The following is a 288,358-nucleotide window of genomic DNA, read 5'->3' as shown; positions in this document are numbered from 1 at the left end:
GAAATGTGATTTTATAAAAGAAAGTATGGATTCTGAGAAAAAGGGTCTTGTGGAATCAAACTCGACAGGAAATTCTTACTTGCATAAAAACTCTGTTTTTGAAAAATGATAGTCTTACGCCAGAATGATGGAGGAAGCACTTATCTTATGGTTTAATCTAAGGAGAGGTATGTTGCAATAGTTAGCAGGGAGTCATCCAAGGACGTCTCCCGTCGACAAAACCAGCCTTGATACGGTTAAAATGGTGTACTTCCGGTATGATGGGCGAGGGCTGATGAAGCAAATTTTGAGGATTATGATGGAAACATTGTGGTTTCATTCCAATTCTATTTTAAAGACAACTGAATCTGTGAAAAGGCAATTTCATATTGCGTGTGTAAGTGATGTGTCTATTTTGTATTTTACTTGAGTGCTGGCTAGGGGGCTTGGGAACTCTTTTCCCTGGTACCCGAGGATAAAACACAACCAAATTTTTATAAAAAGGGATCCCACCAATTCAGTGGGTTAGGCAGTTGGCTAACCCATCATGGGCCGGTTGGGGTTAGGTTGGATTGATGAATTCCTACAATAAATTTAGGTACGTTCAAGTTACGCTAGTTAGAGTAAGTCCCAAGAGGGTTAGAGTAAGTCCTAGGAGGATTCTTGTTCTATGGGAGAGAATCAACGGATGTGCCTCACTTAAGGGGAAAAAAGCGACGATTTCTATGAACCAAGTGGTGCAAGTCCCTTCCTTGATCTGGCCATGTGACTACGGGTTCAATCAAAATAGAAAGCATAGTTAAAACCTTGACCCGTTAGATAAATTTTTTGTTAGAAGATTTTTCCTGGTGGAATCGCGTATGCTGTCTGGGAGAGGGAAGTTTTTTCCGGGTTTGGTTTTGGAAGAACCACCGGATTAGTCTCCTGTCTGGACATTCGTAGGCGAGGCCCGGGACTCAACAGCTGGAGAAAAAGCATTCTTCACCCAAGGAGGATTCTCTTGAGGACGAGGACGAGGAAGAGGCAGAGTAAGAGGAAGGACCTTCACTTGCCACAACTGTGGAAAGCCAGGACACATGGCAAGAGACTACTACAACAAACCCTACAACAAACCCAGTGGAGAAGGAACGACATTGGCAAACTTCATGGAGGCTCCTATAAGGAAGTGGAGTTAGATCATCTTTTCTGAGAGAGAGAGAGAGAAACCCCACAACACAATGTAACCTGCCCGGGCACTTGTAGTAGCCTTTGGACACATAGAGAGAGAGTGTGTCAAGGACTATGAGTTTAGGGACGAGGCACTGGTCGCGGACTGGGGTCCAGGTGTGCTAGAGGTATTCACTTGAGGGGAGGTATTGAAATATACAAGTGAATAAGGTGTGTGCGGAAACAAGCCCTTAGCAAGAGGCTGTAAAAGAGAATCTGTAAATGTGAGAGAAGTTGTCAAAAGGTGAGAAGTATCTACTAGGAGAGAATAAAGGGTAGCATGAGAAGATTTAGGAGGTGTGGAGATATTCTAGGAAGAGGTGGAGAGAATCAAGAAAAAGAGGTGGAGTGAATCAAGGAGAGGTTAGTGGAATTAGATGCAAAGTATATAAATTGAGGCATTGGCCTAATGAGAATTTGCTAGTTTTTGATTATCCATGCCTACATTAAGCTATCAGTTAATTGCTCACAAATCACATCTTAAATATCATATAATCTCTTTTCTAATGATGTTGATTCTAGCATTTGATCCACCATAGCTCATCACATTGCTGCAAATTTAACACCCACTATGTGGCTGTATGTAGTGGGGTCCTCCAAAATCTCACTTGTATCTATGGAAAGCTTTGTGATTTGCTCCAATGGCACTGAAATAGGCTTACAACTTGTCATACCATACTTGGACAACATGTCCAAGCCATATTGCCTCTGTTAATGACAAAATTCCATAAGGTGATCTCACCACCACTATGCCCAAGAAATACCACAGCTCACCCAAATCCTTCGTCTGAAACTCCTTCTTCAAAATCCTCTCGATATCATGTATGTCAGCATCACTTTCACTAGTGATATCAAGTCATCCATATAAATGACTAATAGCATGGTCCCTCTATCTTTTTTTTTTCACATAAAATGAAAAATCTACATGAGGTATCTAAAATCGAATGGTAACAAGATACTCCACGATCTTGTTTGACCATGCTCTAGGTGCCTACTTTAAGTCATACAGGGCTTTGCATAACCTATACACAAAATCTAGGTGTGTGTCACTCTTATAACCTAGTGGCTACATCATGTGTACTTCTTCTTGCAAATTGCCATTTAAGAAGGCATTCTTTACTTCTATCAGTTGTAAAGAATGACCCTTTGCTGCCATAGCAATGACATCTCTCACAGTTTCCATTCTCTCAAAAGCTGGGCTGAATGTATACTCATAGTCAATTCCATAACTTTGCGCATAGCCCTTGGCAACCAATCTTGCCTTATACTTGCTAACTGAACCATCTGCATTATGCTTGACCTTATACAGCCACTTACATATAATTGCCTTCACTTACATATACAGCCACTTACATATAATTGCCTTATCTTCCTTGGGCAAAGGCACTAACTCCCATGTTGCATTTGCATCCAATGTTGCCATCTCCTCATTCATGACATCTTCCCATTTTTTATTTTCAAGTGTCTTCTCAAAACAAGTGGGCTCTAGCTCTTATATGGCTTTAATCATGCAAGCATAATGATGGGTTGTATATCCATCATATCTCAACCTATCAATAGGGTTCCTAACCCTCATAGACCTTCATACACTTGGATCACTACCAGGTGGCCTCAAAACAACCCTAGTTCTCCTTACACCAAGAGTAACCCACAAATGGAATGCTAAGCTGCTCATCCAGTCTCTACTCAGAGCCACTAGAGTAACCATCCACATGTGAGTGATCTACTCATACAAGCCTAAAAAATTTATCTACATTTTTCTTCCCTTTGCATGATACATGTGTACCTACATCTGCTCTCAACCTTTCTAACCATGGACTAACACTGGATCCACTACTAGAGGACTCTCTAGGTCCATTAAGCACCTATGATTGCTGCTCTACATGTGGTGCAACATCAATACGTCTTACATTTGCATCTTCTATTGCATTCATTGTTGGTGCATATGTAACATGCCCATCTTCAATAATAATATATGCCCATTTAATAGATGAATTTATGGTCTTTTGTGGTATAAAAATCAAAAAATTTAATAAACAAGATGTTTCCACTTAGAATCTTAAAATTTTGAGTCCAAATTTGGAATGTGCGTGCAATTTTACCCTAATATAAGATTTTACAACATCCAAAAATGGACATCGAAACGAGCCTATACATAAATTTTTAGTTAGCTTAAACCTTAATAAATGCACGATAGGGTGCCCGATTAACAGACGGTCTGCACCCCTACAACTAGGGAGACACCTCGGACATTTTCGTTGAAATTTGTTTTCGCACCGTTGGACGCTCCGGCATGCATATCGAGGTTGACGTCCCAAATTAGGGATCCCTCCCTTGAAAATATGTCATACACATACCTAGGCACCCGTAAAACGCACGCGCAAGGACCAAAGGCTGACTACCCTAGCGTATGGTCCACACAGACCGCCACGTGGACCCATTCTACCACCGAAGCTTTTGCCCGTGCATAGGTACCATCCCTTTGCATAAGCTCATGCAAGCCATAGGTCGATGTAATTTCCCCATACATAATCCTCTGCACCCATGCTTTGCTCTTATTTTCCCTGCACCCATACCCGTACCTATATAAACCCCCCAATACCCCATGGTCGAGACACCCAACACTCTGTTCTGCCGGTGCCCTGACACTCTGCACAATGACTATACCAGACAGTCCATACCTAACACTCTATGCGGGACTGTACCCGATAGCCCTCTGCACCCCTCTTCCAGTAAGCCCTATTTTCCCATCTCCAAGTAAGCCCTTTGCATAATTTTTTTTGCCTTATCTCACCCTTGTGGGTAGAGTGTTCTTAGCTGCTCTCTCTCTCTCTCTCTCTCTCTCTCTCTCTCTCTCTCTCTCTCTCTCTCTCTTCCCCCCCGGCGTGTGAATAGACTTAAAGGGGGGCACCCCCTTCTCTCCCTCTCTAGGTGCAGCCTTCTTCCTTGAAAATCCAGTTTAAGGGCACCTTCCCCCCCATTAGCGGTGACTTTAGTAAGGGCTTTTTGGCTCTTAGAGGTGGTTCACACCTAGGAGTTTTTTGCTCATAACTTGAACAAAGGAGCTCCGATTTGTGATCCGATTGAAGCATTGGATTTGCAACAACCTGGGTTACAAGAAGGTGGGTAAATTGGCTCCTTCACAAAAGTTATAATATATCACCTCGAGAGACGTGCAAAACAACTCCAAATGTGGTCCCACCTCTCCTCTTGGGATTCCCACACAAGGAATTAATGGCTAGGTTAGATTGGTCATCATTTAAAAAGAGGTTTTTAATTAATCTTTAATGATAACTTTAAGAAATTAAGAAAGAAGATACCACTTTCCTTTATACCAAAAATTCTGTGAAATTATTGTTTTCTCGAGAAAGTGATGTTATCTATCATATTCTATGGTTTAGTTTAGAAATTGTTATCTTGATTAAGTTAAGAAGTACAGGTACATCTTCTCCCTGCCTCGACGCTAACTCCATTTCTGTGCTTGTATAGTCGGGCACGATGACATTCGCAAGGCCCAAAGTTGACCCAAGGTATCCCTCATACCATTGGGAAAATGAGGTTCGTCGATTGAGCTGAGTATTGTGATGCTGCCTAGTTCTGTGGGCCTAGGCTAGTGCAGTGAATAAACCCTCCCTGGCATGTAGACATCCCTCTCAGGGGCGGGAGGATTAAGCCATGGAGCTTGAGAGGGCGACAGGTCAGCTTGAGTCCTCACCACCCAGCTGTCTGCTGAAACGATGAGGTGTATGGTCACGTAGGGATTTCCCAATCTATAGAGGCTAGAAGGCCAAATTCTAGATCAGCTCGGTAAAATAAAGTAAAGAGCCTGGATTTGGCTTTGAATAATTTTAAACATTGTATCTATTTTTTAAATTAAATCTTTTGTTTGTGAGCATTGTTGTATCATTGATAAAGACTGTTTAAACAAACAATGTGTAAGGCCATTCATTAAGGAAGTTGTTTATTTGTGTCAAACATTGTGGTAGGTTTAATTACAAAACAAATTGACACGTGAGTTGGGTGGAAAGTGGGAGGATGGAATGCCATGACAGCATCCTATGGATAGGTGGACCCGATTAGTTGGGTATCTTTCTAACAAATTAATTGAAGCTTCTACATTATATAAATAGGTCCCTGGGTAACCCTACTCTAGAGGACTAGGTCAGTGAGACTGTGCCTTGCATAGATGATAAAAAAAGCATTGTTTCTAGAAGTCAAGAATAGAGGTTGCCCGGGTTAAGGTGGATCACTCTGTGAGTGGTTTAATTTTAGGAATCCTTTAGAAAGACCATGCTCCCCTTGTGGGATAGAACTAGGTCTTACCTACTATCGTATCCTTGTATCTTACATGGTTGAGGTGTCGACGAGTAGGAAATCATCCCCCAAATTAGACGTAGTACACTATTAGAAGGTTTCCCCTATTTAGGAAGGGGGGACCTTACAACATACCAACTACTCATCTTATCAAAGACAACATTTCTTCTTACTCGCATCTCATGAGTGGTAGGATTATAACATCTATAACCTTTCTCCTCCAAAGCATAACCAATGAAGATGCATTTCTCTTCCTTTAAATCCAACTTTTTTCTCACTTCATTGGAAACATTTACATATGCAATACACCCAAACACTTTCAAGTGAGACACATTTGGTTTTATGCATGTAAACTTTTGTTTAGGCATCATACCATGAATAGCACAGTGGGGTCCTATTCATAATGTACATAGCAGTTGCTATTGCTTTTACCCAAAAATAATGTGGCATATTGACATCAAGGCATGTGCCAATTATACAATGTACTTATTTTTGCTTTCTAAAACACCATTCTATTGTGGAGTGTACCTATATGTAAACTGTCTCTTGATTCCCTACTTTCTCAAGAAATCAGTGTACTCATTGGAGAAATACTCTCCCCACCATCTGATCTCAGGCATTTTATTTGTATTCCTTTTTTCTTCTCGACCAAGACTTTAAATCTATGAAAGTGAGAAAACACTTCACTTCTCTTCTCTGTAAGAAGTAAACCCACACTTTCCTAATGTGGTCATTAATGAATTTTCAAAATTATTGAGAATTATCAGTAATAGCAGCAAAGCTATGGCAAATTTTTTGAAAAATTAACACATAAATCATTTTCATACATAATATGAAAAGAGGACTTCCTAACATATTCTAGGATTAATCATCTTAGATTGATTGAATGCTTCTCATTATAATCATGGAAAATTTGATTTTTATGTTTATGCATAAATAGTTAATTAGAAAAAAGAGAAATTTTTAGTAATCCATTTTTATGTTAAAAGAGTAATCCCTCCATCACAATGGAAATCCATGTATTCCAATGAAGTAAGAGAAAAATTGGGATGCTAAAATAATGTATATTTTATTTAAAAGTTAAAGAAGGATTTTATTTAAATTTATCTTTTTGCATGGATAAATTTAAATAATTAAAGAGAAATTTCCACCATATTAGAATTCAAATATTTAAATGAGGAAACTGTAATTCCTAGTGTAAAGGAATTAATGGAGGTTTTTATTTAAATTTTAAGAGAAAATTTAGTTAAATTTTTCTTTTTGCATAGATAAGTTTAAATTATGAAAGAGGAATTCCCACCATATTGGAATTCAAATATTTAAATGAGGAAAGTGTAATTCCTAGTGTAAAGGAATTAATGGAGACTTTTATTTAAATTTTAAGAGAAAATTTAGTTAAATTTATCTTTTTTTGCATAGATAAGTTTAAATGATGAAAGAGAAATTCCCACCATATTGGAATTCAAATATTTAAATAAAAAAAGTGGAATTTTTAGCTTACTGGAATTAATGGATATTTTTATGTAATTTTTAAGAAGAATTTTAAATAGATTTAATTTATGGTGGTAAAAGAGGAATTCCCATGATAAGTGGATTGCACTCATCAAAATGAGAAAAAGAGGGATTTCAAGTTCATTAAAAAAAAGGGTATGATATTTAGTTCAAAAGAAGAATTTTTATGATAATTAAGAAAAGATGGATTTGAATTAAATTTTAGTGTCAAAAAGATGAATTTCTACCATAAATTTTAGTGTCAAAAGATGAATTTCCACCATAATTCTACCTAATGAATAAAGGTTGAGAAATTATGTGATAGAAGGAATATCTTTGGATATTTTAATTGGTAAAATCACTAAATGGGTATTTACCCAAAACTAGATGTTTATCTGAAGGGAATCCTTGTAGAACTAAACCGAATGAAATTGGTTAGACTACGAGAGGGACGGACAATAAACCTACTTGTCCATCTCTCGATTTGAATCAAGTAAAAACTTTGTGATGACCAATTCCAATTTCTACACACAAAGAATAGACTATCGGAACTAAACTAGTTTTTCATGACCAAACTCGCTAAGAATCTAGTTTGACAATCAGATTGAATGATGGGTAGATTATCCTAATGAGAGATCATCAAGGATCCTCATTATGAAACTAGGAATTATGGAAAAAGGGCTTTTGGAACTAATCTCAAATTGGAATTTTACTTGCATTGGAACCTCTGTTTTTTTAATTCAAAGGACTGTTTTATGCTAGAATGCTGGAGGAAGCATTTGGCTTATGTTTTTCTAAGAGGAGGTTCGTTGTTGGAATAGCTAGAGGAGAGTTGTCAAGGGACGTTACTTCGCGGCAAAGCTTGTCGAGGTCTTGACGAGCCTCGGTACGATTAAAATGGTGTGCTTCTGGTACGATGGGCGAGGACCGACGAAGGGGTCCCTAAGTGAGGATCCTAGAGGGTTCTGACCAGGTGATGCGCGGGCTCGTGGGGGTTGCTAGGACACCCATGCGTACGAGGAAGATTTAGGATGGACTAAAAGGAAAGATTTTTGGGAACCAAATTTTGATACTGGATCTCGTTGGTTGGCGAGCTGGTCTTTAAAACAGAGAGTCCAGAGGATATTATTGTATTACAATGGACTCAAAATTTTGGAAAATGATGATCAGAAATATTATGATTTCTATCGAAGGATTGTTTTAAAGCCAGTCGAATATGTTATAAATGGTAATTTCATATTGGGTATGTACGTGGTATGCCTACCTTAATTTTTGCATGAATCGCAGGCTAGGGAGACTGGAAACTCTTTTCCTCGGTACCCAGGCAAAAACACAACCAAATCTTTATAAAGGAATCCCACAAATATAGTGGTCGGCAGGTGGTTGGCTAACCCATGGGCCGGATGGGGTTAGGCTTGATCAGAGGATTCTTGAGAAACAGCTAGATACAATTAGTTACGTTAATTAGTTTAAATCCTAAGAAGACCTTGTTCTATGGGAGAGGATTAGCGGCTGTGCCTCGTAAATTAGGAAAAAAGCAATGATTCAATGGACCAAGTTCAAGTCTCTTCTTGATCTTCCTATGTAACTTCAGGTTCCGTCAGATCAGTTTAACTAGTTAAGACTTTGACTCGTTAGAGTAATTCCCCCGTTAGAAGATTTTTCCCATGGCGGAATCGTTTCAGTTTGATTTTCTTTTGAATACAAGGAGTATTTCTTCAATTAGTATCCCCAAAACTTCTTGATTGAAATTTTGAATTTCATAACAAAATTCCTCGAATTCTATAACCTTCATCCATAGATCAATTCAAAGGGTCTCAAACTTAGTTTCAGATCTGGCGAGAGTTTTGAGTGTATTTTTCTAAACTGGTCACACCTTCTTTTCTCGAAACTGACAAATGAGTTTGGTGTTGGTCATAGTCTGATGATTCAAGGTTCGAGTCGAAGAATATTTTTCCTGAACTATCTTTCTCGAAAAGGTTTGACAATTCAGTTACAATTTTACTGAATTTCTGGAAAAGGTTTGACAATTCAGTTACTATTTTACTGAATTTCTTTCTTTGAATATTCACTTAACTGATTTCTAAATTATTGAGATATCAATGAGGCGGTGGACACTGATGACCCGCCTGGGGGATAGGCCCCACACTTACACCACTGGCATGGTTGGTGAGATCTTGGGTGATATGCGGCCACTGGGATGACAGGCTGTGTGACAGCCATTCTAGAGACTGGCATAGTTATAGCGCCAACTCATTTAGTTGGGTTCACACTATAGAGAACCCTTGTATGTATTTGGTTGAGTACCTTTCATAGTGTGTACTCTTATCTTTGTATATGGTGTGTTGAGTGTTGAGTGAAGAAGAAGAAGATTTTCAGCCTCTCACCTTGTCACTGTGTTCTCTATTAGGGTTTTGTGAGTGTGTATGTGCTTGCAAGAGCTCAAGCTCTCTTCCCCCTGCATCTTTTCATGGTATCAGAGCCTAGTTCATGCTAAGGGCTGAGCTGCAAGCAAGAGAACCACAGGAAGTGGTATGAGGGTAAGAGCTCCAACTACTCTTCCCTATTTGTGTTGGTGACTACACCCTTGTCGGGAGCTCTACGGGAGGCACCGGCAAACGGTCTCTGATTGAGGAGCTTTCTTCGCGGGAGTAAAGCTATAAGGCAACTATACCATCCTACTGGACAATATTTTCTGGCCCAAAAACGCGTTTCGGGCGCGTTTGGACCTCCGTTTTTCAGAAAGCAGGCGATTTCGAGCACTGCGGGTAAGTCATCCTCGATTCTCTTGCAGAAATCTATTTTAAGAACTGCAGGAAGACAGATTGGCTGTGCAGACACTATGGGTGCTGAAAAGAGGTCAACAATTGCCATTGGGTGTATGTATGCACATTGAGGTCACTGGTTGTGACATTTGAGAGTACTACAGTACCACTGCAGAAATATAGCAGTTTGTGCAGGACAAACCAGAGTGCTGTTTTTGGTAAAATTGTGTGTCTGGCAAGATGTCAAATGATGGCATAACACAGATTGTGGCTGAGAAGCTTGATAAGAATAACTTCCATGCTTGGAGGTTCAGGTTGACGAATTTCTTGATGGGAAAGGGCTATTGGGACTACATAGAAGGTGAGCATGAAGAGGCACCAGAGATAAATCCGACTGCTGTAGATGTGAAAGAGTTTAAAGACTAGAACCAAGGAGCCAGGAAAGTTATGTATTGGCTATCCATTAGTATACATGACACCATGATTGGGCACATTCAGGATGCCAAGTCCCCGAAGGAGGCGTGGGACACCTTGGTAAAACTCTATAAAACAAATACCAAGGCACGTAAGATACAGTTGAAGATTGAACTTCATACTGTGGAGAAAAAGAGCATGTCTGTTGCATTGAGATAAAGGGTATTGTGGAATCCCTTGCATCTATTGGTGTGTCAGTAGATGATGATGATAAGGTGGAAGTCTGTGTACGTGATCTCGGGCCACAATACAAGGCATTCAAGACGTCTATTTATACTCGGGAAAATATTCCCAACTTTACAGATTTGGTGTCTATGCTGATTATAGAAGAGAAGAGCTTGGGTGAAGACCAACAGTCTTCACAAAACAAAAACAGTTCAGAGTAACAGGCCTTCTACACACCTTCAGGTAGAGGACGAGGTAGAGGAGGCCATGGACGCGGTCAAGGAGGTGGAAGAATAGGTAATCAGAATTATGGCCAGCAGGAGCAGCAACAACAGTCCCAGAATACACAACAATAACATCAACAACACACAGGTGGAAGAGGCAAATTCAGAGGCAGGGGGAGTCAAAGAGGACGTGGAAATTGGCAAAGGCAGTATAATGATGCACGTGAATGCTTTTATTGTTGTAAGCCTAGACATGTGTAGGCAGAATGTTATAAGAAGTAGGCTGACATGCAAAATGGGAAAGTGCAGCAGAACAACTATGCATCCTCAAGCAGAAACAATGAGGATAATGAAAGGTTGTTTGTTATGCAGCATGTCGTGAATGCCATGTCTGAAAATGTTGAAGCAGCACAAAAAGATGATGTATGGTATGTGGATTCAAGTGCTTCGAACCACATGACAAGTCATGGTGGGGAGTGGTTCAAGGAGATGAAAAACCTTGAAAGACCAAGTTTTGTGGAAACAGGGATGACGCTACTCATCCAATTGCCCATGTTGGAGATGTGCCATTGTCTATGCAGGATGGCAAAGTGAAGTACCTTGCAGATGTACTTCACGTTTTGAACATAACAAAGAATCTGGTTTCAGCTGGCCAGATGATTGAGCAGGGTTTACAGGTTCGGTTTAACCCTGATGGTTGTTATGTTGAAGACTTTAAAGACAAGTGTAGGTTGGTTGCAAAAGGCAACAGAGTGGGCAGAATGTTTACGTTGAATGTAGACATGCCTGAAATGAGTGCTGCGATGTTTGCAAATGGTTCAGGAATTGTTGCAGACACAGACATTTGGCATAAAAGAATTGGACATGTGAATGTGCAGAGAATGAAGTCTATGCATACTAAAGGAATTGTGACAGGGTTTTCAAAATTTAAAGTGGAAGGTATGCAGAGATTATGTGAAGCATGCCAATTTGGAAAGCAAACAAAGCATGTATTTCCACGTAACAGATATGTGAGTAGAAATGCACTAGAAGTTGTGCATTCAGATGTATGGGGTCCTAGGAAGACCATGTCTATGGGAGCCTGCAAGTATTATGTGACATTCATTGATGACCACACAAGGAAAGTGTGGGTATATTTCATGAAGGAGAAGAGTGAGGTGTTCACTCACTTTCAGAATTTCAGAGTTTTGGTTGAAAAGCAAACAGGGAAATATGTAAAGTGCCTAAGGTCAGATGGAGGGGGAGAGTACTTCTCCAATGATTTTTTTGAATTTTTAAAGAAGAATGGTATTCGGAGACAGTTTACATGCAGATATACTCCGCAGCAAAATGGAGTTGCTGAGCGGAAAAACAGGCACATTGCTGAGATTGCATGAGCATTGATGGAAGAGAAGAATATGCTGCATAGCTATTGGTTTGAGGCTGTTTCTACAGTAGTATACATCATGAACAGGACTCCAACTGCAGCCATACATGATGTAACTCCCCAGAGGAGAGGTTTACTGGCAGAAAACCTGATTTGTCTCATCTGAAAGTCTTTGGATGCATTGCATATGTGCATGTGCTAGATGAGCTGTGAACTAAGTTGGATCCAAAAGCTAAAAAATGTGTGTTTATTGGATATTCCCTTGAGCAAAAGGGATACAGGTTTTATAACCCTGCTACACGTGAGTTGATGGTAAGCAGGGATGTTGTCTTTGATGAGATGAGCAGCTGGTATGCTGCTGAAAAAGAAGTTGTTGGGATACAGGTTTTATAACCCTGCTACACGTGAGTTGAGGGTAAGCAGGGATGTTGTCTTTGATGAGATGAGCAGCTGGTATGCTGCTGAAAAAGAAGTTGTTGGGGCTGATGTGAGTGGAAGTGTGGTTGCACAGAATGCAGGTCAGCAAAATCACAGTCTTTGAGTGGACCAGGAGAGTCCTCATCTAGTAGGTCTGTTGATAGACCATGGAGTGGCAGGCTACGTCATAATACCAGCCCTGCAAATGTGATTAGTACATCATGTAAAGGAAAAGAGAACGTGGTTGAGCCCCTTCGTATGCTTGACATTTCTGCAGGGCATTCTCATGTTGATGGAGAGTCTAGTGGCTCAGATATGAGCCTTGATGAGGAGCTTGGGATCCCAGCTATGAGAACACCTGGTGTAAAGAAGGCTATGGAAGCCATGAATGAAAAGCTGCAAAGATCTGGGAGAGTGAAAAACCCTGTGCAGAGATTTACATATGATGGTTATGTGGCACATCACTATGCATATATGGCAAAGGTTGTATAGGTTGTAGAGCCCACATGCATTGATGAGGTTGTTGGAAATGTGTGTTGGGAGAAAGCTATGGATGAGGAGATGGATGCACTATATGGAAATGAAACTTGGGACTTACTGCAATTGCCTGAAGGCAAGAAAGCCATTGGATGCAAGTGGGTATACAAAGTAAAACATAACAGTGATGGAAGCATAAATAGATACAAGGCTAGATTGGTAGCCAAAGGATATGCGCAGACATATGGCATTGATTATGAGGAAACTTTCAGCCCAGTTGCCAAGATGGCAACAGTGAGAGTTGTGATAGCAGTGGCTGCGTCAAAGCAATGGTCCTTACATCAGATGAATGTAAAGAATGCATTCTTGCATGGGGATTTGCAAGAAGAGGTGTATATGTTAAAGCCACCTGGTTATGAGGATGTGGGTCACCCTGAGCATGTTTGCAGGTTGAAGAAAGCCTTGTATGGCTTAAAACAAGCACCAAGAGCATGGTCTGACAAGATTTCTGAATATCTTGTCACTATTGGCTTTCATGTAGCCAATGCAAATTTCTCATTGTATGTGAGACATGGTGATAGAGGAGTTGTGCTTGTTGTCATCTATGTAGATGACTTGATCATTACGGCGGGGGACCATGATGCAGAGATCTTTGATGTAAAGATCTTTCTTAGACAGAAGTTTGAGATGAAGGATCTGGGGGAGCTCAGATATTTCTTGGGCATTGAGGTGATAAGGTCACCACATGGTATTGGATTACTTGAGAGACAGTATGGCTTGGACATGTTGTCCAAGTATGGTATGAGAGGCTGTAAGCCTATTTTTGTGCCATTGGATCAGAATGGCAAGTTGAGTGTAGATTCAGGAGAGATTTTGAAGGATCCTACTATGTATAGATGCATAGTAGGAAGCTTGATCTACATGACGATCACCAGACCAGATTTAAGCTATGATGTTGGGTTGGTGAGCCAGTTTATCCAGGTTCCACAAAAACCGCATTTGGATGCATTGAGACGCATACTGAGGTATGTGAGGTCTACTTTGCATTGTGGACTATTTTATGAGACTGGGAGAGAGATATGTGTACATGGGTACAGAGATGCTGATTGGGCTGGTAGTATCTCAGATAGAAGATCTACTAGTGGCTTCATGTTTTCTTTGGGGAGTGCTGCTGTGACTTGGAGCAGCAAGAAGCAGCCTATGGTTGCTCTATCCAGTACAGAGGCCGAGTACAGAGGAGCTGCTATGGCAGCATGTGAGATAGCTTGGTTGAGAAAGCTACTTGCAGATTTGGGTCTATCAGTGGATAGACAAGTTGTCACTTTTTGTGACAACATTAGCAGTATACAGTTGGCCAGGAACCCAGTTTTTCATGCTCGCACAAAGCATATAGAGGTCCACTATCATTTTGTCAGAGAAAAGGTCTTGTGGCAGGAGACCTTGACCTTGTTTATGTCAGCACACAGGATCAGGTAGCTGACATCTTCACCAAAGCATTCGCAGATTCAAGTCTTCGCTTAGTGTACATGAGATGGAGTTGAGCTCGAGGGGGAGTGTTGAGATATCGAGCTCATCTAGTGAGGCGATGGACACTGATGACCCGCCTGGGGGATAGGCCCCACACTTACACCACTGGCATGGTTGGTGAGATCTTGGGTGATATGCGGCCAGTGGGATGACAGGCTGTGTGACAGCCATTCTAGAGACTGGCATAGTTATAGCGCCAGCTCATTTAGTTGGGTTCACACTATAGAGAACCCTTTTATACGAATAACACTTTTATAATTAAAAAAAATCCTTTATGCATCTTTCTATGCATAGAAATCAATTTTAATAAGAATGACACTTTTGTAATGAAAAAAATTCCTTTATGCATCTTTCTATGCATCTTTGAAGGAATCCAAGTTACAGACAACGAGAGCAGTAGTAAGCCCTGCAGGCGCGATATAATTCAAGTTGGTTAATTAGTCAAGATGAATAGATAGATTAAGGGTCTTAAAAGTGTACTAACGATTAGATGCAGCGAATGTTTGAACGGTCGGTGTTAATTATACCAGCATATGGACGACTTGGAAGACCAATAAATTTTCTTTATGCATCTTTCTATGCATAGAAATCAATTTTATTAAAAATAACACTTTTATAATAGTAATAAAAATTTTCCATTATGCATCTTTCTATGCATAGATATTAAATTCAATGAAAATAACACTTTTATAATAAAAAATTTTCATTATGCAACTTTCTATGCATAGAAATTAAATTTAATGAAAATAACTTTTTTATTATAAAAACATTTCCATTATGCATCTTTCTATGCATAGAAATTAAATTTAATGAAAATAACGCTTTATAATAAAAAAATTTCCATTATGCATCTTTCTATGCATAGAAATTAAATTTAATGAAAATAACACTTTATAATAAAAAAATTTCCATTATGCACCTTTCATTATGCATAGAAATTAAATTCAATGAAAATAACACTTTTATAATAAAAAAATTCCATTATGCATCTTTCCTTGCATAGAAATTAAATTCAATGAAAATAACACTTTTATAATAATAAAAATTCCATTATGCATCTTTCCTTGCATAGAAATTAAATTCAATGAAAATAGCACTTTTATAATAATAAATGTTCTATTATGCATCTTTCTATGCATAGAAATTGAATTCAATAGTTAATATCAGTGATATCCATGCATATTCATAGGTGAATATGTACGTGGAGTAAATAAGAATATTTCTTTTAGAATGCACAAATGGTGGGAATTACTCTTTTAGAATAATATAAAAATAAACATTCTTTTCCACAAAATTCAAGAAAATTTTACCATAACCTCCTTTGTATGGCTAACTATTTCTCAAATTTTATCATTCTATTTTCTATTTAAATTAACCCCAATAAGATATAAAGGACTCTAATATACATAATTTTCAATTTCAAGAAAGTAAACAAGAAAGTAAACAATAAGAAAAGTTTAATCAATCTATTTGTTAATCATTCTAGGATAAAGAAAGGCTGAGTTTTTAAGGAAGAGAAGGGGATGGCCTTTTCATCAAGGCATAGCATCAGAATTCACTTTAGTCAACCAAAAAAAATAAGAAAATCAGAATACCATAGATTTGAAATTAAAAAGTAGAAATTTTAGCTTACATGGAGTTTTGTAAGCTTTCCTTTGGCTTGAGGGATTGAGGGTTCTACTCTTGTTTTTTTTCAAGAGTGGCCACCAATTTCTTTCGAGAGGATTTAGTCAAAAACAATTGAATTATTAGGAGAATTCAATGTAATTGGCTCTGGGTAAGAGTAGAGTAAGAGTCCATAAACACTATTATGCTTTTACAAAGGGGGAGGATTTAGTCAAAAACAATTGAATTATCAAGAGAATTCAATGTAATTGGCCCTGGGTAAGAGTAGAGTAACAGTGCATAAACACTATTATGCTTTTACAAAGGGGGAGGCTTCTATTTATAGGAAAAAGTGAGCCTCTAACCAAGCAAACTGATTCTAGAATTTTCCAGATCAGTTTGGTCAATTTTTGACTATTGTTGGGTCAGTTCAGCTTACTTTTTAGAACTAGACTTGAATTAGGAGAGATGAGAGATGAAATATCTCACTTAATTGATTTAAAATTGGGGAGTAATGATGAGAAAAAAGGCGCCTCCTTCATGAGGGGGAATCCCCACTCTGAGGTGTCAATTTTTTTAAAAAAAGTCTCCTTTGGTCCTTAGTCCACTCTTCATCTTATGTGAGTATTTACTCCTTTTTTGGGGATTTTTCTTTATTTTTTCAATTTATCTCCTCCCTAGATTTGGATTGATCTTATTGGTCCTCAAAACCTTAATCCAATTTTTTAAGAAAATCTCGACCCTTAGGCTAAGGTCTTTTGAGCAGATTATAATTTATTTCTAATGCACCTTAGGAATTTCTTTTTAAACTTCTGTTTCAGGGAAATTTATTTTAATAGGAAAGGATATTTTTCCATCCAAATATATCTGAAAATTGAATTACCTCTCTCTAGAACATTTTCTCTCTCTAGATTGAAACAGGTAGAAACAAGATCTTATTATTTTTCAGAAAAGGGGATTGATTATAGGGAAAGAAACTAGACATCTTGAGGGGCTGGGGAGGAAATACACATTTGGCTTGAGGTATTGAGGGTTCTACTCTTGTTTGAAGCAAGAGTGGCCACCAATTCACTTTCGAGAGGATTAGGCCAAAAACAATTGAATTATTTAAAAATTCAATGTAGATGGCTCAAGATAGGAGTAGAGTAATAGTCATAAACACCATTAAGCTTTTTAAAAGGGGGAGGCTTCTATTTATAGGAAAAAGTGAGCCTCTAACCAAGCAAACTCATTCTAGAATTTTTCAAATGAGTTTGCTCAATTTTTGACCCTTTTTGGATCAGTTCAGCTTACTTTTGGATCTAGTTTTGAAACAGGAGATAGGAGAGATGAAAATATCTCATTTTATTGATTAAAAATTGAGAGTAATGATGAGAAAAAGGCGCCTACTTCATGAGGGGAGATCCCCACTTTGAGGTGTCAAAATTGAGTTTTTTAATTCTTTTCTTTGGTCCTTAGTCCACTCTTCATCTTATGTGAGCATTTACTCATTTTTGGGGGGTTTTTCTTTTATTCTTCAATTTATCTCCTCCCTATATTTAGATTAATCTTATTGGTCCATAGGAACCTTAATTATAATTTATTTCTAATGCACCTTAGGAATTTCTTTTTAACCTTTGTTTCGGGGGAGTTTATTTTAATAAGAAGGGATATTTTTCCATCCAAAGATATCTAAAAATTGAATGACTTCTCTCTAAAATATTTTCTCTCTCTAGACCAAAACAGGTAGAAACAAGATCTTTTATTATTCTGAAAAAGGGGATTGATTAGAGGGGAAGAAACTGGACACCTTGAGGGGCTGGGGAGGAATCCTACATTGGCAAAAGCAGAACATGAGACTAAAAAGATCATGGCTAAAACCAAAAGTGAAAACGATCACAAACCAGACTTGCTCTGAGTACCCTACCACTTCAAAACCTATAGTGTTGGCAAAAACAGAAAGTGGTCCGACTGATGGCAATAAGGGTCAAGGAGGATGGGTTGTCCACATCATACGATGGCTCGACAGAAGTCAAGGACAGAAGTCAAGGAAAAGGATATTGCGGAACCAGGGGATGAATCCCGACATGTGTACATTGCTAAGGAATTAACTTGGGCTGCAGAAGATGAGCTCATCGTTCTCCTTATTAAGGAATTTAAGGATTGTTTTGCCTAGAATTACGAAGAGATAAAGGGGGTTACCACCTGAGGTAGTACAGCATACGATTCCAATCATGGAAGGGTCGAGAGACCAACCAGGCAGAAACCATACCAAATGAATCCTAAGTATGCCGCAATTGTAAAGGAGGAAATCGACAAGCTAATTGTTGCGAATTTCATATATGAAATCAAACATACGGATTGGTTTGTCACCAATTGTGATAGTGCCAAAAAAGAATGGAAAACTTAGGGTATGTGTTGATCTTAAAAAGGTCAATGCAGCCATTAGGAAATACCATTATCCACTACCTTATACGGAACATGTTTTGGAAAGAGTGGTTTGAGAAGAAGCTTACAACTTCTTGGATGGATTCTTCGGTTACAATCAGGTGTCTATAGCACCAGAAGACCATTGCCCTTCGGACTCACCGATTCCCCAAAAGTGGTTGGAGGTAGTCATTGACGATCTGTGTGCACAGCCTTCAAGGATTACTTACAAAAGTGGTTGGAGGTATTCATTAACGATCTGTGTGCACACTCTCGATGGGTAGACCATCTAGCCTGCTTGAGGAAAGTGTTCAAGCAATGTCGATTATATCGCATATCCCTAAACCCTTTAAAGTGTCAGTTTTGGGTCAAGCATGGTGTGATATTAGGACACATTGTCTCAAAGAATGATATATCCATGGATGAGTAGCAAGGTCAAGCTGATATTGGAGCTGCCACCGCCTACCAATTTACAAGGGTGTGCAAAGATTATGAGCCATGTGGGGTATTATTGCCGCTTCATAATTTTATATGCTGAAATAGCCAGGCCATTGTACAAGCTCCTCATTTTCTTTGAACGGAATGAGGAATGCCAAGAAGCATATGATCGACTGAAGCAAGCATTGGCTAGCACGCCAATTCTATGACCCCCCAATTGGGATCTCATATTTCACGTGCATATTGATGCATCAAATTTTGCTATTGGTTGCATACTAGCCCAACCTGGTGAGTTCAAATTGGACTATCGAGTCTACTTCGCTAGTTGTCAGCTAAATGATGCGGAGGTGAACTACACCACCTCACAGAGGGAAGGATTGGCCATGGTTTATGTCTTCAAGAAATTTTGACATTACCTCTTGGCCAACAAATTTATATTCTATGTGGACCATCAAGCTTTATTATACCTGCTGGTGAATAAGCCTTGCACCATGAGGGGAATCACACGATGGTTGCTATTATTGTTAGAATTCGACTTTACACTCACGGTAAGAAAAGGAACACAACATGTGTTAGCCGATCACATATTAAGAATTCTAAATGGGTATTGATGATGATCTCCTGGATGCTTGTTTGTTCAAGTTGGACATGGTACCCGAATGGAGTAAGGAAATCTTAGATTATCTAGCTTATGGTTTTTCGTAGGAAATATCTTTGAACAAAGATAAAATGCGGGGCTTATCAAGCTTGCTGCACCTTATCAACAATTGATTGCGGGAGAACTATATAAGCTAGGAAAAGATAGTGTACTTAGAAGATGCATTAGAGAAGATGAGTTCGTCACCATATTGGAAGAAGCTCATTCAGGGATAGCAGGCAGACATTTTGCTAGAGAAATCATAGCTCGAAAAGTGCTTCAAGCAGGACTATGGTGGCCTACGTTATTCGGAGATGCCATATAATTTGTCAAAAGGTGCGAATAATGCCAACGTTTCACTTCCCACAACAAAAGGACAAGATTTTGCTTATCCCTATTATTGTAAGACAACCATTCAAGAAATGGGGAATAGATTTTGTTGGACCTATTAGTCTAGTGGCTCATCCATCCCAAGACCGCTACGTGATTGTGGCCACATACTATCTCTCACAAAATGGGCAAAAGCCAAAGCCTCAAAGAGAGCGGATGCACGAACAGAACAAAAGTTTTATACGAGCAAATTATCTCGAGGTTCGACTTCCCATTAGAATTAGTTAGTGATCCGTGGCTCGTATTTTACTAATGAGATGATTGATCATTTACTTGCAGGATTCTTAGTGGTCCATCAAAAATTATCATCTTATTATCCACAGGTCAATGGTCAAGCAGCAGAGAGTACAAACACAATTTTGTGTACTATCTTGACAAAAACCTTGGAAGCAAGTTGAATAAGCTGGGAGCATAAGCTAAAAACAACCCTATGGGATTGTCACAATTGTTAGGTATGTGATCTTGGTCTAATTAGGGATGGAGCCTTCTTAGATCTTTTCCTTGTGGGATGAGGCATGGGGGGGTGGCAGGTAAGCCCCTTACTATTTTTTGCGGTGTTTGCATCCTCATATGGTGGCACATATCGATAGTCGATATGTTTCCACATATGGGAGGATGCCGAACAACTGCCACATTCCCATATACTTGGCAAAGCAATCATATGTGGAGTTTGTCTTAGAGGAGGAGGTGGATTATACTCGCCATCGGCCTAGTGGCGGTGCTGGCCGAGGCCGTCTCCGAGACTAGGGTACCCAGCCTCCACCAACCCTCCTTCGTGTAGCTGCTATATAGAGTCTGCATTTGTGCCTATGTCGACGGTCGAGGCTCTTGGCACCCAGGTTGGAATAATCGATGTACGGAGTACCACAAAGAGCATCCAGCACGTGGTGCGCTTGTTTGATATCGAGACGACAGAGATGTCGAGGTATTTACACATTTATTACGTCTTAAGTTTTTTCATTGTAATTTGTTTACATGTTTATATGTACTTTTCTATATTTTTAAAATGAGCGGCATGGTTGATTGTGTCACGTAGGGTCCCACACCTTCCACTGAGAGACTCACTCATCAGGAGTTGATAAAGGCAAGAGCAGAGATTGATCACCTTCTTAGAGCTACATTGTGGGGAGGACAAAGGTAGCTACTGCCTTAGAGCTGCATTGTGGGGATGACAAAGGCAACTATACTGCAGAGGCACGACACGCAAGAGAGTCTGACATCCAGCAACAAAACAGGTAGGTTTCTCTTGTACGTAAAAGAGATAATTAAGGTCCATAGTTATAAATTTCTTTAAGTAATACCTAATGAGAGAGACTAATCAATTATTTATATGCTTTACTTTTTGAGTAGGCTCGGACTAAGGTAGATATTTCTAGAGCGGATTCCATAGCATAGGGCAGAGCACTTGATGTTGCATGTTTGGGAGTTCTGCAGATCCTCAGACGTAACAGTGCCTTACTTGCCTCTATATCCACGGCCTGTTATTTGAACGACCTCTCCCTCAAGATACACCACCATTCCTCCATGATGCTTGCTGCACTCTATGTCTCAAGGACATTTACAGTACTGGTGGATATGCTCTAGGATGTGAATATTTTTTCCATTTATCTTGCATCACCTAGGAGCTAGTATGCTTCTCGGCATGTCCCTCTTGCCGAGAGCATGCATCGACCTAGTGACATACATAGTTTTGGGCATTGACGATCTTTGCCCACGTTTTTCTCAAGTAGATCCTAGGACTAGCAAGCCTCTTGATTTTACCTTAGACTCACTTAGGACTCGACACCGCCGATGATAGAGATTAGGAGCCTGAGGTGCCTCTAGAGATTGAGTGGAGGTGCCTCTTGATGCATACCACAGAGTCCTTTACGAGAGCCAAATCACAGCATACGAGCGTGTGGATGGTACCTTGTTAGCAATCCTAAAATGGGATTGATCATGGTGAAGGACATAGATTAAGCAACATAATTAAGGTGGATTAAACCACAGATTAAGAAACATAATTAAGGTGGATTAAACCACACTAAAAACTCCATAACAATAGAGAGAGAGATTGCAGACTCAACACTACTTCCATTCTCTTGCATATCACAATGAACCATACAATGATATAGGCCCTCTAGCCTTATCCCACTTTACACATCATCATCCATGTGGCACTCCCTTTTCCACTCTTTTGGTCAACACTCACACACCATTCAATATTACATGTGGCATTCCTATCTGACCACAATATCTTGCACCTCTAGGGTGCTTTCCCACATACACACAACACCACGATTACATCTCTCAATACCCCCTCTTAATCGAGGTGTTCCACAACTCACCCATCACCCATCACCCATATCAATGTAGTATTGCACAACCGCAATCGCCTACCTCTCAACACTCCCCCTTAATGATACATTGGAGTGTCCATCAACCAAACACATGTGTGCATGTCTACCATCTTAGACACCAAGTCCATTTTGAGCCGACTCGCTCATAGTGAAACCACTAAGTCCAATTTGAACGTAGAAGTTCGGGTGGGAACCAACCCATGCGCATACACCTCATACGTGCATCGCTCATGCACATATCATGACAACCATTTTGAGCTTCTAGGTGAGCTCGGGTAGCACGGCAACCCTCATACCAATGGGTTACAAAAAATTTATTTTGAGCATGCAGGCTTGGGTTGGTACGGTTACCCTTCTCATACATGGGTGATAATCCAATTATACATTACATTTCAATTTTGTCACAAACGTGCAGGGGATCCCATGTGTGTGATCACAATTTTAAATGTGTACAAGCCCATGAAATTGAGGCATGTGAAGCTACCCTTAACTTTAATGAGGGTCAAATCTTATTAAAAATGGGCTTTGTTTTTTTTTTAATGCAAAATGAATGGGCTTTGATTTTTCTCTTCTGTGCTCATTTACTGCGTGCTCTGAGCCGGGCAGATTTGGGACTTGGAACCTCCTACCAGGTCGTCGTCTTCCTTAGTCTTCCCACACCTACCATAACTGGCTTTTGCTCACTCTACAGGTCTTCCTGCTCATTGAATCACTCATTGAATCGCTACCTCTTTGTTGAAGAGGATTGCCCAGTTGCTCTTTGACGCAGTGCCCATAACATCTCTGTTTCTCCTCTCAATTTCCTTGATTTCCAGCTGCTCTACTACCTTGGACTCTTATCGCTCGCACTCTCTAGTGCTCTTCGCTTTTGCTGGCTATTAACTACAGTAGAGATTTTTTGCTCTCTACTACGTCTTTTTATTATTTTTTACACTTCCCCTTTTTGCTTTGCTCTGCACCTTTCTCTCAAGCCTGTGCAAAAAATCTGGCAAGGTGAAGCACCTCAAGGCAGGGCTCCTGCTCAGACATGCCATTTTCTCAGGAGCATGGGCTGACATGGCGCGCCTCCCTTCTTCTTCTTCTTCTTCTTCTTCTTCTTCTTCTTCTTCTTCTTGCAGCCCTCTCTATACAACACACAAATAAGGCGTGCAGCCAATCAGGAGCTACTCTCAGCCCTGCACACAGAATAGAAACAGTTTATCCTAACTAGTTCTCTAAGTACAAATGGTGCTCTTGCCGGCAGGGATATGGCATCTTCATCTAAGGGGAGATAAATTTCTTCTGCATACAGAACTAGCATCCATAGTTCTCTAACAAGGATTATGGGAGTCCTCACCTAGAAATGGTTGCAAGGCTATGAAGGCTTTGAGTAGACACATACATGCTTGCTTCTTTTCCTTTTCCAAGTTTCTTTACTGCCAGCTTATTTTTCTCTTGAGTGAACAAGAGCTCCATATGGAGCTTTTGCATACTACAATCATGCCATCTTCTTTGTGCCTCTTAGGAACCATCTTATACTTCCTCAAGGTTGATGATCATCTTCATGTGGTGGTCTCTTGTGAGCTCTCACTTGAACTCCATTATGTGCATGCTTCTCTTGCATACACCATCTTCAAGGTTGCTTCTTGTTCATGGATTTCCCTCAAGAAACCGGAGGTGCATAATCTTGTGAAAGCCGACTTGATTTCATCGCCATTGCCCATCTTCCATGAGCAATTCCGTGAGCCATGCCTTTCCGACATGCTCCAAATACCAACCCATAATCACTTGCCATTGACACAGACAAGCATGGACCTTCAATACATGAGCAATTCCGTGAGCCATGCCTTTCCGACATGCTCCAAATTGAGCTACAACCAACCCATAATCACTTGCCATTGACACAGACAAGCATGGACCTTCAATACTGTTGAGATATCGAGCTCGTCTAGTGAGGCGGTGGCCACTGATGACCCGCCTGGGGGATAGGCCCCACACTTACACCACTGGCATGGTTGGTGAGATCTTGGGTGATATGCGGCCAGTGGGATGACAGGCTGTGTGACAGCCACTCTAGAGACTGGCATAGTTATAGCGCCAGCTCATTTAGTCGGGTTCACACTATAGAGAACCCGTGTATGTATTGGTTGAGTACCTTTCATATTGTGTGTACTCTTATTCTTGTATATGGTGTGTTGAGTGTAGAGAAGAGAAGAAGAAGATTTTCAGCCTCTCACCTTGTGTGTTCTCTATTAGGGTTTTGTGAGTGTGTGTGTGTGCTTGCAAGAGCTCAAGATCTCTTCCCCCCTGCATCTTTTCATGGTATCAGAGCCTGGTTCGTGCTAAGGGCTGAGCTGCAAGTAAGAGAACCACAGGAAGCGGTACGAGGGTAAGAGCTTCAACTACTCTTCCCTATTGTGTTGGTGACTACACCCTTGTCGGGAGCTCTACCGGAGGCACCGACAAACGGTCTCTGATTGAGGAGCTTTCTTCGCGGGAGTAAAGCTACAAGGCAACTGTACAGTCCTTTGGGCTAAGATTTTCGGGCCGAAAATGCGTTTCGGGCGCGTCTGGACCTCCGTTTTTCAGAAAGCAGGCGATTTCGAGCACTGCGGGTAAGTCATCGATTCTCTGTAGAACTCTATTTTACGAACTGCAGGAAGACAGATTGACTGTGCAGACACTCTGGGTGCTGCAAAGAGGTCTACAGTTGCCATTGGGTGTATGTATGCACATTGACGTCACTGGTTGTGACATTTGAGAGTACGATAGTACCGCTGTGCAGAAAATACAGCAGTTTGTGCAGAAAAACCAGAGTGCAGGTTCTGGTAAAATTGTGTATTTAGCAAGATGTCAAATGATGGGATAACTCAGATTGTGGCTGAGAAGCTTGACAAGAATAACTTCCATGCTTGGAGGTTCAGGTTGACGAATTTCCTGATGGGAAAAGGCTATTGGGACTACATAGAAGGTGAACATGAAGAGGCACCGGAGATACCGGACATAAATCCTACTGCTCTGCAGATGTGAAAGAGTTTAAAGACTGGAACCAAGGAGCCAGGAAGGTTATGTATTGGCTATCCATTAGTATACAGGACACCATGATTGGGCACATTCAGGATGCCAAGTCCCCCAAGGAGGCGTGGGACACCTTGGTAAAGCTTTATGAAACAAACACCAAGGCACGTAAGATACAGTTGAAGAATGAACTTCATACTGTGGAGAAAAAGAGCATGTCTGTGAATGACTATGCGCTGAAGATAAAGGGTATTGTGGAATCCCTTGCATCTATTGGTGTGTCAGTAGAGATGATGATGACAAGGTGGAAGTTTGTCTACGTGGTCTCGGGCCACAATACAAGGTGTTTAAGACGTCTATTCAGACTCGGGAAAACATTCCCAACTTTACAGATTTGGTGTCTATGCTGATTATCGAAGAGAAGAACTTGGGTGAAGACCAACAGTCTTCACAAAGCAAAAACAGTTCAGAGCAACAGGCCTTCTACACGAGTTCAGGAAGAGGACGAGGTAGAGGAGGCCGTGGACGCGGTCAAGGAGGTGGCCGAACAGGTAATCAGAATTATGGCCAGCAGCAGCAACAACAACAACAGTCCCAGAATCATCAACAACAACAACACGCAGGTGGAAGAGGCAAATTCAGAGGCAGGGGGAGTCAAAGAGGCCGTGGAAATTGGCAAAGGCAATATAATGATGCACGTGAATGCTATTATTGTGGTAAGCCTGGACATGTGTAGTCAGAATGTTATAAGAAACAGGCTGACATGCAAAATGGGAAAGTGCAGCAAAACAACTATGCATCCTCAAGCAGAAATAATGAGGATAATGAAAGGTTGTTTGTTATGCAGCATGTTGTGAATGCTATGTCTGAAAATGTTGATGCAGCACAAAAAGATAATGTATGGTATGTGGATATAGGCGCTTCGAACCACATGACGAGTCATGGGGAGTGGTTCAAGGAGATGAAAAACCCGGAAAGACCAGGTTTTGTGGAAACAGGGGATGACACTGCTCATCCAATTGCCCACATTGGAGATGTGCCATTGTCTATGCAGGATGGCAAAGTGAAGTACCTTGCAGATGTACTTCATGTACCAAACATAACAAAGAATCTGGTTTCAGTTGGCCAGATGATTGAGCAGGGTTTGCAGGTTCGGTTTAACCCTGATGGATGTTATGTTGAAGATTTTAAAGACAAGTGCAGGTTGGTTGCAAAAGGCAACAGAGTGGGAAGAATGTTTATGTTAGATGTAGACATGCCTGAGATGAGTGCTGCGATGTTTGCAAATGGTTCAGGAATTGTTGCAGACACAGACATATGGCATAAAAGAATTGGACATGTGAATGTGCAGAGATTGAAGTCTATGCAGACAAAAGGAATTGTGACAGGGCTGCCAAAATTTAAAGTGGAAGGTATGCATAAAATCTGTGAAGCATGCCAATTTGGGAAGCAAACAAAGCATGTGTTTCCATGTAACAGATATGTGAGCAGAAATGCACTAGATGTTGTGCATTCAGATGTATGGGGTCCTACGAAGACCATATCTATGGGAGGCTGCAGGTACTATGTGACTTTCATTGATGACCACACAAGGAAAGTGTGGGTATATTTCATGAAAGAGAAGAGTGAGGTGTTCACTCACTTTCAGAATTTCAGAATTTTGGTTGAAAAGCAAACAGGGAAATATGTAAAGTGCCTAAGGTCAGATGGAGGGGGAGAGTACTTCTCCAATGAGTTCTCTGAATATTTGAAGAAGAATGGTATTCGGAGACAGTATACATGCAGATACACTCCGCAGCAAAATGGAGTTGCTGAGCGGAAAAACAGGTACATTGCTGAGATTGCGCGAGCATTGATGGAAGAGAAGAATATGCCGCATTGCTATTGGGCTGAGGCTGTTTCTACAGCAGTATACATCATGAACAGGACTCCAACTGCAGCCATACATGATGTAACTCCAGAGGAGAGGTTTACTGGCAGAAAACCAGATTTGTCTCATCTGAAAGTTTTTGGATGCATTGCATATGTGCATGTGCCAGATGAGCTGAGAACCAAGCTGGATCCGAAAGCTGAAAAATGTGTGTATTGGATATTCCCTTGAGCAAAAGGGATACAGGTGTTATAACCCTACTACACGTGAGTTGAGGGTAAGCAGGGATGTTATCTTTGATGAGATGAGCAGCTGGTATGCTGCTGAAAAAGAAGCTATTGGGGCTGATGTGAGTGGAAGTGTGGTTGCACAGAATGTAGGTCAGCAATCACAGTCTTTGAGTGGACCAGGAGAGTCCTCATCTAGTGGATCTATTGATAGACCATGGAGTGGCAGGCTGCGTCATAATACCAGTCCTGCAAATGTGATTAGTACATCACGTAAAGGAAAAGAGAAAGTGGTTGAGCCCCTTGGTATGCCTGACATTTCTGCAGGGCATTCTCATGTTGATGGAGAGTCTAGTGGCTCAGATATGAGCCTTGATGAGGAGCTTGGGATCCTAGCTATGAGAACACCTGGTGTAAAGAAGGCTATGGAAGCCATGAATGAAAAGCTGCGAAGATCTGGGAGAGTGAGAAATCCTGTGCAGAGATTTACCTATGATGGTTATGTGGCACATCACTATGCATATGTGGCAAAGGTTGTGCAGGTTGTTGAGCCCACATGCATTGATGAGGCTGTTGGAAATGTGTGTTGGGAGAAAGCTATGGATGAGGAGATGGATGCACTATATGGAAATGAAACTTGGGATTTAGTGCAATCGCCAGAAGGCAAGAAAGCCATTGGATGCAAGTGGGTGTACAAAGTTAAACATAACAGCGATGGAAGCATAAACAGGTACAAGGCTAGATTGGTAGCCAAAGGATATGCGCAGACATATGGGATTGATTATGAGGAAACTTTCAGCCCAGTTGCCAATATGGCAACGGTGAGAGTTGTGATAGCAGTGGCTGCGTCAAAGCAATGGTCTTTACATTAGATGGATGTAAAGAATGCATTCTTGCATGGAGATTTGCAAGAAGAGGTGTATATGTTGCAGCCACCTGGTTATGAGGATGTGGGTCACCCCGAGCATGTTTGCAGGTTGAAGAAAGCCTTGTATGGCTTAAAGCAAGCACCAAGAGCATGGTCTGACAAGATTTCTGAATATCTTGTCACTATTGGCTTTCATATAGCCAATGCAGATTTCTCATTGTATGTGAGACATGGTGATAGAGGAGTTGTGCTTGTTGTCATCTATGTAGATGACTTGATCATTACGAGGGACCATGATGCAGAGATCTTTGATGTAAAGATCTTGCTTAGACAGAAGTTCGAGATGAAGGATCTGGGGGAGCTCAGATATTTCTTTTGCATTGTGGTGATTAGGTCACCACATGGTATTGGATTACTTGAGAGACAGTATGGCTTGGACATGCTGTCCAAGTATGGTATGACACGATGTCATTGGATCAAAATGGCAAGTTGAGTGCAGATTCAGGAGAGATCTTAGAGGATCCTACTATGTACAGGAGCATAGTAGGAAGTTTGATCTACATGACGATCACCAGACCAGATTTGAGCTATGCTGTTGGGTTGGTGAGTCAGTTTATGCAGGTTCCACGAAAACCGCATTTGGATGCAGTGAAACGCATACTGAGGTATGTGAAGTCTACTTTGCATTGTGGACTATTCTATGAGACTGGGACAGAGATATGTGTACATGGGTACACAGATGCTGATTGGGCTGGTAGTATCTCAGATAGAAGATCTACCAGTGGATTCATGTTTTCTTTTGGGAGTGCTGCTGTGACTTGGAGTAGCAAGAAGCAGCCTACGGTTGCTCTATCGAGTACAGAGGCCGAGTACAGAGGAGCTGCTATGGCAGCATGTGAGGTAGCTTGGTTGAGAAAGCTACTTGCAGATTTGTGTCTATCAGTGGATAGACAAGTTGTCATTTTCTGTGACAACATTAGCAGTATACAGTTGGCCAGGAACCCAGTCTTTCATGCTCGTACGAAGCACATAGAGGTCCACTACCACTTCGTCAAAGAGAAGGTCTTGGCAGGAGACCTTGACCTTGTTTATGTCAGCACAGAGGATCAGGTAGCTGACATCTTCACCAAAGCATTGGGTACAGAGAAGCTCCGCAGATTCAGGGCTTCGCTTGGTGTACATGAGATGGAGTTGAGCTCGAGGGGGAGTGTTGAGATATCGAGCTCGTCTAGTGAGGCGGTGGCCACTGATGATGACCCGCCTGGGGGATAGGCCCCACACTTACACCACTGGCATGGTTGGTGAGATCTTGGGTGATATGCGGCCAGTGGGATGACAGGCTGTGTGACAGCCACTCTAGAGACTGGCATAGTTATAGCGCCAGCTCATTTAGTCGGGTTCACACTATAGAGAACCCGTGTATGTATTGGTTGAGTACCTTTCATATTGTGTGTACTCTTATTCTTGTATATGGTGTGTTGAGTGTAGAGAAGAGAAGAAGAAGATTTTCAGCCTCTCACCTTGTGTGTTCTCTATTAGGGTTTTGTGAGTGTGTGTGTGTGCTTGCAAGAGCTCAAGCTCTCTTCCCCCCTGCATCTTTTCAAATACATGGGCGTTGCCCAAAATGCAAGAGACATGGGATTCACAAATCCCACACATAGCAACCCTTCTCAAATACGAGCATTCTTCCATGCTCAAACACCAAATTAGAGGCAAAATCATCAAAATACCTCACAAATCTCCTTGGCATCTTCTCCTTGATGACACCGAGAACTCCATAGCCTTCATACTTGCTGAAATCTCCATTTTTCAGCTTCCATAATGATGATCAGGCTTTCCATGTTGCAAAACTCCCATTTACAACTCTCTTGGTGGGAAGCTTCTATGCAATCTCCTTGTTGAAAATCTCATCTCAAACTTGAGAATGAGAGCTCCAAATATCTCTTAAATCCACAAATACAAATCCAAATGATAATATTAGTGTGCTTAATTTTTTCATAAATAAATTAAAAATAATGCTTAATCAAATAACCACATAACCAAAAAATATATATATGGATATTCACCACCCATGACCAAGAGCCCACCCAAGCTCTGATACCATGTTAACAATCCTAAAATGGGATTGATCATGGGTGAAGGACATAGATTAAGCAACATAATTAAGGTGGATTAAACCACACTAAAAACTCCATAACAAGAGAGAGAGAGAGATTTCACACTCAACACTACTTCTATTCTCTTGCATATCACAATGAACCATACAATGATATAGGCCCTCTAGCCTTATCCCACTTTACACATCATCATCCATGTGGCACTACCTTTTCCACTCTTTTGGTCGACACTCACACTCAACACTACTTCTATTCTCTTGCATATCACAATGAACCATACAATGATATAGGCCCTCTAGCCTTATCCCACTTTACACATCATCATCCATGTGGCACTACCTTTTCCACTCTTTTGGTCAACACTCACACACCATTCAATATTACATGTGGCATTCCTATCTCACCACAATATCTTGCACCTCTAGGGTGCTTTTCCACATACACACAACACCACGATTACATCTCTCAACATACTTGTCCTAGTGGCACCTCGGGTGATGGTGCTAGCAGAGCGATGCTGCTTCTCATAAGCAGCGTGTCCTTATAGAAGAGGAGCTTACACACGCAAAGTGGCACGCGGCGCGTACCATTGTGGATTACAAATTTTTGGTTTATAGACAGAGACGTCTTGCAATAGCATGATGTAAAGAGAGGGAGAGGGCTGTAGCAACTTATGGGACTTGTGAGCTCTTGCGAGTACACGAGCTTATGATCCTACCTTTGAGGCAGACCTCTCCATAGATATTCGACGACCCCCGTAGCCGGCACAGCCTCCTCGATGTGCACAGCAGCCTCGACATGCACGTCCATGAGCTTATGATCCTACCTTTGAGGCAGACCTCTCCATAGATATTCGACGACCCCCGTAGTCGACACAGCCTCCTCGATGTGCACAGCAGCCTCGACATGCATGTCGACCACCACTTAGAGATGACGATTTTTATTGGGTTGTCGTTTTGATAGTGACTAAACTCAGACTAGCTGGGTTAGCTCACTTACATTGTACTTACATTTATTGGCAATGACTAACCTTCAACTAGCTGGGGTAGCTCATTTTCATTATGCCTTGATCTATTGAGTTAATGGCTAAACCCAGAGTAGCTGGGTTAGCTTACATATTGATGTACTTAGTTAGGGGGGATCCACCCCCACATGCTTGCAAAGTTTGGTCACCAGTCGAGCATGTTGGGGTTAGTAATTAGTGCCCAGTGCGGATTTTTCAAATCTCTTGGTGCTTAAGAGTCCATGAAAAATCTCGCTCTTCCCAATACCATCGTATCCAAACATGCTCCGATGGGGACCAAACTTTGCAAGCATGTGGGGGGGAGGACCCACCCCCACATGGTCGTAAAGTTTGGTCCCCACCATCGGAGCATGCGTGGGTTAGCAATTAGCACCCAGTGCGGATTTTTCAAGTCTCTTGGTGCTTAAGAGGCCATGGAAAATCCTGCTCTTTCCCCCATACCATCATACCCAACATGCTCCGATGGGGACCAAACTTTGCGAGCATTTGGGGGGGACCACCCCCACATGTTTGCAAAGTTTGGTCACCATCGGAGCATGTTTGGGTTAGCAATTAGCGCCCAGTGCAGATTTTTCAAGTCTTTTGGTGCTTAATAGGCCATGGAAAATCCCGCTCTTCCCCCATACCATCGTACCCAAACATGCTCTGATGGGGAGACTAACTTTGCAAGCATCTCGGGGGAACCCACCCCCACATGGTCGCAAAGTTTGGTCACCATTGAAGCATGTTTGGGTTAGCAATTTGCGCCTAGTGCAGATTTTTTAAGTCTCTTGGTGCTTAAAAGGCCATGTATGTTTGTCCAGGAGCTGTAACTTCATGGACTGCCCACCACCACTCTGGAGCTAGTGCGTCACATACTCATAACGTTGCCATGGCACTCTCTCTTGGTCACTTTCATCAAGATCTAACATCTGTAGATGTGCAAGTGAACCACATGATGTGCAATTGATCTCCACACAAGGCATCCTATATGAAATTGGGCATCCTCCGTGCGTGCACATAAAAGAGAGTGGATGAAATCACGAGGACTATGAGGCAGCTCTCTATGCCCACTAAGAGAACGGAACACATCATAATAAAGTTGGAACTCAACATGGTAGCAAAACAACATGTGTCACGCTGTCGCTTGTTGAGTACCTCACAAACCAAGGCTTACACCCATCAAATGCCCTTTGCCCAATTTTAAGCTATGGCTATGGTGCCACAAACTGAGAATACAACTCTGTTTGGGTCATTTCAAGAAAGCAAGCACCGTGCTCAATGAACACTCATCTTGTCACTCTCTTACGTAAAGCTTTCTTGAAAAACGACCAAGCACGACAATTATCATCCCAAAAACTTTCTTTCAAGGCTCTAGTGGTTTCATCTAGTAGGCAATCATGCCTACTAGATGAAACGACCAAGCACGACAATTATCATCCCAAAAACTTTCTTTCAAGGCTCTAGTGGTTTCATCTAGCTAGGCAATCATGCCTAGCTACACGACCACTACTTGCCCACCACAAAGCACCAACCTCATTGGCATCTAAACTTTGCCGTCTAATACACCCAACTCTAAGTGCATGTGGTGCTATGGAAAGGATATGAGATGTGGCACTCACCTTACTCTTAAATTGGGAGCTACTTATGGCTACAACAATAGCCCGTCGAGCAGCCAAAGCGTCCGCAGAGTTCCTCTTCTTGTTAATTATATAGGAATGACGAACACTTTGTAGCACCACCATGCCAGCTCTCCTCTCTCTTCGACCACCAATGTCAAAAAGTTGTAGTTGGCCATGTTGGGCAGATCGATCAAAGCATCAAGCATGCATGCATGTGATGAAGGTGTGAGGTCTTTGAAATAGGACTGGAAGATTGCATGGGCACGATGATGCCCTAACTTTGATAGTTCTTTCATATCCACACTATGGGCCCCGAAACGAGGGGGGGTGGGTTCTTGTGGAAGAGAAGGGGGCTCAAGAAGGGCAGTTTCACGTGGATTATCTAAACTAAGGGGTAGTTGGGGGGGAGAGGGAGGAGGGAGAGGAAGTGGAAGAGGAGGAGCAAGGCTTGGATCATCGCCAATAAAACGGAAGGTGTTGCTCGTTGAAGTGCTCTCCACTCCCTCTTTCTCTTATGAGCTACCCTTTTCCTCTCCGCCTCTTGAACTCAGTGGACGGGGGGAAGTCTAGTCCTATCACGTTTTCGACTCCTACGACTTTAAGAACCCATTCTTAAGGAAGCTAAGAGAGTAAAAACTATGAAGGCTCAATGATGGGATAGTACTAGAGATAAGTGTGGGATAGTACTAGAGATATGTGATTATATAGGAAAAATAGGTTATCCACTTCAAATCTCATTGGATTTCCTATCTAAGATTGATTGGATAATTAAGATAAACATAAAGATAATTAAAGATAAACTATTATCTAGTTAAAATTTAATATTATTAATAATATTTATTAACAAGTCTAAATATTTATCATTACTAGATATATAAATATATCTTTTGTGTTTTATAATTATATAACTGTATTTTATTTTATAATGTTTTTTTTTTAAATTTTATTCAAAGATTTATCCTACATAAAATATTTTCAAGAAATATTAAACTTAAAAAATTATTTTTTTAAATTAAATAACATGAACTTTAAAAATAATATTATTTATCTAATTCCAAAATATAATCTTTTAAAATTAGTGATTTTAAAGTCTTTTACATTAATAAGTTATATATATTTTAATATATAAAATTTTATATTTTATTACTCTAAATTATTAAATTAACTTTTTCAAAATTATGTTTTTGAAAAAAATGGAGAGGTGGAAAGGAGGTGCCATGTGTCATATGTGTGCATGACATGTGGCATTTTTTTGACACGTGGCACTATTATGGTGATGTGGCATGCCATGTCACCAAGTGCGAGGTGACATACAAAGGTGGCAAGAAGATGTGGCATTAATGAGTGATGACTAGGATGATGAGGTGAGGAGCCAACTAGGTTGACGATGTTGACATGGAGGGTGGAGGTGGCAAGCTGCTTATGTGGATCCTCTCGAAGTTTATGTGGACATCAAGTGGCATGCATATAAAAGATTTGTGCCTACCCAAACCTCACACATGGAATGATATCTAGGCTTTGAAGTTTACCAAGCCTAGATTTCCAAACCTAACTAGGATTGGTTTTAGACTTGAAAAGGGGAGGGTGGACACAATATGGGAATTTTCACTTGGGAGGATTGAAAATGGACCTTCCCATACTCAAATTAAGCCAAAATGTTTTTTAATAAATTCATGGCAACAAGTATACTGATTCCTAGAGTTTTTAGATTGAAAGATTCAATATTTTTATTTTCTATAATTAAATTACAATTGATTTAATGGGCCTTTAATAGTCATAACAAATTTTCTAAAGTAAATCTACAAAAATCCAACCGTTAGATTTGTAATTTTATCTTAGACCCACAATCTTCCCCAATTTAATCATCACTAGATCCATACAAATTGAGCATTTTGAATGGTAGATGTGGTGGGAGGACAAAATAGTATGTTTTTTAACAATTCTAATGCCTTTTAAATAATATAGAAAATAGTAGAACACATCAAAAATTACTCGATAAATCAAGTTAAGCTCTATGTTGTTTGAATTTGTGATATGCAAAGTGGGACCATCATATGAGTAATAATGTAAATGTTATAGAAAATTTACTCACATTCAGTGTACCTATCTAAACCTCTGACATGGCATGTATACATTTTTGGTTCCCAAAGAAAAGGGGATTTGCAACTATTAGATATTCAAAGACATTATAGTTTTAGGTGCCCAACTTTGCATATTAGAAGACCTTGAAGTAAAACTCCTTGGCTAACTAGGAGAGATTGGCTATTATTCTTTAAAAAATGCATGTTTTCAGGCTAAAGCCAAGGGTGCCCACTAAATGAAACTAGATAACCTCATCTTGCAACCACCCTGATGCGTAAGTACGTAGTGTTCACTTGTTGATAACTATGAGAGCTGAGGGATTTTTAAATGTTAACATCTCTATTAGAAATAATTCCTTGGTCGGGAAGGTGTTTGTCATGCCTACAGGTTCCATGGAAGAAGAAATGATTCTAGGATGATCCTGGATCTGTGCAAGTAAATGCAATATCCAATGCAAAGAAAGGACAGCGTTGTTAAGCATGGGAGACAAGGTCATGTCCATACCCTTATGGAGCTTGACAAACTGAGGGTTACACATCATAAAACTGATGAACAAACAACACTGAGTGTAGTGGCAACACCTCATAAAATAGAATTAGCATCAGTCCCACGAAGCTTGCACACACAATACCTAACATCTAAGGGTACACAAAAGTGGGTTCCCAAGATTCAACTTAAAAATCAACCCAACAAAAAGGACACCATGAATGATATGGATACCACAAGAAGAATCTGCATAAAATTCAAAAGTCAGACCTTGCTCACACAAACAGATTGGCAAGACTCCAAGTATCCCAATGGACCTCAAAGGTTCCATAAGCAATGGGTCTGAAAAGGACTTATTGCAAGCACAAGGATACTACCAAGGCAATACGACAATATGGGTACCCAAAGCCCACTCAGTAGCCAATACCACAAGAAGCTCGTCATAAAAAAGAGGGTAATAAGAGCATACAACATCAACTCCCAACTGAAGCAAGAATCTCACAAACTCTTATATGGAGGAAAAAGACAACTCAACCAAATGGGTTGGGAATTGCCAAAGCAACAAAAGTAGCGACTCAAGTTACAGACACCACTAAGCACAGTGACAACATTGTTTAGTTGGGTGGAAGGAACAATAAAAAACTCCCACATAGAGCTAAAAGGACTGCATCAACAAATGCCCAAAAGTTCCCAGGTGAGCCCTTGGTTCTCATGGTGGCAATAAAACAGAAGGGTTTCTAATGGTTGCACAATGGGTACAAGGTAAGCAAGGTATCATTCACTCATCATGTGCATGTTTAACTGCTTGAGCATGAAGGAAAAAGTTAGAAGGTATCAACCTTATGCATTTAAACTTTGAAAAGATTCACGCCGTGAATAAATTCACAAACATTCATGCTGTGAGAAATTCAAAAAGCTAAAGATATGCAAGAAGGGTAGGCTATCTTGATGGAGACCCAAGAAATCATGAAGAAGAAGATCAAGAAGCGGTGAAAGAAGAAACCAGATAAGAAGATGAGGAGAGTGCTTCTAGATATAGCTACTGAGTCACAAAGATTAGAGGTAGAAGTGGCCCAGGAAATTCACACATCCCAAGAGGCACTGCCAAGAGATGTAAGATTCCTCCCCAGCCTCTCAAGATGTCCAGCATCTTCCCCTGTAATCAATCCCCTCTTTAGAAATATAAAAGACCTTGTTTCTAGCTATTTTGACTTAGAGAGAGAGAGAATATTCTAGAGAGAGAATATTTAGATTTTGAATATTTTTAGATAGAAAAATTTCTCATATTATTAAAATAAATTCCCCTGAAACAAAAATTCAAAAAGAACTTTCCAATGTGCAATTGGAATTTACAGGAAATGGGTATAAAGGACCTTAGCCTAAGGGTCTAGATTTTCAGAAATTTTTGGATTATGGTCCAATTAAGGTTCCTATGGGCCAATAGCATCAATCCATGTGTAGGGAGGAGATAAATCCAATTTATAAAAGAAGATACCCAAAAATGAGTAAATGCTCACATAAGATGAGTAAATGCTCACATAAGATGAAGAGTTGACTATGTACAAGGTTTATTAGTAAGAAACTATGAGTAATATCAAAAATATGAGATATTTTGGGTATCCAAAAATGAGTAAATGCTCACATAAGATGAAGAGTTAAAAATGTACAAGGTTTATTAGTAAAAAACTATGAGCAATATTAAAAATATGAGATATTTTGGGTATAATGATTCCATTTTGACACATATGTAAGGAAGGGGAGTCCATTAAAGGAGGTGCATATTTCACATGCTTGAATGAGTTTTAAACTCAAAAATAATGTGATATTTTTATCTCTCCTCTCTCTTAAACCAAACCAAATCAAAATGAAACCAAACCGAATCAAAAAGTAACCAAACTAGGTCCGAATCTAGTCCAAATTCAACCAAATTGAATTTGAAAAATTCTAGAATTCAGTTAGCTTTGGTTAAAGCTTCCATCTCCTATAAGTAGAACATAAGTCCTTTAAAAAAAATAGAAGAATTTTACTATACTAGAGTTATGCTGAAATAAAGCTAATTTCTACTATTCTCTAAAATTCTCTCCAAATTGAAGAAAATGGAGCTTCCCTCTTTCTTCAATCCCCATTGGTGGCTCCATCAACATACTTAACCAATTGATTGGTTGGGGGCCTCTACCGTGAACAAAGAATCAAGCAATTTGTAAGGTAAATGGTGAATTTTGATCTTTTCTATAATTTCTTAATGCTTCTCTCTTCTCAACCCCTCTCAAGCTTGAGAAGCTTAATTGGAATGGTTTTTGAATGCTATTGAAGTTAATTGATGAATAGCAGTGAAGAGTTACATAATTTGATGAATGCTATTAAAGTTAATTGATTAATGATAGTTAAGAATTACATAAATTTTTATTTATGCTTAATTCAAATGGTTTTTATGTAATTTCTCTCTCTCACTCAAGAAATGGTCATACTCATGATCCATTCTCAATCCAAATGAAACGTTTCATAAAGCTTTTCCTTAATCAAATATTAATCTATGCTTGTGGCCAAATTAATGGCTTTTGTCTATGCTTTTAGTTTATGTATTTCATGAATATTGATGATTCAATCCATTATTGAGTTAATGATCCAATTAGGGATCATTCTAATTATTTCTTAATGATAAGCTTTATCCCTTAGAAAAATTGAGATTTATCATAGCAGCGGAGCTATGGCAAAATTTTTATAAAAATTACGCATAAAATAATTTCATTCAAAGCATGAAAAGAGGACTTCCTAAAATATTCTAGGAATTATCATCCTAGATTAATTGAAGATATTCATTGTAATCATAGAGAAATTGATTTTTATATTATGCATAATTGATTTTCATGCATAGAGGTATGCATAAAAGATTATTATTTTAACATAAAAGTGTTACTTTTATCATAATTAGATTTCAATCATAGAGGTATGCATAAAAGATTATTATTTTAATGTAAAAGTGTTACTTTTATCATATTTGAATTTCATGCATAGAGGTATACATAAAAGATGATTATTTTATTATAAAAGTGTTACTTTTATCATATTTGAATTTCATGCATAGAGGTATGCATAAAGGATGAATATTTTATTACAAAAGTGTTATTTTTAGCATAATTGAATTTCATGCATAGAGGTATGCATAAAAGATGATTATTTTATTACAAAAGTGTTACTTTTAGCATAATTGAATTTCATGCATAGAGGTATGCATAAAAGATGATTATTTTATTACAAAAGTGTTACTTTTAGCATAATTGAATTTCATGCATAGATGTATGCATAAAATATGATTATTTTATTATAAAAGTGTTACTTTTTGAATTTCATGCATAGATGTATGCATAAAAGATTATTATTTTACTATAAAAGTGTTATTTTTATCATATTTGGATTTCATGCATAGAGGTATGCATAAAACTTGATTATTTTAATATAAAAGTGTTACTTTTATCACAATTGAATTTCATGCATAGAAGTATGCATAAGAGTTTATTATTTTATTATAAAAGTGTTACTTTTATCATATTTGGATTTCATGCATAGAGGTATGCATAAAACTTGATTATTTTATTATAAAAGTGTTACTTTTATCACAATTGAAATTCATGCATAGAAGTATGCATAAGAGTTGATTATTTTATTATAAAAGTGTTACTTTTATCATATTTGGATTTCATGCATAGAGGTATGCATAAAAGTTGATTATTTTATTATAAAAGTGTTACTTTTATCACAATTGAATTTCATGCATAGAAGTATGCATAAGAGTTGATTATTTTATTATAAAAGTGTTACTTTTATCATATTTGGATTTCATGCATAGAAGTATGCATAAAAGATATTCTTTTTATACTAAAAGTGTGATTTTCATCATAAATGGATTTTATGCATAACTTAGATGCATAAGAGAAATTCTTTTATTCTTAAAGTGTAATTCCTACCAAATTGAATTTATGCATAGGAAGATGCATAAAAGATTGATTTTTAATTCAAAAGTGTCATTCTCATCTAAATTGAATTTATGCATAGGAAGATGCATAAAAGATTGAATTTTAATTCTAAAGTGTGATTTTCATTTAAAATGAATTTATGCATAGGAAGATGCATAAAAGATTGATTTTTACTTCGAAAGTATTAATCTCCTTAAATGGAATTTATGCACAGAAATCTTATATCAAATATAAGAATTCTCTTGTATTCTATAAATAGATATGAGATGTGATAGGATGTGATAAGAGGTGTATAAGATGTGATAAGAGGTGATAAGATGCTTATGAAATAAGTTAGCAGGTGATAAGATGAATTAAGATGTGATAAGATGTGTATGGGATGAGGTAAGAAGTGAATGTGATAGGATAAGATGTATATGGGTTGTGATAGGGCAAGAATGGATGTGATGTAAAAGATTAGATGTGAAGGCATATGGGGTTATATGAATGGGAATGTGAAAATGGATGTATGTATGTGGATGTGTGAATGTGGAGATGGGAGTGTGGATGTATGAATGTGAAAATGGATGTATGCATGAAGATGTATATGCGTAGATGTGAATGTGGATGTAGATGTAGATATATGTATGTGTGTGGATGTATAGATGTAGATGTATGTATGTAGGTGTGTGGATGTATAGATGTGAATGGGAATGTGGATATATGGATGTGAATGTGAATGTGGATGTGGATGTGGATGTGGATGTATGGATATAGATACGGATGTGTATGTATGTATGTATGTGGATGTAGATGTGGATGTATAGATGTGAATGGGAATGTGGATGTGGATGTATGAATGTGAATGTGGATGTGGATGTGGATGTATGCATGTAGATGTAGATGTATGGATGTGGATATGGATGTGTATGTATGAATGCAAATATGGGATGTGGATGTAGGAATGAGGATGTGAAAATGGACGTATGCATGTAGATGTGGATGTATGGATGTGAATGTGGATGTGGATGTGGATGTATGGATGTGGATATGGATGTGTATGTATGAATGTGGATATGGGATGTGGGTGTATAAATGAGGATGTGAAATGGATGTATGCATGTAGATGTGGATATATGGATGTGAATTAATGTGTCGTCGTTATGAGGAAATGGATGAGAATGAGTACACACTGAATGGAATGTGGAATAAGTAATGTGGACTAAGGAGGGATAATGTGGAAAGATGAGAGTTCGATTTAGAAACTGTATTTTGTGACTGTTTGTAAATGACTGTTTTATGTCAAGAATGCTGGGAAAGCATTTTGACCGTCTTGTGGATTAAGGTCATGAAGACCTAACTGTTAAAGTTGCAACTGCTGACGGAGAGTCAATGGAGGACGTCTCGTGTAGCAAGGTCGACCGAGGTCTTGACCAGCCTCGGTTCGATTTAAATGGTGAGCTTCCGGTACGATGGATGAGGGACCAAGGAAGCAGCCTATGAGTGAAGCACTAGGTCACCTGCGAAGGATCCTAGAGGGTGCTGACCATACGGTGCTTGGGCTCTGGGTCACCGAAGATACCCACACGTGCATCGTGGAAGATATTGGAACAAGAAGTAAGAGGTGTTTTCTGAAACCGGGCATGGATCTGGTTGATTGACCTTGCTGGTTCTCAACGGATGAGTCCATGACACTTTTATATGGATCTGTGGGTTGATCTTGCTGATCTTCCACGGAGATTCCATTCTGTTATATGAATATATTGCCGGTTACTATGAGCTAGGAACTATGGAAAAGGCCCCTGAATGAACTGGGGGTGAGCGTTCTGGTTGCCAATGATGCCATAAGTACACCGATGAATGAATGACGGGAAATAAGGATTCAACCAGAGACTTTGAGGATTGTCATCAGTGACATAATGGTTTCATTAAAGGATTGTTTGAAAGTTAGTTGATGCTGAGAAAAAGGCAATTTCATATTGGGTGTGTAAGTGGTGTGACTAGTTTTATGTTTGCATGAACTTCCAGCTAGGGGGCCTAGGAACTTTTTTCCCTCGTACCCGAGACAAAACCTAACCAAAGTCCTGATTGGTCCCATCACTACAGTGGTTGGGAGGTTGGCTAACCCATGGGAATGGATAGGGTTAGGTTGGACTGATGGATCCGTAAATCGAGACTCAATTTTCTGTTACTACGATAGATAAAGTAAATCCCGGATAGTAATTGTTCTATGGATAGGAATCAACGGCTGTGCCTCTTGATGGGAAAAAAAGCGTTGATCCCAATGATCCAAGTGCAAGTTTCTTCCTTGATCTGACCAAGTATCTTTATAGATACAGTCGGATCAGCTTGATCAGAAATGGTCTTGACTACGCTAGAGTAAGAGTTATCCTGGTGGAATCGCCCGTGTGCTTTCCGGATAAGGGAAGTTTTTTCGGGTTCGGTTTTGGAAAAACCGACGGATTAGTCTTTTGTCCACATATCCGTGGACAAGGCCCCGAGTGTGGGACCCTGCCTCGCGTACGATGTGCTACTTCCGCTGCTAGTACCCCGAATCCGTTTTTGCGCGGTGGGAACAGGGATCTCACAGTTGGTATCAGAGCTTTTTGGTTAATGAGGATCAACTGAGAAGCCAAATATATCAAAAATTTATCAAGAATAAAAAAGGTTGTAATTGTGTGATATAATTCATACAAATTGATATTCAATCTGAAAATTCATAAATTAGTAATTGGGTCTTCAAATGGAAGTACCACAATTGTTTGGAACCCTGACTTGCTTGAGGCCTAGAAATGATGGTATTTACCTTATAGTTCCAAGTATTATGACGACCCGTATATACGGAGGGTATAACTGTAGCTCTTTACCGGCAGTATATACGAGTAAATCTAAGACTTGAAATTATAAGCGTTAATGTTATCCAGTTGATGATTTTGAATGTGGTTGATATGATTTTAATTTTGTTTGAGAACTGATGAATTGATTTGGATTCTGATTATTTCTGAAATTTAGTTGAAATATAATAACTTGAGCAAAACCACAATGAGGATGAATGGGACGAGTCCCTGTGAGATGATAAATGATGATAATGATTTCAGCAAATCACTATGAGATTAGTGGATTGTGCTATCAAATTGCTACTGTTAATACTTGACACGGATGATCAAATTAAGGGATGTCAAATTGAGAACTTACTTAACTGAAATTCCTGTGGAGGAATGTTCAGAAGGAAATTTTTCGGTCTAATGGACCATTATTGTTTTAAAGATATGAATGATATGATCTGAATGAATTGTTATTTAATGATGAGTTCTATATAAGGGATATTTATCCCCGTATTCTGTTGGGTTGACCTGAATATAAGGAACCCCAGAATAAATTGGATCTTAAGAAAATGAGTTGTCCTCTACTTGCGAGATGAGGACATCTCGCACTTTTTAAGTGGGGTAGAATGTAAGATTCCTCCCCCCAGCCTTCAAGGTATGCAGGAGTAAGAATCTCCCTTTCTGATCTTATAATTATTCCCTCTCTAAAATAAAAGAAAGATTCTGTTTAAAAAAGGAAGACCCTTTCCCTAGAATACTTCTCAGGAGTCCCACCTGTTTTAAGGATTCAGAACAATGAGATCAGAAATGAAAATCGGTGTTTTGGATATCAAGGTTTTGGTCTTCTTTCGAGTATGGCCCAAAAGAAGTTCTTTATCTCTTAGGAAGTATAAGAAATTATCCCCCAGATATTGTGGGCCTTATCTGAATTCAAAGAAAGTAGGTGACTTCGCCTACGAGCTTCTTTTATCTTCTCATCTCAAAGTTCATAATGTATCTCATGTAAGCCTTCTATAGAAATATGTGCCAAAACCAAATCATGGTGAGACGGTAAAACTTCAGTGGGTGGCAAGATACCCCGTTGGCTTCTAGGTTACGCTAGTTCCTTCTTTATATAAGTCGTAACTCTTACTTGTCGCTCGCAATAATCTCACTTCCATCGATCTCCTTTCTTTCTTAATCTCCTTTATGGCTTGGCAGCAGGAATTGGTTTTATCCATGATGATTTCTCACCTTCAAGACACAAGTGAGTCTGTGAAGAAGGATTTTATAGAACTGTATGAGCGCTCACTTTTCCCTCACTTGGGAACTTCTGTAGCTCAGACCAAATGGCAGACCTATCAAGACATAACTAGGGTAACACCGTGGAGTCAACAGCACTTTCGTAACAATGTTCGCTTGGCTATGGTTATTGAAGCTTTGGGTTTGGGACCCCGATACTACTGCGTGATGAGATCAAGGCATGTTGGGTTTTCTGAGTGGGTCTTCTTACTAGTGTGTTTTCTTCCTCATCAGAAGATATGCCTTTATCCTGTTTTTGGTTTGCCTCTCAGGGGTCCTTTTAATAGGTCACCTCATAGCAGTGAGATAGGTGCTGCAATAACCGGCTGAATTATTCCCATAGATGAATTACCTTATACGTGTGCAGCTTGTGAGTGCTGCTTTTGTGACCATACGATGGACGGGCTTATGGAAGTGTAAAAAGTTCTTCTATCTTTACTGTATATGTTCCAAGAATGAATAAAGTTGAAATCTTTGTTCTTGTCTTGAGTCTTGCTCTCTTTGAGACTTTTCTTGGTGGTTAATCTTAATTCAAAATGTTCTCTCAGTCTCATATTCGTGCATCTTGCGAAATTACCCCCAGTTTGCGAGATGAGGGCATCTCGCGTTTTTCAAGTGGGAGAGAATGTAAGATTCCTCCCCAGCCTCTCAAGATGTCCAGCATCTTCCCGTGTAATCAATCCCCTCTTCAGAAATATAAAAGACCTTGTTTCTAACTGTTTTGACTTAGAGAGAGAGAATATTCTAGAGAGAGAATATTTAGTTTTTGAATATGTTTAGATAGAAAAATTTCTCATATTATTAAAATAAATTTTCCTGAAACAGAAATTCAAAAAGAACTTTCCAATGTGCAATTGGAATTTATTGGAAATGGGTATAAAGGACCTTAGCCTAAGGGTCTAGATTTTCAGAAATTTTTGGATTATGGTCCAATTAAGGTTCCTATGGGCCAATAGCATCAATCCATGTGTAGGGAGGAGATAAATCTAATTTATAAAAGAAGATACCCAAAAATGAGTAAATGCTCACATAAGATGAAGAGTTGACTATGTACAAGGTTTATTAGTAAGAAACTATGAGTAATATAAAAAATATGAGATATTTTGGGTATCCAAAAATGAGTAAATGCTCACATAAGATGAAGAGTTGAAAATGTACAAGGTTTATTAGTAAAAAACTATGAGCAATATTAAAAATATGAGATATTTTGGGTATAATGAGTCCATTTTGACACATATGTAAGGAAGGGGAGTCCATTAGAGGAGGTGCATATTTCACATGCTTGAATGAGTTTTAAACTCAAAAATAATGTGATATTTTTATCTCTCCTCTCTCTTGAACCAAACCAAATCAAAATGGAACCAAACCGAATCAAAAAGTAACCAAACTAGGTCCGAATCTAGTCCAAATTCAACCAAACTGAATTTAGAAAATTCTAGAATTCAGTTAGCTTTGGTTAGAGCTTCCCTATCCTATAAATAGAACATGAGTTCTTTGAAAAAAATAGAAGAATTTTACTATACTAGAGTTATGCTGAAATAATGCTAATTTCTACTATTCTCTAAAATTCTCTCCAAATTGAAGAAATTGGAGCTTCCCTCTTTCTTCAATCCCCATTGGTGGCTCCATCAACATACTTAACCAATTGATTGGTTGGGGGCCTCTACCGTAAACAAAGAATCAAGCAATTTGTAAGGTCACAATGGTGAATTTTGATCTTTTCTATAATTTCTCAATGCTTCTCTCTTCTCAACCCCTCTCAAGCTTGAGAAGCTTAATTGGAATGGTTTTTGAATGCTATTGAAGTTAATTGATGAATGGTAGTGAAGAGTTACATAATTTGATGAATGCTATTGAAGTTAATTGATTAATGATAGTTAATTGATTAATGATAGTTAAGAATTACATAAATTTCCATTTATGCTTAATTCAAATGGTTTTTATGTAATTTCTCTCTCTCACTCAAGAAATGGTCATACTCATGACCCATTCTCAATCCAAATGAAGCTTTTCATAAAGCTTTTCCTTAATCCAAGATTAATCTATGCGCTTGAGGCCAAATTAATGGCTTTTGTCTATGCTTTTAGTTTATGTATTTCATGAATATTGATGATTCAATCCATTATTGGGTTAATGATCCAATTAGGGATCATTCTAATTATTTCTTAATGATAAGCTTTATCCCTTAGAAAAATTGAGATTTATCAGTCATAGCAGCGGAGCTATGGCAAAAATTTTATAAAAATTACGCAAAAATAATTTCATTCAAAGCATGAAAAGAGGACTTCCTACCATATTCTAGGAATTATCATCCTAGATGAATTGAAGATATTCATTGTAATCATAGAGAAATTGATTTTTATATTATGCATAATTGATTTTCATGCATAGAGGTATACATAAAAGATTATTATTTTAACATAAAAGTGTTACTTTTATCATAATTAGATTTCATGCATAGAGGTATGCATAAAAGATTATTATTTTAATGTAAAAGTGTTACTTTTATCATATTTGAATTTCATGCATAGAGGTATGCATAAAAGATGATTATTTTATTATAAAAGTGTTACTTTTATCATATTTGAATTTCATGCATAGAGGTATGCATAAAAGATGATTATTTTATTACAAAAGTGTTACTTTTAGCATAATTGAATTTCATGCATAGAGGTATGCATAAAAGATGATTATTTTATTACAAAAGTGTTACTTTTAGCATAATTGAATTTCATGCATAGAGGTATGCATAAAAGATGATTATTTTATTACAAAAGTGTTACTTTTAGCATAATTGAATTTCATGCATAGATGTATGCATAAAAGATGATTATTTTATTATAAAAGTGTTACTTTTTGAATTTCATGCATAGATGTATGCATAAAAGATGATTATTTTATTATAAAAGTGTTATTTTAATCATATTTGGATTTCATGCATAGAGGTATGCATAAAAGTTGATTATTTTATTATAAAAGTGTTACTTTTATCACAATTGAATTTCATGCATAGAAGTATGCATAAGAGTTTATTATTTTATTATAAAAGTGTTACTTTTATCATATTTGGATTTCATGCATAGAGGTATGCATAAAAGTTGATTATTTTATTATAAAAGTGTTACTTTTATCACAATTAAATTTCATGCATAGAAGTATGCATAAGAGTTGATTATTTTATTATAAAAGTGTTACTTTTATCATATTTGGATGCATAGAGGTATGCATAAGAGTTGATTATTTTATTATAAAAGTGTTACTTTTATTACAATTGAATTTTTTGCATAGAAGTATGCATAAGAGTTGATTATTTTATTATAAAAGTGTTACTTTTATCATATTTGGATTTCATGCATAGAAGTATGCATAAAAGATATTCTTTTTATACTAAAAGTGTGATTTTCATCATAAATAGATTTTATGCATAACTTAGATGCATAAGAGAAATTCTTTTATTCTAAAAGTGTAATTCCTACCAAATTGAATTTATGCATAGGAAGATGCATAAAAGATTGATTTTTAATTTAAAAGTGTCATTCTCATCTAAATTGAATTTATGCATAGGAAGATGCATAAAAGATTGAATTTTAATTCAAAAGTGTCATTTTCATTTAAAATGAATTTATGCATAGGAAGATGCATAAAAGATTGATTTTTACTTCGAAAGTATTAATCTCCTTAAATGGAATTTATGCACAGAAATCTTATATCAAATATAAAAATTCTCTTATATTCTATAAATAGATATGAGATGTGATAGGATGTGATAAGAGGTGTATAAGATGTGATAAGAGGTGATAAGATGCTTATGAAATAAGTTAGCAGGTGATAAGATGAATTAAGATGTGATAAGATGTGTATGGGATGAGGTAAGAAGTGAATGTGATAGGATAAGATGTATATGGGTTGTGATAGGGCAAGAATGGATGTGATGTAAAAGATTAGATGTGAAGGCATATGGGGTTATATGATTGGGAATGTGAAAATGGATGTATGTATGTGGATGTGTGAATGTGGAGATGGGAGTGTGGATGTATGAATGTGAAAATGGATGTATGCATGAAGATGTATATGCGTAGATGTGAATGTGGATGTAGATGTAGATGTATGTATGTGTGTGGATGTATAGAAATGGGAATGTGGATATATGGATGTGAATGGATGGGAATGTGGATATATGGATGGGAATGTGGATATATGGATGTGAATGTGAATGTGGATGTGGATGTGGATGTGGATGTATGGATGTAGATACGGATGTGGATGTAGATGTGGATGTATAGATGTGAATGGGAATGTGGATGTGGATGTATGAATGTGGATGTGGAAGTGGATGTGGATGTATGCATGTAGATGTAGATGTATAGATGTGGATATGGATGTGTATGTATGAATGCAAATATGGGATGTGGATGTGGGAATGAGGATGTGAAAATGGACGTATGCATGTAGATGTGAATGTATGGATGTGAATGTGGATGTGGATGTGGATGTATGGATGTGGATATGGATGTGTATGCATGAATGTGGATATGGGATGTGGGTGTATAAATGAGGATGTGAAATGGATGTATGCATGTAGATGTGGATATATGGATGTGAATGTGAATGTGTATGTGAATTAATGTGTCGTCGATATGAGGAAATGGATGAGAATGAGTACACACTGAATGGAATGTGTATGTGAATTAATGTGTCGTCGATATGAGGAAATGGATGAGAATGAGTACACACTGAATGGATGAGAATGAGTACACACTGAATGGAATGTGGAATAAGTAATGTGGACTAAGGAGGGATAATGTGGAAAGATGAGAGTTCGATTTAGAAACTGTATTTTGTGACTGTATTTAGAAACTGTATTTAGAAACTGTAAATGACTGTTTTATGTCAAGAATGCTGGGAAAGCATTTTGACCGTCTTGTGGATTAAGGTCATGAAGACCTAACTGTTAAAGTTGCAACTGCTGAGACGGAGAGTCAATGGAGGATGTCTCGTGTAGCAAGGTCGACCGAGGTCTTTGACCAGCCTCGGTTCAATTTAAATGGTGAGCTTCCGGTACGGTGGATGAGGGACCAAGGAAGCAGCCTATGAGTGAAGCACTAGGTCACCTGCGAAGGATCCTAGAGGGTGCTGGGTGACCATACGGTGCTCGGGCTCTGGGTCGCCAAAGATACCCACACGTGCGTCGTGGAAGATATTGGAACAAGGAGTAAGAGTTGCTTTTTGAAACTTGGCATGGATCTGGTTGATTGACCTTGCTGGTCCTCAACACATGAGTCCATGGCTCTTTTATATGGATCTGTGGGTTGATCTTGCTGATCTTCCACGGAGATTCCATTCTGTTATATGAATATATTGCCGGTTACTATGAGCTAGGAACTATGGAAAAGGCCCCTGAGTGAACTGGGGGTGAGCGTTCTGGTTGCCAATGATGCCATAAGTACACCGATGAATGAATGACGGGAAATAAGGATTCAACCAGAGACTTTGAGGATTGTCATCAGTGACATAATGGTTTCATTAAAGGATTGTTTGAAAGTTAGTTGATGCTGAGAAAAAGGCAATTTCATATTGGGTGTGTAAGTGGTGTGACTAGTTTTATGTTTGCATGAACTTCCGGCTAGGGGGCCTAGGAACTTTTTTCCCTCGTACCCGAGACAAAACCTAACCAAAGTCCTAATTGGTCCCATCACTACAGTGGTTGGGAGGTTGGCTAACCCATGGGAATGGATAGGGTTAGGTTGGACTGATGGATCCGTAAATCGAGACTCAATTTTCTGTTACTACGATAGATAAAGTAAATCCCGGATAGTAATTGTTCTATGGATAGGAATCAACGGCTGTGCCTCTTGATGGGAAAAAAAGCGTTGATCCCAATGATCCAAGTGCAAGTTTCTTCCTTGATCTGACCAAGTATCTTTATAGATACAGTCGGATCAGCTTGATCAGAAATGGTCTTGACTACGCTAGAGTAAGAGTTATCCTGGTGGAATCGCCCGTGTGCTTTCCGGATAAGGGAAGTTTTTTCGGGTTCGGTTTTGGAAAAACCGACGGATTAGTCTTTTGTCCACATATCCGTGGACAAGGCCCCGAGTGTGGGACCCTGCCTCGCGTACGATGTGCTACTTCCGCTGCTAGTACCCCGAATCCGTTTTTGCGCGGTGGGAACAGGGATCTCACAGTTGGTATCAGAGCTTTTTGGTTAATGAGGATCAACTGAGAAGCCAAATATATCAAAAATTTATCAAGAATCAGAAAGGTTGTAATTGTGTGATATAATTCATACAAATTGATATTCAATCTGAAAATTCATAAATTAGTAATTGGGTCTTCAAATGGAAGTACCACAATTGTTTGGAACCCTGACTTGCTTGAGGCCTAGAAATGATGGTATTTACCTTATAGTTCCAAGTATTATGACGACCCGTATATACGGAGGGTATAACTGCAGCTCTTTACCGGCAGTATATACGAGTAAATCTAAGACTTGAAATTATAAGCGTTAATGTTATCCAGTTGATGATTTTGAATGTGGTTGATATGATTTTAATTTTGTTTGAGAACTGATGAATTGATTTGGATTCTGATTATTTCTGAAATTTAGTTGAAATATAATAACCTGAGCAAAACCACAATGAGGATGAATGGGACGAGTCCCTGTGAGATGATAAATGATGATAATGATTTCAGCAAATCACTATGAGATTAGTGGATTGTGCTATCAAATTGCTACTGTTAATACTTGACACGGATGATCAAATTAAGGGATGTCAAATTGAGAACTTACTTAACTGAAATTAGTGGATTGTGCTATCAAATTGCTACTGTTAATACTTGACACGGATGATCAAATTAAGGGATGTCAAATTGAGAACTTACTTAACTGAAATTCCTGTGGAGGAATGTTCAGAAGGAAATTTTTCGGTCTAATGGACCATTATTGTTTTAAAGATATGAATGATATGATCTGAATGAATTGTTATTTAATGATGAGTTCTATATAAGGGATATTTATCCCCGTATTCTGTTGGGTTGACCTGAATATAAGGAACCCCAGAATAAATTGGATCTTAAGAAAATGAGTTGTCCTCTACTTGCGAGATGAGGACATCTCGCACTTTTTAAGTGGGGTAGAATGTAAGATTCCTCCCCCCAGCCTTCAAGGTATGCAGGAGTAAGAATCTCCCTTTCTGATCTTATAATTATTCCCTCTCTAAAATAAAAGAAAGATTATGTTTAAAAAAGGAAGACCCTTTCCCTAGAATACTTCTCAAGAGTCCCACCTGTTTTAAGGATTCAGAACAATGAGATCAGAAATGAAAATCGGTGTTTTGGATATCAAGGTTTTGGTCTTCTTTCGAGTACGGCCCAAAAGAAGTTCTTTATCTCTTAGGAAGTATAAGAAATTATCCCCCAGATATTGTGGGCCTTATCTGAATTCAAAGAAAGTAGGTGACTTCGCCTACGAGCTTCTTTTATCTTCTCATCTCAAAGTTCATAATGTATCTCATGTAAGCCTTCTATAGAAATATGTGCCAAAACCAAATCATGGTAAGACGGTAAAACTTCAGTGGGTGGCAAGATACCCCGTTGGCTTCTAGGTTACGCTAGTTCCTTCTTTATATAAGTCGTAACTCTTACTTGTCGCTCGCAATAATCTTACTTCCATCGATCTCCTTTCTTTCTTAATCTCCTTTATGGCTTGGCAGTAGGAATTGGTTTTATCCATGATGATTTCTCACCTTCAAGACACAAGTGAGTCTGTGAAGAAGGATTTTATAGAACTGTATGAGCGCTCACTTTTCCCTCACTTGGGAACTTCTGTAGCTCAGACCAAATGGCAGACCTATCAAGACATAACTAGGGTAACACCGTGGAGTCAACAGCACTTTCGTAACAATGTTCGCTTGGCTATGGTTATTGAAGCTTTGGGTTTGGGACCCCGATACTACTGCGTGATGAGATCAAGGCATGTTGGGTTTTCTGAGTGGGTCTTCTTACTAGTGTGTTTTCTTCCTCATCAGAAGATATGCCTTTATCCTGTTTTTGGCTTGCCTCTCAGGGGTCCTTTTAATAGGTCACCTCATAGCAGTGAGATAGGTGCTGCAATAACCGGCTGAATTATTCCCATAGATGAATTACCTTATACGTGTGCAACTTGTGAGTGCTGCTTTTGTGACCATACGATGGACGGGCTTATGGAAGTGTAAAAAGTTCTTCTATCTTTACTGTATATGTTCCAAGAATGAATAAAGTTGAAATCTTTGTTCTTGTCTTGAGTCTTGCTCTCTTTGAGACTTTTCTTGGTGGTTAATCTTAATTCAAAATGTTCTCTCAGTCTCATATTCGTGCATCTTGCGAAATTACCCCCAGTTTGCGAGATGAGGGCATCTCGCGTTTTTCAAGTGGGAGAGAATGTAAGATTCCTCCCCAGCCTCTCAAGATGTCCAGCATCTTCCCGTGTAATCAATCCCCTCTTCAGAAATATAAAAGACCTTGTTTCTAACTGTTTTGACTTAGAGAGAGAGAATATTCTAGAGAGAGAATATTTAGTTTTTGAATATGTTTAGATAGAAAAATTTCTCATATTATTAAAATAAATTTTCCTGAAACAGAAATTCAAAAAGAACTTTCCAATGTGCAATTGGAATTTATTGGAAATGGGTATAAAGGACCTTAGCCTAAGGGTCTAGATTTTCAGAAATTTTTGGATTATGGTCCAATTAAGGTTCCTATGGGCCAATAGCATCAATCCATGTGTAGGGAGGAGATAAATCTAATTTATAAAAGAAGATACCCAAAAATGAGTAAATGCTCACATAAGATGAAGAGTTGACTATGTACAAGGTTTATTAGTAAGAAACTATGAGTAATATCAAAAATATGAGATATTTTGGGTATCCAAAAATGAGTAAATGCTCACATAAGATGAAGAGTTGAAAATGTACAAGGTTTATTAGTAAAAAACTATGAGCAATATTAAAAATATGAGATATTTTGGGTATAATGATTCCATTTTGACACATATGTAAGGAAGGGGAGTCCATTAAAGGATGTGCATATTTCACATGCTTGAATGAGTTTTAAACTCAAAAATAATGTGATATTTTTATCTCCCCTCTCTCTTGAACCAAACCAAATCAAAATGGAACCAAACCGAATCAAAAGTAACCAAACTAGGTCCGAATCTAGTCCAAATTCAACCAAACTGAATTTAGAAAATTCTAGAATTCAATTAGCTTTGGTTAGAGCTTCCCTATCCTATAAATAGAACATGAGTTCTTTGAAAAAAATAGAAGAATTTTACTATACTAGAGTTATGCTGAAATAATGCTAATTTGTACTATTCTCTAAAATTCTCTCCAAATTGAAGAAATTGGAGCTTCCCTCTTTCTTCAATCCCCATTGGTGGCTCCATCAACATACTTAACCAATTGATTGGTTGGGGGCCTCTACCGTAAACAAAGAATCAAGCAATTTATAAGGTAAATGGTGAATTTTGATCTTTTCTATAATTTCTCAATGCTTCTCTCTTCTCAACCCCTCTCAAGCTTGAGAAGCTTAATTGGAATGGTTTTTGAATGCTATTGAAGTTAATTGATGAATGGTAGTGAAGAGTTACATAATTTGATGAATGCTATTGAAGTTAATTGATTAATGATAGTTAATTGATTAATGATAGTTAAGAATTACATAAATTTTCATTTATGCTTAATTCAAATGGTTTTTATGTAATTTCTCTCTCTCACTCAAGAAATGGTCATACTCATGACCCATTCTTAATCCAAATGAAGCTTTTCATAAAGCTTTTCCTTAATCCAAGATTAATCTATGCGCTTGAGGCCAAATTAATGGCTTTTGTCTATGCTTTTAGTTTATGTATTTCATGAATATTGATGATTCAATCCATTATTGGGTTAATGATCCAATTAGGGATCATTCTAATTATTTCTTAATGATAAGCTTTATCCCTTAGAAAAATTGAGATTTATCAGTCATAGCAGCGGAGCTATGGCAAAAATTTTATAAAAATTACGCAAAAATAATTTCATTCAAAGCATGAAAAGAGGACTTCCTACCATATTCTAGGAATTATCATCCTAGATGAATTGAAGATATTCATTGTAATCATAGAGAAATTGATTTTTATATTATGCATAATTGATTTTCATGCATAGAGGTATGCATAAAAGATTATTATTTTAACATAAAAGTGTTACTTTTATCATAATTAGATTTCATGCATAGAGGTATGCATAAAAGATTATTATTTTAATGTAAAAGTGTTACTTTTATCATATTTGAATTTCATGCATAGAGGTATGCATAAAAGATGATTATTTTATTATAAAAGTGTTACTTTTATCATATTTGAATTTCATGCATAGAGGTATGCATAAAAGATGATTATTTTATTACAAAAGTGTTACTTTTAGCATAATTGAATTTCATGCATAGAGGTATGCATAAAAGATGATTATTTTATTACAAAAGTGTTACTTTTAGCATAATTGAATTTCATGCATAGAGGTATGCATAAAAGATGATTATTTTATTACAAAAGTGTTACTTTTAGCATAATTGAATTTCATGCATAGATGTATGCATAAAAGATGATTATTTTATTATAAAAGTGTTACTTTTTGAATTTCATGCATAGATGTATGCATAAAAGATGATTATTTTATTATAAAAGTGTTATTTTAATCATATTTGGATTTCATGCATAGAGGTATGCATAAAAGTTGATTATTTTATTATAAAAGTGTTACTTTTATCACAATTGAATTTCATGCATAGAAGTATGCATAAGAGTTTATTATTTTATTATAAAAGTGTTACTTTTATCATATTTGGATTTCATGCATAGAGGTATGCATAAAAGTTGATTATTTTATTATAAAAGTGTTACTTTTATCACAATTAAATTTCATGCATAGAAGTATGCATAAGAGTTGATTATTTTATTATAAAAGTGTTACTTTTATCATATTTGGATGCATAGAGGTATGCATAAGAGTTGATTATTTTATTATAAAAGTGTTACTTTTATTACAATTGAATTTTTTGCATAGAAGTATGCATAAGAGTTGATTATTTTATTATAAAAGTGTTACTTTTATCATATTTGGATTTCATGCATAGAAGTATGCATAAAAGATATTCTTTTTATACTAAAAGTGTGATTTTCATCATAAATGGATTTTATGCATAACTTAGATACATAAGAGAAATTCTTTTATTCTAAAAGTGTAATTCCTACCAAATTGAATTTATGCATAGGAAGATGCATAAAAGATTGATTTTTAATTTAAAAGTGTCATTCTCATCTAAATTGAATTTATGCATAGGAAGATGCATAAAAGATTGAATTTTAATTCAAAAGTGTCATTTTCATTTAAAATGAATTTATGCATAGGAAGATGCATAAAAGATTGATTTTTACTTCGAAAGTATTAATCTCCTTAAATGGAATTTATGCACAGAAATCTTATATCAAATATAAAAATTCTCTTATATTCTATAAATAGATATGAGATGTGATAGGATGTGATAAGAGGTGTATAAGATGTGATAAGAGGTGATAAGATGCTTATGAAATAAGTTAGCAGGTGATAAGATGAATTAAGATGTGATAAGATGTGTATGGGATGAGGTAAGAAGTGAATGTGATAGGATAAGATGTATATGGGTTGTGATAGGGCAAGAATGGATGTGATGTAAAAGATTAGATGTGAAGGCATATGGGGTTATATGATTGGGAATGTGAAAATGGATGTATGTATGTGGATGTGTGAATGTGGAGATGGGAGTGTGGATGTATGAATGTGAAAATGGATGTATGCATGAAGATGTATATGCGTAGATGTGAATGTGGATGTAGATGTAGATGTATGTATGTGTGTGGATGTATAGAAATGGGAATGTGGATATATGGATGTGAATGGATGGGAATGTGGATATATGGATGGGAATGTGGATATATGGATGTGAATGTGAATGTGGATGTGGATGTGGATGTGGATGTATGGATGTAGATACGGATGTGGATGTATGTATGTATGTGGATGTAGATGTGGATGTATAGATGTGAATGGGAATGTGGATGTGGATGTATGAATGTGGATGTGGATGTGGATGTGGATGTATGCATGTAGATGTAGATGTATAGATGTGGATATGGATGTGTATGTATGAATGCAGATATGGGATGTGGATGTGGGAATGAGGATGTGAAAATGGACGTATGCATGTAGATGTGAATGTATGGATGTGAATGTGGATGTGGATGTGGATGTATGGATGTGGATATGGATGTGTATGCATGAATGTGGATATGGGATGTGGGTGTATAAATGAGGATGTGAAATGGATGTATGCATGTAGATGTGGATATATGGATGTGAATGTGAATGTGTATGTGAATTAATGTGTCGTCGATATGAGGAAATGGATGAGAATGAGTACACACTGAATGGATGAGAATGAGTACACACTGAATGGAATGTGGAATAAGTAATGTGGACTAAGGAGGGATAATGTGGAAAGATGAGAGTTCGATTTAGAAACTGTATTTTGTGACTGTTTGTAAATGACTGTTTTATGTCAAGAATGCTGGGAAAGCATTTTGACCGTCTTGTGGATTAAGGTCATGAAGACCTAACTGTTAAAGTTGCAACTGCTGACGGAGAGTCAATGGAGGATGTCTCGTGTAGCAAGGTCGACCGAGGTCTTTGACCAGCCTCGGTTCAATTTAAATGGTGAGCTTCCGGTACGGTGGATGAGGGACCAAGGAAGCAGCCTATGAGTGAAGCACTAGGTCACCTGCGAAGGATCCTAGAGGGTGGTGGGTGACCATACGGTGCTCGGGCTCTGGGTCGCCAAAGATACCCACACGTGCGTCGTGGAAGATATTGGAACAAGGAGTAAGAGTTGTTTTTTGAAACTGGGCATGGATCTGGTTGATTGACCTTGTTGGTCCTCAACACATGAGTCCATGGCTCTTTTATATGGATCTGTGGGTTGATCTTGCTGATCTTCCACGGAGATTCCATTCTGTTATATGAATATATTGCCGGTTACTATGAGCTAGGAACTATGGAAAAGGCCCCTGAGTGAACTGGGGGTGAGCGTTCTGGTTGCCAATGATGCCATAAGTACACCGATGAATGAATGACGGGAAATAAGGATTCAACCAGAGACTTTGAGGATTGTCATCAGTGACATAATGGTTTCATTAAAGGATTGTTTGAAAGTTAGTTGATGCTGAGAAAAAGGCAATTTCATATTGGGTGTGTAAGTGGTGTGACTAGTTTTATGCTTGCATGAACTTTCGACTAGGGGGCCTAGGAACTCTTTTCCCTGGTACCCGGGACAAAACCTAACCAAAGTCCTAATTGGATTCCATCACTACAGTGGTTGGGAGGTTCGCTAACCCATGGGAATGGATGGGGTTAGGCTGGACTGATGGATCGGTAAATCTAGACTCAATTTTCTGTTACTACGATAGATAAAGTAAATCCCGGATAGTAATTGTTCTATGGATAGGAATCAACGGCTGTGCCTCTTGATGGGAAAAAAAGCGTTGATCCCAATGATCCAAGTGCAAGTTTCTTCCTTGATCTGACCAAGTATCTTTATAGATACAGTCGGATCAGCTTGATCAGAAATGGTCTTGACTACGTTAGAGTAAAAGTTATCCTGGTGGAATCGCCCGTGCTTTCCAGAAAAGGAAAGTTTTTTCGGGTTCGATTTTGGAAAAACCGACGGATTAGTCTTTTGTCCGGATATCCGTGGACAAGGCCCTGAGTGTGGGACCCTGCCTCGCGCACGATGTGCTACTTCTGCTGCTAGTACCCCGAATCCATTGCGCGGTGGGAACAGGGATCTCACAAGAGACCACTCTCAGCCAAGCCACGTAGGAGCCCTTGCAGCAAATTACTCTCCGACAAGCCGACCTCAACTAATATTTACAAATCTATCTCCTCTCAAAGAAGCAACTATGGCAGACATGCGAATAGAGATAGCGCTCGAACAAACAAGACCAATATAGGTTGAGTAACGACAAGGCATTGAGGTGATCACAGCTCCAGTACAAGAAATTGAGGCCCTAATTGATGCAAGCAAAAGACAAAGAACTCTAGAGCCATCCAGTCCAAGAAAGAGAAGGCACTGGAAGATGAAGTAAGACTACCCTAGCTGGCCTCCCTTTATAACATAGACTATCAACAATTCTTGCTGTCTGCAGGAGACCATGGAAGGACTTGATGAGCTGCTTAACCAACCACAAATTGGGTTGGAAGTAGAAGCAAGCATAAGTGAAATGTGGAAGCAAGAACAAAAGGTCTCGCGGTCCCACCTCCTAACAACGCACATGCTCCACGACAGTAACGCCGCCCTCTGGAAACAGGTAAACGATGCATCCACACAAGTCCAAAAATTAAAAGCCAACTTGGAAGCAGCTAAAGCTACCCCCATAAGGATGTCATGAAGAGCTTGAAGGCCAGTAGGAGTAAGAGAAAAGTTATAACACCCTGGGGAGATCAATAACATGGTCCTTAGCGAAACAATTATGCAAAGAATTAAGGAGAATGTGGACCTCAACACCAAATTAGAACAAGCGAAGGTGAAGCTTCAGAAAGAGGTCACCCACACAAAGGAGCTCACTACACTTCATGCACACGAAATATAGGAGCTCCAAGAGAATGCCAAGGCAAAAGAAGAAGATCTACAATGCCAAATCCAGCAGCTAACAGCACAGCTAAAGGCAGAGGAGGAAAGGGAAACCCCTTTACAGCATGAAAGGGAAAAAACAAAAAAGGGCCATGCCAGAAAAGATTCGAACACTCAATGAAACAATAAGTGCAAGCTAGGCCGAAGTACAAAGAAAAGAGTTGGCACATCAAGAGGCAATGGCGCAGCTTACACAAGAGACTAGCTGCCTCCAGCAAATCACCAAAGCTCAAGAAAGAGAAGCAACGGCTAGGTGGGCCCAAGAAGACACGACCACAAGATTCGAGGAACTAGATGCTGCAAGGATGGTCTAGGAAATGGCAATTTCAAACCTTCTTATAGCAACATTGACTTCTCGCCTACAAGATTTAGAGCGTTGGTGGCTAGCTGTACTACAAGATAGAAGTGAGCCAAGCTAGAGCCTAACGGTGATCTCCGCCTCCTTCTTGCGAGCGCCTCTAAGTTGGGTTAGCTGTGCCAGTAAGTCCTCGGGCCCCTCCTCAAACTCTTACCTTATTTTTGTCTACACACTAACAATTTATCTACTTCAGTGTGTATGATATAAATCTATCTAAATATATGGGCCTAGGATGTAAGATTTCTCCCTCTGGCTTTTGAGGTGTGCAGGTGTAAAAACCTCCCTTTCTGATCTTATAATTATTCCCCTCTCTGAAATGAAAGATCGTGTTTTACCCTATTTTGGCCTAGAGAGAGAAAATGTCTAGAGGTAGGTAATTCAAAAATGAGATATTTTTGGATATAAAAATCCTCCTAGTGTCAAAAATGGTTTCCCCTGAAACAGATAATCAAAAAGAAATTTCCAATGTGCCATTGGAATAAATTGAAATCAGGTAAAAAGAACCTTAGCCTAAGGGTCCAGATTTTCTGAAATTTCTGAATTAAGGTTCCTATGGACCAATTAGATTAATCCAAATGTAGGGAGGAGATAAATTGAAGAATAAAAGGAAATCCCTCCAAAAATGAGTAAATACTCACATAAGATGAAGAGTTGACTAAGGACAAGGTTATTAGTTAAAAAAGAAGAGAAATTTAGAAGAAATGATGCATTTTTGACACATTAGTGTGGGGGAATTCCCCTCATGAAGGAGGTGCCTATTTCACATGTGTGGTTGAGTTTTAAACTCACAAATAATGAGATATTTTTATCTCTCGTCTCTCCTGCTTCAACTAGATCTAAAAAGTAAGCTAAACTGACCTAAAAATGGTCAAAAATCGACCAAACTGATCTGGAAAATTTTAGAATCAGTTTGCTTGGTTAGAGGCTCACTTTCTCCTATAAATGAAGCCTCCCCCCTTTGTAAATGGTTAGTAGTGTTTTATGCACTGTTACTCTACTCCTCCCCAAAGACAAAAACAGTGAATTTATTAATAATTCATTAGTTTTTTACCATTTCCTCTTCAAAAGAATTGGTGGCCACTCTTGTTGTAAAAAAGAGTAGATCCCTCAAACCATCAAGCCAAAGGAAAGCTCACAAAATTTCATGTAAGCTAGAAATCCTACTTTTTCTTTATTCCATTTAATGGTTTTCTAATTTCTGTTTTCTTTAAAATGAAAAATGATGCTATGCCTTGTTGGAAAGGCTTTCCCCCTCTCTTCATTCTTGAATTCAGCCTTTCTTTATCCTAGATGTGTAATCAAATTGTTAGAATTAAACTTTCCATATTGTTTCTCTTTAAAAAGTGGAATTTGATTAGTTTAGAATGCTTTATACCATTTGGCATATTTTCTAAGTAACTTGAGAATGAAAAAATTTGAAAAATGGTCAGCCATACAAAGGAGGTTATGGCAAAAAATTTTTAAATTTTTTGAAATAAATTTTATCTTTTATTATTCAAAAAGAGTAATCCCCACCGCTTGTGTATTCTAAAAGTGTTATTTTTATTCTATGCATAGAAAAATGCATATTAGAAATATTTTTATAATAAAAGTGTTATTTTCATTAGAATTAGTCTCTATGCATTGAAAGATGCATATTGGGAATATTTTGAGTATAAAAGTGTTACTTTCATCAAAATTGATTTTTGTGCATAAATAGATGAAAAAAAGAATTTTTTATTATAAAAGTGTTACTTTCATCAAAATTGATTTTTATGCATAAATAGAAGCATAAAAGAATTTTTTATTATAAAAGTGTTACTTTCATTAAAATTGAATTTATGCATAAAAGATTTTTTTTATAAAAGCGTTACTTTCATCAAATTTTGATTTTATGCATAGAAAGATGCATAAAGAAATTTATTTTTTTTTCAAAAGAAGTATTCTCATTAATTTTGATATTATGCAGAGAAAGATGCATAAAGGTTTTTTTTTAAATTTCAAAAGAGTTATTCTCATTAAAATTGAATTTATGCATAGAAAGGTGCATAAAAGATTTATTTTTATTTCGAAAGTGTTATTCTTCTTAAAATTGAATTTATGCATAAATAGCATGAATGAATGTGATAACATGTGAATCATGATGTGAATGAACGATAAGGGACGTGAATGAATGTGTTAGCCCAAGCTTTTTTTGAAACTAAGATGAATGAGTTCTTGGAACTAAAGCAGGAAAACCGGACAATTGAAGAGTACCATCAGGCTTTTGCCCTTCTCCTTAAATATTCCCCTCAGTTGGATGAAGAGCAGTTGATGGTGGCCAGGTTCATTCAGGGAATGAACGAGCCATTGGATACTTTAGTCAAGAGTGCAAAACCCATCTCAATGGTCGAAGCAGTAAGAATGGCGAAGGGTTTTGCCAAAGCCTTTGATGTGAAAGTCCCACCAAAGCCAACACCATCACCTTTCAAATGGTTTTTATTTCGAGAAGGTGATTCCAACCTTCCTCTGCCTAATAGATATCAGGGTCAAACCCAGGATATGGAAAGTTCCAGAATGGAAGAAATGTCCTTTTCCCGAAACTCAATTCCCTGGATTTCAACTTTAGAAGTTCCACCCTTAAATAAGAGAGTGAAATGCTATAACTGTCAAGGATTTGGACATCGCAGCATGGATTGCCCAACTCCTTTTGGATCAAGGTTTTCAGTGCAGGGAAATCAGGGATCAAGATTCCAGACTCCTTTCCCTTCCTTCAAGAGTAATCACGGTTCTATCCGCCAATAACAAGGAAATCCCAGAGGTAGACTCTCTATCCAGCCTGCAGTTTAAACCCAAAGTAATGCAAGACCTCCAACTCAGATTAGGGGAAGTCAAAGAGAGTTGTTCCCAAATCGGCCGTCCACTTCCAAGGCAATAACGCTGGAAGTGATTGAAGAAGAGGAAGAAGATGAAAGAGATCATACTCCACCTGCGAGATGAGGACATCTCGTGTTTTTTAAGTGGGGTAGAATGTAAGATTCCTCCCCAACCTCTCAGGATGTCCAGTATCTTCCCCTGTAGTCAAATCCCTCTTCAAAAATATAAAAGATCTTGTTTCTACCAGTTTTGGCCTAGAGAGAGAAAATCTTCTAGAGAGTGGTAATTCAGTTTTTAAATATTTTTAGACAGGAAAATATCTCATCTTATTAAAATAAGTTTTCGTGAAACAGAAGTTCAAAAAGATTTTCAGAAGGTGCATTAGAAATTAAGTAGTATAATCTGTTCAAGAGGCATTATCCTGGGGGTGAAGATTTTTTGGAAATTTTAAATTAAGGTTCCTATGGACCAATAAGATTCATCCAAATGTAGGGAGGAGATAAATAGAAGAATAAAAGAAAAATCCCCCAAAAATGAGTAAATACTCACATAAGAGGAAGAGTTGACTAAGGATAAGGTTAATAGTTAAAAAAGATAGATATTTAGATGAAATGATGCATTTTTGACACCTCAGTATGGGGGAATTTCCCTCATTAAGGAGGCACCTATTTCACATGCTTGAATGAGTTTTAAACTCCCAAATAATGAGATATTTTTATCTCTCCTCTCTCCTGTTTCAACTAGATCCAAAAAGTGAGCAAAACTGACCTAAAAATGGTCAAAAATTGACCAAACTAATCCGAAAAATTAAAGAATCAGTTTGCTTGGTTAGAAGCTCATTTTTTCCTATAAATAGAAGCTTTCCCCTTTGTTGGAACTCAATAGTGTTTTTGCACTGTTACGCTGCCTCTCCCAAGTGCCAAAAACAATGAATTTTACTCATAATTCATTAGTTTTTGACCTTCCCTCTTCTAAAAGATTGGTGGCCACTCTTGTTTTCAAACAAGAGTAGAACCCTCAAACCATCAAGCCAAAGGAAAGCCCTCAAATTTTCTATGTAAGTTGAAGATTCTTCTCTTTTCTATTTCTTTTATGGTTATGATTTTTGTCTTCTCTAAAATCAAATAATGTTATGCCTCATTGAAAAAAGGCATTCCCCTCTCTTCTTTAGTAAATCCAACCATTCTTTATCCTAGATGATTGATTATTGTATAAAATCAAGTTTTTCACTCTTAAATAAGTAGAAAATGTTTACACTAGAATGATTTAAATACTCTTAGTGAACTTCTAATTAATTTTAGTGAATTAAAAATTGAAAAATGGTCAGCCATACAAAGGAGGTTATGGCAATTTTTTTTAAAAAATTAATGAAATAAATATCATCTTTTATTAATCAAAAACAGTAATCCCCATCGTTAGAGTATTCTAAAAGTGTCATTTTCATTCATACATAGAAAGATGCATATTGATTAATTTTTATAAAAGAATGATTTTCAATAGAATTAAATTCTATGAAAGATACTTATTGATAATTTTTATTTATTTATGAAAGTGTTACTTTCTTCATTATGGATTTTTAGGCATAAAATAATGCATAAAAGTATATTTTGTTATTACAAAATAGTTACTTTCATCATATTGATTTTTATGCATAAAAGTATACATAAAAGAATATTTTTATGATTTTATGCATAAATTAGATGCATAAAAGAAATTATTTTATATTAAAAGAGTGATTTGTATGCATAAACATATGCATAAAAGATATTTTTTATATATATTAAAAGTGTGATTTTCATCATAAATGATCTTATGCATAAATTAGATGCATAAAATAAATTCTTTTATATTAAAAGAGTGATTTTCATCATAAATGATTTGTATGCATAAACATATGCATAAAAGATAATTTTTTTTATATTAAAAGTGTGATTTTCATCATAATTGATTTTATGCATAAATTAGATGCATAAAAGAAATTCTTTTATATTAAAAGAGTGATTTTCATCATAAATGATTTGTATGCGTAAAAGATATTTTTTCTATATTAAAAGTGTGATTTTCATCATAAATGATTTTATGCATAAATTAGATGCCTAAAAGAAATTCTTTTATATTAAAAGAGTGATTTTCATCATAAATGATTTGTATGCATAAACATATGCATAAAAGATATATTTTTATATTAAAAGTGTGATTTTTATCATAAATGATTTTATGCATAAATTAGATGCATAAGAGAAATTCTTTTATTCTAAAAGTGTAATTCCTACTAAATTGGATAAGAAATCTATTTTTAGTTCAAAAGAGTTATTCTCATCAATTTTGCTTTTATGCATATAGGAAGATGCATAAAAGATTGATTTTTAATTCAAAAGTGTCATTCTCGTTTAAAATGAATTTATGCATAGAAAGATGCATAAAAGATTGACTTTTATTTCGAAAGTGTTATTCTCCTTAAAATGGAATTTATGCATAAATAGATGCGTAAAGAAATCTTATATCAAAAATAAGAATTCTCTTGTATTCTATAAATAGATATGAGAATGTGAAACGAATCAGATAGATGAAAATGAACGAGGAATAGATGGAGATGTATATATGTGAAAGAATGGATGTAGTTATATGTATGTGAACGAAATGATGTAGATGTATGTATGTGAAGGATGTATGTGACAGGAAATATGTATGTGGGAATGGATGTATGGATGTAGATATGGAATGTGGATGTGGATGTATATGAATGTGAATGTGGATATGGATGTAGATATGGAATGTGGATGTGGATGTATGAATGTGAATGTGGATGTGTGAATGTGGATATGGATGTGGATATGGATGTAAGAATGTGAATGTATATGAATGTGAATGTGGATATGGATGTAGATATGGAATGTAGATATGGATGTAGATATGGAATGTGGATGTGGATGTATGAATGTGGAATGTGGATATGGATGTATGGATGTGAATGTGAATGGATGTATGAATGTAGAATGTGGATATGGATGTGTGAATGTGGAATGTGGATATGGATGTATTGATGTGAATGTGAATGTGGATGTACGAATGTAGATGTGGATGTGGATGTATGAATGTGGATGTATGAATGTGGATGTGGATGTGGATGTATGAATGTGGATGTGAAAATGGATGTATGGATGTAGATGTGAATGTGGATGTATGAATGTGGATGTGTATGTGGAATAATGAATGCAAATATGAATGTGAATGGAAATGAGGTCGATATGAGCGAATGGATGAGATGAGATGTCATGTGAATGAGAATGTGAATGAATAATATAAGATCTGAACGAATGAGATGTAATGAGAAATGGATGTGATGAGACGTAATGTAAATTAAGAAAGATAAGAATGGATATTATGTGAAGTGAATGAATCCCATGTGATGGGATGGAGAATGATGTATCTGGTCAAGAATGGATACACATATGATTTGGATTTGGATTATGTAATATGGATTGATGTGGAATAATCTGGAAAGATGTGAGTTCATTATAGAAATTGTATTTGTGAACTGTTTGTAAATGACTATTTTATGTAAAAAATGTTAATTTAAATTAAATAAAGAATGATAAAAATTAGAAATGGTCAGCCATACATAGGAGGTTATGGCAAAATTTTCTAGAATTTTATGGAAAAGAAAGTTTGTTTTAATGTTATTCCAAAAGAGTAATTCCCACCATTTTTGCATCTAAAAGAAATATTCTAATTACTCCATGTACATATTCACCTATGAATATACATGGATATCACTGATATCAATTATTAAAATTAATTTTTATGCATAGAGGATTTTTTTAATTATTACAAAAGTGTTATTCTCATATTGATTTTTATGCATATAGGATTTTTTAATTACAAAAGTGTTATTCTTATTAAATTTGATTTTTATGCATAGAAAGATACATAAAGGAATTTTTTAATTATAAAAGCGTTATTCTTATAAAAATTGATTTTTATGCATAAATAGATGCATAAAGAAATTCTTTTTATTTTAAAAGTGTTATTCCTATTAAATTTGATTTTATGCATAAAAGGATTTTTTTAATAAAAGAGTTATTCCCACTAAAGTTGACTTTTATGCATAAATAGATTCTCTTAAATTCTATGAGTATTTGATAAATGAATATTTAAATACTCTAAGAGAGAAATTTCTATCATTTTATATTAACATGCATTATAAAAAAGAATTCAGGATTTCTATCGAGATCGAAATATTCAGATAAATGATTAATCTATTCCTCATTGGAATTCGCAACTAGTTTAGAAATCCGTTAAGTGAATATTAAAAGAACGAAATTCAGTAAGATAGTAACTGAACTATCAAACCTTTTCGAGAAAGATAGTTCAAGAAAAATCTTATCTGACTCAAACCTTGAATCAGACTATGAGCAAGACCAAATTTTTTTGTCAGTTTTCGAGGAAAGAAGGTGTGACCAGTTTAGAAAAATACACTCAAAACTCTCGCCAAATCTAAAACTAAGTTTGAGAACCTTCGAATTGATATGTGGATCAAGGTTATAGTATTCAAGGAATACTGGTATGAAATTCAGAATTCCGATCAAGAAGTTTTGGGGATACTAATTCAAGAAATACTCCTTGTATTTAAAAGAAAATCAAACTCAAAACTTGCATAGAAATGAGATGTGATGTGAATAGATGTGATGAGATGCGATGTGAATCAGATAGATGTGAATGAATGGATGGATGTAATGTGATGTGAATGAATGAATGAATGGATGTAATGTGATGTGAATCAGATAGATGTGAATGGATGGATGGATATGGATGTGTATGTGAAAAATGGATGTGGATGTGTATGAGAAGAATGGATGTGGATGTGTATGTGAAAAATAGATGTGGATGTGTATGAAAAGAATGGATGTGGATGCGTATGGTAAGAATGGATGTGAATGCGTATGTGAAGAGTGGATGTGGATGTGTATGATAAGAATGGATGTGGATGCGTATGTGAAGAATGGATGTGGATGCGTATGTGAAGAATGGATGTGAATGAGTATGTGAATGTGTATGTGAAGAATGGATGTGGATGTGGATGTGAAGAATGGAAGTGAATGAGTATGTGAATGTGTATGTGAAGAATGGATGTGGATGTGTATGTGAAGAATGGAAGTGAATGTGTATGTGAAGAATGGATGTGGATGAGTATGATAAGAATGGATGTGGATGCGTATGTGAAGAATGGATGTGGATGCGTATGTGAAGAATGGATGTGAATGAGTATGTGAATGTGTATGTGAAGAATGGATGTGGATGTGTATGTGAAGAATGGAAGTGAATGTGTATGTGAAGAATGGATGTGGATGAGTATGTGAAAGAATGGATGTGGATGAGTATGTGAAAGAATGGATGTGGATGTGTATATAAAAGAATGTGATGTAACATGAATATATGTGGATGTGAAGTGATAGATATGAATGTATGGATAGATGTGAGTAGTCGTACATGTGAACAATTGGATGGATGTGGATGAAGGAGAAGAGATGTGTATGAATGAGATATGGTGTGGATAGAAGTGATGTGATATAATGTGGATAGAATGCATGTGATGGGATGGAATGAATATGGTGGATATAAATGAATGAATGTGATGTGATGTGATGGATGCAAATGGATGTGATGTAAATGAATGTGATGGACGTGAATAGATGTGATGTGATGTGAATCAATGAGATGTGATGCCATGTGAATCAGGATGTGCGTGAATGAGATGTGATGTAAATTGGGATAGATGTGATATGTGATGTGAATGAATATGATGTGATGAGATGTGGATATGAGTAGAGGCGAGTGGATGAGATCTGATGCTAATAAATGAGAAAAGATGTGAATGAATATGATGTGATGAGATGTGGATATGAGTAGAGGCGAGTGGATGAGATCTGATGCTGATAAATGAGAAAAGATGTGATAAATGAGAAAAGATGTGATGAGATGGAAAATGATGTGATGAGAATGGGAATACATATGAAATAAATGAAGATTGATGTGGAACAATGTGGAAAGACGAGAGTTCGTTTATAGAAACTGTATTTATGACCTGTTTTTAAATGACTGTTTTATATCGAAAATGTTAGGGAAGCATTTTGACCGTCTTATGAATGAGGTCGTAACATTCGGCTGGCATGACTCCATAATTTTTGAGTATATTGCTGCACCTCTTTCTTCAACTCTTCCAAATCTGCCTCCGCCACCACCAGCACACCTGTAACGGATTGCCCCTCCAAGGCTGGTTTCTCCATACTGATCAATGGAATCAATTTGTTTATCAAAAAATTATTATCCGACATAAGCTCCACAATCCGGTCTTCAAAGGACTTGAACTGCACATCAATAGCCATTTTTAAGCCATCTGCCCAACTTCCAAATTCCATAGCTGCTTGCAACACTTCTTCCATCTTCCCTTGCATCTGCTCATTTAGTTTTGACAATTCGTGCTCAAGCTGAGCCTTTTCTTTTCCTACCACTTCCAACTGATCCTTAAGAAATTGAATCTGCCTTTCTAATACTCCCAGCTGCTCTGAATTCACTTTTTGACCCTCCAAAGACACAAGCATTGCCTCTTGATTATTGATAAATCTGCCTAACTCCGCCAGGCTATTGATAGCCTCGTTTGCAGTAAATACCCCCGGCAAATTGACACTAGCCCAACTCTGTGACATCAGAGGCTTGGACACAGATTGAAATGGCTTCTGTTCTCCCGACTTTTCCCCCAACTTTTGCGGAATGAAAGTGAAAGTCTTGGCCTTTGGCCCTACATGAGGCACATTTGGCAAAGAAGAAAACAATGTAGACTTACTTGCTCCCCCTTGGGCTACCGCATCACTACACTCCGGAGTCACTCAAGTTATGCGATTTGCTGGCTTTTGCGTTGAACCCAGATCCGTACTCCAGCTTCCGCTTCTTTGCCTCCTTCGATAGCGTTATCACCGGTCCCACAGGTACCTGCAACACATGACTAAAAATACCCCCCAAATATGGGACAAGCTTCGTCAAGGGCGGTGATCTCCTCTTATCTTTGATCTTCGCAATCAGCAGTCTCTCAAAAAGAAATGAGGCCCAGTCAATGTGAACCCCACGCTCCGCATTCCATAACGGCGCAAACGCCTCTTTTGACATGTATGCTATCTTTGCAAGCAAAGAGATTTTATCCAAGTACCAAAACAGATGCTTGCTTCTCACTTTTTCTGCATTCCTCACCATATAATAGCCCCTGGTGCCCTGTGGTGGCGGCCCAAACTCCCCTTTCATGATAGACTCCGTAATCTTCTTCAGCTTTGCACCCTATTGATTTGGCAACATAAACACCGCAGCCACTAATTGTGGCATCACCTCTTTGTCATCAGTGATGTAGCCCCTGTTTTCCCTCAAATGCTGCATCTGCTGCTCTGCATAAGGATTTTGCTGCCATGCAGACCAAGGCAACTGTGCATACTCAAACAATCCAATACGCTTTAGCCAAACCTTCGTTTCATCTGCATGCAAATCAATACCTTCATCTGACTCCGTGTCGCCACTCTGAGCTTTTGATACATTGTCGGTTTCATCATCATCTTCAATCACCTGCACAGCAACCCACGGCGTCTTCAATTCCTCCAAAGCTACCTTCATTGAATGCGTCTGCGGCATAAGATCACTTCCCTGCTCCTGGGGCTGCATGAAGACTTTCTTCCTCAAACTCTCAGAGAACATCTTGAAAAAGACACAGAAAACCCTCAAAAACACCGAGCTTCCACACACTTAGATTTGGACTAGTCGGGCACGTCGACCCTTCACAGGTTTATCATGGTGATCCTTCTCAAAAAACGCACCCCATGCAAAAGGGGTGTGCCTAAAATCTGTCTCACACGTGGCACCATTCTTTTCTTAACTTGAGTGCAAAGATTCCCTCGAAATAATTTATTCCCCTCATTTTGACTTCCATTTTGGCTATCCCTTTGACAAAATATCTGACAACCACATTGTCAATCCAAAAACTTCTTTCCCACAAATATTCCGATTCCGCTTTAGCCTGCCATCAAATTCCCCTGGAAACCTGGTTGCCAACTTACTTTCCTCCTCACGAATTCTACTCCGATTTCTAATTCAACTTCCACATGCCTCACAGCAATGTCTTCAGCCTTATTAATCATCCATCTTGGAATTTCAGGAATCTTGCCACCATAAAACTTCTTCAGTCGGAATCCATTTACTGGCTTAGGGATAGGAGTTCCAAACACATCTATCAATCTAAAAGTTCCTTGCCCCAATTCTTGCACAATCTGATATGGACCAAAATACCTAAGCTTCAACTTTCCCGGGTGTGGCCCTAGTTTCGAATTGTACATCATCACCCAATCACCTTTCTGAAAAATTTTGAATTTAACCTGCCTTGTCATCCATGCTTGTCTTCTGTTTTGACTTACTTCTGCCACATAAGCACTGTAAATTCTATCTTCTTCCAACTTTAACAATTCCTGCTGCCTATGCATCACTGAATCTTCAGGGCTCAGCTGAACTACAAGCCTCAAGCTAGATATCACATATTCCATAGGGACAATTGCCTCAATCCCATAAACTAGCTTAAAAGGTGTCATGCCTGTTGCCACTTTGTATGCAGTCCTGAATGACCACAATGCAGAATCCAATTTCTCATCCCAATCTGCCCTGTTTTCAGAAACAATCTTCTTCAAAATCCTCACTAGCACCTTATTGGTGCTTTCCGCCTGCCCATTAGCTTGCAGATGATACGGGGTAGATTTCTTATGAAGAATCATGTGCTTGAATGTCAACTCCTTAATGACTGAATTTAGAAAATGGACACCTTGTTCAGACACCAATTCTATCGGACACCCAAATCTAGTCATCATTTTGTACAGGAACCTAGCCACACTGGCTGCCTTGTTATCCTTCAAAGCCACTGCTTCCACCCATTTGGTGGCATAATCTATTGCAACCAGGATGTACCTTGCTCCTGTTCTTTTGAATTTTGGCTTAATCGGCCCAACAAAATCAAGACCCCATTTTTGCAATGGTTCAAGGGGTAATCGGATGATCCTGCATCCGCCGATCCATGGATGTTGGTTGGCCCAGCTTCTGGCATTGCACACATTCTCTTGTAAATGAATAAGCATCCCTCAGCAATAATGGCCACCAAAGTCCAGCTTGCATAATCTTCCTACCAGTAATCTCTCCTAAAAAAATGACCTCCAGCTACACCAAAATGTGCTTCTTGTAAAACTGCCTTCTTCTGTTCTTCATCTAGCACACATCGCCGAATGATCTGATCTCCTCCTCTTCTATACAAAGATCTAGCAATTATCAAAAATGGTCTGCTCCTTAGAACAAACTTCTTCCTCTGATCAGCTGTCATGTTGGAAGGTAATACCCCATCTGTCAAAAACTGAACCATTTGGTCATACCAGTTGTCATATGCTTGACCTTGAACCTGAAACAACTCCGCATCTGGCAATTCATCCGACACCCCCGAGACATTTTCTAGCCTGCTCAAATAATCTGCCACTGCATGCTGATTTCCAAGTGTATGTACTACAGTGTAATCAAATTCCTGCAACAAAGCATCCATCTTGCAAGATTCCCTTCCAGCTTTGGTTTATTTACCAAAAACAACAGAGCTTGATGATCCACATGAAAAACAACTTTGTTTCCCAACAAATAATGCCTGAATTTTTCCAATGCAAATATCATTCCTCTGGCTTCTCGCTCTGTGACAGTGTAATTCCTCTCCATTGGATTTAGCATTCTACTTGCATAGTACACTAGTCTAAACCATCCTGGAACCTTCTCCTGCATCAAAACAGCTCCGACTACCATATCCGACGCATCCACATAAATATGGAAAGGTAACTCCCAATTTGGTGGTTGAAGGATAGGTGAAACTACCAACATTTTTTGGATAATCTGAAAGGCTTTTTCCTGTGCTTCACCCCACACAAAACTCACATCCTTTTTGGTCAAATGACGCACACACATCAGCCAAATATCTCAAATAACGGCTATGCCATTTAGTTTGACCAAGAAACTGCATAACTGCCTTCAAATTATTCGGTGCCATTGCCCTCTGAATTGCACTAATCTTGTCAGCATCAATTGACATCCCTTCCTTGGATATGATGTGACCCAGTAGCTTTCCTTTTTGAACTGCAATAGCACATTTGTGCGGGTTTAAAGCCATTCTAAACATCCTGCACCTCTCCAAACATTTCCTTAAATGCTCCAAATGTTTAATCTTCTCCCCAAAAATTGAAAAATCATCCATGAAAATCCGCATAAATTCTGTCAAATATGGTTCAAAAGTTTTGAAAGCTGCTTTTGAAAATGAAGGTGGTCCATTCTTCAAACCAAAGCTCATCACTGTATAAGCAAATGCTCCCCATTTAGTAATAAAAGCTGTCTTCTGAATGTCCTCTTCTGTCATTGGAATCTGATTATAGCCAGATAAACCATCAAGAAAGCTATACATCTCATGCCTTGTAACATCATCCAAAACTGAATCAATAAATGGCAATGGAAATGGATATGCAATGGTTGCTGCATTCAACTTTCTGTAATCCACACAAACTTGGATTTTCCCTGACTTCTTTGGCACCACCACAATTGGGGACAACCACTCTGCTTTATCCACTGGGATGATAAATCCAACATTGAGAAGTTTATCCAGCTCTTCCTTCACCTGTTTGGCGTAATTCGGATTCATTCGGTACCTTTGCTAAATCACAGGCACTGCATCCTCCTTTAAATTTATCTGATGCCTATACACCTGGGGATCCATACCCTTCAAATCAGAATAATCCCAAGCAAACACATCCATGAATTCCTGCAACAACACCTTTAAATTTTCCTTGAAATCATCATCCAGGTTGACACTCACTTTGACAACCTTCGCATCAAAATGCAGCTGAACTGTGGGAATAGTGAAATCCACCTTCAGGACTAATCTGATGACTGCCCACACTTTGATTCAACACAGCCCTAATTCATGACACCTTCGACTTCCTCATAGCGGAATAAACTCGATCCCTAAACATCGGAACCAATGAAAGCAACTGATCCAATGTAAAACTGATAGGACTATTCAACAACTCTTGAAATAATGCTTCTGACTTATCCTCCTTATGCTCCTCCTTATCCAAGGATTTCTTCTTTCTCTTCTGCATTTTCTCTTTCTGTTGAACATCCAAAATTCCTTCAGTTACTTCTTCATGAACATCCTTCTGTTCCTCCCAATCCAATGGAGACTTTAGCTTTGCTTTGGAACGTGTAACTACCAAAACTTCTGAATCCCGTACAACACACTCCGAACAGTCACATGTTATCCCACATTCTGCCATTACTCCACTTGCTCTTGCTTCCAAACAAACATCCACATTCACCATATTACTCTGAGGAGGTTTATTCACTTCCGCCTGCTGTGCTGCACAGGTGGCGCAGGTAACTGAGGTAGTTGTTGAGGAGGTCTTGGTTGATTCCACCCCTGCGGAGTCCAGTTCTGCAGATTCCACCCTTCCTGATTCCAATTCGGTGGCGGCTGCCAATTTTGTTGTTGTGACCATCCCTGTTGATTCCAATTCCTTCCCCATGATGGCCGAAAGTTTTGCCATCCACCAAATCTTGATCTTCCTCCTTGATTAAATTTCCTCTAAATGGTGGTCTCCCTGATGGTCTCCAATTCGGATAGGGTTGCTGCGGCCTCTGCCATCCTTGATTTCCAAATGATCTCTGCTTATCCGAAGTTTCCGAAAAAATGCCATGAGACTGTGTCATATTTTGCTGCATCTTTTGTTGTATTCTCTCAGGAATTACCCCCCTAAAGCTAGGATTATACCAGCAATCCGTTGTCCTGTGACCATCTTTGACACAAATGTCACAGTGCTCTATCTTCTTTTCTAACTCCTTTTAAAGTCCCATTTCTTTCAACTTCTTTTCCACAGCCTTCTCCACTGACACCTCCTTAGTCTTTTCCTTTGACTTCTTACTTGACTTCCTCTTTTGTTTCTTCCTCTTGTGCTCATCATCCTCTGACTCTGAATCACTACTAGAATCATCATCACTACCTGAACTTGAATCCGTATCAGAATCCATATCCAAATCCGACTCCGAATCCTCATCCGTACTGTCATCACTTGACTTCTTCCTCTTTTTCTCCTTCTTCTTCTTCTTCCTTGTTGAATGCCTTTTTCCAGAGCTCAAACCTGATAAACCAAACCTTTTCTCCGCTCGAGTTGCAGTATAAATAAGTTCATTCATTCCTCCCGCAACATCAACACCAGCTACTGCATTTCGCAACTCCTTTCTGAGGCCTTTAACATAATATGCTGCCAGAGCTCAAACCTGATAAACCAAACCTTTTCTCCACTCGAGTTGCAGTTATAAATAAGTTCATTCATTCCTCCCGCAACATCAACACCAGCTACTGCATTTCGCAACTCCTTTCTGAGGGCTTTAACATAATATGCTGCCAGCATCTCATCAGTGGGCCTTTCTTGAGGACTGAGCCTTCTCACATACCGATTGAACCTCTGTGTATAATCTTCCACAAACATCCTCTTTTGCTTTACTGCTTCTTTAAGCTTTGTCAACACATCATTGGCAGTCTTTTCCACCCGGAACCGATTCAAAAATGCAATCCTCAATCCATGATAATTTGCAAAATGTCCTGGCACAAAGGGTTGTTGCAAGATCAGGGTGTCCAGTTTTATCCAGTTTCTGCTGGACTGAGACAATGCTTGGAGAGCAAATTTTAGGGGGTAAGGTACTTAAAATAAGATCAAGCAAATAATAGAAAATATGCTTGCCCTTAAATTAACCGAGTATAACTTAAATTAATATAAATTAGTCTAATTAATCAAAATTAATTAAAAATATGATGAAATGATAAACAAATGATCTTTCCATACTTAGAGTGATCCAATTTATCTTTCCATAGATGCACCATTACAAGTACACTAGTCCCTATAGGTTTTAGATGATTCACATCAAAAATGTAATTTTACTAATTAGATTATTAATATTTACAGGCCTTCTGATAGTCTGGAAGAATTTTGAAAAAGAGATCATTAAAAATCCAACCATTGGATTTGCAATTTTCACTAACCACCACATTCTACTAATGTCTCAGTATCTACCCACTCTTTTGATCTACAAGATTGAGGACTTTAAGTGGTACCTATTGTGGGTACAAAAAGTGGCGTATATTATAACACTTTAAAGACCTTGAAATATTTAAAGAAAATAGACAAATATCTTAAAATTTTCTCAAAAAATCAAGTTAAGCTCCATATTATGTGAAGATCTAAGGTACAAAGTGGGAATCTCATATGAGTTTATATGTAAAAGATATTAGCATTTTATGGAATCAGCTCAAATTTGGGACAGGGTGTATACATTGACTTTGTACCTAAGAAAATGAGGACTTTTGACTATCTAATGCTTAATCAAATTATGCAACTATATTTCCAACTTTGAATATGATGTTTCAACAAAAGAGCTTGAAACGAAATTCCTTCATTTACTAGGAGAGATAAGCCACTAAAGGTAAACAAATGCCTGTTTTTTTACTGTTTACAGGGTGCCTGAGTGGACAAAACTGGGCACCCTGATCTTGCAACCACCCCAAAATTGCTAAACCATTGCATAGCTTTCCCCTCAAATGGAGTATATGATGCGCATTTTGGCTTGCGCATCATATACTCCAGCAAATCCTCTAGCCTGCCACCATCGAGTCTCAAATTGAGCTACGTCTTCTTTTGACTTTCCTGAAAAGCTTTCGAATTTGACGTGCAAATCTTCTCTAGCCGCTGGTGCCATGTTAAAAGGTCTATTTAGGGATACCTACCGCCTTCGTCGAGGCAATAATGCCTGTTGTATTACTGCTGTTGCTAATACATGTGGAAATCCTCCTACGCTAATCCTGGAGTTGCTGCCCCTGAATTAACCACCGCATTCTCTGAATCCTCATCAGAACTATCTGTTGACATTCCACTGTCATCTTCTTCATGCGACCATCGTTGATGTTGGTCATCTCCCCGATGCTACAAACCCAAACTCCTTGCTCTTGACCTTGTAAAATAGAAATGAGATGATTCCCCTGAATCCTCCAGAGCGAACTCAAACCCCCACCACTATTAATGCATGAATGAAAAAAATCTAACCATTGCCTACATGAATCTCTTTATCTTCCAGCACTCACCATTAACAGAAGAATGTAAGCCCGTGCATGAAATTTATCACAAACACCGTGATCGCCAAGTGTTTATTGCTTATCACATCTTCCCCACAAACTTTAAAGAACTTCAGACTTTCTGACAGACTATTCGACAAACTGAATGGCAGCACTGGTGACAAAAAGAGTGACAACTAGATTGACAAGTAGATTGACAAACTTCATCTTGCCTTTAGAAATCCGCCCATAACTACACAGAAAATCCACCCAGAAAAACATCTTCATCTTCGTCTTCGTCTTCCCCTCCTAACCACCAAAAACTACTTCATATATAAAGACTCCCACGACTTCTAACTTCCATCCAGATCCAAAAGACACTTTACATTACATCCGATTATGACAAACTTAAAGACAAAAAAGTAGACAAAAAGAGCATCTAATTTTCAGCCTTAAACACTATCTGAAAAAATTGCAACAGCTGACGGAGAGTCAATGGAGGATGTCTCACGTAGCAAGGTCGGCCGTTGACCAACCTCGGTTCAATTTAAATGGTGAGCTTTTGGTATGGTGGATGAGGGACTAAGGAAGCGGCCTATGAGTGAAGCGCTAGGTGACGTGCAAAGGATCCTAGAGGATACTGACCATACGGTGCTCGGGCTCTGAGTCGTCGATGCGAAGATACCCACACGTATGTCATGGAAGATATTGGAACAAGGAGTAAGAGTTGTTTTCTGAATTCGGGCATGGATCTGGTTGATTGACCCTGCTGGTCCTCAACGGCGGATGAGTCCATGGCTCTTTTATATGGATCTATTGGTTGATCTTGCTGATCTTTGATGGAGATTCCATTTTGATTTTTATAAGTGAATATATTATCGGGTACTATGAGCTAGAAACTATTCAAAAGGCCCCTGAGTGGACAGGTGGTGAGCGTTTTGGTTGCCAATGATGTCATAAGTACACCAATGAAGGAAAAATTAGAAATTAGGATTCAATCGGATTAATTTTGGAGGATTCAACCAGATTAATTTTGGAGGATTATGATCAATGATACTATAGTTTCATTAAATGATTGTTTCAAAGATAGCTGAGTCTTTGAAAAAGGCAATTTCATATTGGGTGTGTAACTGGTGTGACTAGTTTTAAGTTTGCATAAATATCCGGTTAGGGGGCCTAGGAACTCTTTTCCCTGGTACCCGTGAACCTAACCAAATTCTTAAATGGATCCCATCACTACAATAGTTGGGCGGTTGGATAACCCATGGGACTTGATGGGGTTAGGTTGGACTGATGGATCCCTAAGATGAGACTCAATTCTGTTATGGTATAATAGTTGAAGTAAATCCCGGATAAAAATTGTTCTATGGAAAAGAATCAACGATTGTGCCTCTCAATGAAGAAATGATCTAAGTGCAAGTATTTTCCTTGATCTGACTATGATACTTTTGGGTTCGGTCAGATGAGTTCAACTAGTTAAGGCTCTTGACTACGTTAGAGTAAAATTATCCTGGAGGAATTGCCTGTGCTTTCTAGGCGAGGGAAGTTTTTCCGGGTTTGGTTTTAGAAGAATCAAGGGATTAGTCTCTTTTTCGGATATTTGTGGGTGAGGCCCCGAGTGAAGGACCCAGCCTCGCATAAGAAGTGCTACTTTCGCTGCTAGCACCCGAGGATTCGTTGCACAATGGGGACAGGGATCTTTCACACACAGTTTGTATTAGGCTTATTTTGCATCCATTGCATCAACGAATACAATAGAATGTAATTTTTAGTGAATGTTAGGTCTCTTTAGTGTTAAACATAGAACTAAAATCATTAATTTAAGCTTAATTGTGTGACTTTTGTTGAAATTGTTTACATTAGAGTGTTAGAAAGAATTAGGAGTAGCGTAATCTTTCAAAAAAATTCTTAAACCATCAAAAAATCCTTGAATTCGACTAATTTCTCTTAATGGACTGGTTTTTGTCATTAACGGTGATTAATCTTATTCAAGAGGTAAAAATTTTAGAAAATGTATTAATTGAGGTCTAAATTGATCATGTGAGTAGTCAAAGTTAGTATTTTTGAGTGTTTTGAGAGCATCTAGATGCATCAAAACACTTAATTACATCAATTTCTTCATCAATTAGAGGAATTTGACTCTCTTTGCTTAATTTTATCTTAAAAGAGGAGACCATAATTAAGAGTAATTAATCTCCTATTTTAGATTGATTTACACATTTGTTGATGTACAAAGATTAGCATTCCCTTGCTATATCCAATGATGTGCTCAATTGTGTGAGTTAATTAGGGATTAGTGGTTAATAAGAGTCCTTGATTAGTGGTTAATTAGAGTCCTTGATTAGTATAAAAGAGGAAAAGATTAGTAAAAGGATTAATCTTGGATTCATTTTTAATCACTTTTCTACATAACTAATTAAGGCTAATGAGCATTCAATGAGTAGATGCTCATGAGTTATCAAATTGTCCATTCGGGGGTCATTTATGAAGGGTGTAAGGGGTGTCATAAAAGGTTGACTTTTTTTATTCCTACTTATTTTTTTGGGAAAATGCCCATATCTCCTTAATTTTAAATTCAAAAAATATTCCCCCCAAAAAAGGAAATTTGTAGTTCCCACTAGAGTGTGAAAAAGAAAATTCAAAAAATGGTTCACGCCGTGAACCATTTCTGCACTTTTACGGCCCAAGGTTTCATAACATAGGAGTCCGCGTGCCCAAAAAAAAGTTTTTGAATTTATTTTTTCCATGAAGTTCAGCTCATGGCATGAAAGACTTCATTCCTGCCCCAAAAAAATATCAAATTTTATTTTTTCGTGAAGTCTGGTTCACAGCATGAAACTCTAAGGTTTCACGACGTGAAAGACTTCGTTCACATCCCAAAAAAGTAATAAATAGAATAAAATAATAAAATAATAAAATAATAAATAACAAAACTTAAATTTTTCATGAAGTTTGGTTCACGGCATGAAAGCATTTTACGACATTAAAAAAAATCAAAAAAATCAAAATTAAAAAAATTCGTGAAGTACGTTTCATGCCGTTGTCAAGTGCATCCTACTAGTTCATGACATGAAACGGGGTTTGTCGGTATTTAAAAAAATGTGTCTATAAGCGTGTTATAAGCATATAATGATACACGTGGATGCTTTTATTGTGGTAAGCCTGGACATGTGCAGGAAGATTGTTTTATAAGAAGGAGGCTGACATGCAAAATGGGAAATTGCAGCAAAACAACTATGCATCCTCGAGCAGAAACAATGAGGATAATGAAAGGTTGTTTGCCATGCCTGAAAATGTAGAAGCAGCACATAAAGATGATATGTTGGTACATTGATTCAGGTGCTTCGAACCACGTGACAATTCATGGGGAGTGGTTCAAGGAGATGAAGAGTGTGGAAATAGGGGATGACACTGCTCATCCAATTGCCCATGTTAGAGATGTGCCATTTGTCTATGCAGGATGGAAAAGTGAAGTACCTTGCAGATGACAAGTCATGGGGAGTGGTTCAAGGAGATGAAGAGTGTGGAAATAGGGGATGACACTGCTCATCCAATTGCCCATGTTAGAGATGTGCCATTTGTCTATGCAGGATGGAAAAGTGAAGTACCTTGCAGATGTACTTCATGTTCTGAACATAACAAAGAATCTGGTTTCAGTTGGCGAGATGATTGAGTAGGGTTTTGTAGGTTCGGTTTAATCATGATGGTTGTTATGTTGACTTTAAAGACAAGTGCAGGCTGGTTGCAAAAGGCAACAGAGTGGGCAGAATGTTTACATTAAATGTAAACATGCCTGAAGTGAGTGCTGTGATGTTTGTAAATGGTTCAGGAATTGTTGCAGACACAGACATTTGGCATAAAAGAATTGGACATGTGAATGTGCAGAGAATGAAGTCTATGCAAACAAAAGGAATTATGATAGGGCTGCCCCAACATTTAAAGTTAAGGTATGCAGAGAATATGTGAAGCATGCCAATTTGGAAAGCAAAGAAAGCATGTATTTCCACGTAACAGAAATGTGAGCAGAAATGCACTAGATGTTGTGCATTCAGATGTATGGGGTCCTACAAAGACCATGTCTATGGGAGGCTGCAGGTCTTATGTGACATTTATTGATGTGACCACACAAGGAAAGTGTGGGTATACTTCATGAAGGAGAAGAGTGAGGTATTCACTCATTTTTAGAATTTCAGAGTTATGGTTGAAAAGCAAACAGGAAAATATGTAGAGTACTTCTCTAATGAGTAAAGTGCCTAAGGTCAGATGGAGGGGGAGAGTACTTCTCTAATGAGTTCTTTGAATTTTTGAGGAAAAATGGTATTTGGAGACAGTTTACATGCAGATACACTCCGCAACAAAATCAAGTTGCTAAGTGGAAAAACAGGCACATTGCTGAGATTGCGTGAGCATTGATGGAAGAGAAGAATATGCCACATAGCTATTGGGCTAAGGCTGTTTCTACAATAGTTTACATCATGAACATGACTCCAATTGTAGCCATACATGATGTAAGGGTATATGCATGAATAGGTGGTACACTAGCTACTAGATTTTAGGGTTGGGAGCTGGGAGGTAGCTTAGTTGGTAGCCATAGGAATGTTGGGAGTTTTAAAAGAATTGAATAAGTTTTTTAATTTATTCACTTGCGCCAAAATCAAAGGATGGGGGCACTACCTTTGCACCACTCGCAACCATCATGAGGAGTGCCCGTCGGCTTCAGCAACAACAACAGGGGCCCTCGTCTGTGGGGGAAGCTTGCCAGCATGGAAATGCTAGAAGTTTGAGAGCAACAAGAAAGCAGCCGAGAGGGAGGTCAAACACCAGGACACACAAGGGAAATGCTGCAGGCAGAACTTCCTCTCCCATTTCTTCTCCTGCTCCCTCAGGCTTTGAATCTTCTCCAGAGCCATCCCCAGCTAGGAAATCTCACAGGATGCTAGCTTCCTCCTCTCCTTCCTTAACTGTAGAAAAGGCCAAAGGAGCTATAAGAAAGGGGCATTATCCTCTTACACCCAAATCACCTACTACACCAAGCAAGAAGTTCAACATACAGCTGGGCTCAGATGCCACTCCAAGCACAGAGGTGAGCATCTTTACACATGTTGTTGTGCAACCAATTTTTGTTCAGGTGCCTGGCTTGTGTGAATTTTTCTAGAGGTGTGTTGCACATGCATGCTAGGGTATTACCATGCTGTTCCAGGGGGTAATGGAGTGAGTGTGCTCACAATGTCATCCATGAAACAATGTCCCTATTTAATACCTAACAAAACAATTTTTTTGCTTCAATGATGACTCCTCACTTGTCGTGTATTGTAATAAGTGTGTTGCATACTAAAACATCCCTTGAAAAATTCAATTTGTGGGCAATAGTGCTTTATTGAGTTTTAGTGACACTACATTGCATATTGCATGCTGACAACACACTCAAGAACACATTTTCTACACCTTTGATACTCCCACGCTTTCTATTCTGTGCACAAGCATTGTTAACATAAGGGCCCCTAAGCAAAAGCCTGATAGTTAAGCTGTGGCATGCAAAGAGCTTCCAATTTCTAGAGATGTTGACTTGGTTGATTCTTCTCCTCCTTTATTAGCAGGAACACCACATGCTTGAGGAGAAAATACAAACATTATATGGTCTAACGTTGCTTCTTCTCTATGCATTTGCCTAAACGATTTCATTGCCTTGCTTGCTAGGCCTTTATCAACATATGCCCCAAGTGTAGCATTTCATACTATAGCCTTGTGTTTGAGGTGTGTTGCACATGCATGTTAGGGTATTACCATGCTGTTCCAGGGGGTAATGGAGTGAGTGTGCTCACAATGTCATCCATGAAACAATGTCCCTATTGAATACCTTACAAAATAAATTTTTTGCTTCAATGATGACTCCTCACTTGTCGTGTATTGTAATAAGTGTGTTGCATACCAAAACATCCCCCCTTGAAAAATTCAAGTTGTGGGAAATAGTGCTTTATTGAGTTTTAGTGACACTACATTGCATATTGCATGTTGACAACACACTGGACATTTGCTACACCTTTGATACTCCCACACTTTCTATACATGCGCACAAGCATTGTTAACATAAGCATACTTGTAGCCTCATGCATATATATGGAAGGTGAATTTCCAAAGTAAGCAGATCATACATGAAAATATGTTAGTATAAATGTGTTGGATTGATTCTGGTTGTGCTATGGAATGTTGCAGGGCAAATCGCGTTGGTACCCTCCATATGTCCAGTTTGAAAGAAAGTCAGTTTTCTGTATGACCAAAGCCCAAGCACATGAAGTCTACGGTCTTTCAAATTCTGGAGTGGATGCACGAACATTGGGTGAGGCTAATTTTATAGTTGCAGATTGGCTATCATGTTTTGATGAGGTGCCAAGAAGGGGTAGTAAAGTAAAATACAGGACTTTGAAGCTAGAGTTGTGGCCCAGGTTCTACACCCTTTTTACTTTGGTATATCAGGAACCTCCCAGCAACTATGGGATGGAGGTGACCAAGGCATTTGCAAGAGGTTTTCTGCATGAGTGTACAAAAGGGCCAGTCGATTGGGCTTTATTTTCTGAGAGCATGATAGTGGCTATGGATGCAAAGAAGCTACAAGCAAAGAAGCACCGATGGTCTATTTTCCATGCTTCCTCTGCACCACATACCTCCAGGTTTGAAGAACAGGTGAATCCTCTTAAGCAATCAGAGACAATACAAAATATGCATGTGGACTCAGAGGCAATTGCTTTGTTGGACAGAATAATTGAGGTGCTTGAAAGGAAATATGCTCATGCCCTGTCTCAGAGCTCAACGAAGCTACGAGAAAAGTTGACAAGTACAAAGCGGATATGCATCGAGATGAAGGGGCACAGCTCCTGGTTATTAGTAGTTTGAAAAGACAGTTGGAAGATGCACAATTTGAGTTGTAAAGGGTTGAAAATGCATCAGACCCAGCAGATGCTGGGAAGTTACATGAACTGAGGATGAAAGTGGACAGATTGTCCTCACTGACCATCCAAACTGTGAATGGAGTTGTTATGAGTACTATTCCTGCTAGTGCGGGCTGTGAAAGTCAAGAGTTTCTAGAAAATGCAAAACAAATAGAGATGCATGTGCGTGCTCAGGTGGATTTTGTGAAAGACATGCAGGCAAGAAGAAACAAACTATTCCTATCCTTGCCAACACCTAAATTACCACATGCAGATCTGGGCTTATCGGATGCACACAATATTTGTTCTACTTGTGGATTGGTCATGTATGATGCAGATGGTCTTTGCATGTTTATACTTCCTTGTGGTCATGCTTATCATATTTATTGTTTTGCTCACCTTGCTACAAGCAAAGAGATTTTCATGGCTATGGGATGCACCGTTGCACGCAAATGATCTCGCCTACTACAAGGTCTTTGGTGATGCTTGGCCACATTGATGCCCCCGGCGGTTATGCAAGGGAGTCACGAAGCACAGTACCCTCCATGCTTCCAAACACTGCTGCCAAATCGTGCTTTTCCCACAGTATGTACCATACCGTTATGCTCTCTAACCCTTGTCTTTTTTTGTGTACCTTTTTGTAAGGTGGGCGAGGGCAAGATGCATGTGGATAAATGGTACCACCTAGAGTTGTCATCTGTAGCATGGCAGCTAATTCTGGTAGCAAGGTAGCTATCTTATGCTGCTTGGGAGCTACATTGATGGGCTGGTAGCTAGATTGTGAGCCTAGAAGCTACCACAAATAAGAGTACATGTATAGGTCTATTCCTTTGGTGACTGTAACTGCTTATTTGGTAGTTGTGAGTGCCTACCTGGACTGGTAGATACGAGTGTGGCTGGTAGCTTTTACTTTGAAGACTGGTATTAACCCTTGGAAACCTGATAGCTACCTGTTAGCTAGTTTTGAAGCCTGTTAGCCACCTTTAAGAGCCTAATAGCTACCTTGGGAAGCTTGGTATTTTCTTGCTACCTACCCTTGAAGCTTGTCAGCTATCCTTAATAGCCTGAGACATTGAAGCCTGGTAGGTACATGGTATCTACCCTTAAAATCCTGGTATCTACCAAGACTTTGCTACCAGCTACTAAGGCAAGGCTACAAGCTTTGAATGAAAGCATGAAAACTACCAAGTAGAGCCTAGAAGCTTCCAAGGCAAGCCTGATACCTTTCAAGTACAGCATGGAAGCTACCAAGGGAATCTTGGTAGCTGCCAATAGAGTCATGGTAGCCACCAATAGAGTCCTGGAAATTACCACCAATAGAGTCCTGGTAGCTCCCAGTGTAGTCATGGTAGCCACCAATAGAGTCATGGAAATTACCCTTTGATGCCTAGTAGCTACACTTTAAAGTTTGCTATTAACCCTTGGAAGCCTGGTGGCTATCTGGTAAGCCTATCAGCTAACCTTATAAGCTTGAAATCCTGGTAGTTACTTGGTAGCTACCTATAAAATCTTGAGAGCTACTCCATTGAAGCCTGGTGGCTACCTGGTATCAACCCTTAAAAGCCTGACAGCTACCCTTGGAAACCTAGTAGCTGCCTATGAACCTTGTAACTACCAAGACATTGACCACCAAGACGAGCTTGAAAGCATTGAATGAAAGCATGGAAATGACCAAGTAAGGTCTGGAAGCTACCAAGGCAAGCCTGAAAGCTTTCAAGGATAGCATGGAAGCTACCAAGGGAATCTTGTAGCTGCTAATAGAGTCATGGTAGCCACCACTATAGTCCTGGTAGCTAGCAGTGTAGTTAGTTAGGGATTTATCCTTTGATACTACCTAATAGGTAGGTACCCTTTGATTAACCCTTAGATTCCTCGTAGCTACCTGGTAGCTACCCTTTGATTAACCCTTAGATTCCTCGTAGCTACTAGGTAGCGACCCTTTGATTAACCCTTAGATTCCTCGTAGCTACTAGGTAGCTACCTGGTAGCTACCTGGAAAAGCTGTCAGCTACCCTTAAAAGCCTGGTAGCTACCCTTTGAAGCCTGATAGCTACTCTTTGAAGACTGGTGTTAACCCTTGAAAGCTTGGTAGCGACCTTCAAAGCCTGTCAACTACCCTTAATAGCCTAAAGGTTACATTTGGAATTGTGGTAGTTACCTGGTAGCTACCTTCCAGCTTTTCAGCTACCCTTAAAATCCTGAGAGCTTCCCCATGGAAGCCTGGTAGGTACCTAGTAACTATCCTTGAAGCCTCTCAACTATCCTTAAAAGCCTGATAGCTACCCTTTGAAGCTTGGTAGCTACCTTTGGAAGCCTAACAGCTACCCTTGGAAGCCTGGTAGCTACCAAGGGATGCCTAAAAGCTACCAAGATATGCTTGAGTCTTCCATGCTAAAAGCTACCAAGGGATACCAAGATGTTAAGGCATGCTAAAAGCTACCAAGGCCTGGGAGGTTTGAAGGTAAGTATGATAGCTTTCTAGTATGTAACTTTTGTAGTTGGAATCGGTAGAGCTTGTGTTAAGTTGTGAGGGTTTACTTTCAATTTGGTATGGTTTACTGTCTACTAAGGTGGGAAAATATTTTCTAATGATTGAATTTATTACAAATAATGAGGATGCCAAAAACATTCAGCCAATAGATGAAGTTTTTTCAACACCAGGTTGTAATGTAGAAAATTTACAGTTGGACACGGAACTTGAGACCGTGGTGGCAGATTTCCTTGGAAAAAACAAGGAACCTGATCCAAAGGATGACACTATCAAGGAGAGAGAACTTGTGGACTTGGGTGTAGAAAGTCCTCTAGATAGTGACATGGACAAGGAAAATCATCAAGAAGAGAGTCCTTCACTTCTACAAGCCTTTAAAATGTTGAAAAGGGGAAGAAATAGGAAAACGAAAGGTTGTGTTCACTTTTATAATTGAATGTAGACTAATATGTTTTCACTTGCTAATGATTGTTTTCCATGCACGATGATCTTCTAGCCAGCGTTGTCGTGCCATGGCACGTCTATGGTGTGAAACCATGCATGTGAGGCCATCAAATACAAATCCAGATGCATGAGTTAAGTGCCATGACGAGTCATTATATGATGCCATGTACATATGTTCATATTGTAAATGAGGTTCAATAAGACGAGAGCCAGATCTAGGAGTTTTTGTATATGAGTGTGGTGGGTGATGGTTCTGCTGTTACTCAGAGCTCATGGGTAAGTCAGAAACATCCAGTTATATATGATGGTATGAGTGGCACGCCAAAGGGATAAGTTAATGATGTTAATGGCTTCCCATGTGCATAATGTGTAGTAGCTTCTTGATGGTATCGATGGGTCAAATTAGTGAATACCTCTTATGGAATGCAAACATGAGAACATGCCAATGCACAAAGGAATGCATTTATGAAGACATGGAAAAATATTTGAGTGAACAATTGGGGGATTCTATAAATCACATGGCCGATATGATGACATTATAAACTATGGAGGCATCAAGAGTAATGGAGATTCAATGGGCATTAGAGTGCCAAAGTCTTTATTGAATGCGGGGGAATAAAATTGGATGATCTACTTTGCATTGGAAACCTTGCCTTAATGCCAAGGTTAGGAGCATTACACACATATTAAAGGGGTGGCAGCATATGTGTATAAAAAGGGAAAATAAACGAGCGCAGCTTTTTTTTTGGGAAAATTTTGGATGTTAGGAAAAATATAAACGAGCGCAGTTTTTTTAAAAAGGGAATTCCGGATTATAAGCTGCAAAAGGTGGTGGAAGGCCGCATCTCTTGCGGGAAAAAGAGGAGAAAAAACCAGAGGATGGGGCGGCAAAAATCAGTGTGCAAAAATCGGCAGAAAAAGGGAGAACCAGAGTTCTGGCGACCAGAGATTTTCATTTCAAGGCTATATCTTCTGTTCATAGCTTGTAGGTGCTAGAAATGAAGAGGGAATCGAGTACTACATGAAGAAATGATTTTTGGAAATTCCATGTTCACAGTCTACGCTGAAGCGACTGTTGCTTCCCGCATTTCTCCATCGCGTAGTCAGCTCTGAAGCGACTTTTTTGAGATTAGCAAAAATAAAATCAAAGTGTAAATCCACTCGAAACGTTCAGATAAGTTTATTTATTTTTTACTACTTCATTTGATTTAGGAAAGGCGTATGACTCATAAATCGTTAAAGGATTTGGAAAATGAGTAAAAGCTTGGTGAACAAGTTAATGGTTTTGGATTTTGGTGTTTGTGGGAAAAAAGGTATCTAAAGTACATTTAAATCACGGGAAGTTGATCTTACTTCTGCTTGATTGAATTTTGGAAATCATGAGCATGTTACAGCTATGCCATATGCCATCTTTTGCTTGTGAGATGTTAGAATTTAAAGGCAGGTTTTCAGGTGATAAAGAACATCTTGCAATGATGGATTTGATGGCACTGGATGTAAAGAATGTAAATGGTCACATGTATGTTGGAAAAAATTGAAGGTTATGTTATGCCTACATGTGATTGGTTCAAGGGATTTGGAGAAAGGAGTCAGTGATTCAAGGGACAAGCACTTGGTACACGAATTCAAGGATGTATTGAGATGAATTGACACATGTATATGTCACTAAAAATGGACTTGTCCTATGCTTCTTGGGGAAATTTTGTGTGTGAATTTCCTTGTTAGATTTGGTACCTACTCTCACAGCTAGAAGTCTCGTACTTTCCTGGCTATACCGCACACGTCACGACAGCTTTTTGATGAACACGACGTGAAGCTGCTGGGGTGAGAGTGTGGTGAAATATACAGGGAAGCTATGGCGGAGAATTCTGAGGGTCAGGGGGTTCATTTTGACCCCGGAGTTATGCAGATGTTTCAGATGTTTACCATGTACATGCAACAGCAACAAGCTGCTGATGAGAGGGGACAAATTTCCACGACCAAAGCATTACAATCAATTGTGAAAAAGGTGGATCAATTTGATGGGAAGGATATCACAAAGTATTTGCGTAATTACATAAAGGAGATGGAGCTAAACAGGGTGATTGAGGAGGATATGGTTCGAAGTTTTGAGCTGGTATGTGTTCCTGAAATAAGAGAACGCATAAGAGGATTGCAGACAGCACATGGTGGCAGAAATTGGGAGGAGTTCAAGCTTGCTCTAAAGGATGAATATTTCATGGAGGATTCTGAGCGAGTGACTAAACGAGCTTTCTTGGAATGGGTCACAAAACCTAAAATGGGAATTTCTGCCACAGAATTGCTAAGAGAGTTTGAGAAGCGCTATGCCCAGCTGTCAAGGATAGAGCGTACAACTTTGGATAGAGAAAAAACAGAGCTCTTCTTACAAGCAGCTGGGAAAGATCTCCAAGAGAAATTGGAAATCCTCCTTGAGGATAAGGATACAGAGCAGGGATTAAAGAGTGATTGGAATGATGTTGAGGATGCAGTCACCATGTTAGCAAAGCGGCAGCGGAGGAGGGATAAAATGGTGATGGGCTCTGCAACCCCAATAACTGCTGTTACCCCTGAGAATCTACCAAAACCAGCTGCTACAATTCCAAAGGTAGATGGGCCGATGGATGAGCTTATTAAGGGTATGCGTGACCTAAAATTGAAGATGTCCAGGATTGAAGAAAAGGGTCTACCATTGGGGCAGGCTTCTATGCAAAGGCCTCAAAGCAAAGAAGGGTTTACATACAGATGCATATGGTGTGATGACCCAGAACATGCAAAGAAAGATTGTGCTAGCTATAAAGAAGCTCTTAAAAATCAACTTGTGTTTTTCAAAGATGGGAAAATCCATCTTACAGAGACTGGTCTTCCATTGAGTACAAATTTTGGGAAAGGAGGGATGAAAAAGATGGTTGAGGATATGGCTGCTAGTCATGCCATTTCTATGGTTGAGGCAGCAACCTATGGATTAAAGGTTGGTCAATTAAAGCAGGGATTTGAGAATGATGAGGATTATGAGAATGAGGATTTTTGGCCATCAACAATGGAATTAATTGCGTCAAAGAAGGTGTCTAAGCAAGCTTTGCATGAGGCAGGTGATTGTATACGTCTTGAGACTGGCTGGGAGGAGCCTGTGGATTCTTTATCTGTTCATGCCTACATTGTTAAATGCCAAAATAATGAGGCACAGGTAGAGGAGAAGCGTAAAAGGGAAAATGAGGAAGGAGGGCCATCAAAAAGAGTTACACGTGGAAGTGAAAAGAAGGATCCTGGGCCATCACATATGCCTCCACAGCATAGCAGACCTCCACAGGAAGTTTCAATGGAAGAAGTGCGAGCAAAAATGAAGGAGAAGGGTAAAGGGAAAAGTCCACTCTACAAGCTTCAATCTGATATTGAAGCTGCAACAGATCTCAAAAAGGTGCTTGAAGAGAGGATTCTAAACAGCAGGGTGGAATTTACACTAGTCTTGGGGATTGCAAAGAAAGAATTTCATGATGAGATAATTGATATTATACGAAGGAAAAGGCAGTCCATAATTGAGTCTATTCCATCACAAGGGGAGGCAAGCACTTCCAAGACTCAGGGAGTACAGGTACAGCGAAAGGAAGAGAGAGAAAATGTGGTGGAATGTAATCACTCTGCTGATGGGGCACGACACATGCGCTTTGTGGAAGAGGATGATGAAAAAGAAGTTCTTACAAAGAGTCATTACTCCAGGAGCCATTGGGCAAGAGCAACTACTGAAACCCTTGTCAAGATAGGTGATTTGGAAGAACCATATGTCGCTCTAATTGATCATGGATCTGAAATAAATCTTATGGCTAAAAATCTCTACAACAAATGTAAGTGGCCAATGGATGTGGATCATGGGTGGATGATTAAAGCAGCTAATAACTCATCTGGAGAGCTTTATGCAGCATGTCCAAATGTAAGGGTAACTATAGGGGATGTGAAAGATGATCAGAACTTCTTTGTTCAGGAGATGTCATCGTATCCCCTTATCCTTGGGCAACCCTACATTACAGCTGTGAGGATGGAAACAAAGGTTTTGGATGATGGCTCGGCATATGCAAGAATAAGGAGTAAAGATGGCAAAAAAGCTGTTCAGTTTTTGACAGTTTGCATTAACCATGAAAGGAATCGTGAGTCTCTTCGGGCATAGTCACTCCCAACGATAAATAGAGAATTCATGAATTAGAGGGAAATGAGGGATTTTGGCCAGGTGCCATTGTAAAGCGAGATTCCAATGGTACAAGGGAAAATGAGTTCTCGCAGGACTCAATCAATGTAAATAGCTTTTCAGCAAATTTTCACGGATTCTCCAGCTATGGGTCACTGGTTTTTGTAAAAAGCAAGGATTTGAAGCGTGGCATGCGAAAACATATACAAAATGAACAAAAAAGTCTTGAGCAGTATGGTTTTTTGGAGAAGAATGAGTTTATTTCAGGGGTGCTTGATGAGGTGTCATTTGTAGATACTATGGATGTGCTTCTTGATATGGGAAGAGCATGCTACAGGGTGGAAATGAAATGATAGAGGTGTCATCTGTGGAGATGTATGATATAATCCAGGAATTCGAGGGGGTGGAATGTAAAAACATGAATTGCGAGATGGATGCTCATGTTGATACAAAGTACAAAACAATTGCAAAGAAGGTGAAACCAGTTGCCTTGCCTTTGCCACCAGGAAGCAAGGAGAAGATAGATGAAGCTTCTATGCAACCAAATCTTAGAGATTCGAAGAAAATTGGGCATAAGTTTACTCAAGAAACTCTAAAAGAGCTGAAGATTGGTGAGAAGGATTTTCTGTTGCCAGTTGAAAGGGAATGCTTTGAGGAGATGCTTGTAAAACATGGGAAAGCCTTTGCTTTTCAGCCGCATGAGATAGGCTGTGTTGATCCAAGTGTAACAGCACCAATGGTGATCTTTACTGTTCCACATGTGCCCTGGAACTTGCGGCCAATTCCAGTACCAAAGGCTCTCTTGCCAAAGCTGATGGAATTACTAAAAGAAAAGATTAGGATGGGAATCTTGGAGCCATCATGTGCCCCATATTCCAACAGATGGTTTACTGTGCCAAAGAAAAATGGGACATTACGCTTTATTCAAGACATGCAACCTGTAAACAAAGTCACAATCAGGAATGTGGGAGAGCAGGTCCGATTGTGGATGAGTTTGCAGAAGCATTTGCAGGGAAAGCTATATACTCTATGGGTGATCTGTATTCGGGATATGATCAGTTCCAGCTGGATATACAAAGCAGGGACTTGACCACAATGAGAACTCCTTTGGGATTAGTAAGGATGTGTACCTTACCACAAGGAGCCACCAACTCAGTGGCACATATGATGAATGGAATGAATAAAGTCTTACGAGACTTCATACCACAAAAAACTATGCCATTTTTGGATGATGTGCCAATAAAGGGCTGTGATGAGAAAGACAAAGATGAGGATCTGGATTCAAAAGGGTGCCGCAAGTTTGTGGCGAATCATATAAAGGATTGTGATATGATTCTATCCAGGCTTGAAGAAGTGAATCTTACTTTATCTGGGCTAAAATCAGTGTTTGGAGTTGGTGAAGTGCTAATAGTGGGACATCTTTGTAGTACTAGTGGACGCCGACCTTGTCCAGCCAAGATAGATGCAATACAAAGAATGAAAGAGACATGCATTAATGTTACAGAGCTGAGGAGATTTCTTGGAGCATGTGTCTTTTATGTTATTTGGATCCCACATTACGCACATGTAGCAGATCCTCTTTATCAACTTTTGAGGAAAAATCAAAAATTTCTGTGGAGTACAGTACATATTAAAGCTATGCGGAAGCTGAAATGCTTGCTCCAATCATCACCTACTCTAAGAAAGGCAGATTATGAGTGTGGCAGGCCTGTGATTGTTACAGTTGATACTAGTCCTACTGGGATAGGATGGGCAGTAGGGCAAGATGATGAGGATAATCACAGGTATGTAATCAGATTTGGAGCAAAGGTATTAAGCTTTCGACAACGAAAGTATCCACAGATCAAGAGAGAGTTATGGGGAATAGTCACTGCTCTAAAATGTGAAAAAGAATATCTTATTGGGGCATCTATACTTGTGGAAACAGATTGCTTGCCACTTCTTGGGATGATAGCAAGCTGTACCACTCCAGATATTGCTATGCTTAGGTGGATTGCCTATATCAAGTCACTAAATCCTGAGTTTGAGCATATTGCAGGAAAAGATAATCCAGTTGCAGATATGCTATCAAGAGCCAGGTATGAAGATGAGAAAGAGATGATAAGTGACATTGATGATGTGGGTACAAAGTTCTATACTACAGCATATGCAAAGGGGGACCATATTTGCCTATCAAATGCACTTGAGTCTTTTATTGAGGAAATATATGAAGGAGATTGGTTGCTTATTGGTCAATATTTGAGTACTCTGACAAGGCAAGAAAATTGGTCTGACTCAGAATTTAAGAGGATCCGCAGAAAAGCATATGGTTATTTCCTAAAGGATGGGTACCTCTGGAAGCATCCTAAGCAGAGGAATGCTATGCCACAGAGAGTCATATGTGATAAAGAGACTCAAGGAAAGCTTGTGAAAGAATTCCATGAGAGTCTCTGGGCTGGACATAGAAGTGTGTGGGCCACCTTTACCAAAATAAAGGAAAAATATTGGTGGAAAGGAATGTACAAGGATATTTCCCAATATGTGGAAACATGCATGGTATGCCAAATGTACTCAAATGTGCGGCATCGTGATGGCTTGCAACCAACCTACCCACCTGCCATGCACTACAAATGGGTAGTGGATCTAGTTACAATGCCTTTGGGAATTTGGCAGATGCGGTATATAGCACTTGCAAGAGAAGATTTGACAAATCAGGTAGAGGCGCGTGCTCTTAGAACAAAGAGTACGGAAACAGTATGCAAATTTCTCTTGGAAGATGTGATCTGCCGGTATGGTTGTGTTGGGAAAATAACAGCTGATAGGGGTGAGCTAGATGTTGAAGAAGCAAGGGAATTCTTCTCTAGAATTGGTATCAAACTGTCCCTAACATGTGCTTACAATCCTGAGGGCAATGGGAAAAGTGAGCGAGGACATCCTCCAATCATTAAAGCTTTGGCTAAGGCATGCAGAGAAAGAATGCAAGAGTGGCCAAAGCTGCTACCATATGCCTTGTGGGCTGACCGTACAACTCATAGCTCAATGACAGGATACATGCCTGCAGAATTAATGTATGGTCAGAAGCCAATGATGCCAGTTGAAGAAGTAGTTCTAACTTGGAATGTATTGCCCTGGGTGGAAGGATTGAGCAAAGATGACCTCCTTGCATTGCGAATAAGACAGTTGGAGAGGAGGCCTAAAGATGTAGAGCTTGCTAAAACTCGCTTGAAAGATGCAAGGTTGAGAAATAAAGAAAGATTTGATAGAAGACACAGACTCCGGCCAAAGCCTATTGAAGAAGGTGATTGGGTTCTAATGTATGATAGTAGCCTTGACAACCAATTCACTGTTCAAAGAAAATTTGCAAAAAGATGGTTTGGCCCTGACATTGTCAAGCATGTGCATGGAAATGCCACGTATACTCTGTGTGAGCTTGATGGAACAGAAATAAAGAATCTTGTGGCAGGCAAAAGAATCAAGATATTTAAAAGAAGGCATGATAATGATCCTTTTGATTCACAAAAGACTCAGGATGAGAGGCTTGACAGTGGTAGTATGGATATGGTTGAAGAGGGAGAGGATGATCTTCCTGGTAATGCAGAAGATGAAGACGACATCCAGTTATATGTGGACCTTGATGATGATTTGGCACATACCAGAGGATGTGCAGGTTTAGAGGGGGTGGATGTCGTGCCATGGCACGTCTATGGTGTGAAACCATGCATGTGAGGCCATCAAATACAAATCCAGATGCATGAGTTAAGTGCCATGACGAGTCATTATATGATGCCATGTACATATGTTCATATTGTAAATGAGGTTCAATAAGACGAGCTGAGGCTGAGCCAGATCTAGGAGTTTTTGTATATGAGTGTGGTGGGTGATGGTTCTGCTGTTACTCAGAGCTCATGGGTAAGTCAGAAACATCCAGTTATATATGATGGTATGAGTGGCACGCCAAAGGGATAAGTTAATGATGTTAATGGCTTCCCATGTGCATAATGTGTAGTAGCTTCTTGATGGTATCGATGGGTCAAATTAGTGAATACCTCTTATGGAATGCAAACATGAGAACATGCCAATTCACAAAGGAATGCATTTATGAAGACATGGAAAAATATTTGAGTGAACAATTGGGGGATTCTATAAATCACATGGCCGATATGATGACATTATAAACTATGGAGGCATCAAGAGTAATGGAGATTCAATGGGCATTAGAGTGCCAAAGTCTTTATTGAATGCGGGGGAATAAAATTGGATGATCTACTTTGCATTGGAAACCTTGCCTTAATGCCAAGGTTAGGAGCATTACACACATATTAAAGGGGTGGCAGCATATGTGTATAAAAAGGGAAAATAAACGAGCGCAGCTTTTTTTTTGGGAAAATTCTGGATGTTAGGAAAAATATAAACGAGCGCAGTTTTTTTAAAAAGGGAATTCCGGATTAAAAGCTGCAAAAGGTGGTGGAAGGCCGCATCTCTTGCGGAAAAAAGAGGAGAAAAAACCAGAGGATGGGGCGACAAAAATCAGTGTGCAGAAATCGGCAGAAAAAGGGAGAACCAGAGTTCTGGCGACCAGAGATTTTCATTTCAAGGCTATATCTTCTGTTCATAGCTTGTAGGTGCTAGAAATGAAGAGGGAATCGAGTACTACATGAAGAAATGCTTTTTGGAAATTCCATGTTCACAGTCTGCGCTGAAGCGACTGTTGCTTCCCGCGTTTCTCCATCGCGTAGTTAGCTTTGAAGCGACTTTTTTGAGATTAGCAAAAATAAAATCAAAGTGTAAATCCACTCGAAACGTTCAGATAAGTTTATTTTTTTTTTTACTACTTCATTTGATTTAGGAAAGGCGTATGACTCATAAATCCTTAAAGGATTTGGAAAATGAGTAAAAGCTTGGTGAACAAGTTAATGGTTTTGGAATTTGGTGTTTGTGGGAAAAAAGGTATCTAAAGTACATTTAAATCACGGGAAGTTGATCTTACTTCTGCTTGATTGAATTTTGGAAATCATGAGCATGTTACAGCTATGACATATGCCATCTTTTGCTTGTGAGATGTTAGAATTTAAAGGCAGGTTTTCAGGTGATAAAGAACATCTTGCAATGATGGATTTGATGGCACTGGATGTAAAGAATGTAAATGGTCACATGTATGTTGGAAAAAATTGAAGGTTATGTTATGCCTACATGTGATTGGTTCAAGGGATTTGGAGAAAGGAGTCAGTGATTCAAGGGACAAGCACTTGGTACACGAATTCAAGGATGTATTGAGATGAATTGACACATGTATATGTCACTAAAAATGGACTTGTCCTATGCTTCTTGGGGAAATTTTGTGTGTGAATTTCCTTGTTAGATTTGGTACCTACTCTCATAGCTAGAAGTCTCGTACTTTCCTGGCTATATCGCACACGTCACGACAGCGTCCTCCAACTTCAAGCAATAAGGACCTAGATAAAGCTTCCAATATAACAGATGATCAACCGGACAAGGAGGAACCTGCCAATATCTCTAAAGGATCGGGACGAAAAGGTGCTACTGCCAAAGTCAGAAAAAGATTGCAACCCTAAATTTTGCTAGTTCTCCCCATGAATGCATGTCTACCCCCTTTTTTGGGTTAGTCCCATTAATAGCCATTCTGGCTCTGTAACCAAATTGTTGACATTTTCTATTTAATGAATGAAAAGAGTCCGACTATTTTGTTTCTTATATATCTCTCATTGTTATGTATTTCATTCATTTCTTTTCCAATGTATGAAATTTATCATTGCAGACATTGTCAGTGTGGATGGACTAGCTGAAATATCTGGCAATGTCCTCACACAAGCCAGAATGGTGATACACTGCAAGATAGTGATAAAGTGCATGATGGTGTAAATAAAGTGCAGGATGGTGGTGATAAAGTGCAGGATGATGGTGAAAAAGTGCAGGATGGTGGTGATAAAGTGCAGGATGGTGAAAAAGTGCAGGAAAGTTGATACAGTGCAGGATGGTAATAAAGTCACAGAGGAGGATAATGTGTTCAAGGAGCATTATGAGGCACAAGACAGAGCTTCAGTGGAGGGTGATGTGAGTGCCCATATTGCTGTTGATCAAAAAGCATCAGAGTTGTTTGAAAAGCATGAGAGTAATCACAAGACTGAACTGAGAGATGTTATCGAATCGATTTGCAGGTGGTAGTGTGAGACATCCTAATGCAAAGATGTATCATGCCTGGGAGGATCCAACCAACCCTCCATTTCAATTATGGCCAGCTTTAATTTTGGATCTCAATGGAGTGCTACTCACAACGGTTGACTGTAGATATGCACAAACCCCCCTATTAGAATATGCTTGAAGTGACAGATATGGGTGGCAGGAAGCTGTTAGGGCAAAAGCATGATGTTGAGAGGTTTGTGCAATGGTGCTTGGAATGCTTTGATGTCTTTATATGGACTTGTGCTAACAAGGTCAATGCAAACAGAATTTTGAGGTGCTTTATGCCTTTTCACGTCCACCGGTTCAAAGGCATGCTTACACAAGAGTTTTGCACAGAGGAGACTAAGTTCAAGAGAATTACCAAGAAACGAGTGTTTTATAAGAAGTTGACCGTGTTTTGGGAGGCTTATCCTCAGTATTCACCAACAAGCACTATCATGGTGGATGATAGCAAGTACAAAACTTTATGGAATCCTCAAGGAACCTCATGTATAGTAAAGAAAATGGAAGATCAAGACCTTGGGGAAATGCAGGCTTATCTTACAATAGTCCTCACAGGCTAGCTTGATACATGGCTTGGTGTCGAGGATTGCCTCACCTATACTATAGATACGCCGCTACCAATCATGAAAGATGATGACAGCATAGCTATGCAAAGGAGGTGGATGTACGAACATATGAACGAACTGTAGTTTAGCGAGACTTGTGATTAGCCCATTTTGTTCCCAACAAACTAAATGTAATTTTTATTATGGAGTCCACTTTGGAACCTTATATATGTTGTAGAAGTGTTCTAACTGACATAATGCGACGGCCGTTTTTGCACTCTTGCAAAGCTGTAGACTGGATATATAAGTTATTGTCTTGATTACAGGTATCATTTAGTCTAAATTTGAAACACTGGTATAATGTAAAGTTTTTCAATTTCTGTTATAATGTTTTTGCACTACTAAGTTTGAAACACTAGTATAATCTGTAGACTGCTACCTTGGTGCTACCTAGGTGCTTGCAGGCTACTACCAAGTGCTACCAAGTTCCTGCTACTACTAGGTACTAGTATACTGGTGGGTGATAGATTTATTTTCAGATGCTGCTAGGTTAGTATGCAGATGCTTGGTTTATTCCGAGGTGCTGCCAGGCTAGTATGCAGGTGCTACCATGTTACTACTTGCTTGATACCATATCACTATCTTCTGCTATCTTGGTGCTACCTAGGTGCTTGTAGCCTACTACCAAGTGCTACTAAGGTCCTCCTGCTAGGTATTGGCATAGTGGTATACTTTAGAAGCTCATTAATTGTGCATCTTGAGCAATATGGTCATGCCACATCATAAGACCCATAGTGTAAAAGAATACCTTGACATGTATGGAATGTGCCTAGTAAGATTTACCATGTACCACAATTTAAGCATCCCTAAGAAAGATCAGGCAAGTTTAATTATCATTCACAGATGCCCACAAGCCTGGTGTGGCTCTTGGTGACCCTTGCCTGCAAGAGATCAGCATGAGTAGACGAGGATCCAAAAAAAAACAAGTATGTCCAAAAGAAACAGCTTGAATTATTTTCAGCAAGCTATACATCAAAGGGAGTGCTATTGTAAATAGCCTTATATGCTTCTGGGGAAATCAAAAATCTCATCCCATGTCCTTAAACCTTTTCCATTGGGAACTTGATGGATCTTACAAGGTGGGATGGCAAAATAGCTTCAAGCAGCTTGCGCCGTAATAGCTTATACTCATAGGGATTTCCTTTTGCTTGTTTGTACCATATTCCCTTGACAACAAATGAACCAGCAAGGCAAACATTCCCCCAGCCATCTGTTAGCTTAGTATCAGATTTTTGCTTCTGAGCTGTGCATTTCAAGACAAAAAAATCTGCAAGCTCCTCATTGTCATGAGGAGCTTTGATAGCAAAATTGTCACCAATGCAAAGTGCATCACTCAAAGCATCATGGTGGTGTCCTTCGTATGCAAAATCTTCAACTTCATTAGCATCTCTGACATCTTCTCAAGGTTCAAGGCTAACATACTCCCACTTCTTGACATGTGACTTCCTAGAGCACCTCCTCCAAAGGCCTTGCATACAAGCATTGCAAAAGCATGATTAGCTGCCTGCATCTGAGAGCTTTCCCATTTATTAAAGAGTAACCTGAGACACAATGTATCCCACGAGCGCCATCCACAGATTTGCAGTCCCACTTCTTGCTTCTATCCACGTCGCCTTCCTTAACTTCCCAAAACACCCTAGTAAACTGGTCTTACTTTGGATGCATATGTGGCAGTAGCCCCAGCACACATGGTTTCTCTTAAAAAGGCAACCACATCCTCTACACATTGCAATTTTCTACAATCAGGCTTAAGCTGCTCTTGAGTCAAATGTCTTTTGATCACAGCACCTACACCATCATGTTCACCCTTCCCATGACCAGATCCTGAGAAATGATGTGTCATCTTTAACCCTGTGAGAGTCCCAGACTGGACAACAAAGTAGAAAGGCCTCTTTGCCTTAAACTGCGAGGCTTCCCCATCTGACCACACCCACCAGGGATCCAATGCTCCTTCAGGGATAAGCCTAGCTCTTTCAACCATCCATGATGGAGCATGAAGCAATGTTGAACAAAAAGAGTATCATGAGTTTTATCATCAGAAATGTAAAAATGATAATACTTTTGAAGACTTCCTGCAATCTGCACATATGTGATATGGATAAATATTGTAACTTGGCAAGAAAACCAATGCATTGATTGAATCTCATTTTGTTCTTTGAATGTATAATTTTCAGCAAAGTCTATAAACATCGTCAGGAAATACATGTAGACACTCTTTAAATTGCTCAGCTTTCCATCTCTAGATAAAGTTGTGCTTTATGAACTTTTGTAAGTGATCCCTAAAGAGGTCAAATAGTTCCCCAGGTTGCATCTCCTTGTGGGAGAGAACTTTTCTTTTCTTTTTCTTGCCAGAATCTGTTTCACCAACTTGAATGTCTTCAAAAATCTTCACCTTTATTGTGCGTACGCTACTTGATTCCTCCATAGGACACGTCGATAGCTTCTTTGAGGGTCCACAAGATGGGCACTCTCCCATCAAACACTTCAAAGGAAAGAAGTCTGAATTGCTAGGCTTCAAACACAATACTCATTCCCACAAATTTGTAAGGCTTGAGTAAGTTTGTGTGTGAGCTGTGCATTTTTCTCCAACACCACAAATGTTACATTGACATATACACTCTTTTCCATGCACACTTGGATAAGCTTGGCGTAAATGGTTGATAGCATCTCGTAAGAATGACATCTGGACATGTGTGATGCAACAACAAGTGTACCGATCTCGAAGCTTGCGTTCAAAATAAGGCTTCAGCTTTTCAAATGCTCTTTGTTGAATCTGTACCTCTAGATGACTCTGTTTGAAAGCAAGAAAGAATTCTACCTGCAATAAATCAGGACAATAAATCAGCCTATGAACAACATATATAGCTTATAGAAGTCAAAGAATTAGAACTAACTTGGTAATTTAGAAATTTTTCATGCCAGAAATAAACAATAGCTTTTAGGTTAAAGGTTTGGAACAATAGCTGCCGTGTTAAGAGTGGTAGTTGTTTGGTTAGAGTGGGCGCCACCAGGTAGATAAGGTAGCAACCATGTTAAGAGTAGAAGCTACTAGGTGAACAATGGTGGCTTTTAGGGACAGAAAGGTAACTACCAGCTTTGGAGCAGTAGTTGCCATGTTAACAGTGGTAGCTACCTATTAAGAGTGAAAGCCACTAGGTAGGTAAGGTAGCAATCATGTTAAGAGTGGAAGCTACCAAGTTGACAATAGTATCTTTTAAAGACAGAAAGGTAACTACCAGATTTGGAACAATAGCTGCCATGTTAATAGTGGTAGCTACCTGTATAGAGTGAGAGCCACCAGCAAGGTAAGGTAGCAACCATGTTAAGAGTGGAAGCTACCAGGTTGACAATGGTGGCTTTTAAAGACAGAAAGGTAACTACTAGGTTTGGAACAGTAGCTCCCATGTTAACAGTGGTAGCTACCTGTATAGAGTGAGAGCCACAAGCTAGGTAACGTAGCAACCATGTTAAGAGTGGAAGCTACCAGGTTGACAATGGTGGCTTTTAAAGACAGAAAAGTAACTACTAGCTGCCATGTTAACAGTGGTAGCTACCTGTATAGAGTGAGAGCCACCAGCTAGGTAAGGTAGCAACCATGTTAAGAGTGGAAGCTACCAGGTTGACAATGGTGGCTTTTAAAGGCAGAAAGGTAACTACCAGGTTTGGAACAGTAGCTACCATGTTAAAAATGGTAGCTACCTGTATAGAGTGAAAGCCAGTAGGTAGGTAAGGTAGCAACCATCTTAAGAGTGGAAGCTACTAGGTTGACAATGGTGGCTTTTAGGGATATAAAGGTAACTACCAGCTTTGAAACAGTAGCTCCAATGTTAACAGTGGTGGCTACCACCACTCTTAGAATAGTACCTATCATCAAGATACCACCTGAATCACTCCCAGCCTCATGCCTATCATCAAGATACCACCTGAATCACTCCCAGCCTCATGCCTATGAGCTCCAAGCATGGGAGCCACCACTCTTAGCATAGTACCTACCATGAAGATACCACTCTTATCAGCTCCGAGGCTTGGAGTTCATTGGTATGATAGAAATCCTAACCTGATGCTTCTAGCTACCGGCCTAATAACATATCAGCTTGAGCAAAACCTTTGCTACCAATCTCTGAGCCTACCACCACCTTGGTGGCTTCCTTTGCTAGCCACCTTTATGAGGATGAAACTGTAATTGAAAGTGGTAGCTATTTATCTACAAGGGTTACCATGGTAGACTAGTATTACACACTATGAAGCTAGTGCCTAACTTCAGCCCTGCACTACCGACCAATGTACAACCAAGAGGTAATTAGGGACATTTAAAAAGTATGGCATAATAAGGAAGACAAACCTGAGGTTGTTCAAGTAGATGCACCGGATGCTTCTCATACAGCTTTTGTCCAACACGCTTTCGACATACATCCTTTTTGTTCGGCGACACACGTGTATTGTTTATCCAATATATGCAATGACTAAATCTTTCACTTCCTCTGTGATTATACTTCTATGTTGTCGTTGTCGCTCACACAAATGCAATGGCAGCTATGAGTCATGTTGCTTCATTTGAGATCTAGCTGCATAAAAATTCCTTCGATGAACTCCAAGTAGCCTTGATGTAGCTGCTATATTTGGTTTTCTACTTGTGGAATTCATGACCATCATGATACCTGCCCGTTTAAGAAACAATTCCCTAGAGATTTTTGGTCTTTTGACAGCCTTGAGGAGGGTATTGTGTAATCCATGGAGCAAGAACTTATGATCCTGTGTGGATTCCTCAGCTTTGTGAGAATTAAGAGATGCACAATTAAATTGTACAGCTCTTAAAGCTCGATGGTTGAGTATACTTGTGACGATCTCACCCTTTGCTTTATTGTCAAGACCCTGTGTGTATTCCTCTGTTTTGTGATGTTGAGCCTGACTTGTTTCACTGGTGACTTCCTTGACTTTAACTTCTCACGATAAGCATGCTTCCAGCCTGTTTCGTACTCCCTGATTAATTTTGATTTGCAGTTTGATTTGCATGGTGTACATTTGAAGGAGCCTGCACATGTACATAAGCTACTTTGAACATCTTCTGCTTGTGCAATTGGAACTATTTCCATGTTGAAAAAAATCCTTTTGATCAGTTAGTCGAATGTGCTCACTTTGTGGATAGCATGAGGCTCTTAAGAGAGTTAGACAGACCCTTAGATGCTAATATAATGTTAAGAAATCCAGGAAAACTGCAATGCAAAAACACACACAGACGTGAAGTCGCCATGGAGGCCTGTTCAAAGCAGAGAGAGAGAGAGAGAGAGAGAGAGAGAGAGAGAGAGATTTGGGTTGGTGAGTCAGTTTATGCAGGTTCCTCGAAAGCTGCATTTGGATGCATTGAGACGCATACTGAGGTATGTGAGGTCTACTTTGCATTGAGACGCATACTGAGGTATGTGAGGTCTACTTTGCATTGTGGACTATTTTATGAAACTGGGATAGAGATATGTGTACATGGGTACACAGATGCTGATTGGGCTGGTAGTATCTCAGATAGAAGATCTACTAGTGGCTTCATGTTTTCTTTGGGGAGTGCTGCTCTGACTTGGATCAGCAAGAAGCAGCCTACAATTGCTCTATCCAGTACAGAGGCCGAGTATAGAGGTGCTGCTATGGCAGCATGTGAGGTAGTTTGGTTGAGAAAGCTACTTGCAGATTTGAGTCTATCAGTGGATAGACAAGTTGTCATTTTCTGTGACAACATTAGCAGTATATAGTTGGCCAAGAACCGAGTTTTTCATGCTCGCACGAAGCATATAGAGGTCAACTACCATTTTGTCAGAGAGAAGGTCTTGGCAGGAGACGTTGACCTTGTTTATGTTAGCACACAGGATCAAGTAGCTGACAACTTCACCAAAGCATTGGGTACAGAGAAGCTTCGCAGATTCAGGGCTTCGCTTGGTGTACATGAGATGGATTTGAGCTCGAGAGGGAGTGTTAAGATATCGAGCTCATCTAGTGAGGCGGTGGACACTGATGACCTGCCTAGGAGGGATAGGCCCCACACTTACACCACTGGCATGGTTGGTGAGATCATGGGTGATATGCGGCCAGTGGGATGACAGGCTATGTGACAACGATTCTAGAGACTGGCATAGTTATAGCACCAGCTCATTTAGTTGGGTTTACACTATAGAACCCTATTATGTATTTGGTTAAGTATCCTTCATTGTGGGTACTCTTATCTTTGTATATGGTGTGTTGAGTGTTGAGTGAAGAAGAAGAAGATTTTCAGCCTCTCACCTTGTGTGTTCTCTCTTAGGATTTTGTGAGTGTGTGTGTGTGCTTAGAAGAGCTCAAGCTCTCTTCTCCCCTGCATCTTTTCAACGTACACACCCAATATAAAATTGCCATTTATAACAGATTCGACTGGCTTTAAAAACAATCCTTCAATAGAAATCATAATATTTCTGATCATCATTTTTCAAAATTTTGAGTCCATTGTATTACAAAAATGTATCCTTTGAACTCTCTCTTGAAGACCAGCTGGCCAACCAATGAGATCCAGTATCAAAATTTGGCTCTCAAAAATCTTTCCTTTTTGTCCATCCGAAATCTTCCTCGATGTACGCATGGGTGTCCTAGCAACCGCGAGCCCATGCATCGTCTGGTCAGAACCCTCTAGGATCCTCCTTAGGTGTCCTAGCACTTCATAGTGAGGGACCGCTTTGTCGTTCCGCGCCCATCGTACTGGAAGCGCACCATCTTAACCGTACCGAGGCTGGTCAAGACCTTGGCAGGCTTTGCCGCAAGCAACGTCCCTTGATGACTCCCCGCCAGCTGTTCCAACAATAAACCTCCTCTTAGAAAAACATAAGCCAAATGCTTCCTCCATCATTCTCACGTAAAACAGTCCTTTGAATGAAAAAATAGAAGTTCCAATGCAAGTAAAATTCCAGTTTGAGATCGGTCCCGACAACCCTTTTTCCATAATTCCCAGTTTCATAATCAGGATCCTTGATCTCTCATGAGGGTAGTCTACCCATCATTTTGTCTATTTGTCCAACTAGATTCTTGGTGAGTTTGGTCAAGGAAAAACTAGATTAGTTTTGGTAGTCTATTCTTTGGATTTAGTAACTCGAATTGGTCACGAAGTTTTTGTCTGATTCAGATTGCGAGGACAATTAGGTTTACTCACGTAGTCTTACCAAATTCATTCGATTTGGTTCTACAAGGATTCCCTTCAACTAAACATCTAGATTTTGGGTAAATATCAATTTAGTGATTTTACCAATTTAAATATCCAAAGATATTCTTAATGTCACATAATTTCTCAGCCTTAATTCATTAGGTAGGTGGAAATTCATCTTTTGACACTAAAATTTAATTCAAATCTGCATGCTTTATGCATAAGCTTTTGCATACCTTGCATAGCGGCATAGTTTGCATAACGCTCGCATATAGCGGCATAGCTTGCATAGGCTTTAGCATAGCTGTTAGATACTCGTAATGCCACTACGGGCGCTACCACAGGAGGGGACGGCCTCTGGCTCACCACCCAGCCATAGAGGAAGAATGAGGATTGCCCCTCATCCCCCACGCTATATAGTGTGTGGCCTGCCGTCCACACTAGCCTCGCCGCCCATGACTCCGCATGGGCATCCTCTCCCACTGAACCCCGGATATGGCCATCCGATGTGCCGTCGGTCTCACAGGCATTACAACCTACGTGACATTACCCCCCCTTAAGAAGAGTTTTCGTCCTGGAAAACAAACTGGGGAAACCTTTTGGAAATTGCACTACGGCGTTTCCAGGTAGCTACCTCCTCATCCCTATTTGTCCATTTAACAAGTACCTCCTGGTACACTTTATGTCGGGTTTGTCTGTCATGATACTGTAGAATCTTTTCAGGTTCATGTGGTATCTTTGGTGGCTCTATCAAGTCCACCAAAATCTCTGGAGAAACTGCGTTCTCTAACCTGTGAACTGATTTCTTCAGTTTACTGACATGGAAGACAGGATGGACTTGAGCTCTCTGGTAACTCAAGTTTATATGCTACGTCCCCAATCTTCTTAAGGATTTTAAAAGGACCACAATATCTCAGAGAAAGTTTATCACACTTTTCCGTTTTCATGGTTTCTGACTGCGCAGGAACCTTGAGGAATACAAAGTCACCTTCTGCAAAGGTCACCTTTCTACATCCTTTATCCACATAAGTTTTAGCGCGATCCTGAGTGCTACGAATGCTCTTACGTGCGGCTCTGAGCATATCATTCATATCTTCAAGGAAATCCTTGACAGATTGAATCTTCTCCTTTTCTAGGCCTACAGCCATCGGAGAACTTGGCTGGAATCCATACATTAACATAAATGGCGTAAATTTAGTCGCTGAGTGTTTGGAGCTGTTATAGGCAAACTCCAATAAGGGCAAGTACTCTTCCCAATTAGATTGCTTCTTACTAACATAAGAACGCAACATATCCTCTAGAATTTGGCTAACTCTTTCAATTTGACCATCAGACTCCGGATGATCTGCCGTACTCATACTCAGAGTAGTATCCAACTTTTTGAAGACTTCCCTCCAAAAATAACTGTTGAACTTCTATCTCTATCCACACTATATCTGCACGGCGGGCAGGCCATATAGCTTGTAGAGATGTTCAATAAAGAGTTTTGCCAACTCTGGCGTTTTAACAGTTTTCTTCGTGGCGATAAACTTTGCCATTTTAGTTAACCTGTCCACTACCACCCACACCGAGTCATTCCCTCGTCTTGGGTAAACTGGTAATGAAATCCATGGAAATGCTTTCCCATTTCCCTTGAGGAATATCCAGCGGATGGAGTAGTCCTCCAACCTTAAGACGTTCATGTTTATTGACCTGGCACTTACTGCATTTCAGCACATAAGTTTGGACGTCCTTAAACAAACTAGGCCAATAAAACTGTCTTTTTACTAGTGCATAGGTCTTCTGAATCCCAGGATGACCCGCACTTGGACTATCATGACCTTCTTTAAGAATTTGGGCCGGAAAGTCACCAATAGTTGGTACACATACTCTACCCTTGTAAAGTAAGTACCCGTCGTCAATGGAGTAATTAGCATATTTCTCCCCCCGACGAAGTTTATCACTCCCCTTTGAAGCCGTGGTAGTCAAAGGTGATGAAGGGTCTACGTCACAGCTCTCCAGCTCCCAACTATACCCAGAAGACATGGCTAGTCTCTTCGGACTAACTCTCGCTTCCCTTCTCGTTGCACCTTCGGCCAGTCTCTCCAGGCTAGCAATACGTGCCAACGAGGGAGGTGGTCGCATCTGTGAAGAAGTGCGTACGCGTACAGCGCGCCAAACCTCTGTAAAAGATGGATCGTGCTCACATAAACCACGTAGTGATTCCAAGAAATCATTCTTGAAGACTATGAAACTAAGTTTATTAATCTGTGGCATGCGACTAAGTGCATCTGCCACCACGTTATACTTACCTTTCTAGTAACGTATCTGAAGGTCAAACACCTGTAGAATCTCCGCCCACCGAGCTTTTCTACCCTTCAGCTCATTTTGACTTGAAAGCCATTTCAGACTTTCATGATCCGTCCGGACCTCAAAAGTAGCACCATATAAATAGTGTTCTCCACTTTTTCAGTGCATGAACTATCGCTAGTAACTCTCGCTCTCGTAAGCCGAGTAGTTACGCTGCGTACGATCTAAATTTTTACTCTCAAATGCAATTGGGCATCCCCTTTGCATAAGTACGGCTCCAATGGCCTCATTACTAGTGTCTGTTTCCAAAACAAACGGCTCATTTGGATCGACAATAGTCAAAATAGGTGCAGCTGCTATGGTCACCTTGAGCTTATCAAAGCTCTTCTGTTGGGCTTCCCCCCAACTAATGTTTTTAGTTTTTGACCGTAAACTGGTCAACGGGACTATGATCTTCGCGTAGTCCTTCACATACTATCGATAGAACCCCGACATGCCAAGAAAAATCTGCAGTTCCTCGAGATTCTTCGGCGCTGGCCATTTAAGAATAGCCTCTACTTTTTCTGGCTCCATCCGCGTACCATCAGCGGATATAATATGGCCAAGGTAGTGAATTTCTGTTTTAAAAAATTCACATTTGCTCTTCTTTGCAAATAGTTTGTGCTCTCGCAACAACTCGAACACTTGACGCAAATGCTCTATGTGTTCTTTCTGTGTCTTACTATACACAAGAATATCATCTAAGAAAACTACTACGAATTTTCCCAGATATGGACGTAAAATGCTGTCCATCAGCGTCATGCCCGAAACGGGTCCTAAATGCTGTCTTTGCAACATCTTCTACTTTAATTCTAACCTAATGATACCCTGATCTCAGGTCTATTTTTGTGAAGTATCTCGATCCATAGAGTTGATCAAACAACTCATCCATGCGTGGCATTGGATACTTGTTCTTAATCGTTATCTGATTAAGAGCCCTATAGTCTATGCACATCCGCATAGATCCGTCTTTCTTCTTTACCAGAAGAATAGGCGATGCCCACGGACTTGAACTAGGCCGAATAAAGCCTTTGTTCAAATATTCCGTCAATTGTTTTTCCACCTCCTGTGCCTCGGAGTGGCTTAATCTATAAGCAGGTTTGCTTATAGGTTTTGATCCTGGCATAACTTCGATGCCATGGTCTACTTCTCTAGATGGTGGTAAACCATCTGGTAAATCATCAGAAAAAACATCCTGAAATTCATTAAAGTATCTACGTACTTTTTCTTTAATGTCTCATTCACCTTGGATCTTTTCTTGTTTGAATCACATGCATGCCAAACAGGGTTTTCAAACAGTGGGTCTCATCCAAGGCTATTTTGTTTTTCTTGTTTGTCTACGCAAACATTATTTACAGTTTCATCTATGGAAACAGAATTTAAAAGAGGGTAACAAGCATATACCTCTGTTATCTAGTCTCTGCGAACCGCTGTACACAGCTCCATGGAGGAAATAAGTGGTGTGGCAGGGACAGTACGGTTGCCCTGCAAGGTAATGACTCTACCTCCATGCTCAAAACATAGCATATTATGTAAGTAATTCTGAGCTAGACTAGGGCCCAAGCCATAGAGCCACTCCTTGTCTAGATATGCGTCTGCTTTGGCTAAGTGTATGACCTGAAAGTCAAGCGGAGCCTCGTAGTCCTGCATAGATAATGGGACCCCCAATACTACGGTATTCCATACCGTTTTGTCATATCCGTTGACTAGGCCAACAGTATACTCATGATCACTCCGGGTCTCAGTCAACCCCAATTTCTTGACTAACGAGTAGTTCAAGAAGTTGTGGCTAGCTCCATCATCAATAAAAACTGACTCTACGGCCACCTATGGTGCCATACATGCGCACCATGTCATGCGGACCTACAGTAGGCTGCCACATCTCACTGGTGTCACTGAACAAGCGTGATGCTCATCACAATGACACACTGTCACCTCTCTGAACTCTGCGGAACTGAGAGGGAGTCTCTGCACTGTATGCAACTGCCTAGAAGATTTACCATCTTTTTTGGGCTCGTTGCCACTCGTGCTGGCTTTAGGGCTTGGACACAGCCTTCATGTATCCTACATCATTGCAATTAAAGCAGCGATTTTCTTTTCGCACTTTAATATACTGCTCTTTCCTTTGGATTTCACTGTCTCTTTTCTTCTTGGATGGTCACGGTTTTTTAGACCTATGACCACACCCTGTCCTTCTTGTTCCGTCCTATCCCCTTGTTTATCACTGCGGAACCCTTTTCTTTTAAGGCATGACCTCCTCTTTTCACTACCCTCGACCTTGCTAGAACCACTACGCGCACTATGGCGCTTGTTGATGTCATCGAATATCTGCGCATACTTAATTGCCTCTGCTAAGTCTTTAGGCTATAAGGGCTCTACGTACTCAAGGTAATCATCTTTGAGGCCTCTCTTAAAGCCTCGCAATGTCTGGAATGCATCGATTCCCTTTAGCTTGAGTACTATCTCCCTATAGTCTGAGATGTACTGAGTTAGGGATTTGTTCTCCATCGAGCACTTGTCCCATAACTCCCAGCTTCTCTCTGCCTCATTAACAGGCAAAAATTCTTTTCGAAACATCGTTTCAAACTCCGTCCAAGTGGCAGGACGAGTTGTCAAACTCATCCACCACTTGTACGCTTTGCCGGTTAATGAGAGGCTAGCCTCTACGGGCTGTATACGGCTAGGCTGCTGTTGCAGCATGTGCAAATCTGACCACTTTGCTAGAAACATATTGACCGAGTCCTTGTTTCTCTCCTTTTCCTCGCCACCAAAAGTAGGCGGCTTTAAGTCTTTTAATAACGACGAAGCTGTCGCTACGGACGGCCCCGCAGGCGCATTGGCCTGTACTCCTGCAACCACTGGCAAGGCTATGCTCACCCGTGTCGCAGGAGCTCGGCTACCACGAGGAGTCGGAGTACTAGCCGAGGCGGCTGTCAGTGCATCTAACCGTGTGGAGATGCTCTGTAGCATCGTGACTAAAGCAGCCTGGACTTTACCCATATTGTTCAGTTTGGCATGAAGATATTTAAACAGTCCACTAGAGAGCTCCGTCTCTGTCAGGACGTCAGCAGGGTCCAGTAGGTCATAATCATCGTCCTCGTACTCCAAGAGGTCCTCCTCGGTCCCCTCGGCGACGTCGGTGTTCATGTCCTCTGGCTCATCGGCCAGAAAGGGGTCATCTACAAATGCGGCCACTGCGAGGTCGCTGGGTCCTAAGGTGGGGTCAATAGACGAGGAGGGCGCTGGCAGATCACGTGTGATCGACGAGCGCACTCCGGACCGAACAACGGTCGGGCATGCACGGCCTGACAATTCGGTCGGGGTCAAACCCACGACCGAGGACAAGAGACCTGAAAACCTAGAGAAGTAGAAGGCGGTGGGGACACACTACGCCTAGCAGACATCTTTAATTCTTGCAAAAAACAATGCAAGAACTCAGAAATTACAAAAAAAAACGCTAACAAGATGAGCAGTGGTGGAGAGAAAATAGTCACCCCCCTTTACGGTCACCTGTCAATTTGTGTTGCGCTGCGAGCCTCCAGACAGCACCGCTTCTCCAGGATACTCCGATCCAAGAGAAAAAATGCCTGCAACTCATAAGAAAAATAAATTTGCTCGGGAGGCTGCTTGAAACAGTCGGTTATCCCTTGCCGGGATTATCCCTCCCCAACCGAGAGAGAGAATCTGTTTGAAAAATAAATTTGCTCGGGAGGCTGCTTGAAACAGTCGGTTATCCCTTGCCGGGATTATCCCTCCCCAACCGAGAGAGAGAATCTGTTTGAATTTAGTTTCATTTTTAATTTTATTAAAAATGAATAATTAAAATATATATAAAAATAAATGATTTTTTTTTCTTCTTCTTCTTATCTGGTGGCCGCCTTCTGCAGCGCTGGTTGGCTGGCCGCCGCCTGGCCTGGCTGGCCGCCGCGCCGTCGCCGCTTGGCTGGCTATGCTGGCTGCGCTGACCGGCTGGCTGGCTAGCCGCGCTAGCCGCCGCCTGGCTGGCCTGGCTGGCCAGGTAAGGCCTGGTCGTCGCTCGCATGCTCTAGCAGGTCGTGACGCTGGTGTTCACCCCCCCTCCACACACAGTAGAGAGACGTTTCACTAGGCGACTTCTTTCTCTACCAAACGAAGATTTGCTTCGCAGACAAGCTTCAACGCAGAAAAAAAAACGAGATGCTTACCTGCAATTCGCTTTGTTGTGTGCGACGGGGAGAGAGAGAGAGAGAGAGAGTTCTTCCCTTCAAAAATGTCTTCCTTTCAATTCTGGCCGCCTCCCTCCACACACTCCATTGTGGAGATAAGGATGAGAAGATGAATGGTTGAAAACCATTGAGTGGGCTCCGGTCCCCCGGTCACATGCGGACCCTGACGACCCAATTGAACCGACACTCTGATACCAGTGTTAGATACCTGTAACGCCGCTTACGGGCATTACCACAGGAGGGGACGTCCTCTCGCTCACCACCCAGCCATAGAGGAAGAATGAGGATTGCCCCTCATCCCCCAGGCTATATAGTGTGTGGCCTGTCGTCCACACTAGCCTGGCCGCCCATGACTCCGCATGGGCGTCCTCTCCCACTGAACCCCGGATATGGCCATCCAGTCTGTCACACAGGCGTTACAGCCTACGTGACAATAGCTTGCCTAAGCTTTTATATGTATGCATTACTAATCCTTTCCTCACCCTTTTGTTGGTTTTATAGGTCCTCTAATCCTCTCTTTCATCATCACACAAAAAAGAGTTAAGTGCTTTTCTATCTTTCCTCTATTATTATTGTATCCTTGGGTGTTGGGGTTTTGTTTTGTAGGTTTGCGCATAATCTTTATGCATAATGCTTTATGCATGCTTTATGCATAAGCTTTATACATAATGCTTTATGCATAAGCCTCATGCATAGCTTTATGCATAAGGCCTCATGCATGCTTTATGCTTAAGGTCTTATGAATAGTGCTTTATGCATAAGCCTTATCCATAATGCTTTATGCATAAGGCCTCATGCATAAAGCATTATGATTAAAGCTTTATTATGCATAAGGTCTCATGCATTAAGCATTATGCTTAAAGCTTTATGCATAAGGCCTCATGCATAAGGCCTCATGCATGCTTTATGCATAAGCTTTAGCATAGCTTGCATAAGGCTTTTAGGGCTTGCATAGCAGCATAGCTTGTATAAGCTTTCATATGTATGCATTACTAATATTTTCCTCACCCTTTCGTGGGTTTTATAGGTCCTCTAATCCACTCTTTCAACATCACAAAAAAGAGGTAAGTGCTTTCATATCTTTCCTCTATTATTATTGTACCCTTGGGTGCTCGGGATTTGTTTTTAGTAGGTTTGCGCCGCATAAGCTTTGTGCAATATGCTTTATGAATAATGCTGATCTTGATTCGTCTATGCCACATAGGATTTGTCTATGTACAAGTAAGCAAAACCTTAAACTACAGAGTTGCTTGTGCAGAAAATATAGCTGCATGTGCAAAAAATGCAGTTGTACATTTGCACACAAGCAGCTCTCTGAAATTTTTTTTAATTCCAGAGCGCATCTATAGTTGCATCTATAGGTGCATCTATAAGCACGTCTATAATCATATAGACGCACTTATAAACGCACCTATAGATGCCTGACATAATTTTAGATGCGCTTATAAATGTGCCCGTAACATTTTAAACCACGTTGTCAAAACACGTCTATAAACACACCTACGATCGCTTTTCTTGTAGTGTGAGCTTACACACTTACAAGACAAGGCACGAGAAATGGTCAAAAAGAATGAAAAAGACAATACCTCCACATGGGTAGACGAACATGCTTTAAAGCAGAACCCAAAAGAAAGAGCAAAAGCCTTTAAACCCCAAAAAAAACAAGGGACAACAAACTATCAAAAACAAGGTTGGATTAAAGGACATGGAAAAAGAGCCTATGGGAGGACATAGACCCAAAAGAGCCAAAAGCTACACATGATGCAGAAGTGTCCACCACCTCAAAGGCCACCACTCAAACCACAAAAACCATTTGTGCGACACATGATAAAAAAGCCTAAAAGCAAATTCGATCTTGTCACATGGGCAAACATAAAGAAAACCTGATGATCCAAAGAAAGTCAAAAAATGAAACAAGTTCTAGTACATCACTAATTGAGGATGAAACAAGTTTTGACTCTTCACTCAGTGCACTTAATGGACAAATCAAGAAAGTAGAACCCACCCAACTATCCCAAATTGAAAATCATGATCATATGACATATGCAGAATGCAAAAAGCAAGCTCAGGAGAGCATGCTTAGCTTTGGTTGAGTGTCTTACAGGATCATCGATTGTGATTGAACCTAATAATGCCAAACCTAAAAAAATAACCAAAATACAAATCCCAAAGAAGTACTGCTTCCCCTTTCAAGAGGAAGAATACTCTCTACAGAAGAGTCCTTAGAGACAGATTGCACGGATTATGCAATTGAGAAATCACATGAGGAATTCAATAATTCCCTTACAAAATTAAAGCAGTCTCTCAAAACCTTATTTGAAGGAATGCTCTTCTCTAATGGTGAAGCCAGCATAACATCAGCACTTACACCTTTACGAGATCAACATGAGTTATACCAAGACATAAAGAGCTCCATAGAATAGGACTGTAAGGATTCACAAGTTTCCAAACAAAACTCGGTTAGAATTGTCAGAGGGCCAAGTGTGCCAGTGTACACATTGGGTACTCTTGAAAAAGATGAGAGCCAAAAAGAGGATGAAAGTGAATGGGAATATGAAACAAAAATAAGATCTGAAGCTAAAACAAAAACTGAAACATCTATGGTTTCTCTTGAATATTCTATCATGATATGGTTATATTTCCCTACAAGCAATGATGTTAAGCGCAAACACGCATTGATTAGGCCTTGAGCTAGTCATAACATCATGACAATAGACACTTGGGTGTCATTGGGACAACCTAAACTCATTCCTACAAACAATGGTCTTGCAAGAGGAGCCAATGAACAAAACATTGAAGTTCCCGGTTACTTTATCTATGCTACTCAAACAATCGGTGGAGATGTGCAATTCACCTTCCATGTTAGCCTAGATTCTCTTGAGTATGATGTCATCCTTGGTGGAACTTAGATACGTGACAACTCGTTGTATTTAATTGATGAATCCATGCAAACAGTCACCTTGAACACTCTTGCAAGCAATGTACAATTGCTATTACGGAAGGAAGAGACTTTGGAGAGCTAGAACTTCCAACATATCTTACTAAAAAGATCCCTAGGATTCCGGTTGGATTGGAACTTTCCAATAAAATCACCACAAATCAAGCATAATATTATCCAACACGAGAACACAATCTCATGACCCTCGAGTTATGGGATTTGTTAGGTCAACCAACACTCACGGCTCATCCTCCTGAAAGAATTCCCTTTACACAAGACTTGAACATGCCATGTTTGGGATACTTTGAACATACAATGTATATTGAAACTAACCCCCTTACTTGCAAGTTTTTATGGTTAAGTATGTGTTGGAAGCAGATTTGATCTTGGGGAATAAATGGGCTATTACTGCCCAAGCACCACTATGCTTTGCTAGCGATCAAGTCATCATGATGGTCAATGATACAAAGTTGACAATACCATACTGAAAGGAAGAGGATCCAACATTAATGTATTTCTATAATGCTGAATGCAAAAGGTTATAAGCCTCTTCCACATAAGCCCCTCTACACAATGACCTACCATCTGCGTGTCAATGACTGACTCCGATAAAGCATTTACTCCTTCAACCCCATCCTCACCAATGAAGTTAGATGCCAATACCTCACAATCAATAGCTATTCTTGAAGAAGTTCCCATAGTGCAACCATCTATCTCTAACAAGGAATTCAAAGGAAAATTCTCGGAGCCTATGCCTCTTCATCGACAAACCTCACCAAAGGAAAAAATTGCATGCTCGAAAGCCTCATTCATCAACAACCACTCCAAGAGACTCTAACCTCATCATCGTCAACAATGCATATGAGTCCCAAACGTGTAGCCTTGGTGCCAACCAATGGGAAAGAAGGCCTAAAACCTTCCACTTTCACCAAAAACAAAACCACCAAGATAACACAAATTAAGGTATCTTAATGGTATCAAAATGTGGGTGGAGAAGCAGCTACTTGTCACTCAAGGCTACTATGAAGGTGCCAATCAAATTTGACTGCCTCGATCATTAAAGCCTCTTCCTCAATGTAACACTCATAGGCCAAGTAAAAAGAAAAGTACTCCACAACACCATCCACAAAATCCTATGCGAGTTCAACAAGGAACTCCACCAAGTCATCAAGTGTGCGTACCAAAAAGATTATTGCAAACACAAGGGTACTCCCAAAGTAATACCAAAATTTGGATTCCCAAGCACATCACAAAGCCCCATAAGCTTGCACAAATAAGGAAACCTCAGCACCAAGCGCATCAGTCCCATAAGAGCTGCTACAACCCTCTCCCTCTCTCTACATCATGCAAGACATCTATCTGTAAACCCAAAATCCGTAATAAAAAATGGTATGTGCCTGTCACTCTGCACGTGTAAGCTCCTCTGTTGTAAGGACACACTCCTCATGTGAAGCAGCACTGTTGCCAGCACCATCACCCGAGGTGCTACTAGGACCAACACCACCCACACACTCGTGTGCTATGAGCTAGCTCTCCTGAAGGACTCTCTGGTATATGCATCAAACTCGTGAGCTCTCCACTTAATCTCTCGAGGCACCTGAGGCTCTTAATCTCTGTCATTGGTGGCATCGATTTCTAAGTCAATAGAAGTTGATGTAAAATCAATTGGCCTGCTAGTCCTAGCATCTACTCGTCGAGCAAAGCCTAGGTGAAGATCGTTAATGCCGAGAACTCTATATGTTGCTTGGTCAATGTGTGCTCGGCAAGAGGGACATGTTGAGAAGCATACTAGCTCCTAGGTGATGCAGGAAAAATGAAAAAAATGTCCACATCCCAAAGCATATCCACCAATACTATCAATGTCCTCGAGGTATAGAGCACAGCATGCATCGCGGAGGAATGGTGATACATTTTGAGAGAGAGGTCATCAAAAAACCTCCGTAACAGGCCGGATATAGAGGCAAGTAAGGCACTGTCACATTAGAAGGTCTGCAAAACTCCCGAACACGCAGCATCAACTGCTTTGCCCTGTGCTGTGCAATCCTCTCCATAATCATGTGCTACTGTACCTCAGCTCTAGCACTCTCTACTTGAGTTTGAGCGGCTTACTTAAAAAGTAAAGCATACAAATAATTGATTTGTCTCTCTCATTAGATATTACTTAAAAAAATTTATAAATTAGACCTTAATTATAACTCTTTTTTACATACAAGAGAAACCTACTTGTTGCTGGATGTCAGACTCTCTCACATGGCGTGCCTCTGCACCAGTGGCTGTCTCTGCCATCTACAATGCTTCTCTAAGAAGACGGTCAATCTCTGCTCTCGCCTCTATCAACTCCCGAGAGTGAGTCTCTCCACTGGTAGGTGTGGGACCCTACGTGACACAATCAACCATGCCGCTCTTTTTAAAAATATAGAAAAGTACATATAAATATGTAAACAAATAAATGACTATGAAAAACCTTAAGAAGTAATAAATATGTGTAAATACCTCGACATCTGTTGGTATCGATCGTGAAAACAGGCGCACCATGTGCTAGATGCTCTCCGTGGTACTCCGTACACCGATACTCACTTGGGCGCCTAGTACCTCGACTATAGACAAAGGCACAAATGTAGGATCTATAGTAGCTACACAAAGGACTGGTGGAGGCCGCCTACCTTGGTCCTGGAGATGACTTCGACCAGCACCACCGTCACTAAGCCGATGGCTAGTGTGATCCATGTGCTCCCTAAGACAAACTCCGCATATAATTGCTTTGCAAAGTATATGGGAATCAAGCGGTTGTTCATCATCCTCCCATATGCGGCATCATATTGACTATAGATATGTGCCACCATCATACGAGGATGCGAACACCACAAAATAGTAAGGGGATTCCCTGCCCCAAGCCACATCCCACGGCTACCAAGGAAAAGGTCGAACTAGGCTCCATCCCTAATCGGACCAAGATCACAGACCTCACAATATGTTAGGCCATGTGACGCAGGAGAAATGCAATGGTGAGATATCACTTATCTACATAAACAATATCGTGCAGGCTACGAAAGGATGAGAGCATCGCCTCCAAGTCCAACATGATATGTAATGTAGACGGTGTGTCTCTAGCAGTCCTATGGATAGACACTAACTCGCGGTCTATCTCTACAATAAGGTCCACAATAGACGAGCGGCCCTCCTCGCATCACTCCGTGCTAGAACCTTAGCCTAACACAAAGAGACCGGTCAATGTGAAAGGTCCAATGCTTAGTGCTATGTAACACTAATGAAGCTATAAAACAACACTAATGAGCCCACTAATTGCTAACCCAAATCAAGAGAGCAAGGAGAGCAAAAACGACATGAGAGAATGAGGGCTTTCTAATTTTATAACCTCGATCGAGGTTCAGTGGCATGCATTTTAGGGTTTGCAAGATCAACGCTCCGGATGTACGCACGGTTTTAGGATTAGTGAGACAAACGACCAAGATATGCGTTTGATTTTAGGGTTGGAGCAGCTCCGATTTGAAATAGGTATCTCGTTTGAGATACATGGACTACTTAGATTTTAAGTGAGTACCACGACCAAGGTATGTTTGACGGTCGCAATTCAACTTCACACCTGGATTGAGATATGTAAAGGGCTAGGATCGCATCTTGGAATGGGCGTGCATGGATGGGTCAAATTGTGTAGACATATCTCGATCAACGGCTTCGAATGCATATTAGTATCTTGAACGAGATATATGAACGAATAAGATCACATCTCCATACCTCGAATGAGATACATCAATGGTCGAGATGATATTTTCTTATCTCGTTCGAGATATGTGGACGATGGAGATGGCATCACTGAATATCTCGATCGAGATAACGAGGTGGCGGTGATATGTACTGGCAACTTGAAATGCGAACTTGCTGGCATGACATTAGTTGGTATCTAGATCGAGATATGGGGCTTTAGGCTCAGGAGACACGTGTCATGTTTTAATTGATGGCGATATCACAATCAAGATACTCCGCCCGAGTTGCGTCGATGTCCCAATTTTAGAGAGAGTGAACGAAAGTGAGTACCCTCATCTTGCAACCACCCATGAATATCGCAACCACCCATGAATATCGCAATAAGGATAAACTAAATCTTGTTTATATTTGTTTTGAAAAAATTGGTCACCTAGAAGAAGATTGCTATCACCAAAAAAAGCAGACAAACTACATTCAGGTCAAACATGCTCTAGTAGAAGACGCACTCTTCTAGAGAAAAAAAACATTGTATTTTTTCACCCCTCTTGTCTCTACAAAAAGTATGATGTAATCAACCTCTGAGACCATGTGATGCACTCAAGCTAAAATTCATAGCCAAAGTAGCTATAGTGCTAAAGTAACACAAAGGTCAAAGTAGCCTAGCACAAAGAGAGAGGAAGAGTGATAATCTAAAAATTGTATCCAATCTAACATCAAAGAGGGGTGTTAAAAATGAGTGATGCTAGAGTGCCACGTCACCTAGTCAAGTTATCCCACATGAGCTATCAAATCTTTGTTATACCTCCCTCATATAAAATCCCACATGAAAATGAATGATGCTAGAGTGCCAAGTCACTAAGTTAACTTATCAAATAGAAGCTATCAAGTCACTTCCCTTATTTAAAAGAGATTATTTTCAATCAATAAAAACAAGAAAGCTCTCAAACCTCTATATGAGTACAAGTCTTAATCTTGTTACCTAATTGTGCTTGAGTTTAAAGCTTAATTACTTTAATTCATTTATCATGATTTTTCTTAGGTATCATCCATCCTAGCTTAGCTTAGCACTACTCATATTTATTAGTATAAAATTAATCACATTAATTAATATAAGATTAAATCTTTCTTGTCATCACCATCTTCATGGGAGCTTAGACCCACAAGCTTTAAAGAGAGAGAGAGAGAGAGAGAGAGAGAGAGAGAGAGAGAGAGGAGGAGGAGGAGAAAAAGAAAAGGTTAAAATTTCCTTAATTAGTTTGTTAAGTTTTTTTTTCTTAGTAAAAAAAGAATTACAAGGTTTATAACTTACAAACCATGAATATCTACTTGTGTAAGGATCCTTCCCCTAAAAGGTTTAATATTTAAAAAATTCTGCATATCTTGAGTATAAAAATTGTAAGCTTTGACACTCCAAACCATTCGCAAAGTTACCTTTGCCTACATAGCTTTACTTTTATAATGAAGAAATATAAGTAAAATAATAATAAACCTTTTTAATATGCAAAGGTATTCTAGTCTTGATTTCAAAGTAGTCTTGATTTCAAAGTGAAGAATATAAGAAATGTTGTAGAGCAAAGAAAATTTGATATCTTTTCTTACATTAGAGTAGGAAATACATGGTCTAAAAACAAGATATTTTTTTCAAGCATTACATGATGCTATACATCTCATATAAAAAAGCATCACCATAATGTAACAAGGCATTTATAGTGTAAAGTGGTGGGGTGAAGGATTTGAAAATGATGATGGAAGGACAATGTGCTTCCAAAACCAATGGGTTTGCCAAAGACATGTCATCTTGTGTAGAGGTACATGCTTGGTCTCTGGCACAAATAGAAAGGTGAAGGTGCCCATTACAATTGCCCACCCCGCAAAAAAAATGAATATTCCAAACTTGAAGGCACACAGAGCAGGGACAATAATGTTTGAGAAATTATAAATTTGAAGAGCATATTCACAAACACTGTCACACTTTGTCCTGCTGATCGAACATCTTGAGAAAAGATCTCACTCGGTATGAGCCATGCAAGCGGTCCTATTGATAGATCAAGTGCAACTTTGAAGATGCAAACCATTGCCACCTCTGTTATACTGTCACTTTGAGGTAGTTTTTTCACATTTCCTCGAAGCTTGGTCCCAAAAATGCTTCCAATCACCACCTGGCATAAAGAAATAGTAAAAATTTTAGATTTAAATCCAAAAATAAAAGCTAAACTTATAATTACATCTATATTGGGCATGTAGAAAGTTTTAAATTTAAATCCAAAAATATTACAAGTTTAGAACATCTATGGACATGTAGGAGTTTTGAATTAAAATCCATAAACACAAGTCAAAAATTTCCCTTGCACATTGCATATAACACGAGTGTTAATCTACGGAAAACCTACATGATGCGTGGGGAAAGATTAATCTCCCATGAGAGAAGCATAAGCACACTTCTCGGGTGGTTTTTCCAGGTGCTGCCTCTCTCTTCTCCCTTTATCTCTGTCCCACACTCTTTCTCATGCACACATACTCTCTGTCTCTCACACGCTCTCTTTTGCTCACACATACCAACTCTCTCTCTCTCTCTCTCTCTCTCACACACACACACACACACACACACAACTGGTGGGTTGAGTTAAGACTTCACCAAGGGTGCAGCCATGAAGACGGATCCAATGAGGAGCAAACGACGGCGACCAAGTTTGTCGACGATGAATGCGGCGGTGCAGACAGAGAGGAAGCCGAAAGCTCCGATGATGACGGCAGAGGAGAGGGAACTCTCATCAGCAAAGCCGGCGACCTTGAATAAGAAAGGCCCATAAAATAGGACGGTATCATTGCCAGACATCTGTTGAAAGAATGGCAACGCACAAGCTAGTACAAGCTGCGCCCTATTGCGCCTCTCGCAGAAGAGCTCTTTGTAAGGGCTCTGCTCTCGTGCTACTTGTTTTGCAACATCCAGAAGCTCCTCGAACTCCCTCTCTACTTCCACCGAGCCTCTCACCTTCCTCAACACAGCCTTTGCCTCCTCGTGATGGCCCCTCTCTATTAACGATGAGGGTGTCTCCACCACTATTAGGCTGCATGCCGTTAGTAGAAGAGCTGGTATTCCTGCTAACCCAAGTGACAGTCTCCATCCCCATGGATGTATCTTGGATGCCATGTAGTTCACAATGTTCCCGGAGAGTATCCCCACTGTTGCATATACCGAGAAGAGCAAATTCAACCCTCCCCTTATGCTTGGGGGTGCAATCTCTGACAAATACAGTGGCACAGCCTGTAGCAACAATCGATTAATATATAAGTAATTTTGTAATTCCCACTTGAACACGTGTTGTATGACCCAATTCATTGCTTGAAGCAAAAAACATGTTTTTAAAACTGAGAGATATGGGTATTGATTTTAAGTTGCACTTCGTGCCTATTCGGGGTTAGGGTTTGTTCTATTTTTGAGATCACTAAGTAAGTTCATTATACTCTAAATTAGGCTATGCAAAATGCATACCTGGTTTGCAAAGCCAAGTCCTGAGCCGAGCAGAACTCGGCCAGTGATAAGCATTCCAAGGTTTTGAGCTGAAGTGCCTAGGAGAGTCCCGAGAATGAAGAGTATTCCTGCACACAGCATACCGGCTTTCCTAATTTCTTGCTTATTCTAGACGCAAATAAGGTGGCCACAAGAGCTGCAAGATACAGACTAGAGGTGAACAGCTCAAGTACTTGGCTGTTATACTTGCAATAGTTGCTTTCCTTTGCATCATGCTTGTGTTTGAGTACACTTGGATAAAACCTCCGTAGGAAATCATCCATAACAGAGATCCCACCTGCCAAAATTCAGGGCGAAATTCCAAGTGATTAAATTAATCCCCTTGCTTTGATTCCTTTAATTACACTCCCCTTTCTAATTACACTACCAAAGGGTATGCGCCTGGATTTTAGAAAAAGTGCTGAGAATCATTTCAGCTATAATCCCCTCACTTTCATCTTTCTAATTAATGCCATTTGTTATATTATCAACAACTATTGCTACTTAATGCAGCCTTGATTAAGCGCTTATACTAGCTTATTTTGATCAAAACCACATGCTGTCATGCAGCAGAACGCACAATTAGTGCTTATAACACACCAGAAATCCTAGTAAAAACCTTAGATTTTTTTTTCCCTTTTTTGGTGAAGAAATAAACGGCTTAATGAGAGAAGAAATAAACAGCTGAAAACTATTTTAACTACATGATGAGATGATTAATTAACGTATGGTGGGATCAAGAAGAGATTACCAGCAATGACGAGGTCGTAGCCGTACATGAGCCCTCCGCTGCCGGCCATTACACAGGTTAATATAACGTAGGGAGTGATCCGAGTGATCCGAGCTGAATGGATTAAGGCACAGGAATTAGGGACTAAGCGAGTGATTACGCAGCTCCCCAAACTCGTGAGTATATTAATGTGAGCTATGGTCAAGTCACGAGTCTGAACAACACACAGTGCTTCGATATTAACCTTTTTTACAACCGGTCAAAATAAGGTCAGATCATTAAAAGTCTGTACTTCATGTTCCTATGGACTCGATATAGTGGAGACGGACAAACTTAAGGGAGGTTTCACAACGTCCGCGGACTTCACCAAGGGAGGTCCTTCACTTTTCTAGGCAGTCAAGTACCCATGTTCTCCATACCTTTGAAGTCACCAAGGGAAGTCCTTTCACTTTTCTACACAATAGCATACAAGCACCCACTTCCTCCATGCCTTTGAAGTCACCTAGCTCCATGCCTTTGAAGTCGCCTACGTACAAGCACCCCCATGCCTTTGAAGTCACCTACATACTGGGTCAATTGGAGGGCCCAAGGTGGGCTGTCGCTATACGTACTTTGAAAAGTTGTCCATGACTCATCTTTTTAGCAAGAGCTCATCCCTACAGAGACAACTGTGAAATTGCCATGCAAAAGTATTATGTGTCCACATTTGTCAAGTTGCCCCTGATACCACTTTATTCATTCCTAAAATAAGGGCTTAACAAAGTCTTAGTCGTTTTGTTAATTCTGATGGGTAAACGTAGAACATTTTTTCTGTTCTTCCTAGCACTAATCACACATACAATAAGGATAATGTAAAAAGATCATGACTCATGACTATTTATCATGATCCATAACATTTCATTTCAAAATTTGACTCTTACTCTTACTCTTACAAAGACTTTTTCAATGTACTTTTTCTTCCCATGCTTCTTGATTGTATTCACTACACTATCCTTTCCATATACATATGGGAACATTACATAACAAGTGCATGCAGTGTATAGATGTTAATAGAAGCTAGGGAGTAAATGTGATTAGGAGAATTAAGAGATTTAACAATCGTGCAAAACTAAAACAAGCGTGCTCTAAATTAATTGTCCAATTCTGACAGTCCCAAATATCAAGTAGTTTTTTTGATATTCATGACTTTATAGACATTCATGACTTCTTGGTGATCTTGCCGCCCAAGCTTTCATGGTGGTGAAATTCTCCCATATGATATGTGAGGATGGTGATCCACACCCATGTTATCACTCCATGCTTTGAGTGGCCAACTCTAGTCTCTTGCATTGGTATTACAGCTCTTTGCTTAGATCCTTACTTAGGGAGTGATTAATGATAATCATTTTTGGACTACTGTTAATCTAGTTTTTTGAAATGTATTTTTTTAATCTTGATTAGTGTTAATCATTTTTAAAATTAATTTTTACACAGTTTTTAGATTTACTAATTTCTTGTTTGACAAGATTAGCAATGAAATTTATGTTAATTATTTTTGAATTTACATTAAACACTGTGTTCAAAACCCTAATCCACTTTACTGTTTGATTTCCTGAACTTCTTGATCTTGATTTTCTTAATTTTTGAATTAGGATTTGCAGAGATTTTAGTAACCAATATTGAGGGATTTTCTTGTATTATCTTGCCTAGAGAGCCTACAGTTCCAATTATTAATCCATTAAGTCTCTATTTCTATCCTATTTTCCAAAATGTTGGAGTTCTTGGAGTAGATTTACAAGAAGTTTGGTTGCCAAAGCAGTTTTGCAGAAATTTCATTGTAGTCTTCATCAAAGACTGGTGCAGAGTATTCAGATTGCAGAGTTTATGCAAAGCACAGTTTACAGTGTAGAAATCATGATTGCTTGCAGAAATTTGATACAGTTTCAAGAAAGTGTGCAAAATCTTGGTGTAGATTTCAAGGTTATGTGCAGCTGATATACAGATTTTCAAGGATTGGTGCAAATCTACAGTGCCGACGAACAGAGTAATTTACAAATTATGCAAAGTTGATTGTGCTGAAATCAAATCTTGACATAGAAACAAAACAATAAGCGATTCTTGATCAAACCTTTCTGATCTTGATACTTTCTTGCAAAGAAGATAGACAGAGATTACAAATCTGTTGGAGTAGCACAATCTACACAGATTAGTGTAAATCTTGATGCATTAGAAGTGAAGGAAGTATGAAAAGTGTTGAGAAAACACTGTTTACAAGCACATACCCTAGTTTACAGCATCTTAACACATTGCCATCAAGAAGATGTGTAGCATGTTGTTCTATTACAGATCTGAGCATCAGTATTATGTAAAAAGCATGTTGATGACTAGTTGATGCAAATCTCCTGCAATAGCGTGAAGCACTGGGCTGCAAGAAAGTGATTGTACCCTCCTGTAGTTGCAGGCTGAAACGATACAGCCTTTGTAGGCAAACAAGAAGAGCTCCTGAGCAGAAAAAGAAAGAAAAAGCCCTTGAGAACCCTCATGACATTGTAGCAAACATGTAATTTTAATTTGTTTTTAAAGATCCCTGCCCCCTCCGTGCAATGAATTCTAGGGTGCTAGCAGCGGAAGTAGCACTTCTTGTGCAGGGCAGAGCCTCTCACTCGGGGCCTTGCCCAACGGATATCCGGACTAGAGAATAATCCCTCGGTTCTTCCCAAAACTGAACCCGGAAAAACTTCCCTCGCCTAGAAAGCATGGGTGACTCCTCCAGGATATTTTTACTCTAACGTAGTCAAGAGCCTTAGCTAACCAAACTAATCCGACTGAACCTGTAAGTCACTTGGTCAGATCAAGGAAGAAACTTGCACTTGGATCATAGAGATCAACGCTTTTTTCCTCTTCGAGAGGCACAACCATTGATTCTTTTCCATAGAACAAGACTATCCGGGATTTACTTCATCTATTGTACCATATCAGAATTGAGTCTTATTTTAGGGATCCATCAGTCCAGCCTAACCCCATCCAGTCCCATGGGTTAGTAGCCAACCGCCCAACCACTGTAGTGATGGGATCCATTTAGGAATTTGGTTAGGTTTTGTCCGGAGTAGTACCAGGGAAAAGAGTTCCCAGGCCCCCTAGCTAGATCTCCATGCAAACTTCAAGCTAGTCACACCACTTACACACCCAATATGAAATTGCCTTTTTGACAGATTCAGCTATCTTTAAAACAATCTTTTAAAATGAGACCATAGTATCACTGATCATAATCCTCCAAAATATCCGGTTGAATTTTATTTTCCAATCATTCCTTCATCGGTGTACCTATGGTATCATTGGCAACTAGAACGCTCACCACTTGTCCACTCAGGGGCCTTTTCAATAGTTCATAGCTCATAGTACCCGAAAATATATTCACTTATAAAAATCCAAATGGACTCTTAATTGAAGATCAGCAAGATCAACCAACAAATCCATATAAAAGAGCCATGGACTCATCCGTTGAGGACCAGCAAGGTCAATCAACTGGGTTCATGCCTGAATTCAGAAAAGGGCGGTTGCAAGATGAGAGTACTCACTTTCGCTCACTCTCTCTAAAATTGGGACATCCACGTATCTCGGGCGGAGTACCTCGATATCGTGATATCGCCATGAATTAAAACACGACACGTGCCTCCCAAGCCTAAAGCGACATATCTCAAACGAGATACCAACTAATGCCACGCTAGCAGGTCCGGGTTTCTAGTCATCATCCATGTCACCAATACAAGTCATTGCCACCACACTATCTCAATCGAGATAATCATGCCACTCGGATCCACATCAATGCCACGCTGTATCCCCCTAGGCATATTTGACTAGCCCATCTCCACCGTCCACGTATCTCGAACGAGATATTGAAATAAAATCTTGACCATTCATTGTTCGAGGTATAGGGATACAATCTCCACCGTCCACATATCTCGAACGAGATATTGAGATCAAATCTTGACCATTGAAATATCTCGTTCGAGGTAAAGAGATGCAATCTCCACCGTCCACATATCTCGTTCGAGGTACAGAGATGCAATCTCCACCGTCCAAATATCTCGTTCGAGGTACAGAGATGCAATCTCCACCGTCCATTCACGCACATTGGAAGATGCGATCTCAGCTGTTTAAATATCTCGATCGAGGTATTTAATGAATCTCGACTGTCGACATAACTTGGTCATGGTAATGACTTAGAATCTAAGCCGTTCATGTACCTCGAACGAGATACTAATATCAAATCTCAGCCGTCGATCCTTCACCAACCCTAAAATTAAGTGTGTATCTTGGCCGTTTGTTTCACTAACCCTAAAATCTAGAGCGTACATCTTGCAAACCCTAAAGTTCATGATGCCACCGAGCCTCGTTCAAGGTTATAAAATCGAAAACCGTTTTTTTTTTGCCTCATTGTTAGAAGTCGTTTTCACTCTCCTTGCTCTCTTGATTTGGATTAGCATTAGTGGGCCCATTAGCATTGTTTTATAGCTTCATTATTGCTACTTAGCACTAAGCATTGGACCCTTCACATTGGACCTTTGTGTTAGGCTTAGGTTTTGGCATGGAGTCACACGAGGAGGGCCACGAGGAGGGCCGCTCGTCTATTGTGGACCTCATGGCAGAGATAGACTGTGAGTTAGCAACTATCTGTAGGAGTGCTAGAGACACACCGTCTACATTACATATCGTGGCAGACTTGGAGGCGATGCTTTCGTCCCTTCGTAGCCTTCACGATATTGTTTATGTAGATGAGTGGATAGCCCACCATCGCACTGCTCCTGTGTCACATGGCCTGACATATCGTCAGGTCTGTGATCTTGGTCCCATTAGGGATGAAGCCTACTTAGATCTTTTTCTCGATAATCGTGGGATGAGGCCTGGGGCCGGCAAGCCCCTTACTATTTCGCGGTGTTCGCATCCTTGTATGATGGCGGCACATATCTATAGTCGATATGCTGTCGCATATGGGAGGATGCCGAACAACCGCCAGATTCCCATATACTTCGCAAAGCAATTATATGCGGAGTTTGTCTTAGGGGAGGAGGTGGATTACACTAGCCATCGGCCAGGTGGTGGTGCTAGCCGAGGGTAGGCGGCCTCCACGAGCCCTTCGTGTAGCTCCTATAGATCCTTCATTCGTGCCTATGTCGACAGTTGAGGCTCTTGGCACCCAGGTTGGCATCGACATACGGAGTACCATAGAGAGCATCCAGCACATGGTGCGCTTGTTCTCATGATCGATACCGACGGACAGATGTTGAGGTATTTACATATTTATTACTTCTTAAGTTTTTTTAGTCATTTATTTACATGTTTATACGTACTTTTCTATATTGTGTCACATAGGGTCCCACACCTACCACTGAGAGACTCATTCAGGAGTTGCTAGAGGCGAGAGCGGAGATTGACTGCCTTAGAGCTGCATTACAGACGGCAGAGGCAGCTACTGCAGAGGCAGCTACTGTAGAGGCACGGCATGTGAGAGAGTCTGACATCCAGTAGGAAGGTTTCTCTTGCACGTAAAAGAGTTATAATTAAGGTCCTAAGTTATAAATTTCTTTAAGTAATACCTAATGAGAGAGACTAATCAATTATTTTTATGCTTTACTTTTTTGCGTAGGCTCGGACTGAGGTAGAGAGTTCTAGAGCTGAGGTGCAACATCACCAGATTATGGAGTGGATTGCACAGCATAGGGTAGAGCAGTTGATGCTGCATGTTCGAGAGTTCCGTAGATCCTCAGACGTGACAGTGCCTTACTTGCCTTTGTATCCACGGCCTGTTATACAGAGGTTTTTCGACAACCTCTCCCTCAGGATGCACCACCATTCCTACGTGATGCCTGCTGCGCTCTATGTATCGAGGACATTGATATTACTGGTGGATATGCCCTAGGATGTGGACATTTTTTCCATTTGTCTTGCATCACCCAGGAGCTAGTACGCTTCTCAGCATGTCCCTCTTGCCGTGCACGCATCTCAGCATGTCCCTCTTGCCGTGCACGCGTCGACCTAGCGACATACAGAGTTTTGGGCATTGATGACCTTCACCCAGGCCTCGTTCGAGTAGATGCTAGGACTGGCAGGCCTATTGATTTTACCTCAGCTCTACTGACTTGGGACTCAACGCCTTCGATGATAGAGATCAGGAGCCTGAGGTGCCTCTAGAGATTGAGTGGAGTGCACATGAGTTTGATGCATACCAGAGAGTCCTTCACGAGAGCCAGATCACAGCATGCGAGCGTGTGGGTGGTGCTGGTCCTAGTGGCACCTTGGGTGATGGTGCTAGCAGCAGTGCTGCTTCTCATGAGCAGCGTGTCTTTATAGCAGAGGAGCTTACACAAGCAGAGTGGCAGACACGTACCATTGCTGATTATAGATTTTGGCTTTACAGACAGAGATGTCTTGCAGTAGCACGACGTAGAGAGAGGGAGAGGGCTATAGCAGCTTATGGGACTCGTGAGCTCCCGAGTACATCGGCACCAGCTTATGATCCTACCTTTGAGGTAGACCTCCCCGCAGACATTCGACGTGCACAGCCTCCTCGACACGCACGTTGACCAGCAGTTAGAGATGACGATTTTGATTGGGTTGCCGTTGATAGTGACTAAACTCAGACTAGCTGGGTTAGCTCACTTACATCGTATTTAGATTTATGGGCAGTGACTAACCTCAGACTAGCTGGGGTAGCTCATTTTCATTCTGATGTACTTATTTGATGTTTATATCATTACATTTTAGTTGATGTTCTTGATTTTTTCATTATTGAGTATCATTACATTTTAGTTGCTGTTCTTGATTTTTTTAAATTACGAGTTTTTTCATTATTGAGTATCATTACATTTTAGTTGATGTTCTTGATTTTTTTAAATTTTTTAACACTTTGGCTATCATATTGTTTGTTGAAAATCTCCATGCCATCGTACCCAAACATGCTCTGATGGGGGGAACCACACTTTGCAAGCATGTGGGGGGGAGCCCACCCCCACATGCTTGCAAAGTTTGGTCATGATCAAAGCATGTTTGGGTTAGTAATTAGTGCCCACTTTGGATTTTTCAAGTCTCTTGGTGCTTAAGAGGCCATGGAAAATCCGGGCCTTCCCCATACCATCGTACCCAAACATGCCCCGATGGGAACCAAACTTTGCAAGCATGTGGGAGGGGCCCACCCCCACATGCATGCAAAGTTTAGTCATAATCGGAGCATGTTTGGATTGTTAATTAGCGGCCAGTGCGGATTTTTCAAGTCTCTTAGTGCTTAAGAGGCCATGAAAAATCCGGGCCTTCCCCATGCCATCGTACCCAAACATGCTTCGATGGGGACCAAACTTTGCAAGCATGTGGGGGAGACCCACCCCTACACGCTTGCAAAGTTTGGTCACAATTGGAGCATGTTTGGATTGGTAATTAGCGGCCAGTGTGGATTTTTCAAGTCTCTTGGTGCTTAAGAGGCCATGGAAAATCCGGGCCTTCCCCATACCATCATACCCAAACATGCTCCGATGGAAACCAAACTTTGCAAGCATGTGGGAGGGGCCCACCCCCACATGTTTGCAAAGTTTGGTCATAATCGAAGCATGTTTGGATTGGTAATTAGCACCCAGTGTGGATTTCTCAAGTCTCTTGGTGCTTAAGAGGCCATGGAGAATCCGGGCCTTCCCCATAGCATCGTACCCAAACATGCTCTGATGGTGGGGACCAAACTTTGCAAGCATATGGGAGGGACCCACCCCCACATGCTTGCAAAGTTTCGGAGCATGTCTTGATTGGTAATTAGCGGGCCAGTGTGGATTTTTCAAGTCTCTTGGTACTTAAGAGGCCATGGAAAATCCGGGCCTTCGAGAATCATCGTTCCCAAACATGCTCCGATGGGGACTAAACTTTGCAAGCATGTGAGTCGGACCCAACCCCACATGCTTGCAAAGCTTGGTCACAATCGGAGTATGTTCAGATTGGTAATTAGCAGCTAGTGCGGATTTTTCAAGTCTCTTGGTGCTTAAGAGGCCATGGAAAATCCGGGCCTTCCCCATACCATCAAACCCAAACATGCTCTGATGGGAACCAAACTTTGCAAGCATGTGGGAGGGGCCCACCCCCACATGTTTGCAAAGTTTGGTCACAATCGAAAAATGTTTGGATTGGTAATTAGTGCCAGTGTAGATTTTTCAAGTCTCTTGGTGCTTAAGAGGCCATGGAAAATTCGAGCCTTCCCCATACCATCATACCCAAACATGCTCCGATGGGAACCAAACTTTGCAAGCATGTGGGAGGGGCCCACCCCCATATGTTTGCAAAGTTTGGTCACAATCACAGTATGTTTGGATTGGTAATTAGCGGCCAATGTAGATTTTTCAAGTCTCTTGGTGCTTAAGAGGCCATGTAAAATCCGGGCCTTCCCTATACCATCATACCCAAACATGCTTCGATGGGGACAAAACTTTGCAAACATGTGAAGGGGATCCATCCCCACATGCTTACAAAGTTTGATCACAATCAGAGCATGTTTGAATTGGCAATTAGCATCCACCAGTGTGGATTTTTCAAGTCTCTTGGTGCTTAAGAAGCCATGAAAAATCCAGGCCTTCCCCATACCATCATACCCAAACACGCTCCAATGGGAACTAAACTTTGCAAGCATGTGGGAGGGGCCCACCCTTACATGTTTGCAGAGTTTGGTCACACAATCAGAGCATGTTTGGATTGGTAATTAGCACCCAGTGCAGATTTTTCAAGTCTCTTGGTGCATGGAAAATCCGGGCCTTCCCCATACCATCGTACCTAAACATGCTCCGATGGGGACCAAACTTTGCAAGCATGTGGAGGGGACCCACCCCCACATGCTTGCAAAGTTTGGTCATAATCAGAGCATGTTTTGATTGGTAATTAACGGCCAGTGTGGAATTTTCAAGTCTCTTGGTGCTTAAGAGGCCATGGAAAATCCGGGCCTTCCCCATACCATCGTACCCAAACATGCTCCGATGGGAACCAAACTTTGCAAGCATGTGGGAGGGACCCACCCCCACATGTTTGCAAAGCTTGGTCATAATCAAAGCATGTTTGGATTGGTAATTGGCGCCCAGTGTGTATTTTTCAAGTCTCTTGGTGCTTAAGAGGCCATGGAAAATCCGGGCCTTCTCCATACCATCGTACCCAAACATGCTCCGATGGGGACCAAACTTTGCAAGCATGTGGGGGGGATCCACACCCACATGCTTGCAAAGTTTGGTCACAATCAGAGCATATTTGGATTAGTAATTAGTGGCCAGTGTGGATTTTTCAAGTCTCTTGCTGCTTAAGAGGCCATGGAAAATCCGGACCTTCCCCATACCATCGTACCCAAACATGCTTCGATGGGGACCAAACTTTGCAAGAATGTGGGTGGGACCCACCCCCACATGCTTGCAAAGTTTGGTCACAACAATCGAAGTATGTTTAGATTGGTAATTAGCGCGGCCAGTGCAGATTTTTCAAGTCTCTTGGTGCTTAAGAGGCCATGGAAAATCTGGGCCTTCCCCATACCATCATACCCAAACATGCTCTGATGGGAACCAAACTTTGCAAGCATGTGGGAGGGGCCCACCCCCACATGTTTGCAAAGTTTGGTCACAATCGAAGCATGTTTGGATTGGTAATTAGCGCCCAGTGTAGATTTTTCAAGTCTCTTGGTGCTTAAGAGGCCATGGAAAATCCGGGCCTTCCCCATGCCATCATACCCAAACATGCTCCGATGGGAACCAATTTTTGCAAGAATGTGGGGGGGACCCACCCCCACATGCTTGCAAAGTTTGGTCATGATCGGAGCATGTTTGGATTGGTAATTAGCGGCCAGTGTGGACTTTTCAAGTCTCTTGGTGCTTAAGAGGCCATGGAAAATCCGGGCCTTCCCCATACCATCTTACCCAAACATGCTTCGATGGGAACCAAACTTTGCAAACATGTGGGAGGGGCCCACCTCCACATGTTTGCAAAGTTTGGTCACAATCGAAGTATGTTTGGATTGGTAATTAGCGCCCAGTGTGGATTTTTCAAGTCTCTTGGTGCTTAAGAGGCCATGGAAAATCCGGGCCTTCCCTATACCATCGTACCCAAACATGCTCCGATGGCAACCAAACTTTGCAAGCATGTGGGGAACACCCACCTCCACGTGCTTGCAAAGTTTGGTCCTAATCGGAGCATGTTTGGATTGGTAATTAGCGGCCAATGTGGATTTTTTAAGTCTCTTTGGTGCTTAAGAGGCCATGGAAAATCCAGGCACTCCCCATACCATCATACCCAAACATGCTCTGATGGGAACCAAACTTTGCAAGCATGTGGGAGGGGCCCACCCCCACATGATTGCAAAGTTTGGTCACAATCGAAGCATGTTTGGATTGGTAATTAGCGGCCAGTGTGGATTTTTCAAGTCTCTTGGTGCTTAAGAGGCCATGGAAAATCTGGGCCTTCCCCATACCAGTAGACCCAAACATGCTCCAATGGGGACCCAACTTTTAAAGCATGTGGGGGGCCCACCCCCACATGCTTGCAAAGTTTGGTCATGATCGGAGCATGTTCGAGTTAGTAATTAGCTTGCAAAGTTTGGTGATTTTCAACAAACAATATGGTGATGGTGATTTTCAACAAACGATATGATTGCCAAAGTGTAAAAAAATAAGAAAACCATGAACATCAACTAAAATGCAATGATCCTCAATAATGAGAAAACTCATAATGATATAAACATCAACTAAGTACATCAGAATGTGAGCTAACACAGCCACTCTGGGTTTGGCCACTAACTCAAAAGATCAAGGTATTTTGAAAATGAGCTACCTCAGCTATTTTGAGATTAGTCACTCCCAAAAAATCTAAGTACAATGTAAGTGAGCTAACCCAGCTAGTCTGAATTTAGTCACTATTAAGATAGAGATCTAATTAGCAGCACTCTCTCTAGCTCTCAATTGCTCTAGAATGCTCTCATGGTCATCCACTCGAAGCCAAAAACGAGGGTGAGAAATGTGTTTTCGGCTCTGTACTTGATCAAGAGTGAGCCTGTAGCAACCACTAGATGAAAGACCTGAAATGCCTCTAACTCCCACTTTCACTGCTGGAACTCAAGACTCCCACAATGAAGTCGAATGTGCTGGTAGATCCGGCCTGCCACAATCATGCTATGGGCGTCAAAAGAAAACCCATGATCATCCACTGTATCCTGGTCAAGGATGCACTTTGGCCTAGTGCAACTTATCAGATAGCAGTCTACTCCCTCGCATTTTCCCTCACTGGCAATAACAGCAAATACATCACCCTCCTGTAGCAAATCTGTCAGGTCATCATAACTAACCATGAACGCAGGACCTGTGTGCTCATCAGACAACACTGGATGTGAAGGATGCTCGGGGGAGAGGAATGTCTGTATCCATGCATCTGCCCATCCTCTCGAGGAACAATGTGACCAATCGCCATCCATACATGCTCCACAGAAGCATGCAAATCGTCGTGTGTAAATCGTGGGGGCCGCCATGCACGTGCTCTTGATGGAATGTAAGCCCAAGGTGCCAGGTACTGTGTCACAATCATGGGAGGCTCTACGGTCAATCATGCCACCATCCACATGCCAAAAAAATCTCCTGACAATCTGAGCATCGCGTTTGGGATATGATGATGCTGCACTCCCACACAAATGTTGGGAGCACCACTCGACTATGTGGCCCACATCTCTGAACCGCTAAGCATCCTACCCGGCTGATGATGTCTCAGGGCACGTTTCACACACGCGCCCGCACCGTCATGCTCTCCCTTCCCATGACCAGTCTCAAAGAATGACCAAATCACTGGGATACTAGACTGCACATGCCACCTATAAATCCATAAAAGATAGTCTTAGTAATTGTTTTCTTTAAGATGTTCTAGTGAATTTAGTTTAATTGCAAATATAAGAGAACCATAAGTACTACCTATAGAGCCAATAGAATTGTCGTGAGTAATGACTTGAACTGTGTGCCACAACCATCCGACCAAACCCATCGCTGGCCACGTATGATCCCACAATCTCCTAAAAAATCGTCATGGAGACGAAAATAGTGTTGCACAAAATGTGCATCATGTGAACGATCATCACTGATATATAAATGATACTCTCGAATAATGACACGGGTCTCGAGGGTGCTCGCTATCCCATCTACATGAGCCTCTGCATGTCGATAGCTAATGTGGACCATAATAGCAACCTGGTGAGGTAAGCAATACAGACTTTTAGGACACAAAAAAACAAATAAGTAATATAGCTCAAACACGAAACAAATATTATGAAATATAACCATTACCTGCTCTGAGAAGTAATACTCAGATTGTATCTCCTGAAAAGGTGTGAAGGTGTAGTTCTCTGCAAAATCAATCAGAGAGATGACCACACCAATAGGAAACTCTGTCAGGCATGCTCGGAACTGACGATCCTGCCACTTGGCACAATGATTGTGCCGTGTATATGGGTAGATCTGCTCCCTAAATGTGGCTATGAAGTGACAATGTGGTGTATGTTTGTCCACAAGCTACAACTTCCTGGACCACTCTGGAGCTGGTGTGTCACATACTCATAACGTTGCCATGGCACTATCTCTTGGTCACTTGTATCAAGATCTACCATCTGTAGATGTGCAAGTGAACCACATGATGTGCAATTTTTGCTCTCCACACAAGGCATCCTATGGAATTGGGCATCCTCCGTGCGTGCACACAAAAGAGAGTGGATGAAATCACGAGAACTACGAGGCAACTCTCTATGCCCCCACTAAGAGAACGGAACACATCATAAAAAAGTTTGAACTCAACATGGTAGCGACAACATGTGTCACGCTGACGTGAGTACCTTACAAACCAAGGTTTACACCCCTCAAATGACCTTTGCCCAATTTTAATCTCTGGATACAAAGCCACAAACTGAGAATACAACTCAGTTTGGGTCATTTCAAGAAAGCCAGCACCGTGCTCAATGAACACTCCTCTTGTCACTCTCTTACGCAAAGCTTTCTTGAAAACTGGCGAGGCACGACAATTCTCCTCCCAAAAACTTTCTATCAAGGTTCTAGTGGTTTCATCTAGTAGGCGATCATGCCTAGCTACACGACCACTACTCGCCCACAAAGCACCAACCTCATTGGCATCTAAACTTTGTCGTCTAAGAGACGCAACTCTAAGTGCATGTGGTGCTATGGAAAGGATGCGAGATGTGGCACTAACCTTACCCTTCATTTGGGAGCTACTTACAAAGCACCAACCTCATTGGCATCTAAACTTTGTCATCTAATAGACCCAACTCTAAGTGCGTGTGGTTCTATGGAAAGCATGCGAGATGTGGCACTAACCTTACCCTTCATTTGGGAGCTACTTATGGCTGCCACAATAGCCCGTCGAGCAGCCAAAGCGTCCGCAGAGTTCCTCTTCTTGTTAAAGGAATGACGAACACTTTGTAGCACCGCTATGCCAGCTCTCCTCTCTCTTCGACCTCCAATGTCGAAAAGCGCCCTGCAGTTGGCCATGTTGGGCAGATCAATCAAAGCATCAAGCACACATGCCTGTGAGATGAAGGCGTGAGGTCTTTGAAACAGGAATGGAAAATTGCATGGGCACGACGATGTGCCCCTAACTTTGAAAGTTCTTTCCTATCCACACGATGGGCCCCTAACTTTGAAAGTTCTTTCCTATCCACACGATGGGCGCCCAAAGGAGGGGGGTGGGTTCTTGTAGAAGAGAAGGGGACTCAGGAAGGGCGCGTTCATGTGGATTATCTAAACTAAGGGGTAGTGGGGGGGAAGAGGGCGGAGGGAGAGGAAGTGGAAGAGGAGGAGCAAGGCTTGGATCATCGCCAACGAAAGGTGTTGCTCGTTGACGTGCTCTCCACTCTCTTTCTCTCATGAGCTACCCTTTTTCTCTCCTCCTCTTGAACTTGGTGGACGGGGGGAAGTCTAGTCCTATCACGTTTCTGACTCCTACGACTTTGAGAACCCATTCTCAAGGAAGCTAAGAGAGAAAAAATTATAAAGCCTTAATGATGGGATAGTACTAGAGATAAGTGTGGGATAGTACTAGAGATGTGTGATTATATAGGAAAAATAGGTTATCCACTTCCAACAATCTCATTGGATTTCCTATCTAAGATTGATTGGATAATTAAGATAAACATAAAGATAATCAAAGATAAACTATTATCCACTTAAAAATTAATATTATTAATAATATTTATTAACAAGTCTAAATATTTATCATTATTAGATATATAAATATATATTTAAATTTATCTTTTATTTTATAATTATATAACTACTTTTTTTAATAATGTATTTTTTTTAAATTTTATTCAAAGGTTTATTCTACATAAAATATTTTTAAGAAATATTAAACTTAAATTTTTTTTTTAAATTGAATAATATGAACTTTAATAATAATATTATTGATCTAATTCCAAAATATAATCCTTTAAAATTAGTGATTTTAAATTCTTTTATTTAATAAGTTATATATATTTTATTATTTAAAATTCTATATTCTATTTCTCTAAATTACTAAATTAACTTTTTCAAAAATATGTTTTTGAAAAAAAAGGGGAGGTGGGAAGGAGGTGCCACGTGTCACATGCGTACATGACACGTGGCATTCTCTTGAAATGTGGCACTATTATGGTTGATATGGCAATTCCATGATGTGGCATGCCATGTCACCAAGTGCGAGGTGGCATGCAAAGGTGGCAAGAAGATGTGGCATTAATGATGACTAGGATGATGAGGTGGGGAGTCAACTAGGTTGACCATGTTGACATGGAGGGTGGAGGTGGCAAGGTGAGGTGGCAAGCTGCTTATGTGGATCCGCTCGAAGATCATGTGGACATAAAGTGGCATGCATATATAAGATTTGTGTCTACCCAAGCCTTACACATGGAATGATATCTAAGCTTTGAAGTTTACCAAGCCTAGATTTCCAAACCTAACTAGGATTGGTTTTAGACTTGAAAAGGGGAGAGTGGACACAATATGGGCATTTTCACTTGGGAGGATTGAAAATGGACCTTCCCATACTCAAATTAAGCCAATTTTTTTTTAATAAATTTGTGGCAACAAGGTATTAATCCCTAGAGTTTTTAGATTGAAAGATTCAATATTTAATTTTCTAGAATAAATTACAATTGATTTAATGGGCCTCTCACAGCCATAACAAATTTTCCAAAGTAAATCTACAAAAATCCAACCGTTAGATTTGTAATTTTACCTTATACTCACATTATACTAATCTTTCCCAATCTAATCATCACTAGATCCATATAATTTGAGCATTTTAAATGGTAGATATGGTGGGAGGATAAAATAGTATGTTTTTTAATAATTCTAATACATTTTAAATAATATAGAAAATAGTAGAACACATCAAAAATTACTCGATAAATCAAGTTAAGCTCTATGTTATTTGTATTTGTGATATGCAAAGTGGAAACATCATATGAGTAATAATGTAAAAGTTATAGGCAATTTACTCACATTCACTGTACCTGTCTAAACCTTCGACAGGGCCTGTATACAATTTTGGTTTCCAAAGAAAAGGGGATTTGCAATTATTGGATATTCGATCAGATTATAGTTTTAGGTACCCAACTTTGCATATGATGTTTCATTAGAAGACCTTGAAGTGAAACTCCTTGGCTAACTAGGAGAGATTGGCTATTCTTCTTGAAACAATGCCTATTTTCCGGTTAAAGCCAAGGGCGCCCACTACATGAAACTAGATAACCTCATCTTGCAACCACCCAAAACAACTCTTACTCCTTGTTCCAATATCTTCCTCGACGCACGTGTGAGTATCTTCAGTGACCCAGAGCCCGACCACTGTATGGTTAGCACCCTCTAGGATCCTTCGCAGGTCACCTACTAGCACTTCACTTATAGGCTGCTTCCTTGGTCCCTCATCCATCGTACCGGAAGCTCACCATTTAAATCGAACCGAGGCTGGTCAAGACCTTGGCCGACCTTGCTACGCGAGATGTCCTTCGTTGACTCTCTGTCAGCTGTTGCAAATTTATCAGTTAGGTCTCCACACGATCTCATTCATAAGACAGTCAAAATGCTTCCCCAGCATTCTTGACATAAAACAATCATTTAAAAATAGGTCATAAATATAGTTTCTAATAAACGCACATCTTTTCACACCGGTCCACATCATTTCTCGTTATTCCACATTCTTCTAAATCAATTTACTTTACTCAATCCACATCCAATCATATGTATTCTCATCGTCCTTCATCCATTCTCATCCAATCCCATGATTTTACATCTCATCATATCTATCCACGTCTATCCTCATCACATCTTCATCCATTCTCATCCAATCCCATCATTTTACATCTCATCATATCTATCCATGTCTATCCTCATCACATCTTATCCATTCTCATATCCACATCACATCACATTACATCCATTCACATCTCATCTCATCTGTTTACATCTACCTCGATCCACATCACATCACATCCCATCCATTCACATCACATCACATCCATTCATATCACATCTCATCCATTCACATCTATCCCGATTCACATCACATCTCATCCATTCACATCTATCCTGATTCACATCACATCCACATCTCATCTATCCCAATTCACATCACATCCATTCACATCACATCTCATTCATTCACATCTATCCCGATTCACATCACATCCACATCTCATCTATCCCGATTCACATCACATCCATCCACATCCATTTACATCTATCCTGATTCACATCACATCCACTCACATCACATCTCATCCATTCACATCTATCCCGATTCACATCACGTCACATCCACTCACATCACATCTCATCCATTCACATCTATCCCGATTCGCATCACATCACATCCACTCGCATCACATCACATCCACTCACATCACATCTCATCTATTCACATCTATCCCCCGCATCACATCACATCACATCTCATCCACTCACATCACATTCATTCACATCTCATCCATTCATTCACAGCTACCCCGATTCACGTCCCATCACATCTCATCCATTCACATCACATCACATCCATTCACATCACATATCATCCATTCACATTTATCCCAATTTACATCATATCACATCACATCCATTCATATCCATCACATCACATCCATCCATTTACATCCATCACATTACATTCATTCATCCATTCATATCCATCACATCACATCACATCCATTTACATCCATCACATCACATTCATTCACATCTCATTGCATCCATATTCATTCATTCACATGCATGTCTATTCACATCCATCCATTCACTCACATTTACATTTATCACTTCACATCTCATTACATTCACATTTATCACTTCACATCTCATTACATTCACATCCACATGTATTCACAACACACATCACATTTCATCCACATCTCTTATCAAATCACATCTTATCCATGTCCACATCACATTCACATCCACATCTCTATCATATCTCATCTACATCTTATCCATGTCCACATCACATTCACATCCACATCTCTATCATATCTCATCTACATCCACATCACATTCACATCCACATCACATTCACATCCACGTCCACATCACATTCACATCCACATCTCTTTACATCACATCACATCTCATCCACATCCACATCACATTCACATCTCTTTTCATCACACCATGTCTCATCCACATCCACATTACCTTTACATCACATTCTTTCACCTATATATCCACATTCATTTACATCACATTCTTTCACATACACATCCAAATTCATTTACATCACATTCTTTCTCATACACATCCACATCCATTTACTTCCCATCTCATCCTTTCACATATCCTCTCATCTCATTCTCATCTCACCATTCACATCCACATCCATTTACTTCGCATCTCATTCACATTCATTTCATCACACCACATCCTATCACATCCCATTCACATCTTATCGCATCCGATTTACATCTATTCACATCCTATCACATCCCATTTACATCTTATCACATCCCATTTACATCTTATCACGTCTATACACATCCTATCACATCTCATTTATATCTTATCACATCCCATTTACATCTTATCACATCTATACACATCCTATAACATCCCATTTATATCTTATCACATCCATTCACATCCTACCGCATCCCATTCACATCTTATTCTCATTTAGTAGCTTTTCCTACTTCGATACCGATAATGGGACTTTTTCTAAATTTTTGTCAATTGTTTGGCTTAGATAAAGGTTCTTTTTCTCGATGACTATTTCCATATTCTTTCTCAATTTCTCAAATGAATTATATTCAATATTCCTCTTTTGAATAAAAGAATTCATGGGATTTACAAAAATCAATTCTACCCATATTTTCACTTTTGATAAATATTCATAAATTGAATTATACTAAAAATTTCTCTTTTTTCCATTTGATTTCTTGGATCTCAAATATCATGGAAATTCCTCTTTTACATTTAATTACTTGAATTCTACATGTCATGGGAATTCCTCTTTTATCATCAAATAAATTTATCTAAAATTTCTCTTTTCTTAAAATAAAATATCCATTAATTCAAATATGCTAGGAATTTCACTTTTCCCATTTAAATGATTGAATTCCAAATTTCAATTGTCATAGGAATTCCTCTTTTATCATTTAAATATTTCTCATGCATAAAATAAAATTATCTAAAATTTATCTTTGAATTTAAATAAAATATCCATTAATTTCAATATGCTAGGAATTTCACTTTTTTCATTTAAATGATTGAATTCCAAATGTCATAGGAATTCCTCTTTTATCATTTAAATATTTCTCATACATGAAATAAATTTATCTAAAATTCATCTTTGAATTTAAATAAAATATCCATTAATTCCAATATGCTAGGAATTTTACTTTTTTCATCTAAATGATTGAATTTCAAATGTCATAGGAATTCCTCTTTTATCATTTCAATAAAATTACCATAATTTTCTCTTTTCTTAATTATTTAATTATACATATACCTTAAAAATTAGTTTTCCCTTGAATGTAATGAAAATCATTCTTTTAGCCTAGGATATTCAATCCTAGAATATGGTAGGAAGTTCTCTTTTCACGTTATGCATAAGAATGAATTATGTGTCAAATTCTTAAAAATTTTACGATAGCTCCGCTGCTATTACACTCGTAATTTTTAATATTTTTAAAAAGAATAAGACTTATTAATGTAATTATGATAGAATAACTATCTTTTAGCCTTAGATCAAATTTATGGATTTAACTCATATAATTACGATAATTTACTAGCATATAAGTATAAAAACCATTTTCCTAACCTCTAGCTTCACAAGCCTAGAGTTTGATTTGTGAATTGAGAATTTCTCCATGAGAAGCATCAATTGAATAGAGAATTGGTCATAGGAATGACCAATTCTTAAACATAAATGGAAATATAAAAGCATCCTAATATAAGGATAAATGGAAACTTTTCTTAATTATTCATTATAACTCTTAAGAAAAGCTTGATTTGCATTATAAACACTTAATTAAGAAACTTCTCAAGCTTGAGAGGGGTTGAGAAGTGAAAACATTGAGAATAGTCCATTCTGATCTACCCATATCCACATCACATCACATTACATCCATTCACATCTCATCTCATCCGTTCACATCTACCCCGATCCACATCACATCACATCCCATCCATTCACATCACATCACATCCATTCAGATCACATCTCATCCATTCATATCTATCCCGATTCACATCACATCCACTCACATCACATCTCATCCATTCACATCTATCGCGATTCACATCACATCACATCTACTCACATCACATCTCATCCATTCACCTCTATATCCCGATTTGCATCACATCACATCCACTCACATCACATCACATCCACTCACATCACATCTCATCCATTCACCTCTATATCCCGATTCGCATCACGTCACATCCACTCACATCACATCTCATCCATTCACATCTATCCCCCGTAATTTCTCAAATGAATTATATTCAATATTCCTCTTTTGAATAAAATAATTCATGGGATTTACAAATATCAATTCTACCCATATTTCCACTTTTGATAAATATTCATAAATTGAATTATACTAAAAATTTCTCTTTTTTCCATTTGATTTCTTGGATCTCAAATATCATGAGAATTCCTCTTTTTACATTTAATTACTTGAATTCTAAACGTCATGGAAATTCCTCTTTTATCATCAAATAAATTTATCTAAAATTTCTTTTTTCTTTAAATAAAATATCCATTAATTTCAATATGCTAGGAATTTCACTTTTCCAATTTAAATGATTGAATTCCAAATGTCATAGGAATTCCTCTTTTATCATTTAAATATTTCTCATGAATAATTTATCTAAAAGTCATCTTTGAATTTAAATAAAATATCCATTTATTCCAATATGCTAGGAATTTCACTTTTTCCATTTAAATGATTGAATTCCAATTGTCATAGGATATCACTTAAATATTTCTCATGCATAAAATAAAATGATCTAAAATTCATCTTTGAATTTAAATAAAATATCCATCAATTCTAATATGCTAGGAATTTCACTTTTTCCATTTAAATGTTGAATTCCAAATGTCATAGGAATTCCTCTTTTATCATTTAAATATTTCTCATGCATAAAATAAATTTATTTAAAATTCATCTTTGAATTTAAATAAAATATCCATTAATTCCAATATGCTAGGAATTTCACTTTTCCCATGTAAATGATTGAATTCCAAACGTCAAAGGATTTTCTCTTTTATCATTTCAATAAAATTATCATATATTTCTCTTTTCTTAAATATTTAATTATACATAAACCTTAAAAATTAGCTTCTCCTTGAATGTGATGAAAATCATTCTTTTAGCCTAGGATATTCAATCCTAGAATATGGTAGGAAGTCCTCTTTTCACGTTATGCATAAGAATGAATTATGTATCAATTTCTTTGAAATTTTACCATAGCTTCGGTGCTATTAGTGGTAATTTTTAATATTTTTGAAAAGAATAAGACTTAGTAATGTAATTATGATAGTGTAACTATCTTTTAGCCTTAGTTCTAATTTATGGATTTAACTCATAAAATTACCATAATTTACTAGCATATAAGTATAAAAAACCATTTTCTTAATCTCTAGCTTCACAAGCCTAGAGTTTGATTTGTGAATTGAGAATTTCTCCATGAGAAGCATTAATTGATTAGAGAATTGGTCATAGGAATGACCAATTCTTAAACATAAATGGAAACATAAAAGCATCCTAATTTAAGCATAAATGGAAACTTTTCTTAATTATTCATTACAACTCTTTAGAAAAGCTTGATTTGCATTATAAATACTTAATTAAGAAACTTCTCAAGCTTGAGAGGGGTTGAGAAGTGAAAACATCGAGAATAGTAGAGAAAAACCTTAAAATTACACTTTATCTCTTGTTTTTGCTTGCTTCTCTATCATAGAAGAAGCCCCCAACCAATCAATTGGTTTGTGTGTTGAAAGGAAAGCTCCAAGGATGGTTGAAGAGAGAGAGAGAGGCTCCACTCTCTCCAAAAGTAGAGGATTTTTAAGGGATAATAAAAAATATCATTATTTTAGTATAATACTGGCATGGTATAGTTCACAGATTTTTTTACAAAAGACTAAGGATCTATTTATAGGTGAGAGAGACCTCTCACCAAGTCCAACTAGGTTGTAGAATTTTTCAGGTTAGTTTGGCTGAATTTGGATAAGATTTGGACCTAGTTTGGCTCCCTTTTGATTTGGTTTGATCCAGAAGAGAGGAGCGATAAAAATATCAAAAATTTTTTGAGTTAGAAACTCCACCACATGTGTGAAATAGGTGCCTCCTTGAAGTCTCCCCCTCTCCTTACCAAGGTGTCAACAATGTATCATTATACCAAAATATCTCATTTTTTTAGTAATATCTCATAGTTTTTAACTAATAAACCTTGTACTTAGTCAACTCTTCATCTTATGTGGGCATTTACTCAATTTTGGGTATTTTTCTTTTATTCATTGGATTTATCTCCTCCCCACACTTGGATTAATCCTATTGGCCCATAGGAACCTTAATTAGACCATAATGCAAAATTTCTGAAAATCTAGACCCTTAGGCTAAGGTCCTTTATACACATTTTCAAATAATTTTCATTGCACATTTGAAAGTTCTTTTTGAATTTTTGTTTCAGGGGAAACCTTTTTAGACACTAGGAGGAATTTTATATCCAAAAATATCTCAATTTTGGATTACCTCTCTCTAGACATTTTCTCTCTCCATGCCAAAATAGCGTAAAATAGGATCTTGCTTTTATTTTAGAGAGGGAAAAAATTACAAGATCAGAAGGAGAGGTTCTTACACCTGTACACCTCAAAAGCTGGAGGGAGGGATCTTACATGTTTTGTGTGTCACAGTTGACAGATCAGATCGTAACGTCAGGTCAGCCTTTCCTTGAGGCATCCCAGCTATCACTACAATGCAGAGTGTAGTTTGTTATCTACGTAGCTCTGACACAATACATAGCTAGCATCGCAGACTTTACAAATCTCCATAGTGCTGAGAGATAGCAAGAAGCTCTGTGGTGCGGAGTGAGAGCAAGCAATTCACCATCATTAAAAGATTTAAAAAAAAAGAGAGAAAAAGAAAAGAAAAAGAGAGAAATGTTTATAGTAGCATCATAGAGCTTTTGTAGCTCTCCCTTGCTCAAGCCCCCAAACTAAGAAGGAAGTGGCCGCCACTGAAGGAGGAAAAGAAGAAGAAGAAGAAGAAGAAGATGGAGAGAAAGAACTTTTGGTTTTTTAAAATCCCTTCTATCATCTTTTGGCCTTAACCCTATTTTCACTCACATCTCCACCCTCAATCTACTTTACATCGTATCCCTTCATTTCTTTGGGGGTTTTCACACTAGCCCATTTTGCCCATTTTATAGCTTGTTTCCACATAGCTTTTGACGTGCTCTTGTGTTGAAGTATTTTCGCGGGTTCGTTCTTTGGATTTGGATTTTTTTTGAGCTTGCCGATCGTTCTCACATGCATTTTGGCCTTGTCACACGCACACTTTTGGCCATTTGGTTTATTTTTTTGAGGTGTTCATGCACACATTTTTTGGCCATTTAGTTTATTTGGGACGTTCACACGGGTATCTTGGCCCTTGTTTATGCACGGGTGGTCATTCTGAGAATTTTAGTCATTGTTTTGGCTTTTGCTCACATGCGGGTGACCATTTGAGCATATTGGTGCCTTTTCCACACATGGTGTGGGATTCTTGAGCACATTTAGGGGTGTTTCCACACTTTTGGGCTTTTGCGGGGGGACGACATGGGTATCCATTACTACGTCTACCCTGCCTACGATCGCCGTGCTACCCACCATCATCGTCACTTGATCAACTTGGCATTGGACCATAGAGGTAGTTAGACATTAAGGGGGGGTGTTGGATATCAATGCTCCACCCTAACCTCTATCAATGCTCCATCAAAGCTCCCTTCTTCAGAGGAGCACATGGGTGTGGTGGATTTTCAACTATTGTATCACTTTAGTAATACAATATTCTTCTCTATCTCTATTGTTATGTAAATTAAGTTTTGAAGTTTTGTGCTATGAAATATCCTACTTCTTGTGAGTGTTCTCCTGTACACATGTAACATTGTACTCTTACAATATGTTTATAGATGTAGGATATATTGGAATATGTGTGTGTATATGAGGATAGAAGGGTGGGTAGGTGTGTTTATGTGTATGAGAGAGCGAGAGAGAGAGAGAGAGAGGGGAGGGAGGGAGCAAGTGGGAGTGTGACAAAGAGGGAAAAAGAGAGAGAGCTAGAGAGACAAAGAGAGAGGGAAGGTGGGAGAGAGAAAGGGAGGAAGACATGTGGTAGGGGGGTTAGAGAAAGGGAGGGAGACAGGTGGGAGGGGGGTGAGAGATACAAAGAGAGAGAGGGAGGGTGCAGGGAGTGAGGGAGGGAGCTGGATGGGGTGCAAGGATATGAATTTAGGGGGGAGATGGAGTAGAGGGGGAGGGATGAAGAGCTACATATTCGTGAGGTACAGGGGTGGGGGGGAGGACTCAAGAGCTACAGATTTCTGAGGTACGTGTGTGAGAGAGAAGAACATTAGCTTTAGGGTTTTTTGTGTTTTAAAAAAATTTTAATTGCTTATTAAACTTTAGTCAGATGAAGTCATCGAAAATTGCTATTTTTTTCTTGTTGTTGATCTTGGGTGCTTAATCGCATCATGTAGACCCAAAAGACCCTTAATTCATGCCAAACAAACACTTACTTTCTCTTGCATGATTGATCATGTTGTTTTATGAATTTAAATTGCTTGGATGATGATTTGATGTTGTAACACAAAAAAAATTTATGATTTGATGATTTGATGTTGTAACGAAAAAGAAATTGCTATACAAGTTATACCATTCATGATGCCCCCTAAATCCCACCAATAGGGGCCTTGTGGTATTCGCCTAGACCTCTTGCCACCCCCTCCCCCCCGGCAGCCCCCTCTCCACACCTTGACACAAGGGGCCGAGTGAGACCCCCTGCCCCATAATACTTTCCCAAGAAGCAATCCCTCCCCTTGTGCAGAGAGAGATGAGAACCTACCCTCATATAATCGACTGTTATTATACACAGTGACAAATTGATTCTAAAGTACCCTTGAATAATATTATAATATGCAATTTTAAATTTTTCTTAGAAAAACAATTTCCCTCATTAAGAGAAGAAACCTATATGATAATGTTTACTCAATGAAACATTAGGATCTAAGGCAAAAGTGCTTATAATTTTTAGATGCCATCTTTAAGGTTCCCTAGCATACCCCATACTTTCCCTAATGGCTTCAATCCTTGAGCATAAATCTTGAGAAGAATGTTGTGGCTAAATCCCCTATGCACTACGAAATAAACACAAGCCTTTGGGAAGGGCTTAAGCATAGAGATTGAAGAGATGTGGCTATGTGGCCAAATCTCCAAATCACATCTTTTAAAAGGGAGTGGGCATAGAACTTGATGAGATTTGGTTGTGTAGCCAAATCTCCAAATAATAATTCATCGAGCATAATTTTTTTGAGAAGGAAGGACTTTAGCATAGAGGATTTGGGTGACTACTACGAAGGGCTTAGGCATAGAGCTCAAGGAGAATTAACTATGTGGCAAAATATCAAGAGAGCATAAGCATTTTGAAAGGAATTGAACATAATAGATCTCCAAGAAATTTGGTCGTGTGGCCGAATCTTCAAAGCCCAAGGAAATGAGCACAAGCCTTTTGGAATAAAAGAGACATTTGGAAAGGGATTGAGCATAGTGCTTCAAGAGAATTGGCTATGCGGCCAAATCTTAAAAAAACAATGCATTGAGCACAAGCCATTGGAAGGAAGGGATTGACCATAGAGCTTGTGGAGATTTGGCTATGTGGCCGAATCTCCAAAAAAGCACTAGGCATTGAGAACACAAGCCTTTTAGAATGGACGTGAGCATAGAACTTAAGGAGATTTAGCTGTGTGGTCAAATCTCCAAATCGTAAAACTTTTAAAAGGAATTGAATATAGAAGATCTTGATAAGGATATTTGATCATGCATCTGAACCTCCAAAGCATGTAACTAACAACAATCCTTAAGGAGGGAGAGCTTGAGAATCAACTAGGTTGGATGGGAAGGGCTTGAGCATAGAGTATGAGGAGATTTGGTTGTGTGGCCAAATCTAAAAAACATAAGGCTTTGAACATAAGAATTTGAGAAGGTCTTGTACATAGAACTTGAGGAGATTTTTCTATGTGGCCAAATCTCCAAACCATAAGACATTGGCATTTCCAAGGCCTTGATTGTATAGCTTTGGCATAGAGATTAAGTAGATTTGGCTACACAGACAAATCTCTAAACCTCAAGGCATTCAACAAACGGATTGATAATAGGGATGGAGAGGATGTTTTATGTGTGGACTAATTCCAATACTCAAAGTTACATTACATAAAATTATCGTACGTCTAACTCCAATAATGTGTTGTCAAATGTGATAGAAATGGCAATCCAAGTGGGAGATAAAGTTAATGTTTGTTAAGAATGAATTAGTTGCTATTGGTGCACTATGCGTAACCAACCCATATAGTTTCAATTGGGGGGAGAATGTATTAGTTTCAGTTGAGCTGCGTCTTAAGGAGTATTTACTCTTATATTTTCTTACCATGGATGCAACAAGGGTTGGTGAAGCAAAGTATAGTGTAGCAAAGTATAGTGCAAATGGTATAGGCAGTCATCATTGGCAACTTGTGAAAGTGGTGGAAGAAGACCCTAGAGCTACAGTGAAAAAAGTTCTATTACCTCAAGAATATGCCATCGAGGAGATGCTTCTATACAGTGAGTTTGATTTCAAGAAGCTTGTAAAGAAAAAAGGGTTATGTTATGGGATGAGGGAAGGGTGTCACTCTCTATGTATTCCCACATGACTCATTAAACTTTGATGTGCTTGGGGATGATAGCCTAGGAGTGGGTATTGAGAAGACCTATGATAATAAGTACTATGTTAGACTCACTCAAGTGCATGACATTGATAGTGTTATACTTGTCAAGTGGCCTATTAAACAAATCACTATGGACAGATGTCCTTTATAACTAAATGAGACCTTATAGCCTAAAGGCAATGATGAAGACATCAACAATTATTGCTTTACATTAGTGATTCCACCTTCAAAGAAAAGAAGATATTTTATGGTTAATACAAGCACAAGGAAGATTTGACACCAAATAACTAGCTCTACGATGACATTTGATGTAGTGTAACAATCATTAATTGTTATAAAAAGAGGTGTTCTTAGCATGCTAACCGTCATGATATGTTTTTGGATTTATGTAAGGACTTTTGGGTTCAATGCTTACAAGCTCATATAGATTTTGTGTATGACACCCTAAGCATGGCATGGCACCTTGATTGATTTAAAAAGGCAGGCTATGTGTTCTCATTGAAGGTGATGAAGTATGTTGCAGAGCATGGTATGAAATGCATAGAATTCTAAAGACATCATTCTATTGATACTAGGAACCATTTGAGAATGGTATGTGAGGGTACATGCATGGGAATATTGGGGTCATAGGAAAGGGATGGGAACACACTATAATGGGTAGGGAAATTATCCAAGAGTTTGTGGATAATAGCTGAGTGCACATGTCACATAAAGTAGAACACTGGTGGATGGTTTAAGGGAGACCCAACTCGTGATACCATATTAAACATATAAGCATGTTGATATTCTACATGAATCACTAAAAGAAATTGGGCTAGAAGGAAATGTACACATCTACATTTAGTATAATTTGGAGTACAAAGTTCAAGCATGTGGCCTTGTCCAAGACAAGTGAGTTTCTCCAAGTGTAGTATTTGTAGTGGCATCAAGGCTCAACTTGGTACCACAAAATGTCAAGAGGAGTGTAACAAGCTGATGGTGGGACAAGTGAACAAAGCATATGTTCTCCATGTGTAGTATTTGTAGTGGCATCAAGGCTTAACTTGGTACAACAACGAAATGCCAAGAGGAGTGTAACAGGCTGATGGTGACAAGAATATGTTACAACAATAACAAAGCTATAGGAAATTATACTATACATGTGGCAAAAGTTCTCACAAATTAACCCACAAAAATACTTGTGTATCATTCACGATAAGATGGAATAGAAAAAGATAGTAATTCCTAGGCTATGAGTTAAGTCAAAGGAGTATGATAGTTCCCTCAAAGTTTTATGGCCATTTGACCCCCCCCCAATGCCACTATTGCTTCCATGGCATTTTGTTTTCAACAACTTGGGGGAGAACATGACCTTGAAGATTTAGCTCAAATGAGGGGATGCCAATGTGCAATAACACACTATTCAATGCATTAAACTCAAGGAAGGCTTTGGATTTTTACGACACAACAAATAGTTTAGAAGCCTTTTCCTAGGGGGTCCATGCAATAGTTGATGCCCAATAGGAGATCCAACTCTCTCAATTGGAGATCCCACACCCTCAATAGTAAGAAGCCTTTTCCTAGGGGCTCCATGCAAGCCTAAAATAGGAGATACAACTCCCTCAATTGGAGATTGCACACCCTCAATTGGACATCCCATGGCATCAACTAGTGATCCCTCTCCCTCAACTAGAGATATCACTTCCTCAATAGGAGAACCCACTCCCTTAACTATAGATACCTCTCCTTCAACTAAAAATCTCATTTCCTTGATAGGATAACCCACTCCCTTAACTATAGATCCATTTCCTTCAACTACAAATTCCATGCCCTTGACTAGAGTTGCCACTGCTTCAACTGAAGATACAATGTATGAAAGTCAAGTTTTCGCGCCGCAAGTTTCTAGAGAACTCGATGCTACAATTGGATAATTTTATAGTGGAGAATAAAAATTGATATTTGTTTAAATACCTTTCTCTTCTTGTTGCTTGAGGGGTTTTCAAGATAGTGCAGTTAGGCTTCTTGATGGTGGCTACACACATGAGGACATAGATGCCATGTTTATTAGGTTCTCATAGAGATTGAGAACTAGCCAAACATTTATTTTTCCACATTTTATGGATACATTTAGAGAATTTGACTCTTACTTACTTGTAACATTTTTTCTAACTTAGGTCCCTATCTTCAAGAGTTATGTTGATGGATGGGTAGGACATATTTTTAGAGCACTCAAAAACCACTATACTTTTAGTTCTTTATGCATGGTGACATACTAATCATGCAATATCCCAGATTCAAATGTATGATGGGAGTATGAATGTATGTGATGCTTGCCAGTTTGGAAAGCAAGCAAAGTTTCCAGTCCCTAGAGAAGGCAACATGAGCAGCAGGCCACTTGAGATTGTTCACAATGATGTATGGGGGCCTGCACAAAGCCCGTCCATTAGTGGAAACAAGTACTATGTAACCTTCATTTTGATGATTATAGCAAGATGATTTGGATATATTTTCTCAAAGAGAAGAGTGAAGTGTTAGCAAAGTTCATGGATTTTAAAGCACTTGCAAAAAAGAAATATGGTTGTTGGATCAAATGTTTTAGGATAGAAGGAGGTGGTGAATACGCCTCACATGAATTTGAGGACTTCTTGAGGAAGAATGATATTAGAAGGCTGCTTTCATGTGTAGGTACACACCTCAGCAAAATGGCGTTGCTGAGATGAAAAACAGGGTCATTGGTGATGTGGCTAGGGCAATTCTAAATGAGAAGAGCATGCCAAACTTTTATTGAGCAGAAGCATGCGCCACAGCTGGATTTGCTTATTAAGACACCTATAGCTACCATACATGAAAGTACACCAAAGATGCGTCTTACTGGATATAGGCCAGACATTAGGCATCTAAAAGTGTTTGGTAGAATTGCTTATGTACATGTGCCAGATGAGAAGAGGAAGAAACTTGATCTAAAGGAAGAAAAGTGCATCTTTGTTGGGCATGCATAGGATCACAAAGTATAAAAATGTTACAATCCAGATACTAGGCAAGTGTTCATTTCATGAGATGTGGTGTTTAATGAGCTTGCTAGTTGTGGTACAAAGTAAAAGATGAGGATGCCAGTGATTCCAGTGATGATGATGTGCATGTGGACTTGCCACAAGAAAGTTTTACTTCTTCTATGTCTGGGCCACAAGAGTTAAGTGGTAGCAATGTACGTCCATGGTCAGGGTGTTTAAGGCATGATAGTGGAAGCACTAGTAGTGGTGATCTAGACAGGGAAAGAAGAAAGTTGAAGTTATTGGCATTACATGATATGAGTCATCTAGTTCGGAGAGTTTCGATGAGGAACTTGGGATACCAGACTTATGCACATCAGGTGTGCGATGCAAGAGAGATATGTACCTCCACATGCGAGAGTGACAGGTGTACAAAGTGATCCACAGGCTTCACGGAGATCACACAGAGTTGGCTATCCAGTTGATAGGTTAACATACCGTAGTTTTTCTATGCACTATGCATATATGACATCTTTGGTAAAGCATGTGGAACCTACATGTTATGTAGAAGCTATTGGCAAGAATATATGGGAAAAGGCAATGGATGAGGAGATGGATGCATTGATTCATAATGATACTTAGGATTTGGTTGCCTTACCATAAGGCAAGAATGTCATTGGCTATAAGTAGGTTTATAAGGTGAAATGCATGTCATATGGCTTGATTGAGCGTCATAAAGCACGGTTGGATGCTAAGGATTATACATAGACCCAAGGCTTGGATTATGATGAGATGTTTAGTCCAGTGTGGCAAAGATTGGAATTGTGAGGTTAGTTATTGGCCATGGCTAACAAATGGTTGGAAAATGTATCAAATGGATGTCAAGAATGAATTTCTAAATGGTTATTTGTAAGAGGAAGTTTTTATGGAGTAGCGAGAGGGTTATGTACACCCAAGGTACCCCACTCATGTATGCAGGTTGTTGAAAAAAGCACTTTATGGGGCTGAAACAAGCACCTCGTGCTTGGAGTGATAAGATAAGCCGATAGCTTATCTCTATTGGTTTTCAGGTTTCTATGGCAGATTATGCACTATATGTGAAGAAGACAAATCATAGGATTATTGTTTGTCATCTAGGTGGATGATTTGATTCTGACAGGTGATCATGCTACAGATATTATGCATGTCAAGAAGGTATTGAGTGGGCAGTTTGATATGAAAGACTTGGGTGATTTGAGGTATTTTCTTGGCATTGAAGTGGTCAAAGATCATGGACTAATATGGCTAGTCCAACGTCAATATGCACTGGATATGTTGGATAGATATGGGATGACTGGGTGTAAACCCATGAGTACACCTTTGGAGCAAAATGTGAAGTTGAGGGCTGATTTTGGTGAAGAGTTAGAAGATCCATCTAAGGAAGATGATTGGCAGCCTTATTTAAATGACTATTACATGACCAAACTTGAGTTATGCTATGGGGCTAGTGAGTTAGTTCATGCAAAGCCATAGGAAGCCTTGGATCATGCGTTATGTAAAGACCACTGCACATTATGGTCTTCTTTATGAGCATGGTAAAGGCTTAGATGTATATGACTACACAGATGTAGATTGGGCAAGTAGCTCTTATGACAAGAGATCTACTAGCAGTTATTATGACTTTACATTTAGGAGTGCAGTGGTGAGTTGGAGTAGCAAGAAGCAACCCATTGTTGCTTTATCCAGTACAGAGGCTGAGTATAGAGGAGAAGCCATAGCTGCATGTAAAGGAGTATGGTTAAAGAAACTCCTAGTGTGGTGGGCTGATTTGGGTAAGCCTATTGAGGGCAAGATTGTCATACACTGTGACAACATGAGCAACATATAGTTGGCCAATAATCTAGTTTTTCATGCGTGGACCAAACATATGGAGGTCCACAATCATTTTGTCACAGAAAAAGTGTTGGATGGAACAATGGACTTGAAGTATGTGAAGATCGAAGAGCACGTTGCCGACATATTTATGAAGCCACTTGGGAGAGAGAAGTTTGAGTAATTTCATACCATGTTTGGAGTACATGCGATGAGCTTGAGGGGGAGTTTTGATAGCTCAAGCTTATCTTCATCTATGGTTGTACATCATGAGCTTGAGAGAGACTGTTGAGGTTACAAGCTCGATGAGCCAGACATGATATGTGCTAGCATGGTAGATAGTAGCATGTGTGTGACGATAAATGGCCTTGTCCAGATGGCCACAATGTGTGGACATTAGATAGGGTTATTTGGTGTGTGAACATAGCACATGTAGTGTGTGCTATTATGTAGTCTTCTTCTATTATGCATTGTGTGAGAGTGGATATGGCTTCCATCTATGGTTAGGGTTACATCAACAATCTATTAGGGTTTGTTCTCATGTGTGTGTGCTCTCTAATTATTTATCTTTTATCATGCTTCAGTCAGATCACTAATCGGAGCTCGTTTTCTCACTTTATGAGCATTAAACTCATAGATGGGAACCACCTCTAAGAGCCAAAGATCCCTTACTAAAATCACTACAAATTGGGGGGGGGAGAAGTCCTTAAATTTGAATTTGGAAAAAAAAAAGGCTGCACCTACAGGGAGAGAGGGGGAGTTCTCCCTAAAGTCTATTCACATGGGGGGGAGGGGAGAGCAGCTACCTCTACTCAACACAAGGGTGAGATGGTAAAAAAATTTCTGTAGAGCTTACTTGGAGATGGGATTAAAAGGCTTGCTAGGAGAGTGGCTGCAAAGGGCTATCATGTACAGTCCCGCATAGAGTGTCGGGTACGGACTGTCGGGTATGGGAAGCACAAGGTGTCGGGGGGTGTCAACCATGGAGGTGGTGGGGGGTTTATATAGGAGTTGGTACGTGGTACGGGTGCAGGGAAAGGGCGAGCAAAGCGGGGTAGAAAGTACGGTGTATGATGAAAGTACGCCAACCCGTGGCTGCATGATCGTGGGGAAAGGGATGGTACCTGTGCTGCACGGGCAAAAGCTGCGGGATGCACGTACCTTCTAGGTTAGTGGTAGCATGGACGTCCATGTGTCGGCCAATGTGGACCATACGTTGGGTGGTCAGACTTTGGTCCTTATGCAGCTATTGTACGGGCGCTCGAGTATGTGAACGCCATCTTTTTGGGATGGGGACCCCTAATTTGGGGCGTCGATCTTGATATGCATGTCAGAGCACCCGACGGGTGCAAAACTGTTTTTGGCAAAAATGTTTCGGGTGTTTCCCTAGTCGTAGGGGGTGTAGACCGTTTGTCAATCAGACACCCGGACGTGCATTTATTAAGGTTTAAAGTTTACCAAATTTTAACTAAAAATAACTGAAACTTGCGTATAGGCTTAATTCTTTAAGGAAACCATAGTATCATTGATCATAATCCTCCAAAATATCCAAGTTGAATTCTAATTTTCAATCATTCCTTCATCGGTGTACCTATGGCATCATTGGCAACCAGAATGCTCACCACCTGTTCACTCAAGGGCCTTTTCTATAGTTCCTAGCTCATAGTACCCAGCAATATAATCACATAAGAAAATCCAGATGGACTCTTCGTTGAAGATCAGCAAGATCACCCAACAAATCCATATAAAAGAGCCATGGACTATCCATTGAGGACCAGCAAAAGGACAATCAACCAAATCCATGCCTGAGTTCAGAAAACAACTCTAACTCCTTGTTCCATTTTCTTCCTCGACGCACGCATGGGTATCTTTGGCGATCTAGAGCCCGAGCACCGTATGGTTAGCACCCTCTAGGCTCCTTTGCAAGTCACCTAGCGCTTCACTCATAGGCCGCTTCCTTGATCCCTCATCCAACGTACCAGAAGCTCACCATTTAAATTGAGGTTAAGACCTCGGGCAACCTTGCTATGTGAGATGTCCTCCATTGACTCTCCATCTCAGCTATTGCAACTTAATCACTTAGGTCTCCACGACCTTACAAGATGGTCAAAATGCTTCCCCAGCATTCTTAACATAAAACAATCATTTAGAAACATGCCATAAATACAGTTTCTAACGAACTCTCATCTTTCCACATTATTTCTCGTTATTCCACATTCTTCTACATCAATTCACATTGCTGATTCCACATCCAGCCATATGTATTCCCATCATCTTCATCCATTCTCATCCAGTCATATGTATTCCCATTATCTTCATCCATTCTCATCCAATCACATCATATTACATCTCATCACATATATCCACGTCTATCCTCATCACATCTCATCCATTCACATCTACCCATATCCACATCACATCACATCACATCCATTCACATCTACCTAGATCCACATCACATCACATTCATCCACCTTACATCTCATCCATCCATTCACATTACATCACATCCATTTATATTCATTCAGATCCACATCACATCCATTTATATTCATTCAGATCCACATCTCATCACAACACATTTCTATTTATTCAGATCCACATCTCATCACGTCACATCCATCCATCTCACATCTCATCCATTCATGTCTCATCACGTCACATTCACATTAATTTACATCTCGTCATATCATATTCACATCACATCACATCCATTCACATCTCATCACACCCAGCCACATCCATCACACCCATTCACATCACATCACATATATTCCATCCACATCTATCTTTATCACGTCACATTCATTCCATCCACATCCTCTCCTTCATTGCTTGCTTGATGATGTTATCCCATGTTTGGGAGTGTTCAGTGACCCCCTTGTCATGACACCATTGCTTCCACCAGAGTTTAGCCTCTCTGGTGAGGCAAATTTGTGCAAGCATGGACTGGTTTGTTGCTTGAGTATCAGCCAGCTAAGAAATAATCATCCATTGCTTCGATCCAAACCTCTGCATCCTTCTCAATTTTTGAACCTTCCCCCTTAAAGGAGGGATGTTGCATCTTCTTCTCCTAGACATCTGTGTATAACACATTGGGGATTGGAGGCAAAGCGTCTTGGTCATCATTGCAAGATTAAATTTTAGGATTACAAGATTCATACATTACACTACACTCATGTTTTTAAAAGTAAAACTTTGAAATCATTTTATTTCTCGAATATTTACAAAGGGTAAGTTTTATTACAAAGATTTGAGACTAATATAATTAGTCTTATTCATCATAAAAGAAAATCTTAAGCTCAACTAAGACATAAGACTAGAGCGGTCCACATAGGTGAAATATGGGGGTTCCATCATGGTTTCTAAGACACGAAAGACTGATGGTAGGGGAGGTAGACTTTGGATTGGGTTGTGTCCCATAACAGCTACTTTGTTGGCGGGTAAGACCTGCGTTACTTGGCCATATAACCAGTAGTCCTATGGTATACGATTCCCATCTATGGTCTCAGAGAGGTATTGGGTCTGGGAGTACCCAAACGAACCAAAATAAACGAACCATCTTCAGCTTTTCGATCCTACAAATTTACTTTAAATTGGTGGTGAGGTTCCCAATTCAGTCCACTCAGATGAAAAAGTACCTTAGCCCATGATTCCAAGAGTGATCTCTACCCCACCCTCTTTGGTTACGAGAGGGATGAGGGATGGACAAACTCTCTAGTATATGTACCATTGTATCGTGGAATTCAAAATTTGAGGAGAGAAAAGCCATCTGGAAGATGCACTGGAAGACTAGGAATCTCGAGTAAGAATCTCCCTCTTCCTACAATCATTTAATCACCAATTCAAATTATTCTAGTAAGATATTTTATCAATCTCAGCATTATGTTAGGTAGAACATACATTCCAAAACAACCTTAAATAATAAGTCTTAGGAACTAAGATCGGCTTTGATACCAATTGTAAGGTTCCCCCCCTTAAAGAAATAGGGAAAAACCATAAGATAGTCTACTAAGTCTAAAGAGAAAATTTCCTACTTGTCAACACCTTGACCATGTAAAGATACAAGGATACGATTTGTAGGTAAGATCTAGTTCTATCCCACAAGGGGGAAGCGTGGTCTTCTAAATGACTCTTAAAATTAGATCACTCATAGAGTGACTGATGAGCTTAAATTGAGAAACCTCTATTCTGATTCCTGGAAACAATGCTTTTTTCCTCATCTATGAAAGGCACAGCCACCACTGGCCTAGTCCTCTAGAGTAGAGTTGCCTAGGACCCTACTTACCTAATGTAGAACTTCCAATTAATTTGTTGGAAAGCTACCTGACTAATCGGGTCCACCCGTCCATAGGATGGTGCCGCCGTTAGTATGGCATTCCATCCTCCCACTTTCCACCTAACTCATATATAGACAAGTTCCTTAATTAATAACCTTACAATAGATACAATGTTCAAAATTATCCATAGCCCAATCCAGGCTCTCTTATTCCTTTACTTTATTCTACCGATGATCTAGAATTCAGCCTTCCACCCTTTATAGACTAGGCAATCCCTATAGGACCATACACCTCATCGTCCTCCTACAATAGTTGGCGAGGCCTCAAGCTGGCTTGCCGCTCTCCTTAGGCTCCATCGCTTGATCCTCCTGCTCCTTTCTCAGAGGAGATGTCTACATGCTAAGGAGGTCTTATTCACCGCACTAGCTTAAGCTAACAGAACTAGGTAGCATCATATTACCCACCTAAACCGGCAAACCTCATCTTCCCAATGGTAGGAGGGATACCTTGGGCTGACTTCGGGCCTTACTAATGTCACTGCTCGGCTACACAAGCACAAAAACAAGGTTAGCCTCGATGCGGTGTACTTTTTAGCTTAATCAAGATAACAATTGCTAAACTAAACCATAGAATATGATATCAACATCACCTTCACGAGAAAACAACATTATCACAAGGATTTTGGTAATTTTCAAAACAAGGATAATGATATCTTTCTTCTTAATTAATTTAATACTAATATTAAAAATTCAATCAAAAGCCTCTTTTTAAATGATGACAAAGCTAGCTTCGCCAATGAATTCCTTGTGGGACTCCCAAGGGGAGAGATGGGGTCGCATCTAGAGCATTCTCTCTAGGGTCTCTGTTATGCATGCTTCCCGAGGTGGTATTTTGGCATCTTCATGAAGGAGCCATTCTATTCACCTTCTCATAGCCCACATTGCCGCCGCAAACACAACGCTTTAGTCAAATCATGAATTGGAGCTTGTTTTCTCACTTTATGAGCATAAAACTCCTAGGTGGGAACCACCTCTAAGAGCCAAAGAGCCCTTACTAAAGTCACCACAAATTGGGGCCGCGGGGGGGGGGGGTGGGAGGAGGGAGGGAGGGGAGAGTAGCTAAGGACACCCTCTACTCAACATAAGGGTGAGATGGTGAAAAAAATTCTACAAAGCTTACTTGGAGATGGGCTTAAAAGGCTTGCTGGGAGAGTGGTTGCAGAGGGCTATTGGGTACATCCCCGCACAGAGTGTCGGGTAGAATGTCAGGTATACGGGCAGCACAGGGTGTCGACCATGGAGGTGCTGGGGGGTTTATATAGGGTGTCGGGAAAGGGCGATCAAAGAGGGGTACAAAGGATAGTGTACGGTGAAAAGCTGGGTCTAGCTCTAGATTCAATAGATCCACTATAGAACATATTGTTAGATCGTGTTCTCACTTTGGTATGGAGGTGAAGGAGTGCAAATATAGTATGTACCCAATGTCACTTATTTGGTGAATGAATCTGATTCAACATATTATTGTAGATGTCTTATGAGGCCCTCTTTTTGAAGATTTTTGTAGAAGATTTGTTTGGCCTAACACAAGCCATGAGGGTTAGGGTTAGGAGGGTGGAAGCCCTAGCCCTATTGTCTTGTATAAAAAGGGCCACTAGTAATAGAATGGGGTTAACAGTTGGTTTTGGTTTTACTTCTGGTGTTCTTATGTGCAAGATCTAGTGAGCTCATTAGCCTTTACTTTAGTTAATCTTTCATTAGATTATTATGGTGCTAATTAATTGATCTACAACTATGTAGCTATAATGTTGTGATCATAGGGTTTGGGTGGAATTCCATCTTCCTCCAAAATCCATTCTCTCTCCCCTCTTGTCCTCCCTCACTCCATTAAAGCACCCCCAAGTGAAGATGTAGCTAGACTTGGCACGGTTATATGTTACCCCTCTTCTCCCCTTAAGGTCCATGTTAAGACTGAGAGCTATCAAAGAGGAAACCAGTCACCTCTACTCTCCTCAACATGTCATGGGGATCTTTCCGATGGCCAAACTCGTAACCTTTGAGGTCTCCAAGTGTAACACCATCCCTTAAGGTCCATGTTAAGACTGAGAGCTATCAAAGAGGAAACCAGTCACCTCTACTCTCCTCAACATGTCATGGGGATCTTTCCGATGGCCAAACTCGTAACCTTTGAGGTCTCCAAGTGTAACACCATCCCGAGTAGCTTGCCATTCACCTTCTTGTACAAGCGTTGTCACACCGTCGCATTGCACTACGGGCACTACTCCCTCCTCTCACTTCAAATCACTACTCACTCCTCTCATCAAATCACTACTCACTCCTCTCACATCAAATCAAATCACACACACTCACTAGCATGCATTAGAGAGAAGATTGGAGAGAGGATTAGCAAGAGGAAAAGATCAATTATAGAATGGGAGAGTGTCCTTGCATCAAATCACTACGCGCACTACTCCCTCCTCTCACTTCAAATCACTACTCACTCCTCTCATCAAATCACTACTCACTCCTCTCACATCAAATCACTCACACACACTCACTAGCATTCATTAGAGAGAAGATTGGAGAGAGGATTAGCAATTGGAAAAGATCAATTATAGAATGGGAGAGTGTCCTTGCATTATGACAAAAATTACCTTATATACATGGCAATAAGTGTTCACACACAACTATGGCTGGGCAAGGTGGCCAAAGCTTCTAGATGGCCTATTGCTCATACATTGCTTCATCTCATAATACATTGATGCATTACAATACTAGGTAGCACATCCTTTCTCACTACCACATGCTCTTAGAATGAGAAACACCATTAATGATTTGTTAGTGAACCTTTATGGGGTGCCTATCCAAGTTTGAGATTTGGACACCATTGCTTCATGGCTTGTTTATACATGAGTCTAGTGTGTCCATCCTTAACATTTAATGTAGATTACTCATTCTTTAGCATATAACTGGGTGTGGTAAACCTTGTTAACCCTAAAACAGGGTTAACATTCTTTTCTTCTTGATGTCGAACGCGTCCTCGTGATCGAATTGAAGACTTTGTCTAGTAGTAGATGTATGCATGGTGCTAATAAGTTGGTGTTGCATGACATTAATCCTCTAGAGGGATGAAGAAGCTTGTTAGAAAATTAAAAAGGTAAAAATATATGGAATCCTAATAGGGGTGGGGGACATTGTGTGTGATCAATCTTCTTTGTTCTTTATTTTTTCTTTTATTTGGTAATCACATACATGCTTAAAAAGTTATTGAGGATAGTGGGATTCTTTGGCCTATTAACAATGGAAGAAGAGAGCTAGAGGTCTAGAGGAGCATTAACAACCAAGCCCTTATGTGCACATTGTGTTGGTTAATGTGTCCTTTGTAGGCTTTGTAGGCTGTGAGGAGTTTGCGTTGACTTCACTTATTTCTTCCCATGTGCTTTTAATTTTTAAGAAAAACTAGGTGATCTTTGATCATTGGTCAAGATGATATTCAATAACGTACAAAAGAGTGAGTCCTTAAACTCTTGTTGGAGCTATTACAGTCAAAATGTTGGGCCCATGATTGAAAGGATTTAGTGAACTTGTGTTACATTAATTAATTTATTAATTATTGGGTGACCCAACAAGTGAAAACAATATCTTGGATGTCAAAGCTAAGTTGATTATGAGTGAATCTGATCAATGGTAACCTGTGTGAGATGTGCCCAAGCTAAGCTGATTGTGAGTGAATCCGATTAATGGCGGTAACACATGTGAGGTGTGTAGTGTTAATCTATAAGTTTTATTGTGAGTGAATCCGATCAACTCTTTGCAATGTGTGACACATGTGAGGTGTGTAGTGTTAATCTGCAAGTTTTATTGTGAGTGAATCCGATCAACTCTTTGCAATGTGTGACACATGTGAAGACATTGTGAGTGAATCTAATGTGGGAGTGAATCCAATTAGTTATGTTTTACATAGCAATGAATAATTGAGAGTAAATCTAGATAATCTTTACCACTTCTTGTTATTATTTTTGTGAGTGAATCCAAAGGAATTGTGATCTAACAACATTGTGGGCTATCTTTGACTATAGATCATAAGTTCGGGACTACTAAGGTGGACATTGGATGGAATTATCTAGCCATTCACATGTGTGCAAAATAATTAAGTTTGTATGGTTTGGAACATTGTGCAGATGTTGGGCAAGGTTTATTTTCGATGAGATACTTTAAAAGCATTGGACTATGGTTCAATTTTGTAAAAGACCAATTTTCGATGAGATAATTTAAAAGCATTGGACTATGTTTCAATTTTGTAAAAGCCTAATTTTGGAAAAGCTATGCTATTTATGGCTCCAAGGGCTAAATTTATGAAATATTATTTAAATACCACATGTGGGAGAAGAGACATACACGTGAGGGAAGATTGCAAGCACCCACTTGTGTGTTCTTTGATTTTTATACTCATGAGTCATGCTATGGTGTCTATGGTTTATTTTATTTATTAATCAATTTGTGGAATATTCAAATCTCCATGTACCTTGGTCCTATAAACAGTGGTATCAGAGCACAAAAAATTCAAGTATTGAATTTGGGTCATGGAGACTTGAAGAATAAAAATCAAGAAATTGATTTTTTCTCAAAGGTTATTGGCTTAGAGGAAATTTGAAGGCTTTTCTACAAATTCAAAATACTTGCACGACAGGAAGTGAAGAATCTACAAAAATCCTACAGAGCAAAGGTACAAGGGCTTTGGACAAAGACAAGGATTCATTCAAAAATCTAAAGGACAAAGGTACAAGGGCTTTGGACAAAGACAAGGATTCATTCAAAAATCTAAAGGACAAAGGAGGCAAAAGAAAAGAGATGTTTGGGAAAATATTCAATGGGATATGGGAAATTTTTGGGCCGTCGGATCAAGATTTAGATCAAGGGATGAGGTTTTAAGCCACCTTTATTCATAAAACCACTTTTTGTAAAGTGAAACCACCCTTATTCTCCCAAAACCACCTTCATCAATTCTAGTCCTCTTTGTAATCCATATGTATAGATGAAATCAACTCTTTGAGGAGGTTATTAGTCTCATTTCAGAATTGCTAAGCTTGCCTTCTACTCAGTTTGTATAATAGAAGGCATATATATTTTTCGATTGATCACCGCCGCCAAAGGATATATGTCACTTATTATCATTCCACATTGAGTCCATAGATTTTATTATGCATTAAATTACTTTATTTTATTACAATTATCTTCATCTCAATACTAAGAAAAACTAACGAGTTGTCTGTGAAGGATCATAATGTTAGTTTTCGTGAAGGATACTCTTTTCAATGTCCATGACGGATACTTTTAGTGATATTTATACAATTAAGTGTTAATAGGGATTCTATTTGTGACAAATAATCTCTCCTAACTCTTTTCACTTGCTAGATTTAAATATGCAAGCGAGGGCAATTGCAACCCAGGCAAGAGGGATGATAATTAATTTATTAATTGTTGGATGACCCAACAAGTCAAAAGAATATCTTGGGTGTCCAAAATAGGTTGATTTTGTTAGTGAATCCAATCAATGGTAACACGTGTGAGATGTGCCCAAGATAAGTTGATTGTGAGTGAATCTGATCAATGGTAACACATGTGAGATGTGCCCAAGATAAGTTGATTGTGAGTGAATCAGATCAATGGTAACAAATCAAAAGAATATCTTGGGGTGAGTGAATCCGATCAATGGCAACACATGTGAGATGTTCCCAAGATAAGTTGATTGTGAGTGAATTGGATCAATGGTAACACGTTGTGACGCTTGGCCTTCAATCTGAAATGACTCTATAGCTAAGCTTCATTGTAAACCACTAGTGGGGCAACAGTAAACAACCACCAACACCTGCACAATCCACTCTCTCTTCTCAATTTGCAAACAACTCTCCCTATCTTTCAAAGACAATTGTATAATTGAAACTTTATGATAGTGTATAAAAATAAAAGATTTTTCAATTGATTTTGGTACAATACTAGAAGCAAGTTAATTAAGCTGAAGTTATCTTCATTTATGCTTTGAAGCTACAATGGTTAACAAGCCACAATTCCAATTACAACTAATTCAGTTAAGATCTTCTTCTTCACAAAGCTCAACATCAAGAAGGACCTCTTCTAGCATATCTGAGGATAAGTCAAAGTTATCCATCCATTTGGGGAGCTTCATCTGCATGAACCATTCATACTCAGTCCCCTCAAGGAAGCAAGCACCCCGAAGGTCACTACAAGGGAATGATTGTTTACTCGCACTCATACTAGTGCCTAAAGAAGGCATGATAAATGGCACAAATTTCGGTATGCGCATCGGTAAACCCCCCAGTACATGAGTGCCAGTATTGGCACCAATATATGTGTCAGTAAAATTACAGTTTCATCGCCAATACCGACGATAGTATCGGCACCCATACTAGCACATATACTGACATTGTGTGGAGGAAATGTTTTTGGGCAAAATGATGATGTAGATTGCAGTTGGCTATACCATTCTCCCTATTGGTAAGAGTACTTGTCCAACCGTACTCAAAATTGAGAGAAAACCTACATTTTGTATTAATTTGAAAAGATGATTATATTTTTCGTGAATGCATGTCGATGTTGATCCAAGGCATGGATAACAACACTTTGTATGTGCTAGATCAGCATATGTACATGTCAAAATGGAAACCTAAAATACGTGTAACAAAGTAATATCATTTACATGAAGTGCTGATCCAAATTATGGATAGCAACACTCCAAAAAATCATGTGTACAAGCCTTTTGTAGACCTCGCCTAGCACCACACACTAATAGTCGCCACCAGTGAAGCATATACTATATCAATGCATGCATAAGAAGAAATTTGAATTCAATGCAAACATGCCAATACAAATGAGTAGATGGATAAAATTAGTAGTAGGATGCTTACCACATTTGTTACCACTCCCCAATTGATAGGTGTACCCTCGGACCTCAATTGCTCAAGAAGTGCATGTGTGCCAAACTTGTAGCCATATCTCTCCTCCTGTGGAAATGGATGATTGCCTACCATGCTCTCCTAAAACTAACCAACACAAGGTCTAGGGAATGCAACCAATGCCCATCCCCCCCCCCAAAGTATTGTTGTGCCATGGCTCTTTGTTTGGGGGTAGCCTATGAGATGAACTCAAAGAATTGCTCTAGGTTAAGAGCCTATGGTGTAGGAATGACAAAGGTGTGTTGTGGCATGTCTAAGGGGCTGTAACCTCCCAAGGTATTGGCCATGATCCTCGGGGGGGTCACTATATGTAAATCCTCTATATCACGTGCGTTCAAGGCCTATTTAAAAAGTCCCTTATCCGTGAATTTTTTAGTGAATATAATGTATCCTTTCCTATTCAAATCTGTAAAAAAAATTTAAAATATAATAAATAAATCCCCTCTGTAAATATATTTCTGTAAGTTTTAAATATTTAAAATGTCCTTCTGTTGAACCCACGTGATACTTACATATTTATACGAGTGACCCCCCCGAGCCATGATCCTACACACATAAATAAATTTAGAGTTTGTTAGAATGTGTATATCATGCTTGCTTTACATATATTATTCTCTATGCATAGAGCTAAATCCATTAATCTTTATGCATAGATCTAGATGCATTAAGCTCTATACATAGAGCTAGATGCATAGAGATTTAATTCATGCATTAGGCTTTATGCATCTAGCTTAATGCATGCATTGAGCTCTATGCATGTATCTTAATGCATGCATTAAGCTCTATGCATAGAGCTAGATACATAGAGTATGCATAGAGCTAGATGCATAGGGCTCTATGCATGCATTAAGCTCATAGAGCTAGATGCAAGAAGGATCCATGCATTAAGATTCATGCATAGAGATTTTAATGCATGCATAAAGCTTGAAATAAGCCTATGCAAGCTCTATTCAAGCTTGCAAGAAGCCTATACATAGTTTATAAGAAGCCTATGCAAGCTCTATGCATAATCTTCATGCAACCTTGCAAGAAGCCTATACATAGTAATTATAACAAGGATATGCAAGCTCTATACATAATCTTCATGCAACCTTGCAAGAAGCCTATGCATTGAGCTTGTAATAATAAGTCTATACAATCTCTATACATAAGCTTCATGCCCGCTTTGCAAGAAGCCTATGCAAGATCTATGCATAAGCTTTATGAAAGCTTGTAAGAAGCCTATGCATAGAGCTTGCAAAAAGCCTATGCAAACTCTGTGCATGAGCTTTATGCATAAACTCTATACATGGAAAAAAGCCTATAAACAAGCTTTATCTACCCACATCCCCATCTCAGGGCCTCTTGTATGCAAGTAAAAAAAGAGAAAAAACAACATAATCAGTAGGGGTTTACAGTCCATACCTAGAAGTGAAAAGATTGTGTAAAGAACTTGACCTGCAAATACACACAACACAAGCAAACTAACAAGTGCAAATGAGACCATAATAGAGCTAGGGAAGGCATAGGAAACAAATACCCTTGCTTTTGACACCATTACCTTGAGTAGTGAGAAAAGGAGAAGAAGGAGAAAAAGAAAAAAAACCTGTAAAACAAAATGACACACACACACACACACACACACACACACACACACACACAAATTAGTAAATCCATGGCAATGAGGGAAACATTTAAAAATAAAAAAGAAGGGGGTGAGGAGACTTCACCTCTATTGGCATTAGTATATATGCCGTATTCGGCATCAGTATACACACCAGTATTAATAATTAAAATAAATTTTGGTGTCTACACTAGTGGTTATACTGATGCCGTTTACTAGTGCCTGTAATTTTTCACAAACTTTGAATTTGAATCTTTACCTTTCGGTTTTTTGTGCCTGACATTTTAGATTACATTGACTCCACAAATTTGGTCTTCCCTATATAAGAGACCCCCATTAATTGAAATTAAAAACATCCCAATGTGGTGGAGATCGCAAACAATGACAACGTGGTGCCCCAATACACTAGCGAGACATGGAGCCTCCAAACACTGGCGTGGAGTCCATTAAGGCATTTGTCAATCTTGAAGAGAGATGCATGTGCCCATGCACACATTGTATCAAGTCACTTGAAAACAAAGAATTTGTAATAACCATGTACGCATGTATGGTATATATCCATGTATGGTATATATTTGTAATAACCATGAACGCATGTATGGTATATATCCGATGGAACATCTACAAAATCTACGTTTTCACTCTCGCAAAAATCCTAGTAATATTGATGATCATGTCAAGAATATAGAAATCCAGTGCCCAATAGAATTGATGATCATGTCAAGAATATAGAAGTCCAGGCCAACAGAACACTACTAAATACAATTTTTAGGACAAGAAACCGAACAAACCAAAATATACACGACAATACTCCTCTGGAACCCATCCAACAATAGCAACAATGAGAGGACACGCTAGAGGAGGCTATGATGGATGAGATGTTGGATGCATTTACAGAATCACTGAGCGATAGAACTAAGAGTCATGGTGAGGAGTGTTGAGATTCAAGCTCGATGTCAGTGTGAGCCAGCTATGCTATGTGCTGGCATGTTAGGTAGGAACATGTGTGAGACATAAATGACCGCGTGTCCAGCTGGCCATAGTGTGTGGACATTAGCTAGGGTTAGTAGTGTGTGGACACAACTCATAGTGTGTTGTGTGTATTATGGATTATGGCATTATGCTTTGTGTGAGAAGGGAGATGGCTTCCCTCTATGGTTAGGGTTTGCAATATACATTAGGGTTTGCTCCTGTGTGTGTGTCTCCTCCCCCTCTACCGTTCTTTCAACATGGTATCAGAGCCTTGTGCTGTTTATTAGGGTTTATGAGTGAGTGAGTGAAGAGGGAGAAGAAGCTGTGAAAAGAAGCTGTGAAGCTTGCCATTGGAGCTGTGAAGCTTGGAGCACACCAACTACTATCAAATCTGAGAGCTTGGCCTATCCGGTAAGGTCTTCTAAACATCCTTGTACGGATTGCAGGTGATACAGGCAAAAACAAAGCAAGTTAGAGCAAATCAAAGCAAAGAAAATTTTTGGTTTTTTGGAAGCTTTCCATTGAAGCTTGGAAACACTGATGTATGGTGAAATAGAAGTGATTCTGGTGGCAAAAGACACATGTATTTGACAAGGAGAGATGTATTGGCAACCCCTATGCAAGCCTTAAACAAATTTTGGAGCAATTTACATGCATCTGATTGAGTGAAAAACTCTGGTTTTTTAGCTCTCACAAAACAGAGAAAGAGGAGTCAAAAATTGATGCATTTGGAGTGTGTTTTTGGCAAAAATCCAACCATTTACTGGTTTCACACATACCTAAGTGTGTTGGGGAGTTGTATACCTCATCAATTGTCACTTCAAACCTTCCCAAAGCCCTCAAGAGCAGGCGGCGCAGACTGCACAGGGAAACAGAGCAGATTTTTGATTTTTTGGCTACGAGGAGATCGATTTCTACTTGGGTGCTTGGTTCCTTTCACAATTGCTTTAGAAATTGGTTGCTACACACATTGGAGAAGAGGGCTATGTGATTGGTTTGGTCAATTATGCCTAATTGAGCTGGGAATGAGCTGATTAAACAGGCTGTCCAATTGGTTTGCAGAGAAACAGGATCATTTTAATTGAGCAATTAATCTTTGGTCTTATACAATTGGACAAATTCCTCTTACATGGAGTTGATGGACACTATTGCTAAGCTAATGAATACCTGGTTTCTCAATTTGGTCAAATATTGAAGAAATTAGAGCCATTTTCCTACTGGTTATTCTGGTTATTCTGGTTTTTCTGGTTTTTCCCAAAACAGAGAAAGGGGTTTTCAAAAATTGATATGTACACATGTCAGATGGTGTTGATACTCTACATTGAGGTTGTTTAGGTGTCAATGGAAGTTTGCCATACTTGATTGCACCACTACATTGTGATTTGGAGCCATGGAAGGCGCATCAAAGCAGGGTATCTCGGACTACGTTAGTCAGTTCATCTTGGATGCATACAGGTTGATTTTCTACATCAAATTTGAAGATTGGTGGTTACTTCGGAGTATCTGGAACACTCATTGGAGTGTGGTTGAGCTAAGGAAGGCTCGGTTATAGATTTGGATGAGTGTAGAAGGTGCACATTGAGCAAACATGTTAGATAATCCAGTATAGATTGTTGGTGAAAAGCTGGATAGGAAGAACTTCCAGGCATGGAAGTATAGGATAAAAAGTTTCTTGAAAGGAAAAGGATTTTGGAATCTCATTATAGGTGCTGAGCCAGAGCCTGAGCTACCTCGACAACCTACACAGTAGCAGCTTATTGCTCATAAGCAATGGTCAGAGAGAGCATTCAAAGTGCTGCATTATCTGTCTATATGACCATTGCTCATAAGCAATGGTCAGAGAGAGCATTCAAAGTGCTGCATTATCTGTCTATATGTATTTCTGATGCTATGCTCATACACATACAGGATGCTGAGAATCCCAAAGATGCATGGGATACTTTGGTCAAGATGTTTGATATAGATACGAGTCGCAAGTCTCAGTTGCGACAGCAGATACATAATGTGAAAAGGAATAAAAGGAGCATACATGATTATGTGCAAGAAATCAAGAAGTTTGCAGATGCATTGGCCACAATAAATGCCCCCATGCCTGATGATGATTTGGTGGATATTACCTTGCGTGGTCTTGGTAAGGAATACAAATCTTTTGATACATCTATCTCAGTGAGGAGTACAGGTTTACTAGACTTTGATGAGTTGGTTTCACTCTCTTGCTAGTTGAGGAAATCAAACTCAGTGATTCATTGCTGGATGCATCTACTAGCCATGATGATAATGGCAGAAATCAAGCTTTCTACTCGCAGAGAGATTTTAGAGGCAGGGGGAGATTCACATCACGTGGACGTGGTGGTAATGGTCGTGGATGGCAGGACAGGTCATCACAACAAAATTTTCAGCCTTCATATGGTGCTAGAGGTGGTCGTGGAAATGCACCTCAGAGAGGCAGAGGTAACCCCCGTGGTAGAGGACGTTGGCAAGGCCAACAAAATTCTATGCAAGATGTGGAATGCCATTACTCTGGCAAATATGGTCATATGGCGAGAGATTATTTCCGTAAACAGAATGATTTGAGAGGGGGTAGAGCACAACATGGTGGTCATTATGGTGGAAATTATGCACAACATGGTGGAAACTATGCATCAAGCAGTAATGATGGCACTGCAAATCATTTGTTTGCCATGAAACATGTTGTGGGCTCTATGACGACAAATGCTGAGAATGATGACACATGGTATATGGACTCAGGAGCATCAAACCATATGACATGTCATGGTGAATGGTTTGAGCATATGAAGCCTATGGATGTAAAAGGCTATGTGGAAACAGGTGATGATACCCAGCATGCCATTACACATGTTGGAAGTTTACTATTGGTCATGCACAATGGTCAAACAAAGTCTATGTCTGATGTATTGTACGTGCCTTTTATCACAATACGTGCCTCAGTTGGTCAAATGGTGGAACAGGGATTATAGGTTCGTTTCAACGAGCATGGATGCTTCGTTGAGGACTTCAAACATGGATGTAGAGTAATTGCTAAAGGCAAGAAAGAAGGCAGATTGTTTAAGCTGTGGATGCTGGAATTCCTGAGCTAAAATCAGCCATGCTCTCTAAAAGTAGGAATGTGGTACAGGACATTGATATGTGGCATACGAGGATTGGACATGTCAATATACAGAGATTAAAGAACATGCAAACAAGAGGCAGTGTCAGTGGATTGCCTAGGTTCAAATATGATGGAAATATGCATGTTTGTGAAGCCTCTCAGTTTGGAAAGCAGGCAAGGTTGAGGTTTCCTAGAGAAGGAAATATGAGTAGCAGGCCACTTGAGATAGTACACAGTGATGTATGGGGTTCTGCACAAAACCCATCTATCAAAGGTAGTTTATACTATGTTACATTCATAGATGATTTCAGCAGGATGACATGGATATACTTTCTCAGAGAGAAGAGTGAAGTATTGGAAAAGTTCATGGATTTTAAAGCTTTTGCAGAAAAGCAATATGGCTGTTGGATTAAATGTTTGAGGACAGATGGAGGTGGTGAATACACCTTAAAAGTTTTTGAGCATTTCTTGAGGAAGCATGGAATAAGAAGACAATTGACTTGCAGGTATACACCTTAGCAGAATGGTGTGGCTGAGAGAAATAATAGAGTCATATGTGAAGTGGCTAGGGTGATGCTCAATGAAAAGAGCATGCCAGATTACTATTGGGCAGAAGCATGTGCTATTGTAGTGTATATACTGAACAAAACACCTACAACAGCCATTCATGGAAGGACGCCAGAGATGCGGCTTACAGGTTATAGGCCAGACATTAGAAACCTCAAAGTTTTTGGATGCATAGCTTATGTACATGTGCCTGATGAAAGAAGAAGGAAGTTGGATCCTAAGGCAGAAAAATGTGTATTTGTTGGATATGCACAGGATCGAAAGGCATACAAATGTTATAATCCACAAACTAGACAAGTGGTCATCTCACGTGATGTGGTGTTTGATGAGCTTGCTAGTTGGTACAAAGCAAGTTGGTACAAAGCAAAAGATGAGGGTGTTATTGAGTCACTTGAAGCAGATGTGCCTGTGAACTTGCCACAAGCAAGTTCTAGTTCTACTACTATGTCTGGGCCAGCAGAGCAGAAGCTGAAAGTAGTACTATGCCTGTGAACTTGCCACAAGCAAGTTCTAGTTCTACTACTATGTCTGGGCCAGCAGAGCAGAAGCTGAGAGTAGTACTGTACGTCCATGGGTCAGGACGTTTGAGGCATGAGAGTGTGAGCACTGGGAGTAGTGCTGTGGATAAAGGAAAGAAGAAGGTCGAAGGAATTGGAATCACAGGTTATGAGTCATCTAGTTCAGAGAGTTTTGATGAGGAGCTTAGCATACCTGTTTTACGCACACCTGGTGCTAGGCAGGATAGATATGTGCCAGCAACACATGCTAGAGTTACAGGTGTACAGAGTGACCCGCATGCATTGCGAAGATCCCAGAGAGTCAGATATCCAGTTGACAGATTGACATATCGAGATTTTGCTATGCACTATGCATATATGACATCTATGGTGAAGCATGTGGAACCTACATGCTATATAGAGGCTATTGGAGAGCATGTATAGGAGAAAGCAATGGATGTTGAGATGGACGCATTGGTCCATAATGATACATGGGATTTGGTTGCATTAGCAAAGGACAAAAATGTTATTGGTTGTAAATGGGTTTACAAAGTGAAGTGCAAATCTGATGGTTCCATTGAGAGACATAAAGCAAGATTGGTAGCAAAGGGTTATGCACAAACCCAAGGATTGGACTATGATGAGACATTTAGTCCAGTGGCTAAGATGGGCACAGTAAGAGCAGTCATTGCTATGGCTGCAGCTAATGGTTGGGAAATGCATCAAATGGATGTCAAAAATGCATTTCTAAATGGAGATCTACAAGAGGAAGTGTATATGGCACAGCCAGAAGGGTATGTACACCCAAGATATCCCACTCATGTATGTAGATTGAAAAAGGCATTATATGGTTTGAAACAAGCACCTCGTGCTGGGAGTGATAAGATGAGCAGATATCTTATCTCACTTGGTTTTCAAATTTCTACAGCAGACTCTTCACTCTATGTGAAGAAGACAGAGCATGGGATTGTTTTACTCGTCATCTATGTGGATGATTTGATTATCACAGGTGATGATGGTGTAGATGTGATGCAAGAAAGCTTTGAGTGGACAATTTGAGATGAAAGACCTTGGTGAGTTGAGATACTTTCTTGGAATAGAAGTGATCAAAGATCATGCAGGTACATGGTTAGTACAGCGCCAATATGCATTGGATATGTTGGCAAAGTATGGCATGACAGGGTGTAAGCCTATGAGTACACCTTTGGAGCAAAATGTGAAGTTGCGGGCTGATTATGGTGAGGAGCTTGATGATCCATCTATGTATAGGAAGATGGTTGGTAGTCTCATATACATGACTATCACACGCCCGGATTTGAGTTATGCTGTGGGGCTAGTAAGCCAGTTTATGCAAAGCCCCAGAAAGCCTCATTTGGATGCAGTGAGATGCATCATGAAATATGTTAAGACCACTGCACATTATGGTCTACTTTATGAGAGTGGTAAAAGCTTGGACATACATGGCTACACAGATGCTGATTGGGCAGATAGCTCATATGACAGGAGGTCTACTAGTGGATATGCTTTTACACTTGGAAGTGCCATGGTGAGTTGGAGTAGCAAGAAGCAACCTACAGTTGCTTTATCCAGTACAGAGGCTGAATACAGGGGTGCAGCCATTGCTACTTGTGAAGCTATATGGTTAAAGAGTCTCTTGACAGACTTGGGAGAGCCTTTTGATGGCAAAGTTGTCATTCATTGTGACAACATAAGCAGTATACAGTTGGCAAAGAATCCAGTGTTTCATGCGAGGACCAAACACATAGAGATCCATTATCACTTTGTCAAAGAGAAGGTGCTGGATGGTACAGTTGATCTTCAGTATGTGAAGACTGATGAGCAGGTGGCAGACATCTTTACAAAGCCACTTAGCAGGGAGAAGTTTGAGTACTTCCGTACTATGTTGGGAGTACATGGGATGAGCTTGAGGGGGAGTGTTGAGAGTCTTGATATCCCAAGCTCATCTACATCTTCATCGGCAATACATCATGAGCTTGAGAGGGGCTGTTGAGATTCAAGCTCAATGTCAGTGTGAGCCAGCTATGCTATGTGCTGGCATGTTAGGTAGGAACATGTGTGAGACATAGATGACCGCGTGTCCAACTGGTCATAGTGTGTGGACATTAGCTAGGGTTAGTAGTGTGTGGACACAACTCATAGTGTGTTGTGTGTATTATGGATTATGGCATTATGCTTTGTGTGAGAAGGGAGATGGCTTCCCTCTATGTTTAGGGTTTGTAATATACATTAGGGTTTTCTCCTGTGTGTGTGTCTCCTCCCCCTCTATCGTTCTTTCAACAAGGAGGACAATACCACAACATGATGTCGAGATACAACACATGAAGAAGAGGAATTGCATAACCTCACACATCTACCACTTTATCCTCGAGCTTGGATATCCAAATTACACACATACCTATCTATGTTGAACTTACAATCAATGCCATATTGCCTCTATAATAAAAAAATGCCATGAGGTGATCTCACCACCTCTATGCCTAAGAAATACGGCACTCACCCAAATCCTTCATCTCAAACTTTTGCTTCAATAGCCTCTTGACATCATGTATGTTATCATCACTATCACCAGCGATAATCAAGTGATCTGCATAGATGACTAATAGCATGATCCCTCTATTTATCTTTTTCACATAAGGTGAAAAGTTTACATTGGATATCTAAAATACAATGGCAATAAGATACTCCTTGATCTTGTTTGACCATGCTCTAGGTGCTTGCTTCAAGGCAAACATGACTTTGTGTAACCTGCACACAAAATCTGGGTGTGCATCACTCTCATAACCTAGTGGTTGCATCATGTGTACTGCTTCTTAAAAATCACCATGCAAGCAGGCATGCTTTACATCCATATGATGTAAAGACCAACCCTTTGAAACCATAGCAATGATAACTCTCACGATTGCCATTCTCGCAACTGGTGGGCTAAATGTTTCCTCATAGTCAATGCCATAGGTCTGGTTATAGCCCTTAGCAACCAATATTTCTTTATACCTTGTCATTGAACCATCTACATTATGCTTGACCTTATACACCCACTTACATCCTATTATCTTCTTTTCCTTAGGAGGCAAAGGTACTAACTCCCATGTTGCATTTGCATCATCGAATGTTGCCATCTCCTCATTCATGGCATCTTTCCATTTTAAATTTCCAAGCGCCTACTCAAAACAAGTGGGCTCCAACTCTTGTATTGCTTTAACCATATAAGTGGGCTCTAACTCTTGTATTGTTTCAACCGTATAAGCATAATGATGGGTTGTATATCCATCATATCTCCACTTGTTCAACAAGGTACCGAACCCTTGTAGACTTGCATACACCTGGATCACTACTAAGTGTCCTCAAAACAACTGTGGTCCTCCTTACACCAAGAGTAACCATAAATGGAATGTTAAGCATCTCATAAAGGCTATGCTCAAAGAGCCACTAAAGTCACCATCCACATGAGAGTGACCTGCTGATAGATCTGGCACAAAAGACCTTCCTAACCATGGACTAATACTGGATCTACTGCTAGAGGACTCTCCATGCTACTAAGCACCTGTGATTGATGCTCTACATGTGGTGCAGCATCATTACTTCTTACATCTACATCTTGTGTTATCTTCATTACTAGTGCATACCAGCTACTCATCTTATCAAATACAACATCTCTTTTTACTTCCATCTCACGGGTTGTAGGGTTTTAACATCTATAACCTTTCTACCCCAAAGCATAACCAATAAAGATACATTTCTCTGCCTTTCGATTCAACTTTGTTCTCACTTCATTGGGAACATATACATATGTAATACATACACCCAAACACTTTCAAGTGAGATACATCCGGTTTTATGTTTATAAACTTTTCTTCAGGTGTCATACCATGAACAACTATAGTGGGGGTTATTTTCATAATGTACACAATGTTTACTACTACTGTTTCTATCCAAAAATAATGTGGCAAATCCTTTTCAAACATCAAGGCACATGCCATTTCTACAATGTGTTTATTTTTTATTTCTACAACACCATTCTATTGCGGACTGTACTTGCATGTAAATTGTCCCTTAATTCCTTATTTTCTCAAGAAGTAAGTGAACTCATTGGAGAAATACTCTCCCCCACCATCATCTGATCTCAGGTATTTCATTTGTATACCTTTTTCCTTCTCTACCAAGACTTTAAATCTTTGAAAGTGAGCAAGCACCTCACTTGTTCTTGTTTCCTTCATGATGTAAACCCACACTTTTCTAGTGTTGTCATCAAAGAATCCCATACAAATAAGAAACAAAATCATGTCATCAAAATCTGGGGAGTCTCCACCTCTAACCCTGATAGAGGTTTCAAATCCCTTGTACTCCTTACCTAAGCCATTCAATGCAATGTCTACCAAATCCTCATTATCCATGGGAGCACCAATAGATGCTAATGCATCAGCACATTCTTTGATCTCCTGCACATAATCATTTATACTTCTATTGTTGCAAATCACACCATGTATTTTCTGCTTTAATTGTATCTTCTTTGGTGCTGTAGTCGTATCATACTACTTTACCAAAGTATCCCATACATCCTTGGGATTATGTGTATCATGTATATGGCATAACAGGGTGTTCGTTACATAAATCAAGAAATAATGCAACACTTTGAAGGCCCTCTCTGCCCAATTCTGATGTACTGTAAGCTAGGCAGGTGTTGCATTCATTTGGGAAACCCTTGGCTCTGTCTCCTCGCCTATCACCAAGTTCCATAGTCCTTTGTCTTTGAGAAAATTTGTCATACGACGATACTTCTAGATGCGAAAGTTGTGTCTATCAAGCTTCTCACCAACAATTTTGTAAGGATTGTCACTCTTTTTACTAAGCACAATGTTCATTGAGTATTTCCAACAATCAACTCAAACACGCACATACATACATATACTTCAGCACCAATGCTGTCCACACATCCCACAATTTTTATGGTGATAACTTCCAGGACTCAAAAATAATGTTTACAAAAGCTAAAAACAACTTGGCACCACTCACAAAATTTAAGAAACAGTCCTCCACTTTTCAAAAACCTTTAATTTGCTCATATTATGCATATACAAGATCACCCACATAGCATTTGAGCTCAACTATGTATGAACAATCCACTATGCCTTGTTGTGATGGGTTTTGTTGAGCATTATAATCTCCCAAATAATTGGGAAATGATCAAATCAATTGTGTACCATGTACATTGACATCCATACATCCTCTATGTTCCATATAAACATCATATGAGATCATTACATGCCAAAAGTAGCTCTCTGTTTTGGTCTGGAACCTATAAACTGTTAATTACCAGCATTGATCCACTTCCAATCCATTTGATATGCATCCAAATATTAGGCCTAGGAATTAATCAGCTCCGTATGATGTTGCTCCACCTTCGTGTAAGAGAATTTCTCCAATTTTGAGTAGTGAAAGAGTAATTGATGATTTGGTGAAGCTCTGTTCACTAATCACAATTAACAAACCTATTAATCTTGCTTAATCCATCTCCTTTTGCTTCATTACACCCAAATGAGAGATTTTGGGTTATATCCAAAGGTACATACACATGTGGCCGCCAATTTCTAAGCTTCTTGTGCAAGGTATACATTAATTTGAGCTTCACATGATTTTTCTTCTCCATGGTGAATTTCTGCACTCATTTTTAGCCTCCTTGTAGTGGATTTAATTCCTCCAAAATGCTTTGGTTGAATGTGGCAAGTGTTTGGGGTGAGATATAAGAGCTTGCGCTATGCCCTAATCTTATCAATTTGCATAGAGTGACCCTCCAATGGCTCCAATCTATGGCATGTATCCTCTATTTTTGTGAGGCTTCCAACAGTGATTTTCCCTCTTGTTCAATGCATAGAGTGACCCTCCAATGGCTCCAATCTATGGCATGTATCCTCTATTTTTGTGAGGCTTCCAACAGTGATTTTCCCTCTTGTTCAATGCATAGATTTGCTCCACATCAATCAAGGGCTTGCATAAGAGTTTCTATTACATTCACCAATGCCACATACATGTTTCCTTCACCTATTACATACATTTGCCTCTTCCATCATCACAAGCTCTCAAGCTTTCCGTTAAAGCTTGTAAAAACCAAAATTTTCACTTGCTTTGGGAAACTCAAATCTTGCTTTGCTTGTGTCAAATCACCTGCAATCCAATCAAGGGTGTTTAGATTTCCTTACCTATGGTCCTTAGCTTTCAGATTTCTTGAGTAGGTGTGTACTCGAGGCTTCTCTTTGTTGCTCCAAGCTCCAAGATCTGATGGATAGCTCCAAAACAGAAAATTTTCCTCTTCTTCACTCACTCACAAAACCCTAATAGAGAGCACCAATCTCTGATACCATGATAAAAGATAGATAATGAGAGAGCACACACATGAGAGAAAACCCTAATATATTGATGTAACCCTAACCATACCCTAATATATTGATGTAACTCTAACCATAGAGGGAAGCCATATCCACTCTCACAATGCATAATAGAAGAAGACTACATGTGTTGTGTTCACACACTATACATGTGTTATGTTCACACACCAAATAACCCTATCTAATGTCCACACAATGCATAATAGAAGAAGACTACACACCACACACTACATGTATTATGTTCACACACCAAATAACCCTATCTGATGTCCACATGCTATGGCTAGCTGGACGTGGCCATTTATTGTTCACACACATGCTACTATCTACCATGCTAGCACATATCTTTCCTGGCTCCAACTTTCATCAAGCTTGTAATCTCAACAAAGCATTCCATTCACACGGTGATGTGGCCTACGAGAAGGTGAAAAGAATGGCTCCTCCATGAAGATGCCAAAATACCACCTCGGGAAGCGTGCATAACAACAACCCTACAGAGAATGCTCCGGATGATGCGACTGCATCTCTCCCCTTGGGAGTCCCACAAGGAATTAATAGCCAGGTTAGCTTGGTCATCATTTAAAAAGAGCTTTTTGATTGAATTTTTAATATTATCATTAAATTAATTAAGAAGAAAGATATCACTATCCTTGTTTTGAAAATTACCAAAATCCTTGTGATAATGTTATTTTCTCGTTGCCGAAGGTGATGTTGATATTGATTGGTACTCAGCTTCTCTATTAGCTCCTGTAGTTGAGGTTTGGAGGTATTTGGTTGCATTAGGTTCTCCATGGTTTCAAACCTTTCCTCCTCTTCTGCTTCATGTATGGCTATGAGTTGAACTTCTTGTGGATATTCTTCTCCAAGTATGAAAGACACTTGCCCATTTTCTATCTCAGAATCATCACTCTCCTCTTCTTCACTTTCACTCTCTGTCTCTTCTTCTTCCGCACTCCTTTCCTCTTCCTCATTCAGCTCCATACAATTTACCATATCCAAGCTCATCCTTTTTCCATCACCTATGCGTACAGTAATTATCCCCTTTCCCCAATTCTCAATGGCACCCACTTTCCGCAACCATGGCCTCCCTAGAATGAGAGGATAGACACTCCTAATCTTGCTGGCATGACATGACAATTGATTTTACAATGCACATTAAAAACTTCCACATGTAGATTAGTTACAATGCCCAAACATTTTACGTTAGCATGATTTACTAGTTTGATCCTAAAACCAGATTGAGAAGCAATATTTAAACCAAGTTTTTCCATACAAGATTGGGTGATCACACAAATTTGAGCTCCCCCATTAATATAGGCTTCTCCCAATCCTACTTCTTGATGCCAAGCTTCAACATACGAACATATATAAGGCAATTCCTCTAAAGACATTACTCCCTTTAGAAATAGCTCTTTTGTTGGGATTCACAGCTTGTTTCCATTCCCTCTTTAGTTTTGGGCACATACCAATCATTTGACCAAAAGTGATATCAGCTTTTCGTTGAGCCACATCTTTCATCAGATCATAATCTTCATGTTCCTTCCCCAAAGGAAAGTTTGTTACTTTGAATCATCTTCTTGGCTTCCTAACTTAATTCTTTGATTGTTTTGTCATCTCTTGCTCTCGTTTCTTTGAGCTGGGCTAAGGCTCTCCATATATAGAAGCTCTCGTTCTCTTTGCTACAGGAATCATTTCTGGTTCCTCTTCCACACTGATAAGGCTTACTGCTTTACCTTTCCCCTTCTCATTATAGTAGTAGTGCCATTGTTGCTGGGTTGAGAAACATCTTTAATCTCTACACTAGAGTCATTTGCTCTGTTGATCCGATTCTGAGGCAAAGGAAACATATCTCCTCCCATGTGGTGAGGTTTGTCAGAGTAAGTACTATAATGTCCCCATTCCCCAAAGTTGAAGCATTGTACACTGATTAGATATATTCCATGACTCCTTCCTCTTGGCCATGGAGCTTTCCCAATCTGATTTAACTGAGATCCAAATCCTTTAAACCAATTGGTCCCCGTCCTCGTCCTCTACTTGCACCACCAACCATGTTAAGACTCATGTTTTTCATTAATTCAACAACTTCATGTAATTCCTCTTTCAAGGAATCATCCCACCCCTTTAACTGAGGAGGAGCTGGTTTTTCTTTGGCAGTAGGAATGACTTCATTGATGATGACACGCCTCTTTGTTGGATCTTCCTACAATCTTAATTGCCCAAGTCTCTTCATTTTCCACTCTTTTTCTCGAGCAAACCAGACAACTTCATCAAAACAAAGAGAATTCTTCAGTTCCACTTTCAATCTGAGGTTTGGTTTAAGTCCCAGCCACAAATCTCTCCTTCTTTACCATTTTGGGTAGAACTTCAATATGCAAAGAAGCTCTCCAATTGTTCCATAATTCAGCAAACCGAGTCATATACTAATCCACCTCTTGATTAGATGCTTGCTAATAGATACAAAGTTCTCCCCAAATCCCAATGGGATCCCTTTCCCTAGCATATTGAGATAAAAAAGCAGCTTTTACTTCTTTGTATTTAGGATCATAAGGAGAAATGTGAGTACTTTGAAAATTTTGAATAAAGACTTGCATCCATGTTTTTATTCTTTGTATTTAGGATCATAAGGAGAAATGTGAGTACTTTGAAAATTTTGAATAAAGACTTGCATCCATGTTTTTGCCTCTCCTTTAAGACAATAAGCCAAGATTTGTAGCAAAACTACTGGAGGCACCAAAACAGGTGTTACGCATTTGGTAGAGTAGCACAATGCCTCTATATAGCTTAACCCAGTACCATACTCATATCACCAACACCCACAATACCAGCAAACAAAGCACCACTAACACAATTTCCAAGAAACCTCGAGCACCAAAGAAACATCCAGCAAACACCACAAGACCATATGATTACGAGATGATTACACTATCAAATCTTCATAGCGACTCCCATATCAAACATACAAAAAAAAACTACTTCATTGCATATTAGCACATGCATGAATCCCGCAACGCAAGATGAGAAGGATAATCCTGGCCTTATGGAATCTCACTTCACCGAGCATACACACAATATATAATCCTGGCCTTAAGGAATCTCACTTCACTAAGCATACACACAATATATAAGGAACACCCTTTATATATTCAACTTCTTTCCTCTTCACACTCTAGTGGTGATGACAGGTAGCTTTTCCTCTTTGCTTCTCATGCAAGCTTAGTCTTAAGCAACCAGTCAAACTTCAGCTCGAATTTCTTTGTCAACTCACCTTCATGAACCACGTTCATAGGCTCATAGTATTTGCAGCCCAGTAACGACTAGCTCATTTAAAATACAAAGCAACAAACTTAAAAAAAACCCACGCTATATGCACAACGTTATTTCTCCAATCTACTCTCTCTTGATTCCCACAATCGAGCTTCAGCGCTTCATCTCCCTCTCTCTCTCTCTCTCTCTCTCTCTCTCTCTCTCCCTCTCCCTCATACAGAAAACCTCCCCATTTACAGAGCAGCCCACTATGCCATTCTACCCTTTCCCCTAATAACAACAATTCCTCTACTCCTCGGTGAACAGCGAGCACCTTCTCGTCTTCTTTGCTTTCCATTGATGAAGTAAGCTTCTTTTTTGCCACCATCTGATACTTTGCTTTAAAGTATGGCCTTGTCTTTTTCCCTTCATTTGTGGATGCGCCATTTATTCCATGCTGCCATTGATCCTTTTAGTCTTATTATTGGGTTTTGAGGAATATAAAACCACCCTCTATAGCCAACCTTTATACAAAGGTTTCTTCAAACCTTTTGATAATAGTATTTGTAGCACAAACCCATAGTGTTTGTCCTTGCTTCCAACATGTGTAGAGAAAAGTTGGTCACCAAAAAAATATTTGGCATCTCATCTTGATGATGTAAATGCCCTATACTATGAGAATCTTCATCATATTATGCGCCACCACCATGCCTTCCTCGATATACATGAATCAAGAAAAAATGTCATCTTATTCTTCTATCCCCCTAACAATGCAATTACATCATGCTGTATGTAAAAGAGTGATGATGAGTTGGCTAAAAAATGCATCCTAACTACACTCCCTAGCAACTGAGCTGCTCTATACAAAAAACCTGGTGTTTTCTTTATTCTACAACTTCCTACATTCAACCCTAGCATTAGTTTATGCATTGGTAGAGTTCATAAAAATTGCTTAACACTGGCCATAAACATTACTAATTTACCAATATCTTTTTGGAGATATATAATGATTGTGGGCACACGGCCCCTCTTTAAAGAGGTTGATAGGTTTTTCCATGCTCAAGGAATATGTCCAATGGATGTGCCTATCTCAAACCCCTTAAAGATGAAATAATCCCATAGATGTATGGTTGAAACTTTAGAAAATAGATTATTGTTGCGTGGCCAAGAGTATAAGCGCAAGTGCATGAAACCAAAAAAGAAAGTGTATGGACAAGCTAAGGAGCCGGGCGGTGATACTTTCTGGAAGGAATTGAGGCTACCACAAGTTCAAGAAGGGAAATTGAGGGAAGATTTTAGGGAGTCTTTAAGTGGAGGTGTGGCTAGAGATCCCACTAGAGAGGAGAGTGTAGACTATAGTGGAGTGTGTCTCCTACATGTCAACTTTCTTTGTGGGGATGCAGATTAGAGTTCCTACATATTTTGAAGATTGCAAAGAAGAGGACCAGTGCAGTTTGAGAGAAGTTGATTAGTTTATAGTAGAGGGTAAGCTGAAGACCATAGAACTGACTAGGTGGTGTGTCCACTAGATTCTCTGTGCAGCTTTTTTGTTAGATACCTAACCCTAGTCAATTCATCCTCAACTCCAACTGTTGAAGTTTATGCTTTGAAGAGTTATCGTCGAGGTTTCTAAAGGGAATCCTTGAGCTTTGTGTAGTTTTTTCTTCTTATATTTGTGAGCCCATGTTTCAAGGTTGTTGAGACGTTCATGTTTTTTATCTATCTGATGAAGTTTGTGAGTTTAGTTTGTGTCAGCTATATATGGATACAAAGTCTTTTGTTTTGATGTGTTAGCTCTGGCTAATGTGTTGATTTCATTAAGTTCATGGATATTGAACCCTTGTGTGTGCCAATTGGATGATTGATAAAGTGTTTCTGAGTCAGTGTGGTGCTGATGTGTTGATTTCATTGAGTTCATGGAGATTGTACCCTTGTGTGTTGATTTCATTGAGTTCATGGAGATTGAACCCTTGTGTGTGCCAGTTGGATGATTGGTGAAGTGTTTCTGAGTCAATGCGGACTCATTCAGAATTAGATGAGAGAAGAGTCAGTTCTGTATCAGCAGCATTAATATAGTCAGCTGATTGTGTAGACTACATGGTTTGGCTTGTCAGAGTTAAAAGGAAGAGTTTTTGACTTAAGTATGACATTCAGAGGACTGTCCAAGTGGTCAACAGTCAAATGAGTTTGAGGTCTAAATGGTTTCATTGTCAGATGTGTGCCAACTAGTGTCAGATGAGTGTCCATTATGATGGATCCTAGTTTGCTTTGAGTGTTCAAAATATCTAGAGGTGTCAGAGGACGTAGAGGACGTAGAGGACATAGAGGAGAGGAAGCCTGAGTCGGTTGAGTCCGATTGGTCCAAATCGACAGATTTGGTTTAGCTTGTGAATCAAGTGCAATCAACAAAGAGTCTTTCAAGTGTGATATCTTGATCAGTTTGGGGTAGCCTGAGGGTTGGAGAGAGTCAAAGGACATGTAGGAGGAAGAATCTGATTTAGTTTGAAGCTGCTGAATCAGCTGGTTTGCTGATAGACTGTTGAGTCGGTTTTCAATCAGATTAAGTCAGAAGGGTGTCAGTTGTGTGTCAGCTGAGGGTCAACAAGGTGTCCAAGAAGGTCCTAGGGTTGGGGCTATAAGGTTAGTTGATATTGGAGGATTGTAGAGGATCCTGGAGGACTCATTTTGGACTAGGGTCACCATTAGGAAGCTGTTTACAGCTAGTTTTGTGTCATATCTGAGAATGTTCCTGGTCAATTGGTAGTCAGCTAAGGTTGGCTGAACAGTTATAAGGGAAGATTAAGGCCATTGGAGATCAGAGCTAACCTAAGAGGACATCCAAAAGGAGAGCTATATAGTTTGAAGGGTTTGGAGTGTGCTCAGGTATCTACCTATGTCAGTTGGAGATAAGGGGACATTAGCTAAGTGTACTGGTGCCTTCGTTTTGATATTTTTGCTAGGTTATGGTGTTAGGTGATAGTTCTCTCCTCATGGTGGTGTGTTTCGGATAGGATATAGAGGCAGGTCTCCCCCACACATCATTGTTTTGGTGCCCCACACTGGGTAGGGCTTTGAAGCACCCTTTCAATTTGTTTGCAAGTCTAAAAGTTCTCAATAGAGCAGATGGAAACCATGATGATATACCTGGTATTCCAAGGATATGCTAGAGGGGATCTAGAGGATTTTTTAGCAGGAATGGAATTAGCATTTGGGAAGGATAGACATGAGGATAAGTTGACATTGTTGTCAATGTTGTTGAAGGGAGCTGCCAAATGGTGGCTGCAAACATGGAGAGCCCAACTAAATCAACTAGACTCCAAAAATCAAAAAATTAAAAAATGGTTCACGTCGTGAACCATTTCTGCAATTTCACGGCCTAAGGGTTCATGCCCCTTGGGAGCCCGCGCCGCTGGAAAAAAAATCAAATTTATTTTTTTCGTGAAGTCCGGTTCACAGTGTGAACGATCATGGTGTGAGACCCTTTGTTCACGCGGCAAAAAAAAATGGATTTAATATTTTCGTGAAGCGGTTCACGACGTGAATCGATAATATAAGGGTTCACAATGTGAGACTCTTCGTTTACACAGCATAAAAAAGAAAAAAAATAAAATTTAACTTTTTCATGAAGTTTGGTTCACGGCATAAGACCCTTCGTTTACGCGAGAAAAAAATATCAAAAAAATTAAATTTAACTTTTTCGTGAAGCCTAGTTCACGGCGTGAATACGGGGTCACGGCATGAGACCATTCATTAATGCGACTAAAAAAAATAATAATAAATTTAACTTTTCCATGAAGTCCAATTCATGGTGTTAACCGATAACGATTCACGGTGTGAGACTCTTCATTCACGCAACCAAAAAAAAATCAAAATTTACAAAATTCGTGAAATCCGCTTCACGGCGTGACAAGGGGTCTGTCGACCAAAAAAAAAGAATTTAACTTTTCTGTGAAGTCCAGTTCACGGTGTGAACCGATAAGAGTTCACGGCGTGAGACCCTTTGTTCACGTGACCAAAAAGAAAAAAATCAAAATTTATAAAATCCGTGGTCTGCTTCACGGCATGAAAGCTCATATACAAATTTTGCAGTTGTTCGTGCATCCACTTTCTTTGAAGTTCTGACCTCCGCCCACTTTGTGAAATAATCAATGGCTACGATTAATAGCGGGCTTGTGATGATGGATGAGCCGCCGGACTTACAGGCCCCACAAAATCTATTCCCCAGTTCTCAAATGATTGCCTGACAATGATGGGGGTTAGTGGCATCTTGTCTCTTTTTCGCGGGATCGCGAGAAACATTGGCATTCCTCGCATCTTTTGACAAACTCATTGGCATCCCCGAATAATGTGGGCCACTAGAGTCTAGCTTGGAGCACCTTCCGGGCAATAATTTCTCTGGCAAAATGCTCGCGTGCTATCCAGGAATGAGACTCTTCCAGTATGGTCACAAATTCATCCTCCCTTACGCATCATCTGAGCACATTTCTGAGCACACATCTGAGCACATTTCTGAGCACATTGTCTTTGCCTAGTCTATATAACTTACCGGCAATCAATTGATATGGTGCTGCAAGCTTGATAAGTCTTCACACCTTATCCTTATTTGGGTATGTTCAGTGAGGGAAGCCATAAGCCAAATACTTTGAAATCTCTTCGCTCCACTCTGGTATCATATCCAATTTTAATAGAAAAGCATCAGGGAGGTCATTGTCGTCGACACCAGTTGTGCTAGTTCTCCATTTGGAACTCTGGATAGGTGGTCGGCCAACACATGTTTTCCCTTCCTTACCGTGACAGTAAGTCAAATTCCAATAACAATAGTAGCCAACATGTGATTCTTTGTATGGTGCAAGGTTTATTCACCAGATATAGCAAAGCTTGATGGTCCACAAAAAATATGAATTTGTTAGCCAAGTGATAATGTCGGTATTTCTTGATTGCGTAGACCATGGCCAAATCCTTCTCTTTTGGTAGTGGCGTAGTTCACCTCTGCATCATTCAATTGAAGACTAGCGCAGCAAATTGGATAGTCCAACTTGAATTCACCAGGTTGGGCTAGCACGCAACCAATTGTAAAATTTGACTCATCAATGTGTACGTGAATATAAGATCCCAATTGGGGGGTCACAAAATGGGTGCGCTTCCCAAGGCTTTCTTCAGATGATCACAAGCCTCTTGAAATTCCTTTGTCCACTCAAAGACAATGAGAAGTTTAGACAAGGGTCTAGCTATCTCTGCATAAAATATAATAAAGCGTCGATAATAACCCACATGACCCATAAACCTTTGCACACCTTTGTAGTTGGTGGGCGGTGATGGTAGTTCCAAGATCAATTTGACCTTGCTATCATCAGTGGATATGCCATTTTTTGAGACTATGTGTCCTAGTATCACACCTTGCTTGACCCAGAATTGGACTTTAAAGGGTTTAGTGATATCCGATATAATCGGCAACGTTCAAACACCTTCCTCAAATAGTTCAAATGATCTTCCCATCGAGAATGTGCACACTCTTTCCAGGACATGTTTGGTATACGGTATTGGGTAATGGTCCCTTCGAGTGGCTACATTTACTTTCTTAAGATCGACACATACTCTCAATTTTCCATTCTTTTTAGGCACTATCACAATGGGTGATAACCAATTCGTATGTTCGATCTCATAGATAAAGTCAGCACAGATGAGCTTATCAATTTCCTCCTTTATAATTGCTGCATACTTTGGATTCATTTGGTATGGTTCCTGCCTGTGGAAGGCCGTGATCCTTCCATAATTGGAATCATATGTTGTACCACCTCGAGTGGTACCCCTTTCATTTCCTTATAGTTCCAAGCGAAACAATCTTTGTATTCCTTGAGAAGAGCAATAAGCTCTACTTCTTCTATAGAGGTCAAATCTTTGGCAATATATACGGGCCTTTCTTCTTTCCCTAATTCCACAATATCAACCTCCTTGACTTCTGCCAAGCTATCGTATGATGTCGATATTCCTTCCTCTTTTACCCTAGTGGCTTTAATCGAACCACTCTTTGATCATCAATTGTATAGTTTTTGAAATGGTTAGGCACTAAGAGTACATCCGGTTTCTCCTCATTGTTTTGTTTTGTTTTTTCCATGATTTTCTTGGCCTCACGTTCTGCCTCTACCAAGGCTTTGTTGTGTTTTTTGCATCCTGTTTTTGTAAGTTTGGGTGTATCGGTTTCCTTAAGGGTGATTTTCTCTAGATTCCTCCCTTCCAACAATATTTTACTCAACTCTTCGCCCCAATCCTTAGAGAATTCATCATGTATCCTTGTAGCCTCAAGGTATCTCAACCATTGGGCATCCGTTGGTTTTCTTCGTAGCAATGCATTTCGTGAGCCTAGGTACCGTTTTTGTTTCCATCATCGCCTGATGCGCTGACTATTGGTTAAATTCACGCCACGGTACCTTATGTACTTGATGTCTCCTCCATTGACTCCCCATCCATGGTTTGCCAATTAACCATGTAGATAGAAGTCATAGGGATGTTTCCAGATTCCAAATACTGGGTTCCCTTAGGCTGCATCACATCAATTGTGGTGGCCAACACATGCATCAAATTCTCACAGAAATCCGGGGGATGTAGTGATGCACACATCTTCATATCCTCCTCATCCTTGGTTTCCACCTCTGTGGGTTGGCATATCTGTAGGGATGTGGTTTGCTCCATTGTGACCGAGTTGTTACCGAACAATTTCCCTTCCATGGGGTGTGCCTTCCATGCTCTTAGATCACTCTTTAATGTTTGTGAGTCCCTATGTACATATACATGATCCAAAGCCCAATCATGCACCAATTTGGATTCCCTCATGAAAGGTTGTCCCAATATTATGTCATATGTATCAGGTTGGTGTAAGAAGTCCACGACCACAAATGTATGACGATATTGAAATGTAAAAAGTCTGAACTTCATATTTTCCAAGAGCCCAATGGGTCTCGAAGATGTTCCATCAACCATCTTAACGATTAGATCTGCTCTTTTTAGATCCGGCTTACCCCAAATTTCCTAGCAATGTTTGGTAATGATGCTGACACCTGCCCCACCATCCAGGATGGCTAATACCTGGTATCCATTATGATGAATCGGAATGGTAGCGTTCGTGTCATCACTCTCATAGTAGCAACCTAGTTGGTTAACTGGTATCTTAACCACTCGCGTTTCCTTTGTATGCCTCAAGGGTCTTTCTACCGAGGGTGGTAGAGCCTCATCCATATTCTCCGTTGGCCTTAGACCTCCTTCGACCCATTCTTTTACATATGTCCATAGGGTGAGTGAATTGCGTAATAACCAACCCAAGGGCATCTAGACAAGCATGGATAACACAACTACTACTAGGCTTCCTATATCTTTGTGTTTCTTCGGTATCAATTGTATCTTCTTCAGATCCATCTTGGATAGTAACCCGTGTGTCCCCCTTTCCTAATTTCTTCACTCTGCTCCTACGACTAGATTTGGAAACAGTAGCATCCACCTAGTTCCTCCCGTTGTCACCCAACTGAGCTTGAGCTCGTATTAGGACATGAGCGGTGTGATCTTCCTAGAGACTGTACACTAATGGTACGAATGGTGGCTTGATTAGCAGCAGTAGAACCTGAACCATTTGTTCGGTAGGGACAATCTTTGATCAGATGATTGCACACTTAGTGCAAGTGAGCACCGACATGTCATTGGGTGTGGTCACCACTTATTGTAGATAGTGTGTATGAGTCATATTCTTATTTGGGCATTCAGCTACTCGATGTGGCCCACCATTGCCATAACATTGTAAAGATTCTCTTCTCAGATTTGAGTTGAATTCCTTGCCCTTCCACTGTATCGTGGTTTGAAACACAGTTATTACTAGCTTGCTATTCTATAGGACATAATACTCTAGCGTGACATCACCCATATCCTCATAGTATTCCCCACTAAATTCTAGTTCCTATACTAGTTCAATATCTTTCGATGGCTCTTGAATCACTACTTGATTGATCTTGGCCTATGGTGGTTGTGGCGGTAGAATTGGTGGTGGCCAAGGGAGAAGCGTCTTGTACCCAGAACATCCCCCTAGGTAGGTAAGAAGGGTTGGGTTGTATAGCAATGGCAGTGGTTTGCACAAGTGGTGCCGAGGCAAAGCCATTAGGGTTCTATTTGTTTGTATTTGTGTTATATTTTGAAACCTTGGAAATCTACATGATAATGTGTCATGATTGCCCAATTTTACACAATGTGCACAATATAGTAATGGTCTTGCCCTTAACTATAGACATTCAGTGGTGGTATGGTTTAGTGTGCACATGGAGCACCACATCAGTTCCTTGCACAGGGGGGTAAAGGTGACTATGCCCATGGCCCGACATCTCTCTTCCTTCCCTTACCTTTAATTTATCCAATATAGCATTGCTGAGCTCATCCACAGTCATATGCCTGCTGACTTCTTTGCTTCGAGTTCCAATTTTTGAGTGATGACTCAAGACACGTGAAGTTGTGTGGTTACTGTCGATGTTCTAACATCCTTAGGTTGTGATAATTCTAGCATGTTATCTTCATATTCGATTGCCAATTTATAGCATGCATCAAGGGTAGCTGGCCGGGCTAGTACCAAGTAATCATGCATTTTATGGTCTCTAACCCCTCTCCTGAAACAAGGCAACAATTGATCGTCTGTCAATCTTTCCCGAATTTTGCATCTTGAATTCAAGTGTTTTAGGCGAGAAACATAGTCTCTCATAGACTCATCTTCCTTATGTTTGATGTTATGTAGTTGGGTGCCACAGGTCTCCACCTGTCACACCACCACTACATGCAAAGCTGGGCACAAAAATATTTTTTAACCTAGTGAAGTTAACCTTGTCCTCAAGCTTAAGGGTTCTAAACCACTGATGAGCTTTTCCTTCTAAGGTCAGCGAAAAAGCATGTATCATGGTCACATCACTAACTGGTCCACAGGTTTCACATGTAAATTTAAAAATCTCTACATGCTGGATGGGATCTCCATCGCAAGAGAGTTTTGGGACAAGTTTTCAGATGATAGGGAAGGTCGAGGTTCTAGAGAGTAGAACCCAACTCCCTGACCATCCCCCTGCCCATCTCAGCTGTGCAATATTCATCAACAAGTCTGTCCTTGTGGCTCCATTAAGGTCCATGGCAAGATCGTTTCTAGGTCTCTGGGGAATTGCTCCCCCCCTTCCTAGACCTCGTCCCCTACCCATATTGGCTCTTCTTTTGGTATCTTAGGTTCGTGGACTTGCCCGATTGTGGTATCTTGGTGGGATTCCCTAATAGTAGCCTCTGTGCGTCTTTGTGTAATTAAGAGCTCCATATCTTGTAAGAATGTAGGGTGATTGATCATTAGCTCTGTCCTTCTTGGTATAGAGCCGGTCCTCAACTTCTACAGCCAAGTTGGCTATGTTACTCTCTTCTTCTCTAGTTGTAACCCCTTCCTCCATTCTGGATTCCTCTCATTGATGGGTTCCAGGTCTGGAATATCCCCATCACCTCAACCTGTAGCAATTTCAGATTCCTTTCCTTGTGATTGGAGATGGTTAACATTATCTATCTCCTTCCTCTCAGCTCGTGTCCTATGAGTATCAAGCTCTTGTTTTCTTAAGCTCAATTCTCGAGTTGCCGTTCCATCTCACTTCGTTGACCCGTCCTAACTGCACTTTCCATAGATCTCATCTCATTCGAGGGGTGCCATTATTTGACAGCCTAGAATTCAACGTCTAGAATGGCCCTTCTTGTCTTGGACCGAGTTTGGCGCTAGTTGATGGACCCATGCCCCCAGATTGTGCTTCTTCATCGTCATGACTAGTTTGGCGACCAAAAAATCCCTGGGCTATATCAACGATCCCACTGGACTTAGTTGGAGAGTGTGGTTTGTCACCTTCCCCAAACCCACTGTATCGTAGCCCTTCTTCCATGGATTCTTCACTACTGGTTTCTGCGGTGGTTAGGTTTCTCAAGACACTTAAGTGTGTGCTTGTAGACTGTCATGATCCCACACTTCTTTGATAGGAATTTCCTGGATGATTTGATGCACTATCGTCAGGCGTAAGATCATCTCCGATGAGTTTTCTAGATCTGAAGTGCATGTATGTATAATTTGATAAGATAGTATCCAACCCAAATTGATTCAATTCCTGGTTCTATCGCTCTATTCAGGAGGAGTGCATAAGTAGAGAATATTTCACGTCGTGAAATAGCAGGACTTAGCTCACATCGTGAAAATATGGTTCACGTCATGGAACTGCAAACCAAATGGTTCACGTCGTGAAACAAAAAGTGTTTCATGTCGTGAACTACTTCAAAAGTGTTTCACATCGTGAACTACTCCGAAAGTGTTTCACGTCGTGAAAATCTACTACACTTTCACGTGATCCAATCTTTCTCCTTAAGATTAAATTTCGTCCTTATGTAAGATTCCTTCTCAGCCTAAATAATGAATAAGCTTTTACCTCAATCCCCTGTAATCATTCCCTATTTCTGAATACAAGAAAATATTGTTTTTCCTTGTTTTTGCCTAGAGAGAAGAAAAGTTCTAGAGAGAGGTAATTCAATATTGAGATATTTTTAGATATAAAAATTCTCCTAATATCTAAAATATATTTTCTAAAAACATAAATTCAAAATAAATTATCCAATGTGCATTAGGAATCAATTAAAAATGATATAAGGGACCTTAGCCTAAGGATCTAGATTTTCAGATTATGATCCAATTAAGGTTCCTATGGGCCAATAGGATTAATCCAAGTGTTGGGATAAGATAAATCCAATGAATAAAAGAAAATACCCAAAAATGAGTAAACCCTCACATAAGATGAAGAGGACTGAGTACAAGGTTTATTAGTTAAAAATTAAGAGATATTACTAAAAAAATGAATGATGAATTTTTGACACCTTGGTAAGGAGAGGGGGACCTTTGAGGTAAGCACCTCCTTCACATGCATGGAAGGGTTTTTGATTCAAAAACATTGTGATATTTTTATCTCTCCTCTCTCCTGGATCAAAAGGGGACCCAAACTGGTCCAAATCTTGTCCTAAATTGAGCCAAACTGAAGGTGGAAAATTCTAGAACCTAGTTGGACTCAGTTAGTGGCCTCTCTCACCTATAAATAGACCCTCATTCTTTTGTATTCTCATCTGTGAGCTATACCATGCCAGTATTACATTAAAATAATCATATTTTCTATTATCCCTTAAAAATCCTCTACTTTTGGGGAGCTTGGAGTTCTCTCTCTCTTCAACAACTCTTGGAGCTCTCTTCTCCACTTGCTAAACCAATCGATTGATTGGGGGCTTCACTTCTAGAAAAAGAAGCAAGCTAATCCGAGGTAAGAATGGATTTTACGGTTTTTTGTTAATATTCTCAATAACTTCTCTTCTCAAACCCTCTCAAGCTTGAGAGGTTTTCTAATTGGTTGTTTTAAATTCAAATCAAGCTTTCCCTAAGAATTTTAATGTGTAATCAAGAAAAAGTTAATCTTTATGCTTAATTAGAATGCTTTCTTATGTATATCTCTCTCTCAAAAAGAATAGTCATTACTATGGCTAATTCTTTAGCAAAAGAATGCTTCTCATTGATAAATTCTTATTTCAAAACCAAACTCTAAGCTTGTTAAGCTAGAGAATAAGAAAATGGTATTTTTATGCTTTTATGTTAACAAAATAATGGTAAATTCTTTTAGAATATTTATAAGTAGTTAAAAACTGCTTTAATTGATTCTAAATGGGAAAGAGATAATCCTATCAATTTGGAAAAAGAGGAATAATGGAAATAGCTTATCTAGTAGAATAATCATAACTAAGTTTATGATCATGGTTAAAATTATGATTTAAATTCATAGTTTAGATTTAAGTTTAAGAACAGATCTTCTATCATATTTGCATTACAATGTTTTATTCTTTTAAGAAAAAAATTAAAAATTATCAGTAATAGCAGCGAAGCTATAACAAATTTTTTAGAAAATAATATATATCTTATTTTTATGCATAATGCTAAAAGGGGACTTCCTACCATATTCTAGGATTGGACATCCTATGCAAAAAGAATGATTTTCATCATATTCATGTGAAATAATATTTAGTATTTATGCATAAATATTTATTTAAAATAAAATAAGAATTTTTGATAAATTTATTTTTATGCAAAAAGAGGACTTCCTATAATAATTGAGATCCAAGTCATTAAATAGTAAAAGAGGAATTTTTGGCATATTTAACATAATAGATATTTTTATTTAATTTAAAAAAGACAAATTTTAGATAAATTTATTTTATGCATAAGAAATTTTTAAATGATAAAAGAGGAATTCCCATGACATTTGGAATTCAATCATTTAAATGCAAAAAGAGGGATTTTAAGCATATTCAAATGGATATTTGTATTTAATTAAAAGAAGAATTTTTATGGTATTTTAAGTAGAGAAAGGTTTAAATTAAATTTTGGTGACAAAAGAGGAATTTTCACCATAATTCCAACTTAGGGTTGATAATTACATTGGTAGAAAGAATATTCTTAGATATTTTAGGTAGATAAATTACCAAATTGATATTTACCCAAAATTAGATTAATGGAAGAAGAGTATTTTTAAAAAAACCCAATATTCTCATATAGAACCATTTCTTAATATATTATGGTTAGGAAGGAATATAATTCATAAAGTTAGAATTTTCCTTACAGTTAGAAGTTCAATAGATTTTTATCTGAAGAAAATCCTTAGGAATCAAAGTTAGAAGTAAACCGAATAATTTTGGTTAGACCACGACTGTGAGAGGGGTGGCTAGTAAACTACTTTCCCTTCTCTCGAATCTGAATCAAGCAAAAACCTCGTGACCAATTCCAATTCTTAACATAAAGAATAGACTGCCGTTGAATTAGCATAGTTTTTCCTTAGCCGAAATCACCAAGAATCTAGTTAGAAATTCAGTCAAATGATGGGTAGATTACCCTGATGAGAGATCATTGATTCTCATTAAGAAAATCTGGATTAAGGGAAAAGGGTTTTATGGAACCAATCTCGAACCGAGAATTCTACTTGCATAGAACCTCTGTTTTCTTTAAAGGACTATTTTAGCAAGAATGCTGGAGAAAGAATTTGGTATGTGATTAACTAAGGAGAGTCTCGTTGCAATAGTTAGTGGCAATGAGGAGTCATCGAGGGACGTCACTCTTCGTGGTGGCAAAGTCTACCGAGGTCTTGACCAGTCTCCTCGGTGTGGTTAAAATGCTGCACTTTCGGTATGATGGGCGAGGACCAATGAAGCGTCCCTGAGTGAAGTGCTAGGACACCTAAGTAGGATCCTAGAGGGTTCTAACCAGGTGATGCACGGGCTCGCGGTTGCTAGGACACCCATACTTACGTCGAGGAAGATACGGATGAACCGAAAGAATGACTTTTGTGAATGAAATTTTGATATTGGATCTCGTTGGTTGACCAGCAAGTCTTCAACGGAGAGTCCCGATGATATATTTTGTAAAACAATGGACTCAATATTTTGGAGGATTATGATCAGTAATCTTATGATTTCATTGAAAGATTGTTTTAAAGACAACTGAATTTATTAAAATGGAAATTTCATATTGGGTGTGTAAGTGATATGACTACCTTGAAATTTGCTTGAAACTCCAGCTAGGGGGGCCTGGGAACTCTTTTCCTTGGTACTCGGGCAAAAAACAGTCAAATTTTTATAAAGGAATCCCACCAGTATAGTGGTTGGGTGGTTGGCTAACCCATGGGCCAGTTGGGGTAGGCTAGATCGAGGGATTCCTACGATGGATACAAATAGTTACAATGTTACGTTAGTTAGATTAAGTCCAGGAAGACCCTTGTTTTGTGGGAGGGAATCAGCGGATGTGTCTCGGTAAAGGAGGAAAAAAGCGGTGATTCTATGGACCAAGTGCAAGTCTCTTCCTTGATCTGACCATGTGACTTTCGGGTTCGATTGAATCAGTTTGGTTAATGAAGACTTTGACTCGTTAGATCAATTCCCCCGTTAGATGATTCTCCTGGTGGAATCACCCGTGCCTTTCGAGTAAGGGAAGCTTTTTCGGGTTTGGTTTCGGAGGAATCGCCAAGCTAGTCTCTTGTTCGGATATCTGTGGTGGGCGAGGCCCCGAGTGTGGATCCTTGCCACACCCAAGAGACTGACGCTGGTTCCGCCCGCCAGTGCCCTCGGAGGGGACATCAGGGGTGGGGGTCTCACAACTGGTATCAAAGCTTTGTTGAAAGCTAATAAGGAAAAATGAATTCTTATCAAAAATTTATAATAAAAACTCAGAAAGAGCACTTACGTATTTTATTTTCATTCCTTAAAGATTTTTAATCAAAGAATTTGGTTTTATATATGGAAGTTCCACTCTTATCCGGTATTCCCGATCTCACCCCCACTCACAAGATATGACTGCTTTTGCCTGTGAGCATCTCATCTCTTCCGCTACAATGCGAACGAGCTGAGCCAGACTCGCAAGCCATTTCGAGGATTTATTTTTCCCAGACCCAGTGGAGAGACAGCAACACAAGTGGTTTGCAAGGCAGTATGTCCATGGCTCTTGCAACCAACGCGTGATGTTGAGGGAAAATATCTCGTTGGCCATGATTCTAATCAGGCTAAAAGTGATTCATGGTGTTATTTTATATCACCCTATGCCTTGAGATTTCAGACTTTCCTACCATATCTACAGACTTCTTAGCCGCTTTTTTCCAAAGGAGAAGATAGTAGCTCCCTTTGGGAGTAAGGGAACATTTGTATCGGGGCATTTCTGTAGCCCCACCAGTATCGCCGTCTTATGCATTTCCAGAGGAGATTTTCACTTTCTGGAGCCGAGATGCTCTATGTACATATTGTAACCTTTATATAAATAAAGAAATGTTTTGTGGAAAAATTCCATGTTGTATAAGTGATTGTTTATTATATGACAAATTGATGAAGCAAAATCTGCTACTCTGACATATGTCATAGATCTCCAATAAGATCTTTTATCTTGTTTAAGAAATTATTTTTTGAATCTCTTAAGTCTTAGGATCTCGTTTGATGAAATCAAAATAAAAATTTAACAATGTATCATTTTTGGTAAAAAATTATGAGGCATGAGGGAATCGTGGCCGACAGCCAAATCCTCTCACTGATGAGGAAGAGCTTGACCCCGACGTTCACAAGGCTCTTCACCAAACTCAACCCAAGACTCTTCAAAGGTGAAGGGGAGAGCTTGGGTGAGGCTATGGAGAAGGTTGAAGCCATGGAGGAATATTTTGATGTCATTGGATACAACGAGAGGAGAAAAATGGCTCTTTGCTAGGCTGAAGATTGTGGAAACAGTTAGGGTGGTGGTATGGAGAAACCATTGCGACACTAACCATCTGGATAGGAATACCCAGTCTGCGAATGATCTCAAAGCTTATCTAAGAAAGACATTTTGTTCCCCCAGATTTTTTAGAAACCAAGATGAATGAATTCTTAGAGCTAAACCAGGGGAGCAAAACTATTTAGGAAAATTCACCAGGCATTTGCTCTTCTCCGCAAGTACTCACCACCACTAGACGAAGAGCAACTTATGGCCAGGTTCATTCGAGGAATGAACGAACCTTTAGACACCCTCGTCAAGAATGCCAAACCAGTTTCCATGGCTGAAGGTGTAAGAATGGCAAAGGACTTTGCCAAAGCCTTCATCGTTAAAGTCTCGCCACCAAAGCCAACTCCCTCATCCTTCAAGAGATTCCAGATACCGAGAAGTTCTTCCAACCTTCCGCCTCCAAAGAGACACCAAGGTCCCAACCAGAATGTGGAGTCAGAAAGTTTCAGGAATGAAGGAAGACCTTTTCCTCGAAGCTCTTTCTCAGGAACTCTGGCTCTTTCAAGAATGCAGCGGGAAGAGCTTCGAAGTGAGAATAGGTGCTTCAGATGTCAGGGGTTTGGGCACCAGCTTCTCAAGGATTGCCCATATCTTTCTATGGGCCAAGGAAGCCAGGGTCCCAAAGTTCAGAGACAGACTTCTTCGTATCAGTCCAATCAGGGTCCCTCGTGCCAAAATCGGGGCAACCCCAAAGGAGTGCCAACGCTCAGCCTCCTGCAGCCTCCATGCAAAGCAGTCTCCGAACTCCCTCCCAGAATTGGGGAAACCAAAGAGAAAGAGTTCCACCTCAACCACAGCAGCTAGAGCCGTCACCAGCCAAATTGAACCTGGAAAATTCTAGAACCTAGTTGGACTTGGTTAGAGGCCTCCCTCACCTATAAATAGATCCTTAGTCTTTTGTAAAACAAATCTGTGAACTATACCATGCCAATATTACATTAAAATAATGATATTTTTTATTATCCCTTAAAAATCCTCTACTTTTGGAGAGAGTGGAGCCTCTCTCTCTCTTCAACCATCCTTGGAGCTTTTCTTTCAACACACTAACCAATTGATTGGTTGGGGGCTTCTTCTAAGATAGACAAGCAAGCAAAAACAAGAGGTAAAGTGTAATTTTATGGTTTTTTCTCTACTATTCTCAATGTTTTCATTTCTCAACCTCTCTCAAGCTTGAGAGGTTTCTAAATTAAGTGTTTATAATGCAAATCAAGCTTTTCTTAAGAGTTGTAATGAATAATTAAGAAAAGTTTACATTTATGCTTGATTAGGATGCTTTTTATGTTTATCTCTCTCTCCCCCAAAGAATGGTCATTCCTATGACCAATTCTCTATTCAATTGATGCTTCTCATGGAGAAATTCTTAATTCACAAATCAAACTCTAGGCTTGTGAAGCTAGAGGTTAAGAAAATGATTTTTTATACTTATATGCTAGTAAATTATGGTAAATTTATGAGTTATATCCATAAATTAGATTTAAGGTTAAAAGACGGTTATACTATCATAATTACATTACTAAGTCTTATTCTTTTCAAAAATATTGAAAATTGTCAGTAATAGCAGCGGAGCTATGGTAAAATTTTTAAGAAATTGATACATAATTCATTCTTATGCATAACGTGAAAAGAGGACTTCCTACCATATTCTAGGATTAAATATCCTAGGCTAAAAGAATGATTTTTATAATATTCAATTGAAAACTAATTTTCAAGGTTTATGTATAATTAAATAATTAAGAAAAGAGAAAATTATGGTAATTTCATTTAAATGATAAAGGAGGAATTCCATGACATTTGGAATTCATTCATTTAAATAGGAAGAGTGGAATTCTTAGCATATTGGAATTAATGGATATTTTATTTAAATTCAAAGAGAAATTTTAGATAAATTTATTTTATGCAAGAGAAATATATAAATGATAAAAGAGAAATTCCCATGACATTTGGAATTTAATCATTTAAATAGTAAAAAATAAATTCTTAGGATATTGGAATTAATGGATATTTTATTTTAGATAAATTTATTTTATGAGAAATATTTAAATGATAAAAGAGAAATTTCCATGACATTTGGAATTCAATCATTTAAATAGTAAAAGTGAAATCTTGGCATATTGAATTAATGGATATTTTTATTAAAGAAAAGAGGAGTTTTAGATAAAATTATTTGATGATAAAAGAGGAAATCCCATGACATTTAGAATTCAAGCAATTAAATGTAAAAAGTGGAATTCCCATGATATTTGAGATCCAAGAAATTAAATGGAAAAAAGAGAAATTTTTAGTATAATTCAATTTATGAATATTTATCAAAAGTGGAAATATGGGTAGATTTGATTTTTGTAAATCCCATGAATTCTTTTATTCAAAAGAGGAATATTGAATATAATTCATTTGAGAAATTGAGAAAGAATATGGAAATAGTCGTCGAGAAAAAGAACCTTTATCTAAGCCAAACAATTGGCAGAAATTTAGAAAAAGTCCCATTATCGGTATCGAAGTAGGAAAAGCTACTAAATGGGAATAAGATGTGAATGGGATGTGATAGGATGTGAATAAGATGTGAATGGGATGTGATAGGATGTGAATAGATGTGATAAGATGTAATTGGGATGCGATAAGATGTGAATGGGATATGATAGGATGTGAATAGATGTGATAAGATGTAAATGGGATGCGATAGGATGTGAATGGATGTGATAAGATGTGAATGGGATGTGAATGGATGTGGTGTGATGAAAATGAATGTGGATGAGGTGTGAGGTAAATGGATGTGGATGTGGATGTGAATGAGATGAGAGGATATGTGAAAGAGTGAGATGGTAAGTAAATGGATGTGGATGTGTGCTAGTGAGAAGTTGCTCGTAAATTATGGTTGGCATAGGTAATCGCCAGTTCCACATAGAAAATAGATGTATTTATAACATTTTTAGTACACGCCATTCGTAACGAGCTTTGATCCATTACATTCGGGTAGAATATTTATATTTTGCAATGATATCTTATGGCACCAAGGTCCTACTAATTTGAGTATATTTGAAACAACGTGTACATGATGTAAGAATTTAATTTGATGAGACTTCGCAAATGTGTTTACTCGTGCTTTTTTGTTCACTTGTCTTATTATGAATTATTATGTCTATGATTATCTAATTCGTATTGGATCACACGTTCTAGACTATGATATTGTAGAGGATGTGCCCTTATATCATGAAGGTCACTCTTGATTCAGTAGAGTGTATGCAGATTCTTATCATAGAATCCTAGTACTTTTCAAAGGTTAGAGAGCAATATGTATGTCAAACAAAGCAACCTGATGATGCACAACATGATGCTCATAATATGATCGGATTTCTTGATGATTAGTTTTAGAGTAATACAGATGACAATGATACTCATGAAAAATATCTCTGAGAGGAAGCATTCACAAAGATCTATTAGGGTTCTTTTATTACGAGATTATCTATGAAATTTCTCATCCTAAACCTCCAAGCTCGCTACTCCTTGAGCAATGTATCAGTTTCAGCTTTACTAGTGTAAGTGGATCATATACAATAATACATGGATGCTAGGTGATTAGGGTATGCTTATTTTCCTAATAAACTGTTGTTGTTGTGAGATTACTTTCTAGTAAGATTCTACCGCCCGATAGTACCATCCCAAAAACAAGGAACAAGGCACAAAAGATGATGACGAGTCTTGGACTTGATTACAAAACTATCCATGCATGCATCAATGATTGCATTTTGTATTAAGAAGAGCATCAAAACTATGTTCTCTTTCCCAAATGTCATGCTTCATGTTTTAAGGAGGGAGAAACACTTAGTCCTCATAAGTTTCTAAGATATTTTCCATTATCCCCATGAATAGAGTACCTATTTTGGAGCCAAGAGTTGTCAAAGCTTATGGATTAGATGGCAAGGAATGTGACCATAGAAAGGATCCTACGGATTCTATCTGACTATAAAGCTTTCAAGAACATTGATAGAACATGGCCTAAATTTAGTCAAGAACCTTATCACTTAAAACTTGGTGTTGGTCTCAATGGAATCAATCCATTTTTGCATAGATCAAGGAAGTGGTTAAATTGGCCAGTGGTGCTGATCAATTACAACCTAGCACCATTCATGTCTTTAAAGAAGGAGCATTTAATATTGAGTTTACTAATTCCACGTACATGCACAAGAAACATGGTCTGAAACTATATCCACCCGATATGTTTATGGCTTGAATTCAGTCAAGAATGTCTGACTGTAAAGATTTCAAGAACATTGATAGAACATGGCTAGAATTTAGTCAAGAACCCCATCACTTAAAACTTGGTATTGGTCTCGATGGAATCAATCCATGGTCACATAGATCAAAAAATATAGTAAGAATCTCAACAAGAATATATATCTCCGACATAGAAGATTTCTACCCAAAGGACACATATTGCGATCAAAAGAACAAGCAAGAAATTTCAATAGAAGGATTAAGAGTGGAGAGTGCCCTATACGAATGACTCCTAATGGCTGTATAGAAAATGGATAATCGGGCCTATTATAGATCTAAATGCAGAGCTCACAAGCAACGAGGAAGACGAGGATTGTCACAAAGATAGAGATTTCAATATGGTATAGTTTGGAATATTAGAAAGAATTGAAAATCACACATATCCTTGACCCCATTCATATTTTCAAAAATGTTGGACACTTGCTTTGGAAACATCTTATGGGTATCAAAGATACAAAGGCTGTGAGGGTGGATTTAAAGGAACAAAACTATAAACCATATTTATGGCCTATAGTAAGTCCTAAAACAAGAAAGACGACTTATCATCATGCACCATGGGTATTGAGAAAGGACAAGATTAGCATGATAAATGATAGGATGAGATACGTAAACCTCTACAAGCTATGGTGCATCATTGCAAAACATGTTTATTATGGTGGACGATAATAGTCTTTTTGGATTAAAGACACATGACTATCATAACTTCCTAAAGGTAGGCCATGGTGGCTCTAATTTGTATGGATACTAATGTCAAAGGTGGACTATATGCAGCATATCTTGCCACTTGTAAAACTGATGGATGCTTAACCGAGGGCATTCGAGATATCATATACCATTTGGGGTTGCTTGTAAGGTACTTCTCCTTTAAAAATGTGTCTAGGATTCTTCTTTGCAATTGAAGTTAGTTATCAATTGGTATTTTATTATTTGCGAGGTGGATCATGTAAAAGGAAATAGACACTCGGAAGATTTCACAAAAACATTGGAGTGCATAGAGCTCCTATGCTTGATGGGAAAAGAGTTGCCTACGTCCTTTTTTGACATCCAAGTCCATGTGATTATCCACCTCGTTGTTGAGGAGGTGAGCTTGCTGGAGTTGTAAGCACACAATGGATGTTTTGGGTTGAAAGATTCATGGGAGTCTTTTAGAGTTTTGTGCATTATAGGGCAAGGCATGAAGGATCTATGGCAGAGGGATGGTTACATCATGAGTGCATGTACTATCTCTCTTAGTGCTTGTAACTTGTTGATAAGGAGGATACCCCTATTTGGACGATGGAAGAATCAAGTAAATTATTAAAAGAGATGTTTTGTGGAAATGGACTCCCAGTACATCTTGATCACGAACAAATGAGAGAATTTTAGTATTTTCGTGATCTACAATTCAAAATGTATGCAAAAACTAATTGAAAAGCACGACAAAGAATTCCAAGAGAATATGTGAAGAACATTCAAGAGGCAACGCTTGACCCCCACCATGTCAATGACATGGATACAAGAGCAAATAAAAAGGGTAAAAAAAGAAGGTGCACAAATTACACATGAGGATTTCGAGCTTAGTTTCGTGAGGGCTACCCCTGATGAGCAAAGCTTAAGGCTCTTGTAGTGGGCATGGGGAAGCTTGGAGCCACCCCAAGGGGCCAAGAAGGGGCATGTAAAAAAGGGGGCTAGCCCATACGGCTATCGCAGAGAATAGATCCTAAGGCTCTTATAGTGGGCATGGGGAAGCTCCCAAAGGGCTAGGAAGGCCCCAAGCTATGCCCACCATCCCTTGCATGGGTTGGGTAGGCTAATCGGCCAGCCTTAGGGGCCCTGGCTAGGTAGTCGACAGGGCCTAGAGCCCTACCCAGTCAGTCGGGTCAGTGTGGGGTAGTTTTGCACTATTTGTGCATGGCTACCCAGCAGCCTGGACACCCACTTGTTCATGTGCAGGGTTGGACAGGTTTTGTCTAGTGTGAAAAGATGCCAAAAAGGTGCATTAAATGCCCTTTAACCTGATTGTGAGCTCTCTATGTATGCATAGATCATCTAATGCATGCATGTTGAGAGCTCTCTATGTATGCATAGATCATCTAATGCATGCATAGAGATTTTAGGGTTTTGTATTAGTTCTTATTCTTATGTTTAATTTACTAATTACTTTGTTTAATATTTTGTTTTGCAGCTCTTTCACCATCTTTCACCAATCCTCTCCTTCAGCTTTGCAAAAAAGAGGTAGTCCCTCTTTCGATTTTCCTTGTCTATGCTTTTTTCTACGTATTATTGCATCCCTATTTTATGGTTTAGGGTTAGTTTAGGGTTTTGTGTTTTTTTGGGTCTCTATGCATGTTGAGAGCTCTCTATGTATGCATAGGTCTCCTAATGCATGCATAGAGATTTTAGGGTTTTGTATTACTTTGTATTAGTTCTTATTCTTATGTTTAAGTTACTAATTACTTTGTTTAATATTTTGTTTTGCAGCTCTTTCACCAATCTTTCACCAATCCTTTCCTTCAGCTTCGCAAAAAAGAGGTAGTCCCTCTTTCGATTTTCCTTGTTTATGCTTTTTTTAATGTATTATTGCACCCTTGTTTTATGGTTTAGGGTTAGTTTAGGGTTCTTGCAAGCTTATACATATGATTATTACAAGATCTATGCATAAAACCTATCATAATTATGCTTGCAATCTCTATGCATAGCCTTCTTGCAAGCTTTATGCATAAGCCTATGCATAGAGCTTATGCATAGAGATTTTACAAGCTCGCAAGCTCTATGAATAGAGCTTATGCATAAAGCTTGCAAGAAGGCTATGCATAGAGATTGCAAGCTTATAAAATATCTATGCATAGGTTCTTGAAATCTTGCATGGACATTGTACATAGATCTTGCATAGCCTTCTTGTTGAAAGCTCTATGCATAGTCTTCTTGTAAGCTTAATGCATAAGCTCTATGTATAGGCTTTATACATAGAGGTTGTAAGATTATGAAAGCTCTATACATAGGACTTGTAAGCTTATGCAAGATCTATACATAGAGTTTATGCATAGAGCTATATGAATCTAGCTGAATGCATGAATTAAGATCTATGCATAAAGCTTAATACATAATGTTTTATGTATAAATCTTATGGATGAGCTTTATGCATAATGCTTCACATGCGTTATGTTTTTATGCATAAAGCTTTTTTTGATGTAGAGTGTATTGCATGGATGGAGAGCATAAGCTTTTTGAATGTTTATACTCTCTTATACATATAACATATATTTCTTATGCTCTGTTTTTCTATGCAAAAGGTATTCTCTTTAGTCATAGAGTTTATATATGTTATCAAGGAAAGATCTCTTATCCATGTAAGACAAGATCATGTTTATTACACCATTGGGTGATGGGATTAAGGGTTAGCATAGTGCATAAGGCTTATAGCATAGAGCTTATGCATAAGACTTATGCATAGAGCTTATGCATAAGACTTATGCGTCTTGCAGCCTTATTATGCAAGCTTATACTTAAGGCTTGCAAGTCTTACTATGCATACGATTGCATAAACCTTATTCATAAAGCTTGCATAAGACTTACGTATAGAGCATTACACATAAGCTTATGTATAGATCATTATGCATAGGCTTTATGCATAAGGCTCTATGCGTTCAGCTTTAGCTGTAGGCTTCTATGCATAGAGCTCAATTTGTAGGCTCTATTTACAGAATCTATGCATATAGATTTTTGTATAAGGCCTTTATAAATAGCTATTTATGAATAGAGATATCCTCTCTCTCCATCCTTGTTCTAATTACCTTCTTAATTTTGTATGGAGAGAATATAAGCTAATGTATAAGTTATTTATATAAGCTAATGTATAAGTTATTTTTAAAATCTCCCTCAACGGCTGGGGAAAAGAAGCCCGTTTGATGCTTTTTTAATATTTTTAAAGTCTCCCTCAACGGCTGGGAAAAAGAAGCCCGTTTGACGCTTTAAATGTTATTTTTAAAATCTCCCTCAACGGCTGGGGAAAAGAAGCCCTGTTTTATGGTTTACATAATGCTTTGTGTAATGCATAATGATTTGTATTTAATGAGCTACATATACATGTTATCTTGCTAGATGGAGCCTCTCAATCTTGAAGAGAGAATAGCGTGTCCATGCATGCGATGGAAGTACCAAATCTTTCGAAAACGAAGGATTTGCAACCAGCATGTTCATGACGCTGGCATATTTCCAATTGAGCGCTTGCAAAATTTACGGTTTCAATCGTACAACCAAGCAAGTGTGCAGCCGCATCTTGATAACATTGCGCTTGTGAATTCTCGTCCCCAACAAAGGATGAGGATATCAAAGGAGGGAGTGACAGATGGAGCTCAATTAACAGTACCCGAGGGAATGGAAGAAGGTCAGGAAATGGAAGAAGGTCCAATGGAAGAAATGTTGGATGCCTTCATCGAGCAACAAGAAGCTCTCTTTGAGGAGCACGAACATGAAGATCATCAACCACGACATTCTCAACGGTCAAATTATGAACTAGAGGAAGAGGCCATGCGTAAACTTGCACGCCTTCCATTATACAATGGTGCCAACATATCTGTATTGCGTGCATCTCTTACGATGCTAAATTTGCAGTCAATTTTTGGATAGTCTAATACAAGTGTCACTGAACTCTTCAAGTAAGGATTTTTTTGGAGATTACACCTAATGTTGAAATGATAAATTTTCAACTTGTATTTGACTAAATCTTAATAGTAACGATCAGATATTGCCATACTTGCAGGCTTTTGAAAGACCAGATATTGCCCCCCGGCAACGAGATGCCTCCATCTCGTGCAGATGCCAAGAAGTTATTGAAATCATAGACATGGATTACAATAATATTCATGCTTGTCGCAATGATTGTTGCCTCTTCGGCCATGAATATGAGCATTTGCAAGAATGTCCCCATTGTGGCTCTAACAGATATAGAGAAAATGTTCAAGGGGAACCTATCCCGGTAAAGGTTCTTAGGCACTTTCTAATCATCCCAAGAATAAAAAGTATGTTCAGGTGCAAATCCATAGTAAGCTTGATGACATGGCATGTCACAACTCGATCCACAGATGAAGTGATGCGTGTGCCTGCTGATTTACCCGCATGGAGACACATTGAAGAGAAATGGCCGGCTTTTAGGGAAGATCCTCGTAACCTCCGTCTTGGCCTAGCAATGGATGGTGTAAACCCTTTTGGTTTAAGGAGCTCTTCATGGAGCACATGGCATGTTTGCCTTGTGAATTATAATCTTCCGCCATGGTTAGCAATAAAGAAAGGTCATTTGTTACTCTCATTAATAGTTCCAGGAAAGTACAAGGTGAAGAACATGGATGTATATTTGGCACCACTTATTGATGAGTTACGCACCTTGTGGAATGGAATTGACGTGAAGGACATGTCAAAGCAGCAGAGTGGCCAAAGACTTGCAACTGTGCAAGGTATTCTCATGTGGACAATGCATGATTGGCCTGGCTATGGAGAATGCTCAGGTTTGTCTATATCGGGTTACAATGTATGTCCTGTATGTGGTCCTCGACTTGATTCAAGATACTCAAAAGCATTACGAAAGAATGTCTACCAAGGACATGTTAGGTATCTTCCAGAAAATCATGAATTACGGGATGGTAATCTAGGAAGACCTCCTCCAAGTGCACTAAAGGCAAGCGATTGGAAGATGAAATGGGAGGAATGTGGCAACTTGGCATGTCCTGGGATGAAGAGGCTCTCTATCTTTCACCAACCCCCCTATTGGGGTGATCTCCTTATAAACCATTTGCTTGACCCAATGCATATTTTCAAGAATGTAGCTGACATTCTGTGGAAGACCATGACAGGAAAAAAGGAGACTAAAGGCCAAAGGGACGACTTGGAAGAGATTGGTTGCATGCAAGAGTTGGCTCGCACTAGACCCAATGGAAAGGTGCTACTTCCAAGAGCCCCATGGATTTTTAGTAAGATGGAGGAATAACAAGTCAAGAGGACAATTTCAGAGTTTCGGACTCCTACAGGTTGTATGCATTGCTTGAAAAGTGCATTCACAAAGGATGATGATCTTAGTGGCCTCAAGAGTCATGATTGGCACAAGTTTCTACAATTTGTGCTACCCATAGCAATAAAAGATTGCCTCACTGAAGACATTAGAGCTACTATCTATAAGATTGGCACATTGGTGCGCTGGATTTCTTCAAAAGAGATAAAGAGAGACATTTTGGAGATAGCACGTTTAAACTCCATAGAGGCAGTCTGCATGGTAGAGAAGTTTTTCCCTACAAGTTTATTAACAATCCAGATGCATCTGCTAGTTCATGTTGTAGATGAGGTTGCAGTTGCTGGAACAGTCCATTCAAGATGGATGTTCTTTTTGGAGAGGTTTATGAAGACATTAAAGGGATTTGTTTGCCAAATGGCTCGCCCAGAGAGTAGTATGTCAGAAGGGTGGCTGATACAAGAGTCCCTTGTTTACATCACTGAATATTTAAGTTCTTCAGATCCAGAGATACCTCGACTATGGTCTCAAGAGTCTAACAGGCGAGTCATTGGTGGGGAACCTCAAGGCCAAGGCATTAAGAGAAAGATGGATAACAATTTGAGGGAAAAAATCAACAAATTTTGCATCTTGAACTCTCATGTAATGGAGAAGTGGATTGAGACATATGAAGCTCTCAAGCGACAGCGAGTACAAGATCGTTTAAGTTTCAGAAGGAATCGCACTACAAGACATTAGGGTCAAAAACATCTCAAAATGGGCTGTGTAAGGAATTTCGCTAACTTGCTAATTAGTAGAATGTTGACGGTCAAAACGGCTCCAAATTTAGCCGTTTTGGATATTTAAAGCGTATCTATCTGATTGAATACGTATCTAAGTACATATTTTAAAATCTAAAAAAAATATATCGTTTTCATGCTACTCTTTAATGGCTCGTCTCGAAATTTGTCCTCTTTTAGTGACTTCGCGGTAAAATGACCATTCCCTCCAAACGCACTCTTATCCATTCTCCAAAAAAATTTCACTCCTCTGCTTCTCTAAGAATTTCACAAGCTACATCTCATTCTCATTCTTCTGTGTCTCTCATGTTCTAATAGCTCTGCTTATATTTTTAGCTCTGTTAGTAATGAGTGATACATCTAATCGTAAGTTTCATTTGAATATCAAGCTCAACCAAGAGTATGCAACTACACGGAGTGTCTACAAAAGATCCCTTTCATGTGCAAATGAAGCTCAACATCTTCGCAACGAAGGAAAGAAGCATATTGACCTATGGACAGATGGAAGTCTATATCCACCGGATCCCAAAATAGGAAGGTATCCTTCTTTTCACACACCACATGATTTGATTAGATTTGTTGGTGATGGGGTGGATGGCTTACTTGGTTATAGTTCAAGACTATCTCAATCACATATTAATTATGCAGAATATACTACATATCTTCAAAATACTTCATCTTTGAATGCAACAAAAATTATAGAACTTGAAAACAAAATAGTGTCTTTGGAACAAGAAAATGATCAATTGAAAACCTTAAAAGAAACTCCAATAGGGTTAAGAGCACGAGTAAAACGAATGCGGGATGTAGTTAACTTAACAGAGAGATCTGGACAAAGAAAAAAAAGGTTAAAACTTGTAAGAGATCATGTTACTAACCTTCTAGGATTTGACATGTCTAATGCGCAGGAAAGGGTAAGATTTTTGAATGAGCTTATGAATAGGTCGGATATCTTGAAACTTTTGGAACTTCCTGAAAATCAAACTAAAAAAAAACTAGTCTTTCAACATCTATTAAAAGATATGGACTTATTAGTCCAGCCCTCCCAAATGCAAGAAGTTTGTGACACAGTGGGAGTGAGTAGAAAGGGATACAGAGCCATCTCTAAAACCTAGTTCAGGGTCCTTAAGTATTACAAAATCAAAGCTTTTGGGTTGCCTAGACCTCACAATGTTGGAAAATATAGAACTCTGTTAAATGAGGAAATTTCTAAACATTTCGGAGAGTATTTCCATATTGAGGGAACAATGCCATATGAGAGACAAAAAAAAATTCATCTTTTGAATACAACGTTTATAATAATGTTTGGATGAACATTAGAAAAGTCCAATCTTTTATGGTGAGATATTACAACATAAGAGAAATAGATTGTGAAGGAAAACTTGTATTTGTTTTAAAATTAGATGAAGCTCAAATCCAAAAATGTCAAAAAATGGAAAGAATATCTATATCCCTAATGAATAAAGCATTGGACTATAGTCAAGGTAAGCTTGATTCTCCATACCACAAAACTCAATCAGAAATGGAGCTATGGTGGATTGGATCAGCTCAGGTACCAGTAGAGAGTCATGAAACATTAAAGTGTCTCTTCTCACAAACAGACATTCCTTTAGTTATTCAGAGCCAAAATACAGGTGAACACCTTCATGTAGACGACATAGGTGATTTCATTGTGGAATGGCATTTGAGTGCCGACCTCAAGGCATTGAAGTGTATGTTTGGTGTATGTGGAGGAGCAAATACCAAATATCCATGTCTTTATTGCATGGCAAGCACAGGGACAAGAGAGTGGCTTGCAGAAAGTGAGATTGGAAAACCACCATCCAGAAATAATGTGAATGTTGTCGATTATCCAACTTCTGTTAAAATATGGGATCCAATTCTACCAATACACTTAAAAAATGTGCATATATGTACATTGCATGCAGAGATAAGAATCTTGGACAAATTGCTCAGACTTCATCTGGACTATGCATATTCTATTAAGCCGACTAAACTTGCAGATGAGTGCATAGAAAAATGCGAAGCCTTGCTCTCTCAAATGGGTTTCCATGGTGGGGAAGTGCATCTTAAAAAAGATCTTGTTCTTTCTGGAGGTACAGGTGATGTTCTGCAAGATGTTTCAATGGGAGGAGCAAAAGCGAGAAGATTTTTGAACAACCATGACACCAAACAAGTTAATGCAATGTGGAACTGCTGGAAACAGCTATGTGTCATCACCACAAATGTCAAAAGTAGACCAGATGTAGCCAACAAACGTATGGAAGTTTGGAAAAAACTCGACAATTTTTTCAAAGTCCTTAGACAACAAGTTGGTCCAAATACTTATGCAGATGATTTCAAAAAAAGCAATAAAGCTTTTGATCAAAGCTATCATAGATGCCTGGGGAGAAAAAGACATAACTTATTACTTGGTGAGTGTTCAGACTTATCAAAACAGTTAAAATATAAGTGTAATTTCTTAGATGTACTAACAAAAAATTATCTTTGTAGCATATTCTTTACTTGCATGGACCATATTTTGCTACAGAAGGACCCCTTGCAACATGGAATACACAAGGAATGGAAAAGTCTCATTATCAAGCGAGAACTTCCTTTTTTAGATATACCAGAAGAGGAGGTGGTCAAAGAAGAAGCAATGCACTTAAAGAATTATTCAATTGGTTCTACAGGAGGCAATTACAAAGGATGAGATCAAAGACCCAGCAATCTGAAACTACACCAACACCTTAAGACAGAGACTAATGATTACTAACACATTTGTACCTCTTACAAAATATTTGCTGAAATATAATCAGTCCTTGCAAAATATTGTGTACATTAGTTTTTGATTCTCTTGGGACTATTTGGCATGTCACCTCTGTATCTCAAAAATTTTCTCCTTCTATAACCTCCAAGAAGTTTGATATCTGACACCTCAGCTGTGCAGCTGCATACCTAGAGTAGCAAAGAAAGTATCCTGCTCTTGAGGCATTGAAACCTGCAGCATATCCAAAGATTCTAAGAGCAGTAGATCTCTCCAGAAGCAAAACCTTGTTAGCATTATTTGAAGGGGAGTGTATCCCATGAACCTTGACAACACCTTCAAGGCAAATATTGGCAACTCAGCATCTTCAGAGAAGTTCATGTGGAATGCACAGAACACAGCCTTATCCAATGTAGGCAAGTAGTGCATGAGAGCAGATGAAGGCCTTCTTGACCTAGTGTCTGTAGATTTCAATCTGCTGCCTCTAGCTCTTCCTAGAAAATCATCCTTATCAAGCAATTCAATCTGCAAGACAAAAACCTAAATTTAAAAAAATTACAATCACAATAACATTTTACAAAAGATTAAATGGAAGCTACCTTCTGCAACTCATCCTCAATTACTACTTTGTCTTTCATCAAGTTGCATGAGACAACCCTTTCCACTTTATCAGAATGTGCCTGAAGCTTGAAATCTCTGCCAAAAGACTCAATACCTAACTCAATAAGCCTGTTCTGAAAATCCTCATCTCTAAGGGAAGGTTTCCCCTCATCCACTTTTTTAAGGCACAAGGCAAGTGCATCAGTAGAGCAGGGATAAATGAGTGGTCAGATGTTTGCAAATCAAGTGCCAAAAACTCTTCCTTTGACTCTACTTCTGTATCAATAAAGTCTTTGGCCACTTCACAAGCTTCTGAAATTGCTGCAATATAGTAGTCTTCTTTGATATTGAAGAGACATTGAAGATAGGACAGAGGAATATAATCTTTCTCATTGATGTAGAAGAAAGGAAGGTTTGGAAGAGTAACAGAGGACTCAGATATGCTTTCTTCCTCTGAGGGCTCTTCAGTAATAGTGAAAGCCCTAAATTCTGCAACATCAAGATTGGCACTTTCTCTCTCCTCACCTTGAACATCAATTTCTTCCTCTTCTAAAATCTCACTTTTCTCTAACTTTGAAACTGTGGTGACATTTAAGTTTTCTTCCTCATTCTCTGCATCAATTTCTGGTTGTTGCTCTTTATCCTGTATTTCTGCTTTCAAAAATAGGAAGAAAAGAAATGAGACATCCTTGGGGACAAGGTTGCAATGCTTTTTATGGATTGGACAAGAAATGGATGAAGGGCATGTGAAAGAGGTTTGGATTGAATATCTCCACTGCATCAACGTATATCTTCATATCATGACCATCTTGCAAAATAGCATTCAAGAGTTTTTCACTTGGGCTTTCTTCAACAAGTTCATGTCGACCCGCAACACTTTTACTCATTGAGATATTTGAGAAAAATGCTTGAATAATTCTGATGAGCCCGAACGAAGCGAAAATGAAAGGTCCAAAAAATTTGGAACTCCTCTATCGCTTGGTGCGGGATTTGGCAATTCCAAGGTCCCAAAAAAAAATATTCAGTTTTGCAAAATAGGGCTAGGAAGACACTATGGTGCGCAGGTTGATTTGACGAAAATAAGTGGTCCAAAAGCGGGGAAAAAAATTGAAAGAGAGTTCTTAAGAATATTTGTAGCATGATAAAAACACCTTAAATAGTGACCGTTTATGCCACGTGGCAAAAATGATTACATGACATGTGTATCCAACGGTCCTTTGTACGACAGATTCGAGGTATAAAAAGTTAATTTTGTTGAAAATATTCATATTTTTCACCGACACTGTATCAAGCGAGATCAGTCCACCTTATTTCCCCAAACCTACTTTTTCATTTCTTATCCATATCAAGCGATTGCTCCTTTCCTGGACATTTGGAATCCTTCAATCGCTTCGTTTCATCCTTTTCTAAACTGCCCGAATCAAGCGATTAAGCTTATCCGACATTTTTGGATTTGCCTCATCGCTTCATTCGGGACTCCTTCATTTGTAATTTCCTGAATCAAGCGATTATCTCTTTCCATTATCTTTGGATTCACTCTATCGCTTCGTTTGGGCCACTTTATTTTTTATCTTACTATACAAATCTCTTCCATTGGGTCTCTTTTTTTAAGCTTCAATGGCAAGGACAAAACAAACTGCAAGGAAAGTCTACCCACCTTTGGAGACTGAAAAAGCTGAGGACAAACCAGGACCTTCCAAACAAGAAAAGCCTCTTCCAAAGCCTCGTGCGAGGGCGACAGCAAGAAAGAGATTAAATTATCAGGTGAAGTCCTTAAGAGAGACAAGAGCAGCACAGAAGTCTACTAGTCTTCTCATCCCTCGACTGCCATTTACTCGGGTTATCAGGGACATATCAGAAAAGTTAGTTGGCAAAATGAGAAACACAAATCTTCAGAAAGTGCGATGGGAGACCCAGGCCCTCATGTGTCTTCAAGAGGCTGCTGAAGATTTTTTAATCGACTTTATGAATGATGGATACATTGCTGCTGCATTTGCTCATAGGATCACTCTTATGAGCAAAGATTTTGTGCTTGTGTCCAGACTTAGATATAAGTTTGACAAAGCTTTAGAGCCCATTCCAAGTCAAGATATGAGAGCTTTTGAAATTCTTAATATCCCTCCAGCAAGGCAACCCAAACAATCAGTTGTTATTGAAGATATTTCTCATACTTATGGTACAAGAAAAGCTCAGGATATCAAAGAAGAAGTTGAGAAAGAGAGAGAGCAGGAGAAGATTACAGAGGATGCCATTCTTTCTCAGCAAGCTGAAATTCTCCATGCATCCAATTCAGAGCTTTATCAGAATGTGACAGGTCAAATGATAGTAGATGTGTCCATGCGCATGGAGAGGATGAGGTTTATTGTGACATTGCCCCTGAAGACACAAGTATGCTTGTGAATCACAATATTGAGATATCTGACACAGTCCTCTTCATCTGTCTGAGGTTTGTGTGGATTTGCTTTTGTTTTCTTGATGAATTTCTCAGACTCCATATTTTGTTGACATGTTTTGTTTATGTCTCTAGATGTCTTATGAGGGATCTTCATGAATCAATGGCTGTGCAAGTGACCATTCTTGATCCCCTTGTTACACAGTGCCTTTTCAATAGGCAAGGGGATCTTGCAAGTTTTCTCAAAAACTTTGATATGCTTACCTGCAATTACATTGTATACCCTTATGTTGAAGTGTAAGACTCATACTCAATTATCTTTTGCCTATAATAGACATTACAATATTCATAACTAGTTACATTATTCATCTTATCACAGAGGCCATTGGAGTCTTATTATCTTCAATCTTTTGGATAGAGATGTGATCTTTATGAACTCTTTAGCATCCATTCATGGGAGAAGTAAAATGTAAGAATCAACTTTTCCATGGTTTATGTTCTAGAACAATTTCTTGTATGTTTTCAATTATTCGGTTGACCCTCAATATTTTATGCTTGCAGTGCTGCCAAACTTATCTTGAGTTTTCTAGGTTCTACCTATGTAGACTACAAACTTGAAGATTTTAAGTACTACAATCAGGAAGTTCCTTTGCAGAAAGACTCAACATCTTGTGGATGGATAGTGCTTGCTAATGCTTGGAGATATCTTGAGTCAAGATTTAGAATGACAACACTTACTATAAGTTCATGAATGAAAACCATTGATTGATTTAGTGAATACATTTAGTGACCTATTTTCTTACTTTCTTATTTTCTTTTGTCTTAGTTGCATGAGTATCCAGATTCTTGGGTAAGTTGGGTAAGGGAGAAGGCAGTGTCCATGGTTTTGAACAGATCCATCAATCCATATGATCTTGATTCCCCCTTTCCACCTAATAAAGGAGCCAAGGATACAACTTCAAAGAAAAGGAAAAGGGAGAAGAAGGAAAGCAAAATCAACGATGACTCATCCAAAAAGGAAAAGACCTCTGCCAAAGAGAAGAAGAAAAGAAAGAAGAGCCCTACTAAGAGCAGATCTTCCAAGGGGAAAAAGAGCCATTCTAAAGAGAAGACCCATTCTAAAGGAAAGATCCCTCAGGCTACAGAGAAGAGCCCTACCCCTCTTGCTAAAGAGAAGAGCCCTAGCCCTCTTGCTAAAGAGAAGACCCCTAGCCCTCCTGCCAAAGAGATGAGCTCTTCACTAGCTCAAGGGAAGACTCCTATCAAAGAGAAGATCCCTAGTCCTCCTGCCAAAGAGAAGAGCTCTTCTCCAGCTCAAGAGAAGACACCTATCAAAGAGAAGACCCCTGTCAAAGAGAGGAGTGCTACTAAAGGTCTTTCGTTTCACTCACCAGTGAAATTTAAAATTCAGAAGCGTCGTTTATCCAACAAAGATAGTAAGAGGGCAAATGTTGGCTCTCCATTAAATTTCTTTTTCATGTTCCCCAAGAAGACTGCCAAGTCTCCAAGGCCAACCTCCAAAGAACCTTCTGCCAAATCTCCCTCGCCAACACCTGAAGGTCTCAGAGAAGAGCCCAACTTACCACCATTTGAGGAATTCACTCAAAAGTCTTCCTCTCCAACACCTCAAGAGCTGAAAACTCCAGAACTTGAACCTCAATCAGCAAAATTTGATAGAAGCAAACAGAAGAGAGAAAGATTCTCTAAAGATGCAGGGTCATCTCATACCAAAAGGAAAGTTGATTTTGTTGAGTGATTCCACAATTTGGCTTCTGTTTTGTTCATTTTGTCCATATGAACACACCCTTTTTGGGACAATATTCTGTACTTAAATTCAATATCAATAATTTGATATTCAACTGTTAAACCTTGTTCTGTGTTGTGAACAATATGTTAACCATTTTTGTAAAGAAGTCAAGACGAAATTTAACAGAATATATTGATTACATTATTGGAGAAATCCTTTTCAACTATACAAACTTGCCCTTGCAAGTGGCTCAAATACAACTTTTTTTAGGGGGAGACATGTGATGCATGAGGTTACACTCTCCATCCTTGTACTGACAACAATATCATCTACTTTGAATCTATATTCAGGTGATATTTCGTCCAAAAACTCAAGCGAATCTCTTACATGTTGTAGTCGCCAGTTTGATGTTACTATGAGTTTCTTGGGATCTATTAATGGATGGACTATGATGTTAAATTCAAACTCTGGACAATTCTCTTCAGAATCCAAAGGGACCCAACTACCAAGCTTGCTTTTCCATCTCCTATAGTCATAGCCCAAAACTAGGGATTGGCGACACAGTTGGTATGAGATAGACAAAGAATTTGGGCTTACTCTACAACTGATATTGTCCCCCATATGAAAAGTTTCCTTGGTACTCCATCCTTCTCCAAGTACAGTGTCCAAATCAGTCAGAGATAGTCTTCTATTAAGCCACATCATTCTTGTCCTCTCCAATTCCATTGTTTTGAAACATGCCACAAAGACATGTATAGGCAAGAACCATTGAATTTTTATCCTTCTTGAAATCCTTCCAGGAGACATAGCTTTAAGAATATCATCTTTGATTTTGGATTTGAAGCTTGTTATGGTATTTGGATCAGGAACTTCCCATTCTAGTGACATTAATGTGGGAATAGGTATGTCATATAATTCTAGTGACATTAATGTGGGAATAGGTATGTCATATAATTCTCCATAAACACCTTCTCTTGATGAAACCCTGTATTCTGCAAAATACACAAATAGATCCACTGATTTGTAAAATGAAGGTGGTTTGTCTGCATACATGACATCTGCAATCCCCTTGTGAATTGCTTTGAATGTGCCACTTAAGCTCTCAACAGGCTGCCACTCCACAGCTGTTGACGGAAAGATAACTAAAATTAAACAAACAACAAATATATCAGAAGGAGAAATATTGTGTTGTATCAAATAGATAAAGTTTTGTTGAATTACAGTAAGAATGGAGAATTGGATGTTTATCCAAGTTCAACACCATGTCTTTGGCCATGTAGACATGTTGAACTTTTGCGAGCCAGCCATTGTCGGTCACTTTGAAGGCACGAACACGACCTTTCCAATGGGATTTCACTTCATTTCGCTTGGTTCTTTTCACCCTGTGGGCACCTTTGCAAGAGGGAAGCATTGTTACCCAATCATTCACACGAAAAGACATGGGTTTCGAAACACCATCTTCTCTCATGTTATGAAAATCACAAGAAGTTATATTATGAGAAGGACGACGTGAGGACGCCATAGAAGCTCACAGATGAGAGAAAAATAGTGAATCTTTTGAATAGTGAATCTTTTGAAAGTGCAAAGAAAGGAGAATAAACCATATGCCAAAATGAAGGGAAGGTGGAAAGTAGACATTTGAAAAAATTTGGTGTTTTGTCATTAATAGCGTTGTTTTCAAGGCCTGAAAAGAGGATTTCGTATCTTCATGCTTGATTTTTTTGAAATAAAAAATGGAACAAGATGTCACTATTTTGGACCCAAACTTTAATGTTAGCCATCGTAAACGTCTAAATTTAGCCGTTTTAGCCGTTCGTCACTAAAATAGAACTGTTAAGAAAACATTTAGAGGAGACAAGAATGCCATACTTTTGTATACGTGTCAATTCACAATTGGACAATTTCTTAATCCTTAGATTAACAAACAGCCCTTTTCTAGCCGTTTTTGGCCTTAATGAATCTCCCATATCCAGAAGGTATGCAAGCTCTTCCGGACTTTTCCACAGGTAGATGGCTAGAAGCTATAATTTTAGAAGCCAAACGTGCTGGTTTAACTATAACAGAGGAGGAGGAGGAGCTTACAAAAGGATGCGATTGGCATGTAAGTGTTTAAGTTCTACATGTCTCTCTTTTTTTTCTCTACATGTCTCAGTGTTTGGCATGTAAGTGTTTAAGTTCTACATGTCTCTCTTTTTTTTCTCTACATGTCTCAGTGTTTGTTTCTCCATCAACAATCTTTATGTGCTATTTGTAGTATCACAAATATGGGGCGTTTTGGTCACATGGACATCATTTTTGAGTAGAACGAATAGACCAAAGAAGAGCAACCTTTGATTGTGGTGTCACAGCACAGTTTGTTCAAGAAAGTCGTACAAGTGCAAGTAATGATAACACAATTACTGGAATGCTTGATTACTTTGGAACCATTCAAGATATATTAAAGGTTGGCTTCAGAAGTTTTGAGTTGTTTATCTTTGATGTGAAGTGGTTCAAGGTAATCACGAATGGGCCACATGCAACTGTACGTAGAGACAAGAGTGGCCTCATCCAAGTGGACTCCACAAAGGTATGGATCGATCAGCAAGATACTTTTGTGTGCCCAGAGCATTGTGAGCAGGTTGTCTTTAAAGCGGATCCAAAAGATCCACGCTGGCTATTTTTCAAGTCGCCCCCCGTAGTAAGCAAATTTTTGAAGAATTTGAGCTACAACAGGGTGATGTGGATTCACAGGGTGGTGGAGAGCAGCAAGAACAAGCCGATATCAACAATGAAGAGGAGCAAGAAAATGAAGAGGAGAAACTAGAGCAAGATCCAAATGAAGAGGTGCAAACCAATGAAGCTGAAAAACATGTTGAGGAAGAAGACATAGATGATGAGGACATCCTTCATCAAGGGACTTTTAATGATGAGGACATCCTTCATCAAGGGACTTTTAATGATAAGGATGCTGAAATGTACATAGACATAGATCTCTTTGGGGCTATTGATCTTAATGAGGATGATAGAATAGATAATGATTTTTAAAATGATGTATCTTAATGATTATGCAAATAGTTATGACATATTTGTAATGATTTTATGACATTGAAGGTGCAAAGTGATATGGTTTACCATTATTGTTTAGGAAAGTTAATGCTTGTCATATGGTCCTTTCATTGTTTAGCATTGTTAATGTTTACCGTTCATAATCACTACTGCAGGTGCAAGTTGATATAGTTTTACCATTGTTGTTTATCATTGTTAATGTTTGTCATATGGTTCTTTCATTGTTTACTGTGTAATTTTCATTTCGCACAAGTTTGTCATATGGTTTTTTGTCCAACAGGCCATGGGTGATGACTCACCGTCGTCGCCGCTCGACTACAGTCCTGATTTCTCATTTAATCCTACACCGCAGGGCATGAGTCCCCAGCAGTTATATGGTTTTCTTTCGTCCATGACTCCAGAGCAGAGAGCCATGGCTTAGAGTTATTGGGGTTCTGGAGCAGGGACATCTGCCTCACCATCTGGCTTCCCGACGCCAGTTCCCACACCCGTAGGTACGACAACAGCTCCCACACCTCATACCACACAGCCTTCCACTCCTCTTACAGCTCGATCTACCACCTCTTCACATAGACGTCGCTCACGTAGTAGGTCTTCAGGGGGAGGTTGTTGTGGTGGTAGTGCCACAGATGGTGTGACACCACCACCACGTGAGCGTCATCCTTCGCTCTCATCTGTTGATAGCACACCCATAGGTTCACCTTCCACTCCCTGGGGTGCACATGACCATGACAACAGCAAGATATACACAATTAGGGATGGGGGCCCAATAATGAATAGTGCAAGGAAGGCAATGAAGACACGCATTCGACAATTGTGCACTATACAGTTTCACAACTCTATCATGACTAAATGGGATCAGCAAGATAAGGAGAAGAAAAATTATATAAATACAAAGATAAAGCAAGAGTTTCAGCCATATGACCCTATGAATGTCGTCTCTAATGAGGGGATACAGTATACAGCTCGCATTTTGATGGGGCATCGTAGGTCAGAGGCGAGGGATGCATTTAGAGAGGGGAAAGAGAAACCTGTTTGGCTAGATGACAGGGAGTGGGAAGCCATTGCCCCCCAGGAGCTCACAGAGACACCAGAGAGGTTTCAACAACAAAGAGAGGTGGCAAGGGCAAGACTCCAAACAGTAGGGGCTTCTCATCTTGGGAGTGGTGGTTACAAAACCATGCGCCATGAATTCGTAAGTATTTGTAGCAATTTTATTTATGTAAATGTATGTATGTGGGCTAAATGTTGATTTCTAAAAGTTATAATTGTTAATCGTTTGTACCAAGTAGGCGAGAGGAGAAGTACGCTCACAAACATGTCCTTGTGGCCTTATTTGAGATGCTTGAAGAAGAAGGAGAGACCGTCAATTGGGAGGCATTACCATGATGTAAGATGACCTTCAAACTAATGGTATATGATCAAAAGATTCTTGAGTATTAATGTTTAAATTAATTTCTTGTTTATCGATGTGAAAAATAAAAAAATGAGCATGGTTGTTTTTGTGCTCTATTTTAGACAGAATGGTGCTGTCTGTTTGCTGTTGTTGATCCTGTTCATTGCAGGCAGCCAGGCAACAGCCAGGCAACACTATTCTGTCTTAAAAAAATTTTTGCTACAGCGTCGGTATATTCCCCAGTATAGACGCCGATATACTCACCGGTATATGTGCTGGTATATATGTCAGTATACATGCCGGTATTGTCGTCGGTATAGACACCGGTGAAACGTCGGTATAGGCACAGGTATAGACCCCGGTATAAGTGTCGGTATATAGCCGATATAAACGTCGGTATACTCCTCGGTATAGGCACCGGTGTAACGTCGATATAGACACCGGTATAGGCGCCGGTATTGTTCCCGGACGCTTATACTGACGTCGTCGTTCCGGTGCATATACCGGCGTTTATACCGATGAGATGGGGCTTTTTTAGACCCCGTTCAATGACGTCGGTATAAGCGCTGGTATTAGGCTACCATGTAGTAGTGATTGTTGAGTGCAGAGAAGCTTGACAAGAACAACTTCCATGCTTGGAGGTTTAGATTGACAAATTTCTTGATGGGAAAAGGTTACTGGGACTACATTAAAGGTGCACATGAGGAGGCACCAGAGATACCGGAGATTAATCCAACCGTTGCAGATATAAAAGAGTTTAAGTATTGGAATCAAGGAGTAAGGAAAGTCATGTATTGGCTTTCTATCAGTATACATGACACTATGATTGGGCATATACAGAATGCCAAGTCACCTAAGGAGGCATGGGACACCTTGGTGAAGGTGTATGAAACCAATACCAATGCACGAAAGATTGAGTTGAAGAATGAGCTTCATACTATGTGGAGAAGAAGAATATATCCGTGAATGATTATGCTTTGAAGATCAAAGGCATTGTGGAATCCCTTGCATCAATTAGTGTTTTTGTGGATGATGATAAGGTGGATGATGATGATAAGGTGGAAGTGTGTCTGCGTGGTCTTGGGCCACAATACAAGGCATTCAAGACGTCTATTCAGACTCGAAAGAACATTCCCAATTTCACAGATTTAGTGTCAATGTTGATCATTGAAGAGAAGCACTTGGGTGAAGATAAAAAATCTTCACGAAGCAAAAACAGTTCAGAATTGCAGGCCTTCTACACAAGTTCAGGTAGAGGATGAGGTAGAGGTCGTGGATGTGGCCAAGGTTGTGGCCGACAGGTAATCTGAGTTATGGTCATCAGCAGCAGCAGTAACAGTCCCAGGATTCACAACAACAACATATAGGTTGAAGAGGCCAGTTTAGAGGCAAGGGGAGTCAAAGAGGTCGTGGTAATTGGCAAAGGTAGCATAATGATACACGAGGGTGTTTTTATTATGGTAAGCCTAGACATGTGCAGGCAGATTGCTATAAGAAGCACACTGACATGCGAAATAGAAAAGTGCAGCAATATGATTATGCATCCTCTAGCAAATATAATGAGGATAATGAGAGGTTGGTCATTATGCAACATGTGGTTAATGCTGTGTCTGGAAATGATGTAGAAGCATGTAAGAATGATGTATGGTATGTTGATTCAAGTGCTTTAAACCACATGACAAGTCATGGTGAGTGGTTCAAGGAAATGAAGAGTCTTGAAAGACCAGGTTTTATTGAAACAGGGGATAACACTAGTGCTCATTCGATTGCCCATGGTGGAGATATGCCATTGTCTATGTAGGATGGTAAGGTGAAGTAACTTACAGATGTACTTCATATTCTGAACATTACAAAGAATCTGGTTTCTATTGGCCAGATGATTGAGCAGGGTTTACAGGTTCAGTTTAACCCTGATGGCTATTATGTAGAAGACTTTAAAGATAAGTGCAGGTTGGTTACAAAAGGCAATAGAGTGGGCATAATGTTTACAACATTGAATTTAAATATGCCTAAAGTGAGTGCTGCAATGTTTGCAAATGGTTCAGGAGTTGTTGTAGATACTGACATTTGGCATAAGAGAATTGGGCATATAATGTGCAAAGAATGAAGTCTATGCAGACTAAAGAAATTGTGACAGGGCCGTCTAAGTTTAAAGTTGAAGGTATGCAGAAAGTTTACGAAGCATGTCAATTTGGAAAGCAAACAAAACATGTATTTCCACATGATAGAAATGTGAGCAAGAATGTGCTAGATGTTGTGCATTCAGATGTATGGGGTCTTGCGAAGACTATGTCTATGGGTGGCTGCAGATACTATGTAACATTCATTGATGACCACACAAGGAAAGTGTGGGTGTACTTCATGAAGGAGAAGAGTGAAGTGTTCACTCATTTTCAGAATTTCAGAGTTATGACTATGAAAAACAAACAAGAAAGCATGTGAAGTGCCTAAGGTCAGATGGAGGGGGAAAATACTTCTCCAATGAGTTCTTTGAATTCTTGTAAAAGAATGGCATTCAGAGAGACAATTTACATGTAGATACACTCCGCAACAAAATGGGGTTGCTGAGTAGAAAAACAGGCACATTGCAGAGATAGCATGAGCATTGATGGCAGAGACGAATATGCCACATAGCTATTGGGCTAAGGCTGTGTCTACAGCAGTTTATATCATGAACATGACTCCTACTATAGCCATTCATGATGTAACACCAGAGGAGAGGTAGCAGGAAACCTGATCTATCTCACTTGAAAGTTTTTGGATGTATTGCATATGTGCATGTGTCACATGAGTTACGTACCAAGGTGGATCCAAAGACAGAAAAATATATGTTTATTGGGTATTCCCTCAAGCAAAAGAGATATAGATGTTATAATCCTGCTACACGTGAATTGAGGGTAAGCAAGAATGTTGTATTTGATGAGATGGGTAGCTGGTATGCTGTTGAAAAAGATGTTATTAGGGCTGATGTAAGTGGAAATGTGGTTGCAGAGAATGCAAGTTAGCCAATCACAGTCATTGAGTGGACCAATAGAGTCCTCATCCAATGGTTGTATTGATAGACCATGGAGTGGCAAGCTGCGTCATAATACCAGTCCTAAAAATGTAGTTAGTACATCACATAAAGGCAACGAGAAAATGGTTGAGCCCCTTGGTATGCCTGCTATTTCTATAACGCATTATCTTGTTGATGGATATTCTAGTGGCTCAGAGATGAGCCTTGATGAGGATTCCAGCAACAACGAGGACACCTGGTGTGAAGAAGGCTATGGAAGCCATGAATGGAAAGTTACGAAGATTTAGAAGAGTAAAAAATCCCGTACAGAGGTTGACTTATGATGGCTATGTGGCACATCACTATGCGTATATGACAAAAGTTGTGCAGGTTGTAGAACCCACATGTTTTGATGAGGCTATTAGAAATGTGTGTTGGGAGAAAGCTGTGGATGAGGAGATGGATGCATTGTATGGAAATGAGACTTGGGATTTGGTGCCATTGCTTGAAGGCAAGAAGGCTATTGGCTGTAAGTGGGTATATAAGGTGAAACATAACAGTAATGGTAGCATAAGAAGGCACAAGGCTAGATTGGTAGCCAAAGGATATGCGCATACACATGGGATTGATTATGATGAGACATTTGACCCAGTTACAAAGATAGAAATTGTGAGAGTTGTGATTATTGTTGCTACAGCTAAAGGCTGGTTTTTACATCAAATGGATGTCAAAAATGCGTTCTTGCATGGTGACTTGCAAGAAGAGACCTTGTATATCGATCAGCCACCAGGAAATGGCAAGCTTAGTGTGCGGATGCAGGTTATGTGTTGGAGGATCCCACTATGTACAGGAAGATTATGGTGAGTTTGATTTATGTCACGATCAACAGGCTAGATTTGAGCTACACTGTTGGCTTAGAGAGCCAGTTTATGTAGGTTATGCGCAAACCACATCTTAACAGTGTGCGACGCACACTTCGGTACTTGAGGGCCACTGTTGATTATGCATTGTTTTATGGAGCAGGTGTACCATTGGAGCTATATGGGTACACAAATGCAGATTGGGCAGGTAGCATCTCAGACAGGAGATCTACCAATAGATTTATGGTTTCATTGGGGAGTGCTACTGTGACATGAAGCAGAAAAAAGTATCTCAGACAGGAGATCTACCAATGGATTTATGGTTTCATTGGCACACAGTGTTTGCACAACCAATCGCCCTTCCTATAGTTCCAAAAATAGAGTTCTGCAGAGAATCGAAACTTACCCGGCAGTGCTGGTGAACACCTTGTGAACTGAAAAATGGAGGTCCAAACACGCCCGAAACGTGTTTTTGGCTCCAAAAGTTATGTCTTGTAGCTTTTCTCCCGTGAAGAAAGCTCCTCAATCAGAGTTCGTTTGACAGCGCCTCCCAAAGAGCTCCCAACTTTTGTTTTAAAAATGAATTTAATTTTATGCATAATTTTGTTAATACAAAAAGAGGAATTCCCATCGTATTCTAGGCATAAACATTTTTATGCTAAAAGAATGATTTTTGTTATATTTATGAAAAATACTTTTATATTATTTATGCATAATTGTTTAAATAGAGAAAAGAGGAAATGTTTTTATATTTATCTTTACATATGTGCATGCATAAAAATTTAGATACAAAAAGAGGAATTTTCATAATATATTATATCCAAATATTTTAAATATAAAAAAGAAATTTTGGTCATAATTCAAAGTAGGTATATTCATATACATAGATATTGTTTTTAGAGGAATTTTCATCGTACTTTAATTAGGAAAATGCCTTAAGTAATTTAGATGTTAAAAGAGAAGGTTTCACCATAATTCTACATAGAAATTTAGAGCATGTTGATGCCGAGTTTCAATTGGAGAAAAGAATAATTCAGAATAACTCTATGAGAATAATTCAATAAAATGATGGATGCATATTCACAAAGGGATCATTGGAAAAAGAATTATCTTTATAAAAATTGATTATTTATAAATAGAATTATTTAAAGTTCTATTATTTCCAAGAAATAATAAATTCTTATAATTTTGGATTTTCCCTTAAGAATGGAAATCACAGTTAATTTATCAAAAAAATAAAGATTTATCTTTAGAAAATATCTAAAGGATTAAATTCGAGTAATCTAGGGTTAGACTATGGCCATGTGAGAAAGGTGGGCCAATAAGATGCTTACCCATCTCTCGAATCAGAAATTAAGCAAAACCTTGTGACCATTCCCATTTCTTCAGAACGAAGAATAAATTGCCGGTGATTTAGACAAGTTTTCCGTAGACCCGGAATCATTGAGAAATAAGTCAAAAATTCATTGTGATTGATGGGTGGGTTACCGAGATACTAGAATTGTGAATTTCATTAAGAAAGTATGGATTCTGAGAAAAAGGGTCTTGTGGAATCAAACTCAACAGGAAATTCTTACTTGCATAAAAACTCTGTTTTTGAAAAATGATAGTTTTACGCCCAAATGCTGGAGGAAGCATTTGGCTCATGGTTTAATCTAAGGAGAGTTATGTTGCAATAGTTGGCGGGGAGTCATCGAAGGATGTCTCCCACCGGCAAAACCAGCCTCGGTACAGTTAAAATGGTGCACTTCCGGTATGATGGGCGAGGGCCGACGAAGCAAATTTTGAGGATTAAGATGGAAACATTGTGGTTTCATTCCAATTTTGTTTTAAAGACAGCTGAATCTGTGAAAAATGTTCTATGGGAAAGAATCAACAGCAGATGTGCCTCGCTTAAGGGGAAAAAAGCAATGATTTCTATGAACCAAGTGCAAGTCCCGTCCTTGATCTGGCCATGTGACCTACGGGTTCCATCAGAATAGAAAGGATGATTAAAACCTTGACCCGTTAGATAAATTTTTTGTCAGAAGATTTTTCCTGGTGGAACTACATATGCTGTCGAGGGGAGAGGAAAGTTTTTTTTCGGGTTTGGTTTTGGGAGAACCGCCGAATTAGTCTCTTGTCTGATGAGCTCTTCATCAAATCTGCAGTTGACTTTAGTAAAACAGAGATTAAGCATTCAATGTTTGGTCAAATCTTGTGTTTCTTGGCTTAATCCTCTAGTAGACTTTAGTAAAACAAAGATTAAACATTCAATGTTTGGGAGAATCACCGGATTAGTCTCTTGTCTGGACGAGCTCTTCATCAAATCTGCAGGTGACTTTGGTAAAACAAAGATTAAGCATTCAATGTTTGGTAAAATCTTGTGTTTCTTGGATTAATCCTCTACTAGACTTTGGTAAAACAGAGATTAAGCATTCAATGTTTGGTCAGATCTTGTGTTTCTTGGCTTAATCCTCTACTAGACTAATTGCTATTAATGGCCTTGAAAGGATTTGAGCTCATTTGAACTCTAAGGCCCCAGATCTGGACTCCCCGCATACTCTATTTTTTGCACACAAAATAGAGGATTAATTTGCTAATCAGTGATTAATCAGTACTAATTACTCACTATATTTTGGTGCAGTTGAGGTTTCAAATTAATCTTGGGTATCTAATACAGATCCCTGTAACTTTAGATTGCAATTTGGAGATGGTTTGATACTCCAACCATTCCGCACAGATTTATTACCCTTGGTTTAATGTAATTTATGGTGAATTTATGATGGTAAATCTGTTGTAATCATCACCTAAACACCAAATTGAGTTGTAAAATAGTAGAAATTGCCCTTGAATCTTGAAATTGGATCAAGAGGTAAAACCCCCTTCACATCATCATGAGTACGGCACAAGAGATAGCCAAATTTAATGGGGAGCAGTTTTACACATGGTAGACAAAAACCATGTATCTGCTCATGAGGAAAAATTTGTGGGGGCTAGTTGAGGGAAGAGATGAATGCCTAGAGGTGAGAGGGGAAAATGAGTGGAAGAGCAGGAATGAGAAAGCATTAGGACTTATCGCACTCAGTTTAAATGATGAAATCATTCATCACATCACAGGGATACAAGGGCAAAAGATGCATGGGATGAACTCAATAAATTATTTGGCACTCAAGCAAAAAAATTCAAAGATAAATCTATTAATGCAATTCTACAAACTGGATATGAAGGAAAGTGAAACTTTAATCACACACTTGAACAAATTTAAAAGCATTAAGCAACAACTGGCAGCTATTGGCAAAAAGCTAGAAGATGATGAGGTACTAGCAGTGCTTCTGAAGAGTGTGGACAAAGGTGAATATGAAAACATTGTAGCAACATTAGGGATCCCTGTCTTGAAAAGATGTCGTACACACACCCAGGAACCCGTAAAACGCACGTGCAAGGACCAAAGGCCGCCCTAGCGTATGGTCCACATAGACCCCCCTGGTGGATGCCCATTCTACCACCGAAGCTTTTGCCCATGCATAGGTACCATCCCTTTGCACAAGCTCATGCAAGCCACAGGTTGATGTACTTTCCCCATATATAATCCTTTGCATGCGCGGTTTGCTCTTCCACCCGTACCCGTACCTATATAAACCCCCCAACACCCCATGGTCGGAGACACCCAACACCCTATTTTCTGCCGGTGCCCGCCCGACACTCTACGCACAGTGACTATACCAGACAGTCCATACCTAGCACTCTGGACTCTACTCGACAGCCCTCTGCACCCCTCTTCCAGCAAGCCCTTTTTTTCCCATCTCCAAGTAAGCCCTTTGCACAATGTTTTTGCCTCATCTCACCCTTGTGGGTAGAGTGTTCTTAGCTGCTCTCCCTCCCTCCCCCCCCTCCCCCCCTGGCGTGTGAATAGACTTAATGGGGGGCACCCAGCATTCTTCCTTGAAAATCCAGTTTAAGGGCACCTTCCCCCCCATTAGCGGTGACTTTAGAGTAAGGGCTTTTTAGCTCTTGGAGGTGGTTCACACCTAGGAGTTTTTTGCTCATAACTTGAGCAAAGGAGCTCCGATTTGTGATCTGATTGGATTTGCAACAACATGGGTTACAAGAAGGTGGGTAGATTGGCTTCTTCACAAAAGTGCCAAAATATCACCTCGAGAGACGTGCACAACAACGAGCCTAGAGAGGTTGCTCCAAATGTGGTCCCAGCTCTCCTCTTGGGAGTCCCACAAGGAATTAATGGCTAGGTTAGCTTGGTCATCATTTAAAAAGAGGTTTTTGATTAATCTTTAATGTTAACTTTAAGAAATTAAGAAAGAAGATACCACTTTCCTTTATACCAAAAATTCTGTGAAATTGTTGTTTTCTTGAGAAAGTGATGTTATCTATCATATTCTATGGTTTAGTTTAGAAATTGTTATCTTGAGTAAGTTAAGAAGTATAGGTACATCTTCTCCCTACCTTGACACTAACTCCATTTCCGTGCTTTAGTAAGGCCCACAGTTGACCCAAGGTATCCCTCATACCATTGGAAAAATGAGGTTCATCGATTGAGGCGAGTATTGTGATGCTTCCTAGTTCTGTGGGCCCAAGCTAGTGCGGTGAATAAGCCCTGCCTAGCGTGTAGACATCCCTCTGAGAGGGGCGGGAGGACCAAGCGATGGAGCTTGAGAGGGTGACAAGTCAGCTTGAGTCCTCGCCAGCTCTGCTCTGCTGCTGACGATGAGGTGTATGGTCTGATAGGGATTTCCCAGTCTATAGAGGCTGGAAGGCCAAATTCTAGATCATCGGTAAAATAAAGTAAAGAGCCTAGATTTGGCTATGAATAATTTTAAACATTGTTTCTATTTTTTTAATTAAATCCCTTGTTTGTGAGCATTGTTGTATCATTGATAAAGACTGTTTAAACAAACAATGTGTAAGGCCATTAATTAAGGAAGTTGTTTATTTGTGTCAAACATTGTGGCAGGTTTAATTAGAAAACAAATTGAAACGTGAGTTGGGTGAAAAGTGGGAGGATGGAATGCCATGACAGCAACATCCTATGGAGGACGGGTGGACCCGATTAGTTGGGTATCTTTCCAACAAATTAATTGAAGCTTCTACGTTATATAAATAGGTCCGTAGGCAACCTGGATACTCTAGAGGACTAGACTATGCCTTGCATAGATGAGGGGAAAAAAGCATTGTTTCTAGAAGTCAAGAATAGAGGTTGCTCGAGTTAAGGTGGATCACTCTGTGAGTGGTTTAATTTTAGGAATCCTTTACATTAGGAACTCAATGGAGTCTTCTTGGGCCCTTTTATTTGGCAGTTTAAGGGAGTCAAACCTTTTCTCTTAAGAAGAAACGTTTTCTAATTTGAAGCTTCAAAACGGCTACTTTATTCGAATTTAAATTTTGGGGAAAAAATGGAATTTAAAATCTAGCGGATAAAACCATATCATGTAACATATCTATGGAAAGCTCTTGATGCGTAGATCACGGATCTGTAATCTCCGCTCAAATCGGAGCTTGTATATAGAAGTTATGGAGGTCCGAAAATTGTAAAATTGTCCCCTCCCCTTTTTGGGGAGAAAAGTGCACCCTTTGACCACTCTTACACCTCTCTTACAAACCCATGGTTTTTGCTTACATGGTGGGCTCCTATTTGTCAAAAAGTTAAACGTTTCCATAAGCTCATGGCAAATTAAAGGGCCCAAATAGACTCCATTGAGTTCCTAATGGAAAGACCATGCTCCCCTTGTGGGATAGAACTAGGTCTTACCTACTATCGTATCCTTTGTATCTTACATGGTTGAGGTGTGACGAGTAGGAAATAATCCCAAGTTAGACTCAGTACACTATTAGAAGGTTTCCCCTATTTAGGAAGGGGCAGACCTTACAACATACCAACTACTCATCTTATCAAAGACAACATCTCTTCTTACTCCCATCTCATGAGTGGTAGGATTATAACATCTATAACCTTTCTCCTCCAAAGCATAACCAATAAAGATGCATTTCTCTTCCTTTAAATCCAACTTTTTTCTCACTTCAGTGGGAACATTTACATATGCAATACACCCAAACACTTTCAAGTGACACATTCGGTTTTATGCATGTAAACTTTTGTTCAGGCATCATACCATGAATAGCTCAGTGGGGTCCTGTTCATAATGTACATAGTAGTTGCTATTGCTTTTACCCAAAAATACTGTGGCATATTGACATCAAGGCATGTGCCAGTTATACAATGTACTTATTTTTTCTTTTTAAAACACCATTCTATTGTGGAGTGTACCTATATGTAAATTATCTCTTGATTCCCTACTTTCTCAAGAAATCAGTGTGCTCATTGGAGAAATACTCTCCCCACCATTTGATCTCAGGCATTTTATTTCTATTCCTTTTTTCTTCTCGACCAAGACTTTAAATCTATGAAAGTGAGAAAACACCTCACTTCTCTCCTCTTCAAGAAGTAAACCCACACTTTCCTAATGTGGTCATTAATGAATGTAACGTAATACTTGTAAGGTCTGCAATTGTTATAGTCTTGGTCTATCTCTATACATCTGAATGTATAACATTTAATGGCCTTGCATTGACATGCTTTTCATGTGGGAAAGCATGTTTAGCCTACTTACACTACAGCACAACCTACCCCTAGCGATGCTTGTTTGCATCGCTATGGGCGTCACTTATGCAACTATAGTAGAGCGACACCTAGTCATTGCATAAGTGTCACAAAAGCATATCTTAAGTGATTAAAAAAACATCGCTTAAGGGATGTTACTGATTGTGCATCACTTAAAAGTGTGTCTTAGGGAATTGCTTAAACGATGAGACAGGTGTTACAGAAGCAACACTTAATGGATATTTTAAACAATTAAAAACTCATAATAGAGTGCGATGGTTCTCTTTGTTTCTCTAGCATGTATGTGCTTTTTGGAAGGGCAATTCTCTCCAATATCTCTATGACCCCATCATTACAATACTTCTCTCTCACACACACACATATATAAAATATCAAAGTACTCATTATCTCTCTCTCTCTCTCTCTCTCTCTCTCTCTCTCATCGGATTAAGCTCACACATTAAATAAATCTCTCTCGCCCCCTCTCTTGACTTGAATTGTATTGAGCACATATTAAAGAACTCTCTCTCAAAGTTCTAGCACACAAGTGAGCAAATATCAGTTCAACATGGTGGATTATAACATCGATAAGAACATAATTATACTTTAATAACAATTTACATTTGTGCATAAAGTTGAACAAAAATAAAAGCTCATGTAAATATATGTAAGAGTACAAGAGTACAAAGTATATAAAGTGATCAAATGTCTAGAAATGGAAAAATATGATGAGTACAAATGGTAAAAAGTGAGGCCGACATAGTCTGCCTAATCCTATACTCCTGTCTATGGGTAATAGTACATATAACTATGTATCTCTAAATACAAAATGGGGCTCACTATTTGCAACACCTCCAAATACAAAAAGGGGCTCGAAAACAAGCTAAGGATCTAGAGAAAGGAGAAGGAGGATCCTCTAGTCTCCATGATTTGTAACCTCGTCATCCTCATGATCATCATCCCCCATTACAGGCTACTCCTTCGACACAGATTTGCACCTAATGGCAATATGTTGATCTACCTCTATCATGTTCTCATAGCTATGAAACTCCTATGGTTTAGAAAACTTAATTAGTTTATGTTTGAATACTTTAACTAGAAGTTGAATGACATTTAATCTAGATTACTTACAGAAGTAGCGAGGAGTGGAGGTAGCTAGGCCTTCAGATGCCTATATACCTCATAGGTGGCCATCTCTATCTCCTGAGGAGCGGGCTCATGACCATAGTCCTTCACTTGTTATTTAAAAACCACATGAGTTATCGGTTTAAATAAAGAACATATGATACACACTTACATACACGTCTAAGACAAAATGTAAACATTCTAATATGAAGATACAAAAGTGGCAATGAAGCCCTTCTTGCCCATCCTGCCCCAAGACATGATGTATGCCGAGCTTGTAGCCTATCTCATGTTGCATCCTATAGACAAACATTAGTACATAGCTAGAGAGTAAATATTGCATGCCTTCTACTAATACCAATGTGTTTTGAGTCACATCTCTCTCTGAAAGGCCCTCCACAACTCAGGATGCATACTAGTGGGGCACGTATTCTCCGCCCCACAACACAATATCTCCTACACATTTGGAAGTCACATCCAAGAAGCTAGAATAAAAAATAAATGCATGTATCAAACAATTGTGAGTTGTGAAACACTCGCACATCAAGCTGTCATCGAATTTCATATCACGTAGACATAGGTTGCCAACAAACCTCGGAGGGCTCACCTAAAAATATGTAAGTGTGGCACGTGAGTTCAAATGAAGGGGTTTTTTAATTCAAAGTTTTAAAGTAAATTTATAGAAGGGGTTTTTTAATCTATTTTGAAAAAAACACAATACGTTAAAGAAAAAGGGGTCATTTTATTCATGAAAAATTCCTAGGTAAGGCGTTTTTTAAATACCCCTTGAACACACATGATATATAGGGTTTCTTAGTAGTGCACCCCCCGTGCGGCAAACAATGAGTATAAATATATATTACAACTAGAGATAATACTTACTAGGTTCATATGATGCAAAAAAATTGAACATGCTATGATACTTTTACTGCAAACTCATATATAATTGACTTTAATGAATAATTAGTATAATTTTTATTTTGTTCTAATGGCAAACAAGTTCCAACTCATCCTCCCATACATTACCTCCTCTAGCACATCTACAAGCTCTTATGATATAGGGCGAGGAGGTGTGTCCTCGTCTCCATCGACATCTTCTGTGACGTTCTCTAGATTGGTGCAGCATGAAGCTGATTAGGCATAGACATACTATGAGTAGAGAGTTCCATGTTGGTGTGTGAATTGTCAAGGCACTCACGATGGACACGACAGCAATGACATATTCAGGAGCTAGAGTTTGAAAGATACCACGATGCATCCGTGTACCAGAGAGACAAGATCAACCTATGGTGGTAAGTGATATTTCTTTTTGTAAGCATTCTACATTGACTCATTCAAATTCTATATGATCTTGATACACAAAGTGATGTATAACATGCATCTACGTATAATCATCATGGCCAAATCTAATTGTACATCTTTCTGATGATGACGATGGCTTTCATGGGCTTGATCGATCTATGCTTCCTTGCACGCACCACAACCAAGCTATTCTTCAGTTATAAATGCAGGTATGTGCACACGAATTACCTCCTAGTTATTAGTCCGAGACGTTTGGTGATCATTCCTTACCCACAATCGCCTACTACTACCTCTCATAAAAACATATAATTGCAGACATTCTATGGCAGCTGGTTGGATGCATCAGTTCCATCTTGGAGAGGTTTTCAACTTTCTAGGGTGCTTGCTATGTCATCGCACCATTTATGATTGACGGCAGGGGTCGGTATTTTTATTGCACAAGATTTACATGTCCCAGTTCACTCTAAGGTCACTCTTATGACATTTTATGGACCTATCTATTCATGGGGTCAATGGCTTCATCTTACTCACTACATCAAGAGTATGACCACATATGGGCTATGTGCTAATGCTGCCTCTCTCATTGGAAGAGACATTACCCATAACGAATCAGAGAGATTGTATATATCGATGGGGAAACCTTACACTCAAGAAAGTATATTAGGGCTAATCAGCAGCAGCAGTAGAGCAGAGGGAGGAATGAAAGAACTAATTGTACTTTTGTGGAGTATGACACTAGTCAATGAGCCAGTGCACATGAGTACAGATGTACCTAGATACATTGTAGTCAATGCTATTAGATTGTTGTAACTCATAGTACCCGGAATTATAATCACATAAGAAAAATCTAGATGGACTCTCTGTTGACGATTAACAAGATCAACCAACACATCCATATAAAAGAGCCATGGACTCATCCATTGAGGACTCTCTATCTCATCTTCCTCTCTTGGTACATGGAAATCTTCATAGCTCCTACAAAAGTGTGTGGGTCTTTCACCTCCACCTTCTCCTTGATCCTCCCATGTAGAACTTTAATAAACTTGTCCTTCTTCAAAAATTCAGGAGGAACCTGGTTCTCTTCCAAAGTCTTAAGTATCTTTCTCCATGTAGCTTTAAACCTACTAACAAAATTTGACATTTCCTTATCCTCTCCTTAGTTTAACCTACTCAACTCTCTCCACAAGTCATCAAGGCTAGCTGCCTTTCCATACCTTTCCTTTAGGTCTTCTCTCAATCCATCCCAGCTTCCTCTTTTGAGCATCTGTGGCTTCATACTCAAACCACTCCCTGGTGGGCTGCATCTTCTAACAACAAACCCAACATCTTCAGCTTGTAGACATCATCATTCCTATTGTTGCTTAGAGAAACCCATTCAATATTCCTCAAAAACTAAGATACATCTTCTCCTTTCTCACTTCTTAACACATTATATTCCAATCTAGCCATTGGTTGTGAATTTGATCCGCAAGTGGGCTCCAACAATGTGCAAATCAAATCTTTAAAATAAAGCTCTTTTGTCCTGAGCAAAACATGTGAGGGATTTGGATGTTGGCCTTTATAACAACACCAGACACCACACAAGTGAGAGACATACATATGCAAGATGCTGGGGCTCCCAAATAACCTATTCCAAAAGCATTTACCAACCCAAGTGATATCAACAGTGTTCTTGTGAAACAAAAGAAGCTTAAATCAACATTTGCAACTAATTTAAAAAGATGGATGCAACCCCTTGCTCTTCCCCAATTCTCTAGATCCACAAACTTCCAACCACTTGAAACCCTAGGAAAGGACCCTATGATCATCATCTCATACCTTGACCATCTCTTAATTCTATATCAACTCCCATGCCCAAGCTATGGTAGCTCACAACTCAAGGCTCGCATTGTGCCTTTCTTCCAGGGCACAATCAGGAAGAAACTCCAAGTTTACAACCAATAAATCTACCTGAATACAATGCTTAAAGAACTAAGGTTTAGACAACAAGCTCATGCCACTGACCTAAATCTACCTGAATACAATGCTTAAAGAACTAAGGTTTAGACAACAAGCTCATGCCACTGGCCTTCACTAATCATGAGGTATGGGAGATAATTTCCTCTTAAAACACAGGCCACGAAGACCACTATTCCCCATCAGGATCCTCTCTTTTTCTCTTTTATTTCTCATACCACGCCTCCAATTTTTTCTAGTAAGAATCATGGTTTTATTTGGGTGAACAAAAAGGGTTAAAGAAGATGCAATGGAACAATAATTAGATGGTGTGATTTGCTCTTTATAACACTAAAGCATGATACAAAATGATTTTGTCACAAAGACATACACACTCTCCAATTAATGTGATTTGAAATTGTGGTCAAAATGTGCCATGTGATAATAACAAGCATCGAGTGAAATAGTTTAGCTTTAGACCCTTAAAAATTTACCAAAGTTAAATTTTAAAAAGTTAAATTTTCCTCCTAAACTGGAGGAGGAAGGTATGCTCTTGATGGAGGTTGATTTCTCCAAGAATCGGGGACCAAATCAGCACTGGTTTGGCGGAGTCGAACCACCTTCAGGTGCACCAGAGGTAAATGCTTACGATTCTACCAATTATCCACACATTAAAGGCTAATTAGGGCTCTAATTAGCACAGGGTTCTCTCTAGAAGACTCTTCACAACCCGACTGCAGAAAAAAATATTGTATGCTCACACAGCTGGTGACTTTGGTCGGGTTTTCTTATGAGCCGGCTTGCCACAGGTTATGACCACAAAATCCCTTAGAGGATGTGTAGAATGTGTTGCATACTAAGGCTAATGAAGGCCTCCAATTTACTCCTCCTCTGCTCAACAGAGCCTTAAGACCTCTGATTGATTCTTTGGCTTTAGGTGGTGAGTTTCAAAGAATTTTTGTAAATTGCCATAGTTCTGCTGCATTTTTTGAGAATTCTCAAAATTCTACTTTTAAATAAATACACATAATTATGAATGTGGTGGGAATTCCTCTTTTAAACAAAAAACTTAATTATGCATACATAGCATATTTATACACATAATTATAAGCATCATTATAATTAAACCTCTTGATGAGTCTTAAAAATATCCATTTATCATTCCTATATCAAAATACTTACAAAAATGTTAGCATAACTCTTTTTCAATCTTAAAATTAATTAATATGATTTTTTAATCATAAATAAGTTTAAAAGAATTAATCATCATTTTTATCTAGATTAAAATCATAAAAATACTTAATCTTCTTCTCTAGCTTTTCAAGCCTAGAGTTTTGATTAAAATAATGAGATTAGCACTAAGATCCATCCTTCTAACAAGGATCCATCCAAAAAGATGATTAATCTTTCAAAAAGAAAGATTTACTAATAAGAAACATCAAATTTAAGCATAAAAGATTAGCATTAATCCAATTAAATAGTATAAGTCACTAAAAATCTTGATTTCAAGAAAAAACCATTGATTAAGAAGCTTCCCAAGCATTAGAGAGGTTGGGAAGAAGATAACCATTGAGAAAGATAGAAAAAACACCATGGATTAAGGCTTATCCTTGGTTTTTGGCTTGATTCTTATAAAAAGAAGTGAAGCCCACAAGGAAACTTGGCCACCAAGATGGGGAGAATAATCTCCAAGGGAGGATGGAGAATAATCTCCAAGGGAGGATGGAGATTTGTGAAGCTCCAAAGCTTTCCAAAGTAGAGGTAAAATAGAGGGATAATAAAATTACACTAATTTGAAGATTATATTGGTATGTAAATACAAAAAGATGAGGATGAAAAGGAATGAGGGTCTATTTAAAATTGAGGGAGGCCACCAACCAAGTCCAATTGGGATCTAGAGGCTTCCAGCTTCAGTTTGATCGATTTTGGACAAGTTTTGGACCAGTTTAGCTCACTTTTTGATCCAGTTTGGAGGAGAGATATAATATCTTAATTTCTTTGAATTTAAAATGAGAAGTAATCATTTGATTTAAACCCCTCCTTCATGAGCCCCCTCACTCATTACTAAGGTGTCAAAAATTCAATTTTTTACTAATAAACCTCATTTTTAACTAATAAACCCAGTACTTGGTCAACTCTTCATCTTATGTGAGCATTTACTCATTTTGGGGGGATTTTATTTTAGACTTTGCATTTTTATTATTGAAACACTTGGATTAATCCTATTGGCCCTTTAGAGCCTTATTTGGATGTTAATCAAAAATTTCTGAAAATGTGGACCCTTAGGCTAAGGTCTCCAATACACAAATTCAATTAATTTCTAATGTACATTGGAAAATTCTATTTGAACTTTTGTTTCAAGGAAATTCGTATTAAATATAAGGAAAAAATTTATATCTAGAAATATCTCAAAATTGAATTATCTCTCTCTAGAACATTTTCTCTCTCTAGGCCAAGAACAAAGGAAAATACTATTTTCTCGCATTCTGAAATAGGCGATGATTACAGGGGACTGAGAGGAGATCTTGTACATATTTTAGGAGATGAGGAGGAAACTTACATCCTCTCCCACTTGAAAAATGCGAGATGTCCTCATCTCGCAAAGTGGGGTTAGTTTTTTATTAGTTCTTCTTCTTTCTCCCAAGTGGCATCCTCTAAAGGGTAGAACTTCCACTTGACCAAAAACTCACTAAGGACTCTGATTCTTAAAGCCTTCTCCCGAACATCAAGGATTTCTTTAGGTTGGAGTTCCATTTGGCCTTGAGTCTGAGAAGTCAACTGTTCATCATCTAGCACATGACTCGGGCTCGGGGTACATACTTTTCAAGTAAACTGACATGGAATACATTATGTACTTTGAGATGGGAAGGCAGAAGAAGTTTATAAGCTAGATCTCATACTTTCTTAGTAATGGCGTACGGCCCAGAATATCTTGGAGATAACTTTTTGTACTTCCCTAGAGATAAAGAACTTCTCTTGGGTCGTACACGAATGAAAACCATATCTACTTCTTCAAACACTCTCTCTGTTCCTTTCTTGTCAGCATACTGCTTTTGTCGGTTCTGGTGGGCAGCCTTAATATCTTTGCGAATTGCCTGCATTTGCTGCTCCATGTCATCAAGAATCTGTCTGGACATCTTGACCCTGATCAATGGGTCCGACCAAGTTAATGGTGTGAGGCAATCTTTTCCATACAGAGCTTTGAATGGTCTCATCTCGATACTTCGGTGATAAGAGGCATTGTAAGAAAACTCCACTAGATGTAAGTTTCTTAACCACTTTCTAGGTTATCTGCCAGCATGACCAAAGAATATCTTCAATTACTTGGTTTACTCTTTCAGTTTGGCCATCTATCTCTGGATCATAAGTTGTACTGAGATCTAAGGAAGTTCCCACTGCTTGAAAGAATGCAGTCGAGAACCTTGATGTGAACTTAGAATCTCTGTCGCTCACTATTCTTCTGATGGGCAAGCCATGTAGCCTGAAAATCTCCTTGAGGAATCTATCAACTACCACAAAAATGGAGTTGTAACCTGATTGCACTAACGGTAATCTAGTAACAAAATCCATACTGATACATTCCTACTTCATTTGTGGAATGTCTAAGGGATGTAGCTTTCCTGGCATCTTAACCCTTTTTGCCTTAACTCTTTGACATGTTAAGCACTAACGTACATGATTGAGTACATCCCTTTTGAATCTTGGCTAGAAGAAGCTTTTCTTTATAGACATGTAGGCCTTTATGAACCCTGGATGTCCAGCTATCGGGCTATCATGGGCTTCCCTCAAAAAGTCTCCCTCTATTTCCTCATCATTAGGAATGTATAGCTGATTATTGTAATACATGCATCCTTTGTCCAATTTTGACTCATTTCCTAAGGAGTCTTGCTTTCCTGCACTAGTAGGGTAGCAATGGGGGCAAAGAATCTGTCCTGCATGATCTTCTCTCTTGCTTCACTGATCAATGGATTTGACACCAATGTTATTGCAAGAAGCAAGAAGGCTTTCCTACTGAGCACCATTGGTTACCACATTTTCTTTCCCTAGTTGGTACTTTATCTCAAAGTCAAATTCCTACAGGGTCTGCATCCACCTTCTTTGACGCATGTTGAGATCCCTTTGGATGAATATCCACTTCAGACTTTGATGATCTATCATCAAGGTGAATCTCTATCCTAAGAGATAATGTCTCCATAACTTTAGAGCATAAACTACTAAGAGTAACTCCAAGTCATTCACATCATAATTCCTCTCATACGTTCTAAGTTTTTTGGATTCATAGGCTACTGCGTGACCTTCCTACATAAGTGCACCTCCTAGGGAAAAACCACTGCCATCTGTGTCACTACCTCAAAGGGTAAGGAAAAATCTGGCAATTTTAGGACAGGGTTGGTTACTAAAGCTATCTTGAGCTTATCAAAAGCACTCTGACACATAGCGGTTCAATGAAATAGGGTGCTCTTCTTGAGAAGGTTAGTCAGAGGGGATGCTATTTGAGCATACCTGAGTATAAAGATTCTATACCATCCGGTTAATCCCAAGAATCCTCTGACTTCTTTCACTATTTTGGGCTCTGAGAAATCCACGATTGCTTGGATTTTAGGGAGGTCAAGAGAAATCCTGTCTTTAGATACTATACATCCCAAGTATTCGACATGGTCAGCAGAGAAAGTGCACTTGCTCTTCTTTGCAAAGAGTTGGTGTTTTCTTTTTAGGATCTCCAAGACCTTACGCACATGATCTTCATGATTTGCTGCATTCTTAGAGTATACCAGGATGTCATCAAAGAAGACAAGAATAAATTCATCCAAGTATTCTCTGAGAATGTCCCGCATGAGCGTCGCTGGGGCATAAGTTAATCCAAATGGCATGACTGTGAATTCATAATGCCCATAGCGAGTATTGAAGGCTGTCTTTGGAATATCTTGTTCCTTGATTCTGATCTGGTAATATCTAGATTTGAGATCTATCTTTGTGAACATTTGGGTTCCACTTAACCAATCCAGAAGTTCATTAATCCTAGGGATAGGATACTTATTTTTTATTGTGATTTAATCCTCTGTAATCAATACAGAGTCTTAACGTTCTATCTTTCTTTTTCTGAAAGAGAACAGGTGCACCCCAAGGTGAAACACTAGGTCATACGAATCCTTGATCTAGCAGTTATCTTAACTACTCCTTAAGCTCTAAGGCTTCAGGAACTAGCATTTTGTATGCACGCTGGGCTTTTGGATGAGCTTTGGGGGTTAGCTCTTGTTGCCATATATATATAGGCAGTGATGTGTGTGAACACACTTAGGACCGCCGGGGCACTTTTTCCCTCTTTAGGAGATTTTTTCCCCCGGCTTGTATATACGCCCATCCTTCTAGGGCTAACTAATCTTTTGTACATTGACACAATCTAATATATTGTGTGTTGTGTGCATTCTTGCTTCTTCTTCTCCAAGCTTTGTGTGCTTTCCTGCAACCCTAATTCCAACAATTAGTATTAGAGCAGGCATCGGCTCCCAGGGCTACATTGCCAGCACCCTCCGACTCACATTCTCCGATTGAAGTGAGCTTTCACGATCGCTTGTTGTTGCAGGTCTCTATACTTTGTAAATAAGCCCATAGGGCGTGGCGTTCTCAGAAATGGCATCTGAGGTCGTTTCGGGCTCCGTTTTTGCATTGCAAGTTCTACAAAGGTGTTTTCATCATTTTCTGTGCAGAAATTTCGACAGTGCAGTTTTCTGCAAAACAAGCATACGTATTCTATTGTGGACCGTGCTACGTAGCACGAGTTGTTTTTTGTTCAGTCTTTGCTTCATTATAGGCAGCTTTTGCATCAGTTTCAGTCAATGGCCATGGCTGATAACAGCAATGATGTATTTCGCATGTTGTCTGCTGATGAAGACAAACTGGATGGAGACAGCAACTACCCACTTTGGGCATACATGATGCAGCATGTTTTGGTTACAAAAGGAGTGTGGAACATTGTGCAGGGTATGGATATACGTCCAGGTTCTGTGGATGTAGGATCTGTTTGAGGATGTTGTAGGTTCTAGCAGCTCTACTATCGTTGCTACTGTTTTACCCACTGTTGAACAAGCTCGTTGGGATGGTAAAGATGCGCAGGCTCATGCCTTGATTGCACTTTCTGTCAAACTTAACATCACCCCACATATTCGTTCAGCTAAAATAGCAAAACAGGCTTGGGATATTCTAACTGGTTTGTATGCAGGTCGTAACGAGGCAAAAATCTCTTACCTGCGTAAAGAGCTAGAATTGAAGATTATGCAGGAAGATGATGACATGAATGTTTTTCTTGCTGAGATTAAAGATCTCAAAGAACAGTTGATTTCTACAGGTGAGATTATTCCTGATCATTCTCTTGTGCAGACTGTTCTTGATGCTTTACTTGAGACATATCAGACTTTTGCTTCCACGTGGAGACTTCTTGCTGAGGACAGACCTGATGCTGTCAAGTATGATACTTTAGTCAATAAGCTCTTGCAAGAAGCGCAGTCCAGGCAAAACAGGGCCAGGCAGCATGCAGTTGATCAAGCATTTATTGCTGCCCAACAGTAGAGAAGAAGTGGTAAGGCAGTCCCTTCCACTGTTTCTTCTCCTATTAGTAGGTCTGCAACTTCTTCTCCTTCCACAGGTAGCAACAATAAGTTTGAGAAGGCTCTTGATAAAGAAAAGAAAAAGAACAGGTGTAACTATTGTAAGGCAAATGATCATGTCATTAAGAATTGCCCTAAGCTAAAGGCTAAAGAGGCAAAGAAGAAAGAGTCAAATGCAGCCACAATAGCGGATGCTTCTTAAAATGCAGATTCTGCAAATGTTGTGCAGGATACAGAATGGGTGTTTAGCGTGTATTGCGAGTATGACCCATCTGTACATGATGCATGTTTGGCAGTTTCTGTTGACTCTAATGTATGGTATTTTGATAGTGGTGCTACAAAGCACATTACCTCACATCGTGATATGTTCACTTATCTTGAGGCTGTCTCTAATGGGAATACTGCCACATGTGCCAATAATGCTTCTTACCCAGTGAAGGGCGTTGGTAAAATTATGCTTACTGCTATAAATGGCAGCGCTTTCACACTTTCAAATGCTTTGTATGTGCCAGGGATAAAGAAGAATCTATTGTCTGTCTCTGCACTTGCTAGACTTGGATTTGTAGTCAAATTTGTGGATGAAAGATGTACTGTTCATGATTTGACTTCTGGTGATACGATTATTGCATCGGGCACCTTGTTTCGTGGGCTGTATAGGCTCAATTCTTATGACAAGTGTGTGGAAGATTCAGCAAATGCAGTTTTTGATGAAAAGGCAATTTCAGATGCAAAACTATGGCATGCTCATTTTGGTCATCTAAACTTTGCTAGTTTGCTGTGTTTGCAAAAATTTGATATGGTTGCTTCATTGCCCCCTCTTGAGGCACCATTGAAACATGTTTGTGAAGGCTGTGGCAAAATGCAGCGTTCTGCGTTTCCAAAGGATGGTTCTATGCGGGCCACTCGCAAATTGCAACTTGTACATAGTGATGTATGTGGGCCTATGCAAACTCCGTCATTTGGTAAACACTTATACTTCGGGACTTCCATTGATGATTACTCAAGGCATGCATGGGTATATCCACTGAAGGCAAAGTCTAAAGTGTTTTTGTGCTTCAAACAGTTTTTCTTATGGTTGAAAATGTATCCAATTGTACTGTGGGCACCCTCCGGTTCTGATCGAGGGGGGGAGTACTTGTCTAAAGAGTTTGATGTATTTCTGGCTAGTTGTGGGATAAAACACCAATGTATAGTGCCGTATACCCCTCAGCAAAATGGTGTTGCTGAGAGGAAAAACATGTCACTTATGGAGATGGCACGATGTATGGTCAAGAGCCAAGCTTTGCCACATGCGTTTTGGCTTGAGGCTGTCATGTGTGCTGCATATGTACTCAATAGGTGTCCCACTAAGGCCTTGCAGTCTATTACTCCAGATGAAGCTTGGCATGGCAGGAAGCCTTCTATTGGTCACTTGCGTGTCTTTGGTTGCTTGGCCTATGCTTTAGTGCCTGTGCAACAACGCAGAAAACTCGATGATAAGGCTGTCAAATGCATTTTTGTTGGTTACAGTGCTGAGAGCAAGGGTTACAGATTGTATCATCCGCAGTCAAAGCGTATCTTGATTAGTCGAGATGTTGTTTTTGTGGAAGATGCTGTGCAACCTTTGTTATCATGTACCAAAGAGACATGTGTGAGCTCACGAGATGTATTTGATACATTGTTGCCTCTGTTTACAGGTGGGAATTCAAATGTAAGTCCTAATAAGGTAAATATTCAGCCTATGCAGATTTCAAACGACATCATAGATCAGCCTATTTCTGATGCAGATTTACAGGGTGTAATTTTTGAGGATAGGGTTGAAAATGAACAGGCTAGAAATATGCCTAAATGGTTGGTGCAAACCTTGCGTGATAGTAAAATTGATGCACCTATATCTAGTCGTACTCGTTCAGGTTTTCAGCATGCTTCTTATACATCAGATTGTTATGCTTTGGCTGTGTCTAGTATGTGTGAAGAGGAAGAACCTCTTTCACTTGATGAGGCACAAAAATCAGAAAATTGGTTGGCTACAATGCAAGTGAATATGATGCTATAATGAAGAATGGTACATGGTCTTTATGTGATTTGCCTATTTAGTAAAAAGGCCATTGGATGTAAGTGGGTTTTTAAGTTGAAACGAAAGCCAGATGGCAGTGTTGATTGCTATAAGGCTAGACTTGTTGCAAAGGGTTATGCTCAAGAAAAGGGCATTGATTTTGATGAGACCTTTTCTCCCACTTGTCGTATGACTACCATTCGTAGTATTTGTGCATTGGCAGCTCATAATGGTTGGAATGTACATCAGTTGGACATAAAGACTGCGTTCTTAAAAGGAGATTTGCATGAGGAGGTGTATGTATCGCAGCCTCGTGGTTTTGTTCAAAGAGGGCAGGAAAACAAAGTGTGCAGGTTGAAAAAGGCTTTATATGGTTTAAAGCAAGCTCCACGAGCTTGGTATGAAAAGATACATGCATATTTGACTGCACATCTTTTCATACCAAGCTCCACGAGCTTGGTATGAAAAGATACATGCATATTTGACTGCACATGGTTTTCAGAATAGTCCAACAGAAAGCACTTTATATGTTAAATGTGTGGATGATGTACATCTAATCATTGCTCTCTATGTCGATGACATGCTACTCACAGGACCAAATGAAAGTCGTATTGCTGATTTTAAGGCTAATTTGAATGCCTCTTTTGAGATGTCAGATTTGGGGCATTTGCATCATTATTTAGGGATACAATTTAAGTAGTGTGATGGAGGTATTGCTTTGTGTCAAACAAAGTATATTGAGACATTGTTGCGGAGATTTGGCCTTGAAGACTGTAAGCCTATTGCTACTCCAATGGAGACAGGTTTGAAGTTGAGTCTTCATGATGCTGGAGATCACTTTGATGTCACACTCTATCAGACAGCTGTTGGTTGCCTCATTTATGTATGCATTACGAGGCTGGACATTCAGTTTGCAGTCTCACAGGTGAATTGGTTTATGCATAGCCCAGGGTCTCAGCATTGGAAGGCAGTTAAATGCATCTTTCGCTACTTGAGTGGCACCATACATCTTGGGTTGTTTTATCCCAAGGGGGGATCATTGCCGCCAGATTTACATGCTTTTTCGGACTCAGATTGGGCTGGTTGCTATGACACAAGAGTGTCCACAAGTGGTTTTTGTTTCATGCTTGATAGCTCATGCATATCTTGGTTGAGCAAGAAGCAACCTACTGTGGCCACTTCTAGTTGTGAAGCTGAGTACAGGGTAGCTTTCACAGCTACGGTTGAGTGTGTGTGGCTCAGACGGCTTATGGCTGACTTGGGTGTTGGACAGGAGTCTGCTACCTCTATCTTCACTGACAGTCAGAGTGCATTGGCAGTTGCAAGAAACCCAGTTTTTCATGCTCGCACAAAGCACATTGAGGTGCATTATCACTATGTCAGGGAGAGACTCTCAGCAGGAGAGATCAGCTTGGCCTATGTGCCAACACAGGATAACCTCGCCGATCTTTTCACAAAGGCGCTTCCTCGTGAGAAGTTCAAAGCTTTCCGTAAAGCTTTGGGCTTGCTCCCCTTTGTGGACTGATCAACTTCGGGCATGGCACTCCCCTATACATGAGTGCCAGCTCTCGTTTACACCATCACTCCCAGGGGGGATTTGTTGCCATATATATATAGGCAGTGATGTGTGTGAACACACTTAGGACTGTCGGGGCACTTTTGCCCTCTTTAGGAGGTTTTTTCCCCTGGCTTGTATATACGCCCATCCTTCTAGGGCTAACTAATCTTTTGTACATTGACACAATCTAATACATTGTGTGTTGTGTGCATTCTTGCTTCTTCTTCTCCAAGCTTTGTGTGCTTTCCTGCAACCCTAATTCCAACAGCTCTATCTCATGACCTACTTCACGAGTCAGAGGAATCTCAGTCAGCTCTTTTGGGAATACATCAGCATACTCACTTACATTCTAGTTCCGTAGCCTTGCATTTTTTATCTACTGGATTCATTTTAATGACATAGACAGTTTGCCTCTTTCTAAGTCCCTTCAGCAATTTAGAAGCTTTGACTAATTGAATTGGGGATCTAGAAATTCCAGTTCCTTGGACTTGATTCCCGTGCAAGTCCAGAAAGGAAATGGTTCCATTTGTGACAGTGAATGTCAGCTTGATTTTTGTGGAGCCAATATATTCTAAGGATTTCGTCATAGATTTCCAAGGGTAAGACTCTGAACTGGCAGTCTGTCACATTCCCATCTAGATTAAATTGAATGCGGTCTGTCTCATGGTGTGTGAAAAGAATCTTCCCACTAGCCAATTCTACTTGCATAGGTTACCCTATTTTCTGATTTAGGACTAACTTACGCAAGCATCCACAGGGGATATAAAAGAATGTGTACTGCCTGAATCAATCAAAAGCTTAAAGTGCTTACCCTTGTATTTTGCTGGAGTCTGAAGGACTGAGAGCTGACAATTTTTTCCTATGTGTTTAATGGCGGCATAAATCTATCCTCATTCTTCCTCCACTGCATTAGCTATTGTGACAGCTTTGGCTACTGTTGTCTAGGGTGGGACTCTCTCTCGCTGGCTTCCCCAATTATGAGAGGGGGTTCTGAGACTACTTTTCATTGAAGCTATGAGCTGAGCTGGCACTCTTATGGGGTTGCCAGTCTCTGCATTCTAGGACCTTGGCTTCCTTCGCCCATTGACATAGAAGGAGTTGGGCAATCCTTGAGGTGGTGCCCAAAACCTTGACAACTGAAACACTTGTTTTCACTTCAAAGCTCTTCCTTCTACATCTTGGAAAGAGCCAGAGTCGCTGAAAAAGTGCTCTGAGAAAAAGGTCTGTCTTCATTTCTGAAACTTCTTGTCTCTGGGACCTTGGTGTCTTTTAGGAGGCGGAAGGTTGGAAGTACTTCCCGAGGTTTGGAACCTTTTGAAGGATTAGGAAGCTCGCTTTGATAGGACCTTAACAACAAAGGCCTTAGCAAAATCCTTTGCCATCTGCACTTCTAGCCATTGAAACTAGTTTAGCATTCTTTATCAGGGTATTCAAAGGTTTTTTCATTCCTCAAATGAACCTGGCCACATTAGCTATTCTTCATCTAGCGGTGGTGAGTATTTGAGGAGAAGAGCGAACGCCTTGTGGTATTCCTCCATGGTACAGCTTTCCTAGGTTAGCTCTAGAAACTCATTCATCTTAGTTTCCAAGAAGCCGTGAGGACAGAATCTCTTCCGAAGGTATGCCTTGAGATCGTCCCACGTCTAGGTGTTCTGATCCAGACAGTTTGTTTCACAGTGATTTCTCCATGCTACTCTAGCTATTTTTACAATCTTTAGCGTGGAAAGAGCAATCTTACTTTTCTCATTGTATCCAGTGACATTGAAGTATTCTTCCATGGCTTCGATAGCCTCGCCTAAGTTTTTCCCTTCACCCTATGGATGAGATCTGTGAAGAGCTTTGTGAACATCAAGGTCAAGCTCTTCCTGATCCGTGAGAGGATCTGGCTGTCTGCCACAATTCGTACGTCTCATAATTTTGCCAAAATGATACATCGTTAAACTCCTATTTGACTTCATCTCGAGATCCTAAGACTTAAGAAGTTCAAAATAAATTACTTCAAACAAGGTAACCGTTCTTACTAGAGATCTACGATATATGTCCGAGAAAACAGATCCTATTTCTTTAAACTCAATATTTGATAGTTAAAATCACTTAGATAACTGGAAAATTTTCACAAAACATTCTTTATTTACATAAGGTTTGGAATATATACATAGAGCAACATGGCTCCAGAATATCAACGCCTCAATGGTATACGCATGAGACGGCGATACTCGGCTATGGACATGCCGGCGTGATACAATTGTTCCCTTATCGCTATTGGTGCTACAATCTTATTTCTTGGGATAAAACGGCTAAGAATTCTGAAAAGATGACAAGTAACCCTAAAATCTCGAGGTGTGGGGTGATAAAGGATAACACCATGAACCACCTTTAACTTTAATAGGACCATGGCTAATGAGACCTTCTACGTCAGCATCTGCGCTCGTTGCAAGAGGCATGGATATATTGTGCTGCAAACCACTTATGCTGTCGTCTCTTTGCTATGTTTGGAAAATATAGCTTCCTCAAAATGATTAGTGAGCCTTTCCTTGCTCATTCAAGTCGTATAGCGGGAGAGAGGATATGCTCAAAAGCGAACGCAGTCATATCCTGAGTTTGAGTAAGATCGAGGATACCATATAAATACGGGGCGTCCGTCTATAAAATCCAATTCATCAATTAAAAGTCTTCATCAATGAAGCTTAATCTGAATGAAAATACAGCATCTGAATGCATCTTTTTAGGATTTATAAAATTCAGACAAAATTCATCTTTGATTCTTGAGCTTTCAACAAAGCTCTGATACAAAGCTGTGAGATTCCTACCCCCTCTGCGCATTTAACTCCGAAGTGCTGGCAACAACGGAAGTAGCAACCTTGCGTGCAGGGCAGAGCTTCCCACTTGGGGCCTTGCCCACAAATGTTCAGACAAGAGACTAATCTGGTGGTTCTCCCAAAATGGAACCTGGAAAAAACTTCCCTCGCTTCTATTTATAAATAATGGATTTTTATAAAGAGAATTCTTTTTCTAATTATCCCTTTGTGAATATGCATCCATCATTTTATTGAATTATTCTCATAGAATTATTCTTAATTATTCTTTTCTCCAATTGAAACTCGGCATCAACATGCCCTAAATTTCTTTGTAGAATTATGGTGAACCTTCTCTTTTAACACCGTTACTTTAGGCATTTCCCTACTCTTTTAATATCTAAAATAGTTGTACATAATGTATCGTGAAAATTCCTCTTTTTGTATCTAAATTTTTATGCATGTACATATGTAAAGATAAATATATGAAAATTTCCTCTTTTCTCTATGTAAACAATTATCCATAAATACTATTAAGGTATTTTTCATACTAGTAACAAAAATCATTCTTTTAGCATAAAAATGTTTATGCCTAGAATACGATGGGAATTCCTCTTCTTGTATTAACAAAATTATGTATAAAATTAAATTCATTTTAAAAAAAAATTACCATAGTTTTTCTGTGTTTTTTGAGAATTCTCATAATTCTACTTTTAAATAAATACTCATAATTATGAATGTGGTGGGAATTCTTCTTTTAAACAAAAAAATTTATTATGCTTACATAGCATAATTTTAGACATAATTATAAGCATCATTATAAATAAACCTCACAATTCTAGCATCTGCGTAACCCACCCATCAATTACAATGAAATTTTGACTGATTTCTCAATGATTTCGGGTCTAAGAAAAGCTTCTCTAAATCACCGACAATTCATTCTTTGTTCTAAAGAAATGGGAATGGTCACAAGGTTTTGCTTAATTTCTGATTTGAGAGATGGGTAAGCATCTTATTGGCCTACCTTTCTCACGCGGTCATAGTCCTAACCCTAAATTACTTGAATTTAATCCTTAAGATATTTTCTAAAGATAATTCTTCATTTTTTTTTATAAATTAACTATGATTTTCATTCTTAAGAAAAAATCCAAAATTATGAGAACTCATTCTTTCTTGGAAATAATAGAACTTTAAATAATTCTATTTGTAAATAATGGATTTTTATAAAGATAATTCTTTTTCCAATGATCTGTTTGTGAATATGCATCCATCATTTTATTGAATTATTCTCATAGAATTATTCTAAATTATTCTTTTCTCCAATTGAAACTCGGCATCAACATGCCCTAAATTTCTATGTAGAATTATGGTGAAATCTTCTCTTTTAACACCAAAAATACTTTAGGTATTTTCCTAATTAAAGTAGGATGAAAATTCCTCTAAAAAACATATCTATGTATATTAATATACCTAATTTGAAATAATTATCAAAATTACTCTTTTAATAACTAAAATTACTGTACATAATATATTGTAAAAATTTCTCTTTTTTGTATCTAAATTTTTACGCATGTACATATGTAAAGATAAATATAAAAAAATTTCATCTTTTCTCTATTTAAACAATTATGCATAAAGTATATAAAAGTATTTTTCATAAATGTAACAAAAGTCATTCTTTTAGCATAAAAATATTTATGCCTAGAATACGATGGGGATTCCTCTTTTTGTATTAACAAAATTATGCATAAAATTAAATTCATTTTTAAAAATAATTTGCCATAGATTTGCTGCATTTTTTGAGAGTTCTCAAAATTCTACTTTTAAATAAATACTCATAGTTATGAATGTGGCAGGAATTCCTCTTTTAAACTAAAGACTTTATTATGTATACATAGCATAATTATAAACATAATTTTAAGCATCATTATAATTAAACCTCTTGATTAGTCTTAAAAAAATCCATTTATCATTCCTATATCAAAATACTTACAAAAATGTTAGCATAACTCTTTTTCAATCTTAAAATGAATTAATATGATTTTTCTTAATCATAAACAAGTTAAAAAGAATTAATCATCATTTTTATCTAGATTAAAATCATAAAAATACTTAATCTTCTTCTCTAGCTTGTCAAGCCTAGAGTTTTGATTAAAATAATGAGATTAGCACTAAGATCCATCCTTCTAACAAGGATCCATCCAAAAAGATGATTAATCTTTCAAAAAGAAAGATTTACTATTAAAAAAGAATAAATTTAAGCATAAAAGATTAGCATTAATCTAATTAAATAGCATAAATCACTAAAAATCTTGATTTCAAGAAACAACCATTGATTAAGAAGCTTCCCAAGCATTGGAGATGTTGGGAAGAAGATAACCATTGAGAAAGATAGAAAAAACACCAAGGATTAAGGCTTACCCTTGGTTTTTGGCTTGATTCTTTTAAAAAGAAGTGAAGCCCACAAGGAAACTTGGCCACCAAGATGGGAAGGGTAATCTCCAAGGGAGGATGGAGATTTGTGAAGCTCCAAAGCTTACCAAAGATATTACTAAAAAAATGAGATATTTTGAAAGACTGATAAATTTTTGACACCTTGGTAAGGAGAGGGGAACCTTTGAGGTAGGCGCCTCCTTCACATGTGTAGCAGGATCTTTAATTCAAAAAAATAGAGATATTTTTATTTCTCCTCTCCTGGATCAAACTAGATCAAAATGGGAGCTAAACTAGTTCAAATGGATCTAGTATTTTGAAAGATTATAATCAATAATACTATGATTTTCATTGAAAGATTATTTTAAAGATAGTCGAATCTATTATAATGGCAATTTCTTATTGGGTGTTCATGATATGCCTACCTTAAATTTTTCTTGAAACGCTGGCTCTAAGGAGCTTGGGAACTCTTTCTCGGGCAAAACATAACCAAATTTTTATAAAAGAATGCCACCAATACAATGGTTGGGTGATTGGCTAACCCATAGGTACTGGTTGAAGTTAGGCTGGATCGACAAATTCTTGCGATAAAAATAAATCATGATTAGTTACGTTAGTTAGATTAAGTCTTAGAAAGACCCTTGTTCTTATGGGAAGTTTTTGAAGGAGGAGAGAGGAGAGATAAAATATTCTAATTTTTTTGAATTAAAAATGAGAAGTAATCATTTGATTTAGGAACCTCCTTCATGAGTCCCCTCACTCCATACTAATGTGTCAAAAATTTAATTTTTTACTAATAAACCTCATTTTTAACTAATAAACCCAGTACTTGATCAACTCTTCATCTTATGTGAGCATTTACTCATTTTGGGGAGATTTTCTTTTATTCTTTGCATTTTTCTTATTGAGATACTTGGATTGATCCTATTGGCCCTTTAGAACCTTATTTGGACCATAATCAAATTTTTTTGAAAATGTGGATCCTTAGGTTAAGGTCTCCAATACACATATTGAATTAATTTTTAATGCAAATTGGAAAATTCTTTTTGAACTTGTGTTTCAAGGGAATTTATCTTAAATATAAGGAGAAACTTTGTATCCAAAAATATCTCCAAATTGAATTATCTCTCTCTCTAGAACATTTTCTCTCTCTAGGCCAAGCACAAAGGAAAATACTATTTTCTTGCATTCTGAAATAGGGGATGATTACAGGGGACTAAGAGGAGAGCTTATACATATTTTTGGAGCTGAGGAGAAACCTTACATCCTCTCCCACTTGAAAAGTGTGAGATGTCCTCATCTCGAAAAGTGGGGGTAATTATCAGTTTTTCTTCTTTTTCCCAAGTGGCGTCCTCTAAAGGGTAGAACTTCCACTTGACCAGAAACTCTATAAGGAATTTGTTCCTGCGAGCCTTCTCCTATTTTTCATCATATAGTACATGACTCGGGCTGGGTATATACTTTTTAAGTAAATTGACATGGAATACATTATGTAATTTGAGATGGGGAGGTAGAAGAAGTTCATAAGCTATATCTCATACTTTTTTAGTAATGGCGTACGGCCCACAGTATCTCAGAGATAAGCTTTTTATACTTTCCTAGAGATAAAGAACTTCTCTTGGGTCGTACATGAATGAAGACCATATTTGCTTCTTCAAACACTCTCTCTGTTCTTTTCTTGTCAGCATACTACTTTTGTCGGTTCTGGTGCCCCAGCCTTAATATCTTTGCGAATTTCCTGCATTTGCTGCTCCATGTCATTAATCATCTGTCTGGACATCTTGACCCTGATCAATGGGTCGAACAAAGTAAATGGTGTGAGGCAATCTTGTTTGTATAGAGCTTTGAATGGGCTCATCTCGATACTTTGGTGATGAGAGGAGTTGTAAGCAAACTCCACTAGATGTAATTTGCTTAACCACTTTCTAGGTTCTCTACCATAGCATGACCGAACAATATTATCAATTACTTGGTTTACTCTTTCAATCTGGCCATCTCTCTCTGGGGATGATAAGCTGTACTAAGATGAATGCAGTCCAGAACCTTGATGTGAACTTAGATTCTCTGTCACTCACTATTCTTCTGGGTAAGCCATGCAGCTTGAAAATCTCCTTGAGAAAGACTCGGGCAACATCCATGTTAGTGTAGGTTTCTTTTACTGGAATCAGATGGGCAACCTTGGTTAATCTGTCAACTACCACAAAAATGGAGTTGTAACCTGATTGCACTGGCAGTAATCCAGTAACAAAATCCATACTGATACATTCCCACTTCATTTGTGGAGTGTCTAAGGGATGCAACTTTCCTCGCATCTTAACCCTTTTTGCCTTAATTCTTTGACATGTTAAGCACTCACGTACATGATTGAGTACATCCCTTTTGAGTCCTGGCCAGAAGAGGCTTTTCTTTACAGACATGTAGGTCTTTTATGAACCCTGGATGTGCAGCTATTGGGCTATCATGGGCTTCCCTCAAAATTTTTCCCTCTGTTTCCTCATCATTAGGAATGCATGGCTGATTATTGTAATACATGCATCCTTCATTCAATTTGTGCCCAAGGACTCGACTCATTTCCTAAGGAGTCTTGTTTTTATGCATCAGTAGGGTAGCAATGGGGGCAAAGAATCTATCTTTATGATCTTCTCTCTTGCTTCACTAATTAATGGATTTGACACTAATGTTATTGCAAGCAAGGAGGCTTTCCTACTAAGTGCATTGGCTATCACATTTTCTTTCCTTGGTCGGTACTTTATCTCAAAGTCAAATTCCTACAGGGTCTGCATCCACCTTCTTTGACGCATGTTGAGATCCCTTTGGGTGAAGATCCACTTCAGACTTTGATGATCTGTCATCAAGGTGAATCTATGTCCCAAGAGATAATGTTGCCACAACTTTAGAGCATAAACTACTGAGAGAAACTGACAACATAATTCCTCTCCTGCGTTCTGAGTTTTCTGGATTCATAGGCTACTGCATGACCTTCATGCATAAGTGCACCTCCTAGGGCAAAACCACTGGCATCTTTCACTACCTCAAAGGGTAAGGAAAAATTTGGCAATTTAGGACAAGGTTGGTTACTAAAGCTGTCTTCAGCAAAAGCACTCTGACACATAGCGGTCCAATGAAATAGGGTGCTCTTCTTGATAAGGTTAGTGAAAGTGGATGCTATTTGAGCATACCTGGGTATAAAGATTCTATACCATCCAGTTAATCCCAAGAATCCTCTGACTTCTTTCACTGTTTTGGGCTCTGACCAATCCACGACTGCTTGGATTTTAGTGGGGTCAGGCAAAATCCCATCTTTAGATACTATAAATCCCAGGTATTCGTCGCGCGACATGGTCAATATAGCAGAGAAAGTGCACTTTCTCTTCTTTGCAAAGAGTTGGTGCTTCCTTAAGATCTCCAGGACCTTATGCACATGATCTTCATGATCTTCTGCATTCTTAGAGTATACCAGGATGTCATTGAAGAAGACAAGAATAAATTCATCCAAGTATTCTCTGAGAATGTCTTGCATGAGGCAATTAAACGTCCCTGGGACATTAGTTAATCCAAACAGCATGACTGTGAATTCATAATTCCCATAGCAAGTATTAAAGGCTGTCTTTAGGATATCTTATTCCCTCATTCTGATTTGGTAATATCCAGATTTGAGATCTATCTTTGTGAGGTGAATATTTGGGTTCCACTTAACCGATCCAGATTTGAGATCTATCTTTGTGAGGTGAATATTTGGGTTCCACTTAACCGATCCAAAAGTTCATTAATCCTAGGGATAGCATACTTATTTTTTATTGTTGTTAACTGATTTAATCCTCTATAATCAATACAGAGTCTTAACATTCCATCTTTCTTATTGTTAACTGATTTAATCCTAGGGATAGCATACTTATTTTTTATTGTTAACTGATTTAATCCTCTGTAAATCAATACTTGTAATCCTCTTATTGTTAACTGATTTAATCCTAGGGATAGCATACTTATCTTTTATTGTTAACTGATTTAATCCTCTGTAATCAATACCTATAATCAATAGAGAGTCTTAACATTCCATCTTTCTTTTTATTGTTAACTGATGTAATCCTCTGTAATCAATACAGAGTCTTAACATTCCATCTTTCTTTTTTTGAAAGAGAACAGGCACACTCCAAGGTGAAACACTGGGTCATATGAATCCTTGCTCTAGCACTTATCTTAAACTGCTCCTTAAGTTCTATGGCTTCAGGAACTTGCATTTTGTATGCACGCCGGACTATTGACTGAGCTCCGGGGGTTAGCTCTATCTCATGACCTACTTTCACAGGTTGGAGGCATCTTAGTCAGCTCTTCTGGGAATACTTCATTGTACTCACTTAGCCATTCTAGTTCAATAGCCTTGCATTTTTTGTCTACTAGATTCATTTTAACGACATAGACAATTTGCCTCTTTCTAAGTCCCTTGAGCAATTTAGAAGCTTTGACTAATTGCAAAACTGGGGATCTAGAAATTCTATTTCCTTAGACTTGATTCCCGTGCAGGTCGAGGAAAGAAATGGTTACATTGTGATAGTGAATGTTGGCCTAAATTTTTTGGAGTCAATCCATTCCAAGGATTCCGTGTCATAGATTCCCAAGGGTAAGACTCTGAACTAGGAGTCTATCACATTCCCAACTAGATTAAACTGAATGCGATCTGTAAGATCCCTGTTCCCATCGAGCAACGGATTCGGGGTACTGGCAGCGGAAGTAGCGCTTCTCGCGCGGGACAGGGGTCCCACACTCGGGGCCTCACCCACGGATATCCGGATAAGAGACTAATCTGTCGGTTGTTACAAAACCGAACCCGGAAAAACTTCCTTTACCGGAAAGCACGGGCGATTCCACCAGGATAACTTTTTACTCTAACATAGTCAAGATCATTTTTAATCGAGATGATCCGATTACATCTATAAGATACTTAGTCAGTTCAAGGAAGAAACTTGCACTTGGATCATTGGGATCAACGCTTTTTTCCCCATTCAAGAGGCACAGCCGTTGATTCCTATCCATAGGACAGTTTCTGTCCGGGATTTATTTTTTTTTTCTATCGTAAAAACAAAAGTTTGAGTCTCGATTTACGGATCCATCAGTCCAGCCTAACCCCATCCAGTCCCATGGGTTAGCCAACCACCCAACCACTGTAGTGATGGGATCCAATTAAAAATTTGGTTAGGTTTTGTCCCGGGTACCAAGGAAAAGAGTTCCAAGGCCCCCTAGCCGGATGTTCATGCAAAATAAAACTAGTCACACCACTCACACACCCAATATGAAATTGCCTTTTTCAACCAGATTCAACCAGTTTAAAACAATCCTTTAATAAAACCATAGTATCATTGATCACCATCTTCCAATTTATCCAATTGATTCTTAATTCCCATCATTCCTTCATCAGAGTATCTATGGCATCATTGGCAACTAGAACGCTCAGGAGCCGTTTCGATAGTTCCTAGCCCATAATACTTGGCAATATAATCACTTAACAAGATGGACTCTCATTGAAGATCAGCAAGATCAACCAACAGATCCATATAAGGAGCCATGGACTCATCCATTGAAGACCAGCAAGGTCAATCAACCAGATCCATGCTCGATTTCAGAAAACAACTCCAACTCTGTTCCAATATCTTCCTCGACGCACGCGTGGGTATCCTAGGCGACCCAGAGCCCGAGCACCGTATGGTCAGCACCATCTAGGATCCTTCGCAGGTAACCTAGCGCTTCACGCATAGGCCGCTTCCTTGGCCCCTCATCCACCGTACCGGAAGCTCACCATTTTAATCGCACCGAGGCTGGTCAAGACCTCGGCCGACCTTGCTACGCGAGACGTCCTTCATTGACTCCCCGTCAGCAGTTGCAACTTTCTCATCACGACCTTAATCACAAGACGGTCAAAATGCTCCCCCCAGCATTCTTGACATAAAACAATCATTTACAAACAGCATTTACAAACAGTTTACAATACAATTTCTATTTTAACTTTCATTTTTCCACATTATCCCTCCTCAATCTACATTACTTATCCCATATTCCATTTATATGTATACTCATCCCATCACATCATTTCCATGTCATCACTTCAGATTCCTTCACATCACAATCGTATATTCACATCCATACATCCACAACTATATGCGTACATTCACATCTACATGCATACATCTACATCCCTATGCATACATCCACATCCACATTCACATTCACCTCCATACGTCTACATCTACATGCATACATCCACCTCCACATTCACATCCACATCTATACATCTACATCTACATGCATACATCCACCTCTACATCCACATCCACGTCTATACACCTACATCTACATGCATACATCCACATCTCCATTCACATCTACATCTATACATCTACCTCTACATGTATACATCCACATCTCCATTCACATCTACATCTATACATCTACATCTACATGTATACATCCACATCTCCATTCCCATCTACATCTATACATCTACCTCTACATGTATACATCCACATCTCCATTCACATCTACATCTACATGTATACATCCACATCTCCATTCCCATCTACATCTATACATCTACATCTACATGTATACATCCACATCTCTATTCACATCTACATCTATACGTCTACATCTACATGTATACATCCACATCTCCATTCTCACCTACATCTATACATCTGCATCTACATGTATACATCCACATCTCCATTCTCACCTACATCTATACATCTACATCTACATGCATCCACCCACCTCCACATCCACATCTACATGTATACATCTACATCTACATGCATACATCCACCTCCACATTCACACTCACATCCATACCTCTACATCTACATACAAACATCCATATCTCCATGCATAATAATATTCTTTTAATTAATCTAGGATGATAGTTCCTAGGATATGGTAGGAAGTCCTCTTTTTAGGCTTTGAATGAAATTATTTTATACGTAATTTCTATAAAAATTTTGCCATAGTTCCGCTACTATGATTGATAAATCTCAATTTTTTTCTAAGGGATAAGGCTTATCATTAAAGAAATAATTAGAATGGTCTCTAATTGGATCATCAATCCGTAATGGTCTCTAATTGGATCATTAATAAAATAATTAGAATGGTCTCTAATTGGATCATCAATCCATAATGGTCTCTAATTGGATCATTAAGAAAATAATTAGAATGGTCTCTAATTGGATCATCAATCCCTAATGGATTGAATCATCAACATACATAAACTAAAAGCATAGAAAAAAGCCATTAATTTGGCCTCAAGCATAGCTTAATCTTGGATTAAGGAAAAGCTTTATGAAAAGCTTCATTTGGATTGAGAATGGGTCATGAGTATGACCATTTCTTGAGTGAGAGAGAGAAATTACATAAAAACCATTAGAATTTAAATATAAATGGAAATTAACTTCTATAGCATTTATTAAATTATGTAACTCTTCACTACTATTCACCAATTAACTTCAATAGCATTTAAAAAACCATACCAATTAAACTTCTCAAGCTTGAGAGGGGTTGAGAAGAGAGAATCATTGAGAAATTATAGAAAAGATCAAAATTCAATATACTTACCTTATGATTTGCTTGATTCTTTATTCACGGTAGAGGCCCCCAACCAATCAATTGGTTTAGTGTGTTGATGGAGCCACCAATGGGGATTGAAGAAAGAGAGAAGTATCAAAAACTAGTGAATTATTAAAGAATTCACAGTTCTTGGCTTAGGTAGAGTAGAGTAACAATGCCTAAGACACTCTATATTTTGGCTTAGGTGGAGTAGAGTAACAAAGCATAAGACTCTATCTAATTTGGCTTAGGTGGAGTAGAGTAACAAAGCATAAGACACTATCTAATTAGGCTTAGGTGGAGTAGAGTAACAAAGCATAAGACTCTATCTAATTAGGCTTAGGTGGAGTAGAGTAACAAGGCATAAGACACTATATATTTTAGCTTAGGTGGAGTAGAGTAACAAAGCATAAGACACTATCTAATTTGGCTTAGGTGGAGTAGAGTAACAAAGCATAAGACTCTATCTAATTTGGCTTAGGTGGAGTAGAGTAACAAGCATAAGAGACTATATATTTTGGCTTAGGTGGAGTAGAGTAACAAAGCATAAGAGACTATATATTTTGGCTTAGGTGGAGTAGAGTAACAAGCATAAGAGACTATATATTTTGGCTTAGGTGGAGTAGAGTAACAAAGCATAAGAGACTATATATTTTGGCTTAGGTGGAGTAGAGTAACAAAGCATAAGAGACTATGTTTTTTTTCAACAAGGGGAGGCTTCTATTTATAGGAAAATTTGAGCTCCTAACCAAACAAACTGATTCTAGAATTTTCCAAGTCAGTTTGGTCACTTTTTGACCATTTTTAGGTCACTTAAGCTAACTTTTTGGAACTAGACTTGAATTAGGAGAGAGGAGAGATAAAATATCTCAATTTTTATGAGTTTAAAACTCATTCAAGCATGTGAAATATGCACCTCCTTTAAAGAACTCCCCTTCCTTACATATGTGTCATAATGGAATCATTTTAATATTACTCATAGTTTTTTACTAATAAACCTTGTACATTTTCAACTCTTCATCTTATGTGAGCATTTAAGGGACTCCCCTTCCTTACATATGTGTCATAATAAAATCATTATTCCCAAAATATCTCATATTTTTAATATTGCTCATAGTTTTTTACTAATAAACCTTGTACATTTTTAACTCTTCATCTTATGTGAAATATGCACCTTCTTTAAAGAACTTCCCTTCCTTACATATGTGTTTATTTACTAATAAACCTTGTACATTTTCAACTCTTCATCTTATGTGAAATATGCACCTCCTTTAAAGAATTCCCCTTCCTTACATATGTGTTTATTTACTAATAAACCTTGTACATTTTCAACTCTTCATCTTATGTGAACATTTACTCAATTTTGGGTATCTTCTTTTACAATTTGGATTTATCTCCTCCCTACACATGGATTGATGCTATTGGCCCATAGGAGCCTTAATTGGACCATAATCAAAAAAAATTTCTAAAAATCTAAACCCTTTAAACTAAGGTTCTTTATACCTATTGCCAATTAATTCCAATTGCACATTGGAAAATTCTTTTTAAATTTCTGTTTCAGGGAAACTCATTTGAATTATAAGAGATATTTTTTATCCAAAAATATTCAAAATCTGAATATTCTCTCTCTAGAATATTTTCTCTCTCTAGGTTAAAACAGCCACAAACAAGACCTCTTATATTTTAGAAAAGGAATTGATTACAGGGGAATATACTAGACATCAAAAAGGGGTTGGGGGAGGAATCTTACATTCTACCCCACTTAAAAAACGCGAGATGTCCTCATCTCGCAACTTGGAATAATTTCGCAAGATGCACGAATATGAGACTTAGAGAAAAATTTTAATCACGATTAACCACCAAGAAAAGTCTTAAAGAGAGCAAGATTCAAAATAAGAACAAGATTTAAACTTTATTCATTCACGGGACTTATACAGTAAAGATAGAAGAACTCTTTACACTTCCATAAGCCCGTCCATCATATGGTCACAAAAGCAGTCCTCACAAGCTGCACAAGTATAGGGTAACTCATCTATGGGAATGATTCTGCTGGTTATTGCCGCACCTATCTCAGTGGTATGAGGTGATCTAACAAAAGGACCTCTGAGAGGCAAGCCAAAAACGGGGTAAAGGCATATCTTCTCATGAGGAAGAAAACATGCCAGTAAGAAGACCCGCTCAGAAAACCCAAGATGCCTTGATCTCATGACACAGTAGTATCGGGGACCCAAACCCAAAGCTTCAATAACCATGGCCAAGCGGACATTGTTACGAAAGTGTTGCTGACCCCAGGGTGTTACCCTAGTTATGTTTTGATAGGTCCGCCATTTGGTCTGCGCTACAGAAGTTCCTAGGTGAGGAAAAAAGTGAGCGCTCATACTGTTCTATAAAGTCTTTCTTCACAGACTCTCTTGCGTCTTGAAGGTGAGAAATCATCAGGGATAAAACTAATTCCTGTTGCCAAGCCATGAAGGAGATTAAGAAAGAAAGGAGATTGATGGGAGTAAGATTACTGTGAGTGACAAGTAAAAGTTACGACTTATATAAAGGAAGGAGCTAGCGTAACCTAGAAGCCAACGGTAACTTACCACTGAAGTTTTACCGTCTTTCCATGATTTGTGTTTGACACATTTTTCTATAGAAGGCATTAAGAATTTTGAGATGAGGAGATAAAAGAAACTTGTAGGCTAAGTCACCTACTTTCATTGAATTCAGATATAAGGATCACAATATCTGGGGGATAACTTCTTATACTCCCCAAGAGATAAAGAACTTCTTTTGGGCCGTACTCGAATGAAAACCAAAACCTTGGTATCCAAAACACCGATTCTCACTTCTAAACTCATTGTTCTAAATCCTTAAAACAGGTGGGACTCCTGAGAGTATTCTAGGGAAAGGGTCTTTCTTTTTTTTTAAACAGAAATTTTATTTTATTTTAGAGAGGGAATAATTATAAGATCCGAAAGGGAGATTCTTACTCCTATATACCTCGAAGGCTGGGGAGGAATCTTACATCCTACCCCACTTAAAAAGTGCGAGATGTCCTCATCTCGCAAGGTAGAGGACAGCTCTTATTCTTAAGATCCAATTTTATTCTGGGGTACCTTATATTCTGGGTGGTCAACCCAACAGAACACTGGAATAAATATCCCTTATATAGAATTCATCATTAAATAACAATTCATTCAGATTATATCATTCATATCTTTAACATGATAATAGTCCATTAGACCGAAAAGTTTCCTTTCGGAACATTCCTCCACACGAAAATTTCAGTCAAGCAAGTTCTCAATTTGACATCCCTTAACTTGATCTACCGGTCAAGTATTAACAGTAGCAATCTGACCGCACAACCCACTAATCTCATAGTGATTTGCTGAATTCGTTATCATCATTCTAGTTATGAATATCATCACAGGGACTCGTCCCATTCCCCCTCATTGTGGTTTCATTATATTTCAACTAATTTTTAAAAATCAACATTTTTTTTTTCAATCAGCATTTTCAATCAGCATTTTCAATCAGAATCCCAATCAATTCATTCATTCTCAAACAGAATTAAAAATCATATCAATCACATTCGAAATCATCATCTAGATAGCATTAACGCTTATAATTTCAAGTCTTAGATTTACTCATATATACTGTCAGTAAAGAGCTGCAGTATACTCTCGGTATATACGGGTAGTCACGGCCCTTGGAATTATAAGGTAAATACTATCATGTCTAGGCCTCAAGCAAGTCAGGGTTTCTATATAATTGCGGTACTTCCATCTGAAGAACCAATTACCAAATTATGAATTTCAGTTTGAATATCAAATTGTATGAGTTATATTACACAATTAAAGTCAATTTTAACTACACATTAGCATATAGCATTGGACGTTTGATATTATCTTTCCAAGTTTCACTTCTTGTGTATAGATCTTGCATAATCTTACAAGCCCTATGTATAGAGCTTTCATAATCTTACAACCTCTATGTATAAAGCCTATACATAGAGCTTATGCATTAAGCTTACAAGAAGGCTATGCATAGAGCTTTCAACAAGAAGGCTATGCAAGCTCTATGTACAATGTCCATGCAAGCTTTCAAGAAACCTATGCATAGAGATTTTATAAGCTTGCAAACTCTATGCATAAAGCCTTATGCATAGAGATTTTACAAGCTCGCAAGCTCTATGAATAGAGCTTATAGATCCCTGTTCCCATCGAGCAACGGATTCGGGGTACTGGCAGCGGAAGTAGCGCTTCTCGCGCGGGACAGGGGTCCCACACTCGGGGCCTCACCCACGGATATCCGGATAAGAGACTAATCTGTCGGTTGTTACAAAACCGAACCCGGAAAAACTTCCTTTACCGGAAAGCACGGGCGATTCCACCAGGATAACTTTTTACTCTAACATAGTCAAGATCATTTTTAATCGAGATGATCCGATTACATCTATAAGATACTTAGTCAGTTCAAGGAAGAAACTTGCACTTGGATCATTGGGATCAACGCTTTTTTCCCCATTCAAGAGGCACAGCCGTTGATTCCTATCCATAGGACAGTTTCTGTCCGGGATTTATTTTTTTTTTCTATCGTAAAAACAAAAGTTTGAGTCTCGATTTACGGATCCATCAGTCCAGCCTAACCCCATCCAGTCCCATGGGTTAGCCAACCACCCAACCACTGTAGTGATGGGATCCAATTAAAAATTTGGTTAGGTTTTGTCCCGGGTACCAAGGAAAAGAGTTCCAAGGCCCCCTAGCCGGATGTTCATGCAAAATAAAACTAGTCACACCACTCACACACCCAATATGAAATTGCCTTTTTCAACCAGATTCAACCAGTTTAAAACAATCCTTTAATAAAACCATAGTATCATTGATCACCATCTTCCAATTTATCCAATTGATTCTTAATTCCCATCATTCCTTCATCAGAGTATCTATGGCATCATTGGCAACTAGAACGCTCAGGAGCCGTTTCGATAGTTCCTAGCCCATAATACTTGGCAATATAATCACTTAACAAGATGGACTCTCATTGAAGATCAGCAAGATCAACCAACAGATCCATATAAGGAGCCATGGACTCATCCATTGAAGACCAGCAAGGTCAATCAACCAGATCCATGCTCGATTTCAGAAAACAACTCCAACTCTGTTCCAATATCTTCCTCGACGCACGCGTGGGTATCCTAGGCGACCCAGAGCCCGAGCACCGTATGGTCAGCACCCTCTAGGATCCTTCGCAGGTAACCTAGCGCTTCACGCATAGGCCGCTTCCTTGGCCCCTCATCCACCGTACCGGAAGCTCACCATTTTAATCGCACCGAGGCTGGTCAAGACCTCGGCCGACCTTGCTACGCGAGACGTCCTTCATTGACTCCCCGTCAGCAGTTGCAACTTTCTCATCACGACCTTAATCACAAGACGGTCAAAATGCTCCCCCCAGCATTCTTGACATAAAACAATCATTTACAAACAGCATTTACAAACAGTTTACAATACAATTTCTATTTTAACTTTCATTTTTCCACATTATCCCTCCTCAATCTACATTACTTATCCCATATTCCATTTATATGTATACTCATCCCATCACATCATTTCCATGTCATCACTTCAGATTCCTTCACATCACAATCGTATATTCACATCCATACATCCACAACTATATGCGTACATTCACATCTACATGCATACATCTACATCCCTATGCATACATCCACATCCACATTCACATTCACCTCCATACGTCTACATCTACATGCATACATCCACCTCCACATTCACATCCACATCTATACATCTACATCTACATGCATACATCCACCTCTACATCCACATCCACGTCTATACATCTACATCTACATGCATACATCCACCTCTACATCCACATCCACGTCTATACACCTACATCTACATGCATACATCCACATCTCCATTCACATCTACATCTATACATCTACCTCTACATGTATACATCCACATCTCCATTCACATCTACATCTATACATCTACATCTACATGTATACATCCACATCTCCATTCCCATCTACATCTATACATCTACATCTACATGTATACATTCACATCTCTATTCACATCTACATCTATACGTCTACATCTACATGTATACATCCACATCTCCATTCTCACCTACATCTATACATCTGCATCTACATGTATACATCCACATCTCCATTCTCACCTACATCTATACATCTACATCTACATGCATCCACCCACCTCCACATCCACATCTACATGTATACATCTACATCTACATGCATACATCCACCTCCACATTCACACTCACATCCATACCTCTACATCTACATACAAACATCCATATCTCCATGCATAATAATATTCTTTTAATTAATCTAGGATGATAGTTCCTAGGATATGGTAGGAAGTCCTCTTTTTAGGCTTTGAATGAAATTATTTTATACGTAATTTCTATAAAAATTTTGCCATAGTTCCGCTACTATGATTGATAAATCTCAATTTTTTTCTAAGGGATAAGGCTTATCATTAAAGAAATAATTAGAATGGTCTCTAATTGGATCATCAATCCGTAATGGTCTCTAATTGGATCATTAATAAAATAATTAGAATGGTCTCTAATTGGATCATCAATCCATAATGGTCTCTAATTGGATCATTAAGAAAATAATTAGAATGGTCTCTAATTGGATCATCAATCCCTAATGGATTGAATCATCAACATACATAAACTAAAAGCATAGAAAAAAGCCATTAATTTGGCCTCAAGCATAGCTTAATCTTGGATTAAGGAAAAGCTTTATGAAAAGCTTCATTTGGATTGAGAATGGGTCATGAGTATGACCATTTCTTGAGTGAGAGAGAGAAATTACATAAAAACCATTAGAATTTAAATATAAATGAAAATTAACTTCTATAGCATTTATTAAATTATGTAACTCTTCACTACTATTCACCAATTAACTTCAATAGCATTTAAAAAACCATACCAATTAAACTTCTCAAGCTTGAGAGGGGTTGAGAAGAGAGAATCATTGAGAAATTATAGAAAAGATCAAAATTCAATATACTTACCTTATGATTTGCTTGATTCTTTATTCACGGTAGAGGCCCCCAACCAATCAATTGGTTTAGTGTGTTGATGGAGCCACCAATGGGGATTGAAGAAAGAGAGAAGTATCAAAAACTAGTGAATTATTAAAGAATTCACAGTTCTTGGCTTAGGTAGAGTAGAGTAACAATGCCTAAGACACTCTATATTTTGGCTTAGGTGGAGTAGAGTAACAAAGCATAAGACTCTATCTAATTTGGCTTAGGTGGAGTAGAGTAACAAAGCATAAGACACTATCTAATTAGGCTTAGGTGGAGTAGAGTAACAAAGCATAAGACTCTATCTAATTAGGCTTAGGTGGAGTAGAGTAACAAGGCATAAGACACTATATATTTTAGCTTAGGTGGAGTAGAGTAACAAAGCATAAGACACTATCTAATTTGGCTTAGGTGGAGTAGAGTAACAAAGCATAAGACTCTATCTAATTTGGCTTAGGTGGAGTAGAGTAACAAGCATAAGAGACTATATATTTTGGCTTAGGTGGAGTAGAGTAACAAAGCATAAGAGACTATATGTTTTGGCTTAGGTGGAGTAGAGTAACAAGCATAAGAGACTATATATTTTGGCTTAGGTGGAGTAGAGTAACAAAGCATAAGAGACTATATATTTTGGCTTAGGTGGAGTAGAGTAACAAAGCATAAGAGACTATGTTTTTTTTCAACAAGGGGAGGCTTCTATTTATAGGAAAATTTGAGCTCCTAACCAAACAAACTGATTCTAGAATTTTCCAAGTCAGTTTGGTCACTTTTTGACCATTTTTAGGTCACTTAAGCTAACTTTTTGGAACTAGACTTGAATTAGGAGAGAGGAGAGATAAAATATCTCAATTTTTATGAGTTTAAAACTCATTCAAGCATGTGAAATATGCACCTCCTTTAAAGAACTCCCCTTCCTTACATATGTGTCATAATGGAATCATTTTAATATTACTCATAGTTTTTTACTAATAAACCTTGTACATTTTCAACTCTTCATCTTATGTGAGCATTTAAGGGACTCCCCTTCCTTACATATGTGTCATAATAAAATCATTATTCCCAAAATATCTCATATTTTTAATATTGCTCATAGTTTTTTACTAATAAACCTTGTACATTTTTAACTCTTCATCTTATGTGAAATATGCACCTTCTTTAAAGAACTTCCCTTCCTTACATATGTGTTTATTTACTAATAAACCTTGTACATTTTCAACTCTTCATCTTATGTGAAATATGCACCTCCTTTAAAGAATTCCCCTTCCTTACATATGTGTTTATTTACTAATAAACCTTGTACATTTTCAACTCTTCATCTTATGTGAACATTTACTCAATTTTGGGTATCTTCTTTTACAATTTGGATTTATCTCCTCCCTACACATGGATTGATGCTATTGGCCCATAGGAGCCTTAATTGGACCATAATCAAAAAAAATTTCTGAAAATCTAAACCCTTTAAACTAAGGTTCTTTATACCTATTGCCAATTAATTCCAATTGCACATTGGAAAATTCTTTTTAAATTTCTGTTTCAGGGAAACTCATTTGAATTATAAGAGATATTTTTTATCCAAAAATATTCAAAATCTGAATATTCTCTCTCTAGAATATTTTCTCTCTCTAGGTTAAAACAGCCACAAACAAGACCTCTTATATTTTAGAAAAGGAATTGATTACAGGGGAATATACTAGACATCAAAAAGGGGTTGGGGGAGGAATCTTACACGATCTGTCTCATGGTGTGTGAAAAGAATCTTCTCATGGTGTGGCATAGGTTTCCCTGCAGAGGCATTTGGATGCATTACGGACCTTTTGGAAGAAATGGGACCTTACTGCTGTGAACCTTAGAGAGACCAAGGTCATGATCTTTAACACCTCCTCACAGTGGATAACTAGATCTGCAGTACAGTTTACATACAGTGGAGAGCCTGTGGAGTATGTTACTTCATATGCATACCTTGGGATCACTTTTGGTGGACCTCGGTTCTCAATGCGAAAGGCTGTCGATGCTAGATTTCGCTCACACTCCTCTAAATGATCACGTACCATAGCCTAGAATGACCAAATGGAAGGTAGCATAGTCTCATGGAATGAACGCGTAAGGCCAAAAATTCTCCTCATCCTCCACACTACAACTACAACTGGAATATCTACTAACTCGCTCACACTCCTCTAAATGATCATGTACCATAGCCTAGAATGAGAAAATGGAAGGTAGCATAGTCTCATGGAATGAACGCGTAAGGCCATAAATTCTCCTCATCCTCCACACTACAACATCCTCCTCATGGCCAGGTAGTTTCCCACTAGGAAAGCCCTCTCTCAGGAAAAATTATATTCATCAAATCATGACGCTGAGAAGTCACACCTACTAGAGTTTTAACAAACCGTGTGCCATATCGCCTAAAGTAGGTCCTACACTGCCACCAACATATAAATGAGGCTACTCTGAGCATCCTCCTCTCACAAGCATGGAAAGGATAGATAGGGTGGAACTGAAGAAAAAATAATTCAATGAATGATGACCAATTATTGAATGAAGCACGATCACCCAATTGGATAGCTAGTGCTATTCTCAGTGTAGGAATTTCCTGTTTAATGGAAAATATTACATCTGTCCCATAGACTATATTAAATGGAGAATTTTTCGTAGTAACTTTATAGGCTGTACGGTATGCCCATACTGCTTCATATAATTGCTCATCCCAATCCCATCTATTCTCAACTATTGTTTTTGTTAATATACAATAAAGAATGCAATTAGTAACTTCCACCTAACTCTTTGCTTACGGATAGTACTATGTAGATTTATGATATTTAATCTTATAGAGTTTAGTTAATTCCTTAATTGTCTCATTTAGAAAATGAGAACCCCGATAACCTACTAGCTCTAATGGGCACCCAAATTGTGTAATAATATCTCATATAGAAACTTGGCAACATGCGCACTGCCCTATCTGTCTTTAGAGGTTTTGCCTCTACCACTATTTCACATAATCTATACACACCAATATATATCGATTAGATAGATGTCTTAATGGGGGATCTATCAGGCCAAAAAAATCTACTCCCCACTTCTCAAAAGGACTCATAGTAGCTAAGATTGATATTAATGGAGTAGCAAATTGTTTCGATGGTCTACCAACTCGCTGACATTTATCACATTTTTGGCAATAATGATAACAATATTTATATAAAGTTGGCCACCAATATCATGCAAGGAGAACCTTACGAGTAGTCATCTCACTTGCAAAATGTCCTCTACATGGCTCATTGTGTAAAGCATTCAAAGTCGTTGGTGTTGAAATTAGAGCAATGTAATGAGCTATGGTGGATCAAACACTAGAATCAACATCATTAACAAAGTGATTAGCAAATAATTAAGATATAATTAGTGGGTAATTAACAAAGTGATTTACAAATAATTAAGATGTAATTAGTGGGTAATTAACAAATAGATTAACATAGGCATGGAGACTCAAAAACCAACAAATTCTCATTAGGGCAATGCCTCAATTTATAGAGTTTACATCCAAGCATCTAATCCCACTAATTTCTCCATGATTCACTCCACCTCTTTTCCTTGATTCTCTCCACCTCTTCACTTTTCCCAGAATATCTCCACACTTCCTAAATCTTCTCATGCTACCCTTTATTCTCTCCCAGTAGATTCTTCTCACCTTTTCACAGGTTTTTTCACATTTACTCATTCTCTTTTACAGCCTCTAACCAAGGGCTTGTTCTCGCACACACCCTATTCAATTGTATTTTCAACACCTCCCCTCAAGTGAATAATCCTAGCACACCTAGACCCTATACCAAGTTTCTCTCTTACTTGATAGCCCACAACCAGTGCCTCAAGTCCCTAAACTTTATAGTCCTTGACACTCTCTCTTTCTATGTGTCCAAGGCTACTATAAGTGCCCGCGACCTTGATTAAAGTGCTCACACATACATCTATCAAGTAGATTCTTCTCACCTTTTCATAGGTTCTTTCACATTTACTCATTCTTTTACAGCCTCTAACCAAGGGCTTGTTCCCGCACACACCCTATTCACTTGTATTTTCAACAGTTGGGACTTCATCCTCACGTTCACATTAACAATAAATTCCTTCTCAAGGGAAATATTTATATAGATACCCACCCAGCAAGTTATAAGATCTAGATTTTAACAAAAGCTTTTTCTTTTCCCACCTATCCATAGCGATTGGATATCGAGCGGTGCTCAAAAGGTTAACAATGTGTGCATACCCACGGAACTTGTGTTTCTACTAAAAATAATTGAGCATTAGGAATATCGTCCTTTACACCTACCTCTTGGTCATCAGTCTCAGTAATCTAGTTAAATGATGCGCTAGCACGTGCATCTTTCCCACTTTCGTCACACTACTTGGAAATAAAACTCTTGAAATAAAAGCATCCAATGAATCACTTGTCTCATTAACTCTGGCTTATTCAAGAGGTATTTCAAGGCCTCATGTGATTGACACAAAATATAAATTTATTTCCTAGTAGATAATGACAAAACTTCTCAACTGAGAACACCATTGATAAGCATTCCTTTTATGTCATTGTATAGTTTTTCTTTGCATCATTGAGATTCCTACTCGCATAATAGATAGGATGATCCACTTTATTATCATCTAATTGGCATAAAACAGCACCCACTACTGTTATGGAAGTATCCGCCCCCGTGGATATGAAATTCCTTCATCCAATCCGGAGGTACCAAGATCAAAGCTTCCACTAACTTCTATTTGAGAAGCTTAAAGGCCCTTTGACACGTATCAGTCCACAGATATGGATTGTCCTTCCGTAACAACGTAGTTAAGGAAAAATCTATAACTACAATTGTAATAAAATGTTGATAGTAGTTTACATATGGCCTAGGAACCCATGCAGCTGTTTAAGGGTTTGAGGCAGTGGTGGTAACTCACTAATTTTCTATATTGTACTATTATCCATGCTGTCTTTGGATACCATATGGCCAAAAAGTCCTTTACTCACTCCAAACACGCACTTATCTAGGTTTATAGATATACCACATGAACTAAAAGAATACCTTTACTGGCTCCAAAAACACACTTACCTAACCTAAAAGAGTAACTTTACTCACTCCAAACATGCACTTATCTAGGTTTAGAGATATACCTACCTATGCACTCCTATCAAACACCTAATCCAGCTTTTCTAGCATATCCTTACAGGTGCCACAAACACAAGAGTCATCTAAGAATATCTCCATCCATTTCCGTAGAAACTCTTGATAAGAAGATATCATAACGTTGAAATGTGGCAAGGGCATTGCAAAATCCAAAAGGCATCACTCTATAAGGAAATGTTCCCCATTGGTTGGTAAATGTAGTCTTGGGTTGGTCTTCAGGATGAATCAGCACGTGATTATATCCACTGCAGCCATCCATGAAAGAATAAATCTCATAGCCTACTACTTTGTTTAGAACTTGATCAATGAATGGCAAGGGAAAGTGGTCCTTCTTTGTTTTATTATTTAATTGCCATTAATCCACACAAATACGAATCTTCTTATTCTTTATCACAATAGATGAGACCCATTCACTCTATAAGACACTAGATAGATGAGACCTACTTCTAGTAACGTAGTGATTTCCTCTTTAACTAGCTACACATAAACTGGGCTTGTGTGACGTTGTCATTGACAAACAAGACGTGCATTGGGATCTAGGTCAATATAGTGTTGGTATAACTCTGGTTTAATCCTTTTCAAGTCCTTGTAAGTCCATGCAAACACACACTAATGTTTGACTAAGACATTTTGAAGACCTTTAAATGGGATCCCTCCAATGAAGATCCAATTAGCATAGATTTTCCTTTTGATACCTCAAATTTTATCAATTCGACATCAGAACCACCTACATAACTAGACCAAGCTTTCTTAGGAGAGATACTCTAGGAATCTCTTGAGAGGAGACACACATCGGTACTTCCTCTAGAAGACTGTGTGGATTTGACTTAACTTTCCCTTTCCCTTCATCCTTCACAATGATGGACACAAGCACATAAGGCACAATCTCATGACACTCATAAAACTCCTTTTCCTACGTCTCCTTTAACTCCACCATCAAGCAATCAAGTACTATTTTTGGTTCCCTATCCTCAACTTCCTTAGATACATGCAAGGTACAAGGACTCCTTTTCCTCATCTATAGCCCTCTCGCTACTTGCTTTTGTCGCTTCTTACGTTTCCTTTGTCCTTTGTCAATGTACTTGTCTTTTGTAGATCCCTTCTCCCATCTCCAAAGGTCTCCTATATCCACCGTGGGTTGGGATTGATTTTCCCTTATGGGAGATATTACCTTTTTGCATATCTTGCGCATTCTCTGCTGTGCATGATCAAATAGTGGAGTACTTGCATGTCCAGCCTCTTGTCTCCAAGGATCGACTTTTCTCTTTAATCAGTTGAATGTAACCTTCATTTAAGGCTACTATCTTCTTCAATGCACATATAACTTTTTGTTTTTCTCTCTCAAATTGTTGAATAAGAGCGTACTCCTTCTGCCTAAGTTGGCATATAAACAGTTCTCATTCTTGTATAATCAGGTTTCTAAGGTAGCATCTAATGAGGCAATTTCTTCCTTGTGATACCCATCTTCCATCACTCGTAATTCCTTGCTTTGGCATGACTCTCATAAATCTTGCACATTATCTATTTCTAGACACAATATCACTCCTCTTTCTACCCTTAATTCTTCTTCAGCTCTGCTATCTTTTCTTCATCTATCTCAACACACCACTACCTTAATTCATTTATGCTATAGTTTCCAATCTCACCTAAGTCATTTTTTGAATTAAAATTTTGATCCATATTCTCCATGCATTGTTTACTGAGGTATTCCCTACCTTTACTCTTTCCCACCACGAACTTCTTTTCCTTTCGAGTTTCTTCATCCAATGCTTCACAATAGTCCCCACAAGTATCAAATGGACTTTTAACATCTTCATCACTCACTATAGTTTCCTTCTTTCCCTCTCGCTCACACCCTCTACCCTTAATTTCTAAATTCTCCTAAACACTCTCCTTATCTTCCACCATGACACTTTCTATCATTAAGCAATCAGTTTTCCATTTTGATGTAGATAACCATTTTGTGATTTCACTGTCCAAGTCATTCCCTGATGAATAATGCACTTTGTATTCTCCTAACCGATTTTGTTTTACATAGTTTCATTGGTGTACTGCGTTAGCTTCCATGTTATCACCCAAGGGAGATACACCACATCGTAAAGCTCTAATCAACCATGAAAATGGTTGTTCACCTTGAGAACTCATTTCCTCGCTCACGCTTGTGGCTTCTCCTTTGGAGACATCCCCACCATAATCTGTGTGGTATCTTCCTTTTGAATATTTCCCTAAGCCACTCCTTAGGCACTACTCTTATCATCTCGAGGGCCAATTGTGATCAAGACCTTGTGCTAACTTTGGTCACAAAAACGAGCTTGCAAAAGCCATGGTCACCCCAACAAAATAGGATGTGATGTAACATGAGAAGTAGGACGTACAACTAAGAAGCTAATTCTAAACTCAAGTATTGTAATAGTGGTATTTAGGGCTCGCAACACCCCTAAGGATTTAACTCTTTGTTGATCCGCTAATAATACAACTAAATTAGTTGGCTCTAGATTCTTTAATCCTAACTCTTCCATAGTTTGCTCTGTCATTAAGTTGACAACCTCTCCACCATCTAATTGTGCTCCTAGAATTGACATATTGTCTATGTTCACATCAATCACAGGAGTCCCTAGATAACCTTTCAACGAGTCTCTTGTTTTGTCTCTCTCTCTATTCCCTGCAACACTCATCCATTCTATTATTACTATTCCTTTTCTAGTTGCTCCACTCTATCCTCTCTTCTATATAACTAACTACTTCATAAATCATGGGTAAAGACTCACTAGACTTTCTTGCATACAATTCTTTTAAGGGTTGAATTACACTACTGAATTCTCTAATGAAGCGTCTAAAGTATGCCAAACTGCCTAATAAAGTTGCCAGTTCTGCCCTACTAATAGGTCTATCCATAACAAAAAGGAAATTTTGCTTTCTCACAAGCGAGAAGTTTGATCTTCCCACAATGTTTCTAAATCTTCTAATTCCTCCTTTACTTTCAGGAGAAATCCTACTTTCATACCACTACAGAGGAGGAAATACTTCCTTAGATCCTTGTAACGTACTTTGTGTGGTATGGTAGTTAAAGGTCTAGGTCCTTGCCAATATCCACTGCCAGTGGAAAAGGTAATAGTCTCTAATTCTATCTTATCTACTAGCCCCGACTAATTGGATAGCCAAGTGGTTAGGGTCGGAGTCCTCTACGTATTCAAGGTCATAAATGTTGATGCTGCAAAGAGTCAACCCTTTTTTCTTTTTCCCTTGTTCACTTGTCTCTCTCTCAAGAGAGGGGGAGTGTTGAGATATCAAGCTCAACTAGTGATGGCGAATATTGATGACCCGCCTGGGTGATGGCTTCCGCACACATGCCACTTTGGAGTACTAGAGTTATGGCATAGTTATTGCACTAGCTTATATAGTCGAGTTCACACTATGGACCGTTGACCATTGAATGTTATTGTAGGAGAGTACTTTCTTTTAAAGTATGTACTCTTCTCGTACTCTTATCTTCTTAGATATATGGTTGTAGAGAAGAGAAGAAGATAATAGAAAAAGAAGACATCCATCTCTCTCTTGTGTCATTATCTCTCTTGTGTGTGTGTGTTTTGCTTACAAGGAACACAATCTCTCCCTCTCTCCCACATTCTCTTTATGCCGTGGAGAGAAAATGATGTTGAAACATATTGACCTCTACTCTAAGAGTAGACTTTAATTTGGCAATAAATTTGCATCATTGGTCCTTCTATCTCACTCTTTTAATGGCTTAAAGTTGGATGAGAACATGCCAAACTTGTACACATATACCTGTATAGTCTATTTGTCAAGTTGGCGAAGTATACCCCATTGTTGTTGATGTGCTCTAGGGGGCAATAAATTATTTTTGATGAGACTTTGGAACTCCTTCCAAGTTTTTGGTCTTTCTCGTCTTTTCTTGGTTGCATTCCACCATAATGATGCACTCTCAACCAAATGATTTACAACACACTTGCCCTTATCCTTCTCAAAAAATTCCTCCCTAAAGAAATAGTTATCAAGTTGCCTATTCCATGATAATAACATCTTTCCATCCTTCTTACAATCAAAATTTTAGAATGTGAAAGCTTTATGAGAAAATTGCTTTTCTTTCCTTTTTGTTTCTCTTACTCTTGGAAAGTCTCCTTGATAGTACACCAAATGTCAAGTTTAAGTTCAAGTTTAAGTTCAACACTCCAAGCTTGTATCCTTCTAGAGATGAGTTCTTCCAATTCTATTTCCTTTGCTCATTCCTAATTTAATTGATCTTGAATAGATAGGAAAATAGAAGGCGTTTGTGGGTTTGTCATGATGAGGGATAGAGAAAGAAAAATAAAATTATAAAAATTAGATAATAATTAAGATAAGCAAGAAAACATGTGCCGAATAATATGACCTTGCTTCAAATTTAATGAGGTCGTATGCCGTCCCAATTTTGTAGAGTAAGAATCAACAACTTCAAGTTTAAGAGCCCATAAAGTAGTCTTGGAAGCTTTGAGAAAGAGATGCCGAAGAAGCCCAAAAGGTGGAAAGATTTGATGCTCAAATTGCTCTTAAACCCTAGATGAAATCCTAAATTAGCAAGGCTAGAAAAATCTTGGAAGATGCCCAATTATACTTACGTTGTCTTCTTCCTCTTGGATCCTCTCACGAGTGTTCTTGTTCTTCTTAAGATACCTAATGTAAACACTATGTCTCCCTAGGTAAGCTCTTAGCCATAGATAGCTTAGCATTTCTTGGTAGTTGGCTTACTCATTCTAGATCCAAGTCTTCAAAGGTTACTTGATCATTAACACTCATACTATTCTATCCTTTTTATAGCACATGCTACACTCTCGTTGAACACACCAAAAAATGACCCCTGATTGCTCTATTCTTAATATACCTCTAAATTGGGTTTCTAGCTAGCCAAGTATTAGGCTAGTACGCTACGTAAGGGTATCAAAGTGCTAATATCTCTCTAAATTCACTTTCAATTTCACTTCTCTTTCTCACCTTCCTATGCCTCACTGTCTCACAATGTCTTGTAGTCCAACTAGTCCTTGTAGTCTCCTAAATAAACCACTCTTGGTCTAACTCATGCTATATTATCAAGGGTTCTAATACCATTATTTGGTTATTCTCAACATCTAAGGTCTGCAAAATACTCTCTAGAGAGCATAACCAAGAAGCCCCTCTCATTGTATCACACTTATACGCCCAAGGGTACTTTAACTAGCCCTTCACTATGCTCAAAATGAGGCAAATTTACAAAGCAACTATGATCAAATCATCTCATATCAAAATCAAACTTCATAGGAACTTATGAAACAATAAAAAATTCAATTTCTATTAAGCAGCTTTCCCTTAATTCCCTTTATAACTCTCATTATTTATCCTACACTCAGCTAGGGAATATGGTCATTTTGAACTACAACTATAACATCTACTTAAAATCTGACAAAAATCTCTTACATAGTCAAATAAATACTTAAGTGATCTAGGGTCCTAGGTCAACTCTTTCGCAAATCCCTCACACATCAGGGGGAACAAGAGTCCTCTAAGGAATCCTTAAAAATGGTAAATTTGAACTACATCCCTATGTTAGACTTAGAATCTATCCAATCACTTTCACACAAGGAAAAGAAGAATTAAAATAATTCTTTTTTTTAACCATCTCCAAATCCCTTAAGCTTTGAGGGATATCAAGTTTCTAAAGATACCCTCGAATTTATTAAAAACTTCATTTTATTTTTCTTTGGGAATTTATCTAAGATTTTTTTATCATAATCCAAAATCTTAAACATTGGGAAACTTAACCCTATTTTTCCAAAATTATCTAAAGTATTTTACTTATTATAGATAATTATCTCCATATTTAGCAATTTTTCAAAAACAAGGAAAATCGTTTTCTATAATTAGAAAACAACATCAAAACACTCTCACAAATTATTGTGTCAACACTCAAATACTAACTCAACACTAAAATGAAACTTAACCCTAAAATCCTTGACTAACTAATTATTTTAGTTAAATTACCAAAATATCCTAATTTTGGAATTTAATTAATAATTAGTAAAATATCTAAAAATAATCCCAAAAAATTAACATAGCTTTTATTTATTTTTTTCTTGCTATTTTTGGACACTTTACACACATCTGATCAATTCTTGAAATAGTTCATTGATTAACTAATTATTTTAGTTAAATTACCAAAATAACCTAATCTTGGAAATTAATTAATAATTAGTAAAATATCCAAAAATAATCCCAAAAAATTAACATAGATTTTATTCATTTATTTCTTTCTATGTTTGCACACTTTACACATACTTGATAATTTCCTTAAATAGTTCATTCATTAACCCTAAAACAGCTCGTAATTTTAAATAATTCATTCTAATTAGAAAAACTCCTCGAACTTGGTAAGAAAAATCATGATTCACTGTATTAGAACATGCCATTTATCTATTTTAAATAAATTTACTTAAATCATGATTCACTATATTAGAACATGCCATTTATTTGTTTTAAATAAATTTACTTAATTACTTATTAGATTATTTATATTCACTAATTATGCATTGATCACCATTGAAATTAGGGCACCAACCTCAAGAACATGGAAGAATTTGATTAGGAAAATTCAATAGTGTTGTTGCCTCTGATGTTTCCACCTTCTCCAAGCCTAATCCTCCAATGAAGCTCCTAATCTCTCACAATCCCTACTAATCACTCATAGAATAACATACATAGAGAAGGGGATGCATAAATATGAGAGATAGAAGTATAGAATAGCCAAATATTGCTGCAAATCACCCTCCTTAGTCCCACGATGATGATAAAGAAGTTCTTCCTTTCTCCCCTCCACGATTGTAACCACCTCCCTCTTCATGTAAAATCCAATAATATAATTTTTTTAATAATTCTACATCTTTCACATCTCTAGACCTTAGTAATCAAAAAAATACATTCTAGTACCCTCAATTCTCAATTCCAAGTTCTCCCCTAGCTCCTTAGGCTTGAGGAACATCCATGCAACAACACCATTGCATCCTCGAAGTATATTAAATTGTTAATTGTTTCGTCGAATTTTGTCAAATACGGGTAAAATATTATCAAAAAATCCTAAAAATAAGGATAAATACCAAAAATGATAAGAAAACCAAATGAACCTTAAAATCCTAATTTTTGGCTAAAAATAGCTTATTTTTCTTATTTCTAATGCTAAAAATGGCTGAAATAGCTAAAAAATTATAATTTTATGCTCTGAAAAATACTAAAATTAGGCCCAAAAACAAGATTATCACCTATACCACCTTGGTTGGACCTAACAGAAGAGGAACTACAAGAATCTAGCAAGGACAATGATGAACTGCTCTTTTACATTGATATTTTCTTGAGTCTAGTCCTTGAAACTCAGGTGTAATCCTACTTCTCCAATAATTCCCCTAGTTTCAATGTCACATGCTTTCAAAGCTTTTAAACATCACAATTAACACATATGTTTATCCGCTCAATATTTCAAACAAGGTTGCATATTATTACTATGAATTATCTCTCCGATGCTTGAGTAAAATTGCACACTCCTGTAGAACACCCTTGAGGCTCCAGCCGATCCTGAACTCTCACTCTAGCTATGCAATGACAAACGTCTTTCTGACCTCATCTTGGTCCCTGCATTTAAATGAAAACTCTATGTTTATTAATCAGATTAATTACAATTTACAACCATCTCATATTACATCTCAAAGATATGTCACCCCCATAGCTTGTGGACCTCAGGTATATAGAGGTCCATGAGGTCTTGAAGAAGACAACAGAAAACCTTGCATCCATCTTGGTTCACAATGTGTCCTCACACTTGTCGAATGGAGTGCTCTATGCCTACGTTCCCTATTTAAGATTGTGGTACCAACGGTGGTGGGACTGGTTGCTCAAGTGCATCTATGATACTCTGATCATCACTCCTATGAGAAAATTAAAACAAATAGTTATTAGACACTAAAATTAAAATAAATAGCTACTACTAGACATTGTAATAACTAGTATAACATACAAAACATACTTCATACCTATGTTGATGATGCCTCTGTTGAGGATCCTGGGTGACATAACCAGGCCCCTATGTACCTCTCCTCTATGTCGTGTGAAAAATTGACCAAATATAACTATTATATCAATTTTTAAACAAATGATAGCTCAAAAGAGACAAATTATAGAAATTATACATACTCATCTAGCTACGCGGTGCCACATCTTGCTCTTGCTCTTGCTTTTGATCCTTTGTCATCACATCAGCTCCTGTTCCTAATCCTCCAACGCCAGCTCCGGCTCTTGACCCTGACCCTCCTGCTCTACAAGTCGGGTGGTTCATGCCCTGTGTCAGCCAACTTCTTATGGACAAATAATAATATTCTAATGTTTTTAGTGATGGACGACTATACTTGCTCACGATTTAATCTCACCCTCAAGACATGCTGACCGACTGATAAATAAAAGTAATGATGCTGGCCGCTGACTACTTTAATAAGGTTGTTTTATGCTGGTCGACAACCCATGGGGAGGCTATAATGTTGTGGGATCAACAACCAATAGGCATGTGTAGAGTAGCCCACTGGGTGCCCAAGCCCTCCTATGGCCTAGAAGTTATCCTTTATGGGATGGCTATGCCATGGCCTGGCCCAAGGCTTACATAAATTATCCTAATTCAAACCTAAAACTAAGGTTGACACTAGATGCACTATCTAATAAATTCTCCAAGTGGGTTAAGAGGACTAACACTTAATTGAGTGGTGCACTGATGTAGAGCCAAAAGTATGGTTACTACTTGTAGCCTGCCCTCATGCAGCTTAATGTTTTGGCATGTCCCAGTGGGACCCACATGTTCAAACTCTTCAAAACTTGATTGCTCACCTGTATACACATTGGGTATACTCATCCGAGTATCAAAACCCATGCCAATGTCATCTATAACATCAGAAACATCAAAAATAGGGTTGTTATAAACTGCAATCCCCATGCCTCTACGGTCACACATGGCTATAAATGCATCTAGACACGTTGGTTTTGCGTAGGGTTTGACCTGCTCATATTCCAATATATCTACTAGACTCTCGTGATGTCATCTTGCCAATATAGCACTCCTATTCTCCTTGTGTGGACCTCGTGAAAATGATAACTTTGTGTGTTGTACACTACTTATAGCTTACCCTGTTGCTTACTGTTTTGACCTATCCTAGTAGGAACCACATGTCCAAACTATTCAGGTGATAATGGCTCACCTGTATAAACATTAGGTGTACTCATCCCATTTTTAAAAACCATGTGGATGTCATCTATGTAACATCAACAATATCAAAAATAGGGTTGCTCTAAACGGAAACCCCCATGCCTCTGTTGCCACCAAACCATGGCTGTAGATGGGTCCATGCACCTTGGCTTTGCCTAGGGTTTGACCTAGTGATATCCCAAAATATCTTCTAGACCCTTGTGATGTTATCTTGCCAATAATACTCCTATTTTGGTTGTGCGGACCTAGTGAAATTACAACTTTGCATGTTGTACACGACTTGTAGAGCTTGCCCTGCTACTTAATGTTTTGGCATGTCGTAGTGGGACCCACACGTTCAAAACATTATAACTTTATAAATCACTTATATACACATTGGTATACTCATCCGAGTATCAAAACGCATGTCGATGTCATCTGTAACATCAAAAACAACAAAAACAAACCTGTTATAAACTGCAATCCCCATGCCTCTGTGCCACCTAGACCATGGATGTAGACCGGTCTAGACACCTTGATTTTTCCTAGGGTTTATCTTGGTGATGTTTAATATATTTACTAGATGCTCATGATGTCAGCTTACTAGTTGCACTCCTTTTCTGGTTGTGTAGACCTGTTGAAAAAGACAACTTTGCATGTTGTACACTACTTGTAGCTTACCGTGTTGCTCATTGTTTTGACCTATCCTAATGGCACCCACGTGTCCAAAATCTTCAAGCAATGATGGCTCATCTGTATACACATTTGGTATACTCATCCGAGTATCAAAACCCATGTCGATGTCATCTGTAACATCAAAAACATCGAAAACTAGATTGCTATAATCTGCAGCTCCATGCCTCATGTTGCCACCTAGACCATAGCTATAGATCCATCCAAAAACCTTGGTTTTGCCTAGGGTTTAATATGTTGGTAGTACAATATATCTATAGACCCTCATGATGCTAGCTTACCAATAATATTCCTATTCTAGTTGTGCAGACCTGGTGAAAATTACAACTTTGCATGTTGTACACTACTTCTAGCATGCCCTGTTGCTTAATGTATTGGCATGTCCCAATGGGACTCACATGTGAAAACACTTCAAAGCTTTATGGCTCACTTGTATACACATTGGGGTATAGTACTCATCCGAGTATCAAAACCCATCACAATGTCATCTGTAACATCAAAAAATCAAAAACAAAGTTGTAAACTGGAGCCCCCATGCCTCTGCTGCCACCTAGACCATGGCTGTAAACTGGGTATAGTACTCATCCGAGTATCAAAACCCATCTCAAAGTCATTTATAACATCAAAAAATTGAAAACAGAGTTGTTGTAAACTGGAGCTCCCATGCCTCTACTGCCACCTAGACCATGGCTGTAAATGGGACTAGACTTATCTTGGTGATAGTCCAATATATCTACTAGATGCTCATGATGTTAGCATACAAATTTAACTCTTATTCTAGTTGTGAAGACTTGGTGAAAATGATAACTTTGCGTGTTGTACGCTACTTGTAGCTTATCGTGTTGCTCACTATTTTGACCTATCCCTGTGGGACCCACATGTCCAAACACTACAAGTGATGATGGCTCAACTGTGTACACATTGAGTGTACTCATCCTAGTATCTGTTGTGGATGTCATATGTAATATCAAAAACAGGGCATATCTATTGGCATGCTTAGGGAGCTACTAGGATGCATTGGGATCTCCTCGCGCATAGAGGGAGGATTCTAGAGGGGTGGCCTAACACTCTCCTAGATCCCTAGCTCACAAAACACAAGGACAAGGGAGGCATGGTGATGGAAAAGGCTCCAAAGCAAAACTCTCTTGAACCTCACACCAAAACACTCAAGGCCCTAGACTGCACTCTTAGGGGAGCTCCTCCTCAACCCTCTTAGTGATAAGCCAGGCCTAGTGGAGAAGAGAGTAGGGGCAAGCCCACACCTTTCCTTGCTCCTCCTTACTTCACATGCACGGGGCACATTAAGACTCTATCCAAAGAGAAACTTTAAGAATGGAATACAAATATATTCTAGTGAAATGGGAGAGAGAGGGAGAGAGGGAGAGGGAGAGAGGATAGGCACTTGATGATAGGAAAAGCCCACAATACAATCTTATTGATATGAAAAGTAGGGATACAAGCATAAGGATTACAAGGCTTGAGGATGGAGAGGATGACTAGAGTTATAGCCTAAGGATGATGGATATAGTGAAGGGTAATGGCTCCTATGGATGGATCTCTATTCTCTCTTGTGTTGGTTCCAAGACTATGACCCTTTTCATAGGCCTCCAAGAGTACAAAGATATTTCATATCATGAGATATTACAAGGTTTGGTGTTCTCTTAGCCTGCCATGTGGTGGGATATTTGGATAGATGAGGATATTTTGATAGATGGAGATACTTTGGATATCCAAGGTCAGTTAGGGTTACATGAGCTAAGATATCTCCAAGCTATTCTCCAAAATGAGCCTCTCCAAGGATATGTAGATGGTGTGTAGAGGCTTAGTGAATCCTCATGGATGTTTCTAGAAGTGGTGGGTTTCTCCCCACAAAAGAAAATCTTGAGATAATACCAAGCTTTGATATTTTGTTTCTTTATTACAAAAAAGGGAAGGTAGACTTTGCATGCCTTATTCCATAAATGAAAGGTTGGAAATTGTTATGAAGTGGAGACCACCTTTGAATATCTCTTTTGGAGCCTTATATCCTTGTAGTAGCAAAGTGCGCATCCTCATTTGTTTATTTTTTTTTTGTGAGTTGGATAAGCCTTTCCTTAACATGCCTTTATTGGCTTACATATTTTTTTCAAAAGGTAGGCCTAGTGTGGTGGGCCTAAGACTAGTGAAGCTACTTTTAGGAATATATATATATATATATATACACAATCCAAATATGGTTTTGACTTTTATAGGTTGATGATAAATTCTCTAAAAAAGGAAAGGAATTAATAATTACATGGAGGGTGGCATGTGTGGGGTTGTTCATGTGGGAGAGAAGCTTGATGAGGGTTTAGGCGAGCATGTGTGTGTGGAGGATGGCTCGCGGTGGCCCGTGTGGGCTCAAGTGGATAGGCTATGCATGAGGGTGTGAGAAGGGATCTTCCAGCATGCGTGTGGGACAAGTGGCACCCATGTAAACACATGGGCATGGGTGGGCCCATGTGGGCCCCATAAGGTGGTGTTGGGGAAAAAGAGGGTTGGAGAGTGAAGATTGATATAATGAGGGAGAAAAAATGATATTATATAGCATAATATATGTATATATATATATGGCATAGCATGGCTTTTGTATCTATTAGGTGTGAATTCTAATAAATACAATATGGTGGTGTAAACAATTTATATAGTAGTATAATAGCATAGCTAGGATAGGGCATAGTAGGTTGGGTGCAAAAGGAGACTTTTAGAAAAGATATCTTAGGCATAAATATATATGAGGAAATAGACTGAGGATTTATTTACTTGTGCAAGTATATATATATATATAGATGAGAGAAAAAATATGGCAAATAGTATGTGCTAGAAATATGCATACTTATAGTGTAGCTATAGACATAGTACCTAAGGGATTTTGAAAAGGTAGAAGGGAGATGGGGGGCAAGATTTTGTGCATTTTTCCCAAGCCCTATGAGAAAACATTAATGCATGGGGTATTTCAATTAACCCTGTCTCATACTTAGCCCTCCCCCATAGCTAGAGACATTTATACCTCTAGCCCAATGGTTGGCTGAAAAGTGCAGTGAGAGAAGAGGTAAAATCTCCTTGATCTTTGTTATGGACTTCTTGCTTTTCCACAAGATTGAGGAGATGGCTCCTCCTCCTCTACCATCATTTGCTCTATCCTTTGAAAATAGGGTTTTAGTCGCCAACCATTGACCCTAGTTTTGTGCATCTTTTCTGAGAGATCTTGTAGCTGGTATAGCTACCATTATGAAATCTATTCTTGATGATAAAGGGGCACTCCCATCTATGTTGAAACTTTGCATCATGTCTATTTTCCAATCTACTATCATACCTAAGGAGACCAACATTCCCTCGTTCGACCCTTGTCCTGGAGTTTTTGGTTAAGTTTGTCCCTCTTCCTGATGGCTTGTGCTATGTAGTAATCCATGGCTTTCTATCTATCCAACTATAGCCTTTGGAGGTCTAGAGGCCTCCAAAGGCTTTCTATCTATCCAACTATAGCCTTTGTAGGTCTAGAGGCCTCTGGTTCAATATGTCATTGGGCTCTTTCCTGCTATCCACCATCAATCTCAAGCTGGCTAGTTCTACCTCGATGGGTAGAAGGGCTTCTTGTCCATAGACTAGGTGAAAGGGTGTGAATTGGGTGGAGGCTTTAAAAGATGTCCTGTAGGCCCATAAATCTGCAGTTAAGTGCTTGTCCCAATCTTTTGGATCGTTAGCCACCTGCTTTGTGTGATGATCTTATATATCGTTCCATTGACCTTCTCCACCAAGCCATTACATTGTGGATAGTATGGGCTAGAGTGCCTATGGTTGATGTTTAATATTCTAAGTAAATCCTGTAAGAGTTATCCTCGAAATCCAAGGCCTCGATCTGATAGTATTTCAAGTGGGAAACTAGATCTACTACATATGTGATCAAATATGAACTTACCCACATCTTTGTCTGTGATCCTGCTTGTGCTTGTTGCCTCTACCCATCTCATGATGTAGTCTACTGCCACAATGATGTACTTCTTCCCTGATTGAGTCCTTGGAAGAGGCCCAATGGCATCAACTCCCCATTTTTCAAATGGGCCAAAAGAGAATGTTGGGGTCCTAGGCTCAAAAGTTAGCCTCTTGTTCCCTGGCCAAAAGAGAATGTTGGGGTCCTAGGCTCATAAGTTAGCCATTTGATATGCATTGCAATCTTTGCACCAATGCTCGACCTCCCTATGCAAACTAGGCCACACAAGTCTTGCTTGAAGTATTTTTCTGTTGGTGGTCTCTCGGGAAACGTGACGCCCACATGCCTCATCATGGCAAGATTTTAAAATATGAACTATCTCTTTGGAGGATGGCACCCTTCTCAAGATTAAATCTTTTCCTTTATGGTAAAGGTCCTCCCTATGAATTGATAAGATATGGATTTCTTTGCTAGCCTAAGTTTTTGAACCTTGGATAAGTGCTGGGGACACTCACTTGTTTGAAGGAAATAAGTTATGTCCTAGAGATCCTCTTGTCCATGGAATCTTGGTTGTTGTGTGTTGCTAAAATTTGATTGCTCCCAATACCACCACAAATTGGTCATTGTCTAAAGCATATACTTCCTTATTTTTCATAGATACATGATTCAAAAATTCAGAGAACTCATTGGAGAAGTACTCTCCCCCTCCATCTGACCTTAGGCACTTTAAATATTTTCCTGTTTGCTTTTCAACCATAACTCTAAAATTCTGAAAGTGAGTAAACACCTCACTCTTCTCCTTCAAGAAGTATCCCCACACTTTCCTTATGTGGTCATCAATAAATGTCACATAATACCAACAACCTCCCATAGATATGGTCTTCGTAGGACCCTATACATCTGAATGTACAACATCTAGTGCATTTCTGCTCACATATCTATTACATGGAAATACATGCTTTGTTTGCTTCCCAAATTGGCATGCTTCACTATTCTCTGCATACCTTCCACTTTAAATTTTGGCAGCCCTATCACAATTCCTCTAGTCTACAGCATAGACTTCAATCTCTGCACATTCACATGTCCAATCCTTTTATGCCAAATGTCTGTGTCTGCAACAATTCCTGAACCATTTGCAAACATCACAGCACTCACTTCAGGCATGTTTACATTCAGCGTAAACATTCTGCCCACTCTGTTGCCTTTTGCAACCAACCTGCACTTGTCTTTAAAGTCTTCAACATAACAACCATCAGGGTTAAACCGAACCTACAAACCCTGCTCAATCATCTGGCTAACTGAAACCAGATTCTTTGTTATGTTCGGCACATGAAGTACATCTACAAGGTATTTCACTTTGCCATCCTGCATAGACAATGGTACATCTCCAACATGGGCAATTGGATGAGTTGTGTCATCCCCTGTTTCCACAAAACCTAGTCTTTCCGGGTTTTTCATCTCCTTGAACCACTCCCCATGAACCATCCTGCATAGACAATGGCACATCTCCAACATAGGCAATTGGATGAGCTGTATCATCCCCTGTTTCCACAAAACCTGGTCTTTTCGGGTTTTTCATCTCCTTGAATCACTCCCCATGACTTGTCATGTGGTTCGAAGCACCTGAATCAACATACCATACATCATCTTTTTGTGCTGATTCAACATTTTCAGACATGGCATTCATGACATGCTGCATAATAAACAACCTTTCATTATCCTCATTGTTTCTGCTCGAGGATGCATAGTTATTTTGCTGTAATTTTTCATTTTGCATGTCGGCGTGCTTCTGATAACACTCTGCCTGCACATGTCCAGGCTTACCACAATAAAAACATCCACGTGCATCATTATACTACCTTTGCCAATTTCCATGGCCCTTTTGACTTCCCCTGCCTCTGAATTGGCCTCTTCCACTTGTGTGTTGTTGTTGTTGTTGTGAATTCTGGGATTGTTGTTGTTGCTGCTGCTAGCCATAATTCTGATTACCTGTTTGGCAACCTCCTTAACCGCGTCCACGGCCTCCTCTACCTTGTCCTCTTCCTGAACTTGGGTAGAAGGCCTGTTGCTCTGAAGTGTTTTTTTTTTAATGAAGATTGTTGATCTTCACCCAAGCTCTTCTCTTCTATAATCAGCATAGACATCAAATCTATAAAATTGGGAATGTTTTTTCGAGTTTGAATAGACGTCTTGAACGCCTTGTATTGTGGCCCAAGACCACGTAGACAGACTTCTACCTTATCATCATCATCTACTGACACACCAATAGATGCAGGGGATTCCACAATACCCTTTATCTTCAACGCATAGTCATTCACAGACATGCTCTTTTTCTCCACAGTATGAAGTTCATTCTTCAACTGTATCTTTCGTGCCTTGGTATTTGTTTCATAGAGCTTTACCAAGGTGTCCCACGCCTCCTTGGGGGACTTGGCATCCTGAATATTCCCAATCATGGTGTCTTGTATACTAATGGAGAGCCAATACATAACTATCCTTGCTCCTTGGTTCCAATCTTTAAACTCTTTCACATCAATAGCAGTCGGATTTATGTCAGGTATCTCTGGTGCCTCTTCATGCTCACCTTCTATGTAGTCCCAATAGCCCTTTCCCATTAGGAAATTCGTCAACCTGAACCTCCAAGCATGGAAGTTATTCTTATCAAGCTTCTCAGCCACAATCTAGGTTATCCCATCATTATCTTGCCAAACACACAATTTTACCAGAAACAGCACTCTAGTTTGTCCTGCACAAACTGCTGTATTTTTTGCAGTGGTACTGTAGTACGCTCAAATGTCACAACCAGTGACATTTGATACACTCAAATGTCACAACCAGTGGTACTGTAGTACACTCAAATGTCACAACCAGTGACCTTAATGTGCATACATACACCCAATGGCAACTGACCTCTTTTCAGCACACACAGTGTCTGCACAGCCAATCTGTCTGCACAGCCAATCTGTCTTCTTGCCGTTCTTAAAACAGAGTTCTGCAGAGAATCAATGACTTACCCACAGTGCTCGAAATCGCCTGCTTTCTGAGAAACGGAGGTCCAGACGCACCTGAAACACGTTTTCGGCCCAAAAAAATCTATCTGATAGGACTGTCCCAATAGGACAGTATAGTTTCCCTATAGCTTTACTCATGTCATGAAGAAAGCTCCTCAATCAGAGATCGTTTGTCGGTGCCTCCCGTAGATCTCCCGACAAGGGTTAAGGGGTCACCAACACAAATAGGTGAGAGTAGTTGAAGCTCTTACCCCCATACTGCTTCCTGTGGTTCTTTTGCTTGTAGCTCAACCCTTAGCATGAACCAGGCTCTGATACTATGAAAAGATGCAGGGGGGAAGAGAGCTTAAGCTCTTGCAAGCACACACACACTCACAAAACCCTAATAGAGAACACACAAGGTGAGAGGCTGAAAATCTTCTTCTTCTTCACTCAATACTCAACACACCATATACAAGATAAGAGTACACATAATACGAAAGGTACTCAACCAATACATACAAGGATTCTCTATAGTGTGAACCCAACTAAATGAGCTGGCGCTATAACTATGCCAGTCTCTAGAGTGGCTGTCACACAGCCTGTCATCCCACTGGCCGCATATCACCCATGATCTCACCAACCATGCCAGTGGTGTAAGTGTGGGGCCTATCCCCCAGGCGGGTCATCATCAGTGTCCACCACCTCACTAGATGAGCTCGATATCTCAGCACTCCCCCTTGGGCGAGTTCTTCATGCCCTTGATGAGATGGAAGACGGAGCCACCCACAGCCCCCATGTGCGAAGGCGCCCCCCCGACTCCATCTGTCTGAGGGCAGGGCTCTCGCGCAGCCATCTCTCGCACCAAAGCAGACCCCTTCTTATTCCCCTCTACTGCAGAGCTGAGCTATGGCTCAGAAAGTGGAGCTTTGCGGCCTTGCTGGGAGAAATTTAGGGTAGAAACCGCCCTTCTCTATAATAAATTAATAAATAAATATACTAAATGATGAAAGCGTATTTTCCACGTTTCAAAACAAATTATTTTTTATTTTAAAAATCCAAAATCATATACATATGTGCGTGTGTGTGTGTGTGTGTGCGTGCGTGTGTGTGTGTATAAGATTTAAATAAAAAAGATTTAGATTGTTCGGAGAGCCCCCCTCCCCCCCCATGATATATACCCACCACACCCACGAGCTCTGGCGAGCTGATTGCAAAGCTGGAACATGCAGATTGATGTGGCCTTGGGCTGGATAAGGAATGGTGAGGACATGCAAGATTAACCACATCCCCACCCCCCTCCACGTGGGCAAAGGAGGTGCGAAACCCCTATGCTGTCGATTGATTGCAGAACCGAGGCAAAACCTAATCTCACCAAAAACCTGTTCAAACCCTAGGTTGTCCAAGCCCTAATCTGTTGATCCTTGGAGGTCGATGAGAAGAGCTGCGGCGGACAACGACAACGTAGAGAAAAAGACAACGAGGAGGGCTGTTGCTTGCAAATGAAGATCAATACCAGGATGCAACAAAAACGATACTTAGGGCTCTTGAAAAGAGTTCCACTTTGTAGATGAATGTGGAAGAGGGTTTGATAATAATCCCACATGGGGACTTATGGGAGTCCTAGAATTTTTGTATAAAAGGTGGCTCATTTGAGAGCTTTATACACTTTTGGGCTTAGTTCATGCAAGAGCTCCTTTGAGAGACCTACTCTCCCTCTTCTCCATAGAGGTGAAGACTCTTCTCTCACCCCATCTACATCATTGTATGAGGTAAATCTCTTTATTGAATCATTAGCAATGTCATGAGTCTTTCTCATCCTCTTCTCTAATCATTTTACTCTTGTGCATGCTTTTAGTATTTCATTTTTGAGTACATGGATTGATTTGAAGCTTTCATGGAAGCTTGATGCTTGAATGTATGCATGCTTGTAGGAAGATAGGAGTGGAGTGAGGTCTTTCTCTTTGCTTGAGTGCATAGTGATTGTATTCCTCTTGCTTGTATTTGTGAATGAAGGGGTGTGTAGGAATGAGGACAAGTTGAGCTTGTGTGTATGCTTAGTCTAGTGTCAAGTGATGGTAGCCATGAGCATTCTCTCCATTTGTGGATAAGCTCTTGTGCACCGGTACAGGTCGAATCCCTAGCTCCGAAAGGGATGCAAATCCCATTGGATTGAGCTTAGTGTGGATCGTACTCCTCTTGCTACAAGAGAGAGAGTTTTCCGTCTCTCCATTGGCGCCGCTGCCGGGGAGAAGACTCAAATCCGGTTGAGAGTGTGTGGAAACCACCACTATTTCCTCTTTTGGTTGCAAAACCATTGAGTGATTAGATTAAGTTTGGGTGTGTGATCCCAGTGTGAGTGGATAAGGTTAACCATTAAGCGGTTGAGATTTCTCCCGCATTGTTTTTTTTTATGTTTTATTGTTTTATTGCTTTTCAAGTACCGTCATTATGCTTACATTCATTGTTTTTTGTCATTTCATGCTTTCATGCTTTTCGCTAAACATGTAATTAGTAAAAAAATTAAAAAAATAAAAAAAATAAAATAAAAGAGGTGCATTGCTAAGCTTTTCCATAGCTTATGCAAGCCCCATAGACTCCCAAGCATGAAGTCCGCTTAAGGATGAGAGGAGAGAGGTAGGTTGAAAGCGTAGAAGGCGACCTTTCTTCTATTGTTTTGATTGTGTTGTTATGGTGTGGGGAGGCGCTTCCATCAAGCATAGCAAAGAAATCTATTTCATGTGGCTGTAAGGCGGCCAGTTGAAAAGCTAAAGTGTAGGCGGCCAAACACTAGATATATATATATATATATATATATATATATATATATATACGTTGACGGCGGCAGAGGCGAAGGAATAGAAGGCGTAGAAAGGTTTGCTTTGAGAGAGGAGGGGGTCCTTCTTGATGATCAGGATAAGGCGTCGGCCCCACTCTACTATAAGCGCGCCTCCTTCTGCAAGTTACGCAGAGCTCTATCAAGAGTACCAGCGCGCCGGGATCGAGATGTATACGTAGCCCGTCATCTTTGATTATCAGAAACGGCTAATGATAATAATTAAACCTACCAAGCTATG

General features: G+C 39.1%; 1 pseudogene across 1 annotated transcript; it reads right to left on the bottom strand.

Annotated features, from left to right (window-relative positions):
* Positions 1 to 118,425: 118,425 nt before the first annotated feature.
* Positions 118,426 to 278,514, bottom strand: LOC147618464 (sugar transport protein MST4-like; annotated as a pseudogene). Its single transcript, XR_015262137.1, has 7 exons — positions 278,331 to 278,514; positions 278,055 to 278,087; positions 277,295 to 277,387; positions 121,119 to 121,211; positions 120,350 to 120,665; positions 119,492 to 120,121; positions 118,426 to 119,015 (listed from the first exon to the last, which is right to left on the bottom strand). The product of XR_015262137.1 is annotated as a sugar transport protein MST4-like (transcript).
* Positions 278,515 to 288,358: the final 9,844 nt, after the last annotated feature.

This window comes from Cibotium barometz, chromosome 35 (genome assembly GCF_041138505.1).
Source record: "Cibotium barometz isolate CiBa-2024 chromosome 35, ASM4113850v1, whole genome shotgun sequence".
Classification (NCBI taxonomy): Eukaryota; Viridiplantae; Streptophyta; class Polypodiopsida; order Cyatheales; family Cibotiaceae; genus Cibotium; species Cibotium barometz.
The sequence above is the reverse complement of the archived record's forward strand: the minus strand, read 5'-3'. Positions and strand labels throughout refer to the sequence as shown.